This window comes from Carcharodon carcharias, chromosome 23, assembly GCF_017639515.1.
Source record: "Carcharodon carcharias isolate sCarCar2 chromosome 23, sCarCar2.pri, whole genome shotgun sequence".
Classification (NCBI taxonomy): domain Eukaryota; kingdom Metazoa; phylum Chordata; class Chondrichthyes; order Lamniformes; family Lamnidae; genus Carcharodon; species Carcharodon carcharias.
The window spans coordinates 47,369,706-47,658,063 of NC_054489.1; the positions used below are offsets into that span (position 1 = coordinate 47,369,706).

The 288,358-nt window shown below is 43.4% G+C and overlaps 5 protein-coding genes across 11 annotated transcripts; all 5 read left to right on the plus strand.

The window, feature by feature from the left end:
- Positions 1–7,293: 7,293 nt before the first annotated feature.
- Positions 7,294–66,039, plus strand: limd2 (LIM domain containing 2). Of its 4 annotated transcripts, XM_041173601.1 has the most exons (5): positions 7,323–7,402; positions 33,740–33,885; positions 38,078–38,168; positions 58,547–58,683; positions 60,334–66,039. In XM_041173601.1, exons 3-5 carry the CDS (start codon positions 38,166–38,168, stop codon positions 60,485–60,487), a joined length of 294 nt encoding a protein of 97 aa, XP_041029535.1. In that variant the 5' UTR covers positions 7,323–7,402; positions 33,740–33,885; positions 38,078–38,165; the 3' UTR covers positions 60,488–66,039. The 4 variants fall into 4 exon arrangements, with proteins under 4 accessions (XP_041029534.1, XP_041029535.1, XP_041029536.1 ...); XM_041173600.1 differs by lacking the exon at positions 33,740–33,885 and having other exon boundaries at positions 7,294–7,402; XM_041173602.1 differs by lacking the exons at positions 7,323–7,402; positions 33,740–33,885 and adding an exon at positions 8,749–8,838.
- Positions 58,861–59,031, plus strand: LOC121269126 (40S ribosomal protein S29-like). The gene has a single exon (XM_041173604.1). The coding sequence runs from the start codon at positions 58,861–58,863 to the stop codon at positions 59,029–59,031; it is 171 nt and encodes a 56-aa protein (XP_041029538.1).
- A 13,942-nt stretch (positions 66,040–79,981) lies between the features above and the next one.
- Positions 79,982–216,256, plus strand: map3k3 (mitogen-activated protein kinase kinase kinase 3). Of its 2 annotated transcripts, none has more exons than XM_041173353.1 (17): positions 79,982–80,227; positions 115,825–115,904; positions 121,457–121,578; positions 121,695–121,735; positions 134,334–134,433; positions 136,469–136,582; positions 141,954–142,074; positions 148,802–148,935; positions 159,450–159,523; positions 160,431–160,498; positions 163,854–163,946; positions 166,740–166,931; positions 179,190–179,338; positions 183,109–183,240; positions 191,766–191,895; positions 197,983–198,160; positions 208,437–216,256. In XM_041173353.1, exons 2-17 carry the CDS (start codon positions 115,901–115,903, stop codon positions 208,663–208,665), a joined length of 1,881 nt encoding a protein of 626 aa, XP_041029287.1. In that variant the 5' UTR covers positions 79,982–80,227; positions 115,825–115,900; the 3' UTR covers positions 208,666–216,256. The 2 variants fall into 2 exon arrangements, with proteins under 2 accessions (XP_041029287.1, XP_041029288.1); XM_041173354.1 differs by lacking the exon at positions 79,982–80,227 and adding an exon at positions 109,503–109,519.
- Positions 216,257–224,512: 8,256 nt separating this feature from the next.
- Positions 224,513–257,488, plus strand: ccdc47 (coiled-coil domain containing 47). Of its 2 annotated transcripts, none has more exons than XM_041173534.1 (13): positions 224,513–224,584; positions 237,827–238,095; positions 246,577–246,681; positions 247,657–247,831; positions 248,365–248,486; positions 249,647–249,712; positions 251,456–251,557; positions 252,320–252,430; positions 253,303–253,388; positions 254,386–254,444; positions 254,705–254,814; positions 255,443–255,610; positions 256,871–257,488. In XM_041173534.1, the coding sequence occupies exons 2-13, from the start codon at positions 237,838–237,840 to the stop codon at positions 256,949–256,951; spliced, it is 1,443 nt and encodes a 480-aa protein (XP_041029468.1). In that variant the 5' UTR covers positions 224,513–224,584; positions 237,827–237,837; the 3' UTR covers positions 256,952–257,488. The 2 variants fall into 2 exon arrangements, with proteins under 2 accessions (XP_041029468.1, XP_041029469.1); XM_041173535.1 differs by lacking the exon at positions 224,513–224,584 and adding an exon at positions 226,737–226,757.
- Positions 257,489–266,196: 8,708 nt separating this feature from the next.
- On the plus strand, positions 266,197–282,544 carry LOC121269203 (translational activator of cytochrome c oxidase 1-like). Of its 2 annotated transcripts, none has more exons than XM_041173739.1 (6): positions 266,197–266,292; positions 271,207–271,534; positions 272,245–272,351; positions 275,661–275,791; positions 278,683–278,860; positions 280,116–282,544. In XM_041173739.1, the coding sequence occupies exons 2-6, from the start codon at positions 271,228–271,230 to the stop codon at positions 280,323–280,325; spliced, it is 933 nt and encodes a 310-aa protein (XP_041029673.1). In that variant the 5' UTR covers positions 266,197–266,292; positions 271,207–271,227; the 3' UTR covers positions 280,326–282,544. The 2 variants fall into 2 exon arrangements, with proteins under 2 accessions (XP_041029673.1, XP_041029671.1); XM_041173737.1 differs by having other exon boundaries at positions 266,213–266,278.
- The last annotated feature ends 5,814 nt before the right edge of the window (positions 282,545–288,358 follow it).

Here is a 288,358-nt window from a genome sequence, read left to right on the forward strand (position 1 = left end):
GTAGCCTCACCAAGGTTCTATATAACTCCAACATGACCTCCCTACTTTTGTAATCTATGCCTCAATTGATAAAGGCAAGTATCCCATATCCCTTTTTTCAATTTTAATTCCTTTTTATATCTGTTCACTTTTTTAAAATGATTTATGTGCTTTGGCCCAGATTCGCTCCCAAGGCGGGTGCACAGAGTCAGGAAAATGCTAAGCTTGGCGTCCATGCCTCAGGAGAATAATGGGGTCTTTGTTCCGGGGGTACCGGGTGTGTGCTGGAGTGGGGCCTGCTGCCCCCGGGTACAGTGTGGAGGCAGCCACACAGGCTGCCGAATTCTGTTTAAAAGGCTTGCTCTGAGACTTTGTCCCAGTTCCAATTAGAACAGATAGGCCCTCAATACCTCAGCCCACACACCCACTCACCTTCCCCGCCCATTCTGCTTGCCCCATCCATGCCAACACATGCCCTCACTATATCCTATGGCCCCTCATACCCCCATGCCAACCTATGCCCCTCTACCCACTCCCTGACTCTTCAAACCCTCCATGCCAACTTATGCACTTCTCTCTACCCCGTGACCCTTCATACGCTCCATGCCAATTTTTGCCCCTCTGATTACCCCCACGGGCCCTTATACCCTCCATGTCAACCTAAGCCCCTCTACCCACAATCTTTAGACCCTCAGTACCATCCATGCCAGCCCAGGATGCCCCACTCATCCCCAAGGCCCTTTATCACCCTTATGCCAACACAAGTATCCCACCCACCACACTTACATGCTCTTTGCGAACTCACCCAACACTCACCGTAGGCAAACGTCAGGAGCCAGGCTGAGATGAAATAAAATAAAGCTCTACATATTTAATACAGGCTTCACTATATAAAAAAACACTCTCATTAATAAAAGTCTATTCAATACATTTAAATCTCTTCAAGTACTTAATCCCTTATTAAAAACAAACACTTGTATTCATAGCCCCACATCAAAGACAGCCAATCACTTAATAGCCTCTTGGGGCAGTAAATCAAAGTGTGAACCTACTCGCCACTCACTGTGGTAATACTAAGTTGTGGGACCAGTCAAGAAGTATTAATACTTTAATGATAGCCCTCAGTCAACAAGCAGCTATTGAAATTGCAAGCATCATTTTTATTCAACTCAGAGACAAAGGAGGCTGTTTTTTAAACCCCAAAATTTAAAGAACATGGGGATTTAAATAACTGGAGAGATTGACAGTTTCACACACAGTTTATCCTCATTATATGCACATTTACAGCTACTCTTAAAAATCCTAAGTCACACATTGTGGAAAGGGACTTCATTCCAGCAGAAATAGGATCTTTTTGAACTCAGCACTGTGTTTAAATGGCCATGCAGGGTTTGGATTTCTCATACGTGTGAATCACATCCTGCCCCCTCCCACCCCCAGTGAAAATAGGGTCTGTTGCAAATGGCGGCGTAACTTCTGGATTTGGGGTCCCGGCGCCATATTGCATAAGACAGAGTCTCCACAACTCTGTGAAAATCCGGGCCTTGGACTCTAAATTCCTTTGTTCCTCCTCTAAACGAGTGGTTTCTACACACTTAAAAAATACTACGATTTATTTTTCTTTTAAGGGTGATCTAATAGAGGTCTTTAAAATTATGAATGGATTTGATTGGGTAGACATAGATAAGTTGTTTCACTTGTGGGTGAGTCCAAATCCAGGAGTCATAAATATAAATAGTCACTAATAAAACCAATAAGGAATTCAGAGAGTGGTTAGAATGTGAAATTTGCATCATAATGGAACAGTTGAGATGAATAGCTTAGATGTATTTAAGGTGAGACTAGATGAGTGCATGAGGAAGAAAGGAATAGAAAGGTATGCTAATAAAGTAAGATGGGAGAAGACACCTGTGGAGCTTACACACCAATACAGACCAATTGGGCTGAATGGTCTGTTTCTGTGCTTGAATTCTATGTTATTCTTGGGTCGAAAATGGATGACTTCACACTTTCCCACATTGGAGTCCATAGTTTTGCCTACTCACTTAATCTGCCATGTCCTCTTGCAATTTACCACTCTGATCTGCGCTGTCTACAGTCTCTTCTGACATGGTATTATCTGTAAACTTGAATAGATAAATCCCTCTTCCTTCATCCAAATCATTAATAAATATAATGAAATTTTGAGGCTCCAGAACAAATCCCTGGAGAACATCACTTGTCACAACAGGGCAATCAATGCACTTCCCCAACTGCAACCCCCACCCCCCCACCTTTAAATCCAACCTGTTTCCTTCTGCCCCAAACAATTTTTAACCTATCTAAGGCTACTGTCAATTCTGTCTACTCCCATTTATATCAATAATCTATTGTATAGAGCCGTAAAGAACCAAATACCTTCTGAAAGTCCATTTAGCTAACAGCCATAGATACTCCCTTAGGTACCTAATTTATGACCTCCTCAAAAACTTCTATTTGATTAGTCAGACATGGCTTATTGCTAACAAAGCCACACTGACACTCTCTGATCAGTTCATCACTCTATCCTTAATGATAGATTCTAGTAGAATTCCCATAGCTGACTTTAAAGTGATAAGCCTATAGTTATCTAATTTCCTTCTCTCTCTAAAACAATGGGAGTGAAATTAGGAAATGTCCTCACTAATGGCACCATTCTCAAATCGAGAGAGAGCTTTGAAGGATTGTGATTAATGCTTCTCCAATTTCCTCACCTGCACCTGCAGAAATCATCAAGTTCTGGAGATTTAGCTACCATAGTTCCCATAAATTTCTCAACTACTATTTTTTAACATATTGAATTTAGTAAGTTCCTCATCTTAATTTTTTTCCCTTATACCACTTGTACTTTGTCCTCATGTGATAACAGATACAAAGTATTCATTTAATAGATCTGTCTTTATCTTGTTATCTATCACACCATCACATGCATTCCTCTTTAATGGACCCACATCTCCTTTAGTTACCCTTTTACTCTTAATTTATCAAAGCTTTTAATATTAGTCATTAATTACTGGCAACTTTTATTCATATTTCCCTTTTGTGGTTCTTATGTGTCTTTGAATTAATTTCTTCTTCTCTACATTTCTCTCACCTTTCTTGGCAGCTATGTAAACACTTCCTTTAGCTCTATTCTTTGTCTTACTTCATTTATTGATCATGATGTATAAGTGCAAAGTTTGGTCTTTATTGCCTGGTGTTGCTCTTGTATATACTAAATACTTCCCTGACCACATCCCAGTGCTTTTCTATAGGTTTACCTGTTAACAAGCTCATCCCAGTTTTACACCTTTAGCTTAAGTCTGATACCTTTGAAGTTAGCCTTACTTAAATCTAAACCTTGCTTTCTGTGTGATTTCTCTGCTTCACAACTTAATGTCAACTCAATTATGTTATGGTTATTGCAAGATGCTCCTTTACTGTCAGGTTATTAATTAATTCTGGTCTGTTACTCATTACTAAATCTAATATGGCTTGTTCCCTTGTTGATTCTGTTTCAGAACTGTCCTGGATACATGAGAAATTTATTGCTTTTACAATTTGAGCTGGTGTCATCCACTCACAACTTCCAATTTACCTCATCTCCTCTTTGACTCCTTTCTTTGTTTTCTGTCTGCTTTCTCTCTATCCTCACTAGGATAAGATTCCAGGGATGTTGACCTCCTCCCACTAAGCATACTTCAGGTCTGAGTCAATGAATGAATGTTGATTGGCTATTCAAACATGGTGGTGGTGGGATGGTGTCACACTTGAGCTCAATGCTGTCCTCTGCTTATGCCCCAGAATTTCTCAGCATGAGTCCCTGGCTGACTTTCACTTCTTTAGTAAAGGGAGCACCACACCACATTGCTGGCTGGGAATAGAGCATAATCTGACCCTCGCCGTGTTCTACCTTTGATTCTACCCTACACTATGAGCCTTGTCTCTTCACCTGGGTTTTTCAGAAGGGGAAAATGTACCTGGTGCAGGAGATGGAGAGGTGTGGACAGTCGGAAAGAGAGGGACTACATGTTTCTGAAAATGGGAGATTGTGTGTGCAATCCAGGTCTGAGAATATTCAAGTCAAACACGAACACAAACACAGTAGATTTGAAATGGTCTTTCTTTTTAATATCACATGACATGACAAGTTAATAAGGTTGTTTTAAAAGGCAAACAAGATCCTGGGCATTACAAACAGAAATATAGGGTCAGATTTTCATGGAGGATGCAGGAAGGTAAAGCTGGGAAACTTCCCAAATCGGCAGACCTGTCTCCTTTAAAAAGGCCCCTCGCCACCATATTTTTGCTCCAGGAAGGCAGGGACAGTTTGGAGTCAGGCCTGTCATCTCTGGATGCAGGCATGAGGTAGCAAAGGAGGCGGGCAGATGCAGGTCTGGCAGGCTCCATTTACCAGGAAATCAGCCCAGATGTAATGATGAAGGTCAGGTCCTTAAAACCTCAACCCCCTCATCTCCTACCCACGCCACGTGCCCCATGCCCTTTCCATGTTTCCTCATATCTTTTATGTCCTCATATCCTCTATGCCCCTTCTAAGCCATCTAGAAACTATATCAACAAAAGCAGGCTGAAAAACTGCCCTTCTAATGAATGCTTGGTTGACCTCCTAGAATGGCTAATGCATTTAGATCTCAGCAAAGCAATGTTTATACACCTGCAGAGGGGAGTGAAAGCTTTGTTTGATTGACATTTCTATTACCTTGAAATAACCTGCTGTTTCTATGAAGTTTTTCATTGCCTGTGTGTGTATTTACACAACATTAAAGGTTTGAAGTGGATAAAAGCTTCTGACATTGATAATATGAATGGCTGTGATTCATCAAGTTTTATAAGAAAGTAAGTCAATGGAAATGTTGAATGCTTGTTTTGTTTTTGGTTAATGGCTCAACACTTGGGGTCCCCCATGGTTCACAACTCATCTGAGAGGCCATGAACCACTTCTAATTACAAACGGGGCCAAGATTGTGGGGCAGGGGGTGGGTTGAACTGCCCACTCCCACAATGGAGCTGGGGATGGGCGGGAGTGCTGCATGCAGGCTTGCAACCAACACTCTAATTACATGCCAGCAGAAATTGCTGGAAATGGGAATGCGAGCAGGAATCCCTGAATTGGGTCCCACCCATCACTTCTAAAGAGCTTCCAAGTCTCAGTGAAAATCCAGACCATAGAACACAAAAGCAAGATAATTATGGTAACCCTTTACAAACCATTGGTCAGGCCTGAGCTGGACTATTATGTCCAATTCTAAGTTGTTCACTTTAGGAAGGATGTCATGGAGAATAAAGAGGAGATTTATTAGAATTTTACTAGGAATGAGGGACTTCAGTTATGGGAAAACTAGAAAAGCTGGGATTATTCTTTCAGGGACACTTAATAGAGGTGTTCAGAATTATGAGGGGTTTTTAAAAGTAATTAATGATAAATTGTTTCTACTGGCAGGAGGATCAGTAACCAGAGGACACAGACTTAAAATATTTGGGAGATGAGAATCTTTCTATACTGTACACAAAGTTGCTGTGATCTGGAATGCACTGCCTGAAAGAATGGTGGAAGCAGATTCAAATAGTAACTTTCAAAAGGGAATTGGATAAATACTTGGGAATGAAAAATGTTCAGGTATACAGAGAAAGAGCAGGGGGAAGTGGGATTAATGGGATAGCTCTTCCACAAAATCAGCACAGGCACCAATTGCCTCGTCCTCCTGTGCTGTATATTCCTACCAGCAGAAATACAAGAAACAACATTCAGTTCCATTGAGCTTTCCTCATTCAGAGATAGGGTTGACAACTCTGATTAAATATATCCCTGGAGGTTTCATCACATGACTTGCTTCCACGCTCCAGCCATCGGTCAGCCAACAAATTCATCCTTGTATAAAAGCGGACTTGAAACATTAACTGTGTTCCTCTCCGCAGATGCTGTTTTTTCCAGATGTTTTTATTTTTGTTTTAAATTCATCCTTGTGATGTATTGTCTTCCTACCCCAAAACTAGATAGCAAAAAGACTCATTACCCAATTGGATGATGCTTGATTGTTAGGAACTCCCCAACAGCACTGTGAGCTTTCCTACACCACATGGACTGCAGCAATTCAAGAAGGCAGCTCACTATCACGTTCTCAAGGGAAGTTAGGGGTGGGTAATAAAGGCTGACTTGAACCAATAAATGCTGCTAGTCCACATCCCATGAACGAATAAAAAAAGGTTTATTCCCATTTTCATTTTTTAAATATCTGAAAAAGATGAATATTCAAAGAAAATTACGAAAGAATTGTTTTAATGTCCCGATTATTTTTCTCCAGGATTGCACATATCAGTGTCCTGGACGTTGATCTTCAATTCCTAGAGACTCCAGCCCAAACCCGGAGGGTTGGCAACCCTATGAGATACCTTGTTACAGGGCATTTGTCAAAAATGGACACCAAGCAGGAGGAGCTAGGGAAAATAAAAATCATTCACTGCTCCCTCAGCACATTTTTTCCCTCTTTGTATATATTACCCCCTTAGGGTACACATTACTCTCACTGCACACTATCCGAATACACACCACTCGCTCTGCGCACATTCCTTTTTCATACATTATTCCTCCTGAGTGTACACAACTCTCTATGTTGACTTTATTCCCTACGTTACCGAAACTCTGTCTTTATAAAGGAAATAGACACTTCAAGCCTCTGAAAACAGCAGGACAGGAACTTTTCTGGGTCCCAAAAGTAACTGTCAGGGAACAGTGCAAAAAAAAATACACTAGGTTGCTTCCTACTAGATCCCAGTGCTCTGTCTCGGGTCCCCAGCTTGTGTGGGACATAATCTCATCCACACTACGTGACCTCTCACCCTCTAACCACGCCGCCCAGTCAAACATCGCTCCGCCAATCTCCTAAAGATATTTTTGAAACAAAAATGTTAAAAAGGGGGCGGGGGAGGATGGAAACTCAAGATTTGTTGATACATCTGTGACTTTTCTCCCAATTTGCAGTGTCCTGGACAATAAATCTTTAATTCTTGGAGACTCCTGGCATCTCCTGGAGGATTACTAACCCTAACTCTAATAGTGAGATGGTGGGACTGGACCGATGGAGTCACCGAAATCAGTGATATTCGCTGGGCGAGGCCAGTTTTGAGGAGCAGGGAATTCAGAGCAGATTATCAGCCTTGTATTCAAGAAACAGATGCCGTTCCCTTATTACCAGCAAGCAAGACAGACAGCAGTCAAACTGAAAAAGGAATTGGATGATTTGAACCAATCACTGGCTACATCCTGCTGCCAAAAGCTTGTTTGTGCTCGGTGACAGACAGGAAGGTTCATATTCGCTGCAGTTCAGCATTGCAGAAGATAGTCAGCTGAAGCCTCAAGCTAAACAGCCATCTGCATCCAGCCTGCTATAGGGGGAGAAAACATATGGTGAGAGGTTGCATGCATTGAATTAATTAGAGCGCTTTGATTCAGCCGGGAGAAGTTTCTGGTCATGGAAAGGTATTTGCATTTCTAAATTAAATTAACAAGAGATTGAGCTGTGAGCGGGCTCAATGAGGTAGGATCTTGGAGGTACGGTCTGTCTGGAATGAGACAAGCCTAGCGCCTGGGTTGCAAAGAGCTGCACAAAGAGGCTTCGCTCTGCTCGGGGTCCCATTGTCTAAGCCAGTCCGCTTTCTCTTTCTTTCATTCCAAGGCGGACATGTCTGCTGCACCCTGCCGCTTGTATATAGTTCCCCAAAACCGGATTTTTCCTTTTTGGTTTTAATAATCAGGTCCAGTTTCACACATGGGGAGATGGATTTATGTTTTGGTGTTGGTTGCACTCGGTGTTAACGATGTTTAAGGAGGCTCCTTTCATTCCGCCTATGCAAGTGATGCCCAAGGCGGATCTCACACTTGCAGCTCTGTAGCGGGTGGCTTCAATTGTGATCCTCGGTAAAGAAAAAAGGCAGCACAGGGCATTGCATCGCTTTCCGTGTCCACTGATTCCGACCTCCTGTTACTCATGGCCTTAGACATGGAGTTGTAGTAATGTGCACAGATAGGGTGACCGACTAAGTGTCAGCTTACACTCATACAAGTACAGCTAGAGGAGTGTGTCAGCTTACACTTGTGCAAATGTGTGTTGGGACAACGCAACAATGGAATCATTAAAAATGAAATCTGTATGATGTGGCCAATGGCAATGGAGTCGGCCTGTAACAGTGATACTGTAACGGTGATACTTAGAATCCCGGGTACATTCCCTCTTGTGGGATTTGACTGATCTTAGCCAGAGCAGCAGAGGGAATGCTGCAATTAGCCTCAGCATCTCTAACCTAGAGAGGGGCGGGGGGCGGGGGGCTGCGAAATCAACCTAGCCTCTCGACGGAAAAAGGATGTTGGCTGTGGACAGAATTAGGCTCTGTTGATGGTCCTCGTGGCTAAATAGCCGGTCAGCACTGAGTGTCTGGACTGATATGTGGTGAGGACCTTGAGCTGGGAGGTACCACATTCCAGGAATTGCACCCCTGTAAGAAATCAACGCCTCCAGCCGAGAATAGAAGATAAATAATGTAATAGTTTCCCTCCCTGCTGCAGGTCTCCCTGTCAAGTTTCGGATTGCCAATGGATCATTGTTTATACTACAACCATAAATCAGCATTTCCTCTGCATCCAATCAGGCTGCACCTTAGAACCATACGCATCATCTACCCTGATGCTTGGTTCCCTCGCAGCCAACCAGAACCTTTTAAAAACCATTTCTGAATTCCATTGATTGGCAGCAAGTCCTGCCTGAGATCAGCATACGGGAAGGCATTGACCACCATCATACACTGCCTATCAGTCTGCTGACTCTATCCAGCAAGTGTAGTCTCCAGGTAAAGTGACCCTCCCAGCGTGTGTCTGCGAGCCATCCTCCTCTGTAGACAGTTCCGCTACCTGGTTTCTTCCAGCACTTGTTACTGTAACCTGAGCTTGGCAGTCAGGAGGCTTACACTCTGCTTAACTCCGCCGGTAGGCTTAAAAGAAGGGCTTTTGCTTACAAGCTGTCTGATGTATTGTTTTTGCCATCTGTCCCCACGAGCTAGTGAAGATGGGTGTGTGTGTAATTTATATGGCTGTGTTCGGTGTAGATGTGTGGATTGTGAGTATATCGGTGTGAATGTGCACAGTTTGTTTACACATATGTGCAATGCCTGTATGCAAACTTAATTTTTGTATACATTGTGCTGATGCCTGTGCTGTACATATGCATGTATGTGTTTGTACATGTATGTGTTCATTTACGTAATATGTGATCCTTGAATGCAACTTGTATCTGTGCTTACGTGGGTGTACCTCCATGTATGAGAGCATGTGTCTGCGCGTATCCAGCATGTGTGTGCATGTGTCTGTGTGTGTATACGTGAGCAGTGTGTACGGGTAAGTGTGCCTTGTAAAAATGCTATCTCAGTTCATATACAATGAGTGTGGAAGAGACTGGACTGGATGTAGTTTTTAGTGCAAGGGCAGCCGAGAGCCCCGTTCCAGTGCTGTTTGAACTGTAGTCCAGAGACATCTCAGTTACTGATGTAGCTGCCTGACCCCAGCTCAGCCGCCACCTCCAGCATCTTGGCTGACGTCAGTGAGGGAGTTTTAAACCCAACAAACTTGGACTGAATGGGCGGAATTTTAAGTTGGCAGGATTTTAGGTTCCTGTTGAAGTCAATGGACTTTTGAATGGCTGGCCGCATTTTACCAGCCAGCCCCAGCCACAACAGGGCCGTAAAATTCCACCCAATGTCTCAGATCTCCAGCCCAGGAAATCTATTTTCAATCCTTTCCCAGAAACACATTGGGTTCGCTCAGCAACAAATTCTGTCATGATCCCAGCATCACTCTGGCCAGAACTTTCAAACATCTACTTTAAAGATAAGGGTGTGATGATTATAAACACTGACGACTGCTGTAGTAGAAGGTAGCGTGATGTATCTCCATCAACAGATTAATCTCTCTTTCAAAATGTTGCGTCTGTTGAAGTGTGCAAAACTCTTGCTAAGAATCTCTTTGTTAGAGGGTGTAGAAAGTGTGTTTCAATGTGATTGTTAACTACAGTTTGCACATTAGCGAGGGAGCAGTTGTCAGTATTGGTTAAACTGGAGATTATGGAGAGGGGATTGTGGTATATCAGAGATTCACCTGTGGAAGTGAGTGGCACATTAGCGACTGCATGGTGAAGGGGTCTATGCTTTATCGATGAGACAGAGAGCGAGGAATTTGTCAGGGACATTGGCACCCCAATCTTGTGCTCGCATTTACTATAAAGCCACATGTCCTGTGGGAGAGGCAACAGTCTGTGCTGTGCTGACTGATACAGAAATTAGGGTAATAAAGTGGAGATTTGCCTCTATCTTGTGTTTCAGATGGGCTGTTGAATGCATTAGATGTGATACTATTAAAGAAGTAACAAAACCTCAGCATTATAGCTAATCTGTGCCTGTAGCCCAGCCAATTGGGCTCTACCTTTTCTGTGGTGACCTCTTTAGTCACTAATGGGTTCAGGATCAGCTCACAATTCAGATCCCTCAGAAATTTTCCGTCGCTCACTGTGTGCTCTGGAGAGGGGCACCAGCCAGAATCCATGCTCCTGATCTCTATCCAGGGTTTGTGTAGGAGGGTGCTAAGAGGTACTGATCTGAGGCAGTTATGTTGTCAGAATAGCCTGCTCTCATTCACTACCCATGCACTGTCCTGACCTCTGCACATGTGGTCACTTGGGGAAGTTGATAAACCCCAGTCCCAGCTAATATAGGAAAGGATATAAGCAGTGGTTGTATTAAAGAAGCCATTAGCCAAAACTGTATAAACCTGTTCTTGCAGCAAAAGGAGTTTCCTGCATGCTCAGAGTTTATATAACAAACAGGCTGTGAAACACAAGCAAGCAATTTTATAGGAGAGAGGAGAAGATATCCCCACCCCAAGTCCCCAGTACAAGGGCATATTATATGGCAAATTCGAGGATAATTGCTCATTTAAGCCTGTTTTTAGGATCTACATATCAAGAACTAGGCAGTGACTAAAAAATGTCACCAAAAATATTGCATAGCCCCATTGACTGGGGCCCTGCTAACGGACATTCCTTGTTTTTGTATAGTTAGGGGCCACAGTTGAATTTTGGAGATGTGGCAGCCATTATTTATTGCCGTCCGTATGCTAACCTCCCCTGGCTGCATGGCTTTAGGGAAGCAATATTATCAGCTTGACCTTAGTGGAATTTGCCACCACATGGAGCAGTTAAGAATAGAGTAATGATTTAAGGGGAAGCTAGATAAACATACTAGCTAGAAAGGAATAGGATATGCTGAGGGGGTTAGAGCTAGATGTAATATGGAGGGAAGAGGCTCATGTGGAGCATAAACACAAGCATGGACAGTTGGGGTGAATTTGCTGTCTCCGTCCTGTTAGTTCTAAAGTCTTGCCAACCTTTACCCCTGGTTGTTGCTACAGTATCCCTCCCTGGTGATGTAATACCGCATGCACTGAGTTTGTGAATGATCATACATTTTAAATGGATGGAAAGTGGTAGGCTATGAGTGATATTTCCTAATGGGTTATCTTGGTGGCTGAGGTTCCAGGCAGAAGCGCATAGTCAGATAATTTACCCTGGCCTGGAGGTTCAGCTGTCTGCGAGACTATAGATATCGCATTCACAACCAAGTTGTATCCTGGACATCATCTGTGTGTCAACTGTGGCTCAGTGGGGGTATGGGGGTACTATTGTCTCTGAGTCAGAAGGTCATGGATTCAGGTCCCATTCTGGGGATGTGTGCACATAATCTAAGCTGACACTCGGTACAATACTGAGGGAGTGCTGTAATGTCTTTCAGATGAGTTGTTAAACCAAGATACCGTCTTCCCTCTGAGATGAACATAAAAGATCCCATGGCACTATCCTGGTGTCCTGGCCAATATCTATCCCTCAACCAACATCACACAAACCAAATTATCTGGTTGTTATCACAAAATTCAGCATGAGGTACGGGTAAAGAACTTTATTCAGTGCATGTTGTTGTGGCAGTCACCACCTGTAATTTGGTCTGAGGGGCATAGACTGGTGGTTTCTTGTTTAGGGGCTGGCTGCCTGGTTCTTGCAGATTATTCTCCGACGAGAGTACCGATTTCCACTGAAATAGCAACAATGCTGTCTCAATTGGTATTGAAAATAGATAATGGCTTTCCCAGAACAAGGCCCTTTCATCTCTAAGATGAGCCTTTTCCTGCTGCTAGTTGTAAGGTTCTTTTGTGGAATCATAAAGAAAGGGTAGTACAGACGATTGAGGCCATTCAGCCCATCTAGCTCATCCTTCCACAGAAACTTGCACTTCCCTCATCATTATACCTAACTACCCTTGAATTATTTCTGAGTTTTTCCCTTTACTTCATTGCAAGTATTGGTCACCCTGTGTATAGTAAACTACAATCCTGTGCAGGAGCAGAGTAATGGTATTAACTTTGCATTATTACATTGCTATTTGAGGGACCTTTCTATGCACAGATTAGCTACTGTGTTTCATACATTACTATATGGACTACACTTCATTGGCTGTAAAGCACTTTAGGACATCCTGAATTGTGAAAGGTGCTCTATAAATTCAAGGTAAAAGCAAAATACTGTGGATGCTGGAAATCTGAAATAAAACAGGAAATGCTAAAAAAACACAGCAGGTCAGACAGCATGTTTGGAGAGAGAAACAAAGTCAACGTTTCGAGTCTGTATGACTTCTCTTCAGCTCTGAAGAGATGTGAGATGGACTCGAAACATTGACTCTGTTTCTCTATCCACAGATGCTGCCAAACCTGCTGAGTGTTTCCAGCAATTTCTGTTTTTATTTCTATAGATGGATGTGTTTATTTCAGGGTTTTGTGTGCACACTGCAAAGGTGGCTGGTTCAGGAGCTGAAGTTATGACCAAATTTCTGTAACTTGAAAATCTTGGTGTCCAATTGTGGATCTCACCCTGGCCAGAACTTGGTAACTCAGCACAAATTGGGATTTGAACCTGGAACCAGCTGGTGTTGTGAGATGCCCAACTGCTTGAGTAATTTGACCCACTGTGTCCCTTCAAAAAGCTCTGTCACGGTGATATTGTACAAGGGACTAGTGAGTTCATACTGGCCTGGAATGAAACAATGGTGACTTGGTAAAATGATCTGTTGTTTGTGCCATGTGGGTGAATTTTTTTGTGCGTTCAATTTTCTTATCTTTGAAGCACCTGTGCTTTTCTGTGGTAGATTGTTAGCGGTGAAGCTCAATCTGACCCAACTGATTTCATTGGCCTTTTACACTGCTTTCCACATATCCTCAGAATCACAGAATGGTGACAATACAATACAATGGTTTCGGCCACTGTCTCTCACTGGCTCACTGAAGGAGCAATTCCCTGAGTTCCACTCTCCCGCCTTCTCCCTGTAAACCTGCACATTCTGCCGTTTCAGATGATGATCCAACTCCCTCTTGAATGCCTCGTTTTGAACCTGCCTCCACCACACTCTCTGGCAGTGCATTCCAGATCCTAACCACTTGCTGTGTGAAATTTTTTTCCCTCATGTTGCCATTGTTTCTTTTGCCAATTACCTTAAATCTGTGCCCTCTGGTTCTCGAATGGAAACAGTTTTCCCTTTCAACTCCGTCCAGGCTCCTCATGATTTTGAATACCTCTATTAAATCTCCTCTCGATCTTCTCTTCTCCAAGGAAAACTGTCCCAACATCTTCAATCTATCCACATAACTGAAGCTCCTCATCCCTGTAACTATTCATGTGAATCTTTTCTTCACCCACTCTAATCCCCTCACATCTTTCCTAAAGTATGTCACCCAGAACTGGATGCAATACTCCAGTTGAGGCCAAACCAGTGTTCGACACAAATGTAAAATAACTTCTTTGCTTTTGTACTCATTGCCCCTATTAATAAAGCTCAGGATACTGTGTGCATTATTAACTGGTGTCCCAACTGTCTTGCCACTTTCAATGACTTATGCACATATACCCCCAGGTCCCCCTACTCCTGCATTCCTGGTAGAGTTATGCCCTTTATTTTATGTTGTCTCTCCTCTCTGCACTCCCCTCCTCATAATTCACATCCTTCCACATTTTATATCAAAGTTTGAAATTGTGCCCTTCACACAAAGGAAATTACAATATAAACAAAAACATTGAGTCAGCTCAGTTTAAGCGAGAAAGGAGGAACTTAGAGCAATGATGACCAAGCTTTTTGGCCCTCTGTTTTGCTCAGGTGTTTACCATGGGGCCTTGGAACCAAATATAAATTTTAAACTCGTGCTACCATTAATTTGCAGACAGCTATCTGATTTAAATCTGATGCATCTGCTCGTGGAGTGGAGTGCAGAGGGCAGGGAACTAATAGTGGTCTGGAGTCTGAGGAACAGAGTTCTGGCTGGGATGCATGACCAGTGAGGGTAACCCAGTAGGATGTAGTGAGACCATAGAGGGATTTGAAAATCAGTGGCATATCCTTGAGACAGGGTCCAGGGGCAATGGACAATGGTGGGTGTGATTGTGTGGGAGGGAAGACAGACAAAGAGACCAGGATTGGCTGAAGTTTGTGGAGGGCGAGGGGATTTGAGAAACAGATTTTCAAAGTAACAAAGCCCCAAAGAAAATGAAGTTTGGGGATGAATGGGCAATGTTACAGCGATGAGGGAATGAAGTTAGTGTTGCAAAGGATTTGAATTCAGTAACCAAAGGAATAGAAGAGTGTGATAATCTTCTAGGATTGTCCAAAACTGGGGGTCATAAGTACAAGACAGCCATTAAGTATTGCTGAAAAAGGAGACATGTCTAAGCTTTTTGTCTTGCACTTATCAGGACACTCGCAAGGATACCAACATAAGTGGGAAACAACAATTCATACCAATGTGAAGAGAATGCTGATTGGTTGGCAAGTGGCGTTGTCATGGAGAATGCACACCGCTGATGGTGGCTGACTGTTAACCGCCAAGCATTGTTTGAAATTTGAACTAGGCAGCTTGACCCTGACTGATCAAGGCATTGCCCTAAGGAATGAGTCAGCGAATAGCTGCCACTTATTCAGTTTAGCTGAAACAGGCGCAGTGTGGATACATGTTCTCTCTGCAAATACCAGGGCCCTGTGTATTAATATATGTAGCTTCCAGTACACACCAATGCATCACACTGCGAGCCTGGCTGACAGTATGCTCCAGCCTCTGTTTGCAATGGGCAGGGTACAGACCATACCCAACCAGCCCGTGTTTGCAATACTCAAAACACAGTGTCAAACATAAGATGTGATTACGCGGTTGGACAACATTTGCTAAATAATCTTCAATATGCTAAGAATTACGCTGACAGCCAATTATAGATTGTCAGTCAGGCTCATAGAATGGCAATGGAGGTCAGTCACCATCAATGGTGCGTTCTCCATGGCAACGCCACTTGGCAACCAATCAGCATTCTCTTCACATCAGTATAAATTGTTGTTTCCCCCTTTTATATTGGTATTCTTGCGAGTGTCCTGATGAGTGCAAGATGAAAAGCTTTGACATGTCTCTTTTTTCAGCAAAGCATTAAAGAATTCACAAGAAATTTATTTACCTAGAACATGATTAGTTTATGGAATTTTCTGGCACACGGAATAGTTAAGTTGAATAGCATGGATGCATTTAAGAAACTATAAGTACATGAGGGAGAAAGGAATAGAAGGACACACAGATAGAGTTAGATGAAGTAAGATGGGAAGAGACTTGTGCAGGTGTAAACACTGACATAGACCATTTGGGCCAAATCACCTATTTCTGTGCTGCAAATTCTATGTACTTTTAAAAATAGAGAGGTGATTTACAATTGAACCCAAAGGGTTAATTCTGTATCAAGCTGGGATGAATGTTTTTGCACAGTGCTGCAGCTTTCATGGACCCTGGGCTAGCATTCAGATAAGGCTGGAGCCATGAACCATTAACGTCAGTGGACCGTGGAAGTCTGTGCACTAAAGATATGCCATTAGTTGTCTGTGGAGACGTATCCTGAATTTTAGACTCCTGTAACTTTTAACTCTTAACAGTACTATAGCTAAGTTTACCCATCAGGGCTTTTGTCAATCTGTGGATTGAGCTGGTGAATTTATTCTTTAGTAGCAAACTTCTCACTTCTTGACTAGCTTGAGCTGCCCAAACCCAAGTGGGTGAAAATCCAATATAGATGAGTCTAGTACACAGGCAGCAAGAATGGCGTGAATGATATTGAACCATTGTAAAAGAATAATTAATAAAGCAAACGCAATGCTGAGGTACATCACCAGATCAGTCGGGTACAAATGCTGAAGCTGTATAGGGCTCTAGTGCCTTCAGTGTAACATTCAGATCTTGTTACCAAGACATAAGGCAAACATTCAGTGGAAATGTTCAAGAGAGCAGCCTCATGTATCATGAAGACTGAGAAATATGAGAAAAGATTCAGAAACATTGGGCTCTTCACCCTTGAGAAGCAGTAAATGAGAGGGAGCCTTATAAAACACGAGAACACAAGAAATAGGAGCAGGAGTAGATCAAGTGGCCCATCGAGCCTGCTCTGCCATTCAATATGATCATGGCTGAACTTGGGCTTCCCACCCACTCGTTATATCTTTTAACTCCTAAGAGACCAAAATTCTGTCTCAGCTTTAAATATATTCAATGATGAAGCATCCACAAGGAGCCAAGACACAGAATTCCAAAGAGTCACAACCCATGAAGTAATTTCTCTTCATCTCAGTCCTAAATGATTGTTCCATTATCCTGGGACTGTGTCCCTGTGTTTTAGATTCCCCAACCAATGGAAACAATTTCTCAGTGTTTACTCTATCTAGCCCCTTCAGAATCTTGCAGGTTTCAATGAGATCACCTCTCACTCTTCTAAACTCCACAGAACATAAGCCGAATTTACTCAGCCTGTCATCATAGGACAACCCCCTCATCCCAGTGACCAATTTAGCGAACCTTCACTGTACCGCCTCTTAAATATAAAGACCAAAACTGCACACAGTACGCCAGGTGCGTTCTCACCAAAAACCTGTACAATTGCAGCAAGACTTATTTATTCTTCTACTTCAGTCCCCTTGCAATAAAGGCCATTATGCCATTTACTTTCCTAATTGCTTGCTGCACTTACATGCTAACTTTCTGCATTCCTTGTACAAGCACATTCAAATCTCTTTGAACATCAACACTTACAAGTTTCAGACCTTTTAAAAAATATTCTGCGTTTCTGTTCTTACAACCAAAGTGAATAATTTCACACTTCCCGACATTATACTCCATCGGTCATCTTGTTACCCATTCATATAATTTGTCTAAATCTTTTTGCAGCCTCTCTGTGTCCACCACATGGCTTACCTTTCCACCCAGCTATGTATCATTAGTAAACTTTGATACATTACTCTCTGCCTCTTCAGCTGAGGCATTAGTATAGCTTGTAAATAGCTGAGGCCCCAGCTCTGACACTTGCAGCACTGCACTAGTCATTAACTACCAACTTGAAAAAGCCCATTTATGCCCACTCTCTGCTTGCTAATCCTTAATCAATCCTCTATCCAGGCTAAAAATTACCCCCAACTCCATAAGCACTTATCTTGCCTATTAACCTTTTGCGTGGCATCTTATTGAATGCCTTCTGGAAATCCAGGTATACTACATCTACTGGTAAAAGTATATGGTGTAGTATATAATAGGATAATCTTGAGTACTATTTCAAAGTAAATCATGATTGCAGGACGAGACGACAGCGGCTCAAACTAGTAAGCACTTAAACAACAACATGCATTTTTATCCAGTTCTGTTAACAGAGAATAAAGTCCCAAAGAGCATCACAGAGGCATGGTCATAAAAATTAATGCCAAACCAAAGAAGGGTATCCAAAACCATGGCCAAAGAGGTGGTTTTAATGAAGGTTTTAAAGGAGCAAGAGTTTAGGGGTGAATTTTAGAGCTTCAGGCCTAGGCAGCTAAGGGCAAGGTCCAAGATGGTGGAATGGAGGAAACCCAGAAGAAGTGTAGAGAGCATCTGCTTGAAATGTCAAGGCCTACCAGTTCTTCTAAGGAACCCCTTTAAGGCAACAACTGGTTTTTCCAGAAAACATTTTACATTGTGTAACCATAAAATTGTTTTATTCAATATTACTGCTCTCACCATGAAAACATAGGTCTGAATATTTCGGATGGTGGGGTTTCCTTTCCCGCCATCTGAAGAGTCAGCGGGGAACACATCCCTGCTGACTCCGACTGCCTCGCAGCCATTTCAAGCTTGAGTGAGTGTCAGTTGGCTGCAGGAGGAACTTCCATCTCTCACTCGGGAGGAAGTCTCACCATAGAGAGCTGCTGGCTAATCTGATTGGCCGACAGCCCTCCAGTCCCTGCAGCAAAAAGAGCTGCAGTGGATAGAAGAGGAACCTCAGGGCCTTAATCTAAGCCTCAGAACTGTACGGCAAGGTAAGTATGTAGGGTCCCAGGGCGGAGAGGGTAGGGAAGGCTTGAGGGGGTAGAAATTGGATGATTGGGGTGTTAAGAGAGAGGCCAGGGGGATAGGGGGGTAGATTCACCGGCCACGGGACCTCAAGGTGGGGAGGGTGGGGTTCAAAGTCAGACAGGGGCTTCTGATGGAGGTGCCCCCACCTTCCCTTCTCGCCTGAAGTCTAAGCTTGTTCATTTTCAGGCTTCCCCCACTCCCCAGCCCCCCTTCACCAGGTAAGAGTGGCCGTCAAGGGCCTCAATTGGGGCAAGGTCAGGCGGCCTGTCCAAGGCTTTGCCTGCCCCAGTGTAAAATCGCTGCAAGATTGGGGCGGGTGGGATCCCAGAGGGAACCCCGTTCCTTCAATTTCATGCTCCGCCCTCCCCTCCTAAAAACCTGCCAGTGAGGGAGTGTGAAATTCAGGCCATAAAGAGAGAAAATGGGAAGCCATAAGCCAGAAAACCTAACATCACTAAATTGCTAGAATCTATTATTTGGGGGTGGTGACTGGGCATTTAGAAAATCATAATGCAATTAAGCGGAGTCAAAGTAGATTTATGAAAGGGAAATGGTGTTTGACAAATGTTGCGGCTGTAACTATGAAGTCAGACAAAAGGGAACCTATGTTTGTAATGTATTGGATTTTCTAAAAGCATTCTATAAGGTGCTGCACAAGAGGTTATTACATAAAATTAAGATTTATCATTTATTATTATAATATAATAGCATGGATTGAGGATTGATTAATATAGGACGCAGAAAGTAGGAATAAAGGGCTATTTTTGGTTTGTTGCGCTGTAACTAATGGTGTACCACAAGGATCAGTACCTGGCCCTCAGCTATTTACAACCTAAATGAATGACTTGGAAAAGGGGATGGAGTGTATCGTATTCAAGTTAGCTGATGATACTTTCCCACCTAGCTTGTAAGGGAGGAGGGCACTGAGGAGCTGTGGAGGGATATAGATTGTTTGGCTGAGTGAGCAAAAACATGGCAGCTACAATGTGGCAAAGTGTGAAGTTATCTAAAACAAAAACAGAATTACCTGGAAAAACTCAGCAGGTCTGGCAGCATCGGCAGAGAAGAAAAGAGTTGACGTTTCGAGTCCTCATGACCCTTCCACAGAACTGAGCGAATATAAGGAGAGAGGTGAAATATACTTTGTTAGAGAAAAAGCAGAATTTCCTTTTGAATGGCGAGAGACTGGGGAATGTTTGCATTCAGAGGGACCTGAGTGACCTTGTATATGAATTACAAAGTTAACATGCAGGTACTGCAAGAAATTAGGAATGGCAAATGCTATGTTAGCTTTTGTTATAAAGGGATTGGGGTATAAGAGTAAAGAAATCTTACTACAATTATACAGGGCACTGGTGAGGCCATGTGTGTGCAATTTTGGTCTCCTTACCTAAAGAAAGACATACTTGCCCTTGAGGGAATGTAACAAAGGTTCACTAGACTGGTTCCTGAATGAGAAGATTGTCTTATGAGGATAGATTAGGTAGACTATGCTTATATTTCCTGGTGTTTAGAAGAATGAGAGGTGATTTCATTGAAAACATATAAAACTATTAAAAGGGCCTGACAAGGTAGATACTGGATGTTTATTTTGTCTGGCTGGGGAATCTAAAACAGAAGGTCACAGTCTTAGAACAAGAGTTTGGCTATTTACGACTGAAATGAGGATAAATTTCGTCATTTAAAGGGTTGTGAATCATGGGAACTCTATCCCAGAGAACTGTGGATGCTCAGTTGTTGAGTATGTTCAAGACTAAAGTGGATATATCTTTGGCTACTAAGGAATATGGATCCATGGTGTTGTTGAATGACAGAGCAGGTTCGAAGGGACAAATTACTTTCTTCTGCCCATTATTATATCTATTGAAACACCATTGTTACTAGTTCATTGGAAACTTGCACTCTCATCAGAAAATAATGTGCAAGAACTAGGCTGCCTGTCCCCAAATTTAAAACGGCCAGCCTACCCCCATCACACCAGACAATGGGTAGTTCCTACCTCAACCACAACCTGTGCTATATCCAAAACAAAAATAATAATACCTGGAAATGCTCAACAGGTCTGACAGCATCTGCAGAGAGGAATACAGTTAACCTTTATATATCCAGTTCTTTACTCATACTTCTTGCTGAATTCTGCCATTATCGTTTCCTCCCCACAGAACTGTGAACACATACTGAATGCAAAGCTGCACCTAAATCATACTCATCCCAGCTTGACTGTTGCCCCATAAGGGGCATCACAGCTGAGCTTGATATTGTCCTTGTAACCTCCTCCAGTCCTATGTCTGTCTGAGATCTCCATGCTCTCCAATTCTGGCCTCTTGCATACCTCATGATTGTCACTGGTCCACCAGTGGTGGCTATGCCTACAACTGTCTAGGACCTGAACTCTGAAGTCCATTACTAAACCTCCTCAACCTCTCTATTAAAATCTACCTCTTACATGGCCTAAAATCTCTGTGGCTTGATATTGAATTTTGTTTGGTAACACTTCTGTGAAGCACCTTGAATGTTTTACTTTGCTAAATGTACTGTATAAATTTAAGTTGTTGTCCCTAGGCACTGAATATGTGTGCATGTGCACTTTCTCTCCCTAACCCATAGGTGCTGAGGACAATTGCAGTGCTCCATTAGCACCCCAGCTGAGATCAAGTAACTTTGCACAAACAGGAAACCATCCTGGGTCTTCCTGTGTGGTCCAATGCAGTTACTTACTAATAGGTTAACCATTATGCCTCACATTGGATTGGCAGTTCATGGTACATCAAAAGTTGATAAACGACTGGCAAGATTTAGAACGGGCATGTTCCAGGAGATGAGCAGATAAAGGACTGCATTTTAACTACATTGTGCACTGTGAGGAACCCTCCCTGGGTGCGTAGACTGTTCCAAATGTCTCACTAGAGGCGGGAATTCATTCGGGAAACATTTAGCTCTGATAAATAACATAGTCACATGGATTTGATTTACACAGCAACAGGACGTGGAAAATTACTCCATAATTACTAGAATACAGTCAGCTGATCGCTTGCAAACTCAACAACACTGAAGCTCTAGTACCATAAATATCTATGTCAGCACGAATAGTTGCAACAATGTACTGGCCTAGAGGATCTTCAAACCCATGTTGCATTAAATCCCTCACAAAGCACAAAGTTACATCGAGCTCCACAAACAAATACCCAACTGTCACACAAGTAAAACAACACGGGGGGTGGGGGGGGGGGGGGAGATTTGTGGGTTTCCACAATTCAAATAACAAACCCAAACTTTCTTATTCCACGTAAACCCAAACCTCAACCAGTCCAATTAACGAACTTAGTCTTTGCCCACACCAAATAACAAACCTCACCCACTCCATGTAACAAGTTCAAATTTCACTGATTTCAATCAGCACTTGCAGCTCTTGCCACACCAAATAGTCACCCCAGCCTGTTGACTCCGACCAATAATCCCAGGTCCATTACTTTGAACAGCCAGTCTGTGCCCTAGCAACCTTCACCCATGGCATTCTGTTACTCCAGCCTCAACTCTGAAGAAATGACTAAAGTCCAATTACTCAAATCACCTACCCCAGTCTGAATAATTGCAGCCAGTAACTGCAGCACCACTTATTGTGACATGTGATCCTCGATCTTTATATTTTCCACTACTTAGTTGAGTGTTAAAATTTTCTAGAAAGATGGTACAATAATGTTATCATTGAGCACTGACATAAACAGGCCACAAGATGAACATGATTGTTTGTGACCTTACTGGCATTTTGCCATTAATGGAAAGAGAACAAAACTTTGCAGATCTTTTTCTCAGGAGATAACATGAATCAAGTAGAGTCCAAAATAAAGCAGATTAGATATGACCTAAGGAAAGTACCAATTTAATGGGCAAAATTACTTTTTCTCACTCAGTGCTTTCTTCCTTTTAGCATTTGTAGTGGAAAAAAAGTAATAAAACATGACTTCTTGTGCGAATGATGATACAATGTGTTTCACTTTGATTTATCCCCATATAATCTTTTCAAAGCAACAAAAACTTGTCAACATCTTTTCATGCTGACTATTTCTGCTTATAAACCCAAAGATCTGGGTTAATGTGAAAAATCTGCCATGATTTCTACTTTTGATTGCTACCAAGCAATTCTTGTTGGGAAGGTTATTTTCGTGGCTATTGAAAGATAAGAAGATTGGACCATCTAATGATACTCTTCCAGTGAATGACACCTCCAGGACTGGGGGTGGGGACATAAATAAAAAGGTTTTCAAAAGCACACCATGTAAAAGTGTGGCAGAAAAACTTGCTAAACTCTTTGGTGGGTTATTGATTACATGAGCAATACAGCTACCACAGCAAACCAAGCGATTTGAAAACAGAAGCTGCTACCACACTTTGTGTGATGGTAAACAGGAAACTAGTTTAACTTTGATAAGTTATAAGAAGATGACACAAAATGAAAAACACTGTTTGACAGAAAAGGAAGTAGATAAGTGACTTGATGGAAACTTGTTGAAGTGTTTTACCTATTTAGGAATTGTTTTGCAGTACCATCACTTCTGTTACTCTTCACAATTTGTTGTTCTCTTTCAATGCATTTTTTTTTACCCCTTAAGGAGACATTTTAAAGATCTTCTTGATTTAAATAAATTAATTCACTATAAATAATTTTACAGAATTCTGGGGGCGTTGCAGCCTTTCCAGCAATGTTCTTTGTTACTTTATTTATGACTTGGTGAGTTGGCACATGAGGATATATTTTACAAGTTTGCACTCCCAGCACCAGTATTCTCCTGCAGGGAAGGTGCATCAGGAATTCTGAACTGGAGAGTCATTGGGCATTGATGGAGTTCATGCCCAGTTTCGGCCTCCCCTTGGTTTAGGGAGAAAACAATCTTCCCGATTCCCTAGTCTGATAGCTGCCGAGGTGCCCCAGTCAGAAAGGTGCTGTGCATGTAGATGTCAGGTAAGACCTGAATCGGGCTCGTCTTCTACCATCCACAAACCACCGCCTGCCTTGTCTTGCCTCCGGCAGCTGCAGCTTTAGGCTGAGCATGTTCTGGTAATCAGAACAAAAATAACTTGTACTTTAAGAAGTAATTTGAAGTAAGGCAACGCAGCAGCCAATTTGGATAGAGCAAACCTTCAAAAAATTTTTTTCTTTATTTGCAGAATGTGAGTGCGATGAGCAAAGCTAACGTTTATTGCCCATTCTTAATTTCTCTTGCAAAAGCACTGGTGAGCCCCTGCTACCTTGTCAACAGTGTTGGCTTGTCTTAGGCCATTTCAGAGGGCAGTTAAGAATCAACCACATTGCTATGAGTCTGGGGTCACATATAGACCAGACTGGGTAACGATGGCAGATTTCATTCCCTAAAGAGCATTAACGAAGCAGATGGGTTTTCACCATAATCCCATAGTTACATGGTCACCATTACTGAAGACTGTCTTTTTATTCCAGATTTGTTTAATGAACTGAATTTAAATTCAACAGCTACCCATGGTGGGATTTGAACTCCTGTCACTGGATCATTAGTCCAGGCTTCTGGATTACAAGTTCAGTGACTTGGTCACTAAACTACTATTCCCATATATGGCCAGAATATCTGTTTTATGATGTTAGTTGAGGGATAAATATTGGCCAGGGAACCAGGGAGAACTCATCTGTTCTTCTTTGAAATAATGCTATGGTCTCCTTTGCATCCAACTGAAAGAGCAGACAGGGTCATAGTTTAACATCTTATCTGAAAATTAGTACTTCTAACAGTGCATCACTCCCTCAGTACTACAGTGAAATGTTAGCCTAAAATGTGAAAAATGACCACTGAAAGCGGCAGGATAACATGAAATGGGTACCGAGGGCTAGGGTTAACGTTGAACAGGTATCAAAGGCCAGAGAATGCTATTGCAGCAAAGATTTCATATTTTTGGAAGAGCAAGATGAAATAACTCAATGAAATGTGGTGTTAAAGTTTAGTTAAAAATAGAGGATGGTAAAATAAGGAAATCAGTGTGTTCCTAGAGGTGGGTTTAGTGAGGAATGTTGTGCAGCTGTCTGCACAATGTATTACAAAATGGTACTTGAACTGATTTCTCTAGATAGTGTAATCTATTTTAGGCTTCTTTACTGGTCGTCTTACCTGGATATCTGTCTGTAAATCTCCAGCAAGAATGGCTATTACAACACTACTCCACATTCTGGGAGTCCACGGTGTTTATTTCTAAAGAAGTGCGACGTTCATGTGGATTAAAGGTTGCTAAATGGAGTTGAGTTATGGTTCAGCCATGACCTAACTGAATGCCAGAACAGGTGCAAGAGGCTGAATGGCCACTCCTGTTCCTATGTTGAAATTGCCCATTGTCATTTACATTGATCCAAAACCAATTTCCTACCAGGGTTGAAGGCAACGATGGGTCCCTATAATTGCACCATTGCAATCAGAAATGGACGACTGTTACTGCAGATAAGACTTTAAATGTTACTCCATTTCATTGCTCGTGTTTTTTTCGTTCTTGCTGAATCACTTGGTTAGAATGTTGCCGCATGGGATTTCTGGACAGCAGGAGATTATAGAGACTGACAGCAGGAAACCATGCCAGGCCTTCTTTGAAAACCTTGTCACACGTCAAAGGGACAGAAGGCCTTATGTCTATTCCACCATTCAATTAGATCATGGTAGGTCTATGCCTCAACTCCATCTATCCACCTTTGCTCCACATCCCTTAATATCATAACTTAACAAATATTTCAGCCTTCATTGATTCACAGTTTTTTGCATGAACATATTATTGATTTGTACATGTGTTCTTAAATGGCCCAGTTCTAATTTTTGTCATCATTATACTATTACAAAATTTCAGATTTTGCAGATGACAGATGAAATTTAGAATTATTGTGAACAGTGAGGAGATAAGTAATAGACTTCAAGAGGACAGAGGCTGGTGGAGTGAGCAAACATGGCAGGTGAAATTTAATGCAAGAATACAATTTAATCCAGGGACCTGAGGGTGCATGTGCATTGATCTTTGAAGATGGCAGGACATATTGAGAGAGCGGTTAGCAAAGCATACAGGAACTTTGCTTCCTAAATAGAGACATTAAGTCCAAAAGCAGGAAAGTTATGCTGAAAATTAATAAAGTTCTGCTTGGACCACAACTAGAGTTTTGCATCCAGTTCTGGTCATCAAATTTTAGGAAAGACCTGAGAATCCTTTTGGGAATGCACTGGAGATTTACCAGAATAGCTCCAGGGATGAAGATTTTAGTTACAAGGTTAGGTTGAAGAAGCTGGGATTGTTCTTCTTGGAGCAAAGGAGATTGAGGGAAAATTTGATAGCGGTGTACAAGATTATGATAGATTGAAGATTTTGGACAAGAGATGTAGGGGGAATGTGAGGAAGAACTTCTTTACACTGTGAGTGGTAATGACCTGGAACTCAGTTACATGGATACATTGGAGAAGCTGGAGCTGTTCTCTTGAGAGAAGGCTGAGAGGAGATTTGATTAATGTGTTCAAAATTATGCAAGTTATGGTCAGAAGGGCAACTAGGGATGGGCAATAAATGCTGGCCCAGCCAGCAAAGCCCACGTTCCATGAATGAATAAAAAAAATAAGTAGGGAGAACCTGTTCCCATTGGCGGAAGGGTCGAGAATCAGGGGAACCAATTTAACGTGAATAGCAAAAAAGCAAAAGGCAACATAAGGAAAGTCCTTTTTACACAGTTTGTGGTTAGGATCAGAAATGCAACACTGTGAGTGTGGTGGAGGCAGAGTCAAATGTAGCTTTCTAAAAGGAATTGGATTACCTGAAGAGTAAGTATTTGCAGGGCTATGGGGAAAGGTTGGGGGAGTGGGACTAGCTGCATTGCTCTTACACAGAGCCAGTGTAGACATGATAGGGAGATGACTGCGTAGTGGTAACATCACTGGACTAGTAATCCTAATGTCAGTGCTCTAGGGACATGGGTTCAAATCCCATCAAGGCAGCTAGTGGAATTTGAATTTAATTAATAAATCTGGAATATAAAGCTAGTCTTTAGTAAGACAATTATCATTGGTTGTCAGAAAAACCCATCTGGTTCATTGATATCCTTTAAGGAAGGAAATCAGCTGTCCTTATGTGGTTTGGCCTACACATGACACCAGACCCACATCAATGTAGTTGACTTTTAACTGCCCTCTGAAATGACCTATCAGGACACTCAGTTCAAGGGCAATTAGGGATGGGGAACAAATGTTGGCCTTATTCATGAAAGAATTAGGGGAAAAATGCCTCCTTCAGTATAACCATTCTATGACATGCAAGCAGTGTAACTAAAATCTTTATTCAAGCCTAGGGATTGGTGCCAGGGGGATGAGTACACACAATACCTACCATTTGACCTGGGGCTGGTATTGGGGGTGAGTATACATGACTCAGGCATTTGGGGCTGGTGTTGGGAGATTGATTACATACTATACCCAGTACTTGCCCTTGGGGCTGATTTTTACTTTTGGTGAACATAAATGCATGATTTTGCCAGCAAATAGATTAGTAAAATGCTTTGAACAGGATATCTGTAGGCCTGCTACAAAACTGTTCCAGTTTCACTGTAGAGGGACAACTGTTAACTGGTAGTTGGCAGCAAGTCCATTCTCAGCTGACTTGATGTGCAGGTGTCTAAGAGCCTTTCTGCAAAACATTTGCTCGAAACCTAATTAATATGCTTAGTAAGATGCAAATCCTTGAGTTATTTCGGTTTTTATTGCATTTTTAAAGAGTTACAGTTCCACATTTATGTAATGAAGTTAATCTATACTGTTTGGTGAGGGTTAGATTGAGCACTGATTTTAACTTCCAAGCTTCATCTGCAGAGGCTATCTCCTCTCTATAACTGAAGAATTGTTCCCCTGAATTTGGCTAGGTGATTGGGAAGGAGATCAAGACAAGCCCCAAGGAAGGAAGCCTGAACTTTCCTGGGTGGGCTGTCTTGTAAGGCTGACTTTGATGATATAGTGCCACCGACCTCTCTGCTGGGCCTCTGGGTATAACAGCAGACTGGCCCTAATGATGTCATGGGAGCCCAATTTGTCTTCTGCTTGATGTCCCTCTCACATGGGGGGGGTTACCAACCCTCCAGGATTACCCTGGAATCTCCAGGAATTCAAGTTCAATCTCCTGGACACTGCTGCAAGCAAACCTGGGGGGAAAATCATCGAGATATTAAAAGAAAAGGGTATTTCCCACAATTTCTTTGACGTTGGGGGGTTAGAAATATTGTTTTCACTGAAGGGCCAAAATCATTCATTTGGTAATAAAACTTGTGCGCCGCAAGGATGGATGTATTGTGCGACCAATCCTGAGAGACTGAAGGTAGGACAATTAGAATTGGGAGGTCATGTGATAAAACCTCTGGGAATGTCTCCAAACCTCTCTGGATCAAGTTAAGACCAGATGTAGGAAGATGTCAGGACCTTAGCCAGGCAGCCTAACAGGCGATTGTTTCTCCTGCAGGGGCTGCATTAAAATTGCTTCTTTATCTTGTTACTGTCTGTAACAGTCACATCGTGTGATTGGTGGTATTTTACTTTACCACTCCCCACACACTGAAGAGATGGGTGACAAAGTACCAGGTAATGGCCATTGCTGCTCCCTCTGTAACTGCTCCATAGCAGCCAGAAGCTCCTGCTTTTCCCTTGCGGATTGTGGAGAAATGGTTGTCAGTTTTCCCCTAATTCGTAATAGAAAGTTCAGCAGCCTGGATTTTCCCAATGCCAGTGTGTTTGAAGGTGGGGAGGAGGACCTCGTAAAATAAAGCAGGCGCCTTCCCACCACTTTCTTGTCTGCCCCTGACCTGTCTCCCATATTGAGATGGGTGGGGAAGGCATCAGGCAGTCCACCTACCCTGAGGCCTATTGAGACCTTTAAGCTGCCAATTAATGGCCAATTGTATTGTACATGCAGCAGGGGTAGGTGGTGGCAAGGCAGGTAGCCAAGCAGCTTACGCTGCATTGACTGCTGTCAGGCAGGAAGTGATGGTACCCTATGCCGATCAGAGACACCCTTTCCCCAGCCTCTCTAATCCTGCCCCCCCCCCCCCCCCCGCCTCACTGGGATCTGCCTGCCAGGCCTGTCTAAACCCAAGACTTACCCTGAAGTTTGGGCTCCATTACTTCTTCTTTGGGACAGCCTGTAGTCCCAGCAGTGGCCACCATTCGATCCTGGCGCTGCTGGGACCACAGAGCTGCTAGCCAATCAGATTGGCTAACAGCTCTCTACAGCAGGACTTTCTCCCAGATGGGGATGAAATCTCACCCTGAAACAATTAAGGCTGCTCCCAGTCTAATATCTCTGCGAGGTAGCTGACTTTCAGGTTGGTGGGCTGACAACTGACTTTTCAGTCAGTGGGGGGCAGGGAATACAGCACCCTGTAAAATCTACCCAGCATGTGAGGAATTCTGGGCACAGGTTCCCCAGTCTTTGCCCCCCTTCACCCCCACCCTACACATGTTATTTCTTCACAGCTCAAGATGTTAGCTCTTGTGTTAAGACTCCCCTGTAACTGTCGCTGATAGTGTGCCCAGCTCCTGTTGTTCAGTTCAGGTGACCAGATTTTCAAATTTCAAAATGGGGACACATCGTAAAGCCTTGGGAAGGTGGGGCTATGTGATGATGCACATGTTGGGCAACCAATGGCAGGAGTCTGGGGAGGGGCAGTTGCAGATGAAAGACATGTGATGACATCTCCCAGAATATATTCATCCAGTGGGCAACCTTATTACAACACCAACTGAAAAAGGTTCATGAAACGTTCCTATTTGTAATAAGGTTTCTTTAAGTTAATTGTAAGAGTGATTTTCTAAATCATACTGCCCGATTGCTTCTTACTGAGGCAGACACTTATGAAAATGATAGGGCCACATCTCCAGGTTGTCCGCGACAAAGCTTTTCCACCACAGTAATTTATGTCCAGGAAACCAGTGTTTAACTCATAATGTATTTGGTGTGGGGATGAATATTTAGTAAGGTTCATGAATCTTTGGTTGGAGTCCCTGAAGGCACCAACCCATTGTTGGCTGCTGGTCACCTTCAAATGTGAGCCTATTAGTAAGAGTTTCCAGGACATTAAAGTGTGGGAGCATCATACTCAACCACAGTGTAGATAGGGAGAAACTGTTCCCGCTAGTCAAAGGATCAAGAAGGGGGTACAGATTTAAAATGATTTGTAAAAGAAGCAAATGTGATGTGAGAAAAAGTTTTTTCACACAGAGTGGTTCAAGTCTGGAATGCACTGCCTCGGAGTGTGGTGGAGGCAGGTTCAATCAAGGCATTCAAGAGGGCAATAGATGATTATTTGAATAGAAACAATGTGTAAGGGTACTGAGGAAAAGGCAGCAGAATGGCACCAAGTCATGATGCTCATTTGGAGAGCTGGTGCAGACATGTTGGGCCGAATGGCCTCTTTCTGCACTGTAACAATTCTGTGATTCTATAATCCTATCTCTGCCAAATTTACACATGAAAACTTTTCAGTACTTCGCACAGTAGGTGTTTTCAGCCTGAAGCTGGATTTTAACCTATTAATGAACATACCTCAAGTGAAGGAGATTTTATTTGTACCCAACCCAGAGCAGCAAGCAGGAAAGCACGCCATCTTTCAATGAGAAGTTTGGTTGAACTTGCCATGGCTCAACTGAACTTCTTCCACCTTCCTCGGTGCTGATTGGTGGTTTACCGATGGGTGCTGTGCCGCTGGCCAACTAATTCTACAAGTGCAGGTGTGGCTCGCAGTTGAAGGACACCGCTGTCAATCTTCCTTCGTCACTCAGAGGTTGATTCCCTCTTGACTTTAGGTGCCAGTGAGAAGGATTTCTGAGCATGTGGGAATGCTCGGCGCAGCCACTTGATGGTTGGCGAGTGGGCAGATTTTCTATTCCCAGGGTGCAGTGCGGAACAAGAGTGTTTTATTTGTTTTCGTAGATAGTAAATGGAATGCAAAGGGTGGGGTAAAGGGGAGAGGCCTTGGGGGAGGTATTGAAGAGTCGCAGATGTTGTGCGAAAGGAAGGGTGAAGTGTTTACGGCAATCTCTGATATAGTTCATGAAAGGGAAATGTCAAAAGTGGAGAATTTGAACAATTTGGAGAAAACTGTTGGGACATGGAACGTTTACTGAAAAACCAGGATGTCTGGTTACCCAGAGCTCAATTGGTAGGATTCCTGCCTCTGAGACAGAAGTTTATGGGTTCAATCCTAATCTGGAGACTTAAAAACAAACTCTAGGCTGACACTGCAGAGAAGTACTGACGGAGTGCTGCATTGTCAGAGGAGCTATTTTACAATTGAGCTTACATCAAAGGAACAGGTCATTCAGCCCAACTATTCCGCCCAGCGTTTATGGTCTAAATGAGCCTCCTCCTACCCCTGTCCATCTAGCAATATCATCAGATCCTGCTATTCCTTTCTCCTCATCTAGCTATCCAGCTTTCTCTTAAATGCTTTTATGCTATCAGTTATTATTATATGTTAAGCTAAGGCCCCATCTATCTCTCAGGTGAACTAAAAGATTCAGCGGCACTATTTTGAAGAAGAATGGGGTGTTCTCCCTGGTGGCCTGGCTAATATTAATCAACCAACATCATTCAAGACAGATTATCAGGTCATTTATCTCATTGCTATTTGGGAGACATGGCTGTGTGCAAAGTGACTGCTGTGTTTCTCCATTACAACGGTGTCTACACTTCAGAACTACTTCATTGGCTGTATAAGCATTTTGAGATTTCTTAAGAACATGAAAGGTGCTGTGTAAATACAAATCTCTTTTTCTAATTTTCTTTGTTTGTAAACTGGTGCAACATTCATCAAAAGGCTCAGCTAGTGACAGATGTGAACAAAGCAGCTTATGATCATCTTGATCATTATAAACAGGAGACCATTGCTGGATGTTTAGAAGCTGTGATAGTATTTGATTGAACACTACTTTGAGTTGGCTAGTAACCAATCGTTTTTAATTTACTCTTTGGGTGTGGAGAAGGCAGCATTTATTGCCTATCCCTAATTATGTGTGGGCTGGAGTCACATGGAGGCTTGACTGGGGAGTGGTGATGAGCTCCCTCCTCTGAAGAACATTATAGTGAACCCAGACATCTTGGTCACTTTTTAAAAAATTCTTGCCAATCCACAAATGGACTTACGTGGACTTGCATCGTTTCACAATTTGTGGTCATGGGGTTTCAGCCCTGGACTTATCATCCAGTACCACAGCCACTGCACTCCACACTGATATCATATTGTTTCAATCAGCAACTGGAGTCCTGAGGCCTCCTGATGCTTATCCTCCTGCCAGTCTGATGAGTCTTTCAGAATGTTTCAATTTATGCCAGCTCACCATTGAAATACAGCACCGCATCCTCGGAGAAGCAGTGGGGCATCTCTCCTTGTCACTGTCTCCCTGTGTCCTGTGCTGATAGTCAGATGGAACAATAGCAAAATCATTGCAAGTTCCTCACTGACTTATCTCTCTCCCCAAATCCTGTAAAAGACAGAGTTTACTTCATGTCAGCAAAGCAGAAATTCATTCTAAGGAATCTGGACTCTGTCACAAACTGGGCAACTTCTGCTTCTTCTCACCACAGGGTCACTGAGACTTGAGCTTTTACACCTTGGTTTACTTGCCAGGGATGCTGACATATACATATTAAATATTAGTGTTAATAAAAAAAAAGGTGCACTTTCAGTGATTAGACTATAACATTTAAAAGCATATGTAGGAGGACCCCACAGGATGCAGCTACATAGGTAAAAAAAAGCAGGGGCGGGGGTCTAAGTGGCTAGCTAGTCTAAAAAGCACAATGGGCCAAATGGTCTGTTCCAGTAGTGTAAGATCCTTTGATTTGTTTACATTACATTGATCTGACCATTATACGCAGCAACATCATAAATGTGTTCTTGAAAGCAGTTACAATCTTGTGACACAGGATTTTTAATGTACCTGTTATAGAAACCATCTGATTTTTACATCATAGGAACATAGGAAATAGGAGCAGGAGTAGGTCATTCAGCCCCTCGAGCCTGCTCCACCATTCAATTAGATCTTGGCGGATTTTCTACCTCAACACCATTTTCCTGCACTAGCCCCACATTCCTTGATATCTTTAAAGTAAAGAAATCCATCGATCTCAGTCTTGAACATACTCAATGACTGAGCCTCCACAGCCCCCTGGGGTAAATAATTCCAAAGACTCATCAGTCTCTGAGTGAAGAAATTCCTCCTCCTCTCAATCCTAGAATGGTTTACCCCTTATTCTGAGGCTGTGCCCCATGGTTTTAGGCCCCCCCTTTCCAGCCGGGTATAACATCCTTCCTGCATCTGGCAAGCCCCTTAAAATTTTGTATGCTTTGATGAGATCATCTCTCATTCTTCTAAATGTTAGAGAATACAGGCCCAGCCTCCTCAATCTCTCAAACTGGCTATGCCTGCAATCCATAGGCCAGGATTTTCCCCTCGGAGATTTGGGGGCGGGGCCTGCTCGCCGAGGGGAAAATGACACGGGATGATGTCGGGAGGAATCCCCGACGTCACCCCCGTCCATTTAAATTTTTAGGGAGGTGGGCGGACAGAGAAATCAGCTGTCCGCCCGCCGGCCTGTCAATGGCCAATTGAGGCCATTGACAGGCTAGTTAAAGTAATTAAAGACCTGCCTGGCCAACCTTAAGGCTGTCGGGCAGGCCAGGAGCCCCATACTCCGGGCTTCTGGTGGGATGAAGTTTCATGAACGTTTTGTACAAAATTAATAAAGTTTATGTGTTCTTTATTAACATGTCCCATCTCGTGTGACATTGTCACATGAGGGGGACATGTTAATAATTTTTCTATTTTTAGAGTTTTTTCCACTGTCAGTATTCTCCCTGAGACAGGACTTTGCCTCAGAGAAGTGCATCTTTCCCGCACGTGTGCTAAACAGCGCACTTTGACAGCTGGGGAATCCCTCCCCCCACCCTCCCACACAGGAAGTGCATAGCCCTTCCCGTCGGGGATGCCACTGGGTAGGCCTTAATTGGCCCCCCCCTGACTTAAAATGGCGGCGGACCCTGTTTCAGTGGTGGGGGTCGGCTGCCCGTCCGCCACTGAGCAGGTGGGGCCCGCTCGCCATCCGAGGGCAAAATTCTGCCCCTATTGTCAGTATAGCAGCAGGTTGAAGATGTACCCATGGTGACCAGAACACTTCATTCCTCCTCAAATAGGCCTGAATTGAGGGTGAAGTTCAGCCTATTCGATGCTATTCTTTCAGATGCCTGTGTTGCTGACTGTCCCTGAAATTCACAGCGACAACATGGAAGTTGAAATTTGGAAATGATGCGGAGCGTATTGGATTCCTGACCATGAATCAAACATGCCATCGGCTGTAAAACTTCATCACGTTAAAGCATATAGCTGGTATGGACTTGATTCTAATAACATACAGTTCTAATGGAACATTCCCATCTGTCCATTATGCAGGAATCCTGATCTAACCATAACATTTCCCAGCCTGTTATAGAGCTCAGCTGTATTTATTTAAGGATCAAGCCTTGGAGCACTGAGTGGAATGCTGATTTATTTTATTCGAGGTGACATGTTTGTAGCCTGTTTCTTCACGGGCAGTGGGAACAGTATTTGAGGCTGAGATTGGGGGGTGGGGAAGGGGTCCAAAACCTCCTTTTTCTTTGTCCCTATCTCCCTCTCTCTCTGTCTCTCTCTCTCTCTCACACACACACATACACGCACACACAGAGTGCTGGCTACCAAGTGAGTAGAGTTTCTGCACAGGCAGCCTGATTCCCACAGGATCTGAGCCCACAGATTCAAACTATCCCATCATTCACAACAGGCACTGGAAATACAATTTAGGACGTGCCTGTTTGGATGTTTTCAACCCTAAGCCACTTACCATACAGAAACGTAAACAGGCTTTTGATGAAGAGTCGGGCCTGTTTCTAAGGGCTCACTGAGGCTGTGACTTCCTTGGCACTTGGTATCTTTTGTCCTGTTTCACAGCAAGATAGAATACCCTCAACCCAATGCTATTTAACCCATGCAGTGCTGACCTCCCTTTCCAGAATGCAAAATGCTCACTCTAAATTCTGAACAGCTCAATGATAAAAGAGAATTGGAAAATACTAACAAGAGCTCATTTGGTACTGACCCACACAGAGCAGAAAGCTTTAAGGGTCATTCCCTGGCCTGTGCTGAGTTAGCTAGTTGGCCAGGTTGACGGTAAATGTGCTAAATTGAAACCAGTGCACCAGAGTGAGGAAGGAAATGAGAGTTCAGGGTGCTTGCTCCTCCTTGCAACCTGGTGACTTGTGCACGTGGGGAGGATTGAACTCAACGCTGACCCTCTTGTTGTCACTGCTGTCTTTTAGCCACCACGAAAATGACAAATGTATTAATATTTATAGAAAGAACAGGATGCAGTGGGTTAACACACAAGTAAAATACTGCAGATGCTGCAAACCTGAAATAAAATCGAAAAATGCTGTAAATACTCAGCAGGTAAAGCAACACCTGTGAAGAAAGAAATAAGCAGGTTGATGATGTTCTGATAACAGGTCACCAACCTGAAATTCTGTTTCTCTCTGCACAGCACGTTAGCATTTTGTGAAGAGGCGAGGGTTTTTTTTTCAATTCACCCATGGGATCTAGGCATCGCTGGTTAGCTCGACATTTATTGCCTATCTCTAATTGCCCTTGAGAAGGTGGCGGTGAGCTGCCTTCTTGATCTGCTGCAGTCCACTTGATCCAGGTACACTAACAGTGCTGTTAGGGAGGAAGTTCCAGGACTTTGATCCCATAACAGTGATCGAGGTCGCAGGTTTGAAAGGTGCTGTCGAAGGAACATTGATGACTTGCTGCAGTGCAATTTGTATGTAGTACACACAGTGTGTTGGTGGTCGAGGGAGTGAATGTTTAAGTTGGTGGATGGGGTGCAGATCAAGTGGGCTGCTTCGTCCTGGATGGTATTGAGCTTCATAAGTATTGTGGGAGTTGCACTCAAACAGACAAGTGAGGAGTATTCCATCACACTCCTGGCTTGTGCCTTGTAGATGGTGGACGGACTTTGGAGAGTTGGGAGGTGAGTTACTCACCACAGGATTCTCAGCCTCTGATCCATTAATTATGGGATCGCTTAGCTCAATCTGTCGCATGCTGCTTTTGCTGTTTGGCAAGTAGTTCTGTGTCCTAGCTTCGCCAGTTTGACACCTCATTTTTTAGTTATGCCTTTAAGTATGTATGCCGCTCCTGGCATGCCCTCCAGCACTCTTCATTAAAGCAGGGTTGATCCCCTGTTGGATGGTAATGGTAGAATGAGGGATGTGCTGTTCTGCAGTTCTGCTGCTGTTGATGGTCCACCACACCTTATGGATGCCCTGTTTACAGTTGCTAGATCTAACATACGAACATACGAATTAGGAGCAGGAGTAGGCCTTTCGATCCTTCGTGCCTGACCTTATTGTAGCCACAATGCCACTATCCGGCCTTTCCCTGATAAGCTTTGATTCCCTTGTTAGTCAAGAATTTATCTACCTCTGCCTTAGAGCTATTCAATGACCCTGCCTCCACTACTCCCTGGGGAAGAGTTCCAAAGATTCACGACCCTCTGAGAGAAAACATTTCTCCTCATCTCCCATATTTTTACCCCTTATTACCTTCACCCCTTATTTTTAAACTGTGTCCCCTAGTTCTAGTCTCTCCCAAAAGGGGAAACATCCTTTCAGCATCCACCCTGTCAAATCCCCTCAGGATCTTACATATATCAATAAGATCATCTCTCATTCTTCTAAATTCCAATGGATCAGGCCCAGCCTGTCCAGCCTTTCCTCATAGGATAACCCCTTCATCCCAGGAATTAGACAAGTGAACCTTCTCTAAACTGCTTCTAATGCAATTATATCCTTTCTTAAATAAGGAGACTAAAACTGTACACAGTACTCCAGATGTCATCTCACCAACACCTTGTACAGCTGTAGCAAAACCTCCCTACTTTTATATTCCATTCCCCTTGCAATTAACGTTTCATTTGCCTTCCTAACCACTTGCTGAACCTACACGCTAACTTTTTGTAGGTTCATGTACCAGGACACCCACATCCCTCCGTACCGAAGAGCTCTGCAGTTTCTCTCCATTTAGACAATAAGTTGCTTTTCTATTCTTCCGGCCAAAATGGACAAGTTCACATTTTCCCACATTATGCTCCACCTGCCAATTTTTTGCCCAATCACCTAACCTGTTTGCAGACCCCTTATGTCTTCTTCACAACTTAATTTCCTACCTTTGTGTCATCAAATTTAGCAACTATACATTCGGTCCCTTCGTAAGATTGTAAATAGTTGAGGCCCCAGAATCCCTTTTGAACCTATCCCATTTAGCACAGGGGATTAGTGCCACACAAAATGATGGAGGGTATCCTCAGTGTGAAGATGGGATTTCATCTTTACAACGACTTGTTGGTTCCCTCACCATTTGCCACAGGCCCAGTCTGGTAGATATGTCCTTCAGGACTCAGCCAGTTGGTCAGTAGTGGTGCTACTGAGCCACTTTTAGTGATGGACATTAAATTCCCCCATTCAGAGTACATTCTGTGCCCTTGCCTACCTCTATTCTTCCTCCAAGTTATGTTTAGCATCGAGGAGTACTGATTCATCAGTTGCAGAAAGTTTCCTTGTCCATGTTTTACCTGATGCCATGAGACTTCATGGGCTCTAGAGGCAATGTTGAGAACTCCCAGGGAAAATCTGTCCCTCGTGGATACCACTTGTGCTGTCACCTCTGGTGTGTCTGTCCAGCTGGTGGGACAGGACATACCAAGGGAGGGTGGTTGTGATGTCTGGGACATTGTAAGGTGTGATTGGGTGAGTATAACTATACTAGACTGTTGCTTGATTAGTCCATGGGACAGCTATCCCAATTTTGGCACAAGCCCCCAGATGTTAGAAAGGAGGAATTTGCATGGTTGATTGGGCAGGCTGTGCCATTGTTTGCAGTGCAGAAGTCAATGCCAAGTGGTCCATCTGGTTTTGTTCCTTTTTTGTGGTTGTGTGGTACAACTGAGTTTACGACAATCGATGATCTTTTCGTGGCACCATTACTGAGACTAGCTTTCAATTCCAGATTTTTTTTAAAAAATCAATTGATTTAAAAATTTCAGTCTGGGATTTGAACCAGTGTCAGGTCATTAGCCTGGGCCTTTGGATTATTAGTCCAGTGACATTACCATTACTTCACCGTCCACATCCATTGTAACTGCTCTTGAATCAACATTCCCATCTGTTCATTCTAGTAGAGTTTACCAGATAGTGAGCAGGAGCAGGAACCTGGCCAAGGGTGCTAAGTTAAATTATGACATCCTGTCGCTGTTAGTTAGCTGGATCAGCACTTCCCGATTTATAAAACACTAAAAGGCTAAAGGTTGGAGTAAGTAAACAGGCTTCTGGCAGAGGCCTAATGCTATTGGATTGTTGCATTTTTGACAATTAATACAGGCAATCATTGGGTATGGTGTGTTAAACCAACTTTATGATTCCTGTTCACTCTTTATCTACAGTAACTGGCTTCCAGTCTATAATCTGATTTATTACTTCTGTTGCAGATGCAGAGAGGCCATTATTAGGAAAACTCAACTTCACACAAAGATATCAGATTCTTACCTCAACTGTTTCTCAGGACAAGACAAAAACATGGTATGTATCCCTCGTGGGGAGCAAGTGTATGTGTCTGTCCCTTGCTGGTTAGAGAGTGGATGTGAGTGTGTGCCCAGTTAGGTGGGGTGTGTGTGTGTTCTCCATGGTTAGGGTGTGGGTATGTGTCCTTTCCCGGTTAGGAAACAGATTTGGGTGCCTGTCCCTCCCTGGTTAGGGTGTGAGTGTGTGCATATCCCTGGTTACCAGGGGTGAGCTGGGTGGGGGGTGTGTGGATGTGACCCTCTGATAGAGAGGGCCTTAAAAGAGGAGTGGGCGGCAGAGTTGGAAGGGTTTTAGGAAGGAAATTCCAGAGCATAGGCCTAGGTTTCTGAAGGCACCACTGCTAGTGACTGAGAAAGGTTGAGGAAGAGGCAAAAGTCAGAGGAATGGAGAGTTTGGGCTGGAGCTGGAGGAAGTTTCAAACGTGGAGAAGGGATGAGAATTTGAAATGAGGAGGCATTGGCAGATTGCTAAGCAATACAGGTCAAAGATAACAGGAGAGTGGGGACCTGGTGCAGGATGGGTAGCAAGAAATTTGGATCAGGTGAAGTTTAGAGAATGTGAAGGATGGGAGACTTGCCAGACAAGCACTGGAATAGTTACATCTGGAGTTGACAAAGGTAGTAGCTGAGCACTGTTTGGAGGTGAATGTGATGGAATGTGTATGGGGTTGATGTTTTAGGTCAGGCTTGAATAGGAGGTTATACAAAGTCTGGAGATACTGGCTGTGAGGGAAATAGAATCGGTGGTGAGTGTATGGACTTTATAGGGTTGGTAAGAATGAAAGTAAGCAAACGCAATCCCATTGGACTGGATAGCAGTGAAAAAGCCTTACAGAAGGTTGGTATAGTTAACTATATCAAAGATTGCTGAGAGATCAAGGAGGAATAGTGCACATGGTCACGGTAACAGAGGATATAATTTATGACTGCACTTTGGGGCATTTCAGTGCTGTGGCAGAATGGAAATCTTTTATATCGTATCTTTCATATCTTCTGGATGTTCTGGGGCACTTCACTGTCAATGAGGCGCTGTTCTGAAGCTGGTGAATGTGGCTGCCAATGTAAACTTTGCAAAGTCCCTCAAACAGCATTGAGAAAAATAACAAGATCATATGTTTATAAAAACAAAAAAACTGCGGATGCTGGAAATCCAAAACAAAAACAGAATTACCAGGAAAAACTCAGCAGGTCTGGCAGCATCGGCGGAGAAGAAAAGAGTTGACGTTTCGAGTCCTCATGACCCTTCGACAGAACTTGCGTTCGAGTCCAAGAAAGAGTTAAATATAAGCTGGTTTAAGGTGTGTGTGTGGGGGGCGGAGAGATAGAGAGACAAAGAGGTGGGGGGGGGGTTGGGGGGGTGTGGTTGTAGGGACAAACAAGCAGTGATAGAAGCAGATCATCAAAAGATGTCAACGACAATAGTAAAATGACCTTCCCCTCTCCGATGCTGAACGTTCAGTGCTCAGCAAAGGACTTAGTTTCATACCCTTACGCCCTCACCTCAATGAATTTCGGGCTCGGCATGATACTGAACTCTTCTTCCGCCGTCTTCGTCTCCGGGCTCACTTCTTTGGGCAGGAGTCCTCTCCCAGTTCAACGGATCCTTTTACCCATCTCCAATATTCTCCCTCCACCCGGACCCCTCCCTCTGGATTCTTACCTTCTCTCGATCTTTTCATTGAGAACTATCGGCGCGACATTAGTCGTCTCAATTTCTCTGCTCCTCTCACCCATTCTAACCTGTCTCTCTTTGAACTTACTGCACTCCATTCTCTCAGGTCCAACCCTGACATTGTCATCAAACCCGCTGACAAGGGTGGTGCTGTTGTTGTCTGGCGCACTGACCTCCAACTCGCGGAGGCTGAGCGTCAACTCGCAGACACTTCCTCCTACCTCTCCCTGGACCATGACCCCACCACTGAACATCAAGCCATTGTTTCCAGGACTGTCAGTGACCTCATCTCCTCTGGGGATCTCCCTCCCAGAGCTTCCAACCTGATAGTCGCCCAACCTCGGACGGCCCGCTTCTATCTCCTACCCAAAATCCACAAACAGAACTGCCCCGGTAGACCGATTGTCTCAGCTTGCTCCTGCCCCACAGAACTCATTTCTCATTATTTTGACTCCCTTCTCTCTCCCCTTGTCCAGTCCCTTCCCACCTACATCCGTGATTCCTCTGACACCTTACATCACATCAACAATTTCCAGTTCCCTGGCCCCAACCGCTTACTCTTCACCATGGACGTCCAATCCCTCTACACCTCCATCCCCCACCAGGATGGTCTGAGGGCCCTTAGCTTCTTCCTCGAACAGAGGCCCGAACAATCCCCATCCACCACTACTCTCCTCCGTCTGGCTGAACTTGTTCTCACACTGAACAATTTCTCCTTCAACTCCTCTCACTTCCTCCAAATAAAAGGTGTGGCTATGGGTACCCGCATGGGCCCCAGCTATGCCTGTCTCTTTATGGGGTATGTGGAACATTCCTTGTTGCAGTCCTACTCCGGCCCCCTTCCACAACTCTTTCTCCGGTATATCGATGATTACTTCGGTGCCACTTCATGCTCTCGTCAGAACTTGGAAAAATGTATTAATTTTGCTTCCAATCTCCACCCCTCCATCATTTTCACGTGGTCCATCTCTGACACTTCCCTCCCCTTCCTTGACCTCTCTGTCTCAATCTCTGGTGATAGACTGTCCACCAATATCCATTACAAACCCACCGACTCCCACAGCTATCTCGACTACAGCTCCTCACACCCTGCTTCCTGTAAGGACTCCATCCCATTCTCTCAGTTCCTTCGCCTCCGTCGCATCTGTTCCGATGATGCTACATTCAAAAACAGTTCCTCTGACATGTCCTCCTTCTTCCTTAACCGAGGTTTTCCACCCACGGTCGTTGACAGGGCCCTCAACTGTGTCCGGCCCATCTCCCGCGCATCCGCCCTCACGCCTTCTCCTCCCTCCCAGAAACATGATAGGGTCCCCCTTGTCCTCACTTATCACCCCACCAGCCTCCGCATTCAAAGGATCATCCTCCGCCATTTCCGCCAACTCCAGCATGATGCCACCACCAAACACATCTTCCCTTCACCCCCCTTATCGGCATTCCGCAGGGATCGCTCCCTCCGGGACACCCTGGTCCACTCCTCCATCACCCCCTACTCCTCAACCCCCTCCTATGGCACCACCCCATGCCCACGCAAAAAATGCAATACCTGCCCCTTCACTTCCTCTCTCCTCACCGTCCAAGGACCCAAACACTCCTTTCAAGTGAAGCAGCATTTCACTTGCATTTCCCCCAACTTAGTCTACTGCATCCGTTGCTCCCAATGTGGTCTCCTCTACATTGGAGAGACCAAACGTAAACTGGGCGACCGCTTTGCAGAACACCTGCGGTCTGTCCGCAAGAATGACCCAAACTTCCCTGTCGCTTGCCATTTCAACACTCCACCCTGCTCTCTTGCCCACATGTCTGTCCTTGGCTTGCTGCATTGTTCCAGTGAAGCCCAACGCAAACTGGAGGAACAACACCTCATCTTCCGACTAGGGACTTTACAGCCTTCTGGACTGAATATTGAATTCAACAACTTTAGGTCGTAAGCTCCCTCCCCCATCTCCACCCCCTTTCTGTTTCCCCCTTCCCCTTTTTTTTCCAATAAATTATAAAGATTTTCCTTTTCCCACCTATTTCCATTATATAAAAAAATACCCACTAGAGCTATACCTTGAGTGCCCTACCATCCATTCTTAATTAGCACATTCGTTTAGATAATATCACCAACTTTAATTTTAACACCTATGTGTTCTATTGTACTATTGTCGTTGACATCTTTTGATGATCTGCTTCTATCACTGCTTGTTTGTCCCTACAACCACACCCCCCCCACCCCCCCCTCCACCTCTTTGTCTCTCTATCTCTCTGCCCCCCACACACACACCTTAAACCAGCTTATATTTCAACACAAAAACAGAATTACCTGGAAAAACTCAGCAGGTCTGGCAGCATCGGCGGAGAAGAAAAGAGTTGATGTTTCGAGTCCTCATGACCCTTCGACAGAACTTGAGTTCGAGTCCAGGAAAGAGCTGAAATATAAGCTGGTTTAAGGTGTGTGTGTGGGGGGGCGGAGAGATAGAGAGACAGAGAGGTGGAGGGGGTTGGTGTGGTTGTAGGGACAAACAAGCAGTGATAGAAGCAGATCATCAAAAGATGTCAATGACAATAGAACACATAGGTGTTAAAGTTAAAGTTGGTGATATTATCTAAACGAATGTGCTAATTAAGTATGGATGGTAGGGCACTCAAGGTATAGCTCTAGTGGGTTTTTTTTTTAATAATGGAAATAGGTGGGAAAAGGAAAATCTTTATAATTTATTGGAAAAAAAAAAGAAGGGGGAAACAGAAAGGGGGTGGGGATGGGGGAGGGAGCTCATGACCTAAAGTTGTTGACTTCAATATTCAGTCCGGAAGGCTGTAAAGTCCCTAGTCGGAAGATGAGGTGTTGTTCCTCCAGTTTGCGTTGGGCTTCACTGGAACAATGCAGCAAGCCAAGGACAGACATGTGGGCAAGAGAGCAGGGTGGAGTGTTAAAATGGCAAGCGACAGGGAGGTTTGGGTCATTCTTGCGGACAGACCGCAGGTGTTCTGCAAAGCGGTCGCCCAGCTTACGTTTGGTCTCTCCAATGTATTTCAACTCTTTCTTGGACTCGAACGCAAGTTCTGTCGAAGGGTCATGAGGACTCGAAACGTCAACTCTTTTCTTCTCCGCCGATGCTGCCAGACCTGCTGAGTTTTTCCAGGTAATTCTGATTTTGTTTAAGATCATATGTTTTGTTGGGACGTAGAATGTTCACCAGGGAGAAATCTGCTGTTCCTTTTTGAAATGTGCCATGGGATCTTCCACATTCACCTGAACAGAGAAACAGGACGTCAGCATAACATCTTGCACAAAAAAATCGAAACTCTGACAATGCAGAACTCCCTCAGTGTTGCGGAGAATTTAGCCTAGATAAAGTCCATAGTGGGGCTTCAACAATCTGACTCAGGCAAGAACATTGCCAGCTAAGCCAAAACTGTTACTTTAAATGAATGGAAACCTCCAAGATCTCTGCTTTCACTTATTTTTTGGCAGGCAATTCTTCCTCCAGCCATTACAAAGTATTTAAATTCATTTTCGAAGCTTTATCAAGATTGAAACAATGTACCCCCACTCAGGAACATAAGAGGAATGCTAGGCCATTCAGCCCCCCAAGCCTGTTCTGCAACTCTGGGAGATCCTAGCTGATCTGTATCTTAACTCTATTTACCTGTCTTTGTTCCATATCCCTTGATATCCTTGCCTGACAAAAAAACTGCAGATCTTGAAAATTTGAATTGAATCCCTATCATTTCTGTTACGGAGTGAAGGGGATTAATTTAAACAGCCCTGATTTCTCCTCTCACCACCTGTCCATAAACAGAAAGATGTTTGATTTATTTCCATCTTTATAAGCGGTGGCATTTTTCCCAACCCTTGATTTTGGTGTGATCCAATTTCTATAAATAACTCCATAGCAAACTCATGATAGGATGAACTCAAAGGGCTTGTTTATTTGCACACACTCAAAACGCAGGAGGGTGTCACCACATAGCCCCCTAAGCACTCATACAGTCAAAGAGGGATAGAGAAAAGAAACATTTACAGGGCAAAGACCACAGAGAAAAGAATTGTCTTTTCACGTGGGTCCAGAGTCCAGAATTAAAGTCCAATGAGGTATTCCTTCACGGAGGTTGACAGGCCTAAAACAGCTGCTGTATTATTTACTTTGCCCAGTGGACTTGGCTTCACATGATGAGACAGGCACGCAGAGATGAATCAGTCTTGTAGGCGATGATAAAGAAGTTCCAGCAGAAACTGTGTAGATCGGGTCAGGTATTCATTCCGGACAGAGCTCCTTTTCTGTGAGGCTGCTTGTGGATGGTAAAATGGCAGACTGAGATTGCAGTACTGCAAGGCAGTATAACTGGTTCCATCACATGTGTATCCCTTGTTTGGGTGCCTGAGGTGGTTAATTATCTCACCTATTAAGAATTGAAAAGAAGGTTGCAGGGTCCTTTGTCCTAGCAAACAAATAGACTCTGGTTGCTCAGCCTGGCTTATGAAATGCAGGTGGCCTTTGTATAGTTCTCTTTTTGGGCTTCAGAGACAAAATTCAATGTGTCGTTCGTGTCTCTTCAGAGATAATGAGGTGTAAGTTTCTTCGAAACTGCCAGATAGGCTCTTTTGTTCAGGGTTCATAGACTGACATAGATTCAGCCATTTAAAAGGTCTTTGCCAAGTTTTTAAATTTTAGAAATAGCCATGAGGATATCAATATCTATTTTATAAAAATATACGGGGTGAGGTCTTAGTCCCTTCACATATCTGTTGGGCAGGGAAGGAAGGGAAAAAGAATCCCAGATTTTCCATTATTCTCTCTGTCAAATAGTTTCCTAATTTTGCAACTAAATGGCTTAGCTCTAATTATAAGGTCATAGAAATCATAGAAAATTTACAGCACAGAATGAAGCCATTTGGCTCATCATGTATATGTCGACAGTCCCTCTTTTCTAAATTTCTCCAAAAATGGAAACAGTTTCCCTCTATCTGCCTTGTCACATCTCTTTATCATTTTATAAATACCTGCGTTAGATCACCCATTAACCATCTAAACTCAAAAGTTGTGACCTGGCGTCATAATTTAACCCTTTAAGGGCCCAATCCCTTTAAGTTGGAGCTGCTGGCTAGATTTTGTACATTGTCGACTATTTAGATGCTGGGATGGGGGGGGGATCTTGGGCCAGCCAGCCATTTCCACTACAGGTTTGGTCAAACACAGAAAAGATTCCACTTTATTTGGTGAAAATGAGACTGTTTCCTTCCAGCTGTATTCACTTTACTTCCATCATACTCCTACTTTGGTTTTACTCCTTTCTTCAACTAACCTTTGAAAAACTATCAACCCCCACCATTTTCTGTTAACATTTGCATTTAAATTTTTTCTTTGATTTTGTATATTTCTGACTATTGCAGATCTTTTGGCAGCACTGGTGACATGAACATGTCCCTTTGAATTATTTATTTTCTAATTCCACTCCACACTTAACTTTTTTTAAACCTTAGTCACCAACATCCAATCTTAATGTTAGCCAAAATTAAATCCTCCTCCCACCTTACACATTCTCAAACTCTGGGGGCTCCTCCTCAGGGCCTCATCTTTGACTTCTTTGAAGTCACTGAAGTATATTGCTAACAGCACAAAACATTCTCCGAAAGTGGGCGCAGGCAACGATATAGAAAGCTGCCTTCAGAAGAAACTGGCTAAAAGCTCTGAACTTACTGTTAAAAGCATTTTTACATAGAACAGGAAGTAGAAAGTGAAAAATATGTGAAAATTATTTCAAAGAGTGAAAACATTTTTGCTATTTTTGGAAGTGTGGCAAAGCTTGCATATCTACTTCTGTTACAAACCTGGGTACCTTGCACACAGATCGCAACCAGCCAAGGACCCTGCTCTCTGCTTGAACCCACCTGTGGACCTTGCCCTTGGACGCACCCAGCCAAAGACCCTGCCCTCAGCTTGAACCCACCCAGGGACCCTGCTCTCAGCTTGCACCCACCCAAAGAATGCTTAATAAACCGAGTGCTAAAGTTGGTAATTTAGTGCTTGTGGCAATTTGGTGCAGAGGGGGAAGGAAGTGTTGCATTTTATTCTATTCGATTTACCTTAAGCTAAGAAACTTGCTATTGCTTTACTAATAACTAGTTAACTTATCAAATAAATAAGGGTAGACAGACTTGGCAGTGCTGGTGGTATGTCGTAACTGCAACATGTAGGAGTTTGTGGAAAAACGTTGCAATCCCAGATAACCATATATGTGGCAATTATCTTCAGCTTGAGCAAATTTGCATCAGAGTAGTTGAACTGGAGGCAGAGTCTCTGACACTGTGGGGTATCAGGGAGGGGAAAGTGTTACCTTGTTCCAGGAGGCAGTGACACCCCTTAGCTTAGGTAGAACTTAGAGTCGGTCGGTGGTCAGGGATAGGAGAACATGACTGTGAGACAAGCAGGTATAGGAATCAAGCATGAAGTGATAGGAAAGTAGCTACAGTAAACAGTGTTACCTTGGAGGCAGAGACAAGAGAAATTATCTTGGGGAATGAGGAAATGGCACAGACATTGAACAAATATTTCATGTCTATCTGCACAGTAGAAGACACAAATTACATACCAGAAATAGAGGGTAACCAAGGGGCTAGTGATAGTGATGAGATATGGGCAGAGAAAAAGTATTAGAGAAACTTAAGGAAGTAAAATGCAACAAATCCCCAGAACCTGATGATCTACATCTCGGGTTCTAAAAGAGGTAGCTGCAGAGAGAATTGATCTGCTGGTTATGATTTTCCAAAATTCCCTAGATTCTGGAATGGTCCCAGCAAATTGGAAATTAGTAAATATAACACTGTTGTTTAAGGGAGGAGGGAGAGAGAAAACAAAGTTCTACAGGTCAGTTAACCTGACATCAGTCATTGGGAAGATGCTGGAATCTATTATTAAAGAAGTCTTAATAATACACTTAGAAAATCATAGTGTGATTAGACATGGCTTTACAAAAAGGTTATCATCAGTATCACTTGAAAGCACTGTCGCAGTACCTTCTATCATTTTGCTGATGATCGACAGTAGACTGATGGGGTGGTAATTGGCTGGGTTGGATTTGCCCAGCTTTTTGTGGACAGGACATATCTGGGCAATTTTCCACATTGCCGGGTAGATGTCAGTGTTGTAGCTGTACTGGAACAGCTTGGCTAGGGGCGTGACTAGTTCTGCAGCACAAGTCTTCAGTATTACTGCCAGAGTGTTGTCAGGGTCCATAGCCAGTGTTGTCAGCCATTTTTTGATATCACGCGAGTGAATTAAATTGGTTAACGACTGGCATCTTTGATGCTGGGGACCTCGGGAGGAGGCCGAGGTGGATCATCCACTTCACGTTTCTGACTGATCACTCCTACCAATACTGTCTTGGATAAATTTATCAGTCTCAGATAGATTGGTGAGGATGAGCTTAAGTAGGTTTTTTCCCATTTATTGGTTCTTTCAATCCCAGTCTGGCATGTATGACCTTCAGGACTCGGCCAACTCAGTCAGAAGTGGTGCTACAGAGCCACTTTTGGTGATAGACATTGAAACCTCCCTCGCAGAACCCATGCTGTGCCTTTCATGCCCTCAATGCTTCTTCCAAGTGGTGTTCAATGTGGAGGAGTACTGAGGGAGGGCTGTAAGCGATGATCAGGTTTCCTTGCACATGTTTGGCCTAATGCCATGAGACTTTACGGGGTTTGGAGTCAATGTTGAGGACTCCCAGGACAACTCCCTCTTGACTTTACCATTCTACCTCCACCTCTGCTGGAACTTTCCTGCCAGTGGGACAAGGCACGCTTTGAATGCTGATGGAGGAGTAATTGACATTGGTTGCAAGGTATGACTCGGTAAGTATGACGATATCAGACTGTTGTTTGACTAGTCAGTGAGACAGTTCTCCCAATTTTGACACAAATTCCCAGACATTCGTGAGGAGGACTTTGCAGGGTCGACTGGGCAGGATGTTTCTGGTGCCTGGGTCGAGGTCAGGTGGTTCATTCAGTTTTATTCATTTACAACTTTTCTGTAGCAGTTTATATAACTGAGTGGCTTGCTAGGCCCTTTCAGAGGGCAGTTAAGATTCAGCCCCATTGTAGGCCAGACCAGTTAAGGATGGCAGATTTCCTTTCCTAAGGGGTATGAAGATACAAGAAAAAGGAAGTCTTCTACAATAGTATAGGACTTTGGTGAGACCTCACCTGGAGAACTGTGTGCAATTTTGATCTCCATTTTAAGGAAGGATATAATTGCATTGGAGTTGGTACAGTGAAGGTTCACCGGATTGGTTCCTGGGATAAGAGGGTTGTCCTATAATGAGAAGCTGCGTATACTCTCTGAAGATGATCTCATTGAAAATATATGATTTTGAAGGAGCTTAACAAGGTCAACACTGAAAGGTTGTTTGTTCTGGCTGGGAAATCTAGAACATTGGGGTTGATCTTTTAGGACTGAGATGAGGGGAAATTTCTTCATTCAGAGAGTTGCGAATCTTTCGAATTAGTGGGATGCAGTCTCCAATCCTTAAGGAAATTAATAAGGAAATAGACTAGTTTACCTCTCTACACAGAGCACACAGGACTGCAGGCCAATGTTGCTGGAAAGTAAATGGGAATCCAATATTTCAATTAGTAGTGACACCTTTAATAAGAAAGTCATTTTGACTTTGGTAATGCAGAAAATTCCTGAGGGAAAGCAAAAGGGCAAATAATCCCCAGGGAAATGTCATGCACCAGTCAGGAGATGAGGACCAGGCATTCATTACCAAGAGGCTGGTAGATGGCTCAAGGTGGCATTGACCAAGTGCCAGAACATGCTGCCCACTCAGTGACTATCTCAGCCATTGTCGATGCATGTGTCAGGAAAAATAGGGAAGGGGAGAAAATAGAAATATCTGATGGGCTTATCAGCAAAAGAAAATTCTGCATGCTACATTAACATAACAAACCAAGAGGATAGGACACAGCCTGTTAAATAGCCTCTTGTGGTTAGTGACTGATTAATTGTGTTGTGTTGCAGATACTCAGCACACTGAGCCAATTGTTTTTTTAAATTAAACTTACAGTTCCCACCGCTTACACTGTCTGTGCTTATCATGGGCAATCACTGGCAATCAATTCCAAGGCTCTGTGCCTTGTTGACCATTTGCAAAGATGCGGTTTTGCTCTCCACTTCTTATAGTGAACAAATCACATGAACTCCAGTGTGCCCATTGTAAGCTGTGGGAACTATTTCCTGTTCATGCTCCTCATTCCTCTCAACCATACACACCGTCCTTGGACATCAGGATAGGCAAATTGTCTGCTGCCAGCTGTTGCTGCCTTATAAGTGACCAGCTCGAAATATGGAAGGGCAACCCAGGGGAACAGCAGGTTTCCACTCAGCACACTGAAGTGGCTTAGGTGGGGAATACTATACATACAGACTAGGAAACACAGGCTGCTTCCCACTGCATGGGATCCCAGTGGCTTCACCCCAATGATGAATGCCGGCTGCTGAGATTCTGATCTCGTCCCCATGGATTAGCAATAGAGAGAAAACTAAGGGAAGGTGCAAAAATAGTCAGAAAAAACTTTTTAAAAAATGTTGAATTTTGATTTATGTGTGGGACAACTAAAAATGACAAAATGGTTCTTTCTACTTGCTGGAAAATGGTAATGAGAGGAAAATTACAGGGGACGTGAAAAACGATTTATTTACATAGAGGGTGGATTGAATGTGGAATTCTCCGCTGAATGCTGTTACAGAAGCACATGCTGTTAAAAGAGAATCACACAGTTGCTTGACAATGAGCAATATTAACGGTATCAGCGGGAGAGTTGGATTAGACCAGGGGGCTTTTGTGGAGAAAAATGCCAGAGCAGACTAATCAGCCAGTTTCTGTGCTGTTATGATCTATCATTGGGAAACCCCGAGCAAATGCCCAACCAGCCACTGTAATTTTAGTGAACAAGTGTGTAAACAAGATTTCTGCCAAAGTGACAGCAGCTAATCAACTGTTCCTGGGGTATGATTCTATAGGTTGATTACACTACAGGATTAGAGTTGGTGCAAAGCACTTCCAGCTTTATGTTGACACTAATGAAGTGGTCAGAGTCCGAACTGACAAAAGCATATTCAAGTTCAGGCATTCTTGATTAGGGATTTTCCACTTTGCTCAGCTTTCATCCTAGATTTAATCTACATTTACACTGCATCATTGTGAAGCCAAAGTACTTAAAATAATAGAATGATATAGCACAGAAGGAGACCATTCAACCCATTGTGTCTGTGTTGGCTCTCTGCTATCCAACGAGTCTCACTCTCCTGCTCTTTCCACTTTGCCCTGCATTTTTTTTTGCATTTAAGTATTTATCCAAAGCTGCTTTGAAATTTGCTATCGAATCTGCTGCTACCATCCTTTCAGGCAGTGCATTCCCAGTCACAAAAACTTGTTGTGAAAAGAAAAAGACCTTTTGCCAATCATCTTAAATTTGCGTCCTCTGGTTACTGACCCTTCCGACACTGGAGGCAGTTTGTTCTAATTTACTGGATCAGAATCAATCACATCTCCTCTTAACCTTCTCTGCTTTAAGGAAAACAACCCCAGCTTCTCCAATCTCTCTATATAACTAAAATCCTTCATCATTGGTACCACTCTAGTAATCTCTTCACACCAATGCTGCCCTCATAAGGTGAAATGCAGCATATGATTCTATGTTGGCTGCCAGGAAAGAATGTTGGATGGCTGCCCTCTTCTGGTGGACAGACTGTTCCTTCATGATGCTTTTTTATGAAGTTGTTAGAACTGTCTTGGTGATTCCTCACTTCGATGTACGTAACATTCACTCCATTCCCAAAATATCACCCAAGTGTGAAATACTTAAATAATGACAGATGGAGGTGGACAGCAGTTTGGTTCCAGCTGAGTTTTAGCTGATGTTCACTGAATAGTTTTGTGTTACAAATTGAAGCCATCCTAGGGTATCTTCACACTTCTTCTACCAACATGGAGCAAATTTAATTCCTCTATCCACACTTTTGTTGGAAGCTGACAATTGGAAACTAGGCTTCCCCTCCATCTAGCACTGATGGAGGAGAGGTTCTGGAAGAAAGTCATCGTAACAGGTCAAACATGGGCAAGAAAACCTTCTGCTGATTCCCATGTAGTGCCCTCCCTCAGCTGATGAATCAGTGCTCCTTCATGTTGAACACCACTTGGAGGAAGCACTGAGGGTGGCAAGGGCACAGAATGTACTCTGGGTGGGGGACTTCAATGTCCATCACCAAGAATGGCTTGGTAGCACCACTACTGACTGAGCTGGCCGAGTCTGAAAGGACATAGCTGCTAGACTGGGCCAGCGGTAGATGGTGAGGGAACCAACGAGTGAAAAACATACTTGACCTCATCCTCAACAACTTGCCTGCCACAGATACATCTGTCCATGACAGTATCAGTAGGAGTGACCACTGCACAGTTATTGTGGAGACAAAGTCCCACCTTCACACTGAGGATACCCTACATCGTGTTGTATGGCACTACCACTGCGCTAAATGGGATAGATTTCAAATGGATCTAGCAACTCAAGACTGGACATCCATGAGGCGCTGTGGGCCATCAGCAGCAGCAAAATTGTACTCTACCACAATCTTCTGCCTCATGTCCCGGAATACCCCCCACTCTACCATTCCCATCAAGCCAGGGGATCAACCCTGGTTCAATGATGAGTGCAGGAGGGCATGCCAGGAGCACCACCAAACATACCTAAAAATGATGTGCCAATCTGGTGAAGCTATAACACAGTACTACTTGCATGCCAAACAGCAAAAGCAGCAAGTGATAGACAGAGCTAAGCAATCCCACAACCAATGGATCAGATCTAAGCTCTGCAGTCCTTCCACATCCAGTCGTGAATGGTGATGGACAATTAAACAACTCACTGGAAGAGGAGGCTCCACAAATATCCCCATCCTCTATGATGGAGTTGCCCAGCATGTCAGTGCAAAAGATAAGGCTGAAGCATTTGCTACAATCTTTAGCCAGAAGTGCCAAGTGGATGATCCATCCTGGCCTCCTCCGGAGGTCCCCAGCATCACAGATGCCAGTCTTCAGCCACTTTGATTCACTCCACGTGATATCAAGAAATGGCTGAAGGTGCTGGATACTGCAAAGGCTATGGGCCTTGACAATATTCCGGCAATAGTACTGAAGACTTGTGCTCCAGAACTTGCCGTGCCCCTAATAAAGCTGTTACAGTACAGCTACAACACAGGCATCTACCGGCTATGTGGAAAATTGCCCATGTATATGCTGTACACAAAAAGCTGGAAAGATCCAACCCGGCCAATTACCGCCCCATCTGTCCACTCTGGATCATCAGTAAAGTAATAGAAGAGGTCGTCAACAGTGCTATCAAGCGGCACTTGCTTAGCAATAACCTGCTTGCTGAGCCCAGTTTGGGTTCTGCCAGGGCCACTTAGCTGCTGGCCTCATTACAGCCTTGCTTCAGACATAGACAAGAGAGATGAACTTCCGAGGTGAGATGAGAGTGACTGCCCTTGTCATCAAGGCCGCATTTGACCAAGTGTGGCATCAAGGAGCCCTAATAAAACTGGAGTCAATGGGAATCGGGGGGCAAAACTCCACTGGTTGGAGTCATACCCATGTAAAGAACATATCTTTTTATTTCTGTTGGACTGTGGACTAAAATTACAATGGCTACAGTTGAAAGACAAGTCCTGGAACAGAGTGTGCCATGAAAGACAGGATGGTGCCATGGAGGAGTCTGGTCTAATGGGGAACTGCCTGGCAACAACATTTTAATTGGCTCCTGGACCAGGTGACCAGGGTTTATGTGAGAGCAGTGCAGCAGAATAGCTCCTAGCCTGAAAGGAAAAAGACCTAAAATCTCTCTCCTGTGTGTGTAAGATTCCTCACCTTGGGAGTTCAGCTCTTTTAGAGAGCTGGTTAAAGACAATTTGTTCAATAAACAGTTATTTACTGATTAAGTTTATAGATCTGGTACTCATATTCTGTTAACCTAAGATAAACAGTTAGGGTGGTTTGATCAAACTTTTCACCTTTGTCGTGGCTCAGAGAACAGTGGGGCTTGATATTGCAGCACACTATCCCCAGTGAGTCATGACACCTAGCACAAAAAAAGATGGTTGTGGTTGTTGGAGGTCAGTCATCTCAGCTCCAGGACATCACTGCAGGAGTTCCTCAGGGTAGTGTCCTCGGCTCAACCATCTTCAGCTGCTTCATCAATGACCTTCCCTCCATCATAAGGTCAGAAGTGGGGATTGTGCAATCATCAGCGAACAATGTTCAGCACCATTCGTAACTCCTCAGATATTGAGGCAGTTCATGTCCAAATGCAGCAAGATCTGGACAATATCCAGGCTTGGGCTGACAAGTGGCAAGTGACATTCGTGCTGCTCAAGTGCCAGGCAATGAACATCTGCAACAAGAGAGAATCTAACCATTAAACTTTGACATTCAATGGCATTACCATCGCTGAATCTCCCATTATCAACATCCTGGGGTTACCATTGACCAGAAACTGAACTGGACTAGCCATATAAATACTGTGGTTACAAGAGTGGGTCAGATGCTAGGAATCCTGTGATGAGTAACTCACCTCCTGACTCACCAAAGCCTGTCCACCATCTACAAGGCACAAGTCAGGAGTGTGATGGAATGCTTCCCACTTGCCTGGATGAGTGCAGCTCCCACAACACTCAAGCTTGACACCATCCAGTATAAAGAAGTCTGCTTGATTGGCACCACATCCACATTCACTCCCTCCACTACCAATGCACAGTAGCAGCAATATGTACCATCTACAAGATGCACTTCAGGAACTCACCAAGGCTCCTTAGACAGCACCTTCCAAACCCACGATCACTACCATCTAGAAGGACAAGAGCGGCAGATAGATGGGAACTCCATCACCAGGAAGTTCCCCTCCAAGTCACTCGCCATCCTGACTTGGAAACATATCGCCATTCCTTCACTGTCGCTGGGTCAAAATCCTGGAACTCCCTTCCTAGCAGCACTGTGGATGTACCTACACCAGCGGTTCATCTGCAGCAAATGTTGGTTGTTGGAGGTACTCCGGCTCAGAATTGATGAACTGGAGTCCGAGCTCCGGACGCTGTGACACATCTGGGAGGTGGAGAGTTACCTGGACCTTTTGTTTCAGAAGGCGATCACACCCAGTAGATTAAGTACCTCAAGTTCAGTCAGTGGTCAGGGTCAGCAGGGTATGACTGCAAGTGAGGCAAGTAGAGGGATCCTGTGTTCAGGAACAGAGAAGCCTCAGCTCTTGACGAGGTACTTGCTCCCTGTGTGGATGAGGAACAGTGCTGTAGGGAGGATGAGCCAGCTGACCACGGCACTGTGGCACAGGAGGCCATTCAAGAGGGGGGAGCAAAAAGACAAGTGGTAGTTGTAGGGGATTCTATAATTAGGGGAATTGATAGCATCCTTTGTAAGCAGGATCGAGAGTCCCGCATGGTATGTTGCCTGCCCAGTGCCAGGGTGAGGGACATCTCTGACCGGCTTGAAAGGATTTTGGAGAGGGAGGGGGAGAATCCAGTTGTTGTGGTCCACGTCGGGACAAATAGCATAGGTAAGACTAGGAAAGAGGACCTGTTTGGGGATTATCAGGAACTAGGAACTAAATTAAAAAACAGGTCCTCAAGGGTTATAATCTCCGGATTACTACCCGAGCCACGTGCAAATTGGCATGGGGACGTGAGAATAAGGGAAGTAAACACGTGGCTAAAGGAGTGGTGCGGGAAAGAGGGGTTCCATTTCGTGGGGCACTGGCATCAGTATTGGAACAGGAAGGATCTGTAGCATTGGGATGGTCTCCACCTGAACCGGTCTGGGACCAATGTTCTAGTGAAAAGGGTAAATTGGGTGGTCAACAGGACTTTAAACAAGAAAGTTGGGGTGGAAGGGAAGGGTAAAACTCCAAGAACTAATGGAAAACAAAGCAGCAGGTTAGTGTATGGTGGGGGTGGATTCAACTTCATGGAAAATTATGAAAAAACTGAAAAGAAAGGAGAGCCCAGGAGAGGCTATTAAAGTCCCCAGAACACAAAATAGGACAGAGTGTTTGGAAAGGGCTAGGAATCTAACTTCAAGCACATCAGATAAAGGGACAACAATGAGAAAGGGGACGGGAAATACAGGACTGAAGGTGTTGTATCTGAATGCACGCAGTATACAAAATCAGATAAATGAGCTTGTGGCGCAGATTGAAATTGACAGGTATGATGTGGTGGGCATTACGGAGACATGGCTGCAAGGGGATCAGGATTGGGAGCTAAATATCCAAGGATATACATCCACCGAAAAGATAGGCAGGTTAGCAGAGGAGGTGGGGTTGCTTTGTTAGTAAGAAATGAAATTAAATCGATAGCAAGAAATGATGTAGGGTCAGATGATGTAGAATCAGTGTGGGTAGAGTTGAGGAACCGCAGAGGTAAAAAAACCATAATGGGAGTTATGTACAGGCCTCCGAACAGTAGTCAGGATGTGGGCACAAGATACACCAGGAGATGGAAAAGATGTATAAGAAAGGCAAGGTTACAGTGATCATGGGGGATTTCAATATGCAGGTAGACTGGGAAAATCAGGTTGGTAGTGGATCCCAAGAAAAGGAATTTGTGGAATGTCTACGAGATGGCTTTTTGGAGCAGCTTGTGGTGGAGCCCACTAGGGAACAGGCAATTCTAGATTTAGTGATGTGTAATGAGGCAGATTTGATAAGGGAGCTTAAGGTGAAGGAACCCTCAGGAGGAAGTGACCATAATATGAAAGAATTTACCCTGCAATTTGAGAGGAAAAAGCTGGAATCAGATGTAACGGTATTACAGCTGAATAAAGGCAACTACAGAGGCATGAGGGAGGAGCTGGCCAGAATTGACTGGGGGATGAGCCTAGCAGGAAAGACAGTGGAACAGCAATGGCAGGAGTTTCTGGGAGTAATTTGGGAGACACAGCAAAAATTAATCCCTAGGAAGAAGAAGCATACTAAAGGGAGGACGAGGCAACCATGGCTGACAAGGGAAGTCAGGGACAGCATAAAAGCTAAAGAGAAAGCATACAATGCAGCGAAGAGCAGTGGGAAACCAGGGCATTGGGAAGCCTACAAAGACCTACAGAGGACAACTAAAAAAGAAATAAGGAGGGAGAAGATTAAATATGAGGGTAAACTAGGCAGTAATACAAAAGAAGATTGCAAGAGTTTTTTTAGATATATAAAGGGTAAGAGAGGCAAAAGTGGACATTGCGCCGCTGGAAAATGACGCTGGAGAAGTAATAATGAGGAACAAAGAAATGGCGGAGGAACTGAATAGGTACTTTGCGTCAGTCTTCACGGTGGAAGACACGAGTAACATCCCCAAAGTTCAAGAGAGTCGGGGGGGTAGAGGTGAGTATGGTGGCCATTACCAAGGAGAAGGTGCTAGGAAAACTGAAAGGTCTGAAGGTGGATAAATCACCTGGACCAGATGGATTACACCCCAGAGTCCTGAAGGAGATAGCTGAAGAGATAGTGGAGGCATTAGTGGTGATCTTTCAGGAATCACTCAAGTCAGGAAGGGTCCCAGAGGACTGGAAAATCGCTAATGTAACCCCCCCCTATTTAAGAAGGGAGTGAGGCAAAAGACGGGAAATTACAGGCCGATTAGCCTGACCTCGGTCGTTAGTAAGATTTTAGAGTCCATTATTAAGGATGAGATTTCAGAATATTTGGGAGTGCGTGATAAATTCGGGCAAAGGGGAGGTCATGCCTGACAAATCTGTTAGAATTCTTTGAGGAGGTAATGAGTAGGTTAGACAAAGGAGAGCCAATGGATGTTATCTACTTGGACTTCCAGAAGGCCTTTGACAAGGTGCCGCAGAGGAGGCTGCTCAGTAAGATAAGAGCCCATGGTGTTAGAGGCAAGCTACTAGCATGGATAGAAGATTGGTTGTCTGGCAGGAGGCAGAGAGTGGGGATAAGGGGGTCCTTCTCAGGATGGCAGCCGGTGACTAGTGGAGTTCCACAGGGGTTAGTGTTGGGAACACAACTTTTCACTTTATACATTAATGATCTAGATGAAGGAACTGAGGGCATCCTGGCTAAGTTTGCAGATGATACAAAGATAGGTGGAGAGACAGGTATTATTGAGGAGGCAGGTATTATTGAGGAGGTGGGGAGGCTGCAGAAGGATTTGGACAGGTTAGGAGAATGGGCAAAGAAGTGGCAGATGGAATACAACATGGGGAAGTGTGAGGTCATGCACTTTGGTAGGAAGAATAGAGGCATAGGCTATTTTCTAAATGGGGAGAGAATTCAGAAATCTGGAGTGGAAAGGGACTTGGGAGTCCTAGTCCAGGATTCTCTTAAGGTTAACTTGCAGGTTGAGTCGGTAGTTAGGAAGGCAAATGCAATGTTGGCATTTATTTCGAGAGGACTAGAATATAAAAGCAGGGATATGCTGCTGAGACTTTACAAAGCTCTGGTCAGACCACATTTAGAATATTATGAGGAATTTTAGGCCCCGTATCTCAGGAAGAATGTTCTGGCCCTGGAGAGGGTCCAGAGGAGGTTCATGAGAACAATCCCAGGAATGAAAGGCTTAACATATGAGGAACGTTTGAGGAGTCTGGGTCTATACTCGATGGAGTTTAGAAGGATTAGTGGGATCTGATTGAAACTTATAGAATATCGAAAGGCCTGGATAGAGTAGGCATGGGGACAATCTTTCCATTTGTAGGAGAGACTGGGACCCGAGGGCACAGCCTCAGAGTAAAGGGAAGACCTTTTAGAACAGAGATGAGGAGAAACTTCTTTAGCCAGAGAGTGGTGAATCAATGGAATTCATTGCCACAGAAGGCTGTGGAGGCCAGGTCATTGAGTGTATTAAAATGGAGATAGATAGGTTCTTGATTGGTAAGGGGATCAAAGGTTATGGGGAGAAGGCGGGAGAATGGGGTTGAGAAACTTATCAGCCATGATTGAATGGCAGAGCAGACTCAATGGGCCAAATGGCCTAATTTCTGCTCCTAGGTCTTATGGTCTAAGAAGGCAGCTCACCACCACCTTCTCAAGGGCAACTAGGGATGGACAATTAATGCTGGCCCAGCCAGAGAAGCCCATAACCCGTGAATAAATAAAAAACAAGTTAAGGCCTGGTACCACTCTTGGTTACAACTGGTGCATGGTTCAGTGAGTGAACAAGGGATACTGCAAGGTAAGCTTCTGCAGTGCAGCTCACTTCCAGCCAACGGGCTTGTTGTGTGAATTGAAATTCCTCCTGTTAGCTATCATTTCACAGAAATGTGCAGCATTGAGATTGAACAGCAATCTCATTTTATTAGAGTAATTCTGAGAAGGACTTTGATGGGTGACCATTTCAGAAGCAGTGAGTGCAGCCCAGGAATTCCACCTCTAAAGTGAATGCTTATACGTCTACTATCTTTGTTCCATGCTCAGACTTTCCAAGATGAATTCCCTGTGAGTGTAGGGTCACCGCCAGCACATCGCAGAACCATTCTTGTTATTCCAACATTCCAGTCTATGCCTCAATTCAATGGAGGGTACTAAGGATTTGCAGTTGATCACCAGTTACTTTTTTGTGGGATTTTGCAGCAGTGTAAATCTAGTTTGTCATTGCTGATGGGTTTCACTTTCCTTAAAGGCTTCTGGCTAACAGGGTGTACTCTCCTTTTCATTCCAGGCTTTTCTGCGGACTGTATCGAAGGAGCTCTGTGCTTCCTGCAATAAGACTGTGTACCCCATGGAACGGCTGGTTGCTGATAAGCTGGTTTTCCACACCACCTGTTTTTGCTGCAAACATTGTAAAGCTAAACTGAGGTAGAGCATACTCTTGTTAAACTCTGCCATCCAGCTCCTCTCTCAGCTCAGATGTTTAAAGCAGTATTTAGCTGAATCATTCAGACCCTGAGTCTGTGCTGAGTTAATCAATTAAATTATAATTGGCCTCATCAGCCAACTGCTAATCAGTATTTACCAATTCTGTGTCTGGCCGCCATGGGACTTCAGCAGCTTTACTGGTCCCACCCCAGGAAATTCGGCCAGGGCTCCCGCTCATGTCGAGTCTGTGCGAACCGACACGGCCTGATCTGGAAATATGGCCTCAACATGTGCCGCCAGTGCTTGACACAATACACTAAAGATAGCAGCTTCGACAAGCTGGACTAAATTACAAAAGGAGCAAGAATGCATTCTGGTGCAGTATGAAATGGAAATGCATGTGTTGGACAACTTTCTACTGTCTTCACCTGGAAGAAGTAAACTTGTGTTGCTCCATTTTTGTAAATAAAATTAAATTGTCCTTAAAAAAAAAAATTCCTGTTGGAGGTCTGCATGTGCTGAGGATTGGTATGCCTGTCATAATCAAATAGCTCTGTCTAATTTTATAATTGATCTTTGACTGTTTGAGTGAAGTGCCTGCATTCATGCAACCAATGCCAACAAAACTGAATAACTTCAGGATAGGAATAGAGAAAAGTTGGACAAAAGCTGAAATAAAAAGTTGTCACAGACTCTGATCCCTGTAGCTACGGGGTCCGGTTTGTGTATTGGTTAACTCCAGTTCATATCAATGACTCACATTTGCAAGTTACATTATTAATGATGTGTTGAAAAATGATTTGTTAATGAATGATCTGGCATCTTTACGGGTGGATAAGGTAATGAACGATACCCAATTAAATAATTCTAATTTTCAAACTTAAGACATTTGAAAACTACATAGTTTAACCTCTCTTATCCTTAACATGTTTCCTGTTTGAGAAATTTTATTTATTTCCCTCTCCTAATTCTCTTGCATGATTCATTATCCCCACCTGAAAGCAGGGACATGCCATTAGATACCAGACCTCAGTCAGGGCCCTTCTGTAATTGGCAGGAGAAAGTAGTTTCAACTCTGAATGTGGCTTCCCTTCCATTCAGTTAGCTAGTTACTTCAGCCCTGTGACTTGTGACTCTTGGCTGTCTACAGCCTGAACCTAATGCCTGGACTTTCCCAATCTCTACTGCCTAGTGGAGGACAGGGAGAGGAACCAAACACTGGGAAAGGCCTGGAGTGACAATTCTGAGCAAGATGGGTTGCAAACTCATTGAGAACCAATAAGCCTGGAAGCCACTATGATTGATGCCATAGTAAAAATGTTTATCGTACCAAATTCCTCTCTCTGCTATTTGGACAGAGACACTCACTTCACAGGAAGTGTTCACAGGATAACATGGTCTGCAGCAACTTCCAGACAGTCGAGATAGTTCACACTTTGAAACTTAATTGATATTACTACTGCCAAGTCAGAGTGTGAAGTCCCACCTGTTCACGCCTCCTGGTATTGGGAAACCAAAAGAGAGAGTTGTGAGGGAGATAAAACAGAATTTGTACTACTGTACTTGATTATTTGGTGTACCCATATATCCCTGAGTGATGGTTGGAGTCTTTGGATTTATACAGTATCTTGTTTCCCTTTGTCCCTTCAGTCTGGGAAGCTACGCAGCACTGCAAGGTGAGTTTTACTGCAAGCCTCACTTCCAACAGTTGTTCAAGAGCAAAGGGAATTATGATGAGGGCTTCGGCCGCAAACAGCACAAGGAACTGTGGCAGCAGAAGGCGGCAGACAGTGACTCCAAGTAAGCGCGATGCCATCGTTGGGGAAGGAGCAGCTGGTTAGCAGTGAGCAAAGCGTGAAGCACTAACACCGTGTCTCTCTTTAACTAAGGACACAACAGCTGCAATTCCTCGTTCAGCTTTAAATAGTGTGTAATTTAGGGGCCATTGCTAACATGGGGGAAGGATTGCTGTTGTCACAGTGTGTAGCCACATCATAAAAAGGGTCATTAGAATCTTCTCTGGTCAGAAGTTCCAAGACAAATCATATACATACAAGGTGTTACAAATACGAACCAGAGACTATCTCGGTGACTGGACTTACCATATTGCTGCCAAACGTTGATCTCTAGTACCAACACATCTCACCATTCTGATTTAGGATTTATCCACCGATGAGGCAACAGTGCTATGAACAGCCGACTCCAAACTGCCAGGCCACACAAGTCAATCGGAATAAAAAACAAAAGTAAACCCAGAATGGATAAAAGCAAAATACTGCGGATGCTGGAAATCTGAAATAAAAACAGAAAATGCTGGAAAAACTCAGTAGGTCTGACAGCATCTGTGGAGAGAGAAACTGAGTTAACGTTTTGAGTCTCTATGACCCTTCTTCAGAGCTTCAAACCCAGAATGGGGTTGCCTGAGCTTCATGGGCCAGACTACCGGGGACCATGAGCTGCATATGGCCACATAACACCCTTGTGTTACACACAGTAACCACAGCAATTCTTCCCTCATCTACACATTGCTATGTCTTTGGATTGATAGCCCACCTAATGGGAACAGTTTGCAATTGCACAATATACTCTCAATAATATATATCTTCTTGAAACAGGGTGGCTTTGCCACAGAGAAGTGGTTGTGCCAGATACTATGACTGAGCTTTATACAAAAGGAATGTGAAGACACAATGCCACCTACTAGTCCACTGTGACAGATTAATCTTTTAGTAATTAAAAGTTTTGGAAAGAACCATGGCAATTATGGTGCATCACTTGCACAGCTTACTACACTGTAAACTTTCCTCACAAACCAGAGGGCAGTGCTCCCAACATGACAGTGTTCAAATCAGATTCCTTTTGCTCAGTTCCTTCTCAAAACAGAACAGGTCTGAAAGCAGTTTCAAAGCGGTGCCACAGGCCCTTTAACCCACCCATATGGTCATATATTTTATTAGATAACTAGACATTGGTTCTAATTGTCTGATATATACAGACCCTACTTTATATTCCAGCTCCCAAGTTAGAGAGAGCATGTACAACACCTCTTCTCCCAGCCCACTACAGAGAGCAGAGACTCTGTTCTTACAGAGACCGGTATCTCCCACATCCACCAGAAAACAGATAGAGGTCAATGCAGTCGCCTCGGCACAAGGAGAAGGTCAGTGCTGCTTCCCCTACAGAGGAGGTTGGTGACCCTCTCCCCACTACGGAGAAGGTCAGTGCCCTTCTCCTATTGAGGTCAGTGACTACCCCCCACCCCACCCCACCAACACCTTGCCCATTGAGGAGACCAGTGAACTCCCTCCCCCATTGAGAAGTTCAGTGACCTCCCCTTGACCTTCAGCAGGTCAATGACACTCCCTCCCCCATTGAGGAGGCCAGTGACCCCACCTGTCCCCCATTGAGCAGGTCAGTGAGACCCACCCCTCCCCACAGTATCTGTTTCAGTTTTCTGATGGCTCTGTTTTCTCTCCCAATACTGGCTTAATTTCTGAAAATCTTGCATGTGATTTAATTGCGTGGAATTCAGTGTGTTTATTGTCGCATTGTGATATCACTGAATTTCAGAATTGCTCTCAGGCCCAGGTCCAGCAGATGGAATGCATTTTTTTTTCAACTGAAACTGTGCCTCAGTAATGGGTTAAATGTTAAGAATAATATTTTGGTACTTGAATGTTTACTATGCGTGTACCTATGCATTTTATATTACGGCTCATCAGTCACAGATCGTTTCCGGGTTTCATTTAAAGATTCAGCAGCCTTTTATAAACTATTGATTTACTGGTCCAGTCCAGCGTACCACCCAAAAAAATACCTGTATCAATCACTCTCTCTCTGATCAAGAATTAAAAATACTTAAAAACTAACCAGTGCAGTGACCAGGGGCATGAAACATGGACTGATGTAACAGTGATTAACAGATGCCTCTGGGTTTGCTTCCTGCATTGAGCAAAATTATCATCCCATCTCAATAACCCTTCCCCTTCACTCCCCAGCTGAGAGTGCAGGAAGACAACCTACACCCGGCACTCTGATGCTCTGTAAGGAGAGAAAGTCGGAAGCGGCTGAACTGACTTACACTTTCACTGGCCACAATCTCCAATTGCCATCTGCCCTGTGATGCCATTGAGATTTAAAAGCCTGGATTCATGAGGTGCAAGTATGTGCAGGCTGAGAGACTCAGACTAATTATAGGGAGCACCAGGGTGCTGGCTGGATGGGTAAAAGTATAAAACCATACAAAGGCCACCAAGGGAAGTGGGGGTAAAAGGCATTTATCCCCACTGTCTTTTGTTCATTGCCCCCATCTGGAGTCAGCCTCTGTCTGAAATCCTACAGCACTGAATATTTTTAAACCACTCACATGTGGACTCTGTGTCCACAATAAGCTGTTCAGTTGCCTCATTCCTCAGTGACTCCCTCCTGCTATTGTGTGTGCAGCTCAGGTTGCCAGTCAAGTGAAGCTTCACTGTCTTCCATTCTTACCTTTTTCAGTTGGAGAGCAGAATTACATGAAGCTTAATCACAATGCGAAAGTACTGTGTGTACCCACGCACCCCCATTAAATGCCCCCTCCTCCCCCACACACATACATTCTCATCAAAGGTGGTGCAATCTGCATTCTTATTACCTTGCCCAGGTTCTTAAACTTGCACTTCTACTTTCTCTCGGGGGAGAAGCACATTGCCTCCCCAGCATCATTCCCCACAGACATTGCCTTTCCCCTAGTCAACAGGCTGCCCTGTGATGCTATCAAGTTTGTAAACTTGCTTATCTCTACCTTTGAATATTTTCTTCCCTCTGTGGCTTTTCGTGTGTGTGTGTGTGTGTGTGTGTGTGTGTGTGTGTGTGTGTGTGTGTGTGTGTGTGTGTGTGTGTGTGTGTGTGTGTGTGTGTGTGTGTGTCACATCAATGGCCAGCTGGGAAATTCGCTGTGAGGCCACTCTGGGGTGGGCATTAAGCATCGGCCTTGCCAGTAATGCCCATGCGTTGAAAATGGGAGAAAAAACCCAAGCTCACAAAATTCAATCAGGACAAATCATGAGTAAGAAAGACAGGTACGAATTTGAATTGGAGAAATGTCTTAATTTTAACTCAAGTGTAAATGAAATTCATATAATGAAAAAAATTCTTCTGAAATTCATAAATTGAGAGCTTCACTCAGGCAATATAATCTGAAGTTAAATTCTACCCAGTTTATGGATCCCTATCCTGGAGAGGGATTTTAGTCTGTTGGGAACTCTAGTCAGGTACTGACTGGTCAGCTATGTTGCAACTTTTTTATTGGTGTGTATCCAATTCCACTTCAGAGCCACATGAATGTGATAGTAGAAGTGCAGCCTAAGGCAAAGCTTTCATACCAGGATTGACCAGTGGAATTGGTAGCCTTATTACTTACACACACACACACACACACACACACACACACACACACACACACACACACACACACACACAAAACACACCACCCCCGCCACCCCCCCCCCCATATGTTCTGCACATCTCTAGTAAGGTACAACCTCTCATTAGAAATGTGATACGAAAATAGGAAAAGGAGGCCATTCAGCCCCTCAAGCCTATTCTGCCTTTCAATCACATCATGGCTAACCTGTATCTTATCTCCAATTTACCTGTCTTTTCACCATATCGCTCGGTACTCTTAAGCAGTATAAGTTTGTCAATCTCAGTTTTGAACATTTCAATGGCCCCAGTATCCACAGTCTTTTGAGTGAATTCCATGACCCTTTGTATGAAGCAATGCTTCCTGATTTCACGCCTAAACGATTGAATTCTTATTTTAGGATTATACTTTCTTGTTCTGGATTCCCCACCGGAGCACATAGCTTCTTTATATCTACCCCATAGACACCTTAATCATTTTAAACACAAGTTACTATCACTAACTTGAAGAGATATGTTGAGCTTTCACAGATCAAGGTTAATGCAACCTGGAAACAGGGATTTTTAAAATGTGACATTATTTTGAGGAACTGCATGCGTAAATCTGTGATCAGCATTTCAGGACCTGATGGTGTATGATGTCTTCCCAAAGTGAAACATTTCAAGTGCTGTTTTGTAATGGTTGCATGCATTTAATATTTGGTGGTTCTTGTCCCTTAGACACTTGTAATCATCTTACCGAGAGATGTGGGGCTATGATCCCCTGATACCCAATTCTACTGGATCTAATCAGTGTTGGAATTAGAAATTGTTCCTAATTAAATACAATAACCACACCTTGCACAGCTCTCTGATATAGCACAGCTATTGATACATTGGGCATTGTTTAACACATACTGTGAAAGTATTGCTAAGGCATAAAAAGAATAATGGTCTCTGAACCTTGGTGGGTGGGGTTACAGCAACTGGTCCTCAGAATTGCCAAGTTGATGGAGAAAACCTGGCTGGTGATCAATATCTGGTGAGTCCAGCTAGATGTGGATATTGGACAAGGATGGGATGGGGCTTGACATGGTGGCCAAACAGCCTGCCAGCGTTCAGCATCTACCTGAAGAAAACCACCCCCCTGAGTTAAGGCTTTGATACCTGTGGAACTGCACCCTGATATGGGTTGACCCCTTCAGGAGGAAAGTAAGGGAAGAACGGAAAATGAATTTTAGGTACTTACTGATATCACATGTTTCATTGATGGTCACACAGAAACAAGCCAATTTCCCCAGGGCACAGCAATCAAATGGCAGTGAATGAGACATTATTTATGACACATCTTAGGAAATAATCCCACATTGTACATGCTGAATGTGATAAACTCAACACAATCAGGATACATCAAGTGTGAATGGACCATTACATACTTCATGCATTTACTACATGTTGCATTAGTGTGATTAGTGAATACACATTGCATGCATCAGTGTGAAAGGAGTAAAACAGCAACATTTTTTTTTTAATTTCAAATTTCCAGCATCTGGAGTATTTTGTTTCTATAAATGTGAATGGAGGTTGTGCAATTCAGAGTGTGACCATTTCTTACCTTGTACTTTGCATATGGTTGACACAGCAGTCTCTCCTACCTGAAATTGTTTTGTTCAAACTTGATGCATGTACATATTGTAAAACAATTCGCTGTTTCATTACTCAGTCTGCTTCTCACAATCATTCCCTGAATGTTCCTGCAGAGAGCTGTCACTGTCTGGTTACTGCATTTACAACTTATTGTTACACAGCAGATATCCCTTGATGCACAGGCCTTATAAATATTGTATGTTTGTACCTTTTTTACTGTTTGTATATCTCTGATCACGACTGTTAAAAGTGCTGCTTTTGAATCTGTGGTTACACCTCTGCTTTACAAATGTTAGAGTTTTTGACATTAAAATATCCATTGTGTAACTCTTTGTGTACGACATGCTTAAAAAATAAGGAGAGAGGGTGAAACTCTGTCCCTATATCTGTCTTGGTTTCTTTGATTTCATATTACTGAATGTTAATGTCCAAAAAAATGTTTGCACAATATGTACATTCAAGAATTTTTACTTTTCTGATTAACTATTAGGTTTTCAAATTGAATTCCCAGAAGTCACCACCTTGTCTGGACCTGCCACATGTATATTCCACAAAAGCAACTAGGCTTGGTAAACACATTGGGCTCCATATTAATACAGAGAGCTAGAGTAGAAACATTTGGATCCTGAGGAGCCTGTTCTGTCATTCAATTAGATCATGGATGATCTGCCCGCTCCATTTACTCAATTTAGCTCTCTATACTTTGCCTAACAAAAATCTATTGGACTTGTCTATGAAGCTTCAATTGACCCAGCATCCACAGCCTTTTAAGGAAGAAATTTCCAGATTTTTATTACCCTTTGTGTGAACAAGTACCTGATTCTAATTTTAAGATTATGTGCTCTTGCTCTTCATCATTCCACCGGAGGAAATAGTTTTCAGTGTATACCTTATCAAATTCTTTTAATATTTTAACACCTCACTCGGATCACCCATCAAATTTCAATGCTCAAAGGAATTTCAATCCGAACAATCGGCCTTAAGCCTATTCATGAATATATAATACCATTGATTCTGAGTACTCGGGGCTGTTTGTTCAATGGAGTGAAGTTGACAGAAGAACACCTGTTGGAGGCAGCTGCAGTCCTGAAGTGTATTGGAATCTGAAAGATTTGTATAGCGATGAAAGGTTCTTCTTCACCACCCAGAGATTGCACGTACAAAGCCAGGAGTGCTAATGCTGCCTGCCTGAATTGTCACAAGATTGGTAAGTTCACAGTAAGAGGAAATGGAGGACATTTTGCTACCCATTTCAAGCTCCACTTGAACTTTTCAGCCCATTCTTTAGATGTCTTCTTTCATCCTCCCACAGAGTGCCACTGCTGATGAGAAGCTTGCAGTCTGGCCTCAAGGTGTTTGGCCTCTACCATCACTATCCATAGTTCCAGGCTACAACATGCATATAAAAGTGTATGTTGCTATAGCAAGCCAAACTCCTTGGGGGGCTGGTTGGCTAGTTGGCTGGATGGCCGGTGTGGATCAGAATGGTGCCTACAGCAAGGAATTCAATCCCATAGGGTGGGGTGGATTCGGTACCTTCCTCTTTGCTGTGCATGTGGTAGAGGTCAGGATGCTGTGGGTCAGAACTGCCTTCGGGTGAAGAGCTCAAGAAGAAGATTACAAGGGGTAGAATATTTCAGACCTGACCTGCCAGCGTAAAAGTAGAGGGGCTTATACCCCTGGTCTTGATGGATGTGCAGTCACATAATGCTTTGTGGAGTGTTAATTGACTTGAGATGGGCCTTTCTCCTCTATCTGGGGAACAGGTTCTGCATCAGAGAGCTGGTGGCCGCTGCTGGGACTACACCAAGTTCCATGGTACAAAATGCCAGGAGTCCAGGATGCAGGTAAGTCCAGGAGGTGAGGATGGGGAGGAGGTCTTTTGATGGGGCCAGGAGAGGAGACCCTGGGATAGGGAGTGAGGGGCAGGCGGCTGGGTTGCAAAGGCCTGGGGTGGGGACACCTGCCGGGGGAGGGGACGGGTAGACCTTGTGGGATGGGAGAGGGAACCGCTGATTGAGAAAGGGAGCCTGTGGGGGAGGGCCCCATGCCCCCATATTTTCAGCCAGAGAACCGAGCAGGCTAACCTGTCGGGTGCCCCTTGCCACCAACCTCCACCCGCCAGCCTAAAAACGGCATCCAGACAGGAAGTGGCCATTAATTGACCACTTCAGGGTCTCATTTGGGGTGAGGGTGGGTGGGCTGTCCTTAAAATCACTGTCAGGTTGGGAGCAGGCAGGTGGCGGGAAGGACACCCACAGAGTGGAAAAGGCTCTTACCTCCTGAATCCAGCAGTTTTCATCTCCCTTTAGTTGACAGGTTTCTCGAAACCCAGGAAGCCGGCTGGCCAGGGTTAAATTTAAAATGATAGTTAATTCTTAGGCATGTAGCTGCATTATAATATTTAAATAAACAACCTGCCTCCTGCAATGGGAGGTCTTATGGTGCAGTGCAAAACATCCTTGTCTTTGAGCCAGAAGCTCTGGGTTCAAGTCCAACTCCAGAGCTTGATGGTCACAGGTGTGTTCATAACATGGCCAAACCAATTGATTATTAGCCTGTAAATCCTTCCAATATGTCTATGGCCGGTGGTAAGAGTGGGAGAGACTCCTTGATGTGAAGTGGTACCCCTGTTATGGCCTAGCTGGTTGTAAATGCTGAGTTGTTCAAATCCCCTAATTAATCTGACTCCCAGTTACACCTCCGTTAAGGCAATAGGAAGACACAGATTTTAACAGACCCAGGCAAAGAAACATGATACCCTGAACAATCCAATTCAAATTGAGTTTTCTTAACTTCAGTTCGTTGTAGACAGCAGCTTGAGGCATAGATGCTGAAGGCTTTTCACACTTGTTAGATGTTAAAATGGCTGCCTTTACATACAGTCTTCTCTCCTCTATACATATTGTTCCATTTGAATGCAAATTCGCATTATTTAACTGTCTTTGGACTTTATCTCCCTGATAATAAATTATCATAGTACCAAATTTCCAGTAATCTTTGGGAAAAATAAACACACTGTTTCTAACTTCACCTGGGTATGTGACACATTTCACCCCTCCTTTGAAAACTATCTAGTCTGGGTTATTTAAAAATGCAAATGTTCTTTTACACCGTATATTCTAAACTACCCCCAAGTTTCCCAACTTAACATTTCAAACCCAATTTATCTTCTAGCACATCAAAGCCTTCATACTAGCTGCCTTTAATCCAATTAAGTCTCAGGCACACAGAGACACATATAGTCACAGATACCACTATTTTACAATAAATTCCAATAACATTATTATATCTTCCTGACATCCCCTCCTTATTGAAAAGTGAAATGTCATAATTTAAAAAGATGGCTTCATTTTTATTAACCGATCTTATACTATCTCCTATACTTACCTATATACTTACACTGTTACAGTACCAGATGCATACATCAACATAATATATCTACAGATCCTTTGTATCAACAGAAATTATTTCAGCTCAGTGTCCAGGTTTTGAATATCCAATTTTCACTTTAAGCTTCAAATCTTGATAATGCATCTGCAATCAGATTTTCTCGTCCTGGTGCATGTGTAATCTGTAGATTAAATGGTTGCAATAATAAGTTCCATCTGAAAAGCCTTGCACTTCTGTCTCGAAATTTGTCCAGAAACTTTAAAGGATTGTGGTCTGTATAAACAGTTGTTTCAGATGAATCGTTTGCAACATAAATCTCAAAATGCTGCAATGCTAACACCAAAACCAAAGTCTCCTTTTCGATCACTGAATATCTTCTCTGTTGTACAATCAACTTCCGTGAAAAATACTCTATCAGTTTTTCAATTCTATTTTCATCTTCTTGTAACAGTACATCCCCAATGCCTATATCGCTTGCACCAATGGCCAACTTTAAATTAGCTTGGCCTAAGTGGGTACTGCCAAAACTGATATCATAGTTAATACAGTTTTCAAACTGTCAAATGACTTCTGACATTACAGTGTCCATTGAAACTTCTTGTTCTTTTTAATAGTTCAGTCAGTGGAGCAATAACACTGCTAACATTTGGTACAAATTTCCAATAAAACCCCCTCATGCCCAGGAATCTTAAAACTTCTTGTTTTATAGGCCGGGGAAATCCATGATAGCCTTGACTTTCACGTCTCTCGGAGCCACCTTACAATGCGCAATGGTGTGACCTAGATATGTAACTTGCACTTTTGCATATTCACTTTTAGCCAAGTTCACCACCAAATTAGCTTCTTGTAATTGAGTAAATAATTCTTCCTGATGCTGTAAATGTTCCTCCCACGTCAGACTGAAAACTATCAAGTCGTCGATATAAACAGCACAATTGCTCAGACGTGCAATTACTTTGTCAGTCTTTGAAATATTGCAGGTGCATTTTTTATACCAAACAGCATGGCTTTATATTGATATAGTCCATCTGGTATCGCAAAAGCTGATATCTCCTTAGCTCCCTCCAATAATGGTACTTGCCAATATCCTTTTAGCAAGTCAATCTTTGTGATAAATTTTGATTGTCCCACTTTCTCAATACAATCTTTCAACCGTGGCATAGGATATGAACCCACTTTTGTTGCCGCATTCACCTTTTGATAGCCCACACACAGTCTATGTTCCATTTGGGACCAGCACAATAGGCAAACTTCAGATACTGCAACTAGACTCAATGATATCATTTTGAAGCATGAATTCGATTTCTTTCTGTACTTGTGATAACTTTGCCAGATTTAACCTATGAGGATGTCACCTTAGCGAAGATGAACATCATGTATAGCTAAATTTGTTCTTCCCAGTTTATTTCCACACATATCTTTGTGTGACCGTAATAGCTTCTCCAAATCAGGTATCTCATTATTACATTTAAATTTTCAAGTACCCCCTCATTATCCAATTTGATTAGAACAAAATCAATTTCAGAATCCTGCATTTCTACTTCTTTCTCATTATCTATCACCATTAACACCTCCTTTTGGTATTGAATCTGTAAATTCTTCTAAATGAATTACCTCTCTAAGAGTTGCATATGTTGTTTCTATCTTTAATGCCCGTATCCAACAGTCAAGATTATTTTGTTTTACTCTTTCAAACTCAATATAAGTTTGCCCAGGCGGTTTTCTCATTTTCCTAAATTTCTGCCTCAGGAACCAACTCTTTTGCAATCAAAATAGCCTTCTTACCGCTTCTTGTTCATCGACATTTCTTCTGACTGTGAAGCATAAACCTCAGGTGCTTTACCCACCAATCTGGATTGTAACAACAGTAACAACAATGTCCAGATTCCCTGTGGTCATTTCATTTGTTCAGCTATCTTCTCAAATGAAATAAAGAATGCTTCCACTTTTCTTTCCTCAAACTTTGGAAGAGCTTGTACAAATTTAAACATCTCCCACTGGGTTTTAGGTTAAAGGCTTTTTCATAATTAGAAAATTCCTCAGCATCTGATATCTTCTTTTTAAAATCCAGCTTTTTAAGCCAATACTCTCTATCTTTTTCCTTCATTCTCTTTTCCATTGCAAACTTTTCTCTGTGGAGATCAAGCTTTTACATATTCATTTCTTTTTGAAATAATCTCTCTTTTTTGCCATCTTTTTAATTTCATTCAGTTTTTTCATTTCCAATTCTTTTTCCTTTTTGTTTGCCTCCAATTTAAATTTTCTCAGTTCCCTTGCTTCTTCAAATTCAAGACTCTTCATTTCTAACTGAAGTCTCACTACCTTCAGTTGTGACTCGCTAGCGTTACGTATCACTTCTAACTTTAATTGCTGTGCTATACCTTCAGTTATGTCTGCTTTCGTCGCCCCTGCATGTAACCTCAATTGTAATTTATCCGCCAATTCCATTAACTTAACTTTAGTTACCTTCTGTAAACCAGCCAAAGTTATAACTTCAACTCCCATACAAGTCTGGGCAACTGCCAAAGCCATATTGCAGCCTCAACACTTCAAAAAAACCTCACACCAACTCTTGAATTCAAAACGCTTCTCGTGTGCATAACCTTAAGATTCACCAACTCCAACCCAATCAAGGAATTTCAACTGTATCCCAGACAAGCCCCCAACTATGCTATGGCACAGCCGATGGTAAATGCTGAGTTGTTCAAATCCCCTAATTAATCTGACTCCCAGTTACACCTTCGTTAAGGCAACAGTAAGACACACAGATTTTAACATATCCAGGCAAAGAAATATGATACCCTGAACAATCTAATTAAAAGTTTTCTTAACCTCAGCATGTTGTAGATAGCAACTTAAGGCGTAGATGCTGAAGGCTTTTTGCACTTGTTAGATCATTTACACACAGCCTACTCTCCTTTATACATATTTTCCCCTTTGAATGCAAGTTCCCATTATTTAACTATATCTTTGGACTTTACCTGCCTGATAATAAACATTTATCACAGTACCAACTTTACCAGTAATCTTTAGGAAAAATAAACACACTGTTTCTGAGCTTCACCTGGGTGGGTGACACACTTCACCCCTCCTTTGAAAACATTTGGGTCTGGTTTATTTAAAAATGCAAATGTTCTTTTAAACCTTACATTATAAACTTCCCCCATGTTTACCTACTTAACATTTCAAACCCAGTTTATCTTCTAACACATTAAAGCCTTCAGGCCAGCTGCCTTTAATCCAATTAAGTCTCTCTCTCTCTCACACACACACACACACACACATATAGATACAGATACCACTATTTTACAATAAATTCCAATAACATATCTTCCTGACACCCCTCAAGTTATAGCCTCCGGCAACAAGACAGCAACCTGTTTCATGAAAATCTAGCTACAGAAATAGATGTAAATATGTGCTTGCCTGCCTCATGCGTCAGCAGACAGGCTTGTGAGAGCATCACTGCATTCCAATTTCAGCCAGTATGAGGGCCCTGGAGTGGGAGCCCTGCAGGATTTGATTTCCACCTCAAGAATTGTTGCTGTGGAATGCCACCATATCCAACATACAGGCCGGTGACCTCTGGGACCTAGAAAGGAAAAGCCCATATGCATTATCCTGTGAAAGCCTCACACACTTCTGAGTTGAAAGAAAGTTGCACATGACTCAGTCATACATGCTCCAATCCTAGCAAGAACTAAGAACTCTACACTGCTGAGACAACAGCTTCTGAGGGGTGATAAGGGAATGAGCAACATATGCTGATTTGCCAGCGGTGTTCCAATCCTCCAACCTAACAAAAGATTGACAAACATAGAAACTACCATATGTCAAGAAGCTCAGATTTGTCACTAATTCCTAGGCTCAACAATAAATGCCTCAGAAAAAAGGGCCTGGAATGAAAACTCTTCCACACACCCCGAATGGTCCCCATACCTCCATGCCAATTCATAGTACTTCCATGCCCATTCACCAAGTATACATTCTGCACAGAACCAATGAACCCTAAAAACAATGGCACGTGTGGAAAAGCTTCAAAGACACAGCCATCCAAACTTTCTTAAAAGACTTGCTGATACTACATCCCTATAAAAGTAGCAATGAACCAGGCCTTTAAAGTATCAATAGCAGAAACTACAAGCACTCGACACATCTTTATCTTATATAAGTAAACACTGAGCCATTGACAAAATAGATCTAAGAGAATAAAGCTGTCAATCAAGCAATGTTTTCTCTTGCATGCACCTATTTCAACAGACTAATGGAAGTATATGCTCTCAGCCAAGCATGCATATGTTGTGTTTTGAGACTGTGTTTAATTTAGGCTAAAATGGAGGAATGAAGGGGATCATATGACCTGTTCTGAATTCTGCTGACAACAAACCTGGGCAGCTTGATTGTTAAAGATAAAGGGGAGCACAGGTTGTTTTACTGGGAAGGAGATGCAAGGTGTAGACAATGGCAGAAGCATATATGCTGACAATGTTGGTCTCCAGAGTCCCAGGAAGATGTTAAGAATATCAGGTTTTGTAAACAGTTATATTTAATTGTCCATTTAATTTCAAGATAGAATGAAGTTGGGAGTGTAAAGGATAGCTAATTGGTACATCTACCTAGATACTAGGTCCGTGTAATCACATTACCATGGAGATGGGCTTTGAGAGGGGAAGGATGCATAGGATGCCATTGTAGGATTGGATTACAAGGTATTGCTAACCTAAAAGATACCCCTGAATTTCACAGATAGGTCAGTCTGCCAGGATCTGAGAGAAAGAGAGAGAAAGAGAGAACAGATAGGGGCAGCAAGTATCTATGGTTCACTGTGCAGGAATACAGTGGGTGCTCGCACTTGGATTGAAAAGACCAAATTCATGAAGGTTTAAAATGAGGCTGGAAGATTCACCTAGCTTGGGGAAGCTCCAGGAAAACCCTCAACATGAAAGACAGTTCTGGGCTTAAAAGTTACCAGGCTGGGAAGGAAAAGAATGGAAGTAGACCCTTGAGAGCCAAGAATCACTTTGGACTGGTTCCGAGAGGAATTAATATCTACTTAAGGGACTTAAATATAACCGTGGAGTGGGATTTTCAGTTGCGTTAAAAGTAAAAAGGGAATATTCTATTCTATAAAGTATAAGTTGCCTACAAAAATAATGTTTAGTCAAGGTTGCTTTTAGTTCGTTAGATCGAGAGTGGTGAGAGCAGGGTCATCTGGAGGATAGACAACAGTTAGCATGGCTGCACCGGAGTGCTGCTTTGGGTTGCATTAGAGTGCTTAAGTTGAAGTTTGGTCAGAGAAGGAGTTTAATGAAGTGGGAAGGAAGTGGCCCTTTTATTTTGCAGGAAGTGTCTCCAGCTGCAGCTACTCGAAATCTGCGTTTTGGAGCTGGAGCTGCAGCTGGAATCACTGTGGATCATCCGCAAGGATGAGATTTTTCATGGCTGGTACGTACAGTGAGGTGATCACACTGCAGGTAAAGAGTGCACAGGCATAAAGGGAATGAGTTACTGCCAGACAAAGTTAAGGCACTAGGCAGCTAGTGCAGGAGTCCCCTCAGTTCATCGTCTCTTTAACAGATTTTTTGTTTTGGATACTGCTGGAGGAGATGGTTTCTCAGGCGAAAGCAGCAAGAGCCAAGTCCATGGCACATTGAGTGGCTCAGCTGCACAGGGGGGCAGAAAAATGAGTGGGAGAGTGATTTGGGATTCTATCGTAAGGGGAACAGATAGACGTTTCTGCTGCCACAGGTGTAACATCAAGATGGGATGTTGCTCCCTGGTGTCAGAGTCAAGGATGTCACTGAAGGCTGCAGGACATTCTGAAATGGGAGGATGAACAGCCAGAGGTCATGGTCCATAACGGTACCAATGACATAGGTAAAAAGAGGGATGAGGTCCTGAAAGTGGAAGGGAGCTTGGAAATAAATTAAAAAGCAGGACCTCAAAGGTAATCTTAGGGTTACTCCCAGTGCCACATGCTAGTGAGATCAGGAATAGGAGAATAGACCAAATAAATGCGTGGCTGGAGAGATGATGTAGGGTGAGGGATTTAAATTCCTGAGGCATTGGGACCGATTCCGGGGAAGAAAGGACCTGTACAAGCTGGGCGGGTCGCACCCCAGCAGGACCGGGACCAATATCCTCGCAGGGGTATTTGCTAACACTGTAGGGGAGGGTTTAAACTAGACTGGCAGGGGGATGGGAACCTGAGAAGGGAGACACTAGAGAGGGAAATAAAGATAGGAATGAAAGACAGAAAAGTAGAAAGCAAAAGTGGAAGGCAGGAGAAACAAGGGCTAGCAGCGAATAGGGCTACAGTACAAAAAAAAGTGTAAAAATGTTTAAAGGACAAGCCTAAAACACTGTATCTGAATGCATGGAGCATTCACAATAATGTAGACGAATTAACAGCGCAAATAGATGTAAACAGGTACAATATGATTGTGATTATGGAGACATGGCTGCAGGGTGACTAAGGCTGGGAACTGAATATCCAAGGGTACTCAATATTTAGGAAGGTCAAGCAGAAAGGAAAAGGAGGCATTGTGGCTTTGTTAGTTATGGATGAAATCAGCATGATAGTGAGAGAGGATATTGGCTCAGAAAACCTAGATGTAGAATCAGTCTGGTTGGAGCTAAGAAGCAACAAAGGGCAGAAACATTAGTGGGAGTTGTCTATAGCCCTCCAAACAGTGATGATAAGGTAGGGGACAGCATTAAACAGGAAATTAGAGATGCATGTAACAAAGGTGCTACAGTAATCATGGGTGACTTTAATCTACATATAGACTGGGCAAACCAAATTAGCAATAATACTGTGGCGGATGGGTTTCTGGAGTGTGTATGAGATTTTTTTTAGACCAGTATGTTGAGGAACCGACTAGAGAACAGGCTATCCTAGATTTGGTATTGTGCAATGAGAAGGGGTTAATAAATATTCTTTTTGAGAAGGGTCCTATAGAGAACAGTGAACATAACATGATAGAATTCTTCATTGGGATGGAAAGTGAATTAGTCTGATCTTAAACTAGGGTTGTTAATCTAAACAAAGGTAACTACGAAGGTATAAGGCATGAGTTGACTAAGATAGATAGGGGAATTTCATTAAAAGGCATGTCAGTGGATAGGCAATGGCTAATATCCAAGGAACGAATTTATGCTTTGCAACAGTTATACATTCCTTTCTGGCCCAAAAACACACCAGGAAAAGTGGCCCAGCCATGGCTAACAAAAGAAATTAAGGATAGTAATAGATCCAAAGAGGAGCCATATAAAGTTGCGAGCAAAAGTAGCAAGCCTGAGGATTGGGAGCAGCTTAGGATTCAGCAGAGGATCAAGGGATTGATTCAGAGGGTTAAAATAGTGTATGAGAGTAAACTTGCAAGGAACATAAAAGCGGAATATAAAAGCTTCTATAAGTATATAAAAAGAAAAAGATCAGTGAAGACAAATGTAGGTCCCTTACAGTCTGAAATGGGAGAATTTATAATAGAGAACAAGGAAATAGCAGAGCAATTAAAGTGACTTTAGTTCTGTCTTCACAGAGGAAGACACAAATAATTTCCCAGAAATTCTAGGGAACCAAGGGTCCAGTGAGAAGGAGGAATTAAAGGAAATTAGTATTACTAAAACAACAGTGCTAGAGAAAGTAATGGGACTGAAAGCCAATAAATCCCCAGGGTACTAAAGGAGGTAGCCTTGGAAATAGTTGGTTGTCATCTTCCAAAATTCTGTAGATTCTGGAACAGTCCCGGCATATTGAAGGGTGGCAAACGTAACCCCACTATTTAAAAAAGGAGGGAGGGAGAAAACAGTGAATTACAGACCAGCTAGCCTAACATCAGTAGTAGGGAAAATGCTAGTGTCTATTATATAGGATGTGATAACAGGACACTTAGAAAATATCAACGGGATTAGACAAAGCCAACATGGATTTATGAAAGGGAAATCATACGTGACAAACCCACTGGAGTTTTTTTGAGGACATAACTAGCAGAATATGGGAGAACCAGTGGATGTGGTGTATTTGGATTTTTAGAAAGCTTTTGATAAAGCCCCACATAAGAGGTTAGTGTGTAAAATTAAAGCATATGGGATTGGGGGTAATATATTGGCATGGGTTGAGACTTGGTTAGCAGACGGGAAACAGACAGTAGGAATAAATGGTTCTTTTATGGAGTAGCTGGTGGTGACTAGTGGGGTACCTCAGGGGTTGGTACTTGAGCCCTAGTTATTCACAATATACATCAATGATTTGGATGAGGGAACCAAATGTAATATTTCCAAGTTTGCTGACAACACGAAACTTGGTGGAAATGTGAGCGATAAAGAGGGTGTTAGGCTTCTAGGCGATTTAGATAGGTTGAGTGAGTGGGCAAATACATAGCAGATACAGTATAATGTGGATTAGTGTGAAGTTATCCACTTTGGTAGGAAAAACAGAAGGGCAGAGTATTATTTAAATGGTGGTAGATTGGGAAATGTTGATGTACAAAGGGACCCAGGTGTCCTTGTACACCAATCACTGAAAGCAAGCATGCAGGTGCAGCGAGCAGTTAAGGCAAATGGTATAAAAACAAAAAACTGCGGATGCTGGAAATCCAAAACAAAAACAGAATTACCTGGAAAAACTCAGCAGGTCTGGCAGCATTGGCGGAGAAGAAAAGAGTTGACGTTTCAAGTCCTCATGACCCTTCGACAGAACTAGGTGATTCACTTAGTTCTGTTGAAGGGTCATGAGGACTCAAAACGTCAACTCTTTTCTTCTCCGCTGATGCTGCCAGATCTGCTGAGTTTTTCCAGGTAATTCTGTTTCTGTTAAGGCAAATGGTATGTTGGCCTTCATTGCGAGAGGATTTGAGGAGCAAGAATGTCTTACTGCAGCTGTACAGGGACTTGATGAGACTGCACCTGGAGTATTGTGTGCAGTTTTGGTTTTCTTACGTAAGAAGGGACATACTTGCCATAGAGGGAGTGCAGCGACGGTCCATCAGACTGGTTTCTGGGATGGCAGGAATGTCGTACGAGGAGAGATTGGGCTGACTAGGCTGGTATTCACAGGAGTTTAGAAGATTGAAAGGGGATTTAATTGAAACGTATAAAATTCTGACAGGGATGGACAAACTGGATACAGGGATGATGTTTCCTCTGGCTGGGGGGGTCTAGAACAAGGGGTCACAGTCTCAGGATATGGGGTAGGCCATTTAGGATTGAGATGAGGAGAAACTTCTTCACTCAGAGGATGGTGAACCTATGGAATTCTCTACCACAGAGGGCTGTGGAGGCCAAGTCACTGAATATATTTAAGAAGGAAATCGATAGATTTCTGGACTCTAAAGGCGTCAAGGGGTATGGGGAGAGAGCGGGAGTTTGGCATTGAGATAGAGGATCAGCCATGATCATACTGAATGGCAGAGGTGGCTTGAAGGGCTGAATGACCTTCTACTCCTATTTTCTATGTTTTCAGTGTCGTACGCTCTACTGAACTGGGCAATCTCCTGCCCTCCTTACACATGCTTCCCCTCACACCCTCCCTTCTTCTCTGAACACCCTCCCCTCCCCTGTCCTTCACACCCCATCTGATCCCCACTCTCTACCCTTCCTCCCACTCTCCTCCTTCCCCTTTCTCTCCTGTTTCCTCACACTCTCCCATCTTTCTGCTCACAACACAATCCCCCTCCTTTTGCCTCCTTCCTCTCACAGCCTCCTTCTTCCCCCCACCTTCTTTCCCCTCACAACCCCTCCCTTCCCTTTCACCTCAGCTCCTTTCCCCATCCCCTTTTCTTCCCCTCCCCTCCCCCTCTCCCCCTCCCCTCCTCCTTCCTCCTCTCCCCTTCGCCCCCCCCCCCCGCTCCCTCCATGCACCTTACTCAACAACCCATTGTAGAATATTCTGTAATGACAACCCCACATTCTCCTGAATCCCTCAGCCTCTCTTAAGCCTCTTCCACATTACACCTTTTTGCCTCAGTTGTTTTCTCAGCCCCCACAGAGAACGGCTTTTGTTTTATTTTTCCATTCACAGGATGTCGCTGGCTAGGCCAGTGTTTATTGCCCACCCCTAATTGCCCTTGAGAAGGTGGTGGTGAGTTGCCTTCTGGAACTGCTGCAGTCCATGTGCTGTAGGTACACCCACACTGCTGTTAGTTGGGGGGGGGGGGGTGGTGGGGTGGTGGGGAAGTTCCAGGATTTTGACCCAGTGACAGTGAAGGAATGGCCGATATATTTCCAAGTCAGGATGGTGAGTGATTTGGAGGGAAACTTCCAGGTGGTGGAGTTCCCATCTATCTGCTGTCCCTGTCCTTACTTGTTTGGAAGGTGCTGTCGAAGTAGCCTTGGTGAGTTACTGCAGTGCATCTGGTAGATGCTACACACACTGCTGGCACTGTGTGTGGTTGGTGGATGGAGTGGTTGCTGAAGATGGTCCCAGGTAAGATGCCATCACCCCTCCCCCACCTCGCTTCCCGCTCCGCGCATGCGCCTGCAGCCGCGACCTCCCGTTCTGCGCATGCGTCATCCGAAGTCGCTAGCTCCCCCTTCCCCCCCCCTTCTCCTCCCCGCGCGCATGCGCAGCGGAGCCGGCGGGGCCGGGCCCGGGCCAGGCGTTGCGCAGGCTCAGCGGGAATTGTCGCCGGCCGCCGGCCTTGCGCAGGCTCAGCGCGAATTGTCGCCGGCCGCCGGCGCGGTCTGTTGGCGCGTGCGCGGTGGCGAGCGGTTTGGCGGCTGCAGAGGCCGGCGTGGGGTTGTGTGTGGTGCGGTGTGTGTGTGTGTGTGTGTGTGGGGGGGGAGGGGGTGTTGTTGTTCCGGAAGAGAGCTCGCCGTGCGGCCCACTGCAGCCTGTCCGGGCACATCTGGGGGCTTGGGGCCCTCCCCCCCCCCCCCCCACCCCATCACCCCACCTCCGATTCGTAACCGCCATGGAGACGGTGGGAGCTGCGCAGCGTCGGGGCTGAATTGTGCAGAGAGCGAGTGAGGGGGGGCCGGGGCTGGGGCCCAGAGCCCCGGGACAAAGCGGAGGCTGGAGCAGGCAGAAGGCGGCCCAGAGCGGGGGTAGAGAGGCAGGCCGGAGTCTACCGGGATATACCCAAACCGGGGGCAAACTGACCACCGTACACAAATGCAGGTACACTGAGATGTTGCACGACACAGCGGGATATGTAAATTCTAGTACCGAGTGTCCTGGGACTTACTAAATGCATCTGTATCACTCTGGGATTAACGATTGTGTGTGTGCTGAACTATTGCAGAGCTGATAGGAATAAAAATTGCGGTTTACAGAGTTGATGCAGAAACTGCTGGGATATGCAAATTTAGATGCACCAGTCCTGTGTAAAATCTGTTGGGATCTACAAATACAAGTATGCTGAATTGATGCAGAGTATTCAAATATAAGTATGAAGTATGCTGTGATGTACACGTGTTGGTATTTAGAGTGGGTGTAAAATGTCCTGGGTTATTCTTTTATACGGTGACAGCTGAGATCAAATACGCTGTGATATACGGTACCAATACAGAGACTGCAGTGTACACTACATGTATACAAATGGAAGTGTACGGAATACATTGGGATGAATTTATGGAGAGATTGCACAGAATGTATTAGTTTATAGTGCTGAATATACTGAGATATACTAATATAAATGTAGAGCTAGTACAGAAATCTGATATATTAATGCAGGATTATTGAATAAGCATAGTTTCCTGGTACACTGATGCAGAAGATCAGTAAGGATAGATGTAACGTAGAGTTCTTGCAGGTGCTGAATACAATGAAGGTATAGGGATTTTGTATTTTATAGTGATGCAAGTACACTGAGCCAGTCTACAATATGCCAAGAAATATTATATCAGCTGTGAAGAACCATCACACAGTATAACAAAAAGTACCGGTGCACAATCCAGAACTGATAAATATGCCAACGTTTGTGGGAAAACTTATAGAGCCATCACAGATCTTGGCTGAAATAATATAGAAAATGGTGGAAAATCTCAGCAGGTCTGGCAGCATCTGTGGAGTGGAAAGCAGTTAACTTTTGAATCCAATATAATTCTTCTTCAGAACAGATCTTGGCTTAATGTAGTAATACAGGTATGCCAAGCAGTTACAGAATGCACTTTGATATTTTATTGTGATATGGAGATAATATCCAGATTGAATATTGGATAATATATGTTAATGAAGGTTTACAGAGCTGTGCAGAATATTCTATTGCAGGCACACCAACCTTATGTAGGCTATTCCAAAGTATTATCAATATGCATATGCAAAATCATGACAGAATTTGACACAGCTGGCCTTAGTACATGAGCATAAGGTAAAAGGTAGGAAAAGGCCGGCTGATTCCTGTAACATGATGCAATGTACCATCAGTCCACAGTCTAGCCCAGTCGTGTAATGTTGTCGGAGAGAGTAAAGATAACCAAGCTATTCTGATGTAGTTTTACAGAAGTAATGCAGAATTTTCTAAACTATTCTATTTTAGGTATAGCGAGATAGTATAGGATATGTTAATGTAGATATCCTGAAATAATGTAGAATATCCAACACAGATATACAAAGCAGGTACGAAACATGGCGTTATGCACTGTTGCAGCTAACCACAGTCAGTGTGGAATTAGATGCAATGATGGAGGTAGTGCTGAACGTGCTGTGATTTTCAGTGCAGAATACGACAATACATTAATCTAGGCATACAATACTGGTGCAGAATGTGAATTGATTTACTAAGGTGAGGATGCAGAGCCAGTGTGGAATATACAGTCAGTTCTCTTAAATGGGTGAGATAACAGCACAGCAATAAAATGGGAAGGGGAGCTCTGATAATGATCCCTTCAGGAAAACAAAAGTACATCCTGTGTTGTTTAGTGGTTCCAGGGGAAGATAGAAAATGGTTGTGGAGAGGCTCTGTGGTTTGCAAGCACTGGGGATGTAGTTGGGTCGTCCAGCACAATTGGGAATTCTCCCGCCAAAGTGGGAGGGAGAGGTGGCAAAGCATTGGATGATTTGTGGTTGAAGACTTGGAAGTGGTAATGTTTGTGATGGTATAATGTTTGGTTTTTTTGTACATTCATTGGATGTGGGCATCGCTGGCTAGGCCAGCATTTATTGCCCATCCCTAATTGCCCTTGAGGGTATGATGGTGAGATGCTTTCTTGAACTGCTGCAGTCCAGTCCAGATGGCACTTGACAGAGAGGAAGCACAGTGGTCAGGAACTTTTAAGTATTTGTGTTACATATGTGTGTTGAGCTGCCTGGAAGAGCTGAAGGAGAGGGGAAGCTTGGAGAAGCATTAGAGAAAAGAGAATTGTGCCTGAGATGAGGAGGGCACCAGCACTAACAGTAGTTAGGACTTGGAAATGTGAGCAGCTAAGCAAGGGCCAAGAAGAGGAGAGACATGCTTTAGACATATGGAATCTGAGAACAGCCAGCGATGGGGAGGAGTGAATTTGGAACAGGAATGTGTTCACATTGAGCAACTGAGTGGAGAGATAGTAGGGCTGAAAAGATGCACATAGACAGAGAGTGGAGGAAGAGAAAAAAATCAGAGCCAGGTTGTGATAATGGATTCTGTGCATGTTGAGAATAATGGCTTTGATTTATCCAGTTACCATTGGCATTTCTGACTTACCCCACTCTATTTTCAGGTTCCTTCTGAACCATTTTGCCCAACAGTCAATAGAGCAGAAATAGAGAATGAGACCATTGACATCCTGAGGGCTGGGAGTGGTTTAGAAACCAGCAAAGGACCACCACATGGTTGATCAAAAGGGAAAAATAGAATATGAGGGTAAACCAGCCAGGAATATAAAACATTGTAAGAACTTCTACAAATGTACAAAATGGAAGTGAGTGGCTAAAGTATACATTGGTCCCTTAGAAGCAGAGACAGGAGAAATTATTAGGAGATGAAAGAGACATTAAACATATTTTGCTTCTGTCTTCACAGTAGACACAAGTTACACACCAAGAATAGAGGGTAACCTAGGGGTTAATAAGAGTGAGGAAATTAAGGTAATTAATATCAGCAGAGAAAAAGCCCTGGAGAAATTCAAAGGGTTAAAAATCCAACAAGTCCCATGTCCAATGGCCTACATCCTAGGGCTCTAAAAGAGATGGCTGCTGAGCTAGTGCAAGTTAGCAGATGTACCACTTGTATTCAAGAAGGGAGGGAGAAAACAGCCTGACTTCAGTTATCAGGAAAATGCTGGAATCTATTAGTAAAGAAGTCTTAACAATGAAAAGCAAAATATGATTAGAACAAGTCAACATGGTTTTACGAAAGGGAAATCCTGTTTGACAAATTTATTAGAGTTTTTTGAGGATAAAACTAGTATGATAGATGATCTTCTTATCATGTCCACGGACAGTCTATACATGGCCCTGCCAGAACTGGACACATTTTTGCGCCTTGTTGTTGAATTCGGCAAGATCTGCAACAGTGCAGGGTTCCTCTAGCGATGGGCATTGCAGGAGATGTTGCATAGTCTGTGGCTCAGTTCCACATTCACAAGTTGTCGGGCTGGTTGTATATCCCCATTTGCTTAGTGACACCTTTGAACGACCTACACCAGTCCTAAGTCTGTTAAGGCTTGCCCAGTTGCAATTAGCTCCTGGGGGAAGGCTTTCATCCGGTAGAATTTCCATCGCTGGGGGTTGTTTGAGACTGGTGAGCCGGTCTTTCCACAAGGCGATGTGGGCTTCAGATGGGGTTGATTGTAATGGAACAACACTGTTCATGAAATTCTTCCTTGACTTTAGGCAGCTAGGTGTAGTTGTATGACCATGTAGAGGGTGCCTCTCATCTGATGTTTGACGGAGTCACTCTTTCTTGCTGGCTACCGTTCTTATATCAGGGGGAGCAATACCCACCAGGATATATAAGCTGTTGGTGTTTGTTGGTTTTAAACAACCTGTGATAAGTCGGCAGCTTGCATTCAGAACGGCATCCATCTTCTTAGCATGAGTAGATCTTTCCCATGCAGGCAGGCTTATTCAGCAGTGGAATAGAAAAGAGCAAGTGCACTGGTTTGCAATGTTTTCAAGCTTGCTCCCCATTTTGTGTTAGTGAGCTTATTCAGGATGATGTTTCGTGTGCTCACTTTTGCCTTTGTCTTTTTGATGTGATTCTTGAAGGTGAGGCATCTGGCAAGGGTGACTCCTAAGTAGATAGGGTGCTCGCAATGTGTCAGTGTTGCTCCACACCAAGTTACTTTAAGCTGACGTTTGGCTTCACGGTTTCTGAGGTGGAATGCACAAACTTGCGTCTTTGATGGGTTTGCGCAAAAGTGGTTTTCTTCATAGTAGGATGTTAGCCCCTCCAATGCCTCAGAAAGTGTTTTCTCCACGGTGTTAAAATCAGAGCTTTGGGCAGTGACACATGATAGTATGATAGATGAAGGGTAGATATAGTATACTTGGATTTCCAAAGACATTCAGTAAGGTGCCGTACAAAAGGTTAATACAAAAAATAAGGGCTCATGGAGTGAGGGGTGATGCATTAGCATGGATTAAGGATTGGTATACGAACAGGAAGCAGAGAGTAGAGATAAATGGGCCTTTTTCAATTTGGTAGGTTGTGACTAGTGGAGTGCTGCAAGGATCAAAGATGGGGCTTCAGCTATTTGCAATCTATATTAATGACTAAACAGAGACAAGAGAGAAATGTATCCAGGTTCACTGATAGAAAGCTATGCGGGGATACAAGCTGTGAGGAGGACACAAAAAGGCTGCAAAGAGATACAGGTTACGTGAGCGGGCAACAAGTTAGCAGATGGAGTATAATGTAGGAAAGTGTGAGGTTATTCGCTTTGGTCATAAGAATAGAAAAGCAGAATCTTTTTAAAAGGCATGAAACTTTTAACTGTTGATGTTTAGAGAGACTTGTGTGTACTCGTACAGGGAGTGCAGAAAGTTAGCATGCAAATAGAGCAAGCAATTAGGAAGGCAAATGGCATGTTGGCCTTCATTATAAGGGGATTGTACAAAAATAAAGAAACTTTGCTACAATCGTATGGGACTTTGGTGAGACCATATCTGAAATATTGTGTGCAGTTTTGGTTTCCATATTTAAGGAAGGGTATACTTGCATTGGAGGTGGTACAGCGAAGGTTCACTAAGTTGGTCATATGAACATACAAATAAGGAGCAGGAGTAGGCCACTTAAGTCTGTTCCGCCATTCAATAAGATCTTGCCTGATCTGAATGTAACCTCAACCCCACATCCCTGCCTACCCCAATAAACTTTCACCCCCTTGTTAATCATGAATCTATCTAGCTCTGCCTTAAAAATATTCAAAGACTTTGCTTCCACCGTCTTTTGATGAAGAGAGTTCCAAAGACTCATGACCCTATGAGAGAGAGAATTTCTCCCCATCTTTGTCTTAAGTGAGTGACCCCTTATTTTTAAACAGTGACCCCCTAGTTCTAGGTTCCATAAGAGGAAGCATCCTCTCTACATCCACCCTGTCAAGACCCCTCAGGATCTTAAGGGTTTCAATTAATTTGCCGCCTCCTCTTCTAAGTTCCAATGGATACAAGCCTGACCTGTCTAGTCTTTCCTCATAAGACAACCCGCCCATTCCTGGTATTAGTCTAGTAAACCTTCCCTGAACTGCTAACGTATTTACATCTTTCTTTAAATAAGGAGACCAGTACTGTTCACAATACTCCAGATGTGGTCTCACCAATGTCCTGTACAACTGAAGCAGAATCTCCCTACTTTTGTAATCAATTCCCATCACAAATGATATTCTATTAGCTTTCCTAATTTCTTGCTGTACCTGCACACTAACCTTTTGTGATTCATGCACTAAGTCACCCGGATCCCTCTGAATCTGAACTCTGCAACCGCTCACCATTTAGGTAATCTTTTATTTTCTTCCTGCCAAAATGAACAATTTCACATTTGCCCACCTTATACTCCATTTGCCAGACCTTTGGCTACTCACTTAACCTATCTATATCACTTCGTCGCCTCCTTACATCCTCTGCACAACTTACTTCCTGACATTGTCATCAAACCCGCTGACAAGGGTGGTGCTGTTGTTGTCTGGCGCACTGACCTCTACCTCGCGGAGGCTGAGCGTCAACTCGCAGACACTTCCTCCTACCTCTCCCTGGACCATGACCCCACCACTGAACATCAAGCCACTGTTTCCAGGACTGTCACTGACCTCATCTCCTCTGGGGATCTCCCTCCCACAGCTTCCAACCTGATGGTCGCCCAACCTCGGACGGCCCGCTTCTATCTCCTACCCAAAATCCACAAACAGAACTGCCCCGGTAGACCGATCGTCTCAGCTTGCTCCTGCCCCACAGAACTCATTTCTCATTATCTTGACTCCCTTCTCTCTCCCCTTGTCCAGTCCCTTCCCACCTACATCCGTGATTCCTCTGACACCTTACGTCACATCAACAATTTCCAGTTCCCTGGCCCCTACCGCTTCCTCTTCACCATGGACGTCCAATCCCTCTACACCTCCATCCCCCACCAGGATGGTCTGAGGGCCCTTAGCTTCTTCCTCGAACAGAGGCCCGAACAATCCCCATCCACCACTACTCTCCTCCGTCTGGCTGAACTTGTTCTCACGCTGAACAATTTCTCCTTCAACTCCTCTCACTTCCTCCAAATAAAAGGTGTGGCTATGGGTACCCGCATGGGCCCCAGCTATGCCTGTCTCTTTATGGGGTATGTGGAATATTCCTTGTTGCAGTCCTACTCCGGCCCCCTTCCACAACTCTTTCTCCGGTACATCGATGATTATTTCGGTGCCGCTTCATGCTCTCGTCAGGACTTGGAAAAATTTATTAATTTTGCTTCCAATCTCCACCCCTCCATCATTTTCACGTGGTCCATCTCTGACACTTCCCTTCCCTTCCTTGACCTCCCTGTCTCAATCTCTGGTGATAGACTGTCTACCAATATCCATTACAAACCCACCGACTCCCACAGCTATCTCGACTACAGCTCCTCACACCCTGCTTCCTGTAAGGACTCCATCCCATTCTCTCAATTCCTTCGCCTCCGTCGCATCTGTTCCGATGATGCTACATTCAAAAACAGTTCCTCTGACATGTCCTCCTTCTTCCTTAACCGAGATTTTCCACCCACGGTCGTTGACAGGGCCCTCAGCCGTGTCCGGCCCATCTCCCGCGCATCCGCCCTCACGCCTTCTCCTCCCTCCCAGAAACATGATAGGGTCCCCCTTGTCCTCACTTATCACCCCACCAGCCTCCGCATTCAAAGGATCATCCTCCGCCATTTCCGCCAACTCCAGCATGATGCCATCACCAAACACATCTTCCCTTCACCCCCCTTATCGGCATTCCGTAGGGATCGCTCCCTCCGGGACACCCTGGTCCACTCCTCCATCACTCCCTACTCCTCAACCCCCTCCTATGGCACAACCCCATGCCCACGCAAAAGATGCAACACCTGCCCCTTCACTTCCTCTCTCCTCACCGTCCAAGGACCCAAACACTCCTTTCAAGTGAAGCAGCATTTCACTTGCATTTCCCCCCAACTTAGTCTGCTGCATTCGTTGCTCCCAATGTGGTCTCCTCTACATTGGAGAGACCAAACGTAAACTGGGCGACCACTTTGCAGAACACCTGCGGTCTGTCCGCAAGAATGACCCAAACCTCCCTGTCACTTGCCATTTTAACACTCCACCCTGCTCTCTTGCCCACATGTCTGTCCTTGGCTTGCTGCATTGTTCCAGTGAAGCCCAACGCAAACTGGAGGAACAACACCTCATCTTCTGACTAGGGACTTTACAGCCTTCCGGACTGAATATTGAATTCAACAACGTTAGGTCGTGAGCTCCCTCCCCCATCCCCACCCCCTTTCTGTTTCCCCCTTCTTTTTTTTTCCAATAAGTTATAAAGATTTTCCTTTTCCCACCTATTTCCATTATTAAAAAAAAACCCACTAGAGCTATACCTTGAGTGCCCTACCATCCATTCTTAATTAGCACATTCGTTTAGATAATATCATCAACTTTAACTTTAACACCTATGTGTTCTATTGTACTATTGTCGTTGACATCTTTTGATGATCTGCTTCTATCACTGCTTGTTTGTCCCTACAACCACACCAACCCCCTCCACCTCTCTGTCTCTCTATCTCTCCGCCCCCCCACACACACACCTTAAACCAGCTTATATTTCAGCTCTTTCCTGGACTCGAACTCAAGTTCTGTCGAAGGGTCATGAGGACTCGAAACGTCAACTCTTTTCTTCTCCGCCGATGCTGCCAGACCTGCTGAGTTTTTCCAGTTAATTCTGATTTTTTTTTACTTTCATACCTGTCTTTGTGTCATCAGCAAATTTAGTAACCATTCCTTTGGTCCCTTCATCCAAGTCATTTATATAAATTGTAAAATGTTGAGGCCCCAGCACTGATCCCTGTGGCACGCTACTAGTCACATCCTGCCAACCAGAAAAAGACCCATTCATGCCAACTCTCTGCTTCTATCCAATCTTCTATCCATGCCAATATGTTACCCCCTACACCAAGAACTTTTATTTTCTGCAATAACCTTTAATGTGGCACTTTATCAAATGCCTTCTGGGAATCTCATAGTATGTCCACCGGTTCCCCTTTATCCACAGCACGTGTGACTCCTTCAGAGAACTAGCTCCTGGGAGAGGGTTGTCCTATGATGAGAGGCTGAGTAAATTGGATTTATATTCTCTGGAGATTAGAAGAATTGAGAGGTGATCTCATTGAAGCCTTCAGGATTATGAAGCAGCTTGACAGGGTAGATACTGAGACATTCTGTTTCCCCTGGCTGAAAAATCTAGAACATGGGGACTGAGATGAGAAAGTTCTTCACTTGGAGGGTTGTGAATCTTTGAAATTCTCCATCCCAGAGGGCTGTGGATGCTCCATCATTGAATATATTTAAGGCTGGGATAGACAGAATTTTGGTGTCTCAGGGAATGAAGGGGTATGGGCCGCAGGTGGAGTGGTGGAGTTGGAGTTGAAGCCTAAGATCATGCATGATCATATTGAATGGCAGAGTAGGCTTGCGTATGGTCGTCTCCTGCTCCAATTTCTCATGTTCTTACTCGCATTGGCAAATGCAGAAATAATCTGGGAATGCCATTCCGTCTCCCCCGCTTCCTATCTATTTGAAGCTCAACTGTGTTCAGAGCCCCAAAATTTTTCCTTTAATGAAATGTAGAAAATTAGTTTTTCTCTGTATTTAGTGCAATATGAATGAAATTGAGGGAATGTGTACATTTTGAGAAGGTGATTGCATTGGCTTAACTGTAGAAAAAAAAACACATTCTCCAGTTTAATCTTGTGGACTTTCAGGGACCTGGTTGGGAGTTGTGTTGGCTTCTTCCTGGCTTCCCTTACAGTAGCCTTGTGGCTCATGCTGTGCGTGCTGAGACTATTCAATGGAATGGTTTATTTGATAATTCTCACGTGTTTAAAAAAAAACTTACTGCTTGCATGAGCAACTCACAGAATAATGAAGCTGCATGGTCAGTTAGCTGGCACTAAGCAGTTTGGATATCAGATATATCCCTGAAAATGCGTTCTAAGCTAGAGTCTACTCAAGGAGTTTCGGTGGCTTATATGCAGAATAATAGATTTCTTGGAATTGGTTACAGACTGGATTCTAAGTTTAGACTTCTGAGTTAGCTGATCTCAGCTGGGGCAATGATGCAGCCATTTAAGTGTCTGGCTTAGGGAAGGGAAGAAACAATCAAGATTCCTGCTTTTGATTATGGTTCAGTAAGCCCTGCTGTAAAGTGTGCATGCACATCTGATAAGAACTCAGCTGTGAAGACACCATTGTGTCTTTTAAGGGGGAAATGTATAAATATTTAATTATATCAGGAAAATTAAGAAAATTATGAACTATGGAAAGAGACTAGAGTCATGAAATTAGTTTTGGATTCTTCCAGTAGAGATGGTCAGCTGAATGATCGTCTTCTATGGCAGTATTGCACCTGACCGCTCTGGACCCAGTGCACTCTTTGCTGCCTTGGAATGAGGGAGCCAGGTGTTTAACATGTAAATAAGTTTAAATCTTCCAGGATCATCTATGCTGGTATCACAACTACCTCTCTGAAGCTGCTAGAATATGGTGATGTGGGATTACGACTGACAGTGGACAGCAAACACAAAGAGAAACACACTTACAGTTTTATGGTACCTTTGACGGTCATAGGATATTCCAAAGCACTTTACAGCCAATGAAGTACTTTGAAGTGTAGTCACTGTTGTAATGGTGGGAAATGTGGCAGCTAATTTGTGTACGGCAAGTTCCCTGTGAACAGCATTGTAATAAATTACCAGATAATCTGTTTCTTTTTGTGTTGTTGATTGAGGGATGAATATTGACCAGGACACTAGGGGTAACTCTCCTGCCCTTCTTCAAAATAGTGCCCTGTGATCTTTTACATTCACCTGAAAAAGGCCTCAATTTAATGTCTCCTACAGTGCAGCACTCCCTCAGTACTGCACTGAAGTGCCAGTTTTGATTTTTGTACTCAAGTCCTAGAATGAATCTTTAACCCGGAACCTTCTGATTCAGGCGATTGTGCTACCAACTGAACCACTGACCAAAGTGAACTGCCTGGGTCACTAATTCATTTCCATGTTGTAACTTCTGTGAAAATCTATATAACTTCCACCTATGATGAGCATCAGTGTTCTTGATATTTGCCTTCTATCTGATGTTCTGCCATATCCTAACTTGGACCAAGACCTATTCATCCATCACATATGTCGTTGCTGACCTGTATTGCCCTCTGGCCTGGCAATACCTCAATTTAAAAATTCTCAGCCTTGTTCTCAAATTCCTCCATGGCCTTGCCTCTTCTTATCTCTTTAACTTCCTCCAGCCCTACATCCTTCAGATCTCTGCACTGCTCCAACCTTGGCCTTCTGCTCCTCTCTGATTTTAATTGTTGTACCATTGGTGCCATTGCCTTCAGTTGTCTGGATCTGGAATTCCCCACTGTAAACCACTTTACCTCTTTACTCCTTTCTCCTCCTTTAAGACACTCCTCAAATCTTAATCTCTAACCATACTTTTGATCACCTAATATCTTGTGTGGCTTGGTGGCAAAGATTGTTTTTATAATGCTTGTAAGAAGCACCTTTGGATGTTTAACAGCATTAAATGCTATATAAACCCAAGTTATTGTTTATGCCTAAAATGGCAACCTGACGCCCTCTCCCCTGCTACCAGATCCACTGCGCATCTCCAGCATTCCATTTCTTTAAGAGATGGCTAAGTTTTGAAATTGCTGATGTCGTTGTTTAGAGCAGTAGACTGCAAAGCCTCCAGGAGAAAGATCAGGTAGATCTTCAAACTTACATTGAGCTTAATTGGAATAATGCAGCAGGTCAAAGGCAGGGCAGAGGGACACAACTTGAATAATGCTGGGTAGACCTTGCAATGAGAATTGGAGAGCTAATTGGTACAGTGAGTAAAGTAGGGATGTCACGTTTACAGACAACTGGGGTGTTGCGCTCATGCTATCTGCCTTTGAAGGAGGATATCCATGTTCAAACTAAAGTGTAGAATGTACACCCTAGTTTGCTCAATTATGTATATGACTGGCAATTGCTTTTGCATGTGGCTGACTTGCTTGAAATCTAGGAAACTTGGGCTGATGTTTTCAGGGTATGTAGTGAGTTCCAACCATTCTCCAAGTTGAGTTGAACCAAGTAGAGTTGATTGGAACCTTCAGAAAGATGGATTAGACCAATTTCATTCCTGTAATTTGAATGACTACATTCAGGAAAACGGTGCCTTGTATAATGGTAATTACAAAATAATAACTTATCTTAAAGGTTGTGACCATGACTGCTTTTCTTTGAAGGAATTGGTTAAATATATTTATAAGTAGTCATTTAGTAGTACAGAACTTGAGTATTGCTGGAAAAAAATACTTTTCTTGTTGAAGCTTTTTGTCTTGCTCTCAACAGGACAATTTGCAAGAAAATATCAATGTCGGGGAAACAACATATTTATATTGTATGAGAAGGAAATGCTGATTGGTTGGCAAGTGGTCTCTGATTGGTAGAGACATTGCCATGGAGAATGCAGCAGTGGATGGTGACTGACAGTTAATTGCCGAGCATTGTTTGAAATGTAAACCAGGCAGCTTGATTCTGATTGGTTAAACATTGCTGTAGGGCATGAACCAGTGAGCGGCTTTCATTTATTTTGTTTAGCTGAAACGGGCAATGTGTGTACGTGTTCTGTCTGCAAAGAACAGGGCCCTGTGTATTAATATATGCAGCTTCCAGTACACGCAAATGAGCCACACTGCGAACCTGACTAACCAGGCTTGTATTGTGGCACATTTGCGTCTACTGGAAACCACATATATTAATACACAGGACCCTGGTCTTTGCAGGCAGAAAGAACACGTACACACATTGTGCCTGTTTCAGCTAAACAAAATAAGTGACAGCCATTTGCTGGTCCATGCCCCAGGGCAATGTTTAACCAATCAGAGTCAAGCTGCCTGGTTTACATTTCAAACAATGCATGCCAACCAATCAGCACTCTCTCTTCTAATGCAATATAAATCTGTTGTTTCCCACAACATTGGTAATTTCTTGCGAACTGTCCTGTGGAGTGCAAGACTAAAAGCTTCCACAAAAAAAACTTTTCTCAGCAATACTTAAATATTTTTATGGTAAATGCATATATTAAATTACTGGCATATATTCAGTTGTTTATCTGTAAAATATTTTTGATTGTTGGGTAAGGGCTGGAATGGAGCCTGGCCTGATGCTCAACATGTGAGAGAGGTTCTTGGGAGGTAATGTTTAGATACTGCATTTGAAGCAATTTACGAAAGGTTTTCTCACTGTTCATTATAAAAGACTAACCCAGAGACCAGGCCAGTAAAGATGCTCTGAAACTGTAAAGGTTCATGATGTACTTATTGGAGTAATATAAAATACAGAAGTCAGAATACTGAGCATAGAAGGGGCAGATAAGTCATGGGCATTTAGAATTCCAGCTTCACCTGTTTCCCTTTTGCTGTGCTGATTCTTTGGCCTTGCTTGCTGTATTCTCCTATTTCAGGGATTCTTTTTGCCACACTAAGATTTCTAGTGACCATGACAAATCAATAACTGTGTTTCCCAATTACAGCCCAGCCATTCTAGCGGAAAATGTATATAGGGTTTATTGAAGATTATGACTGAAGTACATTTATTAATTTATTTTGGGAAGGAAGGTGCACTTTGAATGTATTGTACAGTAACATTAAGTTTTGGGCCCCTGTGAATTTTTGGATCCCTTAGTATGGAGCAGTAGGAAGAGTCAGGGAACTGGGGGCCGGTTGAACATATCATCTGGGCATCAAAACCGGGTTAAACAAATTTAAACCAGAAATCAATGACTCTTTTTTAGTTTTATAAAGATGGCAAACCTGTCTGAAGACATTAGTATGAAAATACTCAATTTTAGCTTTAATACATAACAAAAGCAAAAGAAAATTATCCTTTCATTGGATGTGGCAGCCACAGGCAAGACCAGCTTCGTTGCCCATCCCTAATTATCCTTGAACAGAGTGGCTTGCTGGGTTGTTTCAAAGGAGAGTTGAGCCATTGCTGTGTGTTTGGAGTCACATGTGAGCTAGCCCAGGTAAGGATGGCAGATTTCCTTCCCTAAAGGGCATTAGTGAACCAGATGGGTTTTTGCAACAATCAATTGTTTCACAATCACCATTACTGAAACTAGTTTTCAATTCTAGATTTATTAATTGAATTTAAATTCCAATGTCATGGTGGGATTTGAACCCATGTCCTCAGAGCATTAGCCTGGGCCTCTGGATTACTAGTCCAGTGGCATTGGCACCATCTCTTCCCTATTTACCAACCTGCACAGACCTCCTTCCATGAAGGACATTTTGGAATGTTGCTTTGTTTACATTCTTTGTAAATCTACTTGCATTTCTTTTTTGTGAGGGAAGCCTGTAACCCCATTCATGCTTGGAGCAAATACTCATCGCTGAGCATTATACAGAGGCATTTGAGGTATTTGGCTCGCATCCAACCAGGAACTGACTGCAGTTGCTATTGGTGGGAAGCTAAAGGCCCATGCATGCTGTGACCCAGATGGATATTGTGGGTAATGTGCTGGATGCTAACTGATCTTGGTATTACCAGAAGCAGCCACCTGAGGTTTTTGGCTGCTTGACAATTGTGGCTGTTTCAAGAATACCGATACACAGACGAGGGGTGATCTGAATTGCATTGTGCCAAGGTCAAGTTAGCACAGTAGCTAGTCAGAGCAGAGGATGCAACTTGAAGCAATTTACAATTTTTTTAATGACTTGGATGAGGGAAATGAATGTACTGTTGCCAAGTTTGTGGATGACACAAAAATAGGTGGGAAGGCAAGTGGTGAGGATAAAACAGTCTACAGAGGGATATAGACAGGTTAAGTGAGTGCACAAAAATGTGGCAGATGGAATATAATGTGGGAAAGTGTGAGGTTATGTACTTTGGCAGGAAGAAAAGAGGAGCTGAATATTATTTAAATGGAGAAAGACTGCAGAAAGCTGCAGCACAGAGGGATTTGGGGGTCTTTGAGCATGAATCCCAAAAAGCTTGCATACAAATTCAGCAGGTAATAGGAAAGGCAAATGGAACATTGGCCTTTATTTCAAAGAGAATGGAGTATAAAAATAGAGAAGTCTTGCTAAAACTATACAAGGCACTAGTTAGATGCCACCTAGAATACTGTGAACAGTTTTGGTCCCCTTATCTAAAGAAAGATATACTGGCATTGGAGGCAGTCCAGTGAAGTTCATTAGGTTGATCCCAGGGGTGGAGGGATTTTCTTATGAGGAGAGGTTGAGTAGGTTGGGCCTGTACTCATTGGAGTTAAGAAGAATGAGAGGTGACCTTATTGAAGCATAAGTTTCCTCGAGGCCTTGACAGGGTAGATGCTGAGAGGCGGTTTCCCCTTTTACTCAGAGGGCATAATCTCAGAGTAGAAGGGACGTTCATTTAAAACAGAGATGAGGGGGAATTTCTTCTCTCAGAGGGTAGTTAATCTGTGGAACTCTTTACCGCAGTATATTAAAGGCGGAGATGGACAGATTCTTAATCAGTAAGGGAATCAAGGGTTATGGGGGAAAGGCAGGAAAATTGAGTTGAGGATTATCAGATCAGCCATGATCTAATTGAATGGCGGAGCAGACTTGATGGGCCGAATGTCCTACTCCTGCTCCTACATCTTATGGTCTTATGGTGCAGAACCACCTAAGCTTGACCTTCCTTCCTGCAAGTGTTGGAGGGTTCTTGTGTTTGGCTGTGAACTGACCGTGACAGCTATGCTGTGGGCATGCCAAGGCCACACTAAAGGGAAAACAAGATCTAGAGAAAAGAAATATTTGCATTTCTGCAGCACTTTTCATGACCTCAGGATGTCCCATAGTGTTTTACAGCCAATGATGTACTTTTGTAGTGTAGTCACTGTTGTAAGAGAATTTATCTTTTACTCAGTTTTCCCCGAGTAATTAAAAAAACATACTGTGTATGTCATATAAATCTAAGCATTTTTTTTAAAACTTCAGAAGTCTACCTCCAAGGAGTCTTCATCAAATTAGATATGTTGTTTTATGCTTTTCATCATGAGAAGTGTCCCAGAGTAGCTCCTTTGACTTGGGCAGTGAGGCTGCAACTTCACCCCAGCCAGAGAGCTAATCTGGAGTCCTTTTGACCCTGGTAAATTTGTCCCCACACAAGATTGTGCATCCCCAACTAGTAGTGAGCCTCTGGCAGTCTAGATCAACTTTCAGACCAGCCTGAAGTTATGACCCTCATTGCAGCCAATGATTAGATATGAACCTGTTATGCAAATTGTAGTCAGGTGCACAAAATATTTACATCCGATTTGGTGGAATTTTCTTGTAAAGGAAGGGCTGTCTCCTGATATATTCTGTATGGTCCCACCTATAATCTGTCTCTGGCTTTTCATTACAGGGATTGTTAGGAAGCTACAAATTTATTAGTATTTCTGGCTGTGGAATGAATTCCCGACCTGTCAAATAATAGATTTCTTCTTAAAAGTGTGATGTTCTAAAGTGCTCATTACAATTTCATTTGGACAGTTTATGATCTCAGACTTGCCTTTACCCACTCCAATCTTGTCCTTTCCTCTCTTGGAGCCTTTGATTCTTGCTAAGTTGTCATCTTTCTGGTATTTCACCTAAATAGTTGTTTTGTGTGTGTGAGCTCAGAGAGCAAGTGTCAGCACAATGTTTTACCAAGGGTTACATCAAAAGTCAAACCAGATACTGAACTAGCAACCGACAGCCTTAAATCTCAATGTCAACTTGCAAAACCAAATTCAATAAATCTGGTCATTCGTAAGCCTGCACCAAGGAAAAGATGATTATGGAGCTTTTAGATTGTTGTGAAAACACAATTTATGTGCATTTATATGTTTAAGGCTTCAGTTGTCGTCCTCCACATTGGTACCAACGACATTGATAGGACTGGAAAGGAAGTTCTGCTGAAAGAATTTGAACAGTTAGCCCAATTAAAAAGCAGAACCTCCAAGGTGGTAATCTTGGAATTACTACCTGAGGCGCAGGCAAACTGGCATAGGATAAATAAAGTGAAGGAGTTAAATGTGTGGCTCAAAGATTGGTGTGGGAGGAATGGGCTTCAGTTCATGAGGCACTGGCGCCAGTACTGGGGTAGAAGGGAGCTGCTCCAGTGGGACAGGCTTCATTTGAACTGTGCTGGGACCAGTGTCCTGGCGCATCAAATAACCAGGGCTGTAGAGCTCTAAGGGCTTTAAACTAAATAGGGGGGTGGCGGAGGGTCTGGAGAGGGGATATATAGGCTTACAAAGCAAAAGGATATGGCAGCATTGCAAGGCAGCTATTTCGGTAATGATATCCAGAGTGTGACAGGAAGGGACAGAGTGTACAAACATTTTTTTTTTTAAAAGCAGCAAATAGGGTTAAAGGGGGAAAAAATGGTAAAAAGGTAAAGTTAATGACTCTACTTGAATGCATGTAGTATTCGGAACAAAAATTAATTAACGGCACAAACAGAGGTTAATGGGTACGCTCTTATAACCTTTACAGAGATATGGTTACAAGGAGATCAAAGATGGGAACTAAATATTCAGGGGTATGTGACTTTTCGAAAGGACAGGCAGGAAGGAAAGGGTTAAAAACAAAAAAACTGCGGATGCTGGAAATCCAAAACAAAAACAGAATTACCTGGAAAAACTCAGCAGGTCTGGCAGCATCGGCGGAGAAGAAAAGAGTTGATGTTTCGAGTCCTCATGACCCTTCGACAGAACTTGCGTTCGAGTCCAAGAAAGAGTTGAAATATAAGCTGGTTTAAGGTGTGTGTGTGGGGGGCGGAGAGATAGAGAGACAAAGAGGTGGAGGGGGGGTGGGGGTGTGTGGTTGTAGGGACAAACAAGCAGTGATAGAAGCAGATTATCAAAAGATGTCAACGACAATAGTACAATAGAACACATAGGTGTTAAAATTAAAGTTGGTGATATTATCTAAACGAATGTGCTAATTAAGAATGGATGGTAGGGCACTCAAGGTATAGCTCTAGTGGGTTTTTTTTTAATTTTTTTTATATATAATGGAAATAGGTGGGAAAAGGAAAATCTTTATAATTTATTGGAAAAAAAAAGGGAAGGGGAAACAGAAAGGGGGTGGGGATGGGGGAGGGAGCTTACGACCTAAAGTTGTTGAATTCAATATTCAGTCCAGAAGGCTGTAAAGTCGCTAGTCGGAAGATGAGGTGTTGTTCCTCCAGTTTGCGTTGGGCTTCACTGGAACAATGCAGCAAGCCAAGGACAGACATGTGGGCAAGAGAGCAGGGTGGAGTGTTGAAATGGCAAGCGACAGGGAGGTTTGGGTCATTCTTGCGGACAGACCGCAGGTGTTCTGCAAAGCGGTCGCCCAGTTTACGTTTGGTCTCTCCAATGTAGAGGAGACCACATTGGGAGCAACGGATGCAGTAGACTAAGTTGGGGGAAATGCAAGTGAAATGCTGCTTCACTTGAAAGGAGTGTTTGGGTCCTTGGACGGTGAGGAGAGAGGAAGTGAAGGGGCAGGTGTTGCATTTTTTGCGTGGGAATGGGGTGGTGCCATAGGAGGGGGTTGAGGAGTAGGGGGTGATGGAGGAGTGGACCAGGGTGTCCCGGAGGGAGCGATCCCTACGGAATGCCGATAAGGGGGGTGAAGGGAAGATGTGTTTGGTGGTGGCATCATGCTGGAGTTGGCGGAAATGGCAGAGGATGATCCTTTGAATGCGGAGGCTGGTGGGGTGATAAGTGAGGACAAGGGGGACCCTATCATGTTTCTGGGAGGGAGGAGAAGGCGTGAGGGCGGATGCGCGGGAGATGGGCCGGACACGGTTGAGGGCCCTGTCAACGACCGTGGGTGGAAAACCTCGGTTAAGGAAGAAGGAGGACATGTCAGAGGAACTGTTTTTGAATGTAGCATCATCGGAACAGATGCGACGGAGGCGAAGGAATTGAGAGAATGGGATGGAGTCCTTACAGGAAGCAGGGTGTGAGGAGCTGTAGTCGAGATACCTACATCCGTGATTCCTCTGACACCTTAAGTCACATCAACAATTTCCAGTTCCCTGGCCCCAACCGCTTACTCTTCACCATGGACGTCCAATCCCTCTACACCTCCATCCCCCACCAGGATGGTCTGAGGGCCCTTAGCTTCTTCCTCGAACAGAGGCCCGAACAATCCCCATCCACCACTACTCTCCTCCGTCTGGCTGAACTTGTTCTCACACTGAACAATTTCTCCTTCAACTCCTCTCACTTCCTCCAAATAAAAGGTGTGGCTATGGGTACCCGCATGGGGCCCCAGCTATGCCTGTCTCTTTATGGGGTATGTGGAACATTCCTTGTTGCAGTCCTACTCCGGCCCCCTTCCACAACTCTCTCCGGTACATTGATGATTACTTCGGTGCCGCTTCATGCCCTCGTCAGGACTTGGAAAAATTTATTAATTTTGCTTCCAATCTCCACCCCTCCATCATTTTCACGTGGTCCATCTCTGACACTTCCCTTCCCTTCCTTGACCTCTCTGTCTCAATCTCTGGTGATAGACTGTCCACCAATATCCATTACAAACCCACCGACTCCCACAGCTATCTCGACTACAGCTCCTCACACCCTGCTTCCTGTAAGGACTCCATCCCATTCTCTCAATTCCTTCGCCTCCGTCGCATCTGTTCCGATGATGCTACATTCAAAAACAGTTCCTCTGACATGTCCTCCTTCTTCCTTAACCGAGATTTTCCACCCACAGTCGTTGACAGGGCCCTCAACCGTGTCCGGCCCATCTCCCGCGCATCCGCCCTCACGCCTTCTCCTCCCTCCCAGAAACATGATAGGGTCCCCCTTGTCCTCACTTATCACCCCACCAGCCTCCGCATTCAAAGGATCATCCTCCGCCATTTCCGCCAACTCCAGCATGATGCCACCACCAAACACATCTTCCCTTTACCCCCCTTATCGGCATTCCGTAGGGATCGCTCCCTCCGGGACACCCTGGTCCACTCCTCCATCACCCCCTACTCCTCAACCCCCTCCTATGGCACCACCCCATGCCCACGCAAAAAATGCAACACCTGCCCCTTCACTTCCTCTCTCCTCACCGTCCAAGGACCCAAACACTCCTTTCAAGTGAAGCAGCATTTCACTTGCATTTCCCCCAACTTAGTCTACTGCATCCGTTGCTCCCAATGTGGTCTCCTCTACATTGGAGAGACCAAACGTAAACTGGGCGACCGCTTTGCAGAACACCTGCGGTCTGTCCGCAAGAATGACCCAAACCTCCCTGTCGCTTGCCATTTCAACACTCCACCTTGCTCTCTTGCCCACATGTCTGTCCTTGGCTTGCTGCATTGTTCCAGTGAAGCCCAACGCAACCTGAGGAACAACACCTCATCTTCCGACTAGGGACTTTACAGCCTTCTGGACTGAATATTGAATTCAACAACTTTAGGTCGTAAGCTCCCTCCCCCATCCCCACCCCCTTTCTGTTTCCCCCTTCCCTTTTTTTTTCCAATAAATTATAAAGATTTTCCTTTTCCCACCTATTTCCATTATATATAAAAAAAATTTAAAAAAACCCACTAGAGCTATACCTTGAGTGCCCTACCATCCATTCTTAATTAGCACATTCGTTTAGATAATATCACCAACTTTAATTTTAACACCTATGTGTTATATTGTACTATTGTCGTTGACATCTTTTGATGATCTGCTTCTATCACTGCTTGTTTGTCCCTACAACCACACACCCCCACCCCCCCCTCCACCTCTTTGTCTCTCTATCTCTCCGCCCCCCACAAACACACCTTAAACCAGCTTATATTTCAACTCTTTCTTGGACTCGAACGCAAGTTCTGTCGAAGGGTCATGAGGACTCGAAACGTCAACTCTTTTCTTCTCCACCGATGCTGCCAGACCTGCTGAGTTTTTCCAGGTAATTCTGTTTTTGTTTAGGAATGAAAGGGTAGTGGGTGGCTTTGTTAGTACGAGATGGAATAAGTGCGATAGCAAGAAATGATCTTGGATTGGAAGATGTAGAATCCACATGGGTGGAGGTAAGAAATAACAAGGGGCAGAACACACTGGTGGGGGTAGTCTGCAGGCCCCCGAACAGTAGCTATACTGTAAGACAGAGAATAAATCAGGAGATAATGAGGGCATGTAAAAAAGGCAGTACATTAATCATGTGTGACTTTAATCTTCTTGTAGATTGGGAAAATCAAGTTGGTAGAGGTAGCCACATGCAAGAACTCAGAGTGTATTCAGGACAGTTTCCTAGAACAATATATATTGTGGATCCAGCCAGGGATTAGGCCAATTTGGATCTGGTAATGTGTAAGGAGGCAAATGATCTCAGAGTAAAAGGTCCCCTAGGAAACAGTGATGATAACATGGTAGAATTTAGCATTCAGTTTGAGAGTGAGAAACTTGGATTGGAAACAACTGTGCTAAACTTAAATCAGGGTAATTACAAAGGAATGAGAGCAGAGTTGGCTGCAGTGGACTGGGAAAGGGGTTTAGTAGAAAAGGCAGTTGATGAACAATGGCAGATATTTCACAAAATAGTTCATGGGTCACAACAAAGATATATTCCAGTGAAGAGAAAGGATTCTAGGAAGAGGATAAATCAACAATGGTTAACCAGGGAAGTTAAGGATAATGTCAAGTTGAAAGAAAACACATACAATGTGGCAAAGACTAGTGGTAAACCAGAGGATTAGGAAAGTTTTAAAAACCAACAAAAGATGACCAAAACATTAATGAGGGAGAAATAAACTTTGAGGGTAAACTAGCAAGTAATATGAAAATGGACAGTAAGAGCTTCTTTAAAATATAAAAAGGAAGAGAGAGGTCAAAGTAAACAAAAGCCCCTTAGAGAATGAGGCTGGGGAAATAATGGGGGACCAGAAAATGGCAGAGGAGCTGAATAAACACTGCATCAGTTTTCACGGTAGCAGACATTAATAGCATTCTAAAAATACTAAATAATGAAGGGGATGAAATAAATACAGTAACTATCACGAGGGAAACTAATAGGGCTAAAGGCCGATAAATCCCCGGGACCTGATGAGTTGCAGCCTAGGATATTAAAGGAAGTAGCTACGCAAATAGTCGATGCATTGGTAGTAATCTTCCAAGAATCCTTAAATTCTGGAAAAGCTCCAGAGGAATGGAAAACTGTCAATGTAATATCCTTATTCAAAAAGGGAGGGAGATTTATAAAAACAGGTAACAATAGGTTAGTTAACTTAACATCCATCATTGGGAAAACATTAAAGCCTATTATAAAGCTTGTAATAGCAGAGCATTTAGGAATGTATTATATGATCAAGCAGAGTCACGTGGCTTCATGAAGGGGAAATCATTCCTGACAAATTTATTAGAATTCTTTGAGGAGGTAACAAGCAGGATAGATAAAGGGGAACCAGTAGATGTAATATATTTGGATTTCCAAAAGGTGTTTGATAAAGTACTACACATAAAGCTACTTAATAAGAGCCCATGGTGTTGTGGGTAGTATATTAGCATGGATAGAGAATTGGCTAAATAATAGACAGGGAGTTGGGATAAGGTGGGCATTTTCAGGATGGCAGCCTGTAACTAGTGGGGTGCCACAAGGATCAGTGCTGAGGCCACAATTATTTACAGTATATATTAATGACTTGGATGAGGAAAGCGAACATACTATCACCAGGTTTGCGGATGACACAAAAATAGGTGGGAAGGCAAGTAGTGAGAATGACACAAAGAGTCTACACAGGGATATAGACAGGTTAAATGAGTGGGCACAAAATTGGCAGATGGAATATAATGTGGGGAAATGTGCTTTGGCAGGAAGAATAGAGGAGTGGAATATTATTTAAACGGAGAAAGCTACAGCACACAGGAATTTGGGGGTCCTCGCGCATGAATCACAAAAAATTATCATACAAGGTGAGTAGGTAATAGGGAAGGCAGATGGAATGTTGGCCTTTATTTCAAAGGGAATGGAGAATAAAAATAGGGAAGTCTTGCTAAAACTACACAAGACAATAGTTAGACCACATCTAGAATAATGTGAACAGTTTTGGTTCCTTTATCTAAGGAAAGATATACTGGCATTAGAGGCAGTTCAGAAAAGGTTCACTAGGTTGATTCCGGGTATGGAGGAATTTTCTTATGAGGAGAGGTTGAGTCGGTTGGGCCTGTACTCATTGGACTTTAGAAGAATGAGAGGGGACCTTATTGAAACATATAAGATTCTTAGGGGGCTTGACAGGGTAGATGCTGAGAGCTTGTTTCCCCTTGTGAGAGAGTCTAGGACCAGAGGGCATAATCTCAGAGTAAGCGGTCACCCGTTTAAGACAGAGATGAGGAGAAATTTCTTCCCTCAGAGTGTAGTGAATCTGTGGAATTCTTTACCACAGAGGACTGCAGAGACTGGGTTGTTAAGTATATTCAAGGATGAGAAAGACAGATTTTTAATCAGTAAGGGAATCAAGGGTTATAGGAAAAAGGCAGGAAAGTGGAGTTGAGGATTGTCAGATCAGCCATGACCTCATTGAATGGCGGAGCAGCCTCAATGGGCCAAATGGCCTACTTCTTCTATGTCTTATGGTCTTATGGGTTTAAGGGAAAGGTATCTGCCAGCCTTACCTTGTCTAACCCACCTGTGACTCAGGACCACACAATGCATGTTACTCGTAATGCCCTTGGATATGGCCTAGCAAATCACTGTGAGGGATGGGCAATAAATGCAACCTTACAAGTCCACTCACATTCCGAAGAAAAAATCCTGCCCTCGTCTAATGTTCACATGTACTTTCTAGCAGGAGTTCCAGATAGTGATTAGAAGTGCAAACAATGGCCGATTTCTTTCTTCCCTCCTTAACCTTGGGCACTTGTGGCCTATTGTAGTGTATCTTGTGCTGGATAGGCTGGTTTGGGACTTCTGGGTCTCAAAACCTTATGTGACCGAAGCAGCACATTCACCTAGTGAATGCTGAGAACGCAGCGAAACTTCAGTTACACACATTCCCTCATTCGTTCCACACCCTGACAATATGAAGGAGAATCTGAGGAGAGTCCTCTGGGACAGAGTGACTCCTGGTTAGTTTTCACATTAACGACAGAAATTAAATAAGTCGTGCTGTATACCACTTACTTTAGTGTCCTGTGATCTCCCAGGTTTCCGTTGACTTTATTTTGATTAAATATTTCTGGCCTTGAACAAGCGGCTGACATTGCATTAGTATGAAGGTACTCCCTGCATCTGGAGACTCCATGCCCGTCAGCATTGCTACAGTGGCAATCAAGCCAATTTTTGTGCTTCGCTTAAGCATGCTTTCCTTTTTAGTATGGTGTCATCAACATACCATTCCCTGACCAAGATCTGCATCCTATCTCCCTGCCAAGATGAGAGACCTCTTAAACTAACCACAAACAGATAACATGCCCTTCAATTTTGCTTCTCCAGGTCTCCGGTACAGTGCAGCATCACAGATCCTGGGAATAACCTTTGAGCTCCTCGCCTCAGGCACCATTGTTTTCCTACCAATAGTAGGTTTTTATGAACATGATTGATTTATGCTTTGGACCTAAACAGCTTTATTTCTGAAAAGCCAACATTGATAAGAATAATTCAGTTTTGTAGCCTTGTGAGTAGCCATCTCTCCTGATCCATGCTGCCTCTATCCCTCTGAAGCATTCCATAATGACAGCTCATGTATCAGGCCAGTTTAATATTTCTGTGGCAGAATTGGAACATGTAAAAACGGTATAAAATATTGACATATGTGGTATTGCATTGTATTTACAGTAGAGAAACAGAAAAAATAATGAAAAACTTCATGATTCAATTTGTTAATTATTAGAGAGGTATTTTACTAGAATAGTACCAGGGATGAAAAGAAAAATATTTAAAAACTAAAGCATCATACTTTTTAAAATTCATTCATGGGATGTGGGCGTCGCTGGCTAGGCCAGCATTTATTGCCCATCCCTAATTGCAATTGAGAAGGTGGTGGTGAGCTGCTTTCTTGAACCACTGCAGTCCCTGTGGTATAGGTACACCCACAGTGCTGTTAGGGAGGGAGTTCCAGGATTTTGACCCAGTGACAGAGAAGGAACAGCGATATATTTCCAAGTTAGGATGATGAGTGTCTTGGTAGGGAACTTTCAGGTAGTGGCGGTCCCATGTGTCTGCTGCTCTTGTCCTTCTAGCTGGTAGTGGTCATGGGTTTGAAAAGTGATGTCTAAGGAGGCTTGGTGCACACTGCTGGTACTGTGCATTAGTGGTGGATGGAATGCTTGTTTGTGGATGGGGTGCCAGTGGATGGTGGCAAGCTTCTTGAGTGTTGTTGGAGCTGCATTCATCCAGGCAAATGGAGTGTATTCCATCAAACTTCTGACTTGTGCCTTGTAGATGTTGGGCAGGCTTTGCGAAGTCAGTAGGTGAGTTACTCATCACACGATTCCTAGCCTCTGACCTCTTGTAGCCACAGTATTTTTATGGCTAGTCCAATTCAGTTTCTGGTCAATGGTAACCCCCAGGATGTTGATAGTGGGGGATTCGGCAATGGTAATGCCATTGAATGTCAAGGAGTGATGGTTAGATTCTCTCTTGTTGGAGGTGGTCATTGCCTGCCACTTGTGTGGTATGAATGTACTTGCTACTTGCCAGCCCAAGCCTGGATATTGTCCAGACCTTGCTGCATTTGGACTGCTTCAGTATCTGAGGAGTCATGAATGGTGCTGAATATTGTGCAGTCATCAGTGAACATCCCCACTTCTGACCTTATAATGGAAGGAATGTCATTGATGAAGCAGCTGAAGATGGTTAGGCCGAGGTCACTATCCTGAGGAACTCCTGCAGTGATGTCTTGGAACTGAGATGACTGACCTCCAACAACTGGTGCTGGGTATGACTCCAAACATGGAGCATTCTCCCCCGATTCCCATTGACTCCAGTTTTGCTAGGGCTCCTTGATGCCACATTCAGTCAGATGCTTAATGTCAAGGGCAGTCATTTTCACCTCATCTTGAGAGTTCAACTCTTTTGCCCATGTTTGAGCCAAGGCTGTAATGTGGTCAGGGGCTGAGTGGCCCTGTCAGAAGCCAAACTGCACGTCGGTGAGCAGATTATTGCTAAGCAAGTTCCACTTGATAGCATTGTTGATGACCCCTTCCATTGCTTTACTGATGATCGAGAGTAGACTGATGGGGTGGTAATTGGCTGGGTTGGATTTGTCCTGCTTTTTGTGTACAGGACATACCTGGGCAATTTTCCACGTAGCCAGGTAGATGCCAGTATTATAACTTTACTGGATTAGCCTGGCCGGGGCGCGGCAAGTTCTGGAACACAAGTCTTCAGTACTATTGCTGGAATGTTGTCAGGGCCAATAGCCTTTGCAGTGTCCAGCGCCTTCAGCCTTCTTGAAATCATGTGGAGTGAATCGAATTGGCTGAAGGCTAGCATCTGTGATGCTGGGGACCTCTGCAGGAGGCAGAAATGGATCATCCACTCGGCACTTCTGGCTAAAGATTGTTGCAAATGCTTCAGCCTTATCTTTTGCAATGATTTGCTGGGCTCCCTTGTCATTGAGGATGGGGATATTTGTGGAGTCTCCTCCTCCAGTGAGTTGTTTGATTATCCATCACTTCACAACTGGTTGTTGTCGGACTGCAGAGCTTAGATTTGATCCGTTGAATGTGTAATTGCTTAACTCTGTCTATCACTTGCTGCTTTTGCTGTTTGGCACGCAAGTAGTACTGTAATGTAGTTCCATCAGGTTGACACATCATTTTTAGGTATGCCTAGTGCTGTTCCTGGCATGCCCTCCTGCACTTTTCATTTGAACCAGGATTGATGCTCTGGCTTGGTGTGGGGCATAAGCCGGGCCATGAGGTTATAGATTGTGTTCGAGTACAATTCTGTTGCTGCTGATGGCCCACAGTGCCTCATGGTTGCCCAGTTCCAGTCTTGAGTTGCTATGTCTGTTCAGAATCTATCCCATTTAGCACGGTGGTAGTGCCACAAAACACAATGGAGGGTATTCTTAATGTGAAGACAGAACTTTGTCTCCACTAGGCCTATGCGGTGGTCACTCCTACCAATACTGTCATAGATAGATGCATCTGCACAAGTATGCTTTTTCTTTTGGTTCCTTCGCCACCTGCTGCATGCCCAGCCTAGCAGCGATATCCTTTAGGACTTGACCAGCTTGGTCGGTAGTGATGCTCCGAGCCATTCTTGGTGATAGATATTGAAGTCCCCACCCAGAGTACATTCTGTGCCCTTGGTGGTGTTCAACATGGAGGAGTACCGATTCATCAGCTGTTGGAGTTGGGTGGAGCTGCAGCATGCGGTAATCAGGAGGTTTCCTTGAGCTTTGATGAGACTTCATGGGGTCCGGAGTCGATGTTGAGTACTCCCAGGGCAGCTCCCTCCCAACTATATACCACTGTACCATCATCTCTGCTGGTGATGGTGATAGTATTGGCCATTTCAGAGGTGTCTGGGACATTGTCTGTCAGGTATATTTCTGTGAGTATGACTATTGTCAGACTTGACTAGTCTGTGAGACAGTTCTCTCAATTTTGGCACAGGCCCCCCCAGATGTTAGTAAGGACTTTGCAGGGTCGACAGGGCCGAGTTTGCTGTTGTCATTTCTGGTGCCTAGTTCGATGTTAGGTAGTCCAGTTTCATTCCTTTTAGACTTTTTTGCTGATTGATACAACTGAGTGCCTTGCCAGGCCATTTCAGGGGCAATTAAAAGTCAGCCACATTGCTGAGTGTCTGGAGTCACATGTAGGCCAGACCACATAAGGATGCCCAGAGTATTACCTTGGGTCTCTGGGTTACTAGTCCATTGGCAATACCACTACGCTACCGCCTCCCTGCTATTGTAGGTGCTGGAAATCTTAAATAAGAACAGAAGACACTGGAAATACTCAGCAAGTCAGACGGCATCTGTGGAGAGAGAAAGAGTTAATGTTTTAGGTCAATGAACTTTCATCAAAATCTATTCTCTTTCTAATGAATGGTTATTGATCAAAAACAAATATTTACTGGGCTTCAACTTTGACACCAGTATACCTGTAAATATCTGCTGCACAGTTTGTCAGTAACAACACGTATAAGACTTGGGTGGGGTGGGGGGGGTGGGTTGGCGTTACAAGTGGTAAGTTCAACTCCTTGAGGCTTTGCTTGACCATGCTTGCCTGTTGGGGCACCTGGCATGACTTCTTACTGTTTTCAGCCTGAGCCCTCAGTGGAAATTAGTGTGTCCTCAACAGAAGGGAGGAGTTGGCATAGTTGAGGGAGAAAGTGTAATTGAACGCATCCTACCTGTCACGCCAAGCCTGTTTTTTCACTGTAAGCGAACATACTGTAGAGCACAGAAATGTGGACTTCATTGAAATGAACAATGCAAATAACAAGGTTTTCAGTTATATGGAGAGACTAAGAGAAGCTGGAATTGCTCTCCTTTTAGAACACCAAGATTAAGGGGAGATTTAATAAAGGTGTTCAAAATAATATGTTTTGATGAGTAGATAGGGAGAAAACTTTCCACTGGCAGTTACGTTAGTAATCAGAGGGCACAGATTTAAGATGATTGACAAAAGAACCAGAGGGAAGATGGAAATTCCCCCCCCCCACCCCCTCCAGTGAGATATAATGATCCAGAATGCAATACTTAAAATTCATTTCTTGATAGCTTTCTTCAGCATGAAGTCATACCTCAGAAGAGCAGAGCTGCAGGAAGGGATGTGTGTGATTGTTAATCAGGAGGGTAGTGAGAGCCATAGGAAAAATAGAGAGGGAGGCCCTGCAGTCTCTCGGCCTATCCAGCAGGTACAATGTACATGCTAGCTGTGAGGATAAGGATGAAGGCTTCAAGGAGGGTGGCTAGAATGCTAACCATGGTACCGTGGAGCAGATTCAATAATAACTTTCAAAAGGAAATCAGATACAGGTATATACTTGAAAAGAAAATATTTGCGCGGCTATGGGGAAGGAACAGTGGAATGAGATTAATTGTTAAGCTCATTCAAATAGCTCACAGAATGGACCGAATGGCCTCCTGTGCTGTAAAATTCTATGAAGCTGTAACCTGACTCTCTGATACACGTCATTACAAGAATAGCAAAGCATGGTGAGCTTGTATCTTCTTCACTGAAGTCCATTTTAGGTTTTTTTCCTCCCTAAATCCAGTTTTGATAATAAATAAAAGGCACTTTAAAATTGTCCTGCTATGTCCATTTCAACTGGAACAAACAGCTGGTTAAAATACATTATAGACTTAGTGATCCCAAAGTTGGGTCACGCCTGAAGAAAGCTCTTTAATTTGTATATTGTTGATTACAGGTGTATCCAGAATACATAGCTTAAGGTGGTGAAATAAGAGCATCATACAAAAATTATATTGCTCAAATGTGATTAATTGACCACCACCCCCCCCCCACCCCCACCACCACCACCCCACAATGCATTAGTATCAAAAAGCTAGCTAAGCCCTCTGCTCTGTTGTCAGGAAATTGTGCTTTGGATGAGATGTTAAATTGAGACCCCATTCACTTGCTTCGGTAGGGTAAAACGTCCCATGGCATATTTGGCGAAGACAATGAGTTCTCCCAGTTTCCTCGCCAGCCTTCAGCCCACAACCAAAAACAGATTGGTAATTCATGTCCTGTTTGGGGAATTTTGCTTTTCTTTTATCATCTCCCAAGCGATGTGGCGTCGCTGGCAAGGCCAGCATTTCTGGACCATCCCTAATTGCCCTGAGCTGAGCAGCTTGCTGGGCCATTTCAGAGGACAGTTGCGAATCAACCACATTGCTGTGGATCAGGAGTAACATGTAGGCCAGACCAGGTAAGGATGGCAGTTTTCCTTCCATAAAGGACATTAATGAACCATATGGGTTTTTACCACAAATGATGATAGTTATCATGGTCACCATTACTGAGACTAACTTTATACATCAGACTTATTAATTGAATTTAAATTGGACAAGCTGCCATGGTGGGATTTGAACCCATGTCCCCAGACCATTAGCCTGAGATTCTGGATTAGCAGTCTAGTGATATTGCGACTATGCCACAGTCTTCCCATGGTGATGCTTTATGCTTCTAGGTCTACATAACAATGATGGCTGCACTTCAAAATTAACCAGTCGACAATAAAATGCCTTGAGTTGTCCTTAGAATGTGAAAGGCACTAAAAATTCAAGAAGTTCTTTCCACCATTTATACTGACCCTATTTATCCTCGACAGTCGCCTTTTTTAGGTGCATGGCGCTGGCCATTTGTTTTTCCAAAGGTGTCAATTACAAAGGCGATGCTTATAATGTATTAAACGTGCCAGCTATTTTGGGCAATTTGAGCAGCTGTTTGCACAATTGATTTCTTTACCATTCCGGCTGTTCCCTGTAGTATTTCCAGTCACAAATTTAAATAAACACATTACACACTTTTAAGTGGCAAACATGAGAAATTGAGCATGGCCCGTTCAACTCATCCTCTAACTGTATTTGGAACCATCTGCCTCAGACCCAACCTAAACGCATTAAGCTGCACTCACACCTGACCCCAATGCTTCCTCATGGGCTTTGGTTGCAGTGTCTACTGTATATAGCAGGCTGATCCTTTTGATATCATCATACTCTGTATAAGTGGTGTGTGCTGTATGTGGTGTTATAAAAAGTGCTTCAGATATGATAAGTAGCAATGAGTTTGTGTAAGGTGTTTTGAGTCTAAAATGTAACGGTAAGCTTGTATGAGGGTGAGTGTGGATGGTGTCCCAGGTATCGAATTAAGGACATTTTCAGCACAGGAAACCATTTGGCCCTCGTGTCTGTATCAGTTCTTTGCCAGTGCAATCCTGGATTATTCTTGTTGCCTTATGCACACTCTATCTTTCTTTGCTTCAAATATTTATCCAAGTTTTGCTTAAAAATGCAGTGGTTTGTACCTCAACCAAACTTGAGACAAAGCTTCAGTGACCCCTCTACATAAAGAAATTTCTCCTAGCCCCTCCCTTTACTCTTAGTGAGATTTTAAGTTGAATTATTTTCCAACCAGAGGAAATAAGCACTTACTTGGGTCTAGTATGTAACAAGTAGGCTTGTATAAGTTGTATACACAGTATACATGATAGATATGTGATGATAGACCTGTATCAAGTATTCTGTTCGCATGTCTTGAGGCATTTTCACCTTGGTGCTTGGGTCCAAGTTGGACAGTACTTGATGGATTCCCACAACCTCCATGCACTGCTCTCCCTGATTTACAATCTGACTTACAGGGATGAGAAAATTCTATCATTTGGCAGAGTTCTGACTTTTGGATAATGGAATTTTGTCCTTTTAATTTTTTTTCTGACTGCCACCTCCCTTTGGACTCCGTCACCTCCAACGCAGCCAAAGCTGGGAGGAGCGGATTTCAGCCCGGAAAACCTCCACCAGTTAAAAAGGCCGGAAGCAGGACCCAGGGAGCTGCTACTCAGCCTTGGGTCTGCCCATACCAGGTGCTGCCCTTCAATCCACCGGAAGGGCACGCTCTGCTGTGGCCGCTTGTTAAGAGCCATGAGGTTTGGCAGGCCTGAGGTGGACTTAGGGGTTGACAAGCAGCAGCGCCCAAGTCTCTTCTGGGTTTGTCATGTGGGGGACTGGGGGTGAGGGAGGGTCAGCTGAATGAGTGAGAGGAGGTGTTTGGGGAGAGGGGCTGTTGAGTGAATGTGGGGGAAGGGGGATGGGAAGAGGGGCTACTGAGTGACAGGGGGAGGTGGGTTTGGGACAGAGGCTGGGGGGGTGGTTTGGAAGAGGGGTGAGCTATGGGGGTAGGGGGATAGGGGCTGGTCACAATGCGTGTGGTGGGATGGAGGGAGAAGTGCTTCAATGATCTCCTCTGGAGATCTTCCTTCCACAGCTTCCAACCTCATAGTCCCCCAACCTCGGACAGCCCTCTTCTACCTCCTACCCAAAATCCACAAACAGGACTCTTCCAGCAGACCGATCGTGTCAGCCTGTTCCTGCCCCACGGAACTCATTTCTTGCTATCTTGACTCCCTTCTCTCTCCCCTTGTCCAGTCCCTTCCCACCTACATCCGTGATTCCTCTGACACCCTTCGTCATATCAACAATTTCCAGTTCCCTGGCCCCAACCGCCTCCTCTTCACCATGGACGTCCAATCCCTCTACACCTCCACCCCCTACCGGGATGGTCTGATCGCTCTCCATTTCTTCCTCGAACAGTGGCCCGAACAATCCCCATCCACCGCTACTCTCCTCCGTCAGGCTGAACTTGTTCTCACACTGAACAATTTCTCCTTAAACTCCTCTCACTTCCTCCAAATAAAAGGTGTGGCTATGGGTACCCGCATGGGCCCCAGTTATGCCTGTCTCTTTATGGGGTATGTGGAACATTCCTTATTCCAGTCCTACTCCAGTCCCCTCCCACAACTCTTACTCCGGTACATCGATGATTGCTTCAGTGCTGCTTCATGCTCTCGTCTGGACCTGGAAAAATTTATTAATTTTGCTTCCAATTTCCACCCCTCCATCGTTTTCACATGGTCCATCTCTGACACTTCCCTTCCCTTCCTTGACCTCTCTGTCTCAATTTCTGGTGATATACTGTCCACCAATATTCATTACAAGCCTACCGACTCCCACAGCTACCTCAACTACAGCTCCTCACACCCCACTTCCTGTAAAGAGTCCATCCCATTCTCTCAGTTCCGTCGCATCTGTTCTGATGATGCCACTTTCAAAAACAGTTCCTCTGACATGTCTTCCTTCTTCCTTGACTGAGGTTTTCTACCCACGGTGGTTGACAGGGCCCTCAACCGTGTCTGGCCCATCTCCCGTGCATCCGCCCTCAACTGTGTCCGGCCCATCTCCCATGCATCCGCCCTCACACCTTCCTCTTCCTCCCAGAACCATGATAGGGTCCCCCTTGTCCTCACTTATCACCCTACCAGCCTCCGCATTCAAAGGATCATCCTCCGTCATTTCTGCCAACTATCACCACCAAACACATCCCCCCCCGGCGGCATTTCGCAGGGATCGTTCCCTCCGGGACACCCTGGTCCACTCCTCCATCATCCCTTACACCTCAACCCCCTCCCACGGCACCTTCCTATGCAACCGCAGAAGGTGCAACACCTGCCCCTTTACTTCCCCTCTCCTCACCGTCCAAGGGCCCAAACACACTTTTCAAGTGAAGCAGCATTTCACTTGCACTTCCCTCATTTTAGTCTACTGCTTTCATTGCTCCCAATGCGGCTTCCTCTACATTGGAGAGACCAAACGCAGACTGGGTGATCGCTTTGCGGAACACCTTCGGTCTGTCCGCAAGCATGACCCAGACTTCCCTGCCGCTTGCCATTTCAACACTCCACCCTGCTCTCGTGCCCACATGTCCCTCCTTGGCCTGCTGCATTGTTCCAGTGAAGCTCAACGCAAACTGGAGGAACAGCACCTCATCTTCTGACTAGGCACTTTACAGCCTTCCGGACTGAATATTGAGTTCAACAATTGTAGATCATGAACTCTCTCCTCCACCCCCACCCCTTTTCCAATCCCCCTTTTTTCCAAATATTTATATAGATTTTTCTTTTCCCACCTATTTCCATTAATTTTAAATGTATTTCCATCCATTGTTTTATCTCAGCCTTTTAGCCTATTTCAATCCCTTCCCTCCACCCCACCCCCACTAGGGCTTTCTGTACCTTTATTAACACATTCCTTAAATAATATCACCACCTTCAACCCCTCTTTGTCCCTTTGTCTGTGACATCTTTTGGTTATCTCCACCTATCACTGGCCCTCTATCCAGCTCTACCTGTCCCACCACCCCCTCCTTAAACCAGCTTATATTTCACCTCTTTTCTATTTTTCCTTATTTCTGTTGAAGAATCATACGGACTCGAAACGTTAACTGTTTTCCTCTCTGCAGATGCTGTCACACCTGCTGAGTTTTTCCAGGTATTTTTGTTTTTGTTTTGGATTTCCAGCATCCACAGTTTTTTGCTTTTATCTTTGCTTTAATGAGTCTTCTGTCGCTGGGGAGAGCTTGGCTAAAACCTTCATGAATACATAGAATAATGTTTACAAAGTGCTTTAAAACTCACATTTTCATATTTATATGTGATAGTGAATTTTAACAATTATATATTGAATGTTACTATGCTGCTTTATTGCTGTTCTGGTTTGGCTGGCGTTGTGGGCGATATTAATTTTCAAGAGTTTTTATTAATATATTCTTTCATGGGATGTGGGCATTACTAACAAGGCCAGCAATTTGTTGCTTGTCCGTAACTGCCCTTGAGAAGGTGGGGATGAATTAAAATGGAATCACATTGGAAAATGGTTGCAAAGCAGTGCTGGAATCTTTTGCTTTGCTTTGCATGCACATAATCCAACAAGGTCATGTGCTGTTGTTAGTGTGGACGTCATCCTGTATTATATGCACTAACTCAGTGCTTCCTAATGTTTTTCCCGCCGTGACCCCATTTTGAGGCTTGAAAATTGCTGTGCCTGCAGAGTTTGAGCCAAATGGAGAGGTAGAGCTATGGGGGTGGGGGGAAAATGATTTAAACTGCAAGGTTTTAAATAAAAAGCACCTACCAATTCACTGGCTTTTTTGGAGCAGGAATCAGGCCTCAAAGATCAGTCAGTTAGGCCACACCCACCATAAAAAACCAAGGATTTAAAGCAGCCTCTCAGCTGTTAACCACGGTCTGACTCCATGGCAGCCATTGCTGTCTCAGCTCATGACCCCAAAATTTCATTTGGATCATGACCCACTGTTTGGGAAGCCCTGCACTAACTGCATTGAATGCTGAAATTTGGTGATTTGATGCAAGTGCATGGGTCCACCATCATGACAGTAATAGCAGGTAAACAAAAGGAACACTAATGTTTCTACCCACTTGAAGTCTAATAATTCCACCCATTTGAAGTGGCCTGGAAGCATTTGCTTTCACTACAGATCAGAAGTGCTATGATTATATAATTCCTTGACACACAATTTTGAGTCCTTTTAGTCTTTGGCCACCCTCACCCCAGCGTTTAGAAACTGCTGTTGCTCTGCTAGGTTCGTCACGGCTATGTTTGAAGACCATGATGTCATGAAATATTCTGTGGATTATAAAGTAGTGCCCCTCTGAAGTCAGTTTCATGCTGGGGCTACTTTGAAGGGATTCTTGCACAGTTGTGCACCCCATTCTGCTTAGTGTATGCACTTTGTTCCATTCTCTGTTATAATTGGGAGAGGGATTGTTTGGGTACATTTGAAATGTGTTGCAGCGCACACATAAGTATGTGGAACCTCACTTCCCCTATCTCCCTGGTAGATAAGCTAGAAAAGCTGTGAATCTGAGAGCTGACAGCTAAATGGGGTCAGCTTTGTGCAATCCGCCCATGCAGATTTGCTTACTGAGCCTGGGTTCCATGTATAAAGAGCCCCTGTGGGGATAATTTAACCAAATATGTCGGCTCTGTACAAAATATATTGCCACTTTGAGGATCCTATACAATTTATCCAAGGGCTCAGAGGCCCATTTGGGAACCTCGGATAGCAACAGATTTGCTTACTCATTTTTTTTGTGACATTTATTTTATTAACTGTTAAATGCAGCAAACCACCTTGGGTATTCTAATAAAGACTCAGCTGGTTGTGAAACTTTCTGTATTATGTGTTTGGGGAGGTTGCTTCTAATCAGTCGCCAGTGAAGCCATGAAGCTGTCTCTGGGACTGTAACAGCAGACTAATGAAGGCATTCCAAAGAATGAAAATGTTGGTTTTGCTAACATACTGTTAAAAGACTCAGCCGAGCTAAAAGCCTGTTTTGCTAGTTAATGTTTGCTGGTTTACTAGTGTTGGCTCACCACTTGGACAGACTGCAGACGTGGCATAACCTGGCTAGAAGCTGACCAATCCAAATTTTGCATTTTAAAATTAACTGTCAATAGGCACTGGAGAAAAGCAATGCAAAAAGACTCTATCAGTCCAGAAATACTTGGCTTTTTTCAAATGGCTTGTTGAATTTTGGGGGGACTAAATCCAAATAAATTGATTGAATTGCTATAAATCAACTGAAAGTAGCCTTGTGACTGTGTTAAGATATAAGATTGCCATTTCTTTAATTGAATATTTTGTCTGTTCTCTTCACAGTTGCCATAGATGACTGTTGAGCAGAGGAAATTCTGCCTAGTCTTGAACTGAATTTACAACATTGCCTGCTGCAAACATGGGTGAGTGGACTGTCTTCCAAAAACAGTTTAACTCCTCAGAAGGCCATTCATTTTTATGTGGAACTGATCTTAGCGAGAGACTGTTATTTGCCAGGATGCTTTAGTAAATCATGCCAGCATATTTCCCATGCAGTATCCTAGCTGTTGTGCTGTTATTTTAAAAAGAATCTCCCCCTCCGCCGCCCAAAACCCCGACTTAAAAACATTAATAAGGTTAGCTTCCACAAATCATCAGCAGTTATTCAGTGTGGAAGTGATCCTTCCTCCTGCGCAAGAGGAGTCGATGAGTATCAGCAAGTTGTCTGGGTCATTACAGTCAGGTCACATTTTGCCTATGCTTTGCTGCTTTTGAGCCAAACACCTTGGACAGTGATTTGGAATGGGAATCCTTTCTCCTATTGCCTAAATTGCTGTAACGCTCATTTCATGTTTATTAAATTTTTTTGCATCTCTTGTCATGCCTGAGCAATGCCCGTTTAGTAAAGGGTAGCCATGCCCCCACTTACATTTCAGTGTTCCAACCATGGGTAGTGCCGATAATAGCTGAAGCTGCATCTCCCAGCTATGTCCACAATTGCTTCTAAAAGCTGGTCATTTGTAATCTTTTAAGGAAGGAAACATGTTAATTTTTGGACATGTGGTCCAACAGACAGCATCAGGCTTCAAGAAGCCAGCAACTAATTATGTAAATATTGTAGCCTAAGTCAGGTTTTGGGGAGAGTGGAGTATTAAAGAAATAAAGGTGGCAGTATAAATATAATTGGGCCTCAATGGGAACCGATCCACCGAATCATTAATAAATGTGAACTAATAAACTCATTCAAGTTTCAGGGCAAACAGGAGGAGTCCAAAAATAGGTATTGTTAATATAAAATTGCAAATTAATTATATAATATGAACAGCTGAAACTTGGTTTTAGACAGCAGGGTAGCCAAGCATTACTTAATCCTCCCATTTCACATCATTGCTGCCATTTCATTTGCTCTTACAGGACTATTTCCACAGACTTATTAAAAACACAATAAGGCAATCTGCTGTTATATGTTAGTACTCAAATATTCCCTACATTATTTAGTAGTTTTCTGCTGAAATGCTGTGTTTAAAGCATTCGCTATTTCTAAGAAAATACAGTGTCCAATATTGACAAAGTAAATGTTTATTTTTGCTGTCTAATAAAAGATTTTGAATGTGCTGTCTGCAGTCCTTAAACCGTCTCAACTGCTTCTATCATCTGATCAGTAGAGGCGCAGACTGCTGTTACAGCTGTACACAGCTTGGGTCACTCGAGACTTGATGGGAACGCATGACAGTGCAAGATATCAACTGAGCAGCAGAGAAGTGAGGTGGCAGGACTGGAAGATACAAACAAAGGCACATCCTGGCTAACGGAAGCACAGCTATTGTGTATACCCTGACACGTGCAAAGCTACATCAAGCCTGACAACATTGATCAGGACATGGACTGTTCTTCTTTAAAAAAAAATCTACATAGCTTACTTCGAGAATTTCCATCTTTTACACGCTATTTCTGAATGGATAGGAGCTGCAGCTCAGATTATACCACACACACACACACTCTCTCTCTCTCTCTCTTTCACTCACTCACTCACTCAGTGCAGATTAAATGGAAAGTAAAACTCCCTTTACATTCTCCTATCAAACATTCCTAGGGTAGGTGCAGCATGGGTTAGATATGGAGTAAAATTATTTCTAGGCTGTCCCAGCAAACATTTTGCTCTTCAGCTAGCTGCAGGGAGGCTTACAAGTGTGACAAGTGGTGGCTGTTCTCCTTCATTCTATAAAAGGCCTTTGAGTGATTCTTTTGAGCAGCAGCATTGCTGAGACTGACTGAACAGAGGACAAAAGCAGCACTTTGTCACAGTGTGTTGATGCTGCAGTAGACCTGGCCACCTTGTCATGTTTTTATTTTTAAATCCACGCATGCATTTTAAGTTCCACCACATGTGAGCAGTTTCGTGCAATTTCAGAATAATATTTCACTGAAGTGAACTGTTTGGATGAACAGTTGGTTTGTATTGACTGCCAGAATCATTGTTCACATCTTCCTTGTGCTGGTGCACTACACATAGTAGAAAATAAGTGTTATAACTGTCAGCAAAGATTGAATACACTGGGGTTCTTTTCTGTAGGGAAGAGGAGACTGAGGTGTGACCTGATAGAAGTCTTTAAAATTATGAAAGGGTTTGATAGGATAAATGTACAGCAGGTATTACCACTTGTTGAGGAGACCAAAATTAGGCATCATAAATATAAAATAGTCTTTAATCAACCCTCTCAGGAATTCAGGAGAAACCTCTTTACTCAGAATGGTAAGAATGTGGAACAACTCAACCACTCGACGTGATAGTAATTACCATATATGTATTTATAGGGAAACTAGATGTATATATATTACGACAACTTTTGAACCAGTATCAGTACAGGAAGAAAAATTTATAATTTATTTAAAATGTCTCTGGAATCTGTAATTGTTTTTAAGAATGTTTGAAAAGGACTTGAGTTTGCAAATATTACAATTTCCTTAGGTAATTAGAAGTACTAGTCCAGGTAAACTGGTGACCCTTAATCTGGAAGCAGGATGGAAGTTAAGATACAGAAGCCATGTTTGGCCAGATACACAGGAGAGTTGAAGGAGAAGGTGATCAGCACTCAGATGCAGACACAGAGAAGACAGACAAAGGGGCTGCTGCTGTAGAGAACAAAGGAGAGCTGGAGCAGAGTGGAGAACAGAGAAGGCACATTTACAAGGGTTTGTGCACATATGCACAGCTTACAGTTAACAGGACAGAAAGCTGAAGGCAGGGCTGGAACACAGATTGTGAATTGGACAGTTTTACTGTTGCTGTTTTGCCAGAGCTGACCAAACTGTTTAATGGGGTTTATTAAAGAGACCAGATTAAGGTGTCCCTAGAGAATCTACGCCATTAGGACTGTTGTGAACGTAGCTAAGGAGGTTATGCAGGTGTGTGCCAATCAGGTGCTGACCATCTCAGGGGACCTTTGGTAAAGTATGGCTTCTGGTGAATATAACTTGAGGGCCAAATTGATTGAATGGAAAGGGAAAGTGAGAGATCCTACATACCAGAGGTAGAATTAGAGAACTTTGGAAGTGTGCATGGCCCACATATCTGCGGGGAGAGATGCGGGTGCTTGTGATGTAGGACATATCATGGTTCTATCTACTGTATAAAGTGGGGTGAGGGTGGTGGCAGGGTCATGGGTGGCTTGGGGGGGGTTCTCTCCACTGCTTCATGCCTAGCACAAAAGAAGATGGTTGTGGTTGTTGGAGGTCAATCATCTCAGTTCCAGGAATCGCTGCAGGTTTCCCTCAAGGTAGTGTCCTGGGCCCAACCATCATCTGCTGCTTCACCAATGACATTCCTTCCATCAGAATGTCAGAAGTGGGGATGTTCACTGATGATTGCACAATGTTCAGCACCACTCACAACTCCTCAGATACTGAAGCAGTCCATGCCCAAATACAAAAAGACTTGAATTATATCCAGGCATGGGCTGACGAGTGGCAAATAACAATTATGTCACACAAGTGCCAGGCAATGACTATCTCCAAAAGAGAGAATCTAACCATTGCCCCATGACAGTCAATGGCATTACCATTGCTGATTCCCCCACCATCAACATACTGTAAGTTACCATTGACCAGAAACTGAACCGGACCAGCCATATAAATATTGTGGCTACAAGAACAGGTCAGAGGCTAGGAATCCTGCAGCAAGTAGCTCACTTCCTGATTTCCAAAGCCTGTCCACCATCTACAAGGCACAAGCCAGGAGTGTGATGGAATACTCTCCACTTGCCTGGATGAATACTGCCTAACAGCACTCAAGCTTGACACAACCCAGGACAAAGCAGGCTGCTTGATTGGCACCCCATCCACAAACATTCACTTCCTCTGCCAATGATACATATTGGCAGCAGTGTGTACCATCTATGCAATGCACTGCAGGAACTCACCAAGGCTCCTTAGAAAGCACCTTCCAAATCCACAACTGCTACCATCTGGAAGGACAAGGGCAGCAGACACATGGGAACACCACCACCTGGAGGTTTCCCTCTAAGCCACTCACCATCCTGACTGGAAATATATCGTTCCTTCCCTGTTGCTGAATCAAAATCCTGGAACTCCTACCCTAACAGACTGAGAGTGTACCTACCTACACCACATGGATTGCAATGGTTCAAGAAGACAGCTTGCCACCACCTTCTCAAGGCCAATAAGGGATGGACAATAAATGTTGGCCTAGCCAGCAACGCCCACATGCCATGAATGAATTTAAAAAATTGAAATCTTGTAAGTAATTTCTTCATTTGAGGGTCATTTGATACATTTGGTTATTTTGGTTGATTGTTTCTTCATAGGGATTGTAACAACTTGAGGGAGAAAGGAACATAAGGATATGTTGATAGGGTGAGGTGGAGTAAGGTAGGAAGCGGCTTGTATGAAGCATAAACACTGGCAAAGATCCAAATGGCCTGTTCCTCGGCTTAACCTCCAGAGCAGAGTTGGTTTAAAGCATGTCAAATTCTGGGCAGCATATTTCAGGAAGAGTTTCAGACCACAGAGAGGATGCGGAGGAGATTTACTAGAATGGTACAGTGGTTTAGTTATGTGAAAAGACTGGAGAGGCTTGGGTTTCTGTCCTTGAGACCTGAGAATATTAAGGTGGGGAGGGGCGATTTGATAGAGGTGTTCAAAATTATGAAGCATTTTGCAGGAATTTTTCCCTGGCAGGTGGACTGGTAACCAGTAGATAATACCTGTCATAGGGAAATTGCTGGAATCTATTATTAGGGTGGTTATAGCAGGGCACTTTGGAAAATCTTTCTGCAATCAAGCAGAATCAACATGGTTGTTTGAATAAGAAATCATGTTTGACTAATTTATTGGGGTTCTCTGAGGAAGTAACAAGCAGTGTGGATAAAGGGGAACCTGTGAACAAGCTGTACTTGGATTTCTAGAAGGCTTTGCTACATCAGAGAACAAAGGGCAAATGGCCTACTTCTCTCCTAATTCATATGTTCGTATATGATCTTAGATAAACTGACAAAAGAACAAAAAGGGGAGATAACTTATATTATGAAGTGACTTATGATGATCAGGAATTCACTGCCTGAACAGGTGGTGGAAGCAGATTGAACATTAATTTTCAAAAGAGAATTTGATATATATTTGAAATGGAAAAATTTGCAGGGTAATCTTTTATTTCTATAATTGTTTGGATATTAGGGGCATCAAGGGGTATGGAGAGAAAACGGGAATATGGTGTTGAGATAGAGGATCAGCCATGATCATATTGAATGATGGAGCAGGCTCGAAGGGCTGAATGGCCTAATCCTGCTTCTAGTTTCTATGTATGGGGGAAGTGCAGGGGAATGGAACTGTTTGGATAGCTTTCTCAAAGAGCCAGCACAGACATGGTGGGTTGAATTATCTCCTCCTGTGCTGTAAGATACTGTAATCATTCACAACTCTGGATTGCATTAACACTCTAATTTCATTTCTAACTCAGATGAGCAGGAAGCTTTAAAGTCCATTATGAAGGACCTGGTTGCCCTGCAAATGGGACGAAGGAGCCGAATGAGTGGCTACGACAGCGTGAAGAGCAAAGCCAGCGTCCACGGCAACAAGCAGGTGAGAGGAGCTCATTGAAATGGATTAGTTGTTAAATGTTTGAAGTGAAGGATCATCTTTACATGACTGTGCAGAATTATACCTCGTTAATGTGAAAAATTTCCGTTCCATTGCAGAATGATGTTCGAATAAAGTTTGAACATAATGGTGAAAGAAGGTATGTGATGTTGCAATGTCAATCATCTAAACTAAACAGTTTTTGTGTATAGATTTCAAATACCCAGTGTATGTTCTGTATAATCTTGAATGGGAGATGACAAGACAAGGGTTTGCATGTTCCCAGTTTTACTATTTTGTTTAGGCATTTGAAGATGTAATCTGCTTTGGAGTCAGGCTGTGCCCCATGATATGTGAAAGGCCAGTGGTTTGGAGTAGCACTCAACCAGTGCATGTACTGTTTACAAAAATTAAAATTTCTCATAGATTATAAATTGCTTTATCATAGATTATAAATTGCTGACTTGTGCAATTCTTGCAGCAATGACTTCACTCTGACAATCTTTAACATAGTTCTATTGTGTTACTGAGGTTAGATTGCTGTTTTCTGTTTCCTAGTTTTCTATTGATTGCAGTTCACTGTTTACTGCACTTTGTTGAGAAGGGCACAGAGTCTGCAAAGGGATATGGGTAAGTTAAGTGAACAAGCTAACATTTGGCAAATGGAGCATGATGTGGGAAAACATGAAGATGTCCACTTTGGCAGGAAGAATAGAAAAGCAGCATATTATTTAAATGCAGAGAGACTACATAATGCTGCAGTACAGAGGGATCTGGGTGTCCTCATACATGAAATAGTTTAGCATGTAGGTACAGCAAATAATTAGGAAGGCAAATGGAATGCTGGCCTTTCAGTCAAGGTTGGGGGGGATGGAGTATAAAAGTAGATGAGTCTTGCTACAACTGTACAGAGCATTGGTGAGACCACACTTAGGCTATTGCCGGTAGTTTCGGCCTTCTTATTTAAGGAGAGAGATACTTTAGAGGCAGTTCTGAGAAGATTCTACGGGCTGATTCCTGGAATGAGGGGTTTGTCGTTGGAGGAAAGGTTGAGCAGGTTAGGCCTATATTCATTGGAGTTCAGAAGAATGAGAGGTGAGCTTATTGAAAGATAAAATTCTGAGGGGGCTTGATAGGTTAGACCCTTGTGGGATAATGCAGAACTGGGGGCACAGTTTAAAAATAAAAGGCTTGCCGTTATTTGAAGTGGAGATGAAGAGGATTTCTCCTCTGAGGATTGTGAATCATTGGAATTCTATCCCCAGAGAGCTGTGGAGGCTGGGTCATTGAATATATTCAAGGCTGAGATAGATCAATTCAACAGTTATGGGGAGCAGGCAGGAAAATGGAGTTGTGACCAAGATCAGATCACCCATGAATGTACTGAATGAAGAAAATCAGCATGTTTTTTTTTAATACGTTATTTTGCCTGGTGTGATTACTAACAATGACAATGCGACATCTTGACCTTTTAAACACCCCCCCTCCCCTCGGTCTACACGACAGCCATTGAGTGCAACTGCATTCATGTAACCCAGTGCTGTGTAGGCGTTAATGATGGCGGAATGCATCAACCATTAACATTTAATCCCTAAGAATATTCAGCCTCACTTCTGCTGGAATCAGAGCCTTGGCAAGTATGGAACAGTTCCCCACTGACGGAAGAGCAGGTGGTAAATCTGCAGGAAGTCTGTTCCTTGCTCCTACATTCCCACCTAATGCTGTTGCTGAAAATTCGCCTTCATTCCCTGAAAAGCTTGGAACCAATTCAATCCTTCATAGTAGTTTTGGGAAATCAATACTTGAACCAAGCAGATGTGCAGTGCTCCAGGCACTGCAAATGATTACCCAGTCAATCTAACTCACTAGTGGAGACTGTAGCAGTAGATTTATTACTGTGGAGGGGAGCTAGTATTCTTTTCAGTCGACTCCAGGTAAACCCTATAAGTCGATGCCGCAGCAATCAAGGTGGCACTAGCTGAACAGGCTTTTAGGAAACTTATTGGCATCCCACATTGACCAACCTGGTTTAAACTGGGTATCTCCAGCAGCATCCTTGCACTTGGAGTTTCCCATGACTTCACTGTGCTGAGCTGTGCCTAAGTGTTTGTCTGTGTCTAAGCCCCATGGAGAAAGTGTGCATACTCCAAATAAGGTAGCCAGATGCCCACATTATGACATACACTTCCAATTGACTTGATTTGGGAACCTTTTACACGATGACGAATTTCTGCAAAACTGAGGCACGTGACTATCTTTTTCACTTCTATTTTTCTCCAGATTTGAATTGCACAAACCATTCCTTTCTGATTGTTTGCTTTAGTCTGTCACCACCGTGTAACTCTGGGGTAAATTCACAAAGCTGACTAGATGTCCTAATTCCTACCGGTGCTCATTTATTTGTTTCAAAAATATTGTGCAAGTTTTGCTTTCTTGTGTGATTCAAACAACCTGGACTCTGGCTGGGAGCCTCTGTAATGTTGCTGTGTGGAGAGGTAGAAAACATTGACACATCACCTGAGGAAGCATGGTAGCGCTTACTTCCTTCCCCTGAGTTGGGCTCCCTATCTTCATTCACATTGATAGGCTTATTAATATTGGTCACTGCTTGAATGTAGATGTCATCCAAGGCCTAGACTGAAAGGGCCTAGTGAAGTTCACTGCTCCATATGTCGTAGGGCCATATAGTTTATCTGCTGACTTTTGAAAACCTCATGGGAAGTGCAAACATTTGAGATCCAATGTACTTTCATTATAAATGAGGTAACCTGGAATTGAAGCTACTATAAATTTTTAAAGTGGACCAGTTAGAATCTCTTTAGTCCCTCAGTTTTGTGGAGCATCACAACACTGGGTTAGCTTTCTAAGTGTTTATATTCCTACTGATCACTAAACATGTTTGACTGAAAGTTAAATTTCCGCAATGCTGCAGTGTTTGTTGTGTTGCTGTCAGCCATGGATCAGTGGTAGCACGCTTGCCTCTGAGTCAGAAGATTGTAGGTTCAAGTTCCACCTTCTAGACTTGAACACATAATTTAAGCTGACACTCTAGTGCCTTATTGAGGGAGTGCTGCATTGTTGGGAATGCCATCTTTCAACTGGGATGTTAAACTGTCCTTTCAGGTGGATGTAAAAGATCTCACAACATTACTCAGGAGCTGGCGCTCTCCCAATGTCTTGGTCAACAATGCATTGTCACTATTGTGGAACACCACCATTCACTGTTTTGTGCCAATTTACATAAGGCTAATGGCATTGCTTTCTTTGAAAAGTTTGAATCTGGGTTGACCAATTCAATTTTCTAACCCGTTTCTGCAGAGTTGATGTTTATGGACATTTGCCAATAAGATCAAATAAAGCTAATTGTGGAATTTCTTATCAGCAGTTGAAACTAGAAATCATCTTAACTGATGTCTGCCGGAAAACAGATCTGTTGCTTGGTGTACTGACCCAGATCAGCATTCTGTATATGCTAACAGTGATTTTTTTGCCATTAATCTTTATTCTTAGTTTATAGTTTTTGTAGGCAGGATATGAATGTTGGTGTAAATTGTGAATCTGATGATTGTTTACTACTCTGGCTCAGTAAGGGCAGGTTCTGAGTGTAACGGTACAGGGACAAATTGAGCATTTGGTCCATAACTTCGGAATTCCAGGGTGTCGTATGGGTTGGGGTACTTTCCCTGAAGACGCGCTGGGACCCACCACCCCTGCGATTTAAATCGCAGTCTTCAGATGGCTCCAGCTGTCTTACAGGAATAGTTACCCAGGAAAAGTTAGAATTAAAACCACTTTTAACTCGGAGATAACTATAGGACTGACCCCACCCCCCCACTGACCACCTCCCCCGCCCCCCCCATGCCGATCCCCCCCACCCGACTACCCTCCCAAGCACCCACAGGACCCCTCCTCCCCTCCCCCTCCCTCCCCCCTCCTTCCTCCCTCCCCCCCTTCCCTAAATAGAATAAAAAGGTACAGTTGGAATACTTTGTATGGAAGCTACTAGGAAGTTAGTAGCACTGAGTTGTTGTCTTGGAAATAAACCAGCTTTAACCAAGAGACCAGCCTAGATTAATTCTTCCACCACAACCTCTTATTGTGAGTAACAGCTGATAGTGAAGAGGCAGTTCAGCAATAAACTGAATTAGACAAAATGTGTAAGTGGCTTAACAATGGCAAATAAAATTTAATATGCACAACTTTGAAATTCTACACACTGAAGAAAATACAAGCACCGTAACTGCTCAATAAAAGGAATTGAACTAGTAGAGGCTGAAGTTGAGAACTTGTGTGGAGCATGAACACTAATTAGTATGGGGGAGGCAATCTCACTTCTGAGTCAGAAGGTTGTGGGTTCAAGTCCCACTCAAGAAATTGAGGACAAAAATCAAGGCCGATGCTCCATTGGAGGCTGTTGAAAGTACTTTTGGATGAGATGTTAAACTGAAGCCCTTTCTGCCCTGTCAGGTGGACATAAAAGATCCTGTGGCAATATTCCAAGGAAGAGCAGGGGAGTTATCCCTGGTGTACTGACCAACGTTTATTCCTCAATCAGCAGCACAGAAAACAGAATTAGCTGGTCTTTATTGCATTGCTGTTTGTGGGAGCTTGTTGTGCGCAAATTAGAAAGTAGAATACAGCAATACAGGGTGTTTATAAAATCCTTGTACAATTTTAAACTTTAATAATCTTGAATGTACATATAATAGAAGCAAACTGTAAGTGGCACATGAAAGCATAATCCATGGAATTTAATGTTTATGCTGTTAATGCTGTAAAAATGGCAACAGTAGAAGAAAAGGTGAACTGTCTGTCATATCTAGTAGAATCCTCCGTATGTGATGTGAGCGAAAGAGAACAAGTCAGAAGATGTCATGCTCAAACTGTGCAGTGCACTGTTCACACTACACCTTGAGTGTAAAAGCAAAATGCTGTGGATGCTGGAAATCTGAAATAAAAACACACAATGCTGGAAAAGCTCAGCAGGTCTGACAGCATCTGTGGAGAGAGAAACAGGTCTGACAGCATCTGTGGAGAGAGAAACAGGCCTAACAGCATCAGTGGAGAGAGAAACAGGCCTGACAGCATCAGTGGAGAGAGAAACGGCCTGACAGCATCAGTGGAGAGAAAAACAGGCCTGATAGCATCAGTGGAGAGAGAAACAGGCCTGACAGCATCAGTGAAGAGAGAAACAGGCCTGACAGCATCAGCGGAGAGAGAAACAGGCCTGACAGCATCAGTGGAGAGAGAAACAGGCCTGACAGCATCAGTGAAGAGAGAAACAGGCCTGACAGCATCAGCGGAGAGAGAAACAGGCCTGACAGCATCAGCGGAGAGAGAAACAGGCCTGACAGCATCAGCGGAGAGAGAAACAGGCCTGACAGCATCAGCGGAGAGAGAAACAGGCCTGACAGCATCAGCGGAGAAGAAACAGGCCTGACAGCATCAGCGGAGAGAGAAACAGGCCTGACAGCATCAGCGGAGAGAGAAACAGGCCTGACAGCATCAGCGGAGAGAGAAACAGGCCTGACAGCATCAGCGGAGGGAGAAACAGGCCTGACAGCATCAGCGGAGAGAGAAACAGGCCTGACAGCATCAGCGGAGAGAGAAACAGGCCTGACAGCATCAGCGGAGAGAGAAACAGGCCTGACAGCATCAGCGGAGAAGAAACAGGCCTGACAGCATCAGCGGAGAGAGAAACAGGCCTGACAGCATCAGCGGAGAGAGAAACAGGCCTGACAGCATCAGTGAAGAGAGAAACAGGCCTGACAGCATCAGTGAAGAGAGAAACAGGCCTGACAGCATCCGTGAAGAGAGAAACAGGCCTGACAGCATCAGTGAAGAGAGAAACAGGCCTGACAGCATCAGTGAAGAGAGAAACAGGCCTGACAGCATCCGTGAAGAGAGAAACAGGCCTGACAGCATCAGTGAAGAGAGAAACAGGCCTGACAGCATCAGCGGAGAGAGAAACAGGCCTGACAGCATCAGTGAAGAGAGAAACAGGCCTGACAGCATCAGTGAAGAGAGAAACAGGCCTGACAGCATCAGTGGAGAGAGAAACAGGCCTGACAGCATCAGTGGAGAGAGAAACAGGCCTGACAGCATCCGTGAAGAGAGAAACAGGCCTGACAGCATCAGCGGAGAGAGAAACAGGCCTGACAGCATCAGTGGAGAGGGAAACAGGCCTGACAGCATCCGTGAAGAGAGAAACAGGCCTGACAGCATCCGTGAAGAGAGAAACAGGCCTGACGGCATTTGTGGAGAGAGAAACAGTTAACGTTTCGAGTCCATATGACTCCTCTTCAGAGCTTGATGAGCGTGTCTGATTCTGATCACAAGGAAACATCCGTAAACTGGATGTTGTTTGGAGAAAAGGGAGAAATTGATTCCAGTGTTAGCAGATTGAGGAAACTGGAGTTTTCCCCTTTAAAGGGAAGTGCCTACCGCGTAGCCTTTGTAGATGATTGCAGGATATTAAAGTATATGTAAAGATAAATTTTGAAAATCACTTTCTATTAAAGCATGAGAGTAGGACAACTTCAACAGCATCTTGCATTTAAATAGCCCTTTAATGCAGTAAGTGCTTCAGAGGAGCATTATCAAACAAGATTGGAACCTCAGCCACATAAGGAAATAGGAAGGCAGGTAACCAAATGATTGGTCAAAGGTAGGTTTTAAGGAGCATCTTAAAGGAGGAAAGTAAAAGTACAGAAGCAGAGAGGTTTAGGGAGGGAATTCTAGAGCTTAAGGCCTTGGCAACTGAAGGCATGGCTGCCAATACTGGCACATTTTAAATCAGGGTTGTTCAAGAGACCAGAATTAGATGAAGACATATAACTTGGAGGATTGTAGGGCTGCAGGAGATTAGTTAAGGAAGGGTGAGGTTATAGAGGGATTTGAAAACAAGATTGAGAATTATAAAATCAAGTTGTTGCTTACCCAGGAGCTGTGTAGGTCAGGGCTCACAGAGGTAATGGGTTAGGATGGGGAATCTTGGATGATAAGTTATGGTGGGCGAAAGATGGGCCTGCATACAGTGGGTTGGAACATTCAGGTGTAAGAGTAACAAAGGAATGGATGAAGGTTTCAGCAGCAGATTGATAGAAGAATTAGAGGGGACATGAGGAAAAACTTCTTCACCCAGATGGTGGTGGGTGTTTGGAATTCGCTGCCTGGTTTGGTGGTGGAGGCATAAACCCTCAACTGTTTTAAAAGGTATCTGGATCTGCACCTAAAGTGCTGTAACTTGCAAGGCTGTGGACTGGGTGCTGGAAGGTAGGATTAGAATGGGCAGCTAGTTTTTTTACTTTTTATTTTTCAGCTGCATTGACACGATGGGCTGAATGGCCTCTTGCTATGCTGTAATTTTTCTATGGTTCCCTGAGCTGAGGTAGAATGGAGTCACTGATGCTATGGAGGTAGACAGTCTTTGGGATGGCGTGAGTATGTGGCTAGAAGCTCATCTTCAGGTCAAATACTGATCAAACTTTGTAAACAGCTTGGTTTAGCCTCAGATGGTTGTTAGAGGAAATGGAGTTTGTCGGGGAATGAAATTCAAAGTAGTAAAAGACTGATGTCAGGAGGTTTTTCACACAAAGAATGATCAGCATCTGGAATGGATTTTGGGATAAGGTAATGAAAGGACAAAACCTGGAGTCAATTTAAACTATTGGATTCCATGATGAGGGGTTGGGTCACCACATCTTTGTGTGTGGTTGAACTCTTGGCTGAATGGCCTACCTCGCATTCATCTTGTGATTTTTGATACTTAGAAAAATCCAAGCTTGCTAATAAAAATCAGAAGAAATAGGCAGACGATAATATGGGCCAGGAATGGACAGGTGTTTTTGGAGTAGTGGGATGAGATTAGGGAGGAGAATTTTGAGCCAAAAATATAATACTGCAGACGCTGAAAATGTGAAATAAAAACAGAAAAATGCAGCAGGTCAGGTAGCAGCTGTGGAGAGAGAAACAGGGTTAATTCTTTAGATCATTGAGTTCGATAAAAGTTATCAACCTGAAACATTTTCAGCTTTTTCTGAGAATTATGAGCCATTTTTTTTTCATCTCTTTCAGCATCAGCTTTGGCATACTCTGCTAGAACAGGAAATTTTTAAGGGTGCGATGGCCTTTAGGTCAGGATTGCTGCAGATGCTATAGACTCCACAATTCAACTTCTGTAATGCGGCAACAGTAACAACAAGAGATTAAGCCCTGCCTGTAATGTGCAACACGGTGCTCAGTCATAGCCATCGTAGCAGGGTTCACTGCAGTTGATGTTTTTAGAGTGTGAGCAGAAAGAACAATGCCCAAGTAATGTCGACTGCATTGTTATTTTGACTTGTTTGCTTATGTCATCCAGCATCCTGCTAGTTCCAGACTTACAGTGCATAGTTTCAACCATTTTGACTATTGTTACTGTAAAACACCGCATGATATCATACTGAGTCATAAAGGCTAGAAGGTCTCAGGTTCGATTTCGGCTGTGATAAGTAGGCTGATTCAGCCATGAGAGCAGTTGAGATAATATAATTTATCTGAACGGTGTGCTGAGCTGGAGCCAGAGATGGAACAGAGATGTTGTTGTACAGTGCTTTGGCGGTTGAATGAAAATGGGTTTGGGCTTGTCTGTGATGACTTAGAACCTACCAATATTGACAATAGGATAGCCAGTGAGCAGTCAGTGCCTGTGGGTACGGAACCCACCAAGAAGCTGAATGCCTTTAGAATTGAGGGGTGGAATTAACATTAAAGTCAGGTATTCTGGCCTATTTGCAATTAACAAAACATGTATAACCTGACTTGAATATTCAGAGCGTGGTTAGAAAAAATTATGTATATTCTCTTTCAGTATTTCTTTGTTTTGTAATTCAGCATTAAGTTTCGTTATGATTTGTAGACCAACGCTGCAAATGTTTTTACATAAAAGAATGTTTAGTTTGCAGTTTTCAGGGACTTGATTTAATGCGATTCAGTGCCAAGTCTGAAATACCTTGGTTGGAAAATAGTCTGACTGTTTTTCTCAATTGCTTTGTATGTAATAGGACTGATCAACTCAATTAGAGAAAAAATAAAGTGAATATGGCACAGTGGCTGGTGACTGTTCAGCATGAAGTTGAGTTAAGTCTGATTGCCACATTCATTGTGAAAAGTTTGGACAAGGTTTGTGTAAGGATGCCAGTATCTGACCACAGAAATGTAAGGTAGATGGAAGTAACTGGGGCTCAGGAGCATAATAAAAAAAAATAACTTGAAAACAAAGCTGAGCATTGAATAGCACATGATCTGTATGCAGGAGTTCAGGGCTTTTTCTGAAGCATGTAATAATTCCCTTACTTTCAGTCCTTGCACACTAAAAACCATTACACCAGTTAATTGCAAACTTTTCAAAACATTAATTACCATTTGGAAATGTCAAAAGCAAATTACCAGGAATGAAGAGATGAAAGAACATTGGAATGTTTGTGCTAATTCAAACATATGCTTTGTAGTATGCCTTTTTTAAAGGTGAAAATAACTAGGATGGAAAATCTCATCAGTAAGTTGAACTGCATGGTGAATCCTTGACCATGCCATGTTCACCCATTACACCTGGGTTCGTGAACCTATATTAGCTGTTCATCCAGCAATGTGTCGAATTTAAAATTCTCATCTTTCGCTTCTGATCACTCCATGGCTTTGCCCTTCCCTAACTCTAAGCTTAATAACCCTACAACTGTCAGAAAACTCTTAGTTCATCCAATTCCAGCCTGCTTGAGTTCATTCAGCCCACTATTGGCTGCCCTGGCCAGAGCTGTGTAGGCCCTAGATATTGAATTTCCTTCCAAAACCTCACTTCGTCTTTCTCTCCCTAAGATGATCCTTTAAACTTGTTTAAGCTTTAGGTCAATGTATTCTACTTTAGCTTGTGTAAAAATGTTATCTGCTAACTCTCCTGTGAAGCATCTTTAGATGTTTTATTATGTTAAAGTTGCTACATCTGTGTTTGCTGATTCCACCCAGAATGATCCAGCTCTCAACAAGTGGCTTTGGACTAGGGAAGGTGACACTTCTTTAGGATTTGCAATAGTTGGGTGAGAATAGAATCAAATTGAGCTGTTCTCTCGTATAAAGTGAAAACAGAAAGTGCTAGAAAAACTCAGCAGGTCTGGCAGCATCTGTGGAGAGAGAAACAAAGTTAACATCTTGCGAGTCCAATATGACCCTTCAGAACTGTTCTCTTTTCCTTTGAAAAATGTGCCAATACTCGCTCTGTGGGCTGAAATGTTCAAAGTGGAAGCTTGGGTCAGGTACTGGAGAGTTGGCCCTCTCTGTTTAACCTTATCCCAGCCTGGGCCTGGTGATGTACTGAGGATGCGCTGTAGATCCTTACCTTAGTAAAGATTGAGACTTTCAAAACAGGGGAGAAAAATAGAATCAGAGTTTTAAAGGAACAGAGTTTCCCCATTCAAAAAGAATATTAAGTAATCTTCTGTTTAAAGGACTCTTCTGTAAATTTTGAATACAACCAACCTATTGGTTATGTTTTATGACTTTGGCTGTATATTGGACCTTGGCTTTTGCCTATAGATCACAGTGTGCATGTTTCTGCATTCACATTGGATAAGTGTAGGATCAAGCCTGGCTGTGATGCCTCCATGGTATTATAGTGGCCAGCATTCTGGATTATTGGTTATGGTAAAATGTGGCCTGTTGAAAAATGTATAAATCAGCAGATGCCTTCAGGAGATGAAGAATGAAAGTTTAAGTAGAATGGCGTGAGGGGATATAAATAACGATTTGGTAAAGCCTGCCAGTTTGTTTGTACTGTCACCCAGCTCTGCAAATCATGTGATGGGGCTACAGCAGCATTGACTTAATGCAGGATTTGCTAGGAGCATTTCTACAAAAAGCCAGTAATAACGAGAGGTTTTGGTAGCAGAGATTGGCACAGGTGGTGCATACCAACATTGTTAATGTTTTGCTTCTGCACTTTGTGATCACAATTCGTAGTAAATATATCTTCACTAGAGCAGCAGGGAACAGGACCCTGACGCACTTTGACTAATACCTAAGTAAAAAGCTTGTAATTGCAGCAGGAATTGGAGAAAGCAGCATGACAGATGCTTTTGGGTAATATATTTTTTATCTGGAGTATGGGAGGGTGGGAGAGAGTTTGCAATGGTAAGCACTGCATGGGACCTGGGATTCATGGTGTGTATAATGTGAGACAGTGGGATAATTAATCATCAGCATGAATATAGCTCTAATCTTCACCAGTTCTCCTCTCTCTAATGTGTTCTGCTTCCCTTATCATGCCATTTCTGGTGTTGGTCTCTCCCCATAACATCCACTTGTCCTTTTGAGAAGTTAACTGATTTGGACATGTCCAGCATTTTCTCTTGATTTTTGATTTCAAGGATTTGCATCTTTTTTTAAGATTCTGTAATGCGATTAATAGTCTGATAATTTAAAGTTTCTGAATAAAGAGAAACATATTTTACTAATAAAGTCAGGTATCCAGTTGCAAAAGTGGCATTTCCATTTCTGTCTGCTGACTTAAATCACACTTCCTGGCCCAAAACTAATCAACTTTTTGACATGTCAGTCTATGTTTCCTTGTTCTGGACTCCCACTCCTGATGAAATTCTACTTAAACATCTAATTCAACATTTGTATATTCTTGTGATTCTTCCTTTCCTATAGTGGTAACAGTTGCCCAGTTTATTTTAGAAAACACCATAAGTTTGTGAATGAAATCTTTCTTCCCACACAAAGGCCAAAATAATCATTGTAAAGAACTTCCTGGTAGAGTTATGAGTCCTCACCTTTATAAAATCACCTGTAACATGAAATCTACTCTCTGTAGCCTATATCTAATGATCAATCGCGATCATAGTCAATAGCCCACTAGAGGATATGTGGGTTGCCTACATGTGGAAGATTACTATAGTGTGAGTCATTACAGGTAATGACTGTCTAAAATGGATGTAAAGTACAAAAACAGAAAATACACTAAAACAATTTGATTTATGCTATATACAACCAACCTGGCTGTTTAAAAGACAGCATATGAATTAGGAGCAGGAGTAGGTCACTTGGCCCCTTGGACCTGCTCCACCATTTAATAAGTTCATGGCTGACGAGATTTTAACCTCAGTCCCACATTACGCCTACCCCTGATTAACCTTTCAGCCCCTTGCTTATCAAGAATCTATATATCTCTGCCTTAAAAATATTCAGACCCTGCTTCCACTACCTTTTGAGGAAGTGTGTTCCAAAGACACTCGACCCTCTGAGAGAGAAAAAAATCCTCATCTCTATCTTAAACGTAGTTCCTCCCTTTTCTCTCAAATGCCCTGGAATGCCTTGTTGCCTCTGTTCAAATTTCTCTCTTCTCCCATCCCATATCCTCCTTTTTCTGATTGGTGTTCACATTTCTTCCTTGTGAAACAAATACTCTGAGATACAATGAGCATTCCAAACTGAATTAGTTTATAGGTCACCATTTGGGTGTTATTTTCTTTTGCTGTTTTGTGCAGTTTCAAGTTTATCTATATTAACGATGAATAAACATTTTAAAATGAAAATTATATTAACAACCGTAGCAGCGGAGGCTGTCCGGTTGGCTTATTTAATGTTATTCAGGTCTCCTGTGTTGCAGTGGGAGTCCTGCAGCTAGTCATACTTCATAGCTGCCTGTTACTGCTGAATGTGAAACAAACCAAGTTTGTGTATGATTTGCGTTAACATGTTTGTATTCTTTATCCCATTGTCAGAATCATACAGTTCAGCCGTCCAGTTAAGTATGAAGAACTGCACCAGAAAGTCAAGACCGTGTTTGGGCAGCTAATGGATTTAAACTACACAAACAATGAGGTATTCCCTGCGTTCAAGGCTCTAAACTGCTTTTATTTCGAGAATTTAGCCTGTCGGTTTGGCTCCCTCTGACCCCGCCTTGTTACATCTCCCCCTGCACCCTCCGCCTTCTGGAATTTTCTCCTTTTTGCCTGAGTTCTCATGAGAATCATTTCCTCTATCAATTTGGCCACTTGGTCTCTCAGCTTGCCTTCAACCCAACATTTTGCTACCTAGGTTCTCCTCATCAGCTGCCCCTTTATTCATGAATTATTCTCACCCTTTTTGAAGTTGCCGTCATCCATAACCACCACCCCCCCCACCATTCCACCTTTTAAAGAACCAACTTTTGATGCCTTAATTTTCCCATGCCAAGGCCGTATCTCTTGTGCTGGGCTTCCCAAGGTTCTTGAATGAATCATTGCTACATGACTATATGCTTACGTCACCCATTCTCCCTGAGTTCTTGCAGCCTAACTTATGACCAGCCTGTGGTATTGACACCACTTTGGTCAAAGTTATCCATAACGCCTTATGTGAATCCTGAACTACTTAACTGCTCTTTGACACTATTAACCATATAATTCTCAACTGCCTCACTTCCACAGTCCCTATGCTTCATACCATTCCCTCATAGCCCACTCCTTTCTGCCTCAGCACAGCCACCACATCTCAAAACAGTTTCCTGTATGTTCACCCCTCCATCCTTGGGGCCCCTCCTCTTCACCAGCTCCATGCTACAACTACACCATATTTTCTGAAATTGTGGGACCCACTTCTATATGTCAGACACCCAATTTTATCTCCCCTCACAATTCTTGATTGCAGGATTGCTTTATATTTCTAGTTTCCCTGTCAACAAGAAGTCCTGGATGAGTCTTCACTTTCTGCAACTGAACTTTAGCTCCTTTGCTACCTGTGTACCTTTGGCACTGACTCCATTAACCTCCCTGGCTCAGGCTTAACCTAGTAGAGTACAATCTCTTTGAACCTGAGTTGAGCTTTTAGCCCCACGTCCAATTGGTTATCAATACTTAACCCTTAGGCAGCGGGGGAAAGTATTAACTCAGCACTTTCAAGCAAGAGCCCTGTAACACCAGCGTCTGTCTTCAGAGCTGAAAACTTTGCTTTGAAAACTGAAGCTTCCAACAAGAACATGACTAATTCTGTACTTCATGGTGCTGTTGTAGAGAGTAAGGTAGTATCAGGGCAGGTGTCATCAATTGTTTCAAGGAACTCTCTCACCTGGGCTTTTGTTCTACCTGGGCAGAGTATATGCGTGGAAGCAGATACACTGCGCAGCTGTATGCCCAATAAAATATATATAATCCATAGTTATTCAGTGGTAGAACGAATAATTAAATGGACTGAAATATTAAAAGCAACAATTGTGCAAATGTCAATTCCGTAAATTAGGATTTATAACAATTTGTCTGGGCTGGTGCAGTTTCGGTTCTTTATCTGGACTTCTTGGTCTTGAGTTTTGCTTGTGCAGTGGAATCTTGATTGTCCACCCGCGAATAGAAATTGGATTGTGGAGAAGCCCCTATACTTAGTCCAATGTATGAGATTTTAACTTCTGATTACCATGTTTAGATTATCTTTTCAAGCATGTGCAGATAAAATCTACAATTTTCCATTTTAAAACTGAGATACCCTTGGGGGAAAAGAAATGCTGGCAGCCTGAACTGTGTCTGGCCTCACAGGCCAGAAACCCTCACTGCCTGTGCCAAAGCTAAAACTTTGAGCTGCACTGTAAATTCTACTGTTTACTGTGCACACCAACTTGTTACTGGATAAGGAACCCTGGGGCTGGGGGAAAATCAGTTTCAAGCATTCAACTGCATACTGACTGTTTTATGTAAACTATACTTCCATAAACATTGTTGTGAATAAATGAGGGTGCAAACATTATGATGCTGGATGTGAGGTTCTGTGGTACTTGACTCCAAGTTTGTTGCAATTTTCCTTTTTCTTGCTGGTAGTCACGCTGATTTGTGTGATTGCATGAGCTTTGCACTCATTTGGTTTGATCTGCCTTTCCTCTTGCCGTCAGCTACTAATTCCATTACGAAGCCAGGATGATCTCGACAAAGCTGTTGACCTGCTGGATCGAAGTTTTAACATGAAGAGCCTGAAAATCTTGCTTGTAGCTCAGGAGAAAAACCACGTAAGTGTTAACTTTCTCTGGTCCTTTAGGTGAACAGATTATCTCGGGAGCACCTGGCTCCTTAAATAAATAAAAGCAGGAAAACAATTGTGCGAGTCAGAAACATGGAATGTTGGGCAGTAACTTGAGTAGCAAGCAGTTCTCTCTTTAAAACATTTTTTTTAATGTAACTTTGGGTACACATCCCAGGTCAGCATTATAAAATTCTCCATTGTGCATTGCTTAGGGCCTCATGGGGAGGGAAGGAGCAGGGAATGTAGTAGACTGGCAGAACCAGGCAACCACAGTTATTTGCAGAGGAAGTGATGTGGCAGAACCTTTTACAGCATAGCTACCTGATTTCCTCGAGCTTGGTTCAGTTCAGTCTGTTCACTAATTTTGTGTGGCTGTTCTGCTGAGCAGGAAACAAACAAATGCGTGCAGGTTCCTGTCTTCCCTTCACAGGCTATTCCAATTAAAGGAAAATTCATATGCTATTTTGTTGTCCTTTCTCTTCATTGATTTGTGCTGCAGCTAGAAAAGGTCCATGATGGAATACATGTGTTCTCTTCCTTAAAACTCACTGCCAACCCCAGCCAACCACCTCACCACCATATGCGCTCAATCAGGCTGGCAGGCTTGCTGATGTGCAGACACATGCAGGCTGGCACACGGGCAGACATGTACCACTTCATATTGTGTAGTATTAAGCGTGAACTTGGTGTGGAAGTGGATTGCATTTCTTATTGATGTGGGCGCCACCTATAGATGTTATCAGCTAGTGTGAGCAGCAGTGCTGCTATGTGCATGTTCTCCTAAAAGAACAGGTGTAGTCAACATTATTCCCAAGAATTGTCCATCTCGCTGGTGGATTTCTTAGCTTCTCACATTCGGAGTTCCTACTAGTATGGACACTGGCTTGCTCCGTGATTCACTTTGCCATGCAAAAGAATCCAGATTATAGCACAAATGTGTCACTTTTGCACTTCTGCCCTGACTAATCTTCAAGAAATTTTTACATTGGCTTGTCGTGTTCCCACAATTCTAAGAAGCTTTAAATGAAAACAGTGAGAGCTCTATTGAGTAAATTGCAAAAGAATGATAAAAGCAAAATATTGCGAAGCTGGAAATCTGCAATGCAAAAGAATTATGTACACCTTCAACTTTTTCTTATTAAATAAAAACATTGTGCAGACTATCCAGGTCCAAGAAAGGTTCTCTGGAAATTGTTTGAAAGTCAACAAACGTGACATGCTGCAGTTTCACCTTGGCTCCTGGCACCCCCCACAGTACTTGCTGAAAGCACCGCATTGTAGGGCTTAATCCTGGAGAATTTCCTTGAAAATAAACACATAGCTGGAATTTTGCAAGGTTTGGAAGAGCTTCTTGTGCTTTACAATTTCTTGCAGTTACAAATCTGTTTGAAATCTCTCATGTTGCCCCCGACCTGTTGAAATTACATCCTCTACCGATCTGTTCAATCACCTGCAGCAGTAAAAACGGTGTTTATTGTGCCTGTGTCCCTCCAGATCTCCCAGTTATTGATGAATGCATTCTGAAAGCACAGGCTTGTACAAGGAATGAACTCATCAGTCCCACTTTCAAGGGCCCATGTTTCACATGAGAGTTCAAACTTAGACGACAACAGTATGAGTAAAGTTCCTTTATGTAGTAAAACACATTTGGAGAGGCACAGAGAGCCATTGCAGGTCAGCGAGCACAGGACAGCACGTCAGTCTGTTCAGTTGGGAAAGCATCGCCTGATCTTGCTATCACAAGCTGCCATCCCTTGACCCCTTCCTCTGTGCATGTGCACATGTATACGTGCATATACATACAATTACACACATGGGCGCAGTTTCAAATAAGGGGTCTACTAGTTAAGATGGAAATGAAGAGAAATTTCTTTGAGAGTCAATAGTGTCTGGAATTCTTTTCCACAGAGAGCAATGGAGGCTGAATTAGACAGATTTTTGATTGACAAGGGAATTGAGGTTTATGGGGGCAGGCAGGAAAATGGAGTTAAGATCACAATTGGGTCAGCCATGAACTTGTTGAAAGGTGGAGCAGGCTTGGGGGGTCAAATGCTTACTTCTCCTATTTCTATTGTTCTTGTGTTCACCCACTTGCTTTCAAGGAGGAGGAGTTCTGGCAAATGAGCTTTCTTCCTCGCCCAGGGTGGTTGAGACATACTGTGTTCTCTTGTTTCTCTAGTTGAGCACATCTAGTTTAGCGGATTCCCTGTGGGACCTTCGTTTTGATTTGGTGCTCGAGCAGAGCGGTGCCTTTACTCATTAGACAAAGGACAACACAATCTTAACTGTAATTTAAAACCCCATTGCGTTCAAAGATATTGGCTTGCAGAATTAACCTGAAACAAAGACCAGTCACGGTTAGAGTTTGTTTGATGAGGGTTCTGGGGAAGCCCTGTGGTGATTTTGTACCATTTTTAAAAAGTTCACTGCAAATTTCAAAGATCCCAATCAATTTCAAGGTATTTTAAGCAAATTTGAAATCCATTACTGTGTCTTATTGTTGTGGCTGTTGCCAGCAACCCCTCTGTCTTGTAGAAATCTGCTACAGAGGAGTGCAGCAGATTTGTGGACTGTCTCCTGAACTACATTGCAATCGTTGTAACCCGGTCAAATGTCTGCTATGCCGGTAACCAATGTCGTCTTAGGGCAGCCTGCATTTACCAGTTCATCCATATTCTGAGTCACTTGTTGGAAAGCCTTGCTTGGCGAGATGTCTATGCTGGTGGTAAGAAGTGCTCACCTTTTGCGCTGGCATTGAGTGGACGGGATCGCCTGTTTGAAGAATAGTTGCTCTCACTGAAAACCAGACCAATCTGCTAACTTCATGTCCTGCTATAATGTTGGATAGACTGGTTTGAAAGAATTGGGATAGAATCATAACTGCATAGCTTGGGAGTTTTAATCCATTGTGCTTGTGCAGGCTGTTTGAAAGAGCAACTCGGTTAGAGTTTCTTCCCCCGCCCTTGTAAATTATTTTCAAATATGTATCTGATTCCCTTTTGTAAGTTACAACTGAAGCTAAATTCATCACCCTTTTAGACAGTATATTCCAGACATAAACAACTTGAGTTGGAAAAAAAGCCCCTCTCTCACATTCTTTCACCAATTACCTTAAATCCTTGTTATCTGGTTACCAACAGTGAAAAGTTTTTCCATCAAAACTTTTCATGATTTTGAATGACTCCAATAAATCTTCCCTTAACCTTCTCTGTTCTCAGGTGAAGAAACCGCAGCTTCTGGTCTCTTCACATAACTGAAACCCTCTCATTAGTTGCAAACTTCATTTGGATTAAGTCCATGCCTCCATGGTGTGTCATATAGCACCTGCTGTGCACTGAGGAAATGTCATAAATATAAGACAGTCACTAATAATTCCAATGAAGAGGCCAGAGGAAACTTCTTTATCCATTGTGTGGTGAGAATGTGGAATTTGCTATTACATGGAGTAATTGAGGCAAATAGTTTGGATGTATTTAAGGGAAAGGTAGATAAATACATGAGAGAAAAATGGATGGAAGGTTTTGTCGAAAGGGTTAGATAAAGCAGTGGGAATAGGCTTATGTGGAGCATAAACACTTGATGGACCAGTTGGGTCATATAACCTGTTTCTGTGCTGTACATTCTGTGTACATTTTTTGTGATTGGTGGTATACATTCTGACACATTTTCTCTCTCAACTTCCACCCTGCCCTCACCTCCTTTAGGAGGGGACACTAATTTCCACTGAGGGGCCAGGTTGAAAACACATCTATGGGTATGAGTGTCAAGTAGGCCCCCAAGACTCGAATTCCTCCCCCATCCTTCTCCCATTCTGTGTTGCATCCTAACTGCTGCGTTGCCAAATGTTGCACATGCTCATGTTACTGAAGAAATTATTTGGGCGATGTTTACATTTCCACTGTGTCTTTCTATCAAAATGAAGTTCATTTTGGTGAGTGAAAGCCAAGGGTTTGTTGCCTGATCTCGTTGTTTACCTTAGAGTGTTCAAGTTGGTCTATGCCAGATGTCAGATGGTTTTTTTGTTTCAAATTGCTGGCTGTTTTTTCCTTGTGCCGTGAGTAATGTAGAAACTCACGGCAGGTTTTCACAGAGATCACTGTTTTGCTGTGAGCTCCCACTTCCTGTTCAGCAGAAAAATTTGCTGGAACACTGATGTGCTTTTTATTTTAAGCTCCTCTCGGTAAACTCTTTGCCATTGGCAAACTGTACCAGCCCCTCCATAACGTCATCAACATCTGCTGACTAATCGCATTTTTAAAAAAAATGTCGTCCTAGTTTTATCCCTAGAGTAAAAACAAGTTCAGGAAATAATATATAACAAGAATGAGTGCACAGAAGTTTTGGATCCTTTACTGTTTATTGTCACTTTCTCTCATGTTAGCAGGTTTAAGATTGAATTTGTTAGTGCCAGTAAAACACAACAGAAAAGTGTTCAATGTGGTAACTAGGGCTGGACTGATTGCAGTGAATCTGAAGCAACAAATTTAAACCATCATAGAAATAATATTCCAGTTTAAACACAGCATTCAGCAGCTTTACAGGTATTTGGGTGTCATGGTGATTGTGGTCTCAATTCATTCAAATCAACTTTTCCAGCAAAGACATGCTAATAAAATTAACAACTTAAAAATATGTTTCTGTGTCCAACTGAGCTGCATTTTATCACATTTCGTTTTTACAATCTATTCCCCTTCTCCCCTGAAAGAGCTAGTTCATTGTAGTCCTATAGGTATCAGCTGAACTGCACCATCTCACCATTCTCCATGTGTGAGCCTCGACGATTACTGTTAGCAGACTATTCTATCAGATGTCATGCAGCCTGGCAGTTTAGTGGTTATGTTACTGGAGAGAGATCCAGAGATCATGAGCTTAAATCCAACCCTGGCAGCTTCAGAATTTGGAAATAAAAAACAGACATCAGTAAAAGTGTATTTGAAACTGTCAGTTTGTCATAAAATCTCAACTAGTTGGCCAATAGTTTTTGACTTAATCCGTTTAATAGTTCCTCCTCCCCCACCCCTCAGCCCAGCTCTTGAATAACTGTCACTGGGCTTTCCTTTTGTCCTTTATGGGTGAGAGGGGAGGATACAATGGCAATTCTTGCTGCAAGTTGGTGTGTTCCACTGTGTGCACTGTTTCTGCCTGTCCTCCACCCAGCGCTCCAGCAACTAGAGAGACCAAACAGAAGGCTTTTCAACTTTTCTTTCTGGAAGAGCATCTGTCCCAGGTGCACCTCAGTCTGCAGCAATCAGTCTGGGCTCCTTAAGGAATTTGACACTGCTGCCATTGCCATATTTGTAAGGTGGACATGATAAACTTTGGATATACACATCTAATTCCTTTTCTCTAAATCCTAGACATCACCAGCTTCTTCAGTTGTTACGAAACAGGTCCGCATTAAGGCTTCTCAGTCAGTGGGAGACATTCTCAGCACCATCTACCAGCCACAAGAGTCACGAGGCAGGCACCTCTCTGTTGGTGAGTACCAGGTCGTCTTCAATTTAAAAGGACGCTAAAGCAGCTGTTAGAGTATAAGTAATGAGGTGAAATAAGGCTTTGTAACTAGAGAATTTTCAGGAATGCTCTCCATTCGGCACTAAGGTCTATTTATTTAACCATTTTAGTTCTTTTTTGAGAAGTTAAGCAGAATTGCCTTGGTGCATTATAGGAATAGGCTAACAGTTTGGAATCCTGATTCCGTGTGGTGATCCTGCTAACGTTTGAGCTTTTAAACTAAAGTTTTGAAATAACTTCGAAAATGTTCTAAAACTGTTTGTGAAGCCTGGGAATTGAAATGTTAAAAGTTTTAATTTCACTTCTGCCATAGGCCCCAATCAGGTTGCATTGATGTGGTTATTTCAAATGTATGGTGGTCAAACATCTGGTTGTGAACCAGGCAGTCCACTCTCAAGCGGGAATGCCTGGGAAAGCAATATGCAGACTTTTCCTTTTTCAGGAACCTTGTTTAAAACTTGGACAAATGAAGGCTGTTCATGCCTGCTAACATTTTTTAGTACAATGTACCGTCCCAGCCTTGGACCATACAAAATAAGACATTTTGTTCCTGGGTAGCTCATCCAGTTACAAAATACAAAAACTGGTTGAGCGCTTGATTAAATTGTTTGATTCTAGGACACACTGGGTATGAGATAGGGATGTAGCTGATCTAGTGAAGGTGGAGTGTGAAATGGCCATTTCCTGGATGTGTGCTGGTTGGAAGTGTTTATTGAATGCGTTTAGACTAGACTTTGAATAAAATGTCCTAGGAAAGTAGAAGCATAACATTGTAGGAACTTGGAACTACATTGCCATCACTTAAATGTCAGGTCAAAATGCTGGAACTCCCTACAACATTGTGGGTGTACCTGCACTAGATGGGCTGCAGCAGTCCAAGAAGGTGGCTCAACACAGTCTTCTTAAGGGCAATTAGGGATGGGCAATTAAATGCTGGCCTTGCCAACGATGTTCTTATCCCATGAATGAATGAAAACAAGTGTCTTTATTTTGCAGAATAACACAAAAGGAGAGTACATTTACAATGCATGCATATTCTATGATGGTACTGCCTATATAAGACTTCACAGAGATCAAAAATGAGCAGTGCAGCAGCTTTAGATGTAAAGCAGATGTTTCTTTGGAAAACTTCAGCCCAATTCAGGATTGTCAGCCTGGTTTTTGCGCCCAAGTGTCTGGAGTGGGGCTGGAACCCACAGCTCTCTGACTGGGGCGAGAGTGCTACTACTGAAAAAGCCATCCTGCCTTAGTTCTTTTAATTCTTTCATGGGATGTGGGCATTGCTGGCTCGGCCAGCATTTATTGCCCATCCCTAATTACCCTTGAGAAGGTGGTGCTGAGCTGCCTTCTTGAACCGCTGCAGCCCATGTGATGTAGGTATATCCCCAGTGCTGTTAAGGAGGGAGCTCCAAGATTTTGACCCAGCGACAGTGAAGGAACATTGATGGTAGTTCTTAGTCAGGATGGTGTTTACCCTAATCTCATGTGCCCACCCTGTTCCCATATCGCTTTACCCACCTTTCCTTCGACCATCAATCTAACCTCTTAAATGTTAAGCTTGGAGAGGGTGCAAAGCGAGAATCCAAACCGTCCTTGCTTCTGCACATTCCAGATTAAGCTGCTGGATCACATTTACAATCGAGAATCCTGCTGGATTTTTTTTCCTCTTTCCTAACCCAGGACACCCGAGCCAATTCTTGCACTTCAGTTGCCGTAGCTGAGGGTAGGTAGCACTGCTCAGACCTGGGGTCCTCCTGGATTGTTTAGTCCAGCAATACCCGAGTTGATGCTTTTGCCCACTGAGATGTCAGGGAAGCTAAAATAAAGTCACTTTTATTTTCTAAACACCCGTTTTAATTTTTTGCCTTTGTGGTGTGACCATCGATAAAACCTTCCCTTTGTGGGCGGAGTTGCTTTTCTGTTTTCTCTTAATTCGTTTCTGGAATGTGGGCACCGCTGGCAAGGCCAACATTTATTACCCATCCCAAATTGCCTTTGAGGAGGTGGTGGTTATAGCCATCTTTTGAATATAACTAACATGTTAGGCTATTTCAGAGAGCAGCTAAGAGTCAGCCACATTGGTGTGGGCCAGGAGTCACATGTAGACCAGACCAAGTAAGGATGGCAGATTTCCTTCCCTAAAGTGAACCAGATGGGGCTTTATGATAAATTGATAGTTTTATGGTCACCATTATCGATATTAGTTTTTTATTTCAATTAATTTATTGAATTATAATTCCCAGCTGCTATGGTGGAATTTGAATTCATGTCTTCTGGTCATCAGTCCAGGCATCTGAATTACTAGCCCAGTAACACGCTACTGTACTCCCATATATGCGCAACTGGCGCCCAGGAGAGACTTGAGGCACAGCTGGTGCACTCCTTGCTATTTCCTGGGAGCTGCGGCCAACTTGGCTGTGCCCAAATGTTGGTGATGTTCATCAGTAAAATGCGTGTAAACCTGAAAATCTTTGATCTTTTAAAATTACTTTTCCCGTCATTGAAGGCCTGGGTTAAAACAAAATCAAATTTTTGCTTTGCAGCTCAATATGACACTAGTGCAATTTAATCCGGAAATAATTTGTAGACAAAAAAAAAGAAATTGAGGATTCACTATTTACAGTACTCCAAAGCCTGGTGTTTGGCAAGTTTTTTCCTGGTGCCTAGTCAGAGTTTGCCTGAACAGTACTTTAAAAACAGTCAGTGAGTGAACCAGGGCCTGGTTATTGTATTGATTTCCTGTAAAAGCACGTCCAGTGTTGGAGAAAAGTATCTTGTTGTCTTTTAGCAGGGACTCTAGCTGTGATGCAACTAAAACGGTTTCCTAATTATTGGCAAGTGTGGCAGAAGTCTTAGTCCATTGATCTAACATGTAGAAAGAGCAAATTGTGTCAAAATATCAGAGGAAAGGGGAAGGAAGTTTGAGGTGGTGGGGGGAAGGGGTTGGAAGAGATTACTTTTTATTCAAATCTCCCAGTTTACTTTTTTTGAAATGCAGCAAGTTTTTATGTCAATGAGTTAGCTCCAGGAATATCAGATATCAGCTGGATGCTCTCAGTCCTTAGGCAATGATGTGGCTTCCCAGCTTCCAGGTTGCTCTAGATTGACTCCTGGGTTTATAAGGAGCCCTAATTTCCCTTTTACAGACAGTGTATATTCTGGACTATTGGACACTTGCATTTCCAGCTGTTGCTAGGATTAGTTGGCCAGACTAAAATAAGATTGCTTTTTTTGTCAGAGAGGCAGATAGATTGCCTGGTTTTTGGCAGGGTGATAGAAGCAAGGAAGGGCTGTGCTAGAGCTGTCGGCTCATGGCTGGAGCGGATATGTGATGCATTCGCATCCTGCTCACAAGGATGTTCTCACCTGGTAAGGGATATTACCCAACACCTTGCCAGGTTTTAAGAGAGCAATGTGTGAACATATCATTAGTAATGCAGTAATAATGCTGCATCACCTTTCTGATTTTATAAATGTTTATTGTATCCCTGGACTTTGAAAGTTGGAAGGCCAAACATCAAGTTGGGGTTTGTGTTGCATTTTCTACAGTGTGAACAAGCATCTTTTAGACTGAAACCTTGGAGCTGCCAGTGATTGAGAATCCCTAAAAAGCTTCCGTTGCATATTCCTTGTGTATAGATATCACACACATTTACATTAGCTCTCGAGTGAGGATGGAACTGATCTGCTGCATCACAGACCTTCAGAGGAGTGCTTTACTCGTCTCCCTGCATCTGTTTATCTTTGACATAGTGTGAGTTTAGCCGCGTTTGTGTTTGTGGGGAGAGATAACGATCGGGCAGGATGAAAATGGTCCAGATCTCAATGCTCTTGTTTTTCCATTCACTTCCTTTGATATACACTGCTTTGCGCGACTTCCCCTTCCTGTTAGTAAGATGTTGTTTCCACAATAGCAGTTGGAGGCTGGCCAATCAGATAACGATTGCTTTTAGTATTGTGTGAAGGAGCGCTTGGGATGTGTTGGAAAAAGTGAAAGTTGAGAGGGAGGTAGTAATGCATTTGAACCCAAATGTTAATTTATCTTGTTGGTTTCTTTCACTGAGAGAAAATGAAATCTCGAAGTTAAATCTTTTGTTTTTGTGCTTATTCCCAATTATCTCAAAGGGCACTCAATCCAAAGCAGTATTGTGTTATAATTAACTCTAAGCTACATTTAGGATTGTGCACACAAGGTAACATTATGCATATTTTTAATTGCAGTCATCAGATTCATTATAAAGAAGGCTGTTGTTTCAAATTTGCCTCCAAAAGCTTCAGCGCATAATCCAGGTCGATTGGTAAACAAAAAGACACTTATAAATTGTGCCTTTCAAGTACTCCAAGCACCTTTACATACAGTGAATTGCTTTTGAAGTTCATTGGTGATTATCTGGATGAATATGGCAGTAACTATGTACTCAGCAAGATCTGTGAAAACTAAAGTGAGATGAATAACCAATTATTGCGCAATGGCACTGTAGATTGAGGAAGGTATATTGGCTAGGACATTGGGAGAGCTCCCCTCTTAACAAGTAGTGCCATGTGATCTTTAACAGCCTGAACCATCAAAATAGGTGACAGGTTACTGTCTCACCTAAAGGATGTCACCTCTGGAGATATAACACCCCTTCAGTCCTTAACAATCCAGATTATATGTACATATTTAAAAAATGCTGTGGTATTGATTTCTTGCTTAAAGAAATGCTCTCTAATTTATCTCTGCAAATGCAGCTGTACAGAAAATAATGACCGGTAGCAAGAGAAAATAAGACTTGTATTCATGTAGCACCGTGTAATGTTGCAAACATCACAACATACTTTACATACAATTACATACTTTTGATGTGCAAGCACAGCATCATTTGAATACAGCAGGACCTTACTAACAGCAGTGAGATTAGTGACCCATTATTCTTCTCTAGGTGTTTGAGGAATGAATATTGGCTAGGGCATCAGACAAACTCCACTTCTCTTTGAATAGTGCACTGAGATCGCTAACATTTCATCTGACAGTACTACACTCCCCAAGTGCTTTGGTGTCAGCCTGGCTGATTTGTACCGCTCATCCAATTGAGCAGGTTCAAGTCCTACTCTGATCAATTTTTTTTTAGTATTTTGGGGCATGTGGCAGTCCTTTCTTTCTCCAACCCCCAATCCACACACGCACAATGTGTCTAATGACTTGGTGATAAATATGCCACCAGATGTTGAAGATAGACATACACCAGAAGGTGGCAGGTTCAATACTGGCTCTACACTTTAACTGATTTCAGTGAGAGCAACAACTGCTGATCATCTTGGTTTTCTTGGGTTAGGGAGAAGGAAAAACTGTCATGATTCCTGCTTCTGACCAGAATCCAGTCACTCCTGCTGGAAATGGCTTGTGCAGATGTTAGCTGATTGGGCATTACAGCTGAATAAATTCCTAAGTGGTGGAACAGCCTGCTGACATTCACTCTTTTGTCTGCAATGTGAAGAAAGGTCACTGGGCAAGCTATGGGAGAATGTGAACATATATTGAAAGATACTGTAGGAGAGTCTGTGCTGTGCCATCAGGAGTAGTAATGGGAGTGGAAAATAAGAAAATTACAAAGAACAATGTACAGTTTCCAGATAACAGGCAAAAATGCATCATGGCATGTGCATTTAGCATGAAAACATAGGCAGATTTTCATTACGAAGACTATCTAATATTCTCAGTACAGGAGTCCACAATATTTCACCTTCACACAAAAACACTCATGAATCTGCATTATAATATGGACTAGTGGGCAAGGCTGAATGCAAATAGCAAGCGTAAGGTACAGTAAGTAGAACTGCTTCACTTGTACCATTCAGGCAGTACTGATGCAGGGAGATGCTCCACTTTCCCCTCATTCTTGATTATGCTGTGAATGCACAGTTGGTATGTATTGTGCACATTGGTATGTGAACTGTGGTCATTATAGTAGGCCTAGCACAGTACTGTGTGGAGTAATACAGGCATTGCACAAAGCATTTGTGAACATTTTAGTTTGCATTGCACCTTAATACTCTATCTGTAAATACCAGTTGAACCAGACTGTTTGCAACTTTGGCGTCATATTTGATGCGTAAACAAGGTTTTGATCACAACTATGGCATTGCTTATTACCCTCCATTAACTTGAGCTTGTTCAAAACACTGCTGCCTGTTTCCAAACTTGCACAAACTCCTGCTTGTCCATCACCCCTGTGTTGCTGACCTATATTGATTCAGGATTAAGAAGTGCTGTGATTTTAAAATTCTCATCCTTGTTTCCAAATCCCTCCACAGCTTTGTCCTTCCCTGCCTCTATAATCTCCTCCGGCTGCACCACCGCCTGAGATATTTGCGCTCCTTTAATTCTGGTCTCCTGATCTCTGCAACCATGCATTAGTTGCAAAGGTCCTAGGCTCTGGAATCCCCCCCCTAAACTTCTCTAACACTCTTTCCTCCTTTAAGACACTTCTAAAAGCTTACCTTTTCAGCCAATCATTTGGTCATTTTCCCTTATATCTGCTTAAGTGACTGTTAAATTTTGCTTTTTAACGCTCTGTGAAATGGCTTGAGACTTTTTTATGTTAAAGATGCTACATAAGATACAAGTTGGTTTTGCACAAGCATTTGACTGTATGTAATATATTTAAAAAGTAGATTTCTGCACTGCTCAGTAAAATTGTTCTTTGTGCAGGTTCTCAGAACACAGGTCGAAGCTCACCACCCCCAGGATATGTACCAGAGCGACAACAGCGAATTGCTCGCCAAGGATCCTACACCAGCATTCACAGTGAAGGGGAATTCATCCCTGAGAACATGGAACAATGTGTGAGTAAAGATTTTGCTCGGTAATGTTCCCAAAAATGTACAAAACAAAAATTAGGATTTTAAATAAGGAAGTAACAGCAAAGTTTCTGTCTATACACCTTTGAAGAGGCTACTTTGGAGCATTTGCATCCAGGGATACCAGCTGTGTTTACATTATCCAGCACTGAACTGCCAGCCCATTTAGATGTTTGAGTTGAATTGAAGTTTTGATGTACATACCCATGACCAGAGGATGGAGAAGAGTATTGGCAACTCTTCCAGACTATCTTGTCACAATTTCTAGCTGTACATTTTTTGACCACACCAATGGATTTTGTCAAGCTGAGTCGAGTTGTCTCTTCTCATTTTCTTAAACCAAATTTATCTGTCAGTGTGTTAGCGCCAAGACAAAGCCTGATCTCTCAGATCAGAAGTAGTCGTCTGGTGGAGGGTATGGCTCTGGAGGCCACATCTGTACAAATAAGTCACTGCAGACGTAAATCAAGGGGTTGGGTAGTGTGGGATGACACTGAGCCTAATAAACGAGGCATGTTCTAGGTTTGATCTCCAACCTTCACTGCTGTCATTCTCAGCCAGTATGTTACCTGCCCGATCGTGAACTCCATCCCATGCCCCCTTATTTCCCTCATGATTCCAGGATAAACTGTTTCCTGGGTTCAAATTGTCATCACCTGTAAAAATAATAAGCCAAGTCTTTCTGGAAAGATGTTGGTGAGTTAATGATGCAGTTCATTATGAATGTACCATCGGCCAATTGCTGATTAATTTATGCGCTCTAAGTTTGCTGTACACAAACAGCATCTCACCCTTACTTCCCTCTTATCTTTAAGAATCTGCTGGATTTGCACATTAAATGTCCACTGAACTTGTTGCAGAGTATTGGGCTCATAATTAACAGCATTAGTAACATTTAACCTCATCATAATTGGTGAATACAATGCCAGTCAATCTCTTTGGCACAGGGAATAATTTAAACTGTTGAAACTCATTCCTTTAGATATGCAATTGTTGTTGGATTCTCCTTTATAAGCAGATATCAGACAGGTGGCCCACAGCTGCACATTGCAGATAATTTTCAATTATTTTACCAACCTCAATCCTTTTCTTCTATTGAACCCTGTTGACTTAATGCCATTTAACGTATAGTTTAAAACATTTATTCTCCGTGTCCTGGACAACACATCCCTCAATTGACATCACAAAAAATTCTCTGTTCATTGTCACTGCTGTTTGTGAGAGTTTGCTGCATTTCCTACATTACAACAGTGACTACACTTCAGAAGCACTATATTGACTGGAAAGCACTTTGTGGTCCAGTGGTCTTGAAAGACACTTTTATGAATGCAAATATTTATTTATCCTTTTCATTCCAAATCTCATTCATAACTTTTCACTCGCTGTCATTACATCTAGTTTCCTATTTCTTAACCCAATTTTCCAACCTATGTGGATTGCACAGCAACAGATTGTTTGCACCCTCCTCCCCCAATCTTGGTGCCATTGGTAGATTTTGACAGTTTTATTTCTATGCCACCTCCAAATCATTGATCTAAAGCATGATGTGTTAAAACTGATTCTTGGGACATCCCAATTCCTGTCACTCCAACACGGCCTGATTCACAAGAAGATAGAGAGCAGTTGTATTAAAATAGCATCAATTGGAACTTCATGACCATTTGCAAGATACTCTACAACAGGGGACCCAGCCTTTTTTCCTTACTATTCATTCTTGAGATGTGATTGTAACTGGCAAGGCCTACATTTATTGCCCATCTTCAGCTGCCCTTGAGAAGATGGTGGTGAGCTGCCTTCTTAAACTGCTGCAGTCCATGTGGTGTAGGTATACCCACAGTGCTATCTGTAGTGGATTGCTGTGCCATTTCTGGTTAAGAGTTAACCATATTTCTATGGATTTGAAGTCACTTTCAAGCCTCTGTCTCACTTGATGCATCCAGGTGCCTCGCTAACTATCAACATTTTCTTTAATGTAAAAGTAAAATAGTGCAGATGCTGGAAATCTGAAACAAAACAGAAAATGCTGGAAAAACTCAGCAGGCCTAACAGCATCTGCGGGGAGAAAGACAGAGTTAACGTTTTGAGTCCGTGTGATTCTTCTTCAGAACTAAAGAGAAGCAAAAATGTGATGGAATTTATACTGTTTAAGGGGGGGTAGAGTAGACGAAGGCCAGCGATAGGTGGGGGCAAAGGAGAGATTGCCAATGATGTCATGAACAAAAAGACAAAGGGGTGTTAATGGAGTGGTACTGGCTAAAGGAGGTGCTGATGGTGGCATTGAGGTCAGAAAGTAGAATGTGATAATAGGGATCTTCATTTTATTCATTATTCAATATTCGTTTTCATTTTTTATCCTTTTATTTATTCTCATGTTTATTCATTGTTTTACCCCCACCTTTTATCCTACTTTCAATCGTTTTTTCCTACCATTGTCCCCTCCCCTCCCCCCACCCCCACAAGGGTCATCTGTCACTTGTTTATGTTATTCTTTCCAGAGTGCTTACCTTTGTCCTGCTGTTATCACATTCTGCTTTCTGACCTTAATGCCGCCATCAGCACCTCCTTTAGCCAGTACCATTATCGTTAACACCACTTTGTCCTTTTGTTCATGACATCTTTGGCAATCTCTCCTTTGCCCCCACCTATCGCTGGCCTTTTATCCAGCTTCACCTGCTCCACCCCCATTAAACAGTATAAATTTCATCACATTTTTATTTCTCTATAGCTCTGAAGAAGAGTCATACGGACTCAACGTTAACTCTGTTTCTCTCTCCACAGATGCTGTTAGACCTGCTGAGTTTTTCCAGCATTTTGTTTTTGGATCAAACATTTTCATGCCTTTTCTAACTTATGGACCAATCTCCTACATAAGGTTGTCAACTCTGGTTGGGTGCACCTACCTCTCCCAGTAAATGCACTGTGGCGACTTCAGTGTGATGCCCTGTAATGACAAAGTGGCAGCAAGCAGTTGCACGGCGAGCTGATACCGTGATGACAGTACTTCATGTCAGTGCACACTGGCCAGTCACAGACTGTGTGGAGTATGTTGTGTCCTGCTTGCAGCAGGTTTCTACGGAGATCAGTCGTACTATACATTAAAACATGAGGGAGAAGTGTTCCTTGAAGACTGGACCAGTGAAAGAGCAGCTTCTGATGCCTCTTGAACAGCGGCCAGGAGTGTTCAGGACTTGCTTTCACACTACTGAGTGAGTGAATCATTCCAGCTGGGCCTCTGTCTGACATTAGACACTTGCAATTCCACAGAGTTCAATCCTGAAGTTTTGCAAATATATTCCCTTCTCTTAATTTCCTTCTGTAACCCATAATTGAGAGCTCAGGCAGACAGACCACCTGTCCCCAGGCCTGTGCCTGTGGTGTAGATGTGGATGTGCCAGAGCAGACCTTGGTGACTCATCCTCTGTCAATTACCTCATTGACAGTGGGACAGCACCTCCCCTTCATTCAGCACATACACACAATTTTCTTTCTCTCTTCCTACATAAATCATTTAGTCTGCTTGGACCTGCTCCCAAAATCCCACTAATCCCCTTTTATTTAAGGATAGATCTTGCATTTATAATGTGCATTTCACAGCCTCAAGATGTTCCAAAGCACTTTAAAGTCAAAGAAGCACATTTGAACTAATTTTACATTGTTGTTGTAATGAAGAAAATGCAGCAGCCAATTTGTGCACAGCAAGATCCCATAAACAGTAATACGACTATCTGTTTCACTGATGTTGGTCGAGGGATAAATATTGGCCAGGACACTAGGGCAGATAGAGCTTTAATGTGTTATCCAGCAGATTGTTCCTCCCATGGTACAGTGGCAGGGAGGGGGTCGGTGCGAATGGGGCGGGGGGGCTTTTTCCATCACATGACATTGATTTATAGTGCTCAGTGTTACATTTCAGTGAAATTGAGACTACCAACCTGCACTAATATAGGCTTATCACATCTTCAGGATATCCTGGAATTAAAAGTCTGATGAACACGAAACCATTGTCATAAAAACCCATCTGGCTCCCTTCCCTTCTTCCACCACCACCACCACCACTCTTTCCCCTCCTCCCTTCTTCCCTTTTTTCCCTAACCCCTCTTTCCCCCTCACTCCCCTCTTCCCACTTTAGGGAAGGAAATCTGCTGTCCTTACCTGGTCTGGCCTACATGTGGCTCCAGACTCTCAGCAATGTGGCTGACTCTTAAATGCCCTCTGAATAAGGGCAATTGAGGATGAGCAATAAATGCAGGCCTAGCTAGCAATGCCCTAATCCCATGATTGAATAAAAAAATCATCCAATGCCCACTTGAATGCCTCATTCGAACCTGCCTCCATCACACTTTCAGGCGTGCATTCCAAACCCTAACTATGCTCTGTGTGAAAAGTATTTTCTCACCTCGCATTTGCTTTTTTTGCAAAACACTGTGCCCTCTGGTTTTTGATCTGTTTACAAGCGGGAACAGTTTCTACCTATCTACTCTGTCCCGATTCCTCATGATTTTGGAAACTATTATCAAGTCTTCTCTTAGCCTTCTCCTCTCCAAGGAAATCAGTCCCAACTTCTCCAGTCTTTCCTCATAACTGAAGTGTCTCGTCCCTGGAACCATTCTCGTAAACCTTTCTCCAATGCGCTCAAATCCTTCCTTTGGTGTGATGCCCAGAACTGTACACAATACTCAAACTGAGATCTAACCAGTGTCTTATATAACCTCCCTGCTCTTATACTCTATGCCCCTATTAATGAAGCCTAGAATACTGCACGCTTTAGAAACAGCTCACTCTATCTGTCCTGCTACCTTTACTTATGTGCATATACACCCAGGTGAGGAGCCAGGGAGGCTGCAGAAGGATTTGGACAGGTTAGGAGAATGGGCAAAGAAGTGGCAGATGGAATACAACGTGGGGAAGTGTGAGGTCATGCACTTTGGTAGGAAGAATAGAGGCATAGACTATTTTCTAAATGGGGAGATAATTCAGAAATCAGGAGTGCAAAAGGACGTGGGAGTCCTAGTCCAGGATTCTCTTAAGGTTAACTTGCAGGTTGAGTCGGTAGTTAGGAAGGCAAATGCAATGTTGGCATTTATTTTGAGAAGACTAGAATATAAAAGCAGGGATGTGCTGCTGAGGCTTTATAAGGCTCTGGTCAGACCACATTTAGAATATTGTGAGCAATTTTGGGCCTCGTATCTCAGGAAGAATGTGCTGGCCCTGGAGAGGGTCCAGAGGAGGTCCATGAGAATGATCCCAGGAATGAAAGGCTTAACATATGAGGAATGTTTAAGGCCTCTGGGTCTATACTCGATGGAGTTTAGAAGGATGAGGGGGGATCTGATTGAAACTTACAGAATACTGAAAGGCCTGGATAGAGTGGATGTGTTTCCATTAGTAAGAGAGAACAGACCCGAGGGCACAGCCTCAGAGTAAAGGGAAGACCTTTTAGAACAGAGATGAGGAGAAACTTCTTTAGCCAGAGAGTGGTGAATCTATGGAATTCATTGCCACAGAAGGCAGTGGAGGCCAGGTCATTGAGTGTATTTAAGACGGAGATAGATAGGTTCTTGATTGGTAAGGGGATCAAAGATTACGAGGAGAAGTTGGGAGAATGGAGTTGAGAACCTTATCAGCCATGATTGAATGGCGGAACAGACTCGATGGGCTGAATGGCCTAATTTCTGCTCCTATGTCTTATGGTCTTATGGTCTCAGCTCCTGCACACCCTTTGGAATAGTATCCTTTATTTTATACTGTCCCTCCATTTGGTTGCCAACCTACACTCTGCAAAATCCCAGACGCAGCAAATCAGATTTATTTTGTTTGGTGGCATTGTTGAGGGAAGGTTATTGAGTCGGGTGCTAGGAGTACTCTTCCAGTAGCACCATGGGATATCTTGTGCATTACTGAGGGTGTACTACATTGCCAACTGCTGTGATAAACTAACCTGGAGAGTCCTTTTCTGTTGCACATGCCGAACAAGAGTGAAGCAATTAGTTTAAATGCTATTGTAAACTTGGAGCAATCATCATCTGTAAAGAAAACACGTTAATGTTTTAGTTGTAACCCCTCATCAGAACTAAACACCAAGCATCATTTTAGTAAAGCTAAGGGAAGTTGGAGCGAGAGGAAAATATACTGCAGAGAGGAATTTTTTCAGATTCAATGAGTTGCAGACTATAATAATGAACTGTCAAGGCAATGGAAAAATGGGAATATATTTTAAGTTTTGTCCCTATTTTAAACAAATACAGTCACTGGAGCATTCACACTAGAATGTTTCCAGCAATATTTCACTGAACGTGGTTCTGAGGGAGCTGTCTGATGAAATCCCATTGAACTCTTCAAATAGCTTTGAGACAGAGGGTGGCAGTTTAGCTTTAGTATTCTCACTAAGTGGGTTCGTAGCCCACAGGCGTATATTGGTTGTTCCGTTGTGAGTTCTGGGGGGGAAAAATGTATTAAATTTATTGTGTAGATTTGAAAGATGCACTCCCAGTTGTGGTTTGATTAGGTCACATTCTTTTTTCTTGAATGGAAGAGTGTAGGAGCTTGGTATCCCCAGACAAGAACCTTTCAGACTTGCTGTTTCCTTTTGAATGTGTGAATTCTTCATACTGGGCAAAGAGTTTTCATATCTTGCATAGTTTTATTCAATGTATTCGTTTCATTGACTATATCTGCGAGGTAAACCAGCTTAGCCAGCTACATGTCGTCACTTAGTACCTCGGCAAGTTCAGGTTTTTTAATCGGCTAAGGTATGTGCTTCGTCCCTGAAATTAAATATATAGGCAAACATCCTGCCTCAAGCTAGCCAATCCACCTGTGTGCAAAGGCACAGAATTGTGCTTGGCATCCAGTTCCCCTCAAGGTGCAGCAGAACACCTTAAGTTGTTGCTTTGGATTTAATTAAATTAGCTAGTATTGCTACTCTGTTGAGAACATAGTGAAGTTCTGGTTCAGTATCTTACACAGCAAGTGCTTCTTGTGTAAAATGTCTTCAAATAGCACAAGGTAGAGCAGCTTTTATTTTTGCTCAACACCAGAATTCCTTCCTGTGATAGCTGCAGCCTCATTGATGCAGAGCCCAGTAGTAGTTGGTCCAGCTGATTTTTTCCTAACATCATGAAATCATCCAACTCTTCAGAAATATTGCCTTGAGCTCTTTGTAAAACAATGAGTTTACTCTTATTTCCGTATTCCAAAAGTACTGATGACGGGCAAGTAAATAGGATATTTTAGAATGCCCATGGATTCATCAAGTTGTTTAGCAAAGTCATTCACAATCATTGTGCTATAAAATTATCTCTTCTGACATTAAATCAATCTGTCAGTCAACATTGGTACTTTCTTCCAGTTCCTTGGCCTTCTGCGTTCCAAACGTTCCCCTTACAATTTCATTGGCATACGGCATTATCAACTCCTCAGCAATTGTGTGTGTTTTGGTTTGCTGTAGCCATCTCTGTAGGATGGGATTATAAACTATTCATCAACGGTACTTGTAGATTTCATTACTGCTTCAGCACTGAACATTCCCTAGCCATTTGCTCAGAAAACGAATGTTGCTTGTCCTTTTACATTTTATGCTTGGTAGTTTAATGTCTTAGTAACCTGGAGGGTTTCAGGGATTCATAGACTAATAATTGTGCACAAATTATATTCTGCTGTTGATGTATGCAATCAGACTGGGCTAAAATTCCAGGTGGGCATCATCTAGTTCCAAAACAAAACACTTGGTACAGAACCCCAACACAGTGGTGAAAGCCAGTGATTCGAATTAATCACAGCTGTAATGGCGAATGGGATATGAGAGAAATGGAGAAATAAACAGGTCCTGAGTGACTTTACACATATTGCCTCATCACCATAAATTCTTTAGTGATAAAGGCAGCCCATCTCCCCTTTCCTCCTCCGTACCCCTTCAAAGTAGTGATATCAACTGAAAGGAGACAAGCATCCAGACTAGGCCTATCCATCTGTCAGAAAAGCATGTGGTTGTGAATATAAAACTCGGTTTGAGGAAACTGTGAAAACACCTTGAGCTATGAACACAGGCTGAAGACATCAAAGGATAGAATCATGCTGCACCCTGATTATTACAGCTTTGCCGCAGGCCAGGAGAATCTTTCCTTGCACTTCATATTTCTTACTGAGATAAACCCGTAGAAGCCAATGATACGCAGAGAAACTCATCCGACACATTACAAAAAGTGAGAACCTATGCATGTGCAATCTTTCTGTCTGAGACTATTCCAATCCTCTCAATACACACAGGAACATAGGAGACTACTGATGGGAGAAATAACGTGGGCAACTATTAAAGGATCAAATTGCAGATCTCTGGTGGAGAAACCCCGTAGTAGTGAACCCAACTGAAAGTAAAGAGAAGGACTGAAAGAGGAAATGAGGGGTAAAGTGAGTGAGAACCAATTAGTGGATGCGTAAAAGGGAACCTAAAAGCCTTTTGTAAATATATAAATAGAAAAGGATAGTCAGAGGAAGGGTGGGGTTGTTTTGGGATCAAAAATGAGATCTTTGGAGCAGAAGGCATGGTTGAATGCAGGGCACTAAATAAGTACCCTGCACAAATCTTCACTAAAGGATTGATGCTACTAATGTCATAGTTAAGGAAGAGGATAAAAATAAAGTGGAGATACTTAAAAGATTGGTAGCACTCAAAAGTAGAAAAGTCAGCCTGTCCAACTGCGATGCTGGGTTGTTGAGGGAAGTAAAAGGGAGATTGCAGAGGCACTGGTCACAATTTTCCAATCCTCCTTGAATGTGGGAGCAGAGCCAAAGGATCGGAGGATTGTAATTTTTTTGCACACTGTCAAAAAAGGGGAGAGGAATAAACCTGCCAACTACAGACCAGTTGGCCCAACATCAATGGTGGGAGAACTTCTAAAAACAGTAATTTGAGACAAAATTAATTTTTGCTTGGAAAAATATGGATTCATAAATGGGAATCGGCATGAATTTATTCAAAGCAAATTGTGTTCGAGTTCTTTGAAATAATGGAAATAATGGAGAGGATTGATGAAGATAGTATGTTTGATTTTGTGTATGAACTTTCAAAAGGTGTTCCATAAAGTATCGCAGCATAGACTAGTTCACAAAGTTAAAGTCCATGGGATTAAAAAGGCAGTGGCAGGGCATATAAAATTGGCGAATGGAGTGAAAGCAGAGAGCAGCGATGACTGGAGGGAATTATACATTGGTTTTCCTCAGGATTGTAATGGACCACTGCTGCTTTTGATATGCATTAATGACCTGGACTTGGATATATAAGGCATAATTTTAATGTTTACAGATGTTGCAAAACTCAAATGTATTAAAATGTGAACATGACTGCAGACTTCCAGAAGACATAGACAATGAAATATACAGTCATGCGACAAATTATTTTAATGCGGAGAAGAATGAAATGATGCATTTAAGGCAGGAAGAATAGGCAATATAAACCAAATGGCACAATTTTGAAGATGGTCTAGAAACAGATCTAGAGTACACCAAATGATCGTAATAATGTTTATGGTTCAGTTTTTCCCATCACCAGCTCTAGACTCGTGTTTTGTTTCTTTATTTGTCCCATTACCATCCCCTTTTACTTTGCACCATCCTCCCTTTTGTCATGAAATCTCTCCTGCCTTCCACCCTATCAGAGACCTTTGCAGTTGTTTTTCCTCTCCTTTTCCCTTCCCCTGTCTCTTACTTTTCTGAAAACTGATACATTCCTAACTTTCTCCATTTCTGACTAAAGATTATCAACCTGAAATGTTAATCCTGTTTCACAGTCCACAGCTGCTGCAGACTTGCTGAATATTTTCAGTATTTAACTTTTTTTATCTCTTGCTTTCTAAATTGTTCTGTTTTTCTCGGTGAGTCTGTTTCTGAGCCTCCCTTGCCTTAGTCTGAAGGCCTGGAAGAATGGGAGTAATGGTGCCAATTTTACCCAAACATCTAAACGATCCAAAGGAAATGTAGCTTTTGCTGCGTCCTCTGAAAATCTGCTTTTTTAAACCTTTATTTATAAAACGAACTTTAGCCCCTTGGTAGCTTATTGATAAGTTTCATAGTATCACACATCAGCTATGCTGATTAATGCATCTAATATTGAGGTTTATCTCTCAAATTTTTCAGCCTTAAGGTTTTGGAGCCTTAAATACTAGCTTATAATTTGTCTGCAAAATAGATCATTCAGAAAATTTATTACTGAGGATGTCTCATGTTGTTATAGTATCAATGCAGGAATTCTTGTTAAACGTGGGCTTGAATTACCACCCTGGCCTTTCAAGTTTTGGTCTTCATTTTAATCATTGTTGCCAAAAAGCCAACAGACCCTTGTCTAACAAATCTCCCAAACAATTTTAACCCTGGCATATCTTGTTGGATTTCCCTACATGTGCCACTGCTATCAGTGGAGATGAAACTGGAATTTAAATTTTAAGCAGAATTTATATAGTAGTTGGAGAAAAATTAAACTAATGGCAATGTGACATTCCCTTTAGATCTATGAACCCCAGAGCAGTACTGAGAACTCCATGTCGGGCAGCTGCCAGTCCTTAGATAGGAGAGCAGACAGGTGAGTGTGAGCACTCTTTATCTAATTTCGTAAGCCTTTGAAATAATGAGTCGTGTTATTGAAAGTGACTTCCAAATAATGTGCTGCATTGGTGGGGGTGGAATGGAGACATTGCAGGTGATCTCAGCATTCTGAATTAGGAAAGGGAAAATCAGCCAGCATTTCCCCTTCTAATCACTGTTGGTAAGTTCTGAGGTTTGGACCCAGCTGTAATTCTTGACCCCCTCTCCTCCCCCCCCCCCGGCTTGCTCCCATGTTGAAATACCCTCCTGACGATCACTGTTTAGGTTCCCTGATATTTGAGCAAAGTGTCAGAAACCAATAAGTGCCACTGAACTTTATTCTAGCGAGAATCAAGGGAAGAAAAAACTAACAGAGAAAATAAGGATGGAAACAAGGCTACGGAGCAAGAGCTGGCAAAGATGCAGCCTGATGGCGGCTTCTGTGTCATAAGTTTTCTGTGCTGCTTATGTATTCCGAGAACCTTTCTGTGAGCAGTTCAAAAATGACAACTCTCATACTTTTTCCATAAGCAAAATTTTTCAATTCTGCAACTTAGTAACACTAGGAGTTGTCTCTTCTGATTAATGCCAACCAGCAGGCTGACTGGGCAGTCCCAACTGTGAGTTTGACCATGACCACAATCCATGCCACCTTACATTTGTCTGTCTCAGTGGATAGCAATGTTGGTCAATGGCAGTACAGCAAAAGCGAGTGCCATATATTGCATCTCCAGGGCTCTCACTCATGGCCACAACTTGCAAACCAAACTTGCCTAGTTCTGCTTTCAAGCAAAAGCCAGCAAGGATTTTGCATTGACATCAGTATTAGATTGAGCAACAGCACAGATCAGAGGTCAGCCACTGCATGTGGCTGATATTGCTAACATTTCTTTTTAAATTTCCAGTCCATCATATCGGAAGTCTCGTATGTCCAGAGCGCAGAGCTACCCTGACAACAGACAGCTGTACCTGGGTAGGTTTGAAAGTCATCTCATGAATTTGCTGCTTTTTGATTTTACAGTAAAAGTATACAACATTTTTTTCATTGTTTTTCATTGTCTCTTCAAAAGATTCCACTGTAGCTAGAGTGGAACAGATTAAGTGAAAGTTGCTTGTGGTTAGCATCATGCATTTTTACAATGTCCTTTTCACTTCTGAGATCTTGGTTTGAACCTACTGCAACATAGTCACAAATGTGGCTGTTATTGGACAAGGAAGTCACATTGGGAGTAATGTGCAAGTAGTTGTCTGTCCTTTTAAAGACGTTAAGAGACTTTGGCAGAGTGCAGAGAGGAGTACAGCAGCAAAAAAAATATATAAAGCCTTTAACATAACAAAATGCCCTTAAGGTTATAGAGGAAAAATTAACAATAAGCCCCGCAAGATGATGAAGGGTCAGTTGTCCAAAAGCTTGGTCAAAGAGAGAGTTTTAAAGACCGTCTTAAAGGAGGAAAGAGGGGTGGAGGAGTTTAGGGAGGGAATTCCAGAGCTTGGGGCCTTGGCAGTTGAAGGTATGATTAAAATTGGTGATGCTCAAGGGGCCAGAATTAGATGAGCACTGATATCTCTGAGGGTTGTAGGAGAGTACGGAGAGATTTGAAAACAAGTGTGAGAATTTTAAAATTGAGGTGTTTTTTAACTGTCTGATGTAGAGCCAATGTAAATCAGCAAGCATGAAGTCCGGGTGAATGGGACTTGGTGTGTGAAGGACATAGGCAGCAGAATTTTGGATGACCTCAAGTTTACAGAGGTTAGTATATGGGAGCCTGGCCAGGAGTGCATTGGAATAGTCAAGTCTAGAGGTAATAAAAGCATGGATTCATCCTACATCTAACCTATGCTGTATCCTTTGAGAAATGCTTGCTGGTGAAGTGTTGAGGAAACTTTGCCCTACATCTGGACTGGGAGTGCTCGATCCTGGATAGTTTTCCATTTCCTAGCATGTATAACACAGCTGTTCACAACATTGTGATAAGAACTAGACTTCATTTGATGCTGAATAGTCACTGACATTGAATGGCTAAACTGACACTGGTCTGAAGAGGTTTTTAGTGCCTTTTGGTGCCAAAAGTCTACCATGGCTGATAGGCAGCAAATTGCAAATCAAGGACATGCACAAATTCTACCCAGCCAAACTAAAGAGTGCACAAACTTCACTATGGCTCTGCATTAGTTACAGATTTGACTACAGGCCCTGCCTTACAGGGAAATCCACAAAGGAGACAAACAGTCTCTACAGTCTCCAGCCAGAAGTGCTGAGTGGTTGATGCATCTCAGCCTCGTCCGGAGGTCCCCAGCGTCACAGATGCCAGTCTTCAGCCAATTAGATTCACTCCACATGATTTCAAGAAACGGCTGAAGGCACTGGATACCGCAAAGGCCATGGGGCCTGACTGTATTCTGGCAACAGTACTGAAGGCTTGTGCTCCAGAACTTGCTGCACCCCTAGCCAAGCTGTTCCAGTGCAGCAACAACACTGGCATCTACCCAGCTATGTGGAAAATTGCCCAGGCATGTCCTGTACAGAAAAAGCAGGACAAATCCAAACTGGCCAGTTACCACCCCACTCTCTATCTGTAAAGTAATGGAAGGGATCATCAACAGTGCTTTCAAGCAGCACTTGCTTAGCAATAACCTGCGCAATGATGCCAATTTGGGTTCCATCAGGGCCACTCGGCCCCTGACCTCATTACAGCCTTGGTTCAAACATGGACGAAAGAACTGAACTCATGAGGTGAGGTGATAGTGACTGCCCTTGACAATAAAAGTAGCATTTGACAGAGTGTGGCATTAAGGAGCCCTAGCAAAACTGGAATCAATGAGAATCGGGGAACACTCTTCACTAGTTGGAGTCAAAGGAAGATGGTTATGGTTGTTGGAGATCAGTCATCTCAGCTCTAGGACATCACCTCAGGCATTCCTCGGGATAGTGTCCTCGGCCCAACCACCTTCAGCTGCTTCATCAATGATCTTCCTTCCATCATAAGGTCAGAAGTGGGGATGTTCACTGATAATTGAACAACATTCAGCACCATTCGTGACTCCTCAGACACTGAAGCAGTCCATGTCCAAATGCAGCAAGACCTGAACAATATCCAGGCTTGGGCTGACAAGTGGCAAGTAACATTTGCACCACACAAGTGTCAGGCAATGACCATCTCCAACAAGAGAGAACCCAACCATCGCCCTTGACATTCAGTGGCATTACCAACACTTAATCCTCCACTATCAACTTTCTGGGAATTACCATTGACCAGAAATTGAACTGGACTAGCCATATAAATATTGTGGCTACAAGAGCAGGTCAGAGGCTTGGAATCATGCGACGAGTAACTCATCTGACTCCTCAAAGTCTGTCTACCATCTACAAGGCAAAGTCAGGAGTGTGATGGAATACTCCCAACTTGCCTGGATGAATGCAGCTCCCACAATACTCAAGAAGCTCGACACCGTCCAGAACAAAGCAGCCTGCTTGATTGGCACCACATCCACAAATATTCACTCCCTCCACCACCAACGCACAGTGGCAGCAGTGTGTGCCATCTACAAGACGCACTGCAGGAATTCACCAAGGCTCCTTCGACAGCACCTTCCAAACCCACGACCATTACTATCTAGAAGAACAAGGGCAGCAGATAGATGGGAACACCACCACCTGGAAGTTCCCCTTCAAGTAACTCACCATCTTGATTTGGAAATATATCACCGTTCCTTCACTGTTGCTGGGTCAAAATCCTGGAACTCCCTTCCTAACAGCACCGTGGGTGTACCTACACCACATGGACTGCAGCGGTTCAAGAAGGCAGCTCACCAGCCCCTTCTCAAGGACAACTAGGGACGGGCAATAAATGCTGGCCCAGCCAACGAAGCCCACATCCTGTGAATGAGTACAAAAACAGTGAGCCTTCCAATTTATGGATTTACTCGCAAGGGGTCAGAAAGGTTAGGGTGATGTATTATCAGACCCATTGAGTGAGATGCATTTATCAAAAGACCATGCAAGTAAGATTGCAGCACACAGGATTGGGCTTAGCTGTGTAAGGTTGAGTGCAATGTTCTCCACTGCTGATAGCCTCACTTTGTAGAGTGCTTCTATGAGATACTGAAGGACCTATCTACAAGGAACCATGCAGCAAGAGTCATGATAAGGTGGGAGAAAATGGACAAATGGGGAGGGGCCTTAATACTGCATTCAAGTGCAGTCATTGGGGCCCTGCATATATTCTGTATGTACCCATAACAATACATGAAAATAATTGTGACTGGACTTTGAAGAGATTTGGCTTCAAATTTTGCTAAGTCTCTTCTCATGTTTCTTTCTTTTTCAGATCGTGAGAACCATGTCTATGATAAGGCTGGAAAAGGGGGAACTTATCCCCGACAGTTCCATATGTCTGTCCACCAGAAGGATTATGGTGATGGTGAGTATAAAGCGAGGTGCACACAGAGGAGATGTCACTGGGACAGTGGGTGAAGGACAGCTTTAACGAAGGTGTGCCACCGAATCCAAATGCATGAAACTGAACCGTTTTATAACAAGCTGCAAGCACAATAGCTCTGTCAGAGTCTAACTGCAGCAGCCCCTGTATGTTCAGATTTAACACGATGGGACCAATAAAGTTTCTATATTTCCTCCCAAATTTTTGGGTTCCCTCCTTACATCTTGCTGCTCAAGATGAGGTAAGTTGCTGCTGGGTTGTACCAGTGCAGATGGAGCATCCCTTCCAGCTGTACTTTTCTATTTGGTTCAGGAAAACATCAAGTAATCTCATTCCTAATGGTGACTGGCAGTCCTACAATCATAGGATAGGCTAATGAGTAAACTATACATCTTGCCTGCCTTCTAGGTCTTCCCACAATAAGTACCATACCACTAGCAAAATGCAGAACTAGAAATAGGAAATGAATGGGAACATTCAGCAGGATGGAGAACAAAACAAAGTTAACATATTGGTTCAGTGAACCTCCATCCAGTTCTGATGAAAAGGGGATTGTGGTAAGATAGAGTGGACCAAAGGTTCATCTATAAATGTTCAAATACAAATGTTAAAATCCTAGAATTGAGGTTTTTTGTCGCTGATGCATAATCTGATTGCTACAACAACTGGCTTTTAATCTGGCTAAAGCTTGAATTTTGACTGCCTGGAATCAGATGAGTATGAAATCTCAGCACCATCTGTTCATTCAATTTTCCTTGGATCCAAATCTAAGCTCCATTGGGACAAGTGGCACAGAATGATGCTCAGAAGAAGGGGGGCAGGAGGTGACTGGCAATGTCATAGTTACAGCCCATGATTTGCTGGCATTGCAAATAGTAATATTAAACTACCATTTGTGATTTCCCCACTTACTGAGCTGTAGCTAGGTGCCACCCAGAGACTAAGCCTCCCTCTGGAGGGAAGGAGAGTAACTTAGGCTATTTGCATGTAATAATGGCCCAAGGGAGTAGCTACCCTTCTGGTTGGGATGCCCATAGGGAGATTTTAGAGGGGAAAGAGGAAACAAAAACGTAGTACTTGATTACTTCAGCTCTCTGTTCTTGCCCCTCCTCACTCCTGGTTTGTGCTAGAATATGTTTTCATGTGTCTGTTCAGCCCTTCTATTCAGCTGTGGATCAGTTGGTAGCACTCTGGGTCAGAAGGTGGGTTCAAATCCCACTCAAAAGACTTGAGCACAAAAATTAAGGCTGACATTCCAGTGCTACACTGTCGGAGGTGCCATCGTTTAGATGAAATATCAAACTGAGACCCCATCTGCCCCCTCCGGTGAATGTAAAAGATCCCATTGCACGATCTTGAAGGTGAGCAGAAGAGCTCTTCCAAGTGTCCTGTTCCTTAAACAACATTATAAAAACAGATTATCTGGTCATATTCATATTGCTGCCATTGTGGGACTTGTTTGCACATTGACTGCTGTATTTCCTATTTAACAACAGTGACAACACTTCAGAAGCACTTCATTGGCTGCAAAGCACTAGGAAATCCTGAGATCATGAAAAGTGCTACATAAATGCAAGCCTTTCTTTGACTTCTCTTCTATTACCTCACCGTTTTCTTGATGCATACAGCTTGACATTGAATGTGGGTTCCCAATCACACAGACGCTTTCAGTAAGTTTCACAGATTTAACAGTCAGGAGTGGTACTGCACCTTCCCCCCTGTCACCAAGGTAAAACCAGTTGTAGCAGCACCACTGCCTCCCTGACTGAGATCAGCCACTGCAGCCCTGTTTGTGGTAGGGGGCTGAATCATGTTGGTCATTTGCTAGCTGTACCTTCTGCGTAGCTTAACATACCAAATTTACCATTGCTCTTTTGCATTTGGAAGTGCAACTGTGCAATTTCTGCCATATTTACAAAGGATCAAGCGTGGAGTTAATGGACAGTGTTCTTAAACTAGAACCTAACTATTTGCTCCATGACCAAAAGCTGTTGAGGCCAATTTTAGCCATACCACTGCTGACCTGAAGGTACAGTATTAGGAGGTTTGTCCAGTAAGTAACTGTGCCACACAATTCGGGGGTATCTGAGCTTTGATTACTGGCTTATACTGAGTTTGGAGATTGCAGCTGAGGCAGCAGTTCAGTTACTACAGCTGACCAGAGTTCCTGCTTCCAATCGTTATCCTGTAACACTGCTGAAAAATCAGCACTCGGAGGCACAGAATGGAGGAGAGGATCAGGATTAGCTGTGATGGCCCATTTGGGTGAATAGCCTGCCAACACTCACTCAGATGAGAATAATGGTCACTTGAACGAGATTCTGGGGAGATAAAGACAAAATCCTGTGGATGCTGGAAATCTGAAACAAAAACAAAATATGCTGGAAAAACTCAGGTCTGACAGCATGGAGAGAAAGACAGAATTAACGTTTTGAGTCCTTATGACTTCAGAGCTCTGAAGAAAAGTCATACAGACTCTAAACGTTAACTTTGTCTTTCTCTTTACAGATGCTGTCAGACCTGCTGAGTTTTTCCAGCATTTTTGTTTTTGTTTAAGGTTCTGGGGAGCACTGGCTCACGTGGAAACAATAAAGATTCAAGTGTGGAGAGAATTAACGACGGGGAATAAAAAAGACAGAAGCTCAGTCTGTGATCAGAGCACTCCCAAGACACATGCAGCTGAAGCTTGGCGTAATTCTTGCCTGCTGTTAGCTTTAGAAAAGTAAAGTCTTCACATTAGCAGCTGCATTGATAATTGTTTGTTTTATTCTTTAGGACGGAGAACCTTCCCAAGAATTCGCCGACAGCAAGGGAACCTGTTCACTCTCGTTCCCTCCAGCAGGTCGCTGAGTACAAACGGGGAGAACATGGGTTTGGCTGCTCAGTACATGGACAGCAGGGGGAGAATCCGCAGCGGGGACATCGAAAACACGCTCTCGGTGCAAGAGAGGAATGTTTCCACTAAATGTAGGTCGCCTTTTATTTTACACTATAGAATTTTGAACCTTTTGTAAGTACATCGACACCACTGAGTGCAATCAAGTCTGATTCATCTTCCATATTTTCATTGGGTGCTTCATTTCAAACAAAGCACTCTCAGCTGCGTTAAGGCAATGGCATGGGACATAGCAGGGCTTGTGAAGGGTGGGTTTAATGCATGTCAAAATATTTCTTTCCATAAAAGGTGAGCAGAAGCTGGAAACGGAATAGAATCAACAAGTTTTACAACATTGGAAGAGGCCTTTGTGCCTGTGCTGACCTTCTGAAAGAACTGTCCACTTCATCCTATTCGCCATACCTTTTCAAGTTTTATGTTTCTATCATTTATCCACTTGTTTTAAAAGCTATTATGTGTTTAATATCACCACTGTTTCTGGACAGACATTCCATGTTCCAACAACTCTTAGCATAAAAAAGTTCTTTGACATCTCACTTCATATTTTTTATTGACAAACCTGTGCTCTCTCGTACCTAGCCATTCACATGGATTTTTCCCTACTTATCTTATGACCCTTCATAATTTTGGATATTAACAGTTCTCCCCGTAATCATCCTTGTTCTGATTCAGAAGAACCTCATTGTCTGCAGTCTGTCCTCGTAACCAAAGCTCTTTATCCTTGATATCTGGTGAAGTCTCTTCTTCACCCTGTTCATGGTGTTGACAGCCTTCCAAAAGAGGAACATTCAAAATTGGACACAGTGTACCTTTGTCAATCATTGCATTATATGATCCTGCCTATGAAACAAAATATAGTTTTTTTTACTTTAAAGCTTTAGCAATTTTACCTTCCACCTTTTAAGATTTGTGTATGTGAATCCCTATGAATCTGCATTCCTCCACTCCATTTAGTTTTACCATTTAGGGTGTATTTCCTAGTTGTTTGTCCTCCATATTAAATTTAATTTGACATTTATCTGCCCAATCTATTAATCCATTTGTCTTCCTGAAGTCACTTACAAGTCCTCTTCACAGTTGAGGACTAGGGTCCTAAATCTTAACAAAGAAAATGACGAAGGTACGATGCGCAAGTTGGCTAAGATAGATTGGGGAACTTCATTAAACCTCTCCTTTGCTTAGTTGTTTAATTGTGCACCACCATCCAGGATTGGATGTGACAGGAATGCAGAGCTTTGTTCTGATCTGTTGGTTGTAGAATTCCTTTTCTGTCTATCGCATGTTATTTATGCTGCATGTATGTAGTCCTGTGTTGACACCTAACTTGTAGGTATGCCTGGTGCTCCTCCTAGCATGCTCTCCTGCACTCCTGATTGAACCAATGTTGATCCCCCATCTTGATAATGGGTGAAGGATATGCCAAGCCTTGACGTTACAGATTGTGCTTGTATATAATTCTGCTGCTGATGGCCCACAATGCTTCGTGGATGCCCAGTTTTGAACTGGGGATTTGTTCTGCATTTATCCAATTTAGCCTGGTGGTAGTGCCACACACCATGATATCCTAAGTGTAAAGATGTGACTTCAGGTACTGTGCAGTGGTCATCTCTACCAATACCATAATGGACAGGCGTAGGTTGGTGAGGACCGGGTCAAGTAGGTTTTACCCCTTTGGTTCACTCACCACCTACTGCAGAGACAGTCTGTAAGATATGTTATAAGAAATAGTAGCAGGTTTGGACCATATGGTCCATCCACCTGCTCCATCATTGAATGTAATAATAGCTAATCTTGGGTTTCAACTCCACTTTCCTGCCAATTCCCCAAGTGCCTTCATTCCCTGAGAGTCTAAATATCTGTTTAACTCGGCCTTAAATATATTAAACTTTAGAGCATCCAAGTCTCTGAAGTAGAGAGTTCCAAAGATTCAAACGCCTTGAAGAAATTTCTCCTAGTTTCAGTCCTAAATGATCATTCCCTTATTCTGAGATAGTGCCCATGAGTACCAGTTTCCCCTCTACCTTTTCAAGCCCCTTCATAATCTTGTATGCTTCAATGAGATCACCTCTCATTCTTCTAAACTCCAGAGAGTATAGAACCAATTTACTCAGCCTCTCGTCCCAGGAACCAATCCAGTGAACCTTTGTTGTACTGCCTCCAATGCAAGTATATCCTTCCTTAAATACAGAGACCAAAACTGCATACAGATTCTAGATGTGGCTGTATACAATTGTAGCAAGATCCTTAATAAAGGCCAACATGAAAGTTGCTTTCCTAATTGCTTGTTGTACCTGTATGCTAACTTTGTGCTCCTTTTATGAGTAGACCCGTTTCATCTGAACCTCAACATTTACAAGTTTCGTGCCTTTTATAAAATATTTTCCCTTTTTAATTCTTACGACCAAAATCTCTCGTTTCCTCTCATTAAACTCCATCTACCACCTTGTTACCCACTCACTTAAACTGTCTCTCTCACTTTGCAGCCTCTGTGTCCTCCCCACCGCTTACATTCCCACTTAGTTTGTATCGACAGCAAACTTAGATGCATTACTCTGTCTCTTCATCTAAGTTGATAAAGGATTTAAATAGCTGAGGCACTCCACTATTCACTGCCTGCCAACTTGAAAATGCTCCATATATGCCTACCCTTTGCTTCCTGTACGTTAACTAATTCTCTTTCCATGCTGATATATTACTCCCATCTCCATGAGCACCTACCTTGCCTATAAACAATTTGTGTGGCACCTTATCTAATGCCTTTTGGAAATCCAAGAATACAACATCTACTGAGTCCCCTTTATCTAATATCCTCAAAAATTGTCAAACGCTATTTTTCTTTCGTTGATTTTGTCTGAACGTTATATGGCTTTCTAAATGCATTGTTAAGACTTGCTTAATAATAGATTGCAGCATTTTCCCGATGACTGATTTCAAGGTGACTGGCCTATTGTGTCCTGTTTTGTCCCTCCTGCCTTTTCGAATAGCAGTGTTACATTTGCTAACTTCGAATCTGCTGTCCCAGAACCTCGAATTTTGGAAAATCATACCCAGAAGTTGGATTTGGAAAATCATCCACTGTCTCAGCAGCTATCTCTTTTAGAACCCTAGGATGTAGGCCAAGAGGTCCTGGGGATATGTTAAATTTTTGCCCATTAAGTTTTCTAATGCTTTTTCTCTGTTGATATTAATTACTTTAATCCCCTCACTGTTTTTAGCCCCTGGTTTACCCTCTATTTCTGGCATGCAACTTGTGTCTGCTGTGATGACAGACATAAAAATGTTTTCAATGCCTCTGCTATTGCCTTATTCCCCATAATAATTTCTCCTGTGTCTGTCTCTAAGGGACCAATGTTTACTTTAGCTGCACTCTTCTTTATATACCTATAAAATATCTTAATCTGTTTTTACATTCCTGGCTAGTTTACCCTCATTCTATTTTTTCCCTTTTTTGGTTTCTAAACACTCCTAATCTTCAGGCTTATTGTTTTTTTTTCTTGCAATATTATAAGCCTCTTGTTTTAATCTAATACTATCCTTAACCCCCTTAGTAATTCATGGATGGATCTTTCTTGCTGAGATTTTGTTTTTCAACGGATGCATTTTTGTTAAACATTTTGAGTTGTTTGTGTTTAAATGCTTATTTACTGTTTATTAACTGTTTATTTATCGCTATACCTTTAGTCTATTTTCCAAATCAACTTTAGCCAGCTCTCCTTTCATATCTTTCCAATTAGCTTTGTTTAAATTTTAAGATTTTTTTTTCAATTAGCATATGTCACTTTCAAAGTTAATATGGAATTCAGTTGTATAATGATCACTATTACCCAGTGAATCTTTTACTATGGGATTACTGATTACCCCTGCCTTATTACACAATATTAGATCTAAAATAGCTTTATCCATACTTTTCTACAACCATTGCTCCAGGAAACTGCTGTGAAAGCATTCTACAATACTCTCTAGACCACCTTTACCAATTTGTTTCTTCTATTTCCTGGGATGCAGGAAAGGGCAGCATTTGCCACCCATCCCTAATTGCCCTTGAACTGAGTGGCTTGCTAGGCCATTTCAGAGGGGAGTTACCACCTCCTGGCGCAAAGTGCCCAGGTAACTTTCCCCCTCCCCGATGTGGCATAATGTCTGTAGCTCAGACTCCAGCTCCTCAACTAGGATCCAAAGTTCCTCGAGCTGCAACCACTTACAACAGATGTGTTCACTCCGGATCAGAGTGATAGCAAGAAATGATCTTTGATCGGAAAATGTAGAATCCATATGGGTGGAGGTAAGAAATAACGAGGGGAAGAAGACACTATTGGGAGTAGTCTATAGGCCCCCTAACAGTAGTTACACTGTAGGACAGAGAATAAATCAGGAGATAATGAGGGCATGCAAAAAAAAGGCAGTACATTATGGATGACTTTAATCTTCATGTAGGTTGGGAAAATCAAATTGGCAGAGGTTGCCACTTGGGCCGGAAACAATTGTGCTAAACTTAAATAAGCATAATTAGAAAGGAATGAGGGCAGAGTTGGCTGGAGTGGAAAGGAGTTTAGCAGAAAAGACGGTTGATGAACAGTGGCAGACATTTAAGCAAATAGTTCATGACTCACAGCAAAGATATATCCCAATGAGGAAGGAGGATCATAGGAAGGGGATAAACCAACCATGGTTAACCAAGGAAGTTAAGCATAATATTAAATTGAAAGAAAAAGCATACAATGTGGCAAAGATTAGTAGTAAGCCAAAGGATTGGGAAAGTTTTTAAAAACCAACAAAAGATAACCAAAAAAAAGGGGAGAAAGTAAACTTTGAGAGTAAACTAGCAAGTAATATAAAAACAGACAGTAAGAGCTTCTTTAAATATATAAAAAGGAAGAGAGAGGCCAAAGTGAACATAGGCCCCTTAGAGAATGAGGCTGAGGAAATAATGGGGAACCAGGAAATGGCAGAGGAGTTAAACAAATACTTTGCGTCAGTCTTCATGGTATAAGACACTAATAGCATTCCAAAATAACTAAACAATCAAGGGGCAAAAGGGAGGAGGAAATAAATACAATAACTATCACTAGAGAAAAAGTACTAGGGAAACTAAGGGGGCTAAAGGCCCATAGGTCCCGTGGACCTGATGATTTGCATCCTAGGATATTAAAGGAAGTAGCTACAGAGATAGTGGATCCACTGGTGGTAACTTTCCAAGAATCCTTAGATTCTGGAAAAGTCCCAGAGAACTGGACAACTGCCAATGTAACACCCTTATTCAGAAAGGGAGGGAGACAAAAAACAAGTAACTATAGACCAGTTAGCTTAACATCCGTCATTGGGAAAATGTTAGAATCTATTATAAAGGATGTAATAGCGGAGCATTTAGAAATGCATAAATAATCAAGCAAAGTCAGCATGGCTTCATAAAGGGGAAACCATGCTTGACAAATGTATTAGAGTTCTTTCAGTAGGTAGCAAGCAGTATAGATAAAGGGCAACCAGTAGATGTAATGTATTTGGATTCCCAAAAGGTGTTCAATAAGGTGCAGCACATAAGATGCCGCTTAATAAGATAAGAGCCCATGATGTTGGGGGTAGTATATTAACATGGATAGGAGATTGGCTAACTAATAGAAGACAGAGTTGGGATAAGGGGGCATTTTCAGAATGGCAGCCTGTAAGTAGTGGAGCGCTACAGGGCCCAGTGCTGGGGCCACAATTAATTATAATATATATTAATGATTTGGATGAGGGAAGTGAATGTACTATCGCCAAATTTGCAGAAGACACAAAAATAGGTGGGAAGGCAAGTGGTGAGGATGTCATAAGGATCTACAGAAGGATATAGACAGGTTAAGTGAATGGGCAAAAACTTGGCAGAGTGAATATAATGTGGGAAAATGTGAGGTTATGCACTTTGGTAGGAAGAATAGAGGAGCTGAATATTATTTAAATGGAGAAAGACTGCAGAAAGCTGCAGCACAGAAGGATTTGGGGGTCCTTGTGCATGAATCACAAAAAGTTAGCATACAAGTTCAGGTAATAGGGAAAGCAAATACAATGTTATTGGCCTTTATTTCAAAGGGAATGAGGTATAAAAATAGGGAAGTCTTGCTAAAACTATACAAGGCACTATTTAGACGACACCTAGAATACTGTGAACAGTTTTGGTCCCCTTATCTAAGGAAAGATATACTGGCATTGGAGGCAATCCAGAGAAGGTTCACTAGGTTGATCCTGGGTATGGAGGGATTTTCTTATGAGGAGAGGTTGAGTACTTTGGGCCTGTACTCATTGGAGTTTAGAAGAATGAGAGGCGACCTTATTGAAACATATAAGATTCTTACGGGGCTTGAACAGGGTAGATGCTGAGAGGTTGTTTCCTCTTGTGGAGAATCTAGGACAAGAGGGTATAATCTCAGATTAAGAGGTCACCCATTTAAGACAGATGAGTAGGAATTTCTTCTGAGGGTAGTCAGTCTGTGGTATTCTTTACCGCAGAGGGCTGTAGAGGCTGAGTTGTTAAGTATATTCTAGGCTGAGGAAGACATTTTTAATCAGTAAGGGAATCAAGGGTTATGGGGAGAAGACAGGAAAGTGGAGTTGAGTTTTATCAGATCAACCATTGAATGGTGGAGCAGACTCGATTGGCTAAATGGCCTACCTCTCCTGCATCCTTTGGTAGATGACCAAAATTTTGGTCAAAGAGGTAGGTTTTAAGGAGTGTCCTTAAGGAGCAAAGAAAGGTGGAGAGGTTTAGGGGGGTAATTCCAGAGCTTAGACCCTAGGCAACTGAAGGCCAGCCACCAGTAGTGGAACAATTAAAATCAGGCATGCTCAAAAGTCCTGAATTAAGGAATGCAGATATCTTGCAAGGTTGTAGGATTTGAGATTACAAAGCGTAAATAGAGGGTCGAATGCGGGAGGCCAGTCAAGACTATGTTCACAATCATATTGAAGTATTCTCTCTCGGGCCATTCTGGATTTGAGATTTCACTAAGTATTCATTTTTCTTATCTGCCCTACACACACATGCCACAAAAATCACAAAGGCAATGCCCCTTTTAAAGATTTTTGTTTGATCCATATGTGGATTTGTGTTTGGGTGGGAGGATGGGAGTTTGGAGATGGAGAAAAATTCAGGGACGGCGAGGAGGGTTGGAACCTTTTGAAATGTTTTAACACTTAGTAAGTTTATTCAAGGCTGTGCCCTGTAGACCTGAAAAGTCCCAATTTTGGCTTCTGTTGAATTAGTTGATCCCAGTTGGGGTTTTGCTGTTTTTCTTGACACCTTTGGTTCAAAAAGGGGAAGACAGCAGGATTCCTGCTCCTGCACACCACCCCATTCTAGTAGTTTGTGTAGGTATAAGGAGGAATAATATCCAGCCCAGCCTTCAAAGCTTGCACATAAATAAGGGACTTTAAGGCCCTTCATTGAAAGCTCACTAATATCTATGTAAGCGTACCATTTCCTGGAATCCATAGTTTAAGGAGAGAAGGGTGGAAATTGAAGGGCGTAGCGGGGAAATCCATGGTTATTTTTGAAAATATTTCTACTACTTTAGTTCAAATATACTGTGTGCCTGTGTATGGTAGAAATTTATTGAATCTGATATAACTGGCTACAGGGAGCAGCTGACTCTTCCATTGTATAGATTTGCTAAGACCCGGAAGTGACTCCTGACCTCCCAGCACATTCCTCATCTGTTAGAGTCAGTGCACAGGAAAATAATTACACAGCGTAGTGCACCAAGTTGTCAGCCCAGTACCTGCTGGCATTATCAGTTCCTTCATTATATATGACTAGCGGGGCCAGAAGAACAGACCCACCCTGGTTGGATATTGTGGATGGAATGGAAAGTCACTTATCAATCCGGTCAGCATTTTCTCTTTCCTGACACCGGTTTGTTGTGACTCAAGGATAGAGTCTGTATTACAAGCCATTGCATTTTACAACATCATTAAAACATCTAACTCTCACATGCTTGTATGCTATGCAGTATTTGGAGGAACTGAAAGTACTGTAAAAGTACTTTCCTACTTTTTCCTACATCAGATTTTACCAAATAGCTGTACGCCTGCCAATGAGTGTCCTAATGACTGGGATTCCTCTGATCTTCCACCTGCACACAAGGTGTCATGGAAATTATGAAGGCACTACCCTTTTAAAGACTTTTGTTGACCAGAAAGTCTCCAGCTTGATCTCAGTCTTTGTTGATTAACTGATCTCAGTTGGATTAGAGGCAGTAGAGATGCTGTCAATGATCTCGCTGCTCCTGTGCTAGAAATCAGCTCGGGGGAGCTTGATAATATCTCCGGATTGCTGTTCACTAATACTGGGATTATATCAGGTGTGAACAGATTGGGAAATTTGATGCTCTGTCTGTCACCATTCCACTGTCTAGACTCATACACGAAGAGTGGCACTTATGTGAAACTAGGACCTGTGCCTTAGCCATCCTAGTGGAGCACAATGCAGTATTGTTTGGACTTTCAGAAAGGTTTGAAAGACCTGAAGTACTTGTAGTTAAACTAAAAGCTACAGAAATCTAGTTATAATTTAGAGTTGAATAAGAACTTAAGAAAGGGAGTACTGATGAAAGGTGTCATACTGTATTTGTGGGGGCTCTGGAATGGGGATATGCAACAGTCAGTGATTGGCACCTGTTTGTAGCTTATGATATTGACCTCAATATCAAAACCAAATGTAACTAAATGCAACAAAAAAACCTGAAGAAAGATTCAATGAATTAGTCAGTTGGGCCACCTAAATTAAAATTAATGATGAGAAATGTAAAATATTGCCTATTAGCTGAATGATTGGACATTGTAAACATGCAATGGTTGAATTAACAGAGATATTTATGAACTGATCTGATAGCAATAGTGAACTTGTCACTTTGTGTGTCAATAATGTAAGCTGTTAAAGCAAATAACATACCAGGGATAGCTCATGGAATCGAAGGCAAATTATTGACCTGGTTAGGAAATTGGCTGAGTGTTGGGAGACAATAAGTAGGGATAATGGGCAGGTACTCTAATTGGCAGGATGTTACAAGTGGTGTCCCACACGGATCTGTTTGGAGCCTCAACTATGCACTGTTTATTAACGGCTTGGATAATGGGATAAAAATCCACATATCCAAGTTTGCTGATGAAACAAAGATAAATAGCAATTTAAGCAGTGTAGATGGAAGTGTAAAATTATGAAGCAGAGTTAAAACAGTAGGTTCAGTGAATCCATTTGCCCCAATTTCCTCATTTCAATCTAGGCAAGTGTGAGATCATGTATTTTTACCTAAAAAGAATAGAAAGGGGACTTTGTAAATGGGTGAAAAGCTAGAAACTGGAAGTTTAAAGAGACATGGGGGTCCAGGCACGTAAATCATTAAATCACAGAGCTAATGGAATGCTGGCCATTAAATCCAGAGTATGAGGATACAAGGGGGCAGAAGTCATGCTTCAGTTATGCAAAGGCCTTGTTAGACTACACCTGGAGAACTGTGAGCAGTTCTGGGCACCACAACTTAGGAATGATATATTGGCCTGTGAGGGAGTGCATGTAGATTTATCAGAATAATGTCTGGAACCCAAAGGTAAAATTGAGGAACGATTGCACAAACTAGGATTGGCTTCCTTGGAATTTGGAAAGTTTAGGTCGATTCAGTTGATGCTTTCAAGATATTAAAGGATCCAGATAGGGTCGATAGGAACTATTTCTGCTGGTTGGGGACCAGGGATATAGTCTAAAAATTAGAGCCACATCCGTGAGGAGTGAAATTAGGAAATGTTTCTACATAAGAAAGGCTGGTCGAAGTTTGAAACTCTCTTCATCAATTGTTAATTTTAAATCTGAGATTGATCGTTTTGTTAACAAAGGTATTAAGGGATTTTGGGCAAAGGTTACTAGGTCACAGATCACCCAATTTCCCAATTATTGAATGCCGGAACAGGCTCCTAACCAGACCAGTGAAGTATGGGTCTCGGAAAGTTTTGTCTGAGCAGACTTAACTTTGGACGTTTTTGCATTTGCTTGCTGAGTTTAGATTATACAAAAGCAATGTCTGCATTTACAGAGCAGGTTTTCCAAGTTTACCTTGCACATGTGCTTCTCCAAAAAATAAAATGCTCCAGCCAAGAGAAGGATACCAGTTTTAAATGCAGATGTATGGAGAGACGGTACACAGACAACGCTGTCCTGTGACCGAACTATAATCTTTAAAATGTTTAGCTCCAGTCACCATTTTGGAGAGGGGAGCAATCCAACTGAGTATAATGGGGATTAGTTTTGAGGAAAGAATAGAAAATTCGAGTTTTCAGTGAGGCATATAAAATAATAAAAAGTATGGATAATGTAAACCTGGGATATTACTCCAAATTAAGCTATGAAGGAATGAGCTCTGAAACTGAATTCTAAACTAATATTTGGGAGAAATTTCTTTGCTCCAAGAGTAATTCATGTTTGGGACATTAAGCTGGCTGGGGTTGTAAAGGCAGCTTTGGAATTGTTGCAGACTGTGATGGGAGGACTGTGCAGTTAATTGTAGCCCCATTTCCCCACAGGTCATAATAGTTTAAATGTTTAATTCACCCCCAAAAACTGGCCAATTGTTTACCTTTGACATTGTTATTCCTAGAATAAGAAAAACTCTAACCAGGCTTCTTTCAGTAAACACAAAAAAAATTGATTTATTATAAAACAAACTGCTTTTAAATAAGCAAGCTGATAAACTGGTTAACATACAAGTTGTAGTTTAGAAGTGTAAAGATTTTCCCCTTTTAAAAACACAGACATTCAAACCCCCATATACTCGCACACAAACACAGTCCCCTGTGGAGGCTGGAGGATGAGAATGTTTCTTTTAAAAAGGATAAAACTCAAAAGGATCTCAATACTGTTGATCTAACTGGTCTCAAAAGACCTGGAAGTTCCTTCAGACGGATTTTTTGTTGGAACTGTCCTTGATGACTCTTAGTTATCACAATTTTGAGCAGATTCTCAAAATAAAACAGGAGTTATCTTGATGAGACATTTCTGAGGAAAGTTTAACTCACTCTAGACCACATATAATGCAAAGGTAGGGAAGAGAGAGCATTTTTCATGCAGCTTGCTTCTAAGGCACACCCACACACACTGCCTGAGAATTTTAAAGACTAAGATGTTCAAAGAATACATCTCTTAGGCCAGATGTCTTTAACCAAGAGCCTTCAACCTGGCAACAGCAGCTCTTTGTTGTCTTAGATATACAAAGTATCCCTTCCTCTCCAGGTGTTCCCGCTGGACACCCCTGTTGACCTAAAAAATGGCATAGTCACAGCCCGAATTAATATTGCAAACTTAAAAAAAAATAAATTGGGAGGAAGAATGTCCAAAGTTCAATGTCCTTCAAATTTTCCAAAAGCAGGTTCCTCACAGTATCATCTGCTGTGGAGCCCTAGCCCAGGCTGCGCCTCTGGGACAGGCCTTTGACTGCTTCACTCAATCATTTCCTTACTCAGTACCAGCTTTTAGTTTTTAGGGTTTTTGCACTGGGTATTGCTGAGTTCCAACAGCTAACTACTCCATAAACCCACTTTTAGTCCTTTACAAGCCAGCATTGTTTTCACTTGGCCAAAATCTGGGTAAATAGCAAGCCCAAGAGTTGAGCAGAGGTTCCTTGCCACTACTCTAACTTAATAAAATGTATCGTACTGCCATCTGCTTTCCGTTTGGAGCAAATTTTTTAAAGATTGAGCAACTCGGTAAATGTCATTCAGTGAAATAGGAGATTTGTATTAGTTACAAACATTACCTTTAACAAAATGGCAATCATAAAATTTCTCTAGTGCATATTCTTCACATAAAATTAATCTTTGAAAAACAGTCATTCGGTTCGGTGACAAAATGGTTACAAGGCATCTCTGTTATTCTGACTTGGTGAATGCCTCCCAGTGTTCACCATCATTCATCACCACCTGGAAGACTAGGCCGCAGCCAGCATTAAAGGATTCCCCTTGGTGTTCGTGCTGTGGATGCATAGATACTGTGATGTCACTTAAATTGCCATTATCTGAGCTTAGGTTTGCTAAGTAACTAAGGTTGTAACAAAGCCTGCTCTTTAACTGACATCAGACCCTATTGCCACTACTTTATTCTATACACCCAGTACAGAACTGTGTCACAGAGATGCTGCTTATCCGTCATTCTTCTCTAGATATGACATTATTCCTCAGAGGTGTGAGGTACTTTGTATTGGGAATATCCACTCCAGTTCTGAACCATAGTGTGAAGGTCTTAATTGCTAACTACAATTGATTATGGTATTAAAGCAACATTTAATTGGTTCATTTATCTGTTAAATTTACAGCTCCAAGTGCACCTACTAACTGGAGGAGAGGCAAACTGCTTGGACAGGGAGCTTTTGGACGTGTCTACCTCTGTTACGACGTAGACACAGGAAGAGAACTTGCTGCAAAACAAGTCCAGTTTGACCCTGACAGCCTCGAGACCAGCAAAGTAAGTGCTGTGATCTCCAGTCCTCATGTACAAGAGCCGGGTATTAGTTAAACTGGTGCTGTGTAACTCCACTGACTACTCAGCAGGGTGTCACAGATCAAAGACCACAGGCTCAATCTCCATCTGTGCCAAGCTTGATGACCTCAACCAGGGTGACGTGAGGATTGTTAGAATTAGCATCTCTCTCTCTCTCTCTCTCTCTCTCTCTCCTGGAGTAGAGATGAGAAAATGAGTCAGAACTCCTCTCCTGATCACTGTCCAGTCTGTCAAGAAGTGTGTGTGTTTGGGCAGTGTTATAAGAGGTGGAATCTGGGTGTCATTCCCTCCTCATGGTTGCGAAATGTCTCTGGGCTTACAGTCTAGGCTCCAACTTTGCTTTCTGTCAAAACTTTTCTTGCTTACTTTATCGCTGCTGTAACACAACAGTTGATAAAGGCTGAGTTTAAAATCCCAGAGGGAAATTTTAAGCAGCTGTCATAACCTATATTTTCCATTGGTACGTTTTGAGTTGCAGCTCTTAATTCAGGAATAAGACCACCAGTTCTCGAGAGGTTTTTATATCAAACTAAATGAATTCATTTATTAATTTACAACAAATTAAACATATACACATAGCTACAAATTACTACTATCATAACTTATAACAAATTCCCAAATTAATCTCCACTAAGGCAACAATAACCAATAGATTTAAGCAGACACCAAGCAAAGCATTTTTCACCTTACGAATTCAAAATGAGGTTTCTTTTAATTTGTTCCTTTGCAGATAATATGGTACAGGCTTAGATCTTACATGCTTCTACCCTGCACCCACACATACTCCTTTCTGTTATACCCAGCCTTTCCCTTTGAATGCAAATTCTCATTGTATCACCAGGCCCTTTGAACTCCACCTTTTCTAACAATAAAACCCCTTTCATGCTACCAATTTTATTAATAATATAAGCATATTGCTTGGTGTCTCCTAGCTAGGTGCAAGATTTCACCCCCAATCTTTGAATGGTTTATTCAACAAAATGCAAATGTACCATTTACCTTACTGTTTACATCTCAAAACTACTATACATCAAATCACCCAGAGTAGCTGGCTTTAATCCGATTAACACACACGCTCACAGGCACAGACTAAACCTCTATTTTTATAAAATAATTTCCAATAGCGTTATTTGCATTAATGTCTCTTCTGCTGTCTTGACCACTGCTGCTCTGAACTACCCTCTCTTGTACCTTCTCAATTTCAGCTATAATGCCTTCCAAGTTGCAACCTCACTATCTTGCATCAGGCTAACAATATTGCCTCCTCTTAACCCCCCTTCCCCAACTTCAACTTTGAAACTCTTCATCCCCTTCAGCCTTTAATTCCTACAATTTTGTCATCTAACTAACTACTACTACCTAATTTAACTTATCCCTTTTTTGTTTCAATCTTGGTGCCTCCCTTGTATGTAGACCTTAGGTCAAGTGTTCCAGGGAAGAAAGTTCATTAAAATACTGGGTTATACAAGAAATAGCAATCAATTATTTTTCAGTGTGTGTAGGAGAGGTCAACATCAAATTATTCATGCCTTTGCACTTATATATGCTGGCTATTTTCATATCGATCCTAAATACAAAGGATTCAGTTCCCATGCAGCAGACACTCAATGTAGGTGAACAGAAGATTATGCTGAATGCACTAAGAAATTAGGAATGAGGTGCAGACAGTAATTAAGGAAAGTGATTTTTGTGTTTGTTTCCTTGTGTGAAGAGGTCAAAGGACTGGGGGGGGTGGTTGACTTCTAAAGTCACCATTTGAGCCCAATTACAGTTTAATTTCTCCATTGTTATATGATTATGATTTATCAGCCCACTTGTGTCGCAGGATAGCTAATTTATCCCTGTGGGAGCTGTTTCCTTTCAAAAATGAGAAACTGTATTGGGCACTTCCTGTGTTGGGAGGAGAGGGGTGAGATAAAATGCACTGAGTAATACAGTCAAAGTGTTGGTGGACGTAGTGAGCTTGCAGCACTAAGGACTGTACTTGTAGAAATCTTTCAATAGAGTGCATTGGAGGAGGGGTGTTTTCCCTTTTTCTCCCAAATAGACTGACTCATGCTGGGGTTTGGTTCAATGTATGTCAGGCATCCTCTGGTATCTCGCTCAAAAGCCCATTCTCTGGTGACATAGTATTAAGAGGTTATTTAACTTGGGGTTGCATCACAGCCTGGTTGGTTCATGTCAATTCCAATGGTTTCTGGTAAGCTGCATGGTTAGGGAGGGACTTTTGGGTTACTGCATAGCCATGCTGCTCACAGGGAACCTTTGAATAGGTCCCACAGGACCTATTCTACACTAGCACAAAAATCAAATCAATCCCCTTGATCACTGTGCAGTGGAGAATGTCAGGTGATGACAATCAGGCTTGTTATAATGCAACCCCAAGTCAAATAACCTCCTAAGTTCTGGTATGATAGCCAAGTGGTTATGGTACTGGGTTTGTAACCCTAAGATCAAGAGTTCAAATCTCACAATGGCAAACTATGAAACAATGTAACTTCATCTGAAACAGATGGAAACGGCTTTATACTCGAAAGAGTTATTTTTTTAGCTTGGCCTAAATAGCCAAGTGGTTATGGTACTGGGTTTGTAACCCTAAGATCAAGAGTTCAAATCTCACAATGGCAAACTATGAAACAATGTAACTTCATCTGAAACAGATGGAAACAGGTTTACTCAAAAGGTTTACTCAAAAGAGTATCAAGAGTTCAAATCTCACAATGGCAAACTATGAATCAAGAGTTCAAATAACCTCCTGATCATTTTAAGTTCCCAGGAGTGCAAGAATTTAAAGGGACTGGGCATTTAACTAAATTTCCTGATTCTCATTTCCATTGCCATTGATCAAAATGAAAATCGAGAGATGTATAAAGGCTGGGCATTTAAATAGATCAGCCACACCCTACAGAAACAAATTAGAGGGAATAGTCATTCATTCACGTACACCATGTACATCTTTCCTAATTCTCATTTCCATTGCCATTGGTCAAAATGAAAATCAAGAGAGATTTATGAAGGGTGACTGAATCAATGTTACCTATTTACATTATTGCTGAAAGTCCAAATGACCTGTCAGGAGTGAGAATTTGGCTGTACTTTTCCCTCTACCCTCACCAGGATAATTATTTTCCTAGCTGAGATACAGCTAACTCAACACAGATTGGGAGAGAAATTTCGGTGTTTTTTTTGGATTGCTCTAGCAAGGATGCTACTGCAATTATTTTATATGATGATGTTCTACACAGATAAAAATTGGCAAACAGATGCCAAACTTGTTTATATTGAATTCTAACAAATGACCACTTTAAGAGTATGAAAACATAAATCTGATTTTAAAATCCGTCACTAACACTGAAGCACTGCTGTTCAGTTTTCTCTGTAGTCTGGCAGTGTTCAAGACTGCGTTATTGAAATGCAATGGTGATGTATAAAGAGTTGTTTGACTGTAGGCAAAACTACACTTCAGCCAAAATACTTGCCCTTCAGCCTTTCCACATGTTACTCATAAATTCGCCCTTTCACCCTAGTCTTACAGAGCTGAGAATGTTCTGTTTTCATCAAGAAATCTCCCCTCTGACTGTACTGGTGGATGCTTTTCTACTTTGCATGGATATGTTTCACACGTCCACCATCATTAGTTGACTTAGTGAAATTCTGTTGATAGCATCAGAAAAGCACTTGTGTAAGGAAGCACAAACAACATTGACATGATTTCTGTTTGAATCTTCTCATAGGAAGTAAGCGCTTTAGAGTGTGAGATTCAGTTACTGAAGAACCTGCAGCACGAGCGAATAGTGCAGTACTACGGCTGCCTGCGTGAGAAAGCAGAGAAGACTCTCTCAATTTTCATGGAATATATGCCTGGAGTGAGTAGAAAAAAGCCATGCAAACTTGTTACTATTTAAAATCTATGGCATGCAACTTTTTTCTGTGGAATATGTTGGTTATTCTGAGTACTTATTGGTGGGAGGACGAGGCACTTTCCATTTCAGACAGCCTGTGTTGGCCGTTCGCAGCTCTCAAGTTTGTCACTGGATTAACAATTTTTACAAACAGGAAATGTGTGCAGTATGGACTGGCTGAACCCAGAAGCCTGCTTTAACTTTTCTATGCACGCTTGTGATTGCTTCGTTATGCAAAGAAAGCACCATATAGTTCAGGCTAAACTACAAATTAAATTTACTGGAAGACATAAACCATATAGAAGAAAAATAAAACAGCAAATAAACAGCCACACTACATATAATGTTTGCTGATACCATAAGCCATTTTCTGAAACTTAAAATAGGGGTTTTAACATTCTTAGTCCTTTTATAGATTTTTTCCAAATGAAGCCTGTGACATTGGCACTAAAACAGTACAATATGATGCGGGCTGATCATTCTAACGAGCTGGGAGAGTGTGCCGGCCATTGAGTTGGAGGTAGGGTGGGAGTTGTAGTTTTGGTTTACTTGTAAACTACAGCAAATAGAGCCTGCGACTGGAAGTACAGCAAGCAGAGTCTCTGCACTTATGCCCGGAACTACAGCAGCAGAGGGTTTCAGCAGCAGATAAGCTGAAGCAGGGTTGTAGAAGGAGGGAATTAGGTCGTTTTGGTGACGATCAGAATGCTTGTCAGGCGATCATCGGCAATTAGTTTTGTTTTCTGTCTCTAACCATGATATGTATTACATAGCATTTAGTACTGAAACTGGCTATTCGACCCAACTGGCCTATGCTGACGTTTATGCACCACATAAGCCTTCTCCCAACCTCCTTCATCTCACCCTATCAACGTATCCTCCTGTTCCTTTTTTGCTTCATGTACTGAATTAACTTCCCCTCAAATGCACCTATGTTATTCACTACACACACACACACATGATAACAAGTTCCATGTTCTGATCACTCTGAGTATTCACGCTACCCCCAAGATAAAGTGTGTCATAGTAGGAAATGGACCATTTTAATATTCCAGTGCATTTTTTGAGTCACAATTTCACATAACCCATGTCTCCATTTTTAACATAACACAGTATATGCACATTGTAACTGCAGCATTGTTGCAAACATCTTTTATTCCTTTTAAGCACCAGTTTGGTTCAGTTGTTAGCACTATTGCCTCTGTCAGAAAATTATGCATTCAAACCCCACTACAAGCTTCACATAATCCACACTGACACTTCTTTGAAGTGCTTAGTGCTGTCTTTCAAATGACACCTCACCTGAAGCCCTGTCGGCCTATTCAGGAGAACATGAGATCCCATGGCACTGAAGAGCAGGGCATTCTCTTAGATTCCAGACAGTGACCATACTTTAAAAAGAATCCATGACTTGTAAAATGTTTTTGGAAGTCCCAAGTGCTTGACATGGCATTGTATAAATGGAGTACCTTTCCATTTAATGAAAATGTCTATAAATTTTGAAGTTCTCACTATTCTCCATCTCTTCCTCTATGCCAATTTTCCTTCTCTTTCCCCCCACCCCCCCATTCTTTTCTTTGTTCTACCAACCATGTGCTCTCCCATTATAAGCCCCCTTCCCTATCGCCTCCATCTTATGGCTTCTCTGGTTTCTTTGGCCTTTCTCTTCCCATGCTCTTTCTCTCCCTTCCTTGCTGTTGCACCCTCCTTTCCCTCCATAAAACGGGCTAACTAGGCCTCTCCTGGTGGTGTACATAACTAACATACAAATCCTGATCAGAGCTCTGTTGTGAAAAATAGCTTGCATCAAGAAATGTTATGTCCCACACTTTACAGCATTTAGTTAGCACCCAGTACTTTAGCAGTAGAGCATGTGAACTGATACTGTCTTATAATCAACACAGTGTGTTTGATCCTGGCATGAATACACACAAATTAAGTGGCAATGTTAACCTGACCTTAACTATGGATTTTGACACTTGAAGTAAGTGCACAGAACCAGAGGAGAAACAGACTTCAGATTTAAAAAGATGAAACCTTTTCCGTTTAAGTTGGTCTGGCTGATCTGCATCTTACAGCTCTGTGGCACTGTTGTCTTTTTTAAATGCTCTTTATCCAGTAGCCTATGTGTCCCATGTACTCATAGAATCAAGTGGCTTTAGCCCAGAACTTGCAAATTTTGCCCAGTTGAGGAAGCTCTATGTGTGCAGCCATTTGCTGAACTGCTTTGGCCTATTGAGTTTTATATTTATAATTGGGTGTCCGTAGTGAGTTTGCTTTTTAATGTACCATAAATTTTGTTCCGTTTAAGTAAATGTGAAATGTGTACTGTTTTGGGATTGTCCTGGCCCATGTCCAGACGAGCAAATGGATATCTGCTGTTCATGGCTACCTTTAACTTTTTGTAATTGGTCTTTTAAAGTTGTTACAGCTGCATTAGTCCATTAAAGGTCTGTTGTCCTTTCTAACTTGCCAGCCAAGCAAATAATCAGCAAGCAGTGGCAGTGATACTCTTTCGAGTACAAACATGTTTCCATCTGTTTCAGATGAAGTTACATGTTTCACAGTTTGCCATTGTGAGATTTGAACTCTTGATCTTGGGGTTACAAACCCAGTACCATAACCACTTGGCTATTTAGGCCAAGCCAGTGGCAGTGATGTAGAGTATGCTGTGTTAGCTTCTTAAGTGGAAATCAATCCCACTTACACTACCACTGTGCCTAGTGGGATAGATTTCGAACAGACCTAGCAACTCAAGACAGGACACCCATGAGGCGCTGTGGGCCATCAGCAGCAGCAGAATTTTGGTCAACTATAGTCTGGGCCTGGCATATCCCCACTCTACCATTGCCACCAAGCCGGGGGTCAACCGTGTCTCAATGAAGAGTGCGGAAGGGCATGCTAGAAGCCGCACCAGGCATACACAAAAATGAGGTGTCAACCTAGGGAAGCTACAACTCAGCGATTCTTACATACCAAACAGCGTAAGCAGCATGTGATAGACAGAGCTAAGTGATCCCATAATCAATGGATCAGATCTAAGCCCTGCAGACCTGCCACATCCAGTCATGAATGGTGGTTGACAATTAAACAGCTCGCAAGAGGTTGACCCCCGGCTTGGTGGCAATGGTAGAGTGGGGATATGCCAGGCCCAGACTATAGTTGACTACAATTCTGCTGCTCCACAAACATCCCCATCCTCAATGATGGGGGAACCCAGCACATCAGTGCAAAAAGTAAGGCTGAAGCATTTGCAACAGTCTTTAGCCACAAATGCCAAGTGGATGATCTACCCTGGATTCCTTTGGAGCATCACAGATGCCAATCTTTAGCCAATTTGATTCACTCCACATGATATCAAGAAATGGCTGAAGGCACTGGATACTGCAAAAGCTATGGGCCCTGACAATATTCTTGACAATAGTACTGAAGACTTGTGCTCCAGAACTTGCTGTGCCCCTAGCCAAGCTGTTTCAGCACAGCTACAACACGTCCATATACCCAGCAATGTGGAAAATGGTCCAGGTATGTCCTGTATACAGAAGGAATAACCTAATCCGGCCAATTAGTCTACTTTCGATCATCAGTGAAGTGATGGAAGGGGTCGTCAGCAGTATTATCAGGTGGCACTTGCTTAGAATTACCTGCCCACTGACACTCAGTTTGGGTCCTGCCAGGATCACTCAGCTCCTGACCTCATTATAGCCTTGGTTTAAACATGGACAAAAGAGCAGAACTCCAGAGATAAGCTGAGAGTGACTGCCCTTGACATCAAGACAGCATTTGACCAAGTGTGGCATCAAGGAGTCCTAGCAAAACTGGAGCCAATGGAAATAGCAGGGGTAGCCCTCTACTCGTTAGGTCATACCTAGCACAAAGGAAAATGATTGTTGTTGGGGGTCAAGCATCCCAATTCCAAGACGTCATTGCAGTGTCCTAGGCCCAATGATCTGTGGCTGTTTCAATGACGTTCCTTCCATCATAAGGTCAGAAGTGGGGATGTTCGCTGATGACTGCATAATGTTCATCACCATTCACAACTCCTCATGCTGAAGTAGTCCATGTCTAAATGCAGTTAAACCTCTACAATATCCAGGCTTTGGCTGACAAGTGGCAAGTAATGTTCGTGCCACACAACTGCCAGACAATGATCATCTCCAGCAAGAGAGAATCTAACCATCGCCCCTTGACATTTAATGGCATCGCCATTGCTGAATCCCCCATTATCAAGATCCTGGGGGTTACCATTCACCAGAAACTGAACTAGACTAGCCATATAAATACTGTGGCTACAAGAGCAGGTCTGAGGCTAGGAATCCTGCGGTCAGTAACTCACCACTTGACTCCCCAAAGCCTGTCCATCATCTACAAGGCACAAGTCAGGAGTGTGATGGAATACTCTCCACTTGCCAGGATGAGTGCAGCTCCAACAACACTCAAGAAGCTTGGCACCATCCAGGACAAAGCAGTGAACCTCCCATCTATCTGCACCACATCACCACAGCTGTTATTTTGGAGGGACCAAAAAAGACATTACAGTGGTATTGATGAGCATATTGTAGACAACGGAACCCCAAGCCTCTCTATCATTCATTCATGAGGTGTAGGTGTCAATGGCTAGGTCAGTATTTACTAGACTGACACCCCATCCACAAACATTCGTTCCCTCCACCACCGACAAACAGAGGCAGCAATGTGTAGCACCTACAAGATGCACTGGAGGAACTCACTGAGGCTCCAATGACAGCACCTTCCAAACCCACAATTGCTACTATCTAGAAGGACAAAGGCAGCAAATGCATGGGAACACCATCACCTGGAAGTTCTCCTACAAGCCACTCACCATCCTGACTTGGAAATGTATTGCCGATCCTTCATTGTTGCTGAGTCAAAATCCTGGAATTCCCTAACAGCTCTGTAGGTATACCTACACCAGTCACATGGACTGCAGCGGTTCAAGAAGACAGCTCACCACCACCACATCAAGGGCAATTAGGGATGGGCAGAAAATACTGACCTAGCCATTGACACCTACACCTCAAGAATGAATAATAGAGAGGCTTGGGGTTCTGTTGTCTACAATATGCTCATCAATACCACTGTAATGTCTTTTTTGGTCCCTCCAAAATAACAGCTGTGGTGATGTGGTGCAGATAGATGGGAGGTTCACTGCTGTTCCCAAGAGTGAGCTTCAAATCACATTCAAGTTTTGGAGGAGAGAAGTTTAGGCAATGACTAATGCCGGACTGCTCTTATGTTGAAAGAAAAGAGAATGTGGCGTGATCTTGGTCAGTGGGAAATAAGCATAAAACGAGAGAGGTTACTTCTCAATCTCTGATGTGTTGCAGGCGGAATTGCCCTGCCAAATGACAGTAGTAACACAACTCTAAGCAGCTCTCTCAAATTGCCATGCCTCTCAGCTTTCCAACTTTGTTCATGTAAAAAATTGATTGAGGGTAGAGATGAAATCACAGACTGAGTCAGATTTTTGCTGAAACAAATGACCTGTAGAAAAAAAGTACCAAAATTTCAAGAATTTCAAGGAACTTGGGATGAGGCTTATATTTCAGAGATGTCTGCGCACTTCAGTCAAAACCAGACTGTCCAGTCAAAATGTGGACAGGTGGCAATTCTGTGTTCCTTGCCTGGAAATGTTAAAATGGTGGCGTTGGAATACACAATCTGAATCATTGTCACTGTTGGTCATTTTGAAGTACAACGCAATTGTTATGCATCAAAGAACTTGAATTTTTTATTTATTTAAAAGCAGAGTAAATGGTCACTTAAGCTTACTAAGATGTTACATGAAGTTGCAATTTCTGGATTAGCTTTGATGTTTATTGCTGTCTGGTAGTAGAGTCAAAAACTGATAACATCGCACTCTACTTTGTTGTTTTATCTACTCCAAAATTTTTAAATAATAGTTTGCTAATTTCTGTTTGATCCTGCAACTAAGTTTACATAAGCAACCCCAAGGAGCTACTTAATTATCCTTCCTTGTTTTGTTCTGAAGGAGGCTAGGGCAATCTCAGCATGTAAAGTAAAGGGGAGAGTCACGTTATTAGTTACTTGTACTGACTGGTCTGTATAAAAGATAAGTAGCAATTTGCAAACTTCTAACAATGTAATAGCACCTCAGTATAAGTACCCTCACTCTGGTGATTGTATACAGAGAGTGAATGATAGCTGGGAGTGTGTAATGAGGCCAGGTGACCTGGATGCTGGAGAATGAAGTTCGATCAGTTTGCCTGGTTATCTGAGCCCCTGAGTGCTTCTTTAATGCTCTGAAAATCATTGTTTACTCTCTGGAAGGATAGTGTTTTTCCAATCCTAACTGGAGCTTTGGCTTTGTATTGCAGAGGTTTGTGTGTTGCACTGCCAAGTTTTGCCATATAACTGCATGTCACGTGACAGGATGCTGTTTACAATCTTCTAGTGAGTGGACTCAGCTGACAGGAAGAGTGTTTTACTGAGATATTACACAGACCTTAAATGTGCCTGCGCATATATATACATACATGACTCTATTGGTTGTAGTAATCCTGCATACAGTAAGTAGTGCACCAAGTTGTTACCAGAGAGCTTATATTCTGGATATATAGCATTTTGATCTGTTCCTGCACAATCCATAAAAATTTAACACCTATCTTAATAAATTTGTTAATATTTTTATTATTATTTGATATATCTAATCAGCTATACTTCTGCAGTTGAACTGACCTAATTGATTGCTTAGCTTAATAGCTGTGTGATTCTCGTAGAGATCTTCTATTGTTGAGGAATGGGTGGTGCAACATGTCAGCACATTGTCCTTTACCTCTGGGACCTGGGTTTGAATTCAGCCAAAAACGATGTAGTGAAAGTTTCCTCTTTCTGTTGACTGCAGGTGTGAAGTGAATTTGGGCACTCTTAACTCAGAGCCTGAATGTGTTGAATGCACAGAGATGTTAGTTATCCTGCAGGATTTAACATTGAGCTGGCAATTTCACTGAAAGCACGTCAAAATGTGGGAAGTAATGAAGGAAAGAATCTGCGGTGAAAAGTACTCATCCAAGGGTGAGGTTGTTGGGCTTAATAAATGGGGGGGGGGGGGTGGATCTTCAGCCTTTCGGAACAGGAAGCTAGATCCACAAATAATGAATGGGCCATCTATAATTAAAACACTTCTGGGTTACGTGGAATCCTGATTAAACGCCATGACCAGCAGGATCACTTTTCCAATAGTGTAATTCCATGTTTACTGGAATCTAACTCCAAACCTTTAATGGTACTGTTACTTGCTGACATTCAAAATAATTCAGTCACTTGTAGGAGGTCAATTGCCCATAGGTAAAAATCCTTGGGGTTTTTTTGCCCTGTATCTTGATTCCAGCTGTTTTGCTCTAATTGCTTCCAACTGCACTGGCATTTCCACCCCTACAATCTGCTCCACTGTCCACTCTGAAGTTTGCAACAGACTGAAGAAGCTTTTTGAACATTTCCGGCCAAGAGAATTGGAGCATACTGCTCTCAGATTTGATCTCAATGAATTGCACTGTTTGTTTTATTTTTACAATTCTCCAGCCCTGAAAAGTTCTGAGCTGAAGCTATCTTCAGAAGAAGTTTACACTCGGAAGGGAGCAAATAGAAAGCCAACAGAACATGCTTTCTAAGGCCTAACTAGTGGGAACTAGTTAGCCATGTCGCCAGCAGACTGTGTCTTGGACATTCTATTGTTGAAGAGGCCTTGCGTTGCTTATGACCAAATTCAATGCTCCATTGGGCACCTAAAATCAAATAGTGTTATATTCCAAGACAGAACATTATTGAGAGAGTTCTGCACTGTAGGAGACAGGTGTTCTCAGGTGAATATAAAATATCCCCAGGGACTATGTTGAAAAAGAGTAGAGCAATTATCCCTGCTTTCTTGACTGCTATTTATCCATCAATAAACATCACTAAAACCATATTATCCGCTAGTTATTTCATTGCTGTGTGGGATTTTGCTGTGTGCAAATTGGCTGCCGCATTTCATACATTATACCAAGGACTGAACTTCAAAATACTTCAGCTGTAAAGTGATTTGGGATGTCCTAAGGTTGTGAAAGATAAATAAGCATAAGCCTTTCTTTTCACAACACCAACCCTGATTTCAATACAGGAGAGGAAACCTGCTGCTTTTATAACTGTCCCATTCTTTACGTTTACTAAGTTGTCTTTCTGCTCTTTGACCAGTTAAATATTTGCACCACTTACCTTTTCCATGGAATTAACCTAAATGAAAACAGGCAGAGATGACACTGGAAAGGGTGGGAAGGAAACTGAAATAGAAGTGAGTGCTATCTTTAATATTAACAGGTTGTTTCAAACTTGCCTCTGCAACATAACTAGTGACACGTTGACATTGCCTGCAGTTAGCATTACTGTGTTCTATAGTCCGTTTGGAACAATCCTTCCAAATCCAAAAGCCCTTAATCCTGTTTCACTGACTGCACTCCTGTTCTCTCTAGGGTTCGGTGAAGGACCAGCTGAAAGCATACGGAGCACTGACGGAGAATGTGACCCGAAAATATACCAGGCAGATTCTGGAGGGAGTGTCCTACCTACACAGTAACATGATTGTACACCGGGATATAAAGGGTGAGAGTGCCACTAGGATTTCTTTTCATTCCAAGAGTCAAGTACTTTGATGTAGGACTGGGGTCATATATTGGGCAACGGTGAAGGTTCCCTTCCCTAAAAGACATGAGTGAACCAATTGGCTTTTCTACAACAGCCTGACATTCATGGTCATTTTTGCTGAGACCAGCTTTGTATTTCCATTTTTGTTAAACTGCAATCAAGTTCTCACTGTGCTGTGGTGTGCAGTGTGTTGTACATGTTACATTGCCACAGAGCATGGCACTACCTCTGTGTCTCTGAATATTTATTACATTTAACCTATTACACTGTTTGATTGCAAGTTTTGCTCCGAGCTTCTTTTCCCATTGCTCTTTTCTGGAGGTTGTGGATCCTTGTTAATGAGTATGATCTGATGATGGCACAGACATTAAATATCTGTTACCAAGCAAACTTGTTACATTATCAATTATCTCCAACATTTAACTTATGGATAAAAGCAAAAAACTGCAGATGCTGGAAATCCAAAACAAAAACAAAAATACCTGGAAAAACTCAGCAGATCTGACTGCATCTGCAGAGAGGAATACAGTTAACTTATGGACTTTTGTAGCTATGATCCTTCTGTGACTGGTCAGTGGCCCTTTTCCCTCCATCCCTCTTATTTCCATCAAGCTGAGGAGCTTATACAACCAAAAGACAGTGACCCTTTCCATAAAGGAACATTGTTGAAAGGAAGCCCAGTATTTTGCCATCACAGTCACCAACATTTTTTCTATTTTCCACTGTTTAACATTTCTTTTCAGCATGTCCAGATCCTCCATGGAATGAATTTTTGATTATGTAGCTGACCAAATTCTCGTGTCTGAAGTAAATTAATCCTCGTGCTGATTTGACAGATCTGATACTATTGAGGCAACAGTGGACTGGAAAATGGATCCTAATTGTGACCATTGAAAAACAGCTTTGCCTGCCACAGACTGAGGCAAGGTTATTGACATGAGTACTATTCTGTAGCAACCTACAATAAACTCATCCCTTTGATTTTCATTATTGCTGCTAGATGATGGAATTGCCTGAATTTTGTTGTGGGAAATGCATAATATTTTTCTATTGGAATAAGTAGTCCCCCCAATTTACTGCAGCAGCTCCCTAACACTGTGTGAAGGGTATAAAAGGGGAGGCAATTGAAATAAAATTCTGCAAAATCTCATTGTTGCAAATCAGGCTTGATAAAAACACAGTTGAGAAGGAACAATTTAATTGTTTGTGATCTATTTGAGTCCATTCAATGAATGGTGATTTCGGTTTTATATTAAGTGTTGTGATTCTCTGTCTCCTTCCCCTTGCAACCTGACTCGGAGCCAGTCAGGAAATGTTTAATCATTTGGAAGTGACACTGCAATGCTAAGTTTTGTGTTATACTGTGACGCACGTTATTTGGCGAGCTTGGCTTCTAGGAAGGGGTTTCTTGGAATCTGAATGGCTGAAGATTATTATTGAAATATGATGGTGCTGTTTTGTTGTTGTCGCTGAGAACACCTGACAGAGCTAAACCATATAGATCAATAGATCCACTGCCTCTATTTAGTTTGCTGACCTCAGATAAGCAGTGACTGGGGCACTATGTATAATGTCAGCCCCCTTGCATTGCGGAGAGTTGTATCACCCAGGATTTGCACTTCTGGTCTCTATTCAGTGCCTACTACTTAGAAAATGTGACCTTCATAGATGGCAAAGGAGGACTCTACCGGATTCGTTTGAGATTTCCCTCTTCCCTTGCTAAATATTCTCTCACCACTTGGCTGTTTTGAAGAATGGGCCCATAGGATGAGTAATCACAGGGCTCGCAGACACCAGTAGAACCTTGGCTCATCACGAGTTAGCACTTTCCGGAGAAAAGTAAATAGTTCAAACAAAAATCAGAAGTGCAGCCAAGATTATTTGACAGCCTTGTTCAGATGGTGCGTTCTCTTTGAGGGCCATTAATTGAGGCAGGAACAGGGCACATTAAACACCCAGTGATATGACCAGGAATGGAAGCAAGTATGTGAATATGATCTGGAAAGTTTGGGCTTTACATGTTGTGATGGTGGAGATGTCTTGATAAGGCAATGCATTAAGATGTCTTCTGCAGCGTTTTAATTGGATTCAAATGCTGAATTATTCAATTTGGTGATCTACAGTGGTGCATTAGCCTGAACAGATATACAACAGTCACATTAGCCACATGGACCTTTGTGCATCAATTGAGTAATCACAAGGCAATGTCAGTAGCCGCTTACCTTGTCTCAGTCTATCTTGTCTGAAGGTCGCGGGGAGATGAGCAGGTGCAGAACATCTCATTTGGTGGAGAGTTTGTTGGAGGAGGCAGAGACTGTCCAGCTGGAGGAAGATGCTGGGCAGTGAGCATGACCCAACCAGAGGGGGGGCATGGAGCAGAACCATGCAGACAGTCCCAGCTGGAGGAGATTTAGAGCAATAAGATTGTCAAAGTTGTGGAAGCCATGGGCTTGTCATTGTCTTGGGGGGGAATGGGAAATATGTTCCACCCATCTTGCCCTTCTGATGATCAGTGTAAACTTCTGGAAGAAGAAACCAATCTTAACAACTAACCTTTTATTTAAAAGAAATACTGTTGTTGCCCTGTATTTAGGCATTGCTGGACTACAAGCAAAGGAAAACAGCGCTCTCTGCATTGATTTCTCTGTGTTCAGCAGGAAGATTTTGGGAGGGTGGAAGGGAGGGAGGCAGACAAAGGTTTCATTTTCAAATCTACAAGTCAAAATGATGTGATCCCAGGATAAGACTGACTTGAGAGGGGATGGGATCCTGGGGTAGTGTTTAAATTTGGCAGTGGACTTAGCAGGGAAAAAATGCTCAGGTGAGTTTGAACTATTTGTGAAGAGTATGGTGAAATGGCTCTAGAAGGAGTCTAGCACTGTCCCAGACACTGGGCAGAAAGGCTTTGGGAAGTCGGCAAAGTGGAGCAACAAGGTTAATTCCTGAGATATTGTGCATTTCCTGACTTGGAAGTCTTGTCTAATGAAACAAAACTCATAACCCTTAAAACTGACGGTTTGAAAGATATGTGCACAGAGAATTCCTGACCTCTCCACCTTTAGTGTGGAGGAAGTAGGGGTCGTGCAGCAGTGTTGTTGACTGTTAAGTATAAGCCCATGCAGTATAGTGTCATTGCTAACACCCTGCCACTGTGCTTGGTATTAATCTCAACCAACACAACAAACCCATTGATTTTAAGCATTGCTGTAAAGGGCAGGCATGAGGGCACCACTTGTTTCCTTTACCACATTTTATACATGAACTGTTGAGCATCTAAAGAATACACTTACATTTATATAGCATCCTCAGAATTTCCCAATAAATTAATTTTCATGTTGTAGTTAGGCAAATACAGCAGCCAGACTTCTCTCAGCCAGACCTTCTGAATGTTGTCTTGAGCTCTTTTCTCCTTCCTGTTACCTGGGCGAGGCATGTTTTCTTTCTCCCTGCTTGGCTATTTTGCCCCCAGTCCCCATTACTACTCCTCTACCACCTTACTCACCTGCTGAAATTCCAGGCTTGAAACTGCCTTGAATAAGCCCCTGGATACCTTCATTGTTCCTCTTAGCATTCTCTAAAGGGCTCAGCAAGACTTTCATTGTTGCCTCTTTACAGGCAACAACCCCAACTGTTCCATCTTCCTCTCTTGCCAACCTTCACATTGGGGCTAACATCACCAGCCTTCTGTCTGCCTTGCTCAACCCACCCAGCACTGCTCTAATAGATGCTGTCAATGAATCAACCAGCACGACACCATCTGCATTTCCCTCAAATTCTTCACTTGTGAACAAGCTCCTTGCCATTCATTGACATCCTGACTTTGACTGAAACTTGGCCCGTGGATGGCATCATTGTGCTCCTTACTGAGTCGTCCCTACCTGTTGCTTTGGTCCGTATCACCTATCGTGCCATCGCCTTTGCCCCTATTCCTCTGACTTCCCTCTCCCCTGGGTGCCTCATCTTATTCTACACTTTTTACCTCTCTTAAAATGCTTGTTACCCCCTCCCCTCAGGGTTCACTGCCCTCCTATCTAAATTTATCCCCCTGTTTAAGTCCTCTTATCCTTATTCACAGTCAAATATGTCATTTGCTGTATGCTCTCTTGTGGTCTGTTGAGGCCATCTCCAACCATTTCCTGAATCTTGCTTACCTATGTCCCCTATTACTATCCACTTCTATTGCATCCTCCTTTTTTTTGGTTGGGGGGGGGGGGTGGTGGGGGGGTGTAAAATCCTTCCCCATGAGGCACTTGCATTTCAACTGTTTAACCTTTGGCTTCCCATTCACTGTAATACCTCTGCAGCTGTCAGTTTGCTCAACCATTCCCTCATTTTCATCCTTGCCTTTGCCATCATAAAATCGCTACTGCCTCCCATCCTGGTTGTTCTCATTAGTTTGGCCCTCATCTTTGTTTCCTCAAGGGATGCACTTATCAATGTATGATGCACAACCAGCTTAGCCAACTGGTTAGACCACCACCAGATCTTCCTGACCTCGCTCCCTTTTGCCAAAATCTCTCAGCTCCAGGATCATCCTAAGAAGGAGTTTCTTTTCTCCATTACCATCTATTTCCTTAAAACCTTCTCCCATGCCTCCCCCACCTTTGCCTCTAACAATTGTGAGAAGCCTATGAATTTATTTCTTACCAAGTTAGAAATCATCCATTTAGCGCTCTCTGTTGTTTCCTCTTTCCCCACTGTGCCAAAACTTCCCTCAGGCTCGCCCTTACCACATCTGAATCTCCATCTCTCATTTCTCTCCCTTTTCCTCCATGTCTTCTTCAAGCTCGCTGACCATAAGGACCTTTTTCTGTTCCCTCAAACCCATTCCTACTAAACTCCTGACTGCTGAATTTCCCCTCTTGACCTCCATATTAACTGACATTGTAAATGGTTCCCTTTCCTCAAGCATTGACCCTTCTCCTCTGATCTCTTTCTGAAATGCTTCTGACATTTAAAGCTTTCCCATTTCGAACCCCCATTTCTAAACCCTTGAACATGCTGCCTCCAAATCTTTGTTTATTGCTGTTGCAGCATTCTATTTCAATCTCTCCAAACTGGTTTCTGCTCCTCCCACAGCACTGACCAAATTCACAAAAAAAAAATTCTCCGTTCCTGTCACCATGGTGGGATTTACCCGCCTGATCCTCTTTGTAGCTATTGACTCAATCAACCACAGTGCATTTCTGTAATGCCTTTCCTCCATTGTTTAGCTAAATGGGACTACCCTTGCTTGGTTCTGCTCTCCATTCTCTTACCTTTTCGTACCTATATCACCTCCAGTTATGAGCCCCATGCCCCAATAACTTTGGGTTCCTGTGACTCTGGCTTTTTTTGTGCCCCTGGCCCCCACAACTGCTTCTCCATCCCACCCTTGGCAGCCATGACTTTGGCCGTCCATACTCTGAAATTCGTTTCCTACACCCTTCTTTGCCTCCCTTTTCCACTTTTAAGACCAAGTCCTTAACCTCCTGATATTTCCTTTGATTTTGAGTCCATTTTACTACGGTGGCATGCTTTGTAAGTTTTTTCGAATGTATGTTAAAGGTGTTGTATGAACGTAAGTTGTGTGTACATCTTTACATTTATTCTAGGCCTTTCTCGTGTTGGTTGGGAAAGGGATGTTGGCCATGATATCTGAAAAGTATTGTACTGCACTGAGACATGCTAGATAGTGTATTGCAGTGAAGCATTATTCTATCAGTGTATCTCCAGACCAGCTAGTCTGATGCTGTGATCCTTCTCCCTCCCCATTAAACTAAATGGAGAAGCTCCAGAATTCAGCCAGACCGAGGTTAGTTATGTTGCCCATGGTGATTTCCTTTGACTTTCCTTTTGCCCCTCCAAAAAGATGTGTCTACCCTTGAATTGATGTCTCCCCCTGAATAACACAGCTGAGGTAGGGAGTTGATGAGAGTGTGAATCTACATCAGTCCATTGTGTATAGCCTGCCTGTCAAGGTGCTACTGTTTATCTCGAGTAGTTCAGTTTTTTCTCTGCCTGTGGTTTTCTTTACCCCTACAAATCTGTTCATTCGCATTCCAGGAGCCAACATATTGCGAGACTCTGCAGGGAATGTGAAGTTGGGCGACTTCGGAGCAAGCAAACGGCTGCAGACAATATGCATGTCGGGAACTGGGATCCGCTCGGTCACTGGGACACCATATTGGATGAGCCCAGAGGTCATCAGCGGTGAAGGCTACGGAAGGAAAGCAGATGTTTGGTAAGAGTATATATCCTTGCTGCCTGCCTGTTTCAGAAGCCAGATATGGCATTAAACAACACTTAATGCTTTTTGGGCAGTAAATATGCGTAACTCTGCCCTTCCATGTACCACTTAGCCAGGAACCCATGTCAGACTCTCAGAGTCATTATAGAACTGAAGGAGGCCAATCTCACTGAGTCTAAGTTGACAAAAACAGCAGCAAATAGAGTCAAAGGGGGATAAAATGGTATAAAGGTAAAATTAATGGCTCTTTCTTTAAATGTATGTAGTATTTGGAACAAAATAAACTAACGGCACAAATAGAGGTTAATGGGTATGATCTTATAGCCATTATGGAGGCATGTTAACAAGGAGATCAAAGCTGGGAACTAAATATCAGGGGCATGTGACTTTTCAAAAAGGCAGGTAGGAGGGAAAGAGTGGTGGGGCAGTTTTGTTAGTACAAGATGGAATAAGTGCAATAGCAAGAAATGATCTTGGATCAGAAGATGTAGAATCCATGTGGGTGGAGGTAAGAAATAACAGGGGGAAGAAGACACTGGTGGGAGCTGTCTAAAGGCCCCCAAACAAAAGCTATGATGTTGGACAGGGAATAAATCAGGAGATAATGAGGCCATGTAAAAAAGGCAGTACATTATGGGTGACTTTAATTTTCATGGAGATTGGGAAAATCAGATTAGTGGAGATAGCCACAAGCAAGAATTCATAGTGTATTCAGGACAGTTTCCTAGAACAATATGTTGTGGATCCAGGGATCAGGCTATTTTGGATCTGATAATGTATAATGAGGTAGGTTTAATAAATAATCTGAGTAAAATATCCCCTAGGAAACAGCGATCTTAACATGGTAGAATCTAGCATTCAGTTTGAGAGTGAGAAAGTTGGGTCAGAAACAAGTGTGCTGAATTTAAATAAGGGTAATTACAAAGGAATGAGGGCAGAGTTGGCTGGAGTGGACTGGGAAAGGCGTTTAGCAGAAAAGATGGTTGATAAACAATGGCAGATGTTTAAGAAAGTAGTTCATGACTCACAACAAAAATATATTCCAGTAAGGAGGAAGGATTCTAGGAAGGGGATAAACCAACCGTGGTTAACCAAGGAAATTAAGGATAGTATCAAATTGAAAGATAAAGCATAGAATGTGGCAAAGAATAGCGGTAAGCTAGAGGATTGGGAAAGTTTTAAAAACCAACAAAAGCTGACCAAAAAAAAAGGGAGAAAATAAACTTTGAGGGTAAATTAGCAATTAATATAAGAACGGACAGTAAGAGCTTCATTAAACATATAAAAAGGAAGAGAGAGATTGAAGTGAACATAGGCCCCTTAGAGAATGAGGCTGGGGAAATAATAATTGAGAACCAGGAAATGGCAGAGGAGTTGAATAAATACTTTGCATCAGTCTTCACGGTAGAAGACACTAATAACTAAATAACTAAATAATCAAGGAGCAAGAGGGGGAGGAAATAAATACAACAACTATCACTAGAGGAAAAAGTACTAGGGAAACTAATGGGGCTAAAGGCCGATTAGTCCCCTGGACCTGATGGGTTGTGAACTAGAATATCAAAGGAAGTAGCTACAGAGATAGTGGATGCACTGGTAGTAATCTTCCAAGAATCCTTAGATTCTGGATAAGTCCCAGAGGATTGGACAGCTGCCTATGTAACATCCTTATTCAGAAAGGGAGGGAGACAAAAAACAGGTATCTATAGGCTAGTTACCTTAACATCCGTCATTGGGAAAATGTTGGAATCTATTATAAAGGATGTAATAGCGGAGCATTTAGAAATGCATAATATAATCAAGCAAAGTCAGCATGGCTTCATAAAGGGGAAATCATGCCTGACAAATGTATTCTTTCAGTAGGTAACAAGCAGGATAGATAAAGGGGAACCAGTAGATGTAATATGTTTGGATTCCCAAAAGGTGTTCAACAAAGGTGCCGTACATAAGGCTGTTTAATAAGATTTGAGCCCATGCTGTTGGGGGTAATGTATTAGCCTGGATAGGAGATTGGCTAACTAATAGAAGATACAGAGTTGGGATAAGAGGGAATTTTCAGGATGGCAACCTGTAAGCAGTGGAGTGCCACAGGGGTCAGTGCTGGGACCACAATTATTTATAATATATTTTAATGACTTGGATAAGTAAAGTGAATGTACTATCGCCAAGTTTGCGGAAGACACAAAAATAGGTGGGAAGGAAAGTGGTGAGCATGACGCGCACAGTCTACAGAGGGATCTGGAAAGGTTAAGTGAGTGGGCAAAAACTTGGCAGAGTGAATATAATGTGGGAAAATGTGAAGTTATGCACTTTGGCAGGAAGAATAGAGGAGCTGAATGTTATTTAAATGGAGAAAGACTGCAGAAAGCTGCAGCACAGAGGGATTTGGTGGTCCTCGTGCATGAATCACAAAAAGTTAGCATACAAGTTCAGCAGGTAATAGGGGGCAAATGGAATATTGGCCTTTATTTCAAAGGGAGTGGAGTATAAAGATAGGGAAGTCTTGCTAAAACTATACAAGGCACTATTTAGACGACACCTAGAATACAGTGAACAGCTTTGGTCCCCTTATCTAAGGAAAGATATACTGGCATTGGAGGCAGTCCAGAGAAGGTTCACTAGGTTGATTCCAGGTATGGAGGGATTTTCTTATGAGGAGAGGTTGAGCAGGTTGGGCCTGTACTCATTAGAGTTTAGAAGAATGAGAGGAGACCTTATTGAAACACACAAGATTCTTTGGGGGCTTGACAGGGTTGTTTCCCCTTGTGGAAGAATCTAGGGCATAATCTCAGAGTAAGGGGTTGCCCATTTAAGACAGATGAGGAATTTCTTCTCTGGCAGTAGTGAATCGGTGCAATTCTTTACTGCAGAGGGCTGTAGAGGCTGATTCGTTGAGTGTTTTCAAGGCTGAGGTGGACAGATTTTTAATCAGTAAGGGAATTGAGGGTTATGGGGAGAAGGCAGGAAAGTGGAGTTGTGGATTATCAGATCAGCCATGATCTCATTGAATGGCAGAGCAGACTCGATGGGCCGAATGGCCTACTTCAGCTCCTACGTCTTTTGGCCTTTTGGACTCTGTAGGGCAATCCGATCAGTCCCATTCCCTTTCCCTATCCCCATAGCTCTGCAAGTTTATTTCCCTCAAGCGCCCATTCAGTTTTCATTCAAAATCATTTGATTTTTTCTGCTTTCACCACCCCTGTAAGCAGCAACTTCCAGGTCATTGCAACTTGCTGTGTAAAAAAAAAAAGTTCTTCCTCACACCCCACCTGCATCTCTTGTCCAAAACATTAAATCTGTGTCTCCAAGTCTTCGTATCACTTGCTAATGGGAACAGTTTTCCTTTGTCTAAACTTGTCCAAACTTGTCATAATTTTGTACACCACTAACAAATCCCCTGCAAAAAACCTTTGCTCCGAGGAGAACATCCCAGTTTCTCCAACTGAACCTTGTGGCTCATCCTTCACCCCTGAAACCATTCTGGTAAGTCTCATGGGCCCTCACATCCTTTTTAAAGTGTATTGACCAGAACTGGGTGCAATGCTTGAAATGTGGCTTAACCAGTGCCTTATAAGGTTTCCCTGCTTTTCTATGCAATGCCTCCATTTATTAAGCCCAGGATCCCTTATGCTTTGCTAACTACTATCTCAATATTCCTGCCAACTTCAAAGATCTATATACATGAACACCCAGGTCCTTCTGTTTCTGCACACCCTTTAGTCTCATCTGCCAAATGCATAATCCCACACTTCTCTGTATTAAATTCCATCCATCAATTGTCTGCTCATTCTGGTAGCCTATCTATGTCCTGATGATAAAACACAGGAGCATAAAAAGTCAAGGATGTGAAAAGGCTTTTTGGTCCACTGAAATTCCCTCTAGTATTCCATCTCTGCCAGCCCTGGCATCCATCTGCAACTTGTACTGTCTGAGTTGGCAACCTTGGCTAAATGGTAGCACTCTCATGTCTCAGATCAGAGAGTGGTATGTGTGATTCAAAGATTGGTGTTGGAGAAATGGATTTCAATTCTTGGGGCACTGGCACCAGTACTAAGGAAAGAGGGAGATGTACCATTGGGATGAGCTCCGGTTGAACAAAGCTGGGACCAGTGTCCTGGCAAATCATATAATGAAGGATGCAGAGAAGGCTTTAAATGGAGTAGGTCCATTATTAAGGATGAGATTTCAGAATACTTGGAAGTGCATGATAAAATAGGGCCAAGTCAGCATGGTTTCATCAAGGTTAGGTCATGCCTGACAAATCTATTAGAATTCTTTGAGGAGGTAATGAGTAGGTTAGATAAAGGAGAGCCAATGGATGTTATCTACTTGGACTTTGACAAGGTGCCGCACAGGAGGCTGCTCAGTAAGATAAGAGCCCATGGTGTTAGAGGCAAGCTACTAGCATGGATAGAAGATTGGCTGTCTGGCAGGAGGCAGAGAGTGGGAATAAGGGGGTCCTTCTCAGGATGGTGGCCGGTGACTAGTGGAGTTCCACAGGGGTCAGTGTTGGGACCACAACTTTTCACTTTATACATTAATGATCTAGATGAAGGAACTGAGGGCACCCTGGCTAAGTTTGCAGATGACACAAAGATAGGTGGAAGGACAGGTAGTATTGAGGAGTCGGGGAGGCTGCAGAAGGATTTGGACAGGTTGGGAGAATGGGCAATGAAGTGGTAGATGGAATACAACGTGAGGAAGTGTGAGGTCATGCACTTTGGTATGAAGAATAGAGGCATAGACTATTTTCGAAATGGGGAGAGAATTCAGAAATCTGGAGTGCAAAGGGACTTGGGAGTCCTAGTCCAGGATTTTCTTAAGGTTAACTTGCAAGTAGTTAGGAAGGCAAATGCAATGTTGGCATTTATTTTGAGAGGACTAGAATATAAAAGCAGGGATGTGCTGCTGAGACTTTATAAGGCTCTGGTCAGACCACATTTAGAATATTGTGAGCAATTTTGGGCCCCGTATCTCAGGAAGGATGTTCTGGCCCTGGAGAGGGTCCAGAGGAGGTTCACGAGAATGATCCCAGGAATGAAAGGCTTAACATACGAGGAACCTTTGAGGACTCTGGGTCTTTACTCGATGGAGTTTAGAAGGATGAGGGGGTATCTGGTGGAAACTTACAGAATACTGAAAGGCCTGGATAGAATGGACATGGGGAAGATGTTTCCATTAGTAGGAGAGACTAGGACCCGAGGGCACAGCCTCAGAGTAAAGGGAAGACCTTTTAGAACAGAGATGAGGAGAGACTTCTTTAGCCAGAGAGTGGTGAATCTATGGAATTCATTGCCACAGAAGGCTGTGGAGGCCAGGGCATTGAGTGTATTTAAGACGGAGATAGATAGCTTCTTGATTGGTAAGTGGATCAAAGGTTATGGGGAGAAGGTGGGAGAATGGGGTTGAGAAACTTAACAGCCATGATTGAATGGCGGAGTAGACTTGATGGGCCGAATGGCCTAATTTCTGCTCCTGTGTCTTATGGTCTTATTGACTTGGAAGGCTCACATGAGGGGAGATGTAAGAAGTGAACGAGAAAGGACAAGGTAAAAGTGCAGGCTAGCGATATGGGTAATGATAACCAGAGTGTGACAGGAAGAGACGGAGCAACCAAACATGAGTGCACTAGCAAATAGGTTCAGAGTAGGGAACAGTGGTAAAAAGGCAGAATCGAATGAATGGAGTGCCTCAACTATTCTGTACTCTCTATTAAATCGATATTAATGTCTTGGATGAAGAGATCAAACATACAGTAGCCAAATTTGCTGACAATACTAAGATAGGCAGGGGAAAGCAAGTTGTGAGGAGGACATGGAGAGATTAAGAAAGTGAGCAAAAATTAGGCAGCTATACTATGTGGGAAAATGTAAGGTTGCCCACTTGGTGGGAAGAACAGAAAAGCAGAATATTTAAATAGAGAGAGTGGCAGCACAATGCTGAGGTACAGAAGAATCTTAGTTGCCTTGTACATGAGTCACAAATAAGTTAACATGCAGGTACAGCAAGTCATTAAAAAAGCAAATATAATGTTGGCCTTTATTGCAAGGGGGATGGAGTATAAAAGTAGGGAAGTCTTGTCAAAGCTACAGGGCATTGGTGAGACCACACCTAGAGTGAACACCTTAGGTCTTTTATTTAAAGAGGGATATATTTGCATTGAAGTTGGTTCAGAGAAGGTTCACTAGGTTGATTCCTAGAATGAATGTGTTGTCTTTTGAGGGTGGGATGAATAGGTTGGACCTGTACTTATTTAGAGTTTGGAAGAATGAGGGGTAATCTTATTGGACCATAAGCTTCTGAGCTGACTTGAAAAGGTTATGCTGAGCTGATGTTTCCCCTCGTGGGGGAATGTAGAACTGGTGGCACAGTTTCAAAATAAGGGGTTCCCATTAAGCAGATACAAGATGGAATTTCTTCTGAGGATATTAGTCTTTTGGAATTCTGTACCACAGAGAGCAGTGGAGGAGGCTGGGTCATTGAATAGATTCAAGGCTGAGTTAGACAGATTTTTGAGCTACAGAGGAACCAAGTGCTATTGGGACAGGCAGGAAAGTGGAGCCAACTCCACAATCAGATCAGCTATATTAACATTGAATGCTTGAGCAGGCTCAGTGGGCCAAATGGCTTACCCTTTTTTCTATTGTTCTTATGTTCTGAGTCAGAAAGTTGAGAGTTCAACTCACATCGAGATTTGACAACATAATCTAGCCTGTCACTCAATTGCAATACTAAGGGAGTGCTGCAGTATCACAGGTGCCAACATAAGATGATACATTCAATCAAAGGTGTGTTAAAAGATCACATGACACCATTTGAAGAGCAGAAGAGCTTTCCAGTTCTCTGGGTGACATTTTCAATCTATGACATTAAAAAAAAATTAAGATTTCCTTTCTTAAAACCGCGATTTCCCACTTATCCATCTAAACAGATTAAGAATGTGTCTGCAGAGGCAGTTACAGGTTATGATGAAAGCGTATAGCTAAGCTGAATGACGCACACGTTTCTTCACGCTATTGATTAGCTTGTGTCCTTCGCTCTACCCATTTCACGATCCCAGAGATTATGGGAGAGAAGATTTATGTAAAAGCTGCAGGAATGTTTGAAGGCTTTCTGATATTTGGTTAATATTGTTCAACTCTCCTGATGGAAGGGCTGTTTATTTAAACCAATGATTTGGAACATTTTAGGCTTTCAATATATTTTGCAAAATATGTGGCATGTAGGTTTCAGATTAATTTAATCAGATATATAAAAGAACAGAACTTCATGGATAAAGGTATCACCAGGTATAATAAAAGCAAAATACTGTGGATGTTGGAGATCTGAAATAAAAACAATGCTGGAAAAACTCAACAGGTCTGGCAGCATTTGTGGAGAGGGTAAGAGTTAATGTTTTGAGTTAAATATGACTCTTCTTTGGAATAGAAGAAGTCATTTTCAACTCGACATTAACTCTGTCTCTCTGTTCATAGATGCTGCCAGACCTGAGTTTTCCTGACAATTTCTGTTTTTACTGCATCATCTGGTGTGTCCCTGAATTGTACAAACCAGATCAATGGGCATCCATGTACCTGGGCTATCGAAGCGCCAATAAAATCAGCTGCATGGCCTATTTTTGCTCATTACCCAGCGATCACTACTGGAATGTGCAATTGTGTGGCACTCAGCAAGGATTAATGTGGCTCTGTATACCTTCTGCGATTGGATGTGGTGGCGATACCCTCTGTGATTGGATAACATGTTAGTACCCAATTTCTCAATTCACAAATGAACAATTACCACTGAGTGATGTATTGAACATTACCAAATATTTGATCTTGTTGGTCTGCCCCAGTTAATTTGGTTCTGTTTTCCAGAGTTAAAGCGCCACCTAAAGGAAAGTCTGGTCAAACTGCAATTAAGCAGAGCTCAGCTGTTGTTTAGATTCATAATCTCAAACTGTTCCTTGTATTTAGTGCATATAATGTAAATGATGCACAAGATAGTTTTAAATATTATCCAGCTAGGTAATGGATCCTGCACCCACTATCTGCTTTAGCAGCACATAATTTCTGCTTTCTGTGACTCAGTTGATAGCACTCATGCCTCTAAGTCAGAAGGTTGTGGGTTCCTGTCCCACTCTAGACTTAAGGACAAAAATCAAGGCTGGCACTTTAGTGCAATACTGAGGGAATGCTGTCCTGTTGGGCGTACCATAGTTCAGATGAGACGTTCAACTGAGGCCCTGCCTGCTCTTGCAAGTGGACATAAAAGATCCCAAGCAATTTCAAAGAAGAGCAGGGGGAGCTGTCCCGACCAATATTTGTCCCTTAATCAACCATCACAAAAACAGATTATCTGGACATCGTCACGTCGCTGCTTAGGGAGTAGCTGTGTGAAAATTGGCTGCTTGTTTCTTACATTTCATTGTAAAGCATTTTGTGGCAACCTTAAATCATGATAGGTGCTGAATAAATGCAAGTCTTTTTCTGCAGTTAAAGAAAGACTTGCATTTATGTCCAAGTGGAACTTGAACCCATGACTTCTGATACAGAGGCAGGGGTGCTATCTGCTGAAGGACAGTTGGCAGAAGCTGAATAATGAGTCTATATGCTGCATTATATTTGTCTCAGTACAGCCTTGTGTGTAACAACTTATTTCATTACCAGGCAGCTCCTAGATTTTAATGAAATCAGAAATTGACAATAGTTGGTATGACCCTTACACAAGTATTTAGAAGAGGCATTCGACTTATCCAGCCTTTAGGTTTGATTTTGACTTGCACTGTGCTATGTGTTGGATGCACATCGCCGTAGCATCAGTCCCATATTCCAGCTTTGCTACCAGGCTCTGCAGTGATACGGGATGCAGTAGAAGTGCCTGATGCTGAGTTCAAAACCTTCCCGACTTCAACACTAAGCGGATGCTTGCCGGCCATATAAATTGAATTGCCTCGATTCATACCTTCAAACATTCAGACCTTTTGCACTTTTCCATGACTTAATTGCATGAGCGAATGTCATATTTGAACTCGATGTAAGACTGGTGACTGCAGATTTTGCAAGCTAGTCCTGTTGTGTGCCTTTGCTGAACTTGACTCTAGGGAATATAGAAGTGCAGCAGAAGAGGAGTCTAGCCTTAGGAGCTTGTGTAGTTTAGAATCATTGCACAGAAAATGGTTGGTCTGTACATTTGGGTCAGCTTTCTTTGATTTTGTTTCTTGTGCAATGTCTTGGTGGATTGGTAGATTCTCATCAGGAGATCCGAGGACTGGCAGCCAGCCAGGTGTAAGTGGTATGCCGGCTATTTTTAGGGTGGAATTTTCCGATTTCACATGTTCCAGTCCTGGGAGTACAGTAAAGATAAAGACAAACCTTGCAGGGAAATGGACACAGTGCCAAATGATTTTGTTATTCCAAGTGACATTTAATATGTTGGTGTTTTTGCTACATTATTAAAAGGAATTTTCCACTTGAAGAACACTGGTCCAGTGTTCCAACACATCAGGCAGGTTCCCCTCCTGTCCCCTACAGATACTAACTACATTTTTGTGTGTTAGCTTATGTCTGGTTGAATGTAGGACTAGACTTTTTAAAATGGCTAATGCCATGTTTGTTATCAGGTTGTCAGTTCGCCTTACTGTGCATGGACTTCCAGTTAGGATTGGATTATTGCAATGTTGCATGCACGTTGTTGTGAAATTTATCTCTCTTCTGATTTGGATCCCAGCTGTTTGTTGGGGACTGTCAGAATTCCCTACGGCTGCAGGTGGCAGGTTGGAAGCTCAAAGTGGTTATGATGTACTTGAAACATTGTGGCAGGTATTAATTTTAAGGCATCGTTCACATGCTGTTCTTTTCCCACATCAAAGTAATTTACCCTGAGACTTCTAATGGTTGCAGCAGCAGGTTAATTGGGGGCTAGAGATGACTTTGGATAGTTGGAGTCAAGAGGAGCAGTTGATCAGACTTAATGTGGGCTGGGCATAGTTAGTTGGTTAGAGACTTAGGGAGATTGTTTAGTTGGTTGCTGGGGAAGTTGAATAGTTACAGGCTGGGGTCATTTGATTAGTTGGAGTCGATGGAGGCTCTAATATTTTCCCAGCTCTGATGAAAGGTCCTCGACCTGAAACATTAACTCTATTTCCATCTCCACAAAAGTTGCCTGACCTATTGAGTATTCCCAGTATTTTCTGTTTTTATTTCTTTCTCTTGTTGGGGCTCCATTATTGGAAAGTCCATGAACTCCGACTTGATTACAATTTGCTGTTTTGTTTGCCTTTCTTTAGGAGTCTGGGCTGTACAGTGGTGGAGATGCTGACAGAAAAACCTCCCTGGGCTGAATATGAAGCTATGGCTGCCATTTTCAAAATCGCCACGCAGCCGACAAACCCCCAGCTCCCATCTCACATTTCAGATCACTGCAGGGACTTCCTGAAGAAAATATTTGTGGATGCAAAGCAAAGGCCATCAGCAGAGGAACTATTCAGAAACCCATTTGTCCAGATCACTCACTGATGGAGGTAGCTGGCTCTGAAGCTGGGATTAAGATTTTTTTTTTTAACTGTCTACAGGTTATTATGCTTAGTGTTCCATTCAGTCAGTATGCTCAGTAACACCAATCGAAACATGAGTGCCTGTGCCCCAAGGCAGCAGTTTAGTCTTGTGGTATAGTGTGAATGGGGAAGAATAGCTGGACAACTATGTGATTCCCGATGCATCTACAGACACCACCACCAGGCTTTTCTGCAGAAGGTCTCATCCCAGCGCTGTGTGCCATCAGCTGGACAGCATTTCAACAGTGTGGAACACCTCATTAAAACCTTTAGTAGTTACATAGAATGCAAGATTACAACCATTATGCAAAATATGATAAACTCTCAATGCAAAGTGGAAGTAATGCAGCTTTCCTGAGGAATGTATATATTGAACTTGGGAGTATCTTACGAAAGCGCCTTGTCATCTGTCCATCCAGCTATCTCCATCTATTTTTCATGTACGTTGTAGGCAGAGCTTTGTACCAGGAGCCAAGCTTAAGGTGTTCTGGTGAGGTTTGGGCTTCAGCCTGCTGGAAATCCATCTCACCTGTTTCTGTCAAACTCGTGCTTCAATCAGGAGTAATATATTTTTATTATATGAGTGTGTGTACGCACATACATATCCTGTATGCCAAAGTCTGATCATTTTTTTCTCTCTTTACCCAACCTTGAATGTCTTACTTGATAAGACCAGATCCATATCAAGGCAAACTGTGATGTGGTTCTATCGTTAAGTGTCTGGTAACTGGTTGGAATGTGCAGATTTCAACAATCGCCAAAACCAACGTACTTTTAGCAAAGTAACCAGTCTCCAGATTTTGGGAGAGTAGCAGGAGAAAGACAAACATCTCTTTTTATTTGTCTCCCCTCTGTTTAAAGGTGCTAGTTCTCACATCTGAAACAAACAGGTGTCCTCTGCCATTTGCACCCTGTGCCTTTAGGTTTGTTATGTAAAAAAAAATTAATTCAATGCAAGTTTCTTATTTGCCAATGTTAGTGTTCAGCCAGTAATTGCTCAACAAAGTAATGACACTGAAATTAACTCCAGATCTTGTGTGGAATAACCCCATAAATCAATAGAGAGAACACCTCATTCAGAATTGCCTTTCCATGTGGCTGAGCCACAGCATTGGTTTTGTAGTAGGTAAGGGTTTTTGCATTTCTTTGGTATCTGCAGCTAGCGATGGGCAATACATCTTTGTGCAATCAAATTAGAATTAAAGTTTTACATTGAGACTTTTCCACAACTCCACAGTACCCATGAAATTGCACAAACAACACTCTAAAATGCTCTCCCAATCACACAGGTATTTTGGATCTTTCATGATGGTGACTGGTTATTGTCCCACCTATACTTTTAGTTGAAGCTGCTACACCCCTCCATGTGCACTGGAGAAAAGTACTTCACAGTGGCATTTGCTGCAGTACTTGTTCAAAATATTTGTTAATGGCAAGAGTCGCTGCCTTACACACCTATTATGCTGTGAATGGGTGCCTGATCTCTGTTGCTAGCGCACAGTGAGAGCCACAGTGTCATCATTTGATGCTGTTGATGACTGCTGATCACAAATACCTTTTTCGTCCAGATAAAAACAAAACACTATTGACAATTTTGACCAAGTAGGCCAAGTATCACAATAGAGGGGTGCGGGAGCCATGATGACTAATGTTGCTCGTTGTGGTTTTACACTTTGTTTAGCATGGCTAAAAGCTAGTTTTTTCCCCAAGGTTGGCAACCATTAGTTAACTTTTTAAAAACCTTTTATTTCAAGTGACTTTGTTTAAACCAGTTCTGTGAACTGTTGTCACCCCCAACAAACATTCCTTCACATGTGTGACCCTTAAAGTACAGACAATCCCAGATATCCCCAAAATGGTTGCAGTGGAGGTATTGCTCATCACTTGAACTGAATTCTAACATTGAGATAAAGAACAAAGGGACAGAGAACTCTCTCCCACTTTCTGTATAAGACTAATGCCAACTGCTTTCGGCTCTGTGAAGATGCACTTTCTTGAATGTATTTTGTACTGAACTTATTTTTTAATTTCCCCTTTGCTGATGTAATTTATGCCTCTTTATACTTTTATTTTATTTTTTTATTTATACGAGAGATGCTATTTGACGGTTTTATATATATATATTTATATATAAGACTTGAGACTGTTGCATAAATCTAATGCATATATGGTGCCTTTAAGAAAAAGCAGCTGGTTTTGCAGGAGTTGGACGGAGACTTTGAGTACCATTCTGTGTTGCCCAGCACATCGTACAGTGATGAATGTATTCAGCCTTCTTTATTTTTGCCAGAGGGGATGTAATGTGAGTGTTTGTGGTCATAGCAAAAGTTTCTGGTAGCCTTGAACAAATTGCAGGCTTGTCAGAGTAGCAAGCACCTGCTGTCAAAATGTGGCTTACTTAGAAACCATTGTGCCAGAAGTATGGAAATTAGTGAAACATTTGGAACAGATGCCAGGGAGGTTCTTCATTTAGAGATAGATGCAAGCTTCTCACATCTATGGAATACTGCCTATCGAGGGATCAGTTTAAGATAAAGGCTGGCCTTGATGTAATTGTTGTAAACAGCACCAGGGGCACCTTTCCTCATCCAGCTCATCACTTAGTCAAACTAACTGTCCTGATGTTTTATTTTGGACCAGTTATACAACTCCCTCTCCATCCTCTGTTTCCTTTAGTGACTGTTCCTTCTGCCACCTTAAACTCATGCTCTGCAATTCTCTTCTAACTCTCTCCCCATCTTCACGAAGCTCTTCAAAACTTGTGTCCAGCAGCATCTTTAATCACTTTGCCTGTTCTCTCGATTTCTGCTCTTTTCTTTTTGCTCCATCCCCACTCCCCTGTTAAACCCACCAGCAGGTATTTCATGACAATTAAGACACCCTCCAGGTACAAAGTTTGGACTAATTACAGTTAAATACTGAATCAGGTGACAGGGATGGAATGGCCAAGTGCATCAAGGAAAACTGTTTACTGTAACCCCCCTTAGAGTAACAAAAGCCACTTTTCCAGTTCTTCCATTTATTTCCTTGAGTTAATAAGAAATTGGAATTGGGAATGTTACTATTATATCTGGGTTTTTGAACAGTCTTGAGTATTATCTTATTTGTAATGGTCAACAGCTGTTGGCAGGAAGGGGGAATTGATTCATTCTTGGCACTGGGCAGCACAGAATGTCTGTACAAAGTCTCCAATCACGTAGGAATGGCAGGGAGCCCTCTGTCAGATCCAGAGAAGCGCTAAAGGCTTGCAGTGCAGAGCCACTCCAATAGATTGTGTTTTTAAAATAAAACCAGATCATTTTTTCATATTTTTAATGAGGGAAGATACATTTATACAGATTTTTTTTTCAGATGACTATTTTTCAGAGTACTTGAATGTTTTCTTTGAAATGAAAGGCAGCCGAGGTTGGTCTACTTTCCTTTAACCTGTTGGCTCCAATGCCTCTCTAGTATAACTGTTCCATAGTGCATTTCTGTCTGTATTAAGTGAGACATTCGTTCAAAGGTCCTAGCATTTCCTTCAGTTGGACTATAAAGCTGCCTCTAAGGGGCCCAGTGAATGACAACTCTTCCCAAGTTCAAACCACGACCTGCAACCTTTGAACCCTCACACCACATTGGGTCCAGCAACCACTAAACTATCATTATTGTCTGCCAAACTTTGTGCACTCCACCTGACTTATTACTATTCCAGAGACATCGCAAGTTGCATATCACAGATTTAGGATTGGCTTGGATCGACAGCTCACAGGTTCAAGGCTTATTGTAAAAATATTGGTCTGTGCGCCTGAGTACAAGATGTTTGTCAATGCTGGGATACCCAGACATTCACATACTTAGATGTCTGCCTCTCCCTCCACCTCCCCATTAACCTTCCTCTCCCCTCAACTTCACTCATGGAGACCAGAGGTGGAAGCATAATCCGCACTCTAGAAGCTGCTCAAATGGTGCCACAACATCTGAATCAGATTTCCTTCCCTTTTTTTATTCTGTGCCTCAATTACTGTTCAACAGTTACTAAATACAGCATTTGTTGATTATGCAGTAGCAAAATCTGCGAGGTGAACCTGCTGAGCCAGTTTTTACCTATCGCTGGCCCCCTATCGAGCTCTCCTGTCCCACCCCCCTTCTACCAGCTTATAGTTCATCTCATTTCTATATATCTTAGTTCTGATGAAGGGTCATACAGACTTGAAATGTCAATTGTGTACCTCTCCGCAGATGTTGTCAGACCTGAGTTTTTCCAAATATTTTTGTTTTTGTTACTATTTCTGTAGATGGTGCAGTGCACTAAAGTGCTGGCCAGGAGGAGCTCCAGCATCCAAAAATTCACATCAACAGCATTCCACTTGGAATGGCCTGAGCAAGCCACTTCCACACAGACTTTGAGGAATGGGGCAGAATCACCTCACAAACCTCTTGCGCACCTAGCTTAACAAAGATTCTGCAGAGGTGTGGATAAGGGATGACTAACCTACCCTCATAGCCAGGGAAACAGACCTGGGAAATTAAATATAAAGGCTGACCTCCAGATATGTTGAAACATTCACTTCTCAATGTAAAATAATCAAAATGCATAACATCGCAATGCAAAGTCTTGTACAATTGCAAATGTAAGGCGATCATGTGTCTTCAAAGGCCCATTTCTGACTAAAGGTTGTGTGAATTATCCATTGAATGTTTTAGTACCAAAAGTGCCCTGGTCTCCATCGAGTAGGCGAAGCAACAGCAGGTGGTGGTGTGCACATCCTGTAAGCTAATGCCCAAATATACAGTCATGTAGCCAAAGACATTATTGCTTTGATGAGCCTGGAACATTTTGAATCGTGTTCTGTGTCCTTTCCTGCCGACAGTGCCCCCAACCCACGTACCAAATGGTGAGGCACTCTGCTACCGCACATACTGTTCCACTACTCAGACTGCTCACTGGAGAAGGTTGAGAGACTGTTTTGAGTGTGCCATCCTCCCGGATGTCTCCTATATAGCTTGTGGGAGGAGTCTGCACATAACAGTTTAGGCTGGGATCAGGAGCATCCACACTGTTTCAGCATGACTCCTCAAATCTTTGACCCACGTGTGAATCCCCAGCAGAAACTGAAAAGTATTTCGACAGAACACCCAGGTGTGTACCGTTAGGTTGCTTTGTAGGAAGTGGATGGGAGCGAGACAGCTCCCAAAATGTGCCACAATTCTGGTACACTTTAGTGACCCCAGAATATTTTTCTGTATAAGCGTTATAAGTGTCAGCACACATTTTAGCAAACTTGTATATGCTTTTTACTGCTTTCCAAAGGGGAAAACCAAGTTGTGTGTTGTACAAGTCGCCCTTGGAGACAATTGCTCCATGATACACTCTATTTAAACAGCCTGCATCTTGGTTGCAGAAATGAAAAAATTAACACTGTCAAATATCTATTTAATACTATTCGCAAATGTTACAAACTGTTATTGTTTGTCAGAAAGAGATCCTTTGCATATTGCAGACTCCCAGGCTGGAGAAAGATTGCCATAGTTTGACACTTTGGTGTATATAATTTTATATTTGTTTTGCAGAATATATGCTTGTACAGTTCTATATATTTGTACTATGAAGTGCCACAATGCAGTGATGTGCTGCAGCTTTTATGGTCTAGACTCTCGGCCTCTTACTGGCTGAAGGAATCGTTACATTCAGGCAGCAGTCCAGTTTGTGGGTCCCTTCCATCCCTTCCATTGGGTTAGATAGGTTGTGTTCTCCTATCCCCTCCTGTCACGATGGGAGCTTATGTGTTCTGTGTTTGTGCTTTTTGCTGTTTGACTGGGGAGCACAAACTATAAAACTAAAGGGAAAAAACCCCAATCGTTCGTATTTTTCCGGCTCTTTAGCTGTTGCCCTGAAGTCTTTAAAGAGGTCTAAGCAACAGGAGCAGTAATGCGAAAGAGTTATCTGCCTGTTGCAGTATATCTCTACTGTACCCACATACAATCCTACCTCAGCTTTCTACTGCGTGCCCCCCCCCATACCACGATATCACTTTTTGAATCGATACGCCAAGAGCTGGAAAGAGGTGAGTGAGAGCACTGCTTTTGGAGAAGGTCCAGTAGCATCTGCTAACTCAAACTTGCAGCCAAGTACAGGGACAGCTTGATCCATGAAACACCACTGAGTGGGTGGCATGAAATAGTTTGGACTTTCCATCTACAGTGTTAACATCACTGTAGGTGCTGATTTTCCAAGTTATTTGCAGGAATTTCTCCCCATACAAGGTACCATCTCTCACTGTCCCTGAGAGTGAAATATTACCTATTCTGATTGGGAGCAAGATAAGTTTCAGTGCAAAGCCCATTTAAAGCTGGAAATAGCCAAACATGTGTCCGTCCCCTTGGATTCAGGCTGTCACTAAATTGCCTCTTTATCCAGTCCCAGATTAAAGTGGGCTCAACATTCATACAAATGGGGACATGATAACATATAGCCAGAGCAGGTAACTAGTCAGTGTCACAGTTCAAGGTCAGTCTGCGACTGCCAGGCAAATGAAATTGACATTTGCACAGCTCTGCTGAATTTCAAAGCGACCTTTGGAGCTGGACCGCCCCCCCCCCCATCCCCACCACAACCACTGAGTCAACCGTTGTGACAGCTGGGTGATGGAAGTTTGCAGGGAACCCATACTTACCCCCTCAGCAACACAATACTGTAGGAGCACCAGCAGAAGTCTCAGTCTGTAGGTATGCACTTTGTTGAAGGGAGCTTGGCCTCATGCAGGTCTCATTGAGTGTGCATCGTCCCTTTTGTTCTATTCCAACAGTGTGGACCGCAAACCAAGCCATTTTATGCTCCTCTTACCACATAATTTCTAAAAGGAACTGCCTTTGTTACAGCTTGCCAGTAGGCAAAAGCTATACTCAGTGTTATGTGGACTCAGCAGTATCCTAAATAGGGGATAGTTGAGGGAAGAAAAACACCAGAAAATGTCAGATTCACACCAGATCCCTTTGGCTTCTGAAAGAGGAAAGCCCAAGATCCTTTATTAGGACCTGAGGAAGGATCAGACAATCAGATCGAGGGTTTCCACTCTGAGGCATTAACCCAATGGACTTGTGGCAGTTTTTTTTTTAAACTGCAAACACCCCAAATCACTAACACTGAAGTGCCGGAAATAATTGCAGACAGGTTGGTAGGTCCTCATCTGTAGCTACGTAATGCAGGTTGAGCTGAGAATGGAGAACGATAACTCCGATTTGGGGAATCATGTTTTGAAGTGTTTTATGTATTTTGTAAGTATGACCCACATTACAGCAAATGTGTGTTTGATACTTTTTTTTTAAAAAATGCTTTTGGCGTACTAATATATGCACTACATACACTAATGCAGTTTATTTTGATAAGCTCTTACATTCAACATTTAAATGTATAAATTGAACAGTATTCTGTATTGGTGTAATATAGTTTTTAATGTTCTATTCCCTGATTACAGTATTTTATACAATTGTTTATTGATGCTTGTATGTAGCACTACATATATGTTTTTAAAAGTTTTGCAAATATAGGAAAAAAGATAAAAACATAAAAAGATACCCTGTTGTTCTTGTTTGTCTATGGAGTATTTTGCAGTGAAGCTTTGTTTTTCTCTTTTCTTGTACACTGGCACTCATAGGTCAATTCCAGACCTGCTGCACAGTGCCCATCAAGCTGAGGATTCAGTGATATATTCTCTGCAGCAAGAGAAGGCAATAAAATTTTATTAGGAAGTAAAGTTATCCCAGCTTTCGTGCAGCAAGTGCAAGTGCTCCTTCCACGGCCCATTTATTTCATTTTGTGTCGTCACTCATGGAAAAGCAATGGCTCGTTACCAACTTGGTCAATTCACCACATAGCAATCAACTTCTCAATTTTATATTTTATGGAAATCTGTAACTCGGATCTGAATGGAGCCGTAACTAACACACTGTCCTTTCCACCACTGAAACCTCAGTTCAGGTGCAGTGAAAATTGTCTCTCTGCTAACCACGTTCCTTGTTGGTACAGAACTGCCCATCCTCCAACTGTATCTTTTTTCTCTCCTCCCTGTGTCTGTCTTTTAGTTGCCAAATGAATTGTTAACCTCACCATCAAACTATAACTACTTCCCATTCCAATACAAATTTTAAAAAAGTTGCCTTATGTCTGTATCTGTCTTCTATCTCTCCGTCCGTTCCTACCTATCTTTGTGTCTCAATTTGACAGTCTCTTCCCCCTCTCCCACCTCCCTTTTCTGGGTGTCTCTTGCTCTGTTTCTATTTTCCCCCTCACTGACTTTTATTGCTACCAAGCTCTGGCTACATGAAAGCATCATTGAAATCCTGATTTATAACACTCTCTTCCACTCTAATTCATCCTATTGCAGATCATTAAGGTAAGGAACAGTTGGTTTCTTCATTTCCCATGAGCTTCCAATCTAAAATGTTTCCTGCATTACAACAGTAACTACATTTCAAAACAAAAGTACTTCATTGGTTTTGAAGCACTTTGGGACAACCTAAGGTTGTCGGTATAAATGCAAATTGTCCTTAAAAGTTTATCTGCTCCATCTACCATTGTGCTTTCATGAGCGTGCTGTCCTCCAAATGTAAGCTAAAAACACTTCAGACAAAAAAAATTTAATTAGTTCCCCATTATAATTTGATAGAGGTTCTAATTTTACAAGGAATTCACAAGCATCCATGGCAAGCATTCAAAGGGAAGTTGTCACAGTATCTATTGACTCAGCCTTAATAGAATCCAGGCTTTCTAGCGCTGTAATAAAAACATTGGATAAAGGTCCTGCACCACTGTTCAATAAGATCATGGCTGAGCTTTGATCTCAACTTCACTTTCTTGCCTAATCCCCATATCTTTTTAGTCGTTTTAGAGTCCTATGTGGGTCACAAAAGTGGATCTACCCCTTCCATTGCAAGTTCTTCAGCAACAACTAGATAACCTTAACTCTGACACTGAGCAGACAAAACAATCTTTTGACCCCCTGGCACCAACTGCAAAGAACATTATTGCATAGGATATACAGCACTAAAACAGGCTTCTCAGACCTACCAGTCCATGCCAGTGTTGTTGCTCCACTCGAGCCTCTTCCCAATTTTTTTCTCATGTAAATTTATCATCCTAACCCTCTGTTCCCTTCTCCCTCATACTTGTCTTTCCCCGTAAATGCATCTATACTATTCGCTTCAACTACTCCCTGGAGTAGCGAGTTCCACACACCCACCACACTGGGTGAAGAAGTTTACTTTGGTTTCCTATTGGATTTCTTGGTGACTGACTTACATTGATGGCCCCTAGTTAGGCTCTTCCTCATGAGAGGAAATGTTCTCTGCATCCACTTTCTCAAAACCTTTCATCATTTAAAGACCTCTAATATATCATCCCTCAGCAATTTTTCAAGAGAAAAGAGACCCAGGCTGTCAATCCTACCTGATATGTATACCCACACATTTCTGGTATCATCCTTGTAAATATTCTCTGTGGCGCTGCCTCTACATCCTTTTACGATATGGTCACCAGCAGCACACAATACTTGTAAGTGTGGTTTAACCAAGGTTTGATGCAGGTTTAAGATAACTCCCCTACTTTTCAATTCCTCTAGAAATGAAACCTAGTGCTTGGTCTTTCTTTATTGCCTTGTTAACCTGTAGCACAACTTTTAGTGATTGATCTATTTGTATTCAGAGATCCCTTTGTTCCTCTACCCCACTTCGATACTCGCCTTCCAAGTGATCTCCGCCCCCCCCCCATTCTTCGTATTAAAATGTACTACCTCACAATTATGTGTTGAACTGCTTTTGCCAATTATTTGCCCATTCTGCAAATTTATTAATATACGCTTATAATTATCTGTTTGCTTGTTTATGCTTTTTATCCTTTCATGGGATGTGGGCATCGCTGGGCCAGCATTTTTATTGCCCATCCCTAATTGCCTTTAAGAAGGTGGTGGTGAGCCAGCTTCTTGAACCACTGCAGTCTATGTGGTGTGGGTACACCCATGGTGCATTTAGGAAGGGAGTTCCAGGATTTTGACCCAGCGACACTGAAGGAACGGCAATTTATATATCCAAGTCAGGATGGTGGGTGGCTTGGAGGGGAACTTGCAGATGGTGGTGTTCCCATGCATGTGACACCATTGTTCTTCTAAGTGGGTAGAGGTCATGGATTTGGAAGATGCTGTCAAAGGAGTCTTGGTGAGTTCCTGTAGTCTATCTTGTAGATGGTACACAGTGCTGCCACAGGTGAAAGGAGTGAATGTTGAAGGTGGTGGATGGGGTGCCAATCAAATGGGCTGCTTTGTCTCTTGAGCATTGTTGGAATTGCACTCATCCAGGCAGGTGGGGTGTATTCCATCACGTTCCTGACTTGTGCCTTGTAGAAGTGGACAGGCTTTGGGGAATCAGATGGTGAGTTACTCTCCACAGAATTCACAGCCTCTGACTTGCTCTTGTTGTCACAGTATTTATATGGCCAGTCCAGTTCAATTTCTGGTCAATAGTAACCCCTCAGGATGTTGCTACTATTCCCTACTACTATCACAATCCTTTTTCCTTCCAGTCCGACCCAATTTGATGTGGGAGATGGTACTGGTAACATGTCCCCTTACCACTCCATCTTAGTGACTGATTACTTACACTGTTACCGTTGCTGTGAACCACAGGAACAAGCAACCACCCCTTCTGCCCTCTTAATCCCACTGGGATGATGTTCATTGATCCTTGATTTGTATCCTCCTTTCCTGCAGGCCCATCACAGCATCAAGGGGCATAATAGGAGGAGAGAGGTGGAATTTGATGATGAACAGCAGGTCTTGATTTTTTCTGCTCATTGGTTATGATGATCATCAGAAGGATGAAGACCTCGCCCCACAGGAGCCTCTGGAGCATGATCCTATCCATGTTCCTCTGCCAAGCCTCTTCAATGTCACCTGTTGAGTAGCTTGCTTTTGTAGTCCCTTGCACCAGCTCATACTTTCAACTGGAAGGAGTTATATAGAAGGCAACACTGGGTGATTCACAGAGCACAAGGGAGCCCAAGGACTGGCCTGTGGGTGAGACGGTGCCACCTTTGCCACAGAGGCTCAGAAAGATATCAAAGAAACAGGCTGGGAGGGCTAACTCTGAGGATGTTTGGTAACTCAGATGTGAGTCGAGTCCACACCAAGGAAGATTTTTCTTCAATGGAATCTTTGATACAATGTGTGGTACCTTCATTGGAACCTAAGAAATGGCTTGGAATCAGTCAGTGACTCCACATCTATGGAAGCATAAACTGTATCTCTAGTGGCATCAGGGGAAAGAACAAAAGAGATAGCAGCAGGAGTTGGTCATTTATCCCCTCTAACCTGTTCTGCTATTTGAATATGATGGTAAGATCATGACTGATCTGGTTGTGGCCTTAACTCCAAATTCCTGCCTGCACCCCCATAACCCTTTGCTCTTTCTAACTTAGCCTTGAATACATTCAATGACATTGCCTCCACTGCTCTTTGGAGTAGTGAATTCCGAAGATTAACAGCACCCTGAGAGAAGAACTTGCTCCTCATCTCCCTTTCAAATATGAGACCCTTGATTTTGAAACTGTGCCCCTCCCTGAGTTCTAGATTCCCCCACAGTGGGAAACATCCTCTCAACATTCACGCTGTCAAGCCCCCTCAGAATCTTATGTTTCAATAAGATCACCTCTCATTCTAAACCTCAATGGGTATAGGCTTAACCTTTCCTTATAGTACAACCCCTTAAGCCCAGTAATCAACCTAGTGAATCTTTTCAATAATGCTCCAGTGCAAGTATATTCCTCCTCATATAAGTAGACCAAAGCTGGATTCAGTGAGCTAGGTGTGGTCTCAGCAATGCCCTGTATAATTGTAGCAAGACTCCCTACTTTGAAACTGCATCCTCCTTGCAATAAAGGCCGCATTCCATTTGCCTTCCTAGCTACTTGCTGTGTTGCTGAAATGAGAGACATATTGATGTAGCTTCTTGTCAGGCACTCATCAAGACAAATGCAAGTATACCAAATTTCAAACAATCACAACAATTTATATTTTGGGGGTGGGTATGTTTTGGGACATTTGGTGGTAGGTATATTTTGGGGGGTGGGTATGTTTGGGAAGGTGGGTCGATTTGGGAGTAGGTATATTCAGAGTATATTTTGGGTGGTGGGTATACTTTGGGAGTGGGTGTATTTTGGGGGTGGGTGTATTTGGAATGGGTATATTTTGGGGGTGGGTATATTCGGAATGGGTATATTTTGGGGTTGGGTATATTTGGAGTGGTTGTGTTTGGGTTGGGGGTGGGTGTATTTGGAATGAGTATATTTTGGGGGCGGGTGTAATGTGGGGGTGCAGGTGGGTATATTTTGGGGTTGGCGTGGGTGTATTTTGGGGAGGGTGTATTGTGGGATGGGGATATGGGTATTTTGGGGGTGAGGGTGGGTATATTTTGGGGGTGGGTGTATTTGGAGTGGGTATATTTTGGGGGTGGGTGTATTGTGGAGATGGGCATATTTTGGGGGTGGGTGGTTTGTGGAGGTGGGGGTGGGGTGGATGTATTTTGGGGGTGAGGGTATTTGGAGTGGGTATATTTTGGGGGTGGGTGTATTGTGGAGATGGGCATATTTTGGGGGTGGGTGTTTTGTGGAGGTGGGGTGGATGTATTTTGGGGGTGGGGTTGGGTATATTTTGGTGGTGGGGTGGGTGTATTGTGGGGTTGGGGATGCGTATATTTTGGGGGTGGGTGTATTGTGGGGTTAGGGTATTTTGGTGTTGGAGTTGGTATATTTTGAGGGTAGGGGGTGGGTATATTTTAGGGGTGGGGTGGGTATATTTTGAGGGTGGGGGTGGGTATATTTTAGGGGTGGGGTGGGTATATTTTAGGGTGGGGTGGTTAGGGTGGGGTAGTATTTTGAGGGTGGGGCTGGGTATATTTTAGGGGTGGGGTGGGTATATTTTGAGGGTGGGGTGGGTATATTTTAGGGGTGGGGTGGGTATATTTTGAGGGTGGGGCTGGGTATATTTTAGGGGTGGGGTGGGTATATTTTGAGGGTGGGGCTGGGTATATTTTAGGGGTGGGGTGGGTATATTTTGAGGGTGGGGCTGGGTATATTTTAAGGGTGGGGCTGGGTATATTTTGAGGGTGGGGGTGGGTATATTTTAGGGGTGGGGTGGGTATATTTTGAGGGTGGGTCTGGGTATATTTTAGGGGTGGGGTGGGTATATTTTGAGGGTGGGGCTGGGTATATTTTAGGGGTGGGGTGGGTATATTTTGAGGGTGGGGGTGGGTATATTTTAGGGGTGGGGTGGGTATATTTTGAGGGTGGGGCTGGGTATATTTTAGGGGTGGGGTGGGTATATTTTGAGGGTGGGGGTGGGTATATTTTGAGGGGTGGGGTGGGTATATTTTGAGGGTGGGGGTGGGTATATTTTAGGGGTGGGGTGGGTATATTTTGAGGGTGGGGGTGGGTATATTTTGAGGGGTGGGGTGGGTATATTTTGAGGGTGGGGGTGGGTATATTTTAGGGGTGGGGTGGGTATATTTTGAGGGTGGGGGTGGGTATATTTTGAGGGGTGGGGTGGGTATATTTTGAGGGTGGGGGTGGGTATATTTTAGGGGTGGGGTGGGTATATTTTGAGGGTGGGGGTGGGTATATTTTAGGGGTGGGGTGGGTATATTTTGAGGGTGGGGCTGGGTATATTTTAGGGGTGGGGTGGGTATATTTTGAGGGTGGGGCTGGGTATATTTTGAGGGTGGGGCTGGGTATATTTTAGGGGTGGGGTGGGTATATTTTGAGGGTGGGGGTGGGTATATTTTGAGGGGTGGGGTGGGTATATTTTAGGGGTGGGGTGGGTATATTTTGAGGGTGGGGGTGGGTATATTTTGAGGGGTGGGGTGGGTATATTTTGAGGGTGGGGGTGGGTATATTTTGAGGGGTGGGGTGAGTATATTTTAGGGGTGGGGTGGGTATATTTTAGGGGTGGGGTGGGTATATTTTGAGGGTGGGGTGGGTATATTTTGAGGGTGGGGGTGGGTATATTTTAGGGGTGGGGTGGGTATATTTTGAGGGTGGGGGTGGGTATATTTTAGGGGTGGGGTGGGTATATTTTGAGGGGTGGGGTGGGTATATTTTGAGGGGTGGGGTGGGTATATTTTAGGGGTGGGGTGGGTATATTTTAGGGGTGGGGTGGGTATATTTTCGGGGTGGGGTGGGTATATTTTGAGGGTGGGGTGGGTATATTTTGAGGGGTGGGGTGGGTATATTTTAGGGGTGGGGTGGGTATATTTTAGGGGTGGGGTGGGTATATTTTGAGGGGTGGGGTGGGTATATTTTAGGGGTGGGGTGGGTATATTTTGAGGGGTGGGGTGGGTATATTTTGAGGGTGGGGTGGGTATATTTTGAGGGTGGGGGTGGGTATATTTTAGGGGTGGGGTGGGTATATTTTGAGGGTGGGGGTGGGTATATTTTAGGGGTGGGGTGGGTATATTTTGAGGGGTGGGGTGGGTATATTTTAGGGGTGGGGTGGGTATATTTTGAGGGGTGGGGTGGGTATATTTTGAGGGGTGGGGTGGGTATATTTTGAGGGTGGGGTGGGTATATTTTGAGGGGTGGGGTGGGTATATTTTGAGGGGTGGGGTGGGTATATTTTAGGGGTGGGGTGGGTATATTTTGAGGGTGGGGTGGGTATATTTTGAGGGGTGGGGTGGGTATATTTTAGGGGTGGGGTGGGTATATTTTAGGGGTGGGGTGGGTATATTTTGAGGGGTGGGGTGGGTATATTTTAGGGGTGGGGTGGGTATATTTTGAGGGGTGGGGTGGGTATATTTTGAGGGTGGGGGTGGGTATATTTTAGGGGTGGGGTGGGTATATTTTGAGGGGTGGGGTGGGTATATTTTAGGGGTGGGGTGGGTATATTTTGAGGGGTGGGGTGGGTATATTTTAGGGGTGGGGTGGGTATATTTTGAGGGGTGGGGTGGGTATATTTTAGGGGTGGGGTGGGTATATTTTGAGGGTGGGGGTGGGTATATTTTAGGGGTGGGGTGGGTATATTTTGAGGGGTGGGGTGGGTATATTCTAGGGGTGGGGTGGGTATATTTTGAGGGTGGGGGTGGGTATATTTTAGGGGTGGGGTGGGTATATTTTGAGGGTGGGGGTGGGTATATTTTGAGGGGTGGGGTGGGTATATTTTGCGGGTGGGGTGGGTATATTTTGAGGGGTGGGGTGGGTATATTTTAGGGGTGGGGTGGGTATATTTTAGGGGTGGGGTGGGTATATTTTGAGGGTGGGGGTGGGTATATTTTGCGGGGTGGGGTGGGTATATTTTGAGGGGTGGGGTGGGTATATTTTAGGGGTGGGGTGGGTATATTTTAGGGGTGGGGTGGGTATATTTTGAGGGTGGGGGTGGGTATATTTTGAGGGGTGGGGTGGGTATATTTTAGGGGTGGGGTGGGTATATTTTAGGGGTGGGGTGGGTATATTTTGAGGGGTGGGGTGGGTATATTTTAGGGGTGGGGTGGGTATATTTTAGGGGTGGGGTGGGTATATTTTGAGGGTGGGGGTGGGTATATTTTAGGGGTGGGGTGGGTATATTTTGAGGGGTGGGGTGGGTATATTTTAGGGGTGGGGTGGGTATATTTTGAGGGGTGGGGTGGGTATATTTTAGGGGTGGGGTGGGTATATTTTGAGGGTGGGGGTGGGTGTAATGTGGGGTGAGGGTATTTTGGTGTTGGAGTTGGTTTATTTTGGAGGGGGGTGTCGGGGTATTTTGGCGGGCAGAGTCGCTCGGGTGATGATGCTAATTACACAGACCGGTAGTGACGCTTTGAACATGCGCTATTTCCGGGTGGGCGTGGCCTGGTGTCAGTGCTTCGCGGAGCCGCGGCTGGAGGTGAGAGAGGGAGCGGGGGCTGTGGGCCCGGGGGCAGGGCCTGGCCGGGGATCAGTGTCGCGGGAGTGGGGCCGAGGGCCGGGCCTTTGCTGCCGCTCACTCCCTAAAGTTTCCGGGCCCACCCTCAGGGCGCCACCTCCCTGAGCGCCTCCCCCCCCTTCCTGTTGGGCTCCACTAAGACCCTCCCCTCCCTCCCTCCCCTCCCCTCCCCTCCCCTCCCTCTTCCCTACCCTCCACCTTCCCTCCTCCTATTCCTCCCCTCCCACTTCCCCTTCGCCCTCTCCTCCCCCACTCCCCATCTTCCCCACTCTTACCCCACCGTCCCTGCAAGATCTCACCCCTGTGAGGTCATTCCCCTCACTCCCATCCCCTCGAATACCCTTGCCTCACTCCCATCCCCTCGAATACCCTTGCCTCACTCCCATCCCCTCGAATACCCCCCTCACTCCCATCCCCTCGAATACCCCCCTCACTCCCATCCCCTCGAATACCCCCCTCACTCCCATCCCCTCGAATACCCCCCTCACTCCCATCCCCTCGAATACCCTTGCCTCACTCCCATCCTCTCGAATACCCCACTCACTCCCATCCTCTCGAATACCCCCCTCACTCCCAGCCCCTCGAATACCCTTGCCTCACTCCCATCCTCTCGAATACCCTTGCCTCACTCCCATCCTCTCGAATACCCTTGCCTCACTCCCATCCTCTCGAATACCCTTGCCTCACTCCCATCCTCTCGAATACCCTTGCCTCACTCCCATCCTCTCGAATACCCTTGCCTCACTCCCATCCTCTCGAATACCCTTGCCTCACTCCATCCTCTCGAATACCCTTGCCTCACTCCCATCCTCTCGAATACCCTTGCCTCACTCCCATCCTCTCGAATACCCTTGCCTCACTCCCATCCTCTCGAATACCCTTGCCTCACTCCCATCCTCTCGAATACCCTTGCCTCACTCCCATCCTCTCGAATACCCTTGCCTCACTCCCATCCCCTCGAATACCCTTGCCTCACTCCCATCCTCTCGAATACTCTTGCCTCACTCCCATCCTCTCGAATACCCTTGCCTCACTCCCATCCTCTCGAATACCCTTGCCTCACTCCCATCCTCTCGAATACCCTTGCCTCACTCCCATCCTCTCGAATACCCTTGCCTCACTCCCATCCTCTCGAATACCCTTGCCTCACTCCCATCCTCTCGAATACCCTTGCCTCACTCCCATCCTCTCGAATACCCTTGCCTCACTCCCATCCTCTCGAATACCCTTGCCTCACTCCCATCCTCTCGAATACCCTTGCCTCACTCCCATCCTCTCGAATACCCTTGCCTCACTCCCATCCTCTCGAATACCCTTGCCTCACTCCCATCCTCTCGAATACCCTTGCCTCACTCCCATCCTCTCGAATACCCTTGCCTCACTCCCATCCTCTCGAATACCCTTGCCTCACTCCCATCCTCTCGAATACCCTTGCCTCACTCCCATCCTCTCGAATACCCTTGCCTCACTCCCATCCTCTCGAATACCCTTGCCTCACTCCCATCCTCTCGAATACCCTTGCCTCACTCCCATCCTCTCGAATACCCTTGCCTCACTCCCATCCTCTCGAATACCCTTGCCTCACTCCCATCCTCTCGAATACCCTTGCCTCACTCCCATCCTCTCGAATACCCTTGCCTCACTCCCATCCTCTCGAATACCCTTGCCTCACTCCCATCCTCTCGAATACCCTTGCCTCACTCCCATCCTCTCGAATACCCTTGCCTCACTCCCATCCTCTCGAATACCCTTGCCTCACTCCCATCCTCTCGAATACCCTTGCCTCACTCCCATCCTCTCGAATACCCTTGCCTCACTCCCATCCTCTCGAATACCCTTGCCTCACTCCCATCCTCTCGAATACCCTTGCCTCACTCCCATCCTCTCGAATACCCTTGCCTCACTCCCATCCTCTCGAATACCCTTGCCTCACTTGCCTACTGATTTAGTATGGTTTTATTGTCATCAAATGATATGAAATCAATGTGATTGCTTTTTACGTTATGGATATTGCATTTTCTTTGCAGCTTCTGAATTAGCATTTGTACAGTTTCTACAAGTTTGTGATGCATTCGAGCTTCTGTGTTTAATCTATATTGGACAGAGATTGCAGCGCAGATGTTTGGCAACATGAGTGAGTGCACTGTGTGAGAAAGGAAGGATGTGATTTACTCCACATGTGGATTAAACATTTTCACACCTATATGTGATATGTGGAGCACAGGACCAGCAACTCATTCCACTCTTAATTAGCACATTTGTTTAGATAGTATCACCACCTTCAACACCTCTTTGTTCTTTTGTCTGTGACATCTTTTGGTTATCTCCTCCTATCACTGCTTGCTTATCCCAACAACCTCCCCCCCCCCCCAAAACCAGCTTATATTTCACCCCTTTCCTATTTCTACTTGGTTCTTTTGAAGGGTCATGAGGACTTGAAACGTCAACTTTGCTCTTTTCCGCCGATGCTGCCAGACCTGCCGAGTTTTTCCAGGTATTTCTGTTTTTGTTTTGGATTTCCAGCATCTGCAGTTTTTTGTTTTTATCTCTGTTGACTGCCACTTCTCTTCAAGAAATGCCTACCTTGAAGTTTTGTTCTACTCTCCGTCAGGATTTTCAAATCTCTCTGTTGCCTTGTTCACCTTCATTGCTTTCCATTTCTCTCCTGGTGTTTGACAAGGTGTTTACTAAAACCCGCTTTCACAGCCATATTTCCTTTCTCAGTGACTGTCTCCGTCTCCGGCTTACCCCACGGGGATTTCAACTGAAATTCCACCCCTCATGTTTCGAACCCACCCAGGATTACAGGTACCTCCGGGACATAAAACGTTTCTTGGACTGCTGTTCCCGTCACATTCTGAAATCCACTCTCAGTGCCATGCGCCGCCATATGAACACACTCGACCTCTCCCTCCAGCAGCACCACCGTACTCTTTTTCAAAGCTGCGCGTGCCCCCAGTTTCATTTTATTCTTCGTCTCATCCGATGCCTCAACAAGAAACATTTTCTCTTTCTCTCAAGTGCTAAGGAACGCAAGCTCCAACAACTCATCGACACCAACACCCATTTCTCTGTCTGTCTCTCCGTCCCCACCCCATCTTCCAATCCCAACCCCGGCCCTGTATTCAATATACCCCCTGACCTTCTCCTCTCCGACACTGAACGTTTAGTGCTCAGCAGAGGACTTAGTTTCATACCCGTACGCCCTCATCTCAATGAATTTCGGGCTCAGCACGATGCTGAACTCTTCTTCCTCCGCCTTTGTCTCCCGGCTCACTTCTTTGGGCAAGAGTCCTCTCCCCGTTCAACGGATCCTTTTACCCACATCTGATATTCTCCCTCCACCTGGACCCCTCCCTCTGGATTCTTACCTCCTCTTGATTTTTTCATTGAGAACTGTCGCCGTGACATTAGTCGTCTCAATTTCTCTGCTCCTCTCACCCATTCTAACAGTCTCTCTCTGAACTTACTGTAATCCGTTCTCTCAGGTCCAACCCTAACATTGTCATCAAACCCGCTGACAAATGTGGTGCTGTTGTCTGGCGCACTGAGCTCTACCTCACAGAGGCTGAGCGTCAACTCTCAGACACTTCCTCCTACCTCTCCCTGGACCATGAACCCACCACTGAACATCAAGCCATTGTTTCCAGGACTGTCACTGACCTCATCTCTGGAGATCTTCCTTCCACAGCTTCCAACCTGATAGTCGCCCAACCTCGGGCGGCCCGCTTCTATCTCCTAACCAAAATCCACAAACAGGACTGTCCTGACAGAACGATCTTGTCAGCCTGTTCCTGCCCCACGGAACTCATTTCTCGCTATCTTGACTCCTTTCTCTCTCCCCTTGTCCAGTCTCTTGTCACCTACATCCGTGATTCTTCTGACACCTTACGTCACATCAACAATTTCCAATTCCCTGGCCCCAACCGCCGCCTCTTCACCATGGACGTCCAATCCCTCTACATCTACATCTCCATCCTCCACCAGGATGGTCTGATGGCTCTCAGCTTCTTCCTTGAAGAGGGACCCGAACAATCCCCATCCACCACTACTCTACTAGTGGGGGTGGGGTGAAATAAACCATGGGTGGAATACATTTAAAAATGATGGAAATAGGTGGGAAAAGAAAAATCTATATAAATTATTGGAAAAAACAAAAGGGAGGGGGAAGAAATGGAAAGGGGGTGGGGATGGAGAAGGGAGTTCAAGATCTGAAGTTGTTGAACTCAATATTCAGTCTGGAAGGCTGTAAAGTTCCTAGTCAGAAGATGAGGTGTTGTTCCTCCAGTTTGTGTTGAGCTTCACTGGAACGTTGCAGCAGGCCAAGGACAGACATGTGGGCTTGAGAGCAGGGTGATGTATTAAAATGGCAAGCGATAGGGAGGTCTGGGTCATGCTTGCGGACAGACTGAAGGTGTTCTGCAAAGCAGTCACTCAGTCTGTGTTTGGTCTCTCCAATGTAGAGGAAACTGCATTGGGAGCAGCGAAGGCAGTAGACTAAATTGAGGGAGGTGCAAGTGAAATGCTGCTTCACTTGAAAGGAGTGTTTGGGCTCTTGGACGGTGAGGAGAGAGGAAGTAAAGGGGCAGGTGTTGTACCTTCTGCGGTTGCATGAGAAGGTGCCGTGAGATGGGTTGGAGGTGTAGGGGGTGATGGAGGAGTAGACCAGGGTGTCCCGGAGGGAATGGTCCCCGCGGAATGCTGCTGGGGGGGGGTGAAGGGAAGATGTGTTTGGTGGTGGCATCGTGCTGGAGTTGACGGAAATGGTGGAAGATGATCCTTTGAATGCGGAGGCTGGTGGGGTGATAAGTGAGGACAAGGGGAACCCTGTCACGTATCTGGGAGGGAGAGGAAGGTGTGTGAGAGAGGGGCTAGACACAGTTGAGGGCCCTGTCAACCACTGTGGGTGGAAAATCTCGGTCAAGGAAGAAGGAGGACATGTCTGTGGAACTGTTTTTGAAGGTAGCATCATCAGAACAGATGCGACAGAGGCGAAGGAACTGAGAGAATGGGATGTGGAGTCCTTACAGGAAGCGGGGTCTGAGGAGCTGTAGTCGAGGTAGCTGTGGGAGTCGGTAGGCTTGTAATGAATATTGGTGGACAGTCTATCACCAGAAATTGAGACAGAGAGGTCAAGGAAGGGAAGGGTCAGAGATGGACCATGTGAAAATGATGGATGAGTGGAAATTGGAAGCAAAATTAATAAATTTTTCCAGGCCCTGACGAGAATATGAAGCAGTACCAAAGCAATCATCGATGTACCGGAGAAAGAGTTGTGGAAGGGGGCCGGAGTTGGACTGGAACAAGGAATGTTCCACATACCCCATAAAGAGACAGGCATAACTCGGGGCCCATGTGGGTACCCATAGCCACACCTTTTATTTGGAGGAAGTGAGAGGAGTTTAAGGAGAAATTATTCAGTGAGAGAACAAGTTCAGCCTGACGGAGGAGAGTAGCAGTGGATGGGGATTGTTCAACCCTCTGTTCGAGGAAGGAGCGGAGACCCTTCAGACCATCCTGATGGGGGTTGGAGGTGTAGAGGGATTGGACGTCCATGGTGAAGAGGAGGCGGTTGGGGCCAGGGAACTGGAAATTGTTGATATGATGTAGGGTGTCAGAGGAATCACGGATGTAGGTGGGAAGGGACTGGACAAGGGGAGAGAGAATGGAGTCAAGATAGCAAGAAATGAGTTCCGTGGGGCAGGACCGGGCTGACACGATCGGTCTACCAGGACAGTCCTGTTTGTGGATTTTGGGTAGGAGGTAGAAGAGGGCTGTCCGAGGTTGGGAGACCAAGAGGTTGGAAGCTGTGGAAGGAAGATCTCCAGAGGAGATGAGGTCAGTGACAGTCCTGGAAACAATGGCTTGATGTTCAGTGGTGGGTTCATGGTCTAGGGGGAGGAAGGAGGAATAGAGAGCAGCTTGGAGCAGGACTCCTTGCCTACCCATGTGGCTGATGGGCAACTGGAGGAAAGAAATTTGTTTGTGCCAGAATTTGAGATGATCTCTTGGGCATGGGGTAAGGTTCACATACAAGAGATTATGTTCTCTGTTGGCCTCACCTGTAGTTTCAAACCTCTCCTCTTTGCATGATACTTTGTTGTGAACTTAAGGCTTAAATTTTGTACGATGTGAAGGAAAAACTTAATAGTAGTGTTTTAAATCATGAAAGTGTTTTTGATAGAGTAAATAATGCAAACCTTTTCCACTGGCAGAAGAATGGGTAACCAGAGGAACACAGATTTTGAAGTAATTATCAAATGAACCACGATTCTGTGATTCTGAGAATTTATTTTAAATAAGATCTGGAATACACTGCCTGAAAGGGCAGTGGAAGCATATTCAGTAGTAACCTTAAAAAGTAAATTGGATAAATGCTTGAAAAATGTGCAGGGTTAAGGGTAAAGAGCTGGGAAGGGAGTGGGACTAACTGGATGGCTCTTTCAAAGAGCCAGGAGAGTTATGATGGGCTGAGTGACTGCCTGTCCTGTATCATTCTGCATTCTCAATTAGTCCATTTTAGTACATGTATTTTGGTAAGTCAAAGTAACCCAACCTGGCTATCTCATTCTTTACAAATGAGTAGAGTTTTGATTGTTCCTTTGCTGAAAATGTACTGATCAGTCAGCCATGTACATCTGCTTAGGTATTTCGGCTGTTGATGATTATTTTGTACCTTGTAAATCTTTGCTTAGTCAAATGCAAGTGGTGATCATTAGCATTAACTTTGTTTGTGACACATGTCCCAAAAGAAGTTACAGCTCAGCCTTACTGATTGAGGTCAAGGGCTTTCAAGTCAAACTCACCACTCCATTATTGAATTGGATCAGGGACTACCTGTAAGAATGAGCTAGTATAAGCTAATCAATGTCACAAAGTGCTAGTGTGATCAGTCTAACAGTTGAATCGCGGTTGATGTATCTTTGCCTTTATAATTACTTCAATCCACCATGAGAGTAATTTATAAAGTAAGAGTAATTTACAAAGCACCTTTGTTCTAAGGACAGTCCCACGGCCCTATAGGTGATCAGAAGATACAGAAGGCTATAGGAGGTGGCTATGGGCATAGTCGCTGCACTCAGCAGAGAGCTCTGCATTGGAAACCAGTCAGAAACCGAGGACGAAAGCAGTAGTAAATGTCAGTTATGAACAAATAAAATCATTAACAAATTTGAAGACGTAGAAGTAGGAGTTGATGGAGGTCAGTGTGGACAGGCAGCTGTATCCTAGTGAGTGTCAGCACTCAAGTGAGGAGCCTGTGAAATACAGCACTTGCTGCTTGCAGTAGTTTACTTTCCTTGGATTCATGTTCTCTCTTGTGAAACTTTGAGAGTATTGTGTGCTGCACAGGTCTGTAAAGCAAAAGTTCATCTATCTGGAGTTCCTGATTTTAGCCAGGAACTAGACATAGTGAGAAACAAGAAGAATACTTGGCAGTTAGGAAATAACAGGCCAGTTGCTTAAGTTTAGCTGGACTCTTTTAATCAGCTTGTTTTTGCTTGCTGCTCTCCGAATGAATGCAAGCTGCTCCTTATGATTTAGGGCAGATTTAGGTCACTGCTGCAAGTAACAAGGTGCCTCTGCTCTTCACATGGCAATCTCTTGACATTCCTGTCTTCTGCAGCAGATTCATTGTATACTCATTTTGAGGTGTCAGCAGAGCGAAGAAGAGGAACAAAGGGTGTCAGTACCCAGCTATTAATGTATTGATAGTCACTGTTCAGTCTGTAAGCCTTGTAGCAAACTCATAGTACTGCCCCCAGAGATAGTATTCCAATCTAAATCTAGGCTACCTGCAGTATATTTAGGTAGAACACAAAACCAGCTCATTAGCCTTTTACTTACACACATTTATTTTTCAGACAAGTGGCTATTTGTTTCTTAAATGTAAGAACAAAGGTGCTGGGTCATCAAGGCAAAAATGACCCATATGCAGGGTAGCATCAAGGCATGTTGCAAAAGACAGCGCCAAGAATGGGGGAGAAAATAAAATGGGATAAGGTAAATCAGGAAGTAGAGATCAGATATACCTTAAAGTGACAAAAATGAAATATTTCTGTGGATTCTTTGGCTACAGTATACATGCAGATTCAGGTCAGTTATTGCTTGTGGTTTCCTGCAAGTTGAAGGGAATCTCCATAAACTTCCTCACCTCTGCATGAGGCTGAAGTGTGAACAGTTCTGCAGGTTCTTGGGATGCGTTGTTTAATCCGGTCACTGTGAGGGGTTCTGTCCAGGAACAGAGGTAGTGAAAATCTTCTTGTGTGTGGAAGGGGCTGACGGTGGTGAAATAGGGAGATGCATGGGAAGGCAGGATCTTGAATTTAATGCATTGGGGTCATGGAGTTAATTGAAGATGAGGGTCTCAGCAATATCAGGTTTGTGCTGGTCCTGGACAAGTATTAGTCGTATCATGTAACTCTGCTATTCAAGAAAGGAGAGGGAGGGAAAACCAGGAACTACAGCCCAGTTATATTGACATCAGCAGTAGAGAAAATACTAGGATCTATAATTAGGGACATTGTAACAGAGTACTTGCAAAATCATGATTAGGCAGTCTAAAACAGTTTCATGAAAGGGAAATCATGTTTGACACATCTGTTTGTTTTTTGAGGATGTAATCAGCAGCAGGAAACCAGTGAATGTAGCCGATTTGGATTTTCAAAAAGCATTTGATCAGATCCAGCAAGAGGTTGTTACACAAGGTTAGGATTCATAGAATTGGGGGTAATGTATTAACATGGATTGAGGATTGGGCACAAAGCAGGACGATTAAACTCGTCATTTCTAGGTTAGCAGACTGTAACTTTTGGGATACCACAAAGATCAGTGCTTGGGCCTCAAATTATTATTAGGTTAAACAAATGGGCAAAACCTGGGCAAATGAGTTTCAATGTAGGTAAATGCGAGGCTATCCACTTTGGACCTAATATGGATCAAACAAGATATTCTAAATAATGAAAAGCTAGAAACGGTGAAGGTTCAAAGAGATTTGGGGTTACATGAACATAAATCCATAAAAAGTCATGGACAGGAACAGAAAATAATCAAAAAGGCCTTTATATCTGGAGGTCTAGAGTATGAGGGGGTAGAAATTATACTACAGCCAAGCAAAGAGCTGGTTAGATCACACCTGGAGTACTGTGAGGAGTTCTGTGTGCTGCACTTCATTCTGTCATGGGATGTGGTTGTTAGCCAATGCTAACATTTGTTACCCATCGCTTTTTGCCATCGAACTGAGTGGCTTGCTAGCCCATTTTAGTGGGCAATTACAGTCAACCACATTGCTGTGAGAACATAAGAACTAGGAGCAGGAGTAGGCAATTTAGCCCTGCCATTCATTACGATCTTGGCTGATCTCATTTCGGCCTCAAATCCAATTTCCCGCCCTCTCCCCATAAACTTTTAACCCGTTACTAATTAAAAATCTGTCTATCTCCTTAAATTTATTCAGCGTCCCGGCATCCACTGCACTCTGAGGTAGTGAATTCCACAGATTCATGGCCCTTTGAGAAAAGTAATTCCCCCTCATCTCTGATTTAAATCTATCACCCCTTAGCCTAAAACTATGGCCTCTCATTCTAGAATGCTCCAGAAGGGGAAACATCCGCTCCACGTCTACTTTGTCTATCCCCTTTAGCATCTTATATACCTCAATTAGATCTCCTCTCATCCTTCTAAACTCTAATGAATATAGGCCTAAGCTGCTCAATCTCTCCTCATAAGACAAGCCCTGCATCTCTGGAATCAATCTAGTGAACCTCCTCTGAACCGCCTCCAATGCAACTATATCCTTCCTCAAGTAAGGGGACCAAAACTGTGCACAGTACTGCAGGTGCAGTCTCATCAATGTCTTGTACAGTTGCAACAACACTTCCCTATTTTAATACTCTATTCCTTTAGCAATAAATGCCAAAATTCCATTTGCCTTCCTTATTACCTGCTGTACCTGCATACTAGCTTTCAGCGATTCATGCACGAGGACACCCAGATCCCTCTGCACTGAAGCATTCTGAAGTTTCTCTCTTTTATAAGCTTTGAGTCATATAGAGAACTTCAGTTTGAGCTATTGAATCAAAACTCTTTAGGGCCTCCTCCCCATGCCTGGTGTTAAGCATTTGTTTTTACCTTCAAGCTGTCACAGCCAGCTGACTCGTCTGTTCAGCATATTGCTGAGCTTATTTTGGTGCATTGGTATATGCTGTGGGCAAAATACAAGTTAAACCAATGCATTTTAAAAAGTGGTGAACTTATCAATGTACCTAAATTTATCTGAGTGTGACCAACCCCAGTGGTAACAGCGCTTCACCCTAGTATTACACATCTGAAAGACTCAGTTGTGAGCTAAGTTTGATTGGTCAGTCTAAGTGATGTGTCATATGCTTATGTGCTGCCATTTTTAGATTATCATCATTTGTGCTTTGACCATAAGACATAGGAGCAGAAGCAGGTCATTCGGCCCATCGAGTCTGCCCTGCCATTCAGTGAGACCATGGCTGATCTGATAATCCTCAACTTCACTTTCCTGCCTTTTCCCCGTAACCGCTACTGATTAAAAATCTGTCTATCCCTGCCTTGAATATACTTAACGACCTTGCTTCTACAGCCCTCTGCAGTAAAGAATTCCACAGATTCACTACTCTCTGTGGTATTCCTCCTCATCTCTGTCTTAAATGGGCGACCCCTTACTCTAAGATTATGCCCTCCAGTCCTAGGCTGCCTCACAAAGGGAAACAAGCTCTCAGCATTTACCCTGTCAAGCCCGCTAAGAATCTTATATGTTTCAATAAGGTCGCCTCTCATTTTTCTAAACTCCATTGAATTCAGGCCCAACCGACTCACCCTCTCCTCATAAGAAAATCCCTCCATACCCGGAATCAACCTAGTGAACCTTCTCTGGGCTGCCACCATTGCCAGCATGTCTTTTCTTGGGTAAGGGGATTAAAACTGTTCACAGTATTCTAAATGTGGTCTAATTAGTGCCTCGTATAGTTTTAACAAGACTTCCCTATTTTTATACTCCTTTCCCATTGAAATAAAGGCCAACATTCCATTTGCCTTCCCTGTATTACCTGTTCAACTTGTGCATGAATCACAAAAAGTTAACATACAAGGACTCCCAAATCCCTCTGTGCTGCAGCCTCCTGCAGTCTTTCCCCATTTAGATAATATTCAGCTCCTCTATTCTTTGCTTGAACACTTACTGACGAAACCAGTAGTTAAATGTAGCATTTATCATATTGAGTGCATTCAACCATTTTCTCGGTCTTGCAGTGGATACAGCTGAAATAATACTCAAATTTCAAGGAGGTGAATCTAATCAAAAATACCTCCAGCTTGTTTTTTCTGCAAGAGAATCCTGAGTGTAGAGCTCTGCTGTGGATTGCTGCTCTTGGTGCTGACTCAGGAACCCCCCCTGCTTTGTTTGTTGTGTCTCGTTGGGTCATATTAAGCAAGCAGCTGTGGGTAGCTCCTGATGACAAGAAACAGGCAAAGCCAGTATTCTTGGAGTGAGACTGTGGGGTGATGGACCGACTTCCAGTGTAATCTGTCACGAGTAGCACTCCTGTGGTAGAGCACAACTAATTGAAGACTGGTGAGAACTGGGAAGAGGGGATGTGGCTGAAATGGGAAGCAAAGCTTGGAAGATCTCGTTTGACCTAGTGCTCATGGCAATTGTTTCAGGTCTTAATCCATGAGCCGGTGACACTAAATGCAGTGACTTCCTTTTGAGTATGAGTTTAATCCTACATTGCCTCAGCCTCCATTTTGAGCCAAACAATTGCTGTAACTAACACCACCAGCCTTTACACACATTGTTTTTTAGCATGTGGTATGCACAATGCATTTACAAATATAACATGAATTCATATTTCACCTTGTGGCATTAAACCAAACTCCGAAGTGAGTTATCAGAAGTCATGAGCCCTGTGTCCCACAGGTTTTCCTGATGTGCCCTCTACCAACTTAGCACGTTCATAGAATCTTACAGCACGGAAAGAGCCTATTCGGTTCATCATGCTAGGGCTGGCTCTTTAAAAGTGCTATTAAACTTTGTCTCACTCCCCTGCTCTTTCCTTGTGGTCCTGTAAATTTTTCCTTTTCAAGTTATGTATCCAGTCCCCCCTTGAAAGCTACTATTGAATCTGCTTGCTCCCTCCTTTCAGGCAGTGCATTCCAAATCACATCTCAATGCTTAAAATGTTTTCTCTTCCTTTCCACAAAGGTTCCTTTGCTAATTATCTTAAATTTTTGTCATCTGGTTACCAAGTGGGAACAGTTTTTCCTTATTTACTTTATCAAAACCATTCAGGATTTGAACACCTCAATTAAATCACCACTTAACCTTTTCCACCAAACAGAGCAACCCCAGTTTGTCTCCACATAAGTAAAGCTCTCATCAGCCCTCTGAGAATCAGTTGTTAATATCAGTAAATTTGCTAAAGTTTAATGAAGATGGGAGCATTTGTGGAGATGCATTTTTAATTTCCTTTGAACGTTTGTTTGTGGCTTTTAATTTCTTCCTTGGTGTAAGTTTTTTTTGCGAGGCAGGCCAGTGGAATCATAAGGCGTGACCGAGTCTAGAATCTTGAATGGTTGGACACCAAGGGAGGGGTGTGCGGAAGATCAGAATCTGGAGGCTGTGCAGGCCTGTCAGCGTGTGAAAGAATTTGAAGGCCAGGATTTTCAATTTCATATGTTGGGGCATCCTGAGCAAAGCTAGTTCCCAACTCAAATGAGCATATACAGTACTGATTTTGTGAGGTAGTGAAGAAGTGATGTTGTTCACCGCTGGTCTCGAAGAAATATGCTCCGCGAAGATCTAGTGTAGATTTCACTTTTTCCAGCATTAATATAGTTCTGGAGGCATAAACTTAAAATTAGAGCTAGGCTGTTGGGGGGGGCAATGTCAGGAAGCACTCCCTCACATAAGTGAAAATTTGATGATTTCTGCACCCCCCCCCTCCAGAAAAACTGATGTGGTTGAAGGTCAATTGAAAATATCAAACTAAGATTGATGGACTTTTGTTAGGCAAGGGTATTAAGGGATATGGAACTGAGATGGGCAAATGGAGTTAAGATGCAGATCATTCATGACCTAATTGAAAGGCTAGGGGCTGAAACGTCTGATGCATTCATTTCAGAGTCCACTGCATTCTGTACACTTGTTTCTTGTGTTCTGAACCTTTTGTTTTCTTTCAGGCTAAAGCATCATGCGGTTCTACCTCCTGTTTCCCCTCCTGCTGAGCTGCGGGCTCGCTGTTGGTAAGTTCGATGACTTTGAGGACACCGACGACATTGCCGAGTATGACGACAATGACTTTGCGGAGTTTGAAGACACGAGTGAGGATGTACCCCAGGAGACACTCCAGAAGGTCACCACTGTGCAGGACGATGAGGAAGAGGCAACTGTAGAAGTGGAAGATCAGGATGAAAACCAGGAAGATTTTGAAGATGCAGATGCAGCAGGAGTAAGTGAGGCACCACAGAGCTGCTCACAAGTGTTTACATCTCTGACTCAGATACAGAAAAATCAAAATAAGACTCTGAGGGGCAAAGTCACGAAGCACTCCCTCACATAAGGAGTGGAAATCTGATGGTTTCTGCCTCCCCAGAAAAACTGATGTGGTTGAAGGTCAATTGAAAATATCAAACTATGATTAATGGGCTTTTGGTAGGCGAGGGTATTAGGGGACATGGAACCAAGGTGGTCAAATGGAGTTAAGATACAGATCATTCATGACCTAATTGAAAGGCTAGGGGCTGAATGACCTGATGCATTCATTTCAGAGTCCACTGCATTCTGTACCTTACTCCCCTGCGCAATCCACTGTGATAGGGAAGGCCATGGGCAATATCATAGAATGTTCCAGAACAGAAACTTGCCTTTCTGTCCATCAGGTTAGCCCCAGTGTTTTCCTGCAAATCAGTCAGGTGGTCTAATCCCACTCCCCCATCTCCCTATGTCCTTTATCATTCCTCTTTTTCAAACAACCATCTAATTCGCTTTTAAAACAGTTCATGATGAACTCTTTCAACAATGACTTAGACAGGGAATTCTGAATTTTTGCCAACCTGCACAGAGAAATTGTTTCTAACCTTTTTAATTCTCATTCTTAGACTGGTGCCCTCTTGTTACCGGCTTCTGCTGGAGTGAAAACAATCTACCATTATTCACTATCAAAATCCTTTATAATCTTGAGCATCTTGATCTCTAGCTTAAAAGTCCTAACCTCAGTCTTTAACATTGTCACAGTATTGTAACCAATCCCTTGCTGGTCTTCAGCTTAATGCAAAGGGGGAATTCTTGCTGGACCTCTTCTCTATTTAAATCCTGATGCTCTAGTGCTCTGACATTGCCCCTGATTAATACAATTCCCTCCTCCCATTCCTCCCCACCTATTTTCTCCTGGAGCTTTCATTTCCAGTACCGGCCAGGCTGTAGCTATATTTCAATAATCGCTTTATGTTCTGAATTTCTATTTTGGTCAATAAGCTCTACTTCCCAAATTTTGTTCCTTATCCTCTGTGTACACGTACGTAGATATTTTACTTGAATAGTTTTCCCACTCATTGCTGAAACAGATCATTTTTAATACATTATCCTGTTTGAACTCTTCTTGACTTTTCCACCTGCCAATTCTGTATGCACCCAGTACTTGTCTTCCCATGCCAGCTACTGTGTGAGTTGCTCATTCACAATATTAATGCTGCCATCGTAACAAAAATGCTTCTTCAAATTGAATTGTCCACCCTGAAGATAGGGACAGAACTAGGCCATTCGACCACTTGGGCCTGCTCTGCCATTAGGTTAAGGCTAATCTTTATCTCAGCTCCATTTACCTGCCTTTGTTTCATATTCCTCGATATTCCTACCGAATAAAAATCTATCAGTCTCGGCCTTCAGAGCTCCACTTGACCCCCAGCACTGACAGCTTTGAGGGCTTTTTGGGTTGGAGAAACAGTGCAATGATTTATTTTTGGAGAGTTTCAGATGTGGTTGATCTGTCTTTGTGCCTGATTTGTACTGTCCCTCATCAATCAGGATGGTGGAGTGAGAGCGTTAACTCTGCATCTAACCTGTGATGTACCTAACTTCGGGGTGCTTGATCAAACAGTTAGAGAGATGTGGCGTGGTGATAATGTCACTGGACTAGTAATCCAAAGGCCCAGGCTAATGGTGTGAGGGTGTGGGTTTAAATCCCACCATGGCAGCTGGTGGAATTTAAAATCAATTAATTAAATATAGAATCGAGAGCTAGTATTAGTAATGGTGCCGTGAAACTCATCGATTGCCGTTAAAAACCCATCGGGTTCACTAATTTCATGTCCTTTAGGGAAGGAAATCTTCCATTCTTACCTGGTCTGGCCTACATGTGACTCCAGACCCACAACAATATACTTGACTCTTAACTGCCCTCTGAAATGGCCTAACAAGCCACTCAGCTCCAGGGCAATTAGGGATGAACAACAAATTCTGTCCTTGACAGTGACACCCACATTCCATCCAAGAATTTAAAAAGTTCAGGAGAAATGTGGGCTGCATTAAGCCAGTTTTTTTTTGTAGCAGCAACATCAAGCAGAGAAAGTGTGAAGGGTTTCACTCAGCACAGTGCAGCCAGTCTGCATACAAAGTCAGCATCTTTTCACTTGAAGAGAAATGGTTCGCGGGATGGCCCCTAGTGGCTCAGCATTGTATGTGGCTGAACCAGACCAAGAAAAGAGCCGGGGTCGTTCCTTGGCCTTTACTGGCCTCATTGTCTACAGTGATGGGAACATTATAGCAGCTGGCCCCTGCATACCTGTACTGAGAAGAGGGTAAAATCAACAAGATATCCATTCCACATCACTATCCCGTGACCCCTTCTGTGTGTGGTTGTCAGGTGAGAAATGAGTTGGACTTGGCTGTGGTACTGCTCTCTTAAATCTCCATTCCTTTATTCCCCTCAAAAGGAACAGAGTTTAATAGCCTCTTGGCACAAGCATGCAAAGTGAACGTTTAGTATGATTCCATTGATGCTAAACACCAACGTGTGGGGATGAACTGAACACTGAGGTAAAAAGAAAAGTTGTGAAATTACTTGTGACTAAAGGGCTTAAGTTAGTCCTTTTCACCTTCTCACTACAGTTACATAAGTATTCCACAAAATAAGTTTTCTGCTTGGAGTATTGTGGTATAGAAATACATTGTTAAGAATCATTGTTTATTCACGCAGCAGCATACCCTCCCAGCCAGTGGCAGAAACAACATTGTAAAAAGATCAGTTTTGAGATGTTCACTGTGTTGTTGCAAAGTGTTCCTCATTCTGTCCCCTTCCTTGAATAGTTAATGAGGCTGTCTGTTTAACTGGATGTTTGAAAGTACGCTTATGTTTGGCCTTTGTAGTTGCAGCAAGTCTCTATCAGGAAAGACTGAACAGACTAGGACTTTACTCTCTAGAAAAGAGATGCCTGCTGGCTGACCTGAGAGGCCATTAAAATCATGGCAAGGTTGGGTAAGGTCAATGTAGAGAAGATGTTTCCACTTGTTGGTGTGTCCAAAACTAGGAGCCATAAATATAAAATAGTCACCAATAAGCTCAGTAGAGAATTCAGGAGAAATTTCTTTACCCAGAGAATGGTTAGAATCTAGAACTTGCATCAAATGCAGTGATTGAGGCAAATGGCACAGATGTATTTAAGGAGAAGTTCGGTAAAAGAGGCAGAAAGATCATAAGTATGAACAGGAGTAGACCATTTGGCCCATCAAGCCTGCTCTGTCATTCAATCAGATCATGGCTAATCTGATTGTGGCCTTAACTCCACTGTCCTGCCTGTTCCTGTAACCCTTGAACCACTTGTGGATCAAAAATCTATCTAACTCAGCCTTGAATATATTCAGCGACCCAACCTCCACTGCTCTCTGGGGTCAAGAATTCCAAAAACAACTTTTTGAGGAATGTAAGAATATGTTGATGAGTTGGGAGGAGGCTTATCTGGAGCATAAACACTGGCATGGACCAGTTGGGCTGAATAGCCTGTTTCTGTGTTGTAAACTCTATGCAAGTTCCCCATCTTTCAGCCAAACAGTGTGTGGGGGTCTTACACACAGTGCTGTACCGTAATGGTGGCCACAGATCCTCAATCGAACTTGGAGAGTGGGGTTGATGCGCATCACAGTTATAAGACCATAAGACATAGGAGCAGAAATTAGGCCAATCGGCCCATTGATTCTGCTCCGCCATTCAATCATGGCTGATAAGTTTCTCAACCCCACTCTCCCGCCTTCTCCCCGTAACCTTTGATCCCCTAAACAATCAAGAACCTTTCTATCTCCGTCTTAAATACACTCAATGACCTGGCCTGCACAGCCTTCTGTGGCAATGAATTCCATAGATTCATCACTCTCTGGCTAAAGAAGTTTCTCCTCACCTCTGTTCTAAAAGGTCTTCCGTTTACTCTGAGGCTGTGCCCTCGGGTCCTAGTCTCTCCTACTAATGGAAACATCTTCCCCACGTCCAGTCTATCCAGGCCTTTCAGTATTCTGTAAGTTCCAATCCGATCCCCCCTCATCCTTCTAAATTCCATTTAGTAAAGACCCAGAGTCCTCAAATGTTCCTCATATGTTAAGCCTTTCATTCCTGGGATCATTCTCGTGAACCTCCTCTGGACCCGCTCCAGGGCCAGCACATTCTTCCTGAGATACGGGGCCCAAAATTGCTCTCAATATTCTAAATGTGGCCTGACCAGAGCCTTATAAAGCCTCAGCAGTACATCTCTGCTTTTATATTCTAGTCCTCTCGAAATAAATGCCAACATTGCATTTGCCTTCATAACTACCAACTCAACCTGCAAGTTAACCTTAAGAGAATCCTGGACTAGGACCCCCGAGTCCCTTTGCACTCCAGATTTCTGAATTCTCTCCCCATTTCGAAAATAGTCTATGCCTCTATTCTTCCTACCAAAGTGCATGACCTCCCAGTTCCCCATGTTGTATTCCATCTGCCACTTCTTTGCCCATTCTCCTAACCTGTCTAAATCCTTCTGTAGCCTCCCTGCCTCCTCAATACTACCTGTCCCTCCACCTATCTTTGTATCATCTGCAAACTTAGCCCTCAGTTCCTTCATCTAGATCATTAATGTATAAAGTGAAAAGTTGTGGTCCCAACACCAACCCTTGCGGAACTCCACTAGTCACCGGCCGCCCTCCTGAGAAGGACCCCCTTATCCCCACTCTCTGCCTCCTGCCAGACCACCAATCTTCTATCCATGTTAGTACCTTGCCTCTAACACCATGGGCTCTTATCTTACTGAGCAGCCTCCTGTGCGGCACCTTGTCAAAGGCCTTCTGGAAGTCCAAGTAGATAACATCCATTGGCTCTTCTTTGTCTAACCTACTCATTACCTCCTCAAAGAATTCTAACAGATTTGTCAGGCATGACCTCCCCTTGATGAAACCATGCTGACTTTGCCCTATTTTACATGCACTTCCAAGTATTTTGAAATCTCATCCTTAATAATGGACTCTAAAATCTTACCAACGACCAAGGTCAGGCTAATTGGCCTGTAATTTCCCGTCTTTTGCCTCACTCCCTTCTTAAACAGGGGGGTTACATTAGCGATTTTCCAGTCCTCTGGGACCCTCCCTGACTCGAGTGATTCCTGAAAGATCACCACTAACACCTCCACTATCTCTTCAGCTATCTCCTTCAGAACTCTGGGGTGTAATCCATCTGGTCCAGGTGATTTATCCACCTTCAGACCTTTCAGTTTTCCTAGTACCTTCTCCTTGGTAATGGCCACCATACTTACCTCTGACCCCAACTCTCTTGAACTTTGGGGATGTTACTCGTGTCTTCTACCGTGAAGACTGACGCAAAGTACCTATTCAGTTCCTCCGCCATTTCTTTGTTCCTCATTATTACTTCTCCAGCGTCAGTTTCCAGTGGCCCAATGTCCACTTTTGCCTCTCTCTTACCCTTTATATATCTAAAAAAAACTCTTGCAATCTTCTTTTATATTACAGGCTAGTTTATCCTCATATTTAATCTTCTCCCTCCTTATTTCTTTTTTAGTTGTCCTCTGTAGGTCTTTGTAGGCTTCCCAATGCCCTGGCTTCCCACTGCTCTTTGCTGCATTGTATGCTTTCTGTTTAGCTTTTATGCTGTCCCTGACTTCCCTTGTCAGCCATGGTTGCCTTGTCCTCCCTTTAGTATGCTTCTTCTTCCTAGGGATGAATTTTTGCAGTGCCTCCCAGAAACTCCTGCTAGGCTCATCTCCCAGTCAATTCCGGCCAGCTCCTCCCTCATGCCTCTGTAGTTACATCTGATTCCAGCTTTTTCCTCTCAAATTGCAGGGTAAATTCTATCATATTATGGTCACTTCCTCCTAAGGGTTCCTTCACCTTAAGCTCCCTTATCAAATCTGTCTCATTACACATCACTAAATCTAGAATTGCCTGTTCCCTAGTGGGCTGCACCACAAGCTGCTCCAAAAAGCCATCTCGTAGACATTCCACAAATTCCTTTTCTTGGGATCCGCTGCCAACCTGATTTTCCCAGTCTACCTGCATATTGAAATCCCCCATGATCACTGTAACCTTGCCTTTCTTATACGCCTTTTCTATCTCCTGGTGTATCTTGTGCCCCACATCCTGACAATTGTTCGGAGGCTTGTACATAACTCCCATTATGGTTTTTTTACCTTTGCAGTTCCTCAACTCTACCCACACAGATTCTAAATCATCTGACCCTACATCATTTCTTGCTATCGATTTAATTTAATTTCTTACTAACAAAGCAACCCCACCCCCTCTACCAACTTGCCTACCTTTTCAATAGGATGTACATCCTTGAATATTTAGCTCCCAGTCCTGATCCCCTTGCAGCCATGTCTCCGTGATGCCCACCACATCATACCTGCCAATTTCAATCTGCGCCACAAGCTTATTTACCTGATTTCGTATACTGCGTGCATTCAGATACAACACCTTCGGTCCTGTATTTCCCGTCCCCTTTCTCATTGTCATCTCTTTTATCTGATGTGCTTGAAGTTAGCCCTTTCCATACACTCTGTCCTATTTTGTGTTCTGGAGACTTTAATAGCCTCTCCTGGGCTCTCCTTTCTTTTCAGTTTTTTCATAATTTTCCATGAAGTTGAATCCACCCCCCCACACGCTAACCTGCTGCTTTGTTTCCCATTAGTCATTAGTTCTTGGAGTTTTACCCTTCCCTTCCCCCCCACTTTCTAGTTCAAAGTCCTGTTGACCACCCAATTTACCCTTTTCGCTAGAACATTGGTCCCAGATCGGTTCAGGTGGAGACCGTCCCAACGTTACAGATCCCTCCTGTTCCAATACTGATGCCAGTGCCCCATGAAATGGAATCCCTCTTTCCCGCACCACTCCTTTAGCCACGTGTTTACTTCCCTTTATTCTCGCGTCCCTATGCCAATTTGCACGTGGCTCAGGTAGTAGTCCGGTGATTATAAGCCTTGAGGACCTGTTCTTTAATTTATTTCCTAGTTCCTGATAATCCCCAAACAGGTCCTCTTTCCTAGTCTTACCTATGTTATTTGTCCCGATGTGGACCACAACAATTGGATCCTACCCCTCCCTCTCCAAAATCCTTTCAAGCCGGTCAGAGATGTCCCTTACCTTGTCACCGGGCAGGCAACGTGCCATGCGGGACTCTTGATCCTGCTTACAAAGGATGCTATCAATTCCCCTAATTATAGAATTCCCTACAACTACCACTTGTCTTTTTGCTCCCCCCTCTTGAATGGCCTCCTGTGCCACGGTGCCGTGGTCAGCTGGCTCATCCTCCCTACAGCCCTGTTCCTCATCCACACAGGGAGCAAGTACCTCGTACCTGTTGGACAAGGTCAAGAGCTGAGGCTCCTCTGTTCCTGAACACACGATCCCTCTACCTGCCTCGGTTGCAATCACAACCTGCTGACCCTGACCACTGACCGAAATTGAGTTACTTAAACTACCGGGTGTGACCGCCTCCTGAAACAAAGCGTCCAGGTAACTCTCCCCCTCCCGGACGTGCCGCAGCGTCCGGAGCTCGGACTCCAGCTCATCAATTCTGAGCTGGAGTTCCTCCAACAACCAACACTTACTGCAGATATGGTCACTGCGGTTCGCAATGGGATCTGCAGCTCCCACATCATACAGCTACAGCACATCTGCCCAGCCATCTCTACTTAGATAATTAATTTATTAATTAGCTTTGCAGTGTTTTTTTTTGAAATTTGGTGCTGATTTCCTACGAACCAATCAGGTCACAGCTTTTCTGTGACATCACTTTTTCAGCTTTATCCTGTGTCTCCGCTCTCGTCGCACTCTTTTATCCTGTGTCTCCGCTGCTCTCCTTGTTCACTTTTATCCTGTTATCACAGGCGTATTCTGTGATTCAGTATGTTTCACCGCATAAAGAAAGGGAGACTAGTTTTTACATTGCAACATTCATCAACTGAGGCTGTCGTAAAGCGTTTTACAGCCAAATACTTCTTGCAGTTTAGGAAATGTGGCAGCCAGTTTGTGCACAGCAAAGCCCCATGAGCAGCAAAGTGATAAATAGTCAGAGAATCTGTTATAGGTGTTGGCTGAGGGATAACTGTTGGCTAGGACATGGGAGAAATAGTGCCATGGAATCTTTGGCATCCACTTGAGATTGGCAGGCGGGACTTCAGTTTGATGTCTCATCTGAGCGACAGCACTCCCTCAGTACTGCACTGAAGTGTCAGCCTAGAATGTGCTCAGGTCTCTGGAACTCGAGTGGAACCCACAAACTTCTGACTCTGCTGTGAGATTTCTACCACAGAGCCATGGTCTCATGAGATCAGTCTTTAAGTTGAGGGCAAAAATTTGCCACTTTAAATCTGTTAAACTGTACTTGTTGGCTTCAGTTTGCCGAACTTTGTCATGCAGGGTTTGTTACTGATGCTGTCTGTGTTTTTTTACTCAACAGGAAGGAGACGCAGAAGGAGAGCCATTTGATGATGAAGAATTTGAAGGTTATGAGGAGGTGGACAGACCTTCCAGCAGAAGCAAAGGTCCAATTAAAATTGTTAATGTGAGCACCCAGCAGCAAAAACACCACATTTTATTGTTATTTCTCCTGCAGGTAACTTCAGTGAAGCCCCTGGTGGCTTTGTAGGGGTAATTGAAGCCCCATGAAGAGCTGAGCTATTGGGCCCCCAATCTGCGTTCTTAGCTGATTTCAGCTGGGACAATAGTCAAATGGTGTCGTTGACATGGGAAAGACAAAATAGGCCAGGATGTCACCTGTTCCACCACCTCATGGATCATCATAAAAATCCCAGATAGATTCAGGCTCGAGTTGAGTTGAAGTCATACAGATTTCAAATGTTACCTCTGTTTCTCTCTCCACAGATGCTGCCAGACCTGCTGAGTTTTTCCAACATTTTGTTTTTATTTGAGTTGTACATTACCTGGCAATGTTTCTTTTACCTGAAGGTCCTTGTTTTTCGAGAGCAGGGCCGAGGCCCATAGAAATCAGAGGGGCAGGCGCAGGGCCGAGGGCCAGAGAAATCAGAGGGGTAGGCACAGGGCTGTGGCCCATAGAAATCAGAGGGGTAGATGCAGGGCCGAGGCCTATAGAAATCAGAGGGGTAGATGCAGGGCTGAGGGCCAGAGAAATCAGAGGGGCAGGCACAGGGCTGAGAGAGCAGAGTGGCAGCAAAATTCAGAAGAGAAGAGTAGGTTAATCAAAATGTTGGCAGCGAACTTACATTCTAGAAAGGTGGGTTGGGGAAGGGAATGGGGGGCTGAATGGGGAGGACCGGGTCTCAGTTTTTAGATCCTGGAAAACAATAATAAATGAATGAGAAAGTGTGAAGAGTCTTGTTCAGAATAGTTTAAGAGCAATGACTCCAATGTACAGAGGAACACTAAAGATCCCCAGTGTGTGGAATGAGTTGGGTTGGTAGTGAACCTGGGGAGACCCTGCTATGTTGTTATTGGGTTCAGTTTATTACCTTCCATGCCAGTTCAAACTGATAATTGCTGTCCTTCTAACCCCGGTTAGGTCCCCCATCATCTGCAGAACAGCTGGGAGAGCTATTACATGGAGATTCTGATGGTGACAGGCCTGTTGGCATACATCATGAACTACATCATAGGCAAAAACAAAAACAGCAGACTGGCTACTGCTTGGTTCAATTCTCACAAGGAACTGCTGGAGTCTAACTTTTCCCTGGTTGGTGAGTCCCTGAATTACAAACTCTTTGCTCTGGGTTTTGTTCACTTATTGGTGTCCAGAGTCAGTGTATGTTTTTTCTGCCCCTGCTGATATGCCCAGCAACTGCCACTGCCACTGTTTCCTGGTGACGTTAGGGTTCAATGACTGTGTTCTGTGGCCTGAGCGCACCAGGGCCCTGTGTTCCGGTGGGGTTGTCAACTGAACCAAGTTGACCTCTTGATGGTGAACTATCTTCCCTGGTCCTTCCAGCCCTGGCATGCTGACATCAAATGGGACTCCCAGTGGTTTTCACAGCAGACAATAGCTTAGCCCTACACAGACTGCAGCATTCTGAACCCTGGATCAGTACTGCAATAGGTGGATTATTCCATCAATGGGTGGACCTGAGGGAGGCAGTCAGTTTGATTGATTAAAGTGATGCCAGGCCAGTGGTTGATTGGTTTTCCATTAGCAACACCCTCTGCTGGAGCAGATTGGTAACTGGGTTTTTTTTATTGGCTGATGTCGCAACTGATGTGATTTCATTGTTTGCAGGGGATGATGGCATCAATAAAGAACCCATCAGCACAGGAAAACTAACTCAGGAAAATGAACATATCTACAACCTGTGGTGCTCAGGGCGTGTGTGCTGTGAGGGAATGCTAATTCAGCTAAAGGTTTGGGAACCTACTTGAATCCAGCCTTGGAGGCCTAGAGATCAGGAATTTAAGCTGCCTGTGAACAAAGTAAATGTATCATTCTCTAGGTTTTTGCAATCACAAGCTAAATGTTGCCTTGTTCTGCTTGACTTCAAATTTAAGCGATACTAGATGACATCAAGGAGGTCCTGTGGCCTTTTTGGTAGAGTCCCTGCCTCTGAGCCAGAAGCTCAGGGTTCATGTCCAGCTCAGGTGGCCTCCATTTTATTTTTCACCCTGTTCCTGGAGCTGGTGGGGCCAAACCTCAGGTGAGCTCACCGTGAATTTGAGGAGAGCTGAGCTGTGCCCTGTTGTCCCTTACTGAGGGAAGGGCAGAGCAGGGTCACAGGACAACACTCAAGGGGGTGGGGAGAAAGAATGGAAATGTTGTCTCACATGCAGAGAGGCTGGACAGGAATACATCAGGATCACCCCTGAGAGATGGGCATCAGGTCTAGGACACTCCACGGCGCTACATCGGGTCTGCGGGCAGGCATCGAGTTCTTGTGCATGGGGGAAACATCAAGGGCAAGTTGTCTCACTGAATCAGTGCTGAAGGTGGTGCGAGAAGGTAAAGCGATAAACTAGCCTTCTCATCTGCAGTTTAATTATAGTGATGCAGATTTGTGCTGTTTGGAACAGCGAGATAAACTTCCATTTCTCTGTTTTGAAGAAGGGTCATACGGACTCTAAACGTTAACTCTGTTTCTCTCTTCGCAGATGTTGATAGACATGAGATTTTCCAGCAGTTTCTATTTTTGTTCTAAATTTCCAGCATCTGCAGTATTTTGCTTATATTCCATTCCTCTGAGCCTGTTTCCTTTTCTTCCCAAAACTTGTGCTTCGGCGCACCCCACCCCCCAATGTGGTCCTCTAAGTGAAAAGGCTGGACAAGCCTGTACTAGGTGGTAGAGGTTGCGGGTTTGGAAGGTGCCGTCGAAGGAGCCTTGGCGAGTTGCTGCAGTGCATCTTGTAAATGGTACACACTGTTGCTACTGTGCCTTGGTGCTGGGATGGAGTGAATGTGATGGTGGTGGGTTGTTTTGTCTTGGATGGTGTTGAACTTCTTGAGTGTTGTTGGAGCTGCACTCTTGAGGCTGCATGCTGCTGTAAACGTGTGATATTTGCTTCTTTTCTAGTTCTTGAAACGGCAGGATCTATTGAATGTACTTGCAAGAATGATGAGGCCTGCCAGTGATCAAGTGGTATGTATAAACTTTAATAAACTCTGCTAATGATTGTATCTCTTTGGCTGGCTAGTGTTACATTGAAATGGACTATTTTCATATCGCTCTTAATTTCACACTGTCATGGTGTCCTGGCAAAATGGACTGAAAGCAGACCCCAAATGCCCCAGTTGGTGCAGCTATTCACAATATAGCTGTTATGCCCAGAGTCCAGGTTTGATTCTTGGTTTGTGTAGATTTAGCTGATCTCAGCTGTTGGAGTGTTTCAGGTGCTGAATATTGGTGTCTAGGCATGAAGGTGAAATGTTTTGAAAAGCTATTTAGTGTCACACGGAGTTAATCTGGCCTAAAATCAATCATCTCTTTCTCATTCTCTCTTTTAAGGAGTCAGCCATTTATGACTGAGATGAGAAATTTCTTCACCTCATAGGGTTGTGAACCTCCCTCTACCCCAGAGAGCTATGGATTCTCAGTCATTGAATATAGTCAAGACAGAGGTTCAATAGATTTTTCAATACTAAAGAAATTAATGAATCCGGGGATAGTATAGGATAATGGAGTTAAGTTAAAGATCAGCCAAGATCTTGTTGAATGCTGGAGCAAGCACAAAGGGATAAATTGCCCATTTCAACTCCTATTTATGTTCTCTCTTTCCACCAAAGAACTAGTACAATGGGTCAAATGACTTTAAGCAGTATCATTCTATGATTCTTCCACAGAAACCTACAGTTTCTTCCCCCAGCCCATTGGAGAGACTTAATTCCCCCTCTCATCCCCACTATTCCAACCAGGAAAGACAGTATGGTGATCACTCATTGTGTGATGTATTTCCTTACACCAACAGTGAAATCATCTTTCCTGGTTTTGAACTGCTATCATTGAGATAGTGACTCAGGATTAACTGTCTCCATTCAGCTTCATATCTTGTATATCTGAGTAATCCCTTCAAGAATTGCCATTTCCCTAACCTTTCCCTTCAACCCAGGTCCTTCTGATGTTTGAGATCAGCTCCATGTCTGCTCTCTGTTTTCAAGGCTTCAGCTTTGCTCTTGTGCCTAGGTGATGAGAATCTGAACTTGGTGTCCAAGATGCAGCTTAACCAAAGCACTGCACAGCTATAGCATGGGAACCTTAATTTTTATACCCTACTAATTTGGCAGTATAGCTCAGCATTCTGTAGGGCTTTTTGCTGTTCTGCAATGATTTGGACATGGTCTTGAACCTGCTGGTGTTGGATCTCCCCATCTCTCGGCCTTTCTCCCAGCTAGTTCAACATCATCATGTAGGTCAGGCAGTATCTGTAGCAAAATGGAAATCAGTCAGTTGATGCTTCAGATCTTAACAGCCTTTCTGATATTTCAAAGCTGCCTGACCACATGAGCATTTCCAGTTTTTTATAGATTCCCCAGCTTCTTCTGTACTTTGCTTTTTGTTCACGCCCCATTTTTGACTTATAGGTACAAGTATTTTAACCCAGGCTCTTCCATTTGAGGGTGTTTTAACCTTTATTTAACAATATCTGTCATTACTTGTAGTCTGTGAGCTCCTCTGCTGTTTGTAAATATCTTCTGTTCCTGGGTGGTTACCCTCGACCACGTGTGCGTGTGTAACTTTCTCTGTTTTTGCCCTTTCTGTCTGTCTGTCTCTCATTCTCTCTCTCTCTCTCTCTCTCTGCCTGTCACACCCCTTCAGTTTGCTGCACAAGTGCTTGTATTTTAAGGAAGGGATGGAAATGAGAGCTTGTTGTGATTCCTTCTATAGCAAATCAAAGTGACAATGAATGAGGAAGACATGGACACCTATGTGTTTGCAATCGGTTCACGGAAGGCCATGGTTCGGATGCAGAAGGAGATGCAGGACTTGGTATGTAATGAGAGACTGTGGTCAGTGGCTGTTATTCTTCAGTAGTATCTTGTACAGTATGCATGAGCCCATGGGCTTTAGCTAATGATGTATGTCAATGTCATGTGAAGTGTTCAACCCTATGTTATTTGCACCTATTGTATATTTCAGAAACTATATTTCATAATTTTAACTGATACAAAATTGCTGACTTGTTTGCTTTCAAGCCAGAGAGACCAACAGATTTTTCATTGGGTTAAGTTTTTGAAATATGGAGCAAAGGCAGAAAAGTGAGAGTGAGGTGTAGATCATCCATGATCGAATTGAATTGCAGAAGGGGGCCCAAGAGGGCCGAAAAGCCTATTGTACCTAACGTTACACTCCTGTAACACAGTAACAGATCGTTGAGTATCTAAGTATTTTCCTGTGGAGGAGATGATGGAGACCATTGCGGTGACTGACCTTCAATTATTATTAAAAGCACAGACTGCAAATGGATAAATGTAGAAACTATGCACTTGTGTTTGACAGCTAAAAAAGTATCCCAGAGCTTTCTGAACTACTGCAGGAAATCAAAAACTGAATTTAATCCAGGCCTTTTACACTGATGCTTCAGTAATGGCAGGGATAGTGGCTGCTGGGAGCACATTCCTGTTTGCCATGTGTTTAATATCTATTGTGACTGATAGCTTACTGTTAGAATAATTGCTGGTCCTCTAACCTTTATCTGGGGAATTGTGATTGTTTAGTCAAGGAGCTATAAACACTCGCTTTCTTTTCTAGAGTGAGTTCTGCAGCGATAAGCCCAAGTCAGGGATAAAGTTTGGGCTTCCTGATTCACTGTCTATCCTGTCTGAGATGGCCGAGGTCACAGAGGGTATCCTGGACAACAGGGTGAGTGTGTTGAATTAGGTAAGAGTATAACTTGTAAAAGTTAACAGAATTTGTCACTAAATTTGGTGTGAATTCAACAAAGCTTCTCTGCTATGGCCTCAGATCTTAGCTAGGCTGGCAGTAAAGGTATACAATTGGCTCAGCACTAGAAGTTGTTAGATTAGCATATATGTGTGTGTGCTAGTGATGATGAGTTAGACTCTTTCCACTTTGTATATCTAGTATCCTGATCAAACATACCCAGAAATAAGAACAGGTCTTGAAGTGTTAAGCCTCCCTTTCTCTCTCTCCACAGGAGCTGACCTGCTGAGCATTTCCAACATTTTCTGTTTTTATTTCAGAATTCCAACATCAGGAATATTGTTTTTTGTTTGAAGCACTCCCAAGACAGGGTACAGCACAGGTTAGGTACAGAGTAAAGCTCCCTCTACACTGCCCCCATCAAACCCTCCCAGGGCAGTTACAGCAGGGGGTTAGATACAGAGTAAAGCTCCCTCTACACTGTCCCCATTAAAGAGGCTCTGCCTTAAGCTACTCCATTGTGGCTCATTTCCCACAGTTCTCTCTCCGTTTTGAAAGCCCTTGCCATCTAGGAACTGGATATGAGCATTACATCCAGCACAGAGATATTTACCCCACTGAATTTATCATACTCCCCAGGTTGCAATGGTGAAAGGACAGTTTCCAACACATTGTGCAGCTGATACCTCTAAGTTGACCATGGTTCCCCCATCCCAGTCCATCCATGCTTATGTTTATAAGGTCATTGGTGTGTATCTGAGTCTTACCTTTGCAGCTCTGTTCAGGTGTTTGCTAAAGCCTGCCTTATTGTACATTGAAATGTTTGGAACGTTTTCTCTTTCTGTTCCCAGATGGTGCACTTCCTGTCAAATCATGCCGACAAGATTGAGTCTGTTCATTTTTCGGATCAGTTCTCTGGCGCTAAAATTATTCAAGAGTAGGTATCAATAGTATCAGCATGAATAATCTCTGCTGAATTTGTGATGATCAAATGTTTCCAACATCAATGGGCAATCCCAATTGCAGAAATGTTGTTTTTCAGATTCTTAAAGATCGGGGAATATTTTCTGGGTCAGAACCCTCAGGGTGGGGTAGTCGGAGTCCTGGTGGAATGTTACAGGAGCATTTGGAGCCCCTGGAGGAGGGGGCAGGGTCACTTGGAGTCCTGATGATGGACCTCTGCCAGGGCACACACTGGGAAATTTTGAATGATGTCTCTATATCCCTGTGTAGATGTGCTTAATGCCTGGTCACCTCTCCCTCAATATTCCTGGCATCATAACATCTCTGATGGGAGTTGGCTCCTCCATGCCATGGATGCTGGAACCATTCTCTGCTTCTGGTGGGTCTTTGCTGACTAAACTGATCCACCTTGGGCAGCAGTGGGGCATTATCATTATCCTCAGAATCCCTGATCTAGGGTGGAAACAATTATTCAGGGTTCCTGTTGACACAGAGCAGCGTGCACGTGGTTATGAGATAAGCTAACAACCATGGTATTGGGTTGGTGCCGCTCGGGTGAGGACTGGGTGATGCTGTTTGTTTGTGAAATCTGTACCCAAGAGAGTTGGTGTCTTCAGCAAGTAAGCAGTCCCTTGAGGGTTTTGGCCTGGAGTGCAGCTACCTCACTGCCTCCCCCTTCCCCAACTTCTAACAAAGGGTCAGAGAATATAATCACTAATGCCCATGATGCAGAGCTTGCAATGGCAACCACTGACAATGCCTCTTAAACTTTCCGTTTTTGTTGGGTAGAAATGAAGGAGTGATGATTTGTTGGGACATTAAATGAAGATAAATATTTTTATTGACCATTTATTTATTGTTTGACTAAGCGTGGAATATTTTGCAATATTTAATTTGTTGCCTGTCTGTACAATCAGGAGGAAGCTTTGTCTATGCTCCTTTAATCCTTTACTTTCCCCCTTTTTATTTAGAGAGGGTCAGCCCCTCAAGCTGCCTGACACTAAAAAGACACTACTGTTTACATTTAATGGTAAGTTTTGATTCATGGCACGTTGGGGAGGAGTGACCCTGCGCAGAGAATGCATTTTTGGGGGTGTGAAATGGGAGCAATTGGTGGAAAATTGAATTGATGGATGAAGGAGTTTTGGACTCCATGTTTATGAACTAGTGATTGTGAAGGATGCAGGAAGCTCAAGTTAGTTCAATTTTGATCCATTAAGCTGTTACTGGTTGTGCAGAGTGATTGTTCATGATCGAGGTTAGGCCTTATTGCGTGTTTATTCTATGCAGTGCCTGGAATCGGCAACACGTCTCCAAAGGACATGGAGTCCTTGCTACCGTTAATGAACATGGTTATTTACAGCATTGACAAGGCAAAGAAGTATCGTCTGAACAGAGAGGTGAGAGCATATTGCATGTGCTTTGTTTCATGGTTGGTTCACTCTGCACATTAGAGCTTCTCATTGGATAGCTGCCCCAGTGAGGACTGATTGCTTTAATAATCAGCTACCATTTTGTTAGGTTGGAGATGCCCATTTGCTAGTTTCCCTCATTTGTGTCTCCATCCTGCTTCTGCCACTGTCTGATATTCTCTTGGTTCCCCTGAAACCACCCCCTACCCCCACCCCATACTGACCTCGCACAAGCAATGTTTACTGCATGTTTGAGGATGTGGTGGACCATCTAGCCAGTTTTCAAGTTTGATACATGCGATCACTTTACTCTATCGCTTCGACCTCTTTTGTCTAAAAAACATCCACATGCTTCGAATACAACAAATATCTCCCTAATGGCAGTGGGATGACTATGTATCTCTACCAGTGTTAGTTTATTCAGCTGATGTGTGGAGGGTGCTCTTGCTATTTTCCCAACCTCCTTTCCACACCCCACTCCAACTTTTCTTTCTATACTCCTCTTCCCTTCCACTTCCCTTTCCCTCATTCCTCAGTGCTGCATGCAAGTGACTACACAACTAACAGTGCAGGTTTCCTTTTATTCTGCCGCCCACCCCTCCCCTGACCTCCCCAGGGTAAGGTGAAAGCTGATAAAAATCGTGCTCGTGTGGAGGAGAACTTTCTAAAGATGACGCATGCGCAGCGTCAAGAAGCTGCACAAACCCGCAGGGAGGAGAAAAAGCGAGCAGAGAAAGAAAGGATCATGAATGAGGAGGACCCAGAGAAACAGCGCCGGCTTGAGGTACGAAATTACCAGGCTTCTAAATACACGAGGGGGCAGCGGACAAATTTACCCTCACAAGCCCCCAAAAAGCCCTGGAATATTCTGTTTACTTCTGTCAATTTGATGGATTTTAAGACAATTTGCATTCACACAACACCTCATCTCAGCATGACCAAGTGCTTCATAGCTAATGAATCTGCACACAGCAAGGTCCCTAAATAGCATATTGGTGCTGTTGCTTGAAGAATATTGGCTACAACATAAGAGAAATCCCTGTCCTGCTTTCAGTGGTGCCATGGGACCCTTTACGTCCACTTAAAGCAGGCAAGTGGGATCTTAGTTTAATGCCCCACCTGAAGGATGGCACCTCCAACAGTGCAACACTCAGTACCATAATGAAGTATCAGCTTGAATTGTGCGCTCAAGATTGTGTGACTCAGGCAACAGTCCTATCCACTCATAAGAAAGCTGACACTCACTGTAGCTGCTAGATGTCAAGACAGACATAGGGATGAATCTGAACAAGTGACTGTGTAGCTCACCAGCTATCTGGGTTTAGGCTCCATTCCTGCTGTACACTGTATTGAGGGACACGAAAGCAGAGGAGTTGCCAGAGGTGGCCTAGTATGCACATCTTCCTCTGGAATATGCAGGTGACCCTGTTGCCAATCTTTGAGATGACCAATTGGAGCCTTTAGTAACAATCCCCTTCCTTGGACTGTACCTTCACTGCAGTTACATGCATTTATATAGCACCTTTCACAACCTTAGACCACCCCGAAGTGCTTCACACCAATTGAGTACATTTTTCAAAAGTATAATCTGTAGAAATTGTGATGGCCAATTTTTAAATGGCAAGGTCCCACATAGAGCAATGTGAGAATCACCAAATAATCTATTTTTTTGTGGTGTTGGTTGGGGTATAAATATGAACTAGGACACACCCTTCAAAATTGAGCCATTGGATCTTTTATACACCTCAAAGGGCTGATGAGACCTCAATTTAACATCTCATCTAAAAGATGGAACCTCAGAGTGCCGCACTCCCTCAGTACTGCGCTGGAATGTCCGCCTGGATTGTGTGTTCAGGTCTTGGGATTGGAACTTGAATCCTTGAATTTCTGCCTCAGAGGTGAGGGGGCCGATCACAGTTGGCATCTCTCCTCAGCCAAGGCTGGACCAGGGAGTTTTGGTGGTGCAACACTGACCTATTTGCTGCAGATTTTCCTTTTTCCTCTGTCCCTCTTGCTGGGTTCAATTCTCTGTTCTTCATGGCAGGAAGCTGCTCTTCGTCGTGAGCAGAAGAAGTTGGAGAAGCGTCAAATGAAAATGAAACAGATCAAAGTGAAAGCAATGTAGGAGCAGCAAATAACCTGGAGGAGGAGGGGAAGGCTGCTGCCTTGCAAGAGAGAAGACCCACATCAAATTGAAATGTTTGATTTTAATGGAAAATAAAACCTCAGGGCACCCAAATAATCGATAAGCAATTTATACAACGAGTTCCACACCTGCCATTTTTAAAAACCTGGCGAAATGCGATTTCCTTCCTTTTGCCCTACTACTCGCTTGATTCTGCATGAAACTCCGCCGTGAGCTGCTCTGGGGTTGGATATCACCTTGTCCAACCCTACTCCGACCACCAGCTTCTAACAGGACTGGATTTGAACCCTTGAGAATCAAAACACGGAGTTTAAACTGACGATTTGAGCAGACGTGCAACACACTAAGCAGTAGAATCCAGTAGTGACTTACTGTGGTATTTTTGGGTGGTGGTAATAATATCACTGATCCATAATTTTACCATGTAATTTCCAGATGGTCATCAATACAGATGTGTTAGATTTATCACAGGTTTATCAATTTGTATTTACAGAATTAGATTACTGAAGGATCTAATTTTCCTGTCTGGCTGGCATCTTTGTTGAATTGAATGGGCAGCACAGGCACTCACTGCACAACCGAACAGCCTGGAGTAGCGTAAGAGCTTTGGGTTGGCTTGGTTTAGTCCTTGCTGGGGTTACATTGAAAACTGGAGCGGGGGGTTGGTTGGCGGGGGTGGTGATCCCAGCAGGAAAAGAATCCTGTTAAGGGTGAGGGGGCGGCCCTTCGTGCAATGCTCGACAGGTCTCGAGGTGAGTCACCTGATGGTTTCATCACTGTTCCAAGCTGGCCTCAGGCAGGGCTACATTAGGAAAACTCTTAATTGTTCCCGGTGCCCTGCACTTGGGGAGGAAAAGGTTTGAGCCACAGTTTCTGCACCTGACCATTTCCCATCACACCTTCTCTTTGCCTTTACTTCTTCCTTCCAGCCCCAAAATTTACTGGAATTGCACATTTGGACATCAGGCAAAAGCAAGGTTAACACACGGAGCAGTTAATCAACATTCCCTTATAATTAGAGAGTGGGCATCATTCTCACAGCTTGGGGCAACATCAGCATTAAAGCTGGGAGGAGGTTGAAAAATACTGCCCTGGCCTGTAGGTGGGAGTGTTGCTGCTGTGAAACCAATTACACCAGGCCTGTCTCCAATCAAGGATGAGAAACATTTTCCTGTGTTTAGCCAGATGTTTTGATATGTATCCATGGTTAGACTTTTCTCCAAAGCACCTGAGCAATCCAGGAGGTATTTTTGCTTTCCAAGTGGGGTGAACTCTTCCTCCTCCTCCCTCACCCCGCCCCCTAAAAAAATCTTTGGTACACTTTCCACTTACCAAAGTCCAGTGATTTTAGGCATAGAATTGGCAAGAGTCACCATGTGGGGACTCCCAAATGTACACATGGTTACAGCCTCACTAGCGCAGGGCACTTCTAACCCCATGTTACTTTATCCACCCTCCATGATAGAGAATCTCAGTGATAGGCACTGCTCTAGAGCACTGTTTTCTGACCTTTCTAACTGGGGCTGGTTCTGCTGATGGGCTGCACTCCATATGGGCCAACAGTGCTTACTGATGGTCAGTAAAGATACTAATATTGGGAAACCACTGGCTGGAGAGTACGTTGATGTATTTTCTGGCACTGCGCTTGCCCATTCCTGTCAAGTAAAGGTGACACCGATTTCAAAAAAAAAGAAAATCTCCCACTGAATGCTGTTGGATTTACTCAATCTAGAGACAGCTCCCGACCGAGCTTCATGTGGACTTGGATTTCCACTACCCTTTGTGTGAAAATGTGCTTCCTGATTTCATTCCTAATTGACTCAGCAGCCCCCATTGGAACTGAATTTTGTATTTCTGTCAAGTGCAATGCGCCCAGACATTCATAAAGTCAACAGGGAAAAACAATTGTAACCAACTACTGAAAGGTAACTGAACCATATTGTATGGGGTGATTCAGCTCAAATGCTACAATGCCAGTAAGGATCTGTTTCTACACCAATGCAATGAGTCAGCTTAATCTCAAGGGAGCACTTTTGAAGATTGAGGAAGATAAGTTGTTTATGCGAGACACTGTGGTTAGCTAACAATTGTTCAGTTAGTGAAGCAATTATGTAGCCAGATCATGTCGACCTGAAGGTACTGGGTTTGACTCCTAGTTTCAGCTGAGGTGGCTAGCCTAGGCCAGAGCGGCAGTAGGAAAGCACCGATTTGACTCCTCGGCTAGTGATGGGACAATAGGAAGAATTATCAGCCCACTATTGACCACTGTCCATTAGCCCCTGCTGAAGGATGTGTGTGAAGTGTAAGAATGGGCCTGCAGTGGTGCTCATTAACCATTGAACCTCAATTTAGATTCACATGACAAGAGTAATCACCTTTTTGCAAGACTGGAGGGCTGGCGATGCTGTAACCCGGGGGAGTTGGCAACTTCAAGGGAGAAGAGACAATGGCCAAAGAGACAGCGTCAAGAGTTGATGTATTCTGCCCCTTCTAACATCCAAAGGGGTTAGGGGCAATGCAGAGCTTGTGAACATCTGTAAATCTGGTTATTCTGTTAAGTTGAGAGGAGAAAATTTTTACTTGTGTGTGGAAAAGGGAAGTTCACTCTTGGGAGAGAATTTGTGCTATAGGATGGTGAGCCACTGCTTTCAATACTCACTAGCAATTGTACAGCCTTGGCTGATCAGCGTGTTTTTAGTTGGGAATTTCAAGATCTTTCCATTGCCGTCTTGCGCATAGTTGCTTCTCCCGGGGCTCTTGCCTACGAAACTTTGTCCGATACTGCAGTGTAACATGAGGTGGACGGAAGGGAGGGTGTTCGCTGAATATTTTTGTTCTAGAGTTTATTTAAGTAAATGGAAAGTTATTGAATCAATCATGGTATGTGTGTGGTAAGCATGGACTTAATAAAAACAAAACTTTTGTATTGCAATAAAAGTGTTCCATTTTGTAGATTGGTCTTTGGGACCTGAGCTGAACTAATTTCCATCACATTTTGTGGGAAATTCTTATCTGCACCTTATTTCCTTATTAAAATTCCCAGGAGTAGGACAATCCACACAGGTTTAAAAAAAGCAGATGATTACTCTTTTGGTGAATTTTGTGCTGATCGAGGTGAGGGAATATTCATGATGATGAATTAAATGCTTTCTATTTTCTACACCTAGTATCCGTATCCAACGATAAAGCGCAGAAGTGTAAACACTTCCTCGCCACAAATGCTTCCTGACCCGTTGAGTGTTTAATGTTCTCTGCTTTTGTTTTATATTTCCAACAATGCCCTTCAACCCTAACTTCAAGAATTGTCCTCCTGCATCAGTGTGACGTGTTTCCTACACCAGCTGTCAGAGGGTGATTTCCAATTAGAGCTAAAAGGTTATTGACTGTCTGCAGAAAAACTTGCATTTACGCAATTGATAGTTAGGAGGCAGATTTAGACTAGGTAAACTTTATTTCATGGTCAGAGCCACGTGGGAAGAAGATTTATCTCGATTTCAAGAACCTGCTGAATGAATAATATTGTGCCCTGTAATTTCAGTGATTTTTGAATTCTTGTTCCTAATTTTTCATCTGCGTCCACAGGGAAATGAACACAACAAATCATTGAAATATTGAAATGTATTCCTATTCCATGCAGTTTCTATTCATGTAACATTCTGTGGTAGATGACTTGTACATAGAATTACTTTTTCAGACAAATAGTACCCTATCTCTTATGAGGTTTGCAATTTATTATACTGGTCAGCGTTGAGGTTAGAAGGAAAAAAGCAGACCCTTGAGCAGTAGCTACTGCGCAATGACTGTATATCCTTTAGATAAACTTTGCAGGGAGTCCAAGTGTGCACAAAACTGTAACTACATAATTCTTTGTGGCTGCATTCAGAGAAGAGATTAAGCATCTTGCCTGGTGTTCACATTTGTCATATGCACAGTCTGTATTCACCTGGTGTTTGCCCTATTGATGCACCAACCCACATTGCATTCACCCCTCTAGTTATTTGCTATTTGGCATGATGCTAAGCAGCTTCTCGATGGCCCAATAATTAAGGAAGGCTTGACATCACCTCTAGTCCTAACCCTCATACTGTGTATCTATGACCTCTGGGCTTTTCTCAGCACTGTCACTGAAAGCGACGTTCTTATGAAGGTTATTTGGACCATTCCGAATTGCTTTTATGTTGGCTCTTGCCATATTCTGAGCATGTAATTTTTCAATCAATAGCTGTGATATTGGGTTAGTGCAGGTTATTTCTCACTGGCCCACTCTATCCCTTTTGTTGTCCCTCTTGGTTTTCATTTCTGTATATCTGTAGCTCTTTCTCTGTTTTAATCCGTCTCCTAATCACTTTCACTGTGTCCGTGTGTGTGTCTGTCTCCTAATCCTCTCTCTGTGTCTGTGTAGCTGCCTCTTAATCCCCCTCACTGTCTCCTAATCCCTGTCATTGTGTCTGTGTGGCTGTCTCCTAATTTCTCTCTCTCTCTGTCTCTCCATGTCTGTGTCTCCTGCTCTCCCTCAGTGTTGCTGTGTGATTGTTTCCTAATCTCTCTCCCTGTCTCCTAATCCCTTTCACTGTGCCTGTGTCTGTCTCCTAATATCTCGCATTGTGTCTCGCTGTCTGTCTCCTAATCCCTCTCATTGTGTCTGTGTGTCTGTCTCCTAATCTCTCTCTCTGTATCTGTCTCCTAAACCCTCCCTGTGTCTCTGTTTCTGACTCCTAATCCCCCTCTGTGTGTGTCTGCCTCCTAGTTCCTCTCTCTGTATCTCTCTCTCTCTCTGTTTCTGTCTCCTAATTTCTCTCACTGTGTCTGTCTCCTAACACCCCTCACTGTCTATCTGTGTGTCTCTGCCTCCTAATCCCTCTCACTGAGGTGTCTGCGTAGCTGTCTCATAATCATTGACTGTGTGTCTGTCTCTTAATCCCTCACATTGTCTCTCCCTCTATGCCTGTCTCCTAATCCCTGTCCCTCCATCTGTGTGTGCCTGTCTCCTAATCCCTTTCACGGTGTCTCTGTGTGTCTGTCTTGTAATCATTGACTCTGTGTATGGCTGTCTCCTACTCCTCCTCACTGTGTCGCTGTGTAATTGTCTCCTACTCTCTCTCACTCTCTTTGTGTTACTGTCTCCCAATACCGCTCTGTCTCTCTCTTAATCCCTCTCACTGTGTCTCTGTCTCCAAAATCCCCCTCACGGTGTCTGTGTGTCTCTTTGTGTTACTGTCTTCCAATACTGCTCTGTCTCTCTCTGAATCCCTCTCACTGTGTCTCTGTCTCCAAATCCCCCTCACTGTGTCTGTGTGTCTGTCTCCAAATCCCTCTCACTCTCTTCTCTCTGTCTCCTAATCCCTGTCGCTGTCTGTGTCTGCCTCTTAATCCCTCTCACTGAGGTGTCTGTGCGGCTGTCTCGTAGTCTCTCTGTGTGGCTGTCTCCTAATACCTGTCCCTGTGACTGTGTGTGTCTGTCTCCAAATCCCCATCTGTGTGTCTGTCTCCTAATCCCCCTCACTGTGTGTCTGTCTCCAAATCCCCCTCACTCTGCCTGTGTGTCTGCCTCCTAATCCCTGTCACTGTCTCTCTCTGTCTCCTAATTCTTCTCAATATGTCTGTGTCTGTCTCTTAATCCTTCACACTATCTCTCACCCTATGTCTGTCTCCTACTCCCTCACACTGTGTCTGTCTTCTAGTCTCTCTTACTGTCTGTGTCTCAATCTCCTAATCCCTCCCAGTGCCCCTCTCTGTGTCTGTTGCCAGATCCCCCTCACTGTGTCTCTGTGTCGCTGTCTCCTAATCCCCCTCACTGTGTCTCAGTGTGGCTGTGTCGTAATCATTGACTCTGTCTGTGTATGGCTGTCTTCTACTCCCTCTCACTATGTGGCTGTCTCTGTATCCTATCCGCTGTCTCTGTGTATCTACCTCATAATCTGTCTCTGTGTGACAGTCTCCTACTCCCTCTCATTGTGCCTCTGTGTCTCCGTCTCCTCATCCCTCTCAGTGTGTCTGTCTGTCTCATAATTATTGACTGCATCTGTGTCTGCCTTCTAATCCCTCACTGTCTGTCACTGCGTGATTGTCTCCTAATCTCTCTCACTGTCTCTCTGTCTCCTAATTCCCCTCTCTGTGTGGCTACTTCGTAATCATTGACTCTGTGCCTGTGTATGGCTGTCTCCCAATCCCTCTGTCCCTCTCTCTGTCTCCTAATCCCTGTCACCGTCTCTCTGTGCCTGTCTCCTAATCCCTCTCACTGTGTATCAGTGTGGCTGTCTTGTAATCATTGACTCTGTCTGTGTATGGCTATCTCCTACTCCCTCTGTGTGTGTCTCCATGTCCGTCTCCTACTCCCTCTCACTGTGTTTCTGTGTTACTGTCTTCTAATCCCTGTCAGTCTCTCTGTGCCTGTCTCCTAATTCCTCTTGCTGTCTCTCTCTATGTCTGTTTCCTAATCCATTCTGTGTTCCTCTGTGTCTCCCTCTTAATCCTTCTCACTGAGGTGTCCGTGTGGCTGTCTCATAATCACTGTCTCTGTGTGGCTGTCTCATAACCTTTGACTGTGTCTGTGTGTCTGTCTCCGACTACTCATTGTGTTTGTGTGTCTGTCTCCTAGTCCCTCTCACTGTCTGTGTCTTCCTCCAAGTCCCCCTCACTCTCTGTCTCGTAATCCGTCTCACTATGTCTCTGTGTCTATCTCCTAATACCCCCCCCCCCCCCCCACTGTCTATCAGTGTGCCTGTCTCCAAATCCCTCTCTCTATCTCCTAATCCATCTCACTGTCTTTATCAGTGTGTCTGTATCCAAATTCCTCTCACTCTCTCTCTTTGTCTCCCAATCGCTGTTGCTGTCTCTGTGGCTGTCTCTGTGTCTGTCTCCTTATCTCTCTGTGCCTGTCTCCTAATCCCTCTCACTGTGCCTCTGTGTGGCTGTCGCCTAATCGTTGACTCTGTCTGTGTATGGCTGTCTCCTAACCCTTCTCACTGCCTCTACCTGTGTGCCTGTCTCCAAATCCCTCCCTCTCTCTTTCTATATCTCCTAATCCCTGTCTCAGTCTCTCTGCCTGTTTCCTAATTCCTCACTGTCTCTCCTTATGTCTGTCTCCTAATTCATTTCACTCTCTTCCTCTGTATCTGCATCCTAATCTCCCTCTCAGGTGTCTGTGTGGCTGTCTCATAATCATTGACTCTGCCTCTGTGTGTCTGTTTCCTAATCCCGCTCACTGTGTTACTGTCTCCTAATCCCTGTCACTGTGTCTGTGTGTCTGTCTCCTAATCCCCCTCATTGTCTCTCTGTGTGCCTCCCTGTTAATCCCTCTCACTGTCTGTGTGTCTGCCTCCTAGTCCCACTCTTTGTCTGTTTCCTAATCCCCGTCACTGTTTCTCTGTGTGTATGTCTCGTAATCCCTCTCACTGTCTCTGTGTCTTTCTCCTAATCCCTGTCATTGTATCTGTGTGTCTGGCTGTCTACTACTCCCTCTCACCGTGTCTGTGTGTCTGTCTCCTAATCCCTTTCACCGTGTCTCTGTATGTCAGTCTCCTAAACCCCCTCACTGTGTCTATGTATAGCTGTCTCCTAGTCTTTCTCTCTGTTGTCTGTCTGCCTCATAACCCCTGTTACTGTGTCTCTGTGTGCCTGCCTCTTAATCCCTCTCACTGTCTGTGTGGCTGCCTCCTACTCCCTCTCATTGTGCCTGTGTGTGTGTCTGTCTCTTAGACATAGTCCCTCTCGCTAGTCTCTATCTCCTCATCCCTCTCACTGTGTGCCTGTCTCCTAAACTACCTCTCTGCGTCTGTGTGGCTGTCCCGTAATCATTGACTCTGTGTATGGCTGTCTCCTACTACCTCTGTGTCTCTGTGTGACTGTTTCCTAATCCCTCTTTCTGTGTGCCTGCCTCCTAATCCCACTCAATGTCACTGTGTGGTTATCATAATCATTGACTGTGTGTCTGCCTCCTAACCCTCTCACTGTCTCTCTCTATCTCATAATCCCTCTCACTGTGTCTGTCTCCTAATCCCTGTGTGTGTGTGTCGACTCCTAAACCCTCTCACTCTGTCTCTGTGTATGGCTGTCTCCTAGTCTCTCTCACTGTTGTGTGTCTGTCTCCTAATCCCTCTTGCTGTCTCTGTGTGGCTGTCTCTGAATCCTCACTTACTTGGTGTGTGCTTGTCTCCTAATAGTTCTCACCATCTCTCTGTTTGCCTGTCTCCTAAACCCTCTAGTTGTCTCCCTCTGTGTTGTGACTGTTTCCTAATTCCTTTCACTGTCTCTATCTCTGTGTCTGTCTCCTAATGCCTCTGTGTCACTATCTCCTAATCTCCCTCACTGTGCCTGTTTGGCTGTTTCATAACCCCTCTCTCTGTGTGTCTCCTAATCCCTCTCACTATGCCTATATTGGCTGTTTCCTAATCCCTGTCACTATGCCTTTGTGTCTGTCTCCGACACCCTCTCATTGTGTTTGTGTGTGTCTGTCTCCTAATCCCACTCGCTGTATCTCTGTATGGCTGCCTCGTTACCATTGACTCTGTCTGTGGATGGCTGTCTCCTACTCCCCCACACTGTGTCTGTGTGGCTGTCTTCTAATCCCTCATACTGTCTCTCTGTGTATCTCTCCATGTCTCTGCTTCCTAAACCATCTCAGTGCCTGTGTGGCTGTCTTCTAATCCCTCTCACTGTCTGTGTTACCGTCTACTAATTCCTTTCACTGTGTTTCTGTCTCTATATCCTCTCCGCTGTCTCTGAATCGTTACTGTCTCTCTCTGTATCTGTTTCTTAACCCCTCTGCCTGTCTCCTAATCCCCCTCACTGTCTCTCTGTCGGTCTAAAACCCCTCCCTGTGTCAGTCATCTGATCCCCCTCCCCCTCTCGTCGCCTAAGGCCCCTCCCCCTCCCGGTCGCCTAAGGCCCCTCCCCCTCCCGGTCGCCTAAGGCCCCTCCCCCTCCCGGTCGCCTAAGGCCCCTCCCCCTCCCGGTCGCCTAAGGCCCCTCCCCCTCTCGTCGCCTAAGGCCCCTCCCCCTCCCGGTCTCCTAATGCCCCCCCCCCCCCTCCCCTCCCGGTCTCCTAATGCCCCTTCCCCCTCACCCTGTCTCCTCCCCACCTCCCCCGTCGTCTCGTTCCCCCGCCCCCCCCCCCCCACGTCTCCCCCGCCCCACCCCCTCTCAATCTCTTCAATGCCCAGGTCTGTTTGGAAATCTACTGCGCATGCACTCCTGGGCAGTGCTAATGCGCATGCGTTACGGCTGGGACCGGAAGTAGCTGCTAGGATCACCGGAAGTGCTTGTCCAGGCGCCCTCCCGGGGTGGGGGTGGGGCTAATACCTGACGGTGAGCGGCACTGAGTAAGATTTTGAGTTTTGTGATTAAACATTTCATCGCCGTTTGTCTAAAGTACTGAAGCCCCTGAGATTGGGACTCAGGGAGCAGTTTGGGTGACATCCTAGTCCCCCCGCCCCGTCCCCTAATCCCCCTCCCCCCGTCCCCTAATCCCCGTCCCCTAATCCCCCCGCCCCGTCCCCTAATCCCCGTCCCCCGTCCCCTAATCCCCCCGCCCCGTCCCCTAATCCCCCCGCCCCGTCCCCTAATCCCCGTCCCCTAATCCCCCTCCCCCCGTCCCCTAATCCCCGTCCCCTAATCCCCCTCCCCCGTCCCCTAATCCCCGTCCCCTAATCCCCCTCCCCCCGTCCCCTAATCCCCGTCCCCCGTCCCCTAATCCCCGTCCCCTAATCCCCCTCCCCCCCGTCCCCTAATCCCCCTCCCCCGTCCCCTAATCCCCCCTCCCCCCCGTCCCCTAATCCCCCTCACCCGTCCCCTAATCCCCGTCCCCTAATCCCCCTCCCCCCGTCCCCTAATCCCCCTCCCCCGTCCCCTAATCCCCCTCCCCGTCCCCTAATCCCCCTCCCCCCGTCCCCTAATCCCCCTCCCCCGTCCCCTAATCCCCCTCCCCCCCGTCCCCTAATCCCCCCTCCCCCCCGTCCCCTAATCCCCCTCCCCCCCCGTCCCCTAATCCCCGTCCCCTAATCCCCCTCCCCCGTCCCCTAATCCCCCTCCCCCGTCCCCTAATCCCCCTCCCCCGTCCCCTAATCCCCCTCCCCCGTCCCCTAATCCCCCTCCCCCGTCCCCTAATCCCCCTCCCCCGTCCCCTAATCCCCCTCCCCCCGTCCCCTAATCCCCCTCCCCCCGTCCCTAATCCCCCTCCCCCGTCCCCTAATCCCCCTCCCCCCCGTCCCCTAATCCCCCTCCCCCCGTTCCCCTAATCCCCCTCCCCCCCCGTCCCCTAATCCCCCTCCCCCCCCGTCCCCTAATCCCCCTCCCCCCCCGTCCCCTAATCCCCCTCCCCCCCGTTCCCTAATCCCCCTCCCCCCCCGTCCCCTAATCCCCCTCCCCCCGTTCCCTAATCCCCCCGCCCCCTCCCGTCTCCTCATCCCACCGCCCCCTCCCGTTTCCTAATCCCCCCTCTTTAGCAGACAGGGGGAGGGGGGATTAGGATATCACCCAAACTGCTCCGTTTTGTGATTAAGCATTTCATCGTTGTTTGTCTAAAGAAATGAGCCCCTGAGATTGGGACTCACGGAGCAGTTTGGGTGATATTGATGAAATGTGGTTTAGTTTCCTGTTGTATGGAGAACATGTCCCCGTTCACTAGCTCTGACTGACCAGGAGCCTGTGTCCCCACCAGGAGCTGCTCTGTTGTATTTTTCACCAGGAGTTGCTCGGTTGTATTTTTCCAGCAGAAATGATGCTTCTGGTGAAACCAAACCTGCCAAGCAGATTACACGGTCTCATTGTGTGATAAAGAATAATGCATGTTCACATATTGGAAGATTGCTGCCCATATCCAGCTTCAGGTCAGGCTGTTGTACAGCTCCAATTCGGTTGTTCTGATCTGATGTAATTTCAGCTCCACTTTGCAACGCACTCCACTCTGGGTTTAACAAAAAAAGCCACACGTAATTTCTTTCACTAACACTTGTGTTTCCTTGCCACGGAGAGCAATGTCAGTGCTGGAGAATAGAATCGCTATTTACCATCAAACAACCAGTGCTGCACTGAGCATTCTGCAGTCAGGTATAATTTTGTTAGATTCTTACTTTTGAGCTTCCAGAAGGTCAGCTGTATTTTGGAAGCCTTCTTAAATTGAAAAGGGGATTAGACTGTTGTTTGAAGAACAAGAATCTGTTGGGTTATGGCTAGAAGGCGGGAAGGATAGCACTATGTGAATTGCTCATCTGGAAAGCCAGTGCATACTCGATGAACTGAATGGACTCCCCTGCATTGTAACAGTTCTGTGACTCAATTTTGAGAAGGGTGTGGAAATGAAGGAAAGGGTGAGGGGGTGGGAGAGAGAGAGAAGGGGGGAGAAAAATTGAGAGGGGAATGTGGGAGGGGGAAGAAGGCCCAGGCTGGTGATGGACCATGTATTGTGATCAATTAGTTAATTTGAAAGAATATTGCATTTATATAGTGCTGTTTATGACCTCTGTAGTGTTCCAGCAAGTTAAACAGTTTAGTGGCGAATGTTCTAGGAAATGGAGGAAACCGGCAGCCAATACATGCATAGCAAGATTCCACAAACAATTTGATATTTGATCAGATTGCCTATTTATGTCAGGCTGACTCGGTGACCAACCATCTGTCTATTTTTACAGGATCGTCCCGTAATTTCACTGATTGTCCCGCATCCCTTTTTTTGTCTTGCCAAAATCCATTTGTCCTGCATTTCTATAGCTTTGGTCAACAATCTGTGCATCTTTGTGATTTGCGCTCCTGCTGTTGGCCATAAGGTGATGGTGTAGCCCCCAGAGAGCAACTGATCTTGAAATGGCGAGTTTGGATTCAACTTACAAGAATCCACTCTGAAAAAAATTAAAGATACCCTTCCCTTGCTCCCACCACCCGACCCCCCTTCCGCTCTTACCAACCTCTCTCCCCACTCTCAACAGCGTCCCCTCCCTATCTAGCTCTAATCCATATCTCCACCGCTCTCAATTCCCCGTCTGCTCTCGCTACCTCCCCTGCTCTCACCATCATTACCCCTGCTACACACAGTCCCTTATTTTCTTTCATAAGATTTGGTCACCCTGGTTTAAGTGATCAGATTGAAGGATAAATATCGATCCAGACACCAGGAAGGACTCCAGTGCTCTTTGAAATAGGGCAAATGGGGCCTAGTTTAATGCCTCAACTGAAAAGCAGCACCCCTGATAGCACAACAGAAACTTTTATTTATGTAATATCTTCGTGGGAGAGGTATCCAACAAAATTTGACATCGAACCATATTAGGAGTTATTGAGACAGGTGACCAAAGGCTTGGTCCAAGAGGTAGGTTTTAAAAGTGTCTTAAAAGAGGAAAGTGAGATAGAGGGGCGGAGGGGTGTAGGGAGGGAATTCCAAAGCTTAGGGCCCAGACAACTGAAGCCACAACTACCAGAGGCGGAGGCAATGGGAATGCCCATGAGGCCAGAATTAGATGAGTGCAGGTATCTTGGATGGTTGTGGGGCTGGAGAAGATTACAGAGGTAGGAAAGGGCCAAGGCATGGAGGGGTTTGAAAGCAAGGATGAGAATTTTAAAACGGAGCTGTTGCTGAGAGGCAATGTAGGTCAGCAAGCACAGGGGTGATGGTAAAACAGGACTTAGTGTGAGCTAGGACATGGGCAGCAGATTTTTGCATAAACTCAAGTTTGTAGAGAAGTGTAGGAAACCAGGAGTACGTTGGAATATTGGAAGTCTTGAGGTAACAAAGACATGGATGAGGGTTTCAGCAGTGGATGAACTGAGGCAGGGATGGAGTTGGGCGATATTACGAAGGTGAAAATGGGCAGCCTTAGTGAGGATGCTAATATATAGATGATGTCACCGAGGAGCAGCTGGTAAATGAGAAATAAGACGGGGTTAAAGGTAGATCATTGAGGCACAGCAAAGGTAACGGTGTGGAGTGGGAAGAGAAGCCATTGTAAGTAATTCTTTGGCTATGATTACATAGATAAAAAGGGAACAGGCAAATGTTAGTCACACCCAGCTGGACGATGGAGCGATGTTGGAGGAAGATGATGTGATCAAAGGCTGTAGATAGTTCAAGAAGGAAGAGGAGCAGTGGTTTATCTTTGTCGCAGTCGCAAAGCGCCTGCTGGTCTTGTCCTTCTAGGTGGTAGAGGTCATGGGTTTGGAAGGTGCTGTTGAAGGAGCCTTGGTGAGAAGCTCCAGTGCATCTTGTATAAGGTAAACACTGCTGCCACTGCATCAGTGAATGTTTCAGTTGGTGGATGGAGTGCCGATCAAGCAGGCTGCATTGTTCTGTCTGGTGTTGAGCTTCTTGAGCGTTGTTGGAGCTACGCTCATCCAGGCAAGTATTCCTTCACACACCTGACTTGTGCCTTTTAGAGGATGGACAGGCTTTGGGGAGTTTAGTGGCAGTAAGATGGAGGGAGCAGGAGGTGGGTCATCATGGACCAGATGTGTTTGTAGTGCAGCATTGCATCAATCTTGTGCAGTTGTATCAGCTAAGATTTTGTGGTCAAGTCTCTGGAATAGGACTTGAAGCCACACCCTTTGGCCCAGGTGAGACAGCAACCACTGGGCACTTGTGGATATCAGGTCAGTTTATTGAGGACAATTTAGAACAAGGTTTTAGGACTTTTAGTATCAGATACAGTTTATTGTTGAATTTCATCAGTTGGAGTGCAGAAATAATAGTTCCATTGATATTCACTGGATCAGTTAGAAATATTGTGCCCTCAGCAGAAGTATCAATGCTGTTGCTGGCCTCTGTGTTCTTTAGTGGAGAGATGGTTTTGTATTTGTTTAAAAAAAGAGACATGCTATGGAAGCGTTTCACCTTGCACTTGTCAAGACAGCTTTACAGTATAAAGCAACACTAAAAGGAACTACAATTTATACTGCATGAGAAGAGAGTGCTGATTGGTTGGCAAGTGGGCTCTGATTGATAGAGGCATAGCCATGGAGAATGCAGCAGAGAACAGTTAACTGCTAACTGCCAAACTTTTGTTTCAAATTCAAACCAGGCAAGTCAACTCTGGTCAAGGCATTGCCATGGTGAATGAATCAGGAAATGGCAGTCCGGGGGGTGCTAGATAAAGAAAGATGGGAGGAGACTTTTGTGGAGCACAAACACCAGCATGAATCAGTTGGGCCAAATGGCCTGTTTATGTGTAGCAAATTCAATGTAATTCAAGTTCCAGAGTAGCAAATGTTTTACTTTGTTCACTGTACATGCTTCATATTCATTTTTACAGGAGATCAAGGGGATTCACACAATGGCTACAGTTTCCACATTTCAAAGTGTTTGCTTATGGAACAGAAAGTGTCTTCTGTTCTCACTGCGGTGTTCAGCCAAGTTGCTGCCAAAGCCCAGAGTTTTATTGCCAGCGTCCGTTCCCTTCTCTGACCAGGCTAGCGGCCAGCATCATGCCTTCGTACCATGTGCCGAGATCCACACGTCTGCAGTTAATTACGCAGGACACAACAAGTGGTCAAAGGTGAAACATATCAAAGGGCCAAAGGATGCTGCCAGGAGTCGAATGTTTGCCAGGCTGTCAATATTGCTTCGCTTTGCAGTGAGAGGTACTATGAGCACGATGCCTGCAGCTCCAGTTCACTTATATCCAAATTGAATTTGGTTTTTAGATTTTTCCTTCCGCTCAATTGCTGAAGCATAGTTGGCTCATTGGCACTCATAAACTGAATGACAACACTGTAAACTTTCTCACAAGTCCTTCACTGCCATGTAAAGACCTGGTTCATCTGAATGTGATTATGGGTCATTGGCATCTCTGCAGCAAATATTAAACTTTTGAAGTTCAATTTAAAAATGTTTGTATTCAATGGCTCTGTTAAGCAGGTGCATTTATGTAGCACCCTTCATATAATCAGGTAATTGAAACGAGGCAGGTATGAGGAAAACAGATTCTGTACCAGAAAGAGAGAGGCATAAATGGTGTGATTGGAAACTTGGTAAAAGAGGTAGTTCTTAAAGCTGGAGAGTGAGAGAGCTGTAAGAGTTTTGGAAGGGGATTCCAGGGACTGAGCTGACTAAAGCTGACATGGTGGGATGCAAGTAAGGAGTGATGCACAAAAGGGTTGGCGCCAGAGGGGAAGGGATATAAGGCTGGAGAAAATGACAGATATAGGTTGGCGATAATGTTTGATATCTAGCATTTCCTAAAAATTGAAAGTATATTGAAAACCATTTTATCCTAAGATCTTGTACTCTGTGTTTCTAAAGTGCAGTATTAGCTGGATACAGATTGGCTTTGTTCTGATTTTCTTTGCAGAAGGAGGCTCAAACCCTGAGTTTAACACGCAATTGGCAAATGTCATTGAACAGTGCCGAGCCAAGAACATGCCCAAAGTGTCCATCGAAGCTGCTATAAAAGGGGCTGTAAGTATGGGAAAGCCATCTTATTACCGATTCCATTTACAATGTAAGGATTCTTCACTAAGCCTTGTCAGTTTCCTGCTTTCTCTGCCTTTAGAAAGTTATTGTAATCTGCAATTCTGTCACAATGTTTTGACCTTACCAAATTTCTTCTTCAAGCAACATGTGTACTGAGTCACATGGATAAGAAGGTGTCTGGGCCAATTAATGGTCTGCTGAGTTAGCAGATCTGGGTCTAGAGGACCAGAAATCAACCAGGATTCTAATTCCCCACAACCATCCAATGACACCTGTTGCAAAGGGTCCATGGCTGGATGGTACCAGGATTGCCTTTAACTGTGATGGGCTCCCTGTGAGGAAGTGATACTTTAGGTGTCTTGGTCAGGCTGTATCTGATGTGTTGAGTTCTGTACACTGCACATCAGGAAGAATATATTGGCCTGGATGGGGTGCATGTGTAAATTCACCAGCATGGTACCAGTGATAAAAGGGTTAAATTATGAAAACAAGTTGCAATAACTTGGCTTAGGTTTCGCTGAGTTTAGATATTTGAGGGTGATCTAATCAAGATGTTCACAATGATAAAAGTGTAGTTAAAATTGGGTAGGTAGAGTGAAACTTTCCTCTAGTTAGCCTGTTCACGAATGAAATCAGGAATCACTTTTTCATGCCGGAGGTAAAAACTCTCTCCCCTAAAAAGCTGTAGATTCTGGGGTGCAACCAGTATTTTCAAGACAAAGATTGATAATTATTGTTAGGTAAAAGATATGGAGTTAAAGCAAGTAAATGGAGCTGAGGTACAGATCATGCACATTCTAGCTGAATAAAACTGCTCAAAAGGCTGAATAGCTACTCCAATTCCTATGTTCCCACACTTTTCTGTCAAAACTCAGAGATGAAGAATGGCTACAAATTCTCCAGTCATTAGATCAGCTGTGCAGTTGAGGAAGGTTCATGTTCTGGTTTGGTCCCTGGCCAGCACTGAGCTTGCACAGTTTCGTGATCAAACAGGAGTGATACAGTTGGCTATATATTCTTGTTGAGGAAGGTCAAAGGCTACTGCTCCTGTCTGTATCAGTCAGCTCTTGTAAAAGTGCAAAAGTGGGGTTGATTCCCTCCTCTCTTTCTCTGCACCCAATAGCCCATGATTCTACTCATGACTCTGCCCATACTCACCATCAAGATTCTGGTGTGAATAATGGACAGTTGGTTGAGATATCAGAGAGTGATGGCACTGGTGGAATGCTGCTCTGGAAGCATTTCACCTTTGGGAGATGAAAGGAAGGAAAGAGATGAAAATAGGAAAAATCATCGACAACATCAACTGATGTGTTTTTTAAAAAGCTACTTGACAGAGGTACGAAGAGCAGCAATGGAGGTGAAACCAATAGCTCAGCAAGGAGCTGATTTCTTTTAAGAAAACTAGATCTACAAGATTTTAACTGGGAAAAGCATGTTCCACCAAAAGGAATATGAACAATGATGGCCAGGGAAAGATCTTCTGGTCGATCCAGCCTGCCCCACACAATTACAATATCTTGCGCTCAGTGCACTCTCCACCCCACCCAAAACAGATGATGTATTGCCTGTTCCTGTCAGTTATAACTGAATCCTAACCTGGTTCACTTCTGATCGTCCTGCATAAATGTTTCATTAGCACTGATCATGTCCCAGTACAAGCAACCCCGTGTCCATACTGGTGGTGAACTGTCTGCATGCACTGTTATATTTTACATTGTCTGTACTTTTAACTCCATCTCCCTGAAATCATCTTCAAATATTGTTGAGGATTTCAGCTTTCCAGAACCACCTGATTTAGGTAAATGATGTTTCAATTGACATATCTTTTTATCAAAGGATTACCTTGGGCAGCCTGGCTGCCACTCAGACAATAATTTGAATGAAATCTTCAACAACCATGGGCCTGGAGTTGTTCTGTGGGATACCAACTTCTGAACACGTCTATCTGAAATTCCTCCTTGCTGCTTTAGTGGAGTGTTGAAGTATCTGCCAAAATGCTGGAGAGGAATTTCACAAATGTTGAGTATATCTCCCTGACAAATAATGGTGTAATCCTCAGTTGCATTTGGAGCACCAGGTTATTATATTACACAGAAGCCTATATTATCATTGCAAGGCTTTAGAGACCCTGAATAGTGTCATTTGAGAAATTGTATTTGTCACGTTACTGTTTCTGTATTGACACTGTGTTGACCTCACACTTATACTTAAATTTATCTTAAGAACTAATGCCCACAATATTTTCAAAGACAAAGAAACACTCTTTTTAAAATGTGTAATACATATCGCAGTCCAGGTTCTGAAGCTTCCTTGACTCTGGCAGAGATTTATTCCTTTATCTGATCGATTTCGGCTGCTTATTTGATTTGAGTCCGGGAATCATGCCATGAAATAAGCTATGGTTGAATTCAATGCAACTTTCTCATAGCCTCCAAAGGAAGAGCACAGAAATTGTTTTGCAAATAGTTAAAGCTTTAACCTTTTCTGCTGCAAATTTTTGTGTGAGAAAGAATAGAAAGACTTGCATTTCTATAGTGTCTTTCACAATCTCAGTGCGACCCAAAGAATTCTGCAATAATGAAGCACTTTACAACAGTAACAACAATCCAAATAGTTTATGAAATGCAGCAGCCAATCAGCACACGGCAAGTTCCCACAATCAGTAATGTGACCAGATTTTAGTGATATTAGTAGAGAGATAAAATATTGGCCGTGACACCAAGGAGAACTCCCTGCTCTTTTTTAAAATAGTGCCATAGGATCATTAACATGTACCTGAGGGGTAGATGGGACCTCAGTTTAACATCTCATCTGAAAGACGGAACCTCTGGCAGCGCTCCTACTCCCTTAATAGTGCACGGGTGTATCAGACTGGATTGTGTACTGGAGTGGGGCTTGAACCCACAATCTTCTGAAAATGCTAGCAACCGAGCCATGGCTGTCCCTCCTGAGGGTGAGAGTAAATAACTGTCTTTTCTACCCATGTCTTTTTGGTGTCTCTTCGGCCTGGGTTGAGATGATGTGTAGAACAAAGTGCAGATAGGTGCTTAGGGGCATATGGCTGCAATCTGATGATGATTTTCCCTTGTAATTTTTCCTCTGTCTACTTTCGACAGTTGCATATCTGAGACTGGAGTTGGGAATGTTCCCCTCAGCAGGAGGGATGGAGCCTGTGCAGTGGCATTCTATGTCGTTACAGTGTGACACATGGTGCACTGTATGCAACCCTTTGCTGTTAATATTTCAGATGTGGCATTGCCTCTTAACCCGTCCTGTTGCTTGTTTTTCCAGAAGTCCAAGGCTTCAACCTATTCACTGTATGAAGGGAGAGGCCCGGGGGGATTGTCTATGCTGATTGAAATTCTAACAGACAACAACAGCCGGTCACATCAGGAGATAAAGAGCATTCTGAACAAAAATGGGTAAGAGAGCAGCCTAAGGGACTGTCTTCACGGGATCGTTACACGAACTCCAGTCAACACCTACTCCTGTGCTGCCCATTGCAGATCATTACCCCATCACTACTAGTCAGGAAGCAATTTTTTCCCATGTGGAAATAGAGAATCTGTTAGAATACCATCCTCCACTTCTGGACTCTTGGTTTGAAATATAGGACAAACAGGATGAGTGATCACCTGAACTGGTTTCAGTTGTCTGATGGGGTGGGATAGGACATTTCTGGGTTTTTGCCTGTACTAGAAGGTTACACGGCTGCTGCAACATGATGCTCTGACCAACGTGAGTGTGCAGCAGGCATGATCGGCCAGCTGGACTTTTCCTGCTCTTTATTTCTGTATTTTGGTATGAATTCTCCTCTCTGATAACTCCTGACCCCACTTGACACAATACCCACCCCGTGCCCCCATCCCACCTGACACTTTACCTCACTCCCAGTCCCACCTGACACCGTACCCCCTCTGTCCCACCTGACACCGTGCCCCCTCTGTCCCACCTGACACCGTGCCCCCTCTGTCCCACCTGACACCGTGCCCCCTCTGTCCCACCTGACACCATGCCCCCTCTGTCTCACCTGACACCGTGCCCCCTCTGTCTCACCTGACACCGTGCCCCCTCTGTGCCACCTGACACCGTGCCCCTGATCCCGATCACACCACGCAAGAAGGGTGCATCATCTGTGGCTACCTAAGGAAGGTAAGGCCTTTAAAGGAAACGTGTATATTGCCGCAAAGATTAGTGGTAGGCCAGAAGATTGGAAAAATTTTAGAACTAGCAAGAAATATAAAAACAGACATAAGAGCTTCTACATGTATATAAAATGGAAGAGATTAGCTAAAGTAAACATTGGAGCATTAATGGAAACAAGGAAATGGCAGAGAGTTTGAACAAGTATCTTGTATCAGTCTTCACGGTAGAAGACAATAAAAAAAATTCCAACATTAGTAGAAAATCAAGGGATAACAAGGAGGAAGGAAGAGAAAACTATCTCTAGAGAAAAAGTACTAGGTAAACTACTGGGAGTAGAGGCTGACAAGTCCCCTGGAACCAATGGCCTATTTTAAAAGAAGTGGCTGCAGATAATAGATATGTTGGTTGTAATATTCCAAAATTCCCTGAATGTTGGAGGGGTCACAACGGACTGGAAAACTGCAAACATAGCACCTTTAATCAAGAAAGGAGGAAACTATCAGCCAATTAGCCTAACATCAGGAAAATGCTGAAATCTATTATCTAGGAAATAGTGGCAGGACACTTAGAAGATCAAAATACAATCAGGCAGAATCAACATGGTTTTATGAAAGGGAAATCATGCTTGACAAATTTATTCAAGCTCTTTCAGGATGCAACAAGCAAGGTGGATCAAGGGGAACCAGTAGATGTAAACCAGTGGATTTCCAAAAGGCATTCAGCAAGGTGTCACACAAAAGGTTACTGCACAAGATGATGGTAGGTTAGTATATTAGCATGGATGGGGATTGGCTAAGTAACAGGAAATAGAGAATTGGGATTGATGTGTCATTTTCAGGTTGGCAAACTAGTGGAGTGTCACAGGGATCAGGTGCTGGGGTCAAGACTATTTACAATCTATATTAATGACTTGGATGAAGGGACTGACTGTATCGTATCCAGATTTGCTGACAGTGCAATGATAGATATGAAAGCAAGCTGTGAGGAGGATATAAGGAGTCTGCAAAGGGATTTGGCAGCTGGAATATACTGTGGAAAAATGTGAGGTTGCCCACTTTTGTAGGAAAAATGGAAAAGTAGAATATTATTTAAATGGAGAGAAACAGCAGAAAGCTGTGATCCAGAGGGATCTGGGAGTTCTTGTACATGAATCCCAAAAAGTTAGCATGCAGGTACCTCAAGTAATAAAGAAGACAAATGGAATGTTGCCCTTTATTGCAAGGGGGCGGAGTATAAATGTAGGGAAGTCTTGTTAGAACTGTACAGGAGACTGCACCTGGAGTTTTGGCCTCCATATTTAAGAAGGGATATATTTGCATTGGAAGCAGTTTAAGAGAAGGTTCACTAAGCTGATTCATGAGGGCTTGTCTTATGAGGAAAGGTTGACCAGGTTGGGCCTACTGGAGTTTAGAAGAATGAGAGGTGATGTTATTGAAACATCTGAGATTCTGAGGGGGCTTGACACGGTAGATGCTGCGAGAATGTTTGCCCTCGTGGGGGAATCTGCAACTAAGGGCACAATTAAAAAAGGGTCTCCTGTTTAAGACTGCGATGAGGAGGAATTTCTTCTCTGAGGAGCGGTAACCTTTGGAATACTTTTCCCCAAAGAGCAGAGGAGGCTCACTGAATAATGGTCATTCAATGGGTCATTGAATAACTTCAAGGCTGAGTTAGACAGATCTTTGACCTACAAAGGAGTCGAGGTGTTTGGGGGACAGCAGGAAATTGGAGTGAAGGGCACATTCTGATCAGCCATGATCTTATTTAACGGCAGAGCAGACTCAGACCGAATGGCCTAGCCCTGCTCCTATTTCTTATGTTCTCACACTGTACTCATGACTTTGCTCAGATCTGACAAAGTTTGTACCCAGTGCTTTATTATACCTAATACCTGATCACACTCAGACCCAGAACTATTAAGCAGTAACTTTGCCCTTTCATCCTGCACCTGACATTGGTGTTTGATATGAGACGGTTAAGTGAGGAGATAGCTTAAGAAGATGGTGTTAGCCTGGGGAAATTCAAGAATAACAATGTTTTGAGTAGTGGGATGTATTGAGTTAAGGGAGAAAAGTGTGCAGCACTGAATTCTGACGTAATGGGGGAAGAGTTAGAAACGGCTTTCATCTATTGGTACATATCCATTATGGTGTGTTGTCATTGCCAGGGGAGCATTGTGTGAGGGTGCCCGGCATTGCTTTGAGAGGAAAGGCGTGGTGACAGTGAACGGCCTGGGTAAGGATGGTCAGGAGATTGAGTTGGAACGTGCCCTGGAACTGGCAATTGAAGCAGGGGCTGAGGATGTTAAACAGGCTGAGGATGAAGAAGAGAAGGTGATCCTGAAGGTGAGTACAGGCTCTTGTAGATTTTAATCCTTCTGTAAAGGGTGACACTGTGGATGCTGCATGACAGTCTTTCCACATGTAGCACCCTGGAATCGTTGACTGACTTGTACCATCTATGACAGCCGCCAACACTCCAGCAGGTACATCATAGGTAGGTACAGAGTGAAGGTCATTCTACACTGTTGCCATCAACTACTCCCAGGGCAAGTACAGCACGGGGTTAGATACAGAGTAAAGCTCCCTCTACACTGTCCCCCTCAAAGACTCCCAGGACAGGTACAGCACGGGGTTAGATACAGAGTAAAGCTCCCTCTACACTGTCCCCCTCAATCACTCCCAGGGCAGGTACAACACGGGGTTAGATACAGAGTAAAGCTCCCTCTACACTGTCCCATCAATCACTCCCAGGGCAGGTACAGCACAGGGTTAGATACAGAGTAAAGCTCCCTCTACACTGTCCCATCAATCACTCCCAGGGCAGGCACAGCACAGGGTTAGATATAGACTTTTGTTTCTCTGGCACTAATGTACACTGTGCCTCAGCTGCAGTTAATGAAGAGGAAATAGAACTCCACCAGAGTGATTGTTTTGCATTTCTGCCAGCAGGACCCCTTGCTCTCTTCGAGTGAAGTTAAGAATTTTATGCCATTGTTAGACAATTAATGGCTGTTTATGGTTTCATGCCCCAAGTACTGGACGACTTCTCTTTCTATATTAATTTCATGTAAAAAAGCAAATCACTTTTCCCATCCTCAGAGCTTGCCAATGAATAGCTTCTGTAGTGTAGTGACTGTTTTGTAGGAAAACACAGTAGCCACATGGCAAGGTCCCAAAAACAGCATGAAATAAATGGTCAGGTGATCCATTTTTAGTGGCTGATGGTTAAATGTTGGTCAGGGCACCAGGAAAACTCCTTGTGTTTCTTGTAGTACTTTTATGTTCGCCTCGGTTTAACATCTCATCCAGAGGTCAGAGCCTCACGGTGGGCAGAGAAGACCTTGATCATGCTTGCCTGGGCTGGCTTTGAACATAGACTCAAGGACCTAAAGCTGATGGTAACTCACCTTCCAGCACACACTAGCTATGACCATGTCACTCAGCACCAAATGGAGACTGACCCTGCTATCTGTCAGATCTAATACTGCATGATGAATTTACTCATATTACAGCATTCCTACAGCAGGCAGGTATGAAGTTTTGCCACCATGTCATGGAGCTGTCTGAACCTCCTGTGCTGTTTAACATTGTTTTTCAGTTTGTTTCTGACATGTCCTCACTGCGAGAGGTACGAGAGAGGTTGAGCACGCTGGGATTGCTGACCATTACTGCTGGGCCTGAATTCATTCCTACAACCACTGTCCAGCTAACAGACAGAGATTTGGAGGCAGCATTTTGCTTGATTGAACTCATCGATGAGTACCCGGATGTTATTAAAGTCTATGATAATATCGAGTCACAAAGTTGACTAGCAGCAAGACAGAACTTCCTGCACTTTACGGGCTACTGAATGTGTGATGAGGAAGTTCAGCTGAACACATGTTTGTATCGAGACTGAATGAAGACTCTTTCAGAGAGACTGATAGTGCAGTCCTCTCTCCATTGCCAATAACAATTGAGCTCCCCTGCAAGTAAGGATATGGTTACACAACAGTGCTGGCTGAGATGTATTGACTAATGGTGCTTTCTGTTCCTGCTCCATCATCACTCTTTCCTGAAGGTGCAGATGCTCACTGGGGTTCCAGAGGCAGCATGCACCCTCCATTATCCTTCACAACTAAGCTGTTCTTCATGTACATGTATCAACTGACTCATTGCACAAGATCTCACAGTCCAGCAAGTTCTCACCTGCACTTGTTTTTCAACAGGGGTCACTGGACAGTGATCAGGAGCAGAAACCCTAACTGATTTCCCCCTTTTTCTAAACTAGGGACTAGACAACTGTAGAAGTGTTGTGTTTGGATTTAAAAAATGTTTGAGACAGCACAAAGCACTTCACAGCCAGGTCGATTTTTTGAAGTGTAGCCTTTGCTGTAATGTGGATAAATGTCAGTTTGTACACAGCAGTAAGAAAAATGAACAGATAATGTTTTGGGGAGATGTTAATGGAGAGATACATTTGGGCTGTGACGTCGGGAGAACTCCTTACATTTTGAATAGTAGGACCTTTAATATCCACCTGAACAGATAAGTCTTACTTTAATATCTCATGAAAAATAGGACACTTTCAGTGGTCCCTCAGTATTGTATTCAAGTACCAGTCTAGGTTGAGGGTTCAAATCCTGAAATAGAGCTTGAACCCGCAACCTTCTCACTGGAGGATGAGTGCTGCTATCTAAGCAAAGACTGACTGTTGTGTGCTGGTCAACTCCAAGCTAAGAGAGATGGGATGGTAACCAACCAAGCTTCCTGTTCCTTAGGAAGATTTCCCTGTATGCTGATCACAGGGGGGGATAGGCTTGGACTTGGCTGTGATGCCCTCTATGGTCGATTAGCCTGCCAGCTCTCACTGTATAGACGTAAAGTGAGCCAACTGGGTTGGGATGGCCAGTGCAAGCTGAACCTTCAGGAAAGGTGGAGAAAATTAGCCTAAATATTTGGCAACCTTTAGTAATATTTTAATCAAGAATCTAAGGATTTGACATTTTGCGTGTTTGTGCCTGAGTTTGTGCTGACTGTAATGTGTATAGCAGCGTTGGAAAACAGGCTGGCTGAGGTGTGCAGCTCTCTCTAACCTTTCCCCAATAAATAGGCAGGACCATTCATTCACAGTGACTAAATAAAGTCAAATTCATTTAACCTCTGAGTCAGAAGATCAAGGGTTCAACTCCCACTCCAGAGACTTGAGCACTTAATATAGACTAATACTTCAGTACAGTGAGGGGGAACTGCACTGGCAGAAGTGCTGTATTTCAAATGAGATTGCATTTTTAAATTTTCTATGAAAGCCTCACATCAGGGTCTTGCCTTATAAATATGTCTGGACTCCAATCACTTTCCCCTGACAGTCACATAGCCTCTTTAAGTGACTTATTCCTTGTTTACAACCTTCACTGTTAGCAATTAGCCTCTCTCACAACTGGACTAACCTGTCCTCACCTAATCGCCCTAGTCACAGATGTGCCATTTGGGGGTTAATATTGCTAGTGGGCGCATTATGAGTGGTGTCAGTGTTCCTGGGCTAGAGAAGGGAACATTCAGCCAGGGATCTTGCTCCTACCAGCTGTCTAAAGCTACAAGTGTGTGAACAAAGTTGTACTTGTGAGACACCTCAACCCATTTGGTTGAGTTGCCTGCTGAATCTTACTGTGAAGATGTTGTGTTACTCCATTGGGTGGCTGCTGTATATGAAACGTTACCCAGCTTCCATCATTGTCTGCAGGACAGTGGGGGCAATTGGGCAAAACACAGCACATCATTTGCCTTGATTCAAAATCCCTTCAGCTGTTTTATGAAGCCTGATATGGTGAAGATTTAATTGACATTACACTCTCATCTCACATGCTTCCTGTGAAATGATAATAAGGAGCCTTTGACTATTGTATCAATACTGATTGTAATCTGTGTAGTTGCTCACTCTAATGTGTGTTTGTTGGCATGAAACATGATTTTTTAAAAAACCCTATAAATTGAGATCGTACAGCAGAGTGAGGATTGGTGGACTGTGCTGTGCAATGTCCAAGTAAATCTGCTGTGTCTTACATTTAAATCATGAACCAATTCCTCCTTCCCTCAAAATCTTTCGAACTAAAGTTATCCATGGATAGTCCCACCCCTCCCCTCCACAAAAGCAAACTCCTCCAAAAGAACAAAAGACTTGCATATATACAGAGCCTTTCCCAACTTCAGGTTGTCCTAACGTACTTTCCAGCCAATGAAGTATTTTTTGAAGTGTAGTCACTGTTGTAATGTAGGAAACATGGCAGCCAATTTGCACACAGATCTTTTATGGAAAACTGTAAGTAATGCAGCAAAAAGCACAATAAATAACTCAGTGCTTTTGGTTGGGAGGTGGAGGCGGTGGTGCTGGTGTCACTGCACTAGTAATCCAAAGGCTCAGGCTGTGGAGGGACAGGTTCAAATCCCACCACAGCAGCTGATTGAATTTAAACTCAATTAATAAATCATAAATTTTTTAAAAAGCTTGTCTCCGTAATGGTGACCATAAATTGATTGTCATAAAAACCCATCTTATTCACTGATGCCCTGTTGGGACATTCCCCTTCCTTTAGGGGAGAAATCTGCCGTTCTTACTGGATCTGGCCTACAAGTGACTCCAGACCCACAGCAATGTAGTTCATTCTGAAATGGCTTAGCAAGCCACTCAGTTGTATCAAATTACTACGAAACCTAAAAGGAATGAAGCCAGACAGGCCACTTGGCATTGAACTAGACACCCAAAACAGCAACAACATGCTCAGCCCTGTTGACCCTACAAAGTCCCCCTTAGTAACATCTGGGGGCTTGTGCCCCTCCAAGCACCACACCATCCTGAATTGGTACTATATCGCTGGGTTAAATCCTGGAACTCCCTTCCTAACATCACTGGATGTACCTACACCACATGGACTGTAGTGGTTCAGGAAGGCAGCTTACCACCACCACCTTAAGGGCAATTAGGAATGGGCAATAAATGCCCACATCCCCTCAATGAATAAATAAAAAAAACAGGATAATAATGTGTCAGCTTCTTTGATGCTCCAAACATCCAATCTGATTGTTTATCAGGCTTACACATGCCCAAAGGCTGAATTCAGGTCTTCCTGTGATGGAATTGGGGGTACTTTATTAGCCTGGATAAAGGATTGGTTAACAGACAGGAAGCAAAGATTAGGCATAGGTGGGACATTTTCAAGTTGACAGGCTGTGGTTAGTGGAGTGTTGCAAGAATCAGTGCCGAGCCTATTTACAATCTATATTAATGACTTAGCTGAAGAGCCTAAGAGTGATGTACCTAAATTTGCTGATGATGCAAAGCTAGTTGGAAATGTATGCTTTGAGGAGGACATAAAGAGATCTAGACAGTTTAAGTAAGTGGGCAATAAGATGGTAGATGGAGTATAATGTAGGGAAGTGTTAAGTTATTCACTTTGGTTGTATGAAGAGGAAAGCAGAATATTTTTTGAAAGATGTGAAACTTACAAGTATTGATGTTCAGAGACACTTGGGTGTGCTTGAACAAAGAAAGTTAGCTTGCAGGTACAGCAAGCAATTGGGAAGGCAAATGACACTGGTCTTTATAGCAAGGGGATTGGAGTAATGGAATAAAGTCTTGCTACAATTGTATAGGGCTTTGTTGAGCCCACATTTGGAATACTGTGTGCAGTTTTGGTCTCCATATTTAAGAAAGGATATAGTTGCATTGGAGGTGGTACAGTGAAGGTTCACTAGATTGGTCCCTGAGATGAGTGGGTTGTCCTATGATGAGAGACTGAGTAAATTGGATCTCTATTCTCTGGAGTTTAGAAGAGTGAGAGGCGACCTCTTTGAAACGTACAAGATTCATAAGGGGCTTAATAGGGTAGATGATCAAAGGTTGTTTCCGTTGGTTGGGGAATCTAAAACACAGGGTCACAGTCTTAGGATAAGGACTGATGAGAAATTTCTTTCCTCAAAGAGTTGTGAATCTTTGGAATTCCCTATCCCAGAGGGTTGTGGATGCTCCATTGTTGAATACATTTAAGGTTGGGATAGTCCGATTTTTGGCCTCAGGGAATCAACGGATATGGGGAGTGGGCTGGAAAATGGAGTTATAGCCTGAGATCAGCCATGATAATATTGAATGGTGGAACAGGCTCGATAGGCTGTGTGGTGTACTCCTGCTCCAATTTCTTTTCTTCTTGTGTTCTACTTTTCCTCTCTAAAGCCCTTGGACGTATTGTTGCCTCCCTAATCCATGGCCATCTTTCCCAGAACTCCATATTTGAATCCTTTCCATCTTTCCCCCAGTCCTGAAATGGTTCTTATCAAAGTCACAGATGAAGTTCTGTAACTGTGACAAAGTTAAACTATCCTTCTTGTCCTTGATAAAAACAAAAAACTGCGGATGCTGGAAATCCAAAACAAAAACAGAATTACCTGGAAAAACTCAGCAGGTCTGGCAGCATCGGCAGAGAAGAAAAGAGTTGACGTTTCGAGTCCTCATGACCCTTCTTGTCCTTGACCTGTTTGTAGCCTTTGACATGGTTGGCCACACCATCTTCCTCCAACTCCTCTCCATTGTTGTCCAGCTGCTCTCACCTGGTTCCATTCTTAGCTATTTAATTGTAGCCAGAGAATCACTTGTAATGGCTTCACTTCCTGCTCCCGCACCATTACATCTGGTGAATCAATCCTTGGCACCCTCCCACTCCTATTTCTCATACAATTTGCCCTTCAACGACATCATCTGAAAGCACAGTTTAATTTCCCTACTTTTCGATTCTACCCCTTCAGAAATAAAGACAAATGCTTTTTTTTTATGACCTTGCCTCTCTGTGGTGCAACTTTTATTGATTGATGCATTTGTTCCCCTATCCCACCTAGACTCGCACCTTCCAAGTAATAAGTGATCTGCTTACTCTTTCTGCCAAAATGTACGACTACACATTTATCTATGTTGAACTACACATTTATCTAATTATTTAACCATTCTGCAAGTTAAAGTCCTCCTGTAGTTTGTTGCAGTCTACCCCAGTGTTTACTATTTCTCCACCCACCTCTGCTCCACCCCAATTTGGTGTCATCCTTATTCTGCCACTCATCCTGACTCCACATTCTCTGATCTTATTTATTAGTCTATTTTAGGGCACCTTATTGAAGACCTTTTGTAAATCTAGATAAATGACATTCACTGCAGCATTCCCATTATCTACTCTCCATTAACTCCTCAAAAAGATTCAAGAAGGTTGGCAAAGCAAGTTTTTCCCTTTTAAAATCTATGCTGACTATTCATTATTATATTTCTCATTTCTAGATGTTCTATTCTCTCTAGTAAAGATCCCATTATTTTTCCTAGTACTGATGTTAAGCTATCATGTTCCGTCCTCCTCCTCAAATAAAGGAATTAGCTGTCTGCCAACCTTTTAGGACTGCAAGCTTTTCTGTTGAATTATTTACTAAGAGGAGTAATACCTCTGCAATCTTTTCCTATATTTTAAAATATATGGATGGACCCATCTGGACCAGGAGCTATATCCTCTCAGTTTGGTTAGTTTATTCAAACACATCCCTTTTTTTTATTTTAAATGCACTTATCTCATTGCTCATCATTCAATGACATGTCTACCTGTTGTACCTCCATGGTAAATACAGAAGCAAAATCATTATTTAATATTTATGCCATCTCTATCATTACCTGTGGTATTATCCCAAATGGTCCTTGTCTCATCACAGTCTTCCTTTTTTGAATTGATGTACCTGTAAAATGTTACTATTTTGTTTCACGTTCCCTGATAGTTTAATTTCATAGTTCTTCTTTTCCTTCCAAATTGTTTTTTGACTTCTTTCCTAATTTCTTCATATTTTCTCATCATGTAATCCTCTCCTGTCTATGTACTTAACCTTCTTTCTTAACCTTCAGTTACTCCCTTATTTCTTTATTCATCCATGGAGTCCCACTAGTGCCTAGTTTATCTTTCCTTTGTGTGGAATACATTTTCCCTGCACTCTGAACATTGTTTGAAATGTTGTTCTGCATTCTTTCTTGCCAATATAGGTGCCCATTTTTTCCCAATTTCTTTTCTACTCTCAGCCCCTCAAATCAGCTTTTCTTCAATATATAAACCTATTTTTCATCATATTTATGTTCTCCTTGATCATTATCTTAAAGGCTATATATTATGATCATTATTGCCTAGCTGTTTCCCTGATTTAATTCTCTTATTTGCTGTGGCTCATTCCCATTGCTAGATCCAATAGTGAATCTCCCCTTGTTGGGCTTTTTACATGTTGGGTTAGAAAGGAGTCCCCTTTACCTCTTCTGTCTAATTAATATCAGGGTAGTTGAAATCCCTCTTGATTATTATTCTATGGTGTTTTTTTTTCCTCAATTCCCTAATTTGTATGTATATTTCTTCCTTATTCTCCCCTCCACCATTAGGTGGTTTGTAGACTACACGTATTAGTCTAATTGATCCTTTATTGCATTTTATCCCTATCCGTATGTATTATATTTTTGTCGTGCTGATAGCTGCATCCTTTTTTCTACTTTCATTGTTATTCTGAATAAGTACAGTGATTCCATCTTCCTCTTTTTACCTCTCTACCTTTTCTAAACATGTTGTCCCTGCAATATTTAATTTCCAATCCTGATTTTTCTGTTGCTATGTCTCAGTAATCCCAATCATATCAAATCCCTCCCAACGTGTCATTGCTTCCAGCATCCCTGTTTCATTATGGATACTATGTATTGCTGTGCAGACTTTTTAAACTGTTTTTAATATAATTTCCTCTCAGTTTACGTTTACCCTTATTTTTAGACCTTTATTATTTTATGGGATGTAGACATCGCTGGCTGGGTCTAATTGCTCATCCCTAATTGCCCTTGAGAAGAAGTTTGGGAGCTGCCTTGAACTGCTGCAGTCCCTGTGGTGTAGGCACACTCAGTGCTTTAGGGAGGGAGTTCCAGGATTTTGACCCAGTGACACTGAAGGATAGGTGATATAATTCCAAGTTAGGATGGTGTGTGAAATGGAGGGGGACTTGCAGATGATGGTGTTCCATGCATCTGCTGCCCTTGTCCTTCTCATGGTAGAGGTTACAGGTTTGGAAGGTGTTGTCAAAGGAGCCTTGGTGAGTTGCTACAGTATAACTTGTAAATGGTACACACTGCTGCTACTGTGCACCAGTGGCAGAGGGAGAGGATATTGAAGATGGTGGATAGGGTACCAATCAAGCGGGCTGCTTTGTCCTGTATGGTGTTGAGATTCTTCAATGTTGTTGGAGCTGCACTCATCCAGGCAAGTGGAGAGTATTCCATCATAATCCTGACTTGTACCTTGTCGAGAGTGCACAGGCTTTGGGGAATCAGGAGGTGGGTTTCTCACCTCAGAATTCCCAGCCTCTGACCTGCTTTTGTAGCCACAGTATTTATATGGCTAGTCCAGGTAAGTTTTTGGTCAATGGTAACCCTAGGATTTTGATATTGGGGGATTCAGCAATGTTAATGCCTTTGAACATCAAGAGGAGATGGTTAGATTCTATCTTGTTGGAGATGGTCATTGCCTCGCACTTGTGTGGTGTGAATATTACTTGCCACTTATCAGCCCAAGTCTGGATGCTGTCCAGCTCTTTGTCGCATATTGTTAAAAGAAGTGGAGTTCAAAGAGGCTGGTGATAAAAAGAGAATTTACATTCAATGAGCTGTGCTAGCTGGCTGGGTCTAATTGCTCAGAACTGCCTCAGTATCTGATACAAAACAAAGACAGAATTACCTGAAAAAACTCAGCAGGTCTGGCAGCATCGGCGGAGAAGAAAAGAGTTGACATTTCGAGTCCTCATGACCCTTCGACAGAACTCAGT

Coding starts and splice junctions, on each gene's coding strand:
- ccdc47 (XM_041173534.1), top strand. CDS start 237,838: ATGCGGTTCTACCTCCTGTTTCCCCTCCTGCTGAGCTGCGGGCTCGCT. Junction 253,389..254,385: donor GGCGCTAAAATTATTCAAGA/GTAGGTATCAAT, acceptor CTTTTTATTTAG/AGAGGGTCAGCCCCTCAAGC. Junction 255,611..256,870: donor AGAAACAGCGCCGGCTTGAG/GTACGAAATTAC, acceptor TCTTCATGGCAG/GAAGCTGCTCTTCGTCGTGA.
- LOC121269126 (XM_041173604.1), top strand. CDS start 58,861: ATGGGACTTCAGCAGCTTTACTGGTCCCACCCCAGGAAATTCGGCCAG.
- LOC121269203 (XM_041173739.1), top strand. CDS start 271,228: ATGGCTACAGTTTCCACATTTCAAAGTGTTTGCTTATGGAACAGAAAG. Junction 275,792..278,682: donor AGCATTCTGAACAAAAATGG/GTAAGAGAGCAG, acceptor TGTCATTGCCAG/GGGAGCATTGTGTGAGGGTG. Junction 278,861..280,115: donor AAGAGAAGGTGATCCTGAAG/GTGAGTACAGGC, acceptor ATTGTTTTTCAG/TTTGTTTCTGACATGTCCTC.
- limd2 (XM_041173600.1), top strand. Junction 58,684..60,333: donor CATTGTAAAGCTAAACTGAG/GTAGAGCATACT, acceptor TTGTCCCTTCAG/TCTGGGAAGCTACGCAGCAC.
- map3k3 (XM_041173353.1), top strand. Junction 136,583..141,953: donor TAGCTCAGGAGAAAAACCAC/GTAAGTGTTAAC, acceptor TCTAAATCCTAG/ACATCACCAGCTTCTTCAGT. Junction 163,947..166,739: donor CCAGAAGGATTATGGTGATG/GTGAGTATAAAG, acceptor TTTATTCTTTAG/GACGGAGAACCTTCCCAAGA.